Raw genomic sequence first — 255,222 nt, 5'->3', positions numbered from 1 at the left:
AGATGTTGAAAGTTTACTGTGGGGATTTGACTTCTTTCAGCCACAGAAGCATTAGGAAGGTCAGGACTGATGTCAGCCAATTATGTCTAACTGGCAATTGTGCCATACTATCTCCTAAAGGTTTTGGATGAGGCTTTATCTCCCCAGCGAACACACTTCCACTGTTAACCAGTCCAAAGATGAGGAGTTTTACACACCTCTAACTGAGCTTTGACACTACATATAGATATAAAGCTAACATACAGCTGCTCCAGAGCATTCCATCTCCATTACTAATGCTTTGATGTGGAATTTACATGCCTAGGTACATGCAGTTTAAAAACTGTGTCAACAATAGACTAGTCATAATAGTCTTCAGACTGGTGAAACCACACTTGAAGTAGTGAACCCAATTTGGACCCTAGTTTGTGGGTTTTAACAGCCGGCTTGTGAGCTGTGGTGGGCGCTTTAGAGGATGATGATATGACATTTAAAATTACAACATGAAAAAGCTGTTTTTCATTCCCCCCTTCTAAACAACCTCATGCTTAATTAAAAAAGCGCTGGAACCAGGGTCCCAGATGGCCCTTAGACACCAAATACAAGGCAGAATCAACACAAAACATGTAAAAGATTAATAATTTATTAATAAGGGGCAGCACAGTGGTGCTAAAGGTAGTGTCGCATTCACACAGCTCCAGGGACATGAAGCTTGTGGGTTTGAGTCCCGCTCTGGGTGACTGTCTGTGAGGAGTTTGGTGTGTTCTCCCCGTGTCTGCATGGGTATCCTCCGGGTACTCCTGTTTCCTCCCACAGTCCAAAAACACACGTTGGTAGGTGGATTGGCGACTCAAAAGTGTCACCCTGTAAAGGACTGGTGCCCCCTCCAAGGTGTGATCCCGCCTTGTGCCCAGTGATTCCAAGTAGGCTCCGGACCCACTGCAACCTTGAACTGGATAAGCGGTTACAGACAATGAAGGAATAAATGAATATAATTAAAAAATATCTTGCGAATTTTGTCTCTTCAAAACTATACACATCTAACCCTAAACCTATCTACACGTAGAACATCTGAGGAGTCACGTTTGCGCGGCCTTTATATTTATTTAAATAAATAGATAATTTTAGTAATTAAAATGTTATGAATAGGCAATATTTTAAATTAAAATGGCATAAATGCATGTACATATAACAGCAATAATATTTCTGATTTTTAAATTTTTAAAAGAGATTGATTTAAAAAGGTCTTTAACACTGACTGAGGTTTGATCCAATCTTCTGTGACAGAGAACATAAAAAGAGATTAATTATTCTACACTCAGCGTAAGTTTGACCCAAAATTAGACTCAGAAACCAAAAAAAAAAAAAACACTACCACCTTCTCGATGATTAGGATATCACATGTCACAGATTATATTTCTCGGTAACACCTTTCCATCATTCCTCAGGCTAATAATTCTCACTCATTTACTGCTACTGATGTTCTCACTGCAGGTCTGTCTTGAGTAGTTCTGTCAAAGTTTATTTCTTTTGCTTGAAGATGAAAGAAACAAATACAGACGATAACTTCCAGGGATGATCATAATTGGTTGGTCAAAAAACTTGCGCTGTAATATGTATGTGTTATTTTATTATATATTAATATATTTATTGTCATATGTCCACCCTTAGAGCACATCTCTGTTATACCCATTGTGCTTTTTCATTTCAGCCTCATGGCTCCATTGCTCTGACAGCATGATGGAGGAGGTTTGAGGGATTGCCTCTGTAGGACTGGCCTCTGTAATGTGTGTGTGTGTGTGACAGACAGGCAAGTGCCAGCAGCATGCTAGCTCCAGAACTTTCTCATCCCTCAGGCTGATAAGTGGATATATGTCGGCATGTCAGCTGTCGCAATCCTCCTCCAAGCCTCCCTCCATCGTCCTCTGTGGTGGGAGTACTTTGGCCCTCCTGCCGAGTGAGGAATTCTTCTCTAAGATCATTGAGAGCAATTGTTGTAACCGGGTTGGTGACACTATGTGAAGGACCAGTCCAATAGCCACTGATAGCTATTAATCTCTTTAGCTCTGAGATAGTGAGAGTGTTCCAGTGAGTGTTAAGCATGGCAGACAACTCACTTCCCTGCTCACATTCACTTGCCCTTATTGCACCATTACCTCAGTGTGTGAAAATGTACTTTAATCTTTTATTTTTGACCAAAGAGGCATCGGAAAGAGAAGAACAGAGCTGTACAGACTTTAATGTCTTTGCTGATGGATGCTGGTTGCATTAAAGGAACATTATGTGGTATTTTTTACCTTAAAATTTCAGCTTCAAAAAAAGTGAGAACATAGCCTCTGATATTGCTGTTCCGGGCTCAACACTGCAGAAACTGCACTATGTAACTATTGGAGGAGGGTAGTAAACCACACCCCTTCCTGTTTTCAGAACAGTGCTGTAAATGTGAACTACACTTTGCAACTGTAGGGAGTGCCTAAGAGCCAAAAATGCCCTAAATCGTCTTACCTTGTGTTCCTTTAAGTAGTTCCACTACAGTCATTTTAATTAATTAGCATTACTGTGCAGTTTCCTGAGCTACTAATATTGTACTACTGCTGAAGTTGTTGTTAGGGAAGGGTTCTTTTACTTTTACTCTTTATTTTACCTAAGCTTCTCCATCCACCTCTGATAAAAACTCTTACTTTCAGAAGAATTATTTAATTATTTAATATATTACAAGAAACACTACATCATTTTGTACTTTAAAATTTCAGCTTCAAAATCATTGTGTTTTACCTCTGTTGCTATTCCGGGCTCAGCACTGCAAGAACTGCATTGTGTAACTTTTGGAGGAGGGTAGGAACCAGTCCCCACTGTCTTCAGGACAGTGTTGGAAAAATGAATTACAGCAGGGGGAGCCCCAGGAGCAAAACACCTAATCTTTAATGTTAACTTTTTACTATTAATATTAAGTTATGGATCATTTCTTCTTTTCTTTGTGTCAGCATCATTGAATTTTGTGTGTTCTGTGTAAGGTTTGTATGGTTAAAAAATAAAACAAGCACAGATCATAAGCTCTCATGTTTCTTTTAATCTAGTAATGAATAACTGGATAAAAAGAATTAGACTAGCCATGTACTGTAGGGTAAAAGGGAGTGTTCCAGTGAATGTTTAACATGGCAGATGGCTCACTTTCCACTCACATTCCACTCACTCTCCATCTGCACCACAGCCTCAGCGTGTGAATGCATCCTTAAAAGGCACAGTGCTTATGTAGCTCACCCGCTCTAACCTTTTTTGGCGGAGATAAACCAGAGTGCTGTACACGATAGGGTGGAGTGGCATATGATTGTGTGCGATGGCACATGAGTGTGCGTGATAAGATGCACTCTGCCAGGTGGGTCGGACTGCTCTGTTGCTGGCTCTTGTCTGCAGAACATTTGCCTTGAGCTGTGTGTACTGTTCTGGCCTGATAAGATGCCACTCTGAGCCAGAGAAAGCAAGAGAGTGTCACTTCACCTCTCCAGGTGACACCTGTTTGAAAACAGCTGTGATGTTGACGGTCAGGGCCATTTCAAATACGTTACTGAGTGACTGCTGTAATACGAAGTATGTGTATGTGTGAATGTGAGCACTCCTTATTCATCCTATCTGAATCTTCATCCTAAAAACATGCAGCCGTGATTTATAGCACAATAGAGATTTCAAAGGGCTAAGATTAAGATCTACATCTTATGAAATATATGTTTCTGTTTGTTAGGTTATTCTGTATGATATTATTTTAAATTCATTAAAATGGTGCCAAAGTAATGGGGTAATGTCATAGGGAGACAGTTTTAACGAATGGTTCTTTAAAGGAATTTATCTCAGTGGTTTTCTCTGGACTTATTATAAATTTAAAAACATATTGATATAGCACAAGGGTCAAGATGTCTTGATTAGACATAAAACGGTTACAAATTTAAGGGTAAGCTACGGTTAATAGAAATTTCTGACAGTAAGTGATGCCGTTTTAATGTTAATTAGCGCGATTTAAATACTTCCTGTAAGTTGCATCGTCATCAAAGTTAGGGATTATCCAAGATGCAGCTCTCAACGATTTTATTTTGTGTCAGGGGAAACGTGGCAGAGGGGCAGAGCCACGGTGTGGTCTTCAATCATATTTATTTATTTATTTATTTAGCGTTACACTTATATAGCGTCTTTCTAAAAACCCAAGGACGCTTTACAGTCCTTTACACACTGGCAAGAAGCGGCAGCCAAACGCGCACAGCGTACTCTCGACCAGGAACAACCGTCCACTTGGAGCACTGTATCGAGCACTTTTCGGCGACGATTCAGTGAAGGCTGAAACGTATGATGATTCGTTACCTGTTTATGCCACACGAAAACGACTGGCCGTAGAAATAGGCTGGTCTGGTCATTTTATTTAATTTTAAAAACAAACAAGGCGTCCAGGCATGTATGTAGCAAAGTTGTTTCACTAACTAACTAACTAACTAAATAAATAAAAACCTGAGGTTTACAGTTATAATTACTTTCCTGTTAAACAAAACGTAATATAATGATCGCTGTTTTAAATCTCACATGCCTTTTTCAGCTTTGCATAAGGCAAACAGAAAAACAAGATGGAAAGGTTTATTGTTAATTTAGGCCTATTTTTATTTATTATTATTATTCAACTATTATTCAACTTTTATTTAAATGAGTATAGTGCTGCTAATATATATTGTTCATTATAAATAGTGGACAACTTATGTGTCTAAATATATCTGAAATTTTCAGCACATTTTACAGTGAGATTAAAATTGTAAAACACCCCACTGCTCATCTTGAGGGGTCTATGTTCTTATCTGATGTCCAGTCGTATCTGATCAGTGTAGGAATACACATAGGTTTCCTGTGTAATATTTGTTATATCATATATATGATATGTGATAAATATATATATGATAAATATGTTTATATCAGCAGTGGATTCTAACAGGTATTTGAGCCCTCCCTGGATTCAATCTAAAGCGCCCACACTTCCCCCCTTCTGAGACTTCTGGCAATCAGAGACCTGTGGGCACAGGCCAAAAGTGGTAAGGCTTATCCATCTCATGTCTTTATAGCATTGGTTCTCAAACCAGTTCTCTGGGACCCCTGAGATTACTTTTTTTTTTATTCTTTCCCAGTTCCTGACACTTAGTACATAAGTTAAAACGAGGCCCATCTCGGGACCCTGAGGTCTCGAAGGTTTAGAAAACCTTCTCTTCTAAGACATCAATTCCTAGTACTGGCACCTTTCTTTATATGAATGAATTATATTATATTACATTATATTGCATTGTATTATATTATTTATATTATAAAAAAAAATAAATGAAAAAACCAAGGTAAAATATAGTTTTGTTTAGTATGTGGAAAGGGTTGTTGGTGGCTCCTGCAGGTATAGAACGTATACCTACTAAGGCTGAGTAATAAGATTGATAATTACATAGTCCCCCTGCGCATCTGGATAATTCCACACAGTAACAGTTCAAAGAATCAAGTGCCTTAAAGAATTTTTACTTATTATTTTAATGTTTGATTATTTAATAATATATCTCATTGACTAATTTGCCTTTTAATGCTTTTATTTTGGCCTTGATTGTGTGATTAAGCTTTGCGGATGAGTGTGATTTCATGGTGTGGAAGCTGACAGAAAGTCACAGGATCCTTTAAAGGGTTACTACTGTTTAAGAGACCCCTTGGTCGTGTATGTTTGCGGCGGGGTGCCACCTAGCATCATAATTTTATGTGCAAGTTAGGCTGAAAAACTCCTATATTTCCAAACCAAGTCATGGTAGACTGTCCTGGGATAAATTATAAACTATAGACCTCTTGAAACACCATATATTCATTCATTCATTCATTCATTATCTGTAACCGCTTATCCAATTCAGGGTCGCGGTGGGTCCAGAGCCTACCTGGAATCATTGGGCGCAAGGCGGGATTACACCCTGGAGGGGGCGCCAGTCCTTCACAGGACTGAAACACCATATAAAGATTATATATTGCAAAGTATTGTCATTAAATGTGTGACAATCACTGTCATTTTGAAGAAACTAAAGACAAAGGCAAATAAAAGTTCCCACAGCCAAGTTGTGGGCTAAATCCTAAATTACTCTCTACACCCTATGTAATGTGCTATGTAGGTTTTAATATATCAGTTTCAGCACTCACATAGTAGTGTGTCTGTGTGGATTTCCTCCTGGTGCTCTGGTTTCCTCCCACAGTCCAAAAACACACGTTGGTAAGTGGATTGGCGACTCAAAAGTGTCCATGAGTGTGTTGAGTGAATCAGTCAGTGTGTGTGTTGCCCTGTGAAGGACTGGCGCCCCCTCCAGGGCGCATTCCTGCCTTGCGCCCATTGATTCCAGGTAGGCTCTGGGCCCTCTGCAACCCTGAACTGGATAAGCAGTTAAAGATAATGAATGGAAATCTGCTCTTCTCTCTCTTCCTTTAAAACTTAACTGAAAACACACATTGTTTTCTGTAAATTTTTTACCAGCTCCCTCCTAAAATCAATAGAATTCTTTTTTGTCCCACCCACATGATGTAAAGTGACTTTAAATATGACAAAAGGTGCTATATAAATCAAAGTTACTTTATAAACTTTATAATTATTATTATTGAACATAAAACCAACTGTGTTAATGCAGAAACCATTATTTTGTGATCTACACTGTGCACTACATAGGGTGTAAAGAGGTATTTAAGATTCAGCTCCCGACTTGGATTTAGGATATTTTTTTGATTGGCCAACATTATTTATTTGTCTTTGACTTACAGAGATTTTTACTAATTAAATACAATAACTTGCAATAAATAATGTTTAAATTATATATATATAATAAATAAATATATTTTTTTCCCCTCTCTCTCTTTTCTCTCCTGAAATTGGGTAACAGATTTGTAGGGATGGGTCATCTCTGGAGATTTGAAGCTGCATTAAGTGTAATGTCATAAATATATATTTTTGTGTGTATGTGTGTGTGTGTGAGCCAGAGAGATTGACGCGTGTGTATATGGGTATATAAAGCTTTACATCTTCTACTGGGTGTATAGGGGTGGGGGGGTGAGGTTTGGGTTCCAATGAGATCAAAAGAAGAACTTTGTATATATCAAAACTATAAACTAAATTAAAACTGTTACACAATGTTACATTATGTGAAATGCTGTACTATCAAGCAGTACACTGAGAACAAATCTCTCTCTCTCTCTCTCTCTCTCTCTCTCTCTCTCTCACTCACACACACACACACACACTGGCGACTTACAATGGGGAGGGCAGAGGCTGCCAAAGACACTCTCTTAACTGCCAGGGATGAGCCAACCTGTCAATAAACAAACAAACAAAAGAATAATTTCCTTCAATAAACAGGTGAATACTGTATTGTATATATTGAAAAATCACTCATTTTTTGTATGAGGGTTTTATAACAGTCTACTCGATCGCTGTACAGATGTATTGTATATAAAAGCATGAGGCTGTTGTTAGGTGGAGGAGGCAACTCTGTGAGTATTGATTCTGGAGCTGGAGCATCTGTCAGTGGAAACAAGGGATAATTGGACGTTAAATCAAGGAGTCCACCACAGACAAGCTGAGCTTTCAATTAGAGAGAGAGAGAGGAAAGGGAGTAGAATAGGAGAGAGAATTGCCAAAGGGAACAGAAGGAGAAAGAAAGAAAGAAAGAAAGAAAGAAAGAGGAAGACAGAGAAAGAGTATGAGGAAGGGAGGAGGGAAGCAAGAGTGAAAGAAAGGAGCAAAAGAGCAAGTATAGAGGAGCAGTAAGGAAAGGGGAAATGGAGAGAAAGAAGGAGGATGAAGGGAAAAAAGTGTGAACAGAAGAAACAAAATAGGAAGGAAGGGGGAGCAAAAAATGAAAGAGGACAGAAGTGAGAGAGGAGGGGAATAAGTGAAAAAAGTGGTTACAAAAAAAAAATAAATAAAAAAATAAAAAACACTTTGGGGTGGTTTCCCAGACAGGGATTAAGCCTAGTCCTGGATTACACCGCATTTTGAATTGTGATCTTTCCACTGAAAAGATGATAAAGTGTTTTTATGTTGTTATTATTATTATTATCTTTTTCTTTGTACACATTTTAAGTTTTAAAGCTAGGTCCAGAGCCTGGGAGGGTGTAGTCACTGACTTTAGTCCCCTCCTGGACCTAAATGAATGCAGAAAATGTATAAGGTGTTTCATTCATTCATTCATTCATTCATTCATTATCTGTAACCGCTTATCCAATTCAGGGTCGCGGTGGGTCCAGAGCCTACCTGGAATCATTGGGCGCAAGGCGGGGAATACACCATGGAGGGGGCGCCAGTCCTTCACAAGGCAACACAGACACACACGCACACACACACACACACACACACACACACACACACACACACACACAAACACACATTCACTCACACCTACTGACACTTTGGAGTTAAGGTGTTTCAAATCATGTCAATTATATCTCGGTTGTCATCACAGCTATATATAATATGCAGTACACAGTGCAATTAAATAATGCTCCTCCAGAACCTACGGTGCAACATACATGCAATCACTTAGAACAAACCCAGTGTATTTGGAATGAGAATACTGTAGGGAAAGGAACTTTGGAAACAATGAAAGTAAAGCTCATATTTAACCTGATGATGAGAAAAGTAAACACCAGGATCATAGCTTTAAGTGAATGTGGTATGATGACATATGAACGTGTCAGAGCAGTACTGGAATTCCAGGTCCTTACAATTTAGTATAACTAAACTGTCAGCATGCTATAAACAGATTTTTCAGTAGCTGTGAGTCAGAGGAAACACACCTACTAAAAGTGACTTGTGCATTGTTATTGATTGAAAGTCTGAGTGCAGTGCTGGGTGGGTGTTGGTTGGATCTCAGAGTAATGTGTATTTGAGGGGCAGCACGGCATTCAGCATCATGACAGCCTGGGGGTAGAAGCTCTTGGTCAGTCTTTCTGCAGTTTTTCAGGGACACTGTTATAATGTTTTAAAAATATTACAATTGAGAATAAAGTCTTAATATTTTGAGAATAAATTCAGTATTTAAAAAATGAAGTAATAGTTTTAGTGGGAGTTCTCAGTTCAGATCTCAAGAATCAAATTGTTTTGAAGGCAGTATTTGAAGGCAGGCTGGTGCTGAATTTTCATAATATGTTTTTTTTATATTAATGTATTAATAATATAGAACTTTATCCTGTAAATATCACCACTTAATTTTCATAGTAGCAACTTTATTGTCGAAATCTAATATTTTTAAAACATTTTAACAGTTTCTCTAAAACTGTATTTTATTGTATGAGATGTCAAACAGGAAATGGGAGTCCAAGTAGCAACAGGCACAGTAAACCAGATTTTGACATTGAAGCAGGTGTAAACAGATTGGAAACACATTTCCTGGGTTTGATGTACATATTGAACTCTTAACCTTCTGTTGCTACAAAGTGTAGAACCTCATCGTGCTTTCCCTTCACTGTGGATTGTGACTTTACATCTGATTAGAGGAAGTCATTTGTTAATGGCAGCATTGCTTCCACTGTAAAATATCATGATCATAAATCCTGAACATTTCTATGTGGGCACAGTATAAATACATGTGTTTATTAATCATCATCATGTTGCCTTTCCTACCCTTCTCCCTGCTTCTCCCTCTCCTCCCCTATGAAATCTGGATGTTCACAACTCACTAATGAAACCATAATATGAAATACATTCACAATATATATATTGTGCCATATTCTTTTTGGAGAATAATTCTATCAAATAAAGATTTAAGACTGAATCCAAACAGTTGGTTCTTGCTTACTTTGTGATTTTTTGATATCTGAGGCTAGTTCATTAGGTAGAATTTGCTCTCAATCCGTTTCTGACAACAGAGCTGCTCTTGTGGGTGTTTCACAACCCACAAGACATATATGGGTGTAAGAATCAAAAAGAATTCAAAAATCATGGACAAAAATCAACATGAATAGAGAGAGTGTCACCTAGAAAAGTAATGATTATTGATGACAGCTAGCTTGAGTTATTAAAATCTGAAATGCATTGACTTGGAAGTCTTGGTACTTCAAGTGCTGAAATCATTGATCTGATATGATACCAGTATTGAATTTTGATACTTAAGATTCATTAAAACCCTTAAAAGTAGCGCACACTATCATGACATTAACATATCAGTGTCATTTTGTGTTGAGAACAGCACACCACCCAAATAATAGTTGGTCAACCACAATTCTCTGATCAATCACAAGCAAGCGGTAAACAACAACTACAAAGTGACATACATTTATTTCATGAAAACTTGGGACGATGGTAAACTGCAATAAAAAAACAAGAATCTAATTTGTAAATTATGAACCTTTTATTTAACTACAATAAAAAAACTACAAAAAAAAAAGACTTTCCGTTGACCAATTTAATTGTATTTTGTAAATATAAACACATTTAGAATTTGATGCTTGTAACACACTCCCAAAAAAAAAAATAAAAAAAAATATATTACTATTTTACTATTTTACTATCAACTATTTTTACTATCTTTTTATTTTTACACCTTTAATTACTCTTTTTAATCATTTTGAAACTAAGGATACTAATTGTGATTTTCAATTGAATGCATCTTTGGATACAAGACTTCAACTACTCAACAACTTATTGTCACTGTGGTCTTATGTGTGAGAATGAGCAGTTATGGACTAAAGGGTAGGCCATGCATACACACACACACACACACACACACACACAGAAAAAGCAGCACTGTTGTAGTGTGAACAGTTCTGGCATTGTTTTGCTGAAATAACCATGGACTTCCCAGGTAAAGACATCACCTAAATGGAAGCCTGTTGTCTCTCTACATCTCCACATCAATGATACTTTCACATACAAGTCATGTATGATATTGGCCCTAATGCACCCACAAACCCTGAGAGATGTTGGCTTTTGCATCTGTCGCAGATAACAGTCTGGATGGTCCCTTTTTTCTTGCATAATAGATTTTCAGGTTACACTTCTGGACGCAGTGGCAGAGTGTGCTAGATGACAACAGACAGCCAAATTAATCCAGAGCCCATGTGGCTATATTTGCTGCAGCAGCATTAAGGGGTTTCATGAAAATTCACTGAGAATTCCTGGTTAGACCAAACATTGGAAATATTTTCTTTGAATGTCTGTCTGTTAAATAAAGGTTCAGATGAAATAAAAAACACAACATTTTTATTGAAATTTTAAAAAAATACAGTTTTCCAAAACGTGTTGTATAACGTTGTCTCTGTCCAAAGAAAAACATGCATCTCCAAAATAATAACTTTCACTGGAAGTCAATGTAAAAAAAGATTTTATTCAGAGTAATTTTGGAGCATTTCTATTGGTCCATTCATCATGACATTTCCACACAATGTGATGGACAGCTGCTGTGTTCAGATATTGTAAACAAAAAATCAACACAAAAAGGGGGTGTTTGTCTTTGGACAGCAATGATAAGGTAAGTGGTCCTAAGATATTGCCAGTGTGTGAATGACATTGCACTGTCAAATCAACCTCCCGCTCTGTAGTCTAAAAGTAAAGTAGTTTAATGGTTAATAAATACTTCATTATGTTAAATCAAGTATGCAGTTGATTTAACAAATCCATACGATTAAGAAGAATGTATAGAAACAAAATTTGTTCTTCATACAAAATAAATTGTAAATCTGTATAAATTTATACAAGCACCATGCTTATTGGGAAGTTAAAAATGTTAAATACTGTATCTGTGGTTTCTAAAACAGGCAGATATAGTGTTTTATAGCTACTATGAAAAAGCATAAACATTATTCTACTCTCAAGACTGGACTAAAAGCCAAGAAAAGACAGCTGAACAAATGTCAGATAGCAAATCCATCTTTATTTCCTGTGGATCTGAATAACAAGGATCGGTAACATCACTATCTTCCATAAAGGGTGTCCATGTGAAATATACAGTGTTTATTTTGGGAATAACTGGAGGTGCAAGAAAGGGTCCTCTCACTGCAAGTCTGCAGCCAGGTGATATCGGGTCTAATTACACACTTATGCTTTTTCTTAAGCAACTGCTCAGTCACCATCTAATCAATGTTAAGGAATTAGTTTGACAACTTTAACAGGTCACTTCTGTTCAAATGTTAAAGGGCAGCTCTGGATTGCACTGCCATATACAAACTATGCAGTTGAGTACAGGATTTAGTAGGATTTTGTATTTAATTATATACGTATTATTCAAATACCTAAATTTGAATTCTGCTAAAGAGTTACACATCTCCTACGGTTCTAGACATAAATGAGGGGAAAGACACTCTTCTTCGCTCTCTCTCTCTCCTTCTTTCTCCATGCAGCTGTCATCACCTCTGTCTTCTCCTTCTGAGAGCTCAGAGATATCAGCAGTAGGGGGTCAGGGGATTATTGAAGACTGTGTGTTCTCTCTTTTGATGGTCTACTCTGAAGGAGCTTGCTCTTTCTTTTTCCCATCCCTCTTCGGCTTCCTTGAGTCTGTGAGGACACAACACAGCATCAGTCACCAACAAATATAGACATTCTACCAGCCAGGGTTCATGCCTCCATGTTGTCAATGAAGACAGCACAATGACAGCAGTTAAAAAATGTTGTTTTAAAACCCTTTTTAATTCACTTCCATTTTTGTAAATCCTACGCATTTCCATGGCATTTATTCTGCCAGTGTTCCTGAAGTGTGTGCCGAGTGCCTGCACACCATGGAAATAAACTGAGAGATATGGAAGTTCGGGGAGTTTGAGGTTTGGTGCGTGTTCTATGCTATGACAGGGCCTTCTCTTTCTTCTTTCCTGCTATATTCCGCAGGGACTCACAACACCGTGCCAGTTGCCAACAAACGCATATCCACACAAAACATACACAATCTTGAGTCTGTGAATTGTGGGGGCATTCCATAGACTTCCATTCATTTATGCAGAAACTTGAATTTTTCATAAGTACTACCTTAACCCTAACCTTAAACCAACCTTAAAATGTACAGTTTTTAATGGTCTTCACAAGGAAGACAAGTCTCCACAATGTGAGTGTGTAAACAGGCTTTGGTCCCCACAATGTGATGTATTCCTGGTACACACACACACACACACACATTGGAATGCTGGCATGCTGCCAGTGGCAGGTAAGAATAGATGAAGCTGCAATGTGCCCTCAGTACTTAGCTCCCAGTTCCCTGTGCTGGATCATTATAAAGAATGTAATCTCTGTACACCTTAGTTCCGTGGACTGCAGAGTGCAATAGCTCTGCTCCCTTTCAGTGATGCTAGAGGTAGGTGCACTCGTGAGCATTGGTGGTAGAGATTCATTAAATAAAAAGGATTTGGCATTGTGTGGTAAAAGTAATTTTATTCAACAACACTTCTTGCCCCATTTCATTCCTGGTCCTCTGCGAGGTTTCATTTTTCACTAATCTACAGGCCTGTTTAGTTGATCACCTTGTCAGACTAAAACAATGTATATAGTCACGCAAACTATGGGTTTTGGCTTGGACAGAAAAAAAAGAAGAACATGCCTCTCAAATTGATGAAATTCCCAATAGAAAATTATCCAACTACAATACCTCAACTGAGATAGTTATTCAAGTTTGCAAGTAAACCACCACTAATATTACACCAGATCATACATAGATCAACCATAAAATGATGATGACCTCTTTGTTTCTACACTCACTGTCCATTCTCACATATCCACTGTCCACAGGAGCACTTGGTAGGTCTATAGCCAATTTGTTGCTCTGTATACTTCTTTTCCTCCCTTTCACCCTGTTCTCTAAGGGTCAGGAACCCCACAAAGCAGGTATGTGGGTGGTGGATCATTCTCAACGCAGCACCTACACTGACTTGGTAGATGATGTTAAATGAGGCACAGCAGTGCTGCTGAAATTTTTAATCCCCTCAGTTTCACTGCTGGACTGAGGATAATCCACCAACCAAAATTATCCAATTTACAGTGGCCTGTGTCCACTGAAGACGGACTAGAGGATGGCCAACACAAAGTGTGTAGCAACAGATGACTTCACATTTACAGCAAGGTAGGTGGATCTAACAGAGTAAACAGTGAGCGAATATAGTGTTTAAAAACTCCAGCAACACTGCTGAGTCTGATCCACTTGTTCCAGCACAACACATACTAACAAACCACCACCCCATTAGTGTCAGTGCAGTGCTGAGAATGACCCACTGACCAAATCATACCTGCTCTGTAGGGGTCCTGACCATTGAAAAACAGGGTGAATAGGGGAAAATAAACTATACAGAGGAACAAATGTACTACAATCTGTGATTATAAAACTACTGCTACTATACGGTCACTGTAACTCACTGTAAAATGGATAGTGAGTGAAGAAACAACATGGTCATAATGTTATTGGTTGATCTGTCTCAAAAGATTCATTAATACATAAAACCTCTTTAACAACTTTCAATGTCCACTTTTGCTGTAGAATGGTTAAGACATTCAAATGAATTGTCGATCGCATAGTGCTGGCATACATCTAAAATGAAATTAGGACAATTACAGAAATTACCATGACTGTTGTTCCTGACGAAAATGTTTGTCCCAATCTCAGACTAGTGAATAAGATGTTGGGGTACTGGGGAATTAAAATACAAAACATGTCTTTGCTTGTGTGTTTTGTTTATATCTGGATTTGAAAAGAAATTGCTGCGGGACATAATCAATATCCACTGCCTAAGTGCTGTTCTCTGGAGTCATGGTGTTTAATAACAAAATAATCCTTAACATTACTAAGTGTGTATGATTTTTCTCTCTCAGCACTGTCCATAGATCTGTTCACTTGTCAGCTTTTTAATTATTTGGAAAAAGATGCCCCAGCCAAATGTTCCCTACAATCAGTCAATCAATAAATAAATAAATAAATAAATATTTTCCCATCATGCTGGGAATAGCTGGTCCCTTCCGACATGTAATACACATCCATACCCAGCTCCATATACAGCGAGTGAGGGTAATGGCCCTGTCCACCACTTTGCGTGCTTGTTTTCATTAGTTTTGCCTGTTTCATCTGCTCTGCAGTCAGCATATTGCTGGGGAGCAGTGGGGAGTGAGAGTGCTTCTGAGGCATTTCATTCAGCATTTCTGTTTGGGCTGCTTTAATATATATTCATTACGAGAACTACATGGCTCTCCGGATGGGGCAAGGGCACCGACACTCACACACACATTTCCACCCACCAGTACACAGCTTGTTCAGACACCACATCACTGGCCAGACAGCTCCCAATAGTTCTCTTTATTACAGAGAATGTTTTGTGAAATGATGTGAAGCAAATGACACTGGCAGCTCCCACTAGTGCCAAACTGGGGGCAGGCTGCAGGGATCTAGGGGTCGGGGTTGTTTCTCATAAAGATTTGCGTATGTGTGTCCCGGGTGTATTTTCTAGCCTCTGGGCAGCTCAGACCTCTGTACTCCTCTAACCATCCGTTCATCCACTGTAGAAACCAATGACAAACATTGCCTCCGGTTCACCTTTGCGAAAGTGATGCGGCTACACAGAACTCACTCGGAAATCGGGGGGGGGGATGGGGTGGCAGGTGAGTGTGACAGAGACAGTGTCTGTTTGTGTGTGTGTGTGTGTGTGTTTTTTTTTTTTTTTTTGTGTCTGTTTATTATGGGAAGCCATTCAGGAAATAATTATTATGTAATTTGCACATATATATTGGGTTATGGAGAAACTACTTGGTTTAATGACACAAACATTAGTTTTAAACTGTTGGTTTATATACATCGGTTTGTGAGTATATATTGGATTATCAGTTTATACATTGGTTTTCTAGCATATATATTGGTTTGTATGTATTGGTTTGTTAGTATATATTTATATTGGGCTCTCAGTACATACATTGGTTTTTGAGCATATATATTGGTTTCTTGGCATATATATTGGTTTGTGGGTATATATATATCGGATTACCAGTACATACATTGGTTTTCCAGCGTATATATTGGTTTGTGTATATCGGTTTGTTGGTATATACATTGGTTTGTGGGCGCATATATTGGTTTGTTTATATCGGTTTGTGGGCGCATATATTGGTTTGTTTATATCGGTTTGTGGGCATATATCGGTTTGTGGGCATATATCGGTTTGTGGGCGCATATATCCGTTTGTGGACATATATATTGGTTTGTGTATATCGGTTTGTGGGCATATATCGGTTTGTGGGCGCATATATTGGTTTGTGGGCATGTATATTGGTTTCTGTATATCGGTTTGTGGGCATATAATCGATTTGTGGGCGCATATATTGGTTTGTTTATATCGGTTTGTGGGCACGTATATTGGTTTGTGTATATCGGTTTGTGGGCATATATCGGTTTGTTTATATCGGTTTGTGGGCGCATATTTTGGTTTGTTTATATCGGTTTGTGGGCATATATATTGGATTCTGCGCTGCATGGTAGAAATTTGCCGCTCAGTGCTGTCCAGTGAGTAGCCTGTTTTGATTGTGCTGCACGGTTTTAATGAACCTCAGTTTGGACAATCTTTTGACATATTCCAAATAAAACTGAGTGGCCCGGTGACCGAGCTCAGCGATTATAAATACTAAATAAAGGTCATAATAAAGATAATAAAGCTCAGACTAGCCGATTGGATTACGTTCTACAACAATGCGTTTTCTACGATGCTGAAGTTAGCTCCTGATTCGCAGATCCAGATTCAGTGAGCCGCGGTGAACGAAAGGGACTGTTCGATGTGTACATAATGCTGTACACATTGCTTTTAACGCTTCATGGACTAATAAATAGCACTAAATACGGGAAGTAACAAACAGTTTACCCTCACAACACACAAAACGAGCCAAAAACATGTACGAAATCTTTTCTTTGTTCCTTTACACAATCGACAATTATTTTGTTATTTAATACTAAAAGTCTCTGCAGTTTAAAATACATTAAATAATTTTTATACATTATAAAATAATACATTGTATGGCATATAAAAATTTCAAATTGATTATTTTTCATTGATTTATTTTAAATGTACCAGTAAAAATAAAACAGAAAATAGTAGGTATGTTTAAATATGGCATGTTTAACACATGTTTAAATATGGCATATTGAGCAATTATGTAAAAAAAAAATAATAATAATAAAAAATGTGAGGCTGCGTTTCTGGAGGGACTGTGAAGTTCTTAATCACTTTGGGCCAGCACAACTACACATCCCAGGATAATTTCCCCCTGTAAGGAAAACATGGATTTAGCCTGGCCCGATCGAAATGATTTCATACTTTAAAACTTTAAAATTCCCTCCAGAAACCTGTTTCACATTCATTTTTTTTGGTGCACAATTGCTTAATATGCAATGTTTCCAGATTAAAATTAAAGCATTATATAAACAAACAAAACGTCGATTGAGTGAAGGAACAAAGAAAAGATTTCGTACATGTTTTTAGCTCGTTTTGTGTGTTGTGAGGGTAAACTGTTTGTTACTTCCTGTATTTAGCGCTATTTATTAGTCCATGAAGCGTTAAAAGCAATGTGCGCAGCATTATGTACACATCGAACAGTCCCTTTCGTTCACCGCGGCTTACTGAATCTGGATCTGCGAATCAGGAGCTAACTTCAGCGTCGTAGAAAACGCATTGTTGTAGAACGTAATCCAATCGGCTAGTCTGAGCTTTATTATCTTTATTATGACCTTTATTTAGTATTTATAATCGCGGAGCTCGGTCACCGGGCCACTCACAAACCAATATACGCGCCCACAAACCGATATACACAAACCAATATACACGCCCACAAACCAATATACGCACACACAAACCAATATACGCGCCCACAAACCGATATATGCCCACAAACCGATATACATGCCCACAAACCGATATACACAAACCAATATATATGTCCACAAACCGATATACACAAACCGATATATGCACCCACAAATTGATATATGCCCACAAACTGATATACACAAACCAATATACACGCCCACAAACCAATATGTGCGCCCACAAACCGATATATGCCCACAAACCGATATAAACAAACCAATATATGCGCCCACAAACCAATGTATATGCCCACAAACCGATATACACAAACCAATATATACACTGGAAAAGCAATGTATGTACTGGTAATCCGATATATATACCCAAAAACCAATATATATACCCACAAACCAATATATATACCCACAAACCAACATATATACCCACAAACCAATATAAATGCCAAGAAACCAATATATATGCTCAAAAACCAATGTATGTACTGAGAGTCCAATATATATACCAACAAACCAATACATACAAACCAATATATATGCTAGGAAACCAATGTATAAACTCATAAACCAATATATACTCACAAACCAATATATACAAACCAACAGTTTAAAACCAATGTATGTGCCATTAAACCAAGTAGTTTCTCCATAACCCAATATATATGTGCATAGTACATAATAATTATTTCCTGAACTGCTTCCCATAGTTACATAGTACATTTTCTGGCAAGCTGAAAAGAGCACAAATGGACACAATCATTATAAAATAGGCATCCTGGGGAAAACAAGCCAAATATGTTCCAGATTCTTCACTGCAACATAAACAGACACAAAAAACAGACACACACACACACACACACACAGATTGGTGCCCAATAAGCTTTTTCACTTTCCATCTCTATAAGAGGAATGAGAAACTACATTTCTTTGTTCTAGGCTGATCAATATGAAACTTCAGGTGCTGAGTGTTTTATTTTTATCACAGAGAACTTCATCAAATTCCCAGATGGCACGTAGGAGGTTGTTTGCTTTCATTTAATGTAGAAATCACTTATTAGGCTTTCCCAGAACTCTTCCTTCTCTCCAACAGGTCTAGAGTTTCTGGACATTGACACACATACACACTCAACAACGGAACTCGTGATGTTTGTGTGTGTGTTTATGTGCGTCTACAACTTTGAATCTGTGTATAACAGTCTGTGTGCCCCCTAATTTTTTTCTGCAGCACTGTGTGTAAACTCATGATGTTGTTTGGATGTACACATCGCTCTAATTTGGTTTTGAGAGCCTCAGCACATTCAGGCAGAGGTGTATAAATGATATAATATACTGAATGTCTGAGGTCTCTCGTGCTTAACACATTTTTCAAACATCCACATGCTGATTCTTTCTCTCTCCAAATATATACACTCTCAAAGGCTGTGTGTGTGTGTGTGTGTGTGTGTGTGTGTGTGTGTGTGTGTATTAAAGTTTTTTTGCACAGGACTACTACAGACCAGGTATGATTTTTAATAAATCCAACAACATTTCTGTGTCTGACCCATTCGTACCAAGCACCCTCTGCAATAATGGCTTCTGCTCTTCTAGAAAGCCTTTTCTATAAGGATTTGATTGCATTAAGCCACCAGATCATGAGTGAAGTAAGGTTTCTTTTTTAAAAAAGTGTACATGCTCAACCACACCAGAGAATTCAGTTCAACTGCTCTGAAGCCTGATGGTCAAGGAGATAATACCTTTCTAGCTGACCATACAAAGACCCAAAACATAGGTTTAGCAGCTCCAGAGTGGTTTTCTATGGAGATTATGTAAACTACTCATGTCTAGTTGATCTGTATTCACAATGCACATTAAATTAGCTGTATTTTTCATTCATTCATTATATGTAACCACTTATCCAGTTCAGGGTAGCGGTGGGTCCAAAGACTACCTGGAATCACCAGCTCTTCCGAGAGTATCTTTTGCACTGAATGTCTTTCTTTAATGCACTTAGTACTTCCTGGCATATTGCACTTAATGTAAGGTATTTTGTATAATTTGTGCTGTAGTTCGAATGTTAGATGCTCTTTTGTAAGTTGCATTGGATAAAAGCATCTGCCAAATGCATAAATGTAAATGTAAATGTAAATCACTGGGCACAAGGCAGGAATACACCCTGGAGGAGGTGCCAGTCTTTCACAAGGCGACACTAACACATTCACTCGCACACTCAAACCTATGGACACTTTTGAGTTGCCAATCCACCTACCATCATGTATTTTTGGATCGTGAGAGGAAACCGGAGCACCCGGAGAAAACCCAAGTGGACACTGGGAGAACACACCAAACTCCTCACAGACAGTCACCCAGAGTAGGACTTGAACCCATAGTTTCCAGGTCCCTGGAGCTGTGTGACTACGGCACTACCTGCTGCTGTCCTAGCTGACTTTTTACTCTCAAAAATAATGTCTATTAACCTTTGGGACATATGGAGTATGTACTGTGTACATGTGCATTGAAGAGACCTGATATTATGAAAGAGTGTGTGTTCAATAAATTATAGATAAATAATAGACTGATACCCCCTTGCACATCACACAATCACAAGACCTTACTGAACAATCCAAGCTGCTCTGATAATTGTCGTGCTTTAAAAGCTGTAGACTCTTCCAGCTCTCTTAATAATTATTATAATCAGACAGGAAGAGTGTTAAGGGGGATGATAAAGAATGGAGGCCAAAAGTGAGAGAGAGAGACAGAGAGAGAGAGAGAGAGAGGAGGAATAAGAACAAGAAATGTCAGCACCATCTAAAGTGCTTCAATCCCAAAGAAGTCAGGGAATGCTTACTGATGCAAAGGCTAAAATAAATAACCTCTCCAGTCGTTAAATGGCAGATTCTCCAACGAAAAGCAATTACCTCCCACACCCTCTCTCCTAGCTCCACCATGTCTCAGTCCTCCAGACACGCACACACGGTTTTGACTGACAATTGGCAGCGAGCGGGCATGCATCTGTGGTCTTTTTTTTATTTTTTTTTCAGCACATTTAAGTGAGCAGCTTTTGAAAGATGTTTCGGCACCATGGACAGCACTGACAGCTGTCAGTCAGCACCATGGACAGCGCTCCAGGTTAATTCTGCTCTTCAGCTATGGAATAGCTGGAAATGGATATGGGTACAAATATGGAAATGGATATTGGGTACAAGAACAAAGCTGCTGATGTTTAATTGCATTGCTGAGCAAAAGTCAGAGGCCACCCTTCATGCCTTTAAATAACATAATGGCTGACAGGAGTTTTTTTCATGTTTATTTATGTTTCTGAGATCTTAGATAAGGTCATCCACTTGCCTATTATCTGGCACACCACATATTTTGTCACCAACATTTAAAAAGTACACACTTAAAAATTATGATTCTACAAGGGTTCTTCAGTAAAAAAATGGTTCTATATAGAACACTCAAAAACTTTTTTCATGGTTATGAGTTTCTTTGCGTCATAGAGGGGTTTTTTAGATGGAGAATGTGATACAGATGGTTCTATATAGCATCTTGTAGAGAAGGATTCTATGTGGCACCGAAAATAGCTATTCTATTGTAACAGGCTTTTTATTATTAACTTTTATTTGTTAAAGCTTTTATCTCTGAGAAAAAAAGAAAAATAATCTAGTTCAATTTTGCTTCTTGAAATAATACATATATTGCCTTGAAATGAGAGATTTCATGGCTAAATTGGACCAGCCTGTTGGCCAAATCTTCATTAATTGCACATTGCACCAGTAAGAGCAAAGTGAGTGTGAAGGTTCAATTAGCAGGGTAAGAGCACAGTTTTGCTCAAAATATTGCAATGCACATAACATTATGGGTGGCATACCAGAGTTCAAAAGAGGACAAATTGTTGGTGCACGTCTTGCTGGCGCATCTGTGACCAAGACAGCAAGTATTTGTGATGTATCAAGAGCATGTTGCATGCCCAGCGTGAAGCATGGGGGTGGATCAGTGATGGTTTGGGCTGCCATATCATGGCATTCCCTTTGCCCAATACTTGTGCTAGATGGGCTGCCAAGGAATACCATTCTGGAGGACCATGTGCATCCAATGGTTCAAACATTGTAACCTGAAGGCGTGTCGTGTATCAGGACGACAATGCACCAATACACACAGCAAGACTGGTGAAAGATTGGTTTGATGAACATGAAAGTGAAGTTGAACATCTCCCATGGCCTGCACAGTCACCAGATCTAAATATTATTGAGCCACTTTGGGGTGTTTTGGAGGAGCGAGTCAGGAAACGTTTTCCTCCACCAGCATCACGTTGCACATTTAGTGTGCAAAATGTGCACAGCTGATCTCGCATGGCACGGCAGCACATCATCACTGCATGAGCATCTGAAAATGAAGCCTGTTGGAGCTATGTGTGAAAGAGATTAAGTATAGTATGTTAATTCTACTTTTTCTCTCACGCAATGTTACTAGAGTAGTTAAACAACGTTTGTTTTCTTAGTACATTGATATTACACTCGCGTTTAGCGAACAAGCCTTAGCATGTTCCCGAGTTTTCTCTTCCAACTTAAATGTGTCAGCTCGACCAGCAGTTCCAAAACAGGCCGTAGTTTTAGTCAAGCTAACGTTAGCGACAAGTTCTATTTTTTCTCTCACTCAATGTCACTAGAGCCTGCTAGAGTAGTTAAACAACATTTGTTTTTCTTAGTACATTGATATTACACTCGCGTTTAGCAAACAAGCCTTAGCATGTCTCCCCCAGAGTTTTCTCTTCCACCTTAAATGTGTCAGCCCGACCAGCAGTTCCAAAACAAGCCGTAGTTTTAGTCAAGCTAACATTAATGACAAGTTCTATTTTTTCTCTCACTCAATGTCACTAGAGCCTGCTAGAGTAGTTAAACAAGATGTCTCATTTTTAGTAAATCTATATCACTCTTGTATTTAGCGAGTTTTCCGTTCCACCTTAAATGTGGCGGCAGTTACATTCAGAGTTTAAAAATAATCCAAACATTTTAAAAAATAATATATTTAAAGCCTTTTTCAAGGTCTTTTCTGACTGGCATTGTGTGTTGGTGTTTGAGTATCACAGCCAAGTGTATATTAAATTACATACACTGTGTTAAATATTGATAAAATAAAATTAATGCAACGGTTGGGTTAATTCTTCATGTAAACGCTAATTTTTAATAATGGTAGGTTGTGTGTTGCTTATACAATTACAACATTCGTTCTCTAAAATCTTAAATATCTTAACGATATCTGATCATGTGTTAGATGAATTTCCCTTTTATTCTCAGCACATGGCAGCATCACCCAATATCCATTTATGTAATTTCAATTTGCCTGCATTGTTGTCTGCATTTTAGATCAGTAGTTAGTAACTTAAAAAAGATGTATGTTCATATCTACACTTTCTCTCTCACCTCAGATAAAAACAGCACAGCATTGCTGACTATGTTTTGAAGATCTACACACCACAGCAAGCAGCTGTACTCACTGATGGTGTCCTGAATATGCTAGTAACAAATTTGGCTTGTCTTCCTTTTTATCCAATTAATAATCGATTAATCGAAAAAATAATCGACAGATTAATCGATTATCAAAATAATCATTAGTTGCAGCCCTATATTGTATAATAAGTACAAGGCAATGAAATGCATTTAGCATCTACCAGAAGTGCAAATATTAGCACTGTGCAAAGACAGAAGAGTGCCAGACAAGAATATGCAATAAATAGGGACACAAATAATATTAATGTAAATAAGTACATCTATGGCAATGTATAAACATATAATATGCATAATATATGAAGTATAGCAAGATAAGTTACTATATAATCTATTGATTGGGGTCCTCATAGTTCAACAATATGGCTGTTGAAAGATATATACTATAAACTATGGTTTAGACTTTTAATCGTTTAGATTAAGCTAGTGGGTTTGTATGGAAAAGTTAATGGTAGATCCCCACAAAATGAAAGAAAGTCTGTATAATGTCCCCAGAGTTCACAGATACAAGATTGTGTGTTTGTATGTGTGTGTGAGAGAGAAAGACAGAGTGAGAGAGAGAGTCCTCAGATTTACCCTGGAGCTTGGTCTTGGTCTTGCCACAGGGTTTGGTTGCATTGACAGTGTTGGGGCATTTGGCGTCCATAAGGGCACGTTTCAACACGCCGGTCCGATTCTTCATTCCCGTGGCAACATCACACTCGCCCCAAGCCTGGAACTCATACTTACACTCACCTGCATGGGACACAACAGCAGAGATTCATGAAAATCATTACTAGGGTAACGGAAGTTCAGCTTAAACAAGGTTACAATAGATAAAACATCACTCATTTAGACACCACCTCACTGTATGTTATTATAACAGAATGGTCCATTTGTGTTCTCCTACAAGCGTGTTAAGTTTTGCAAAGATATTTTGCTAGCAACAATTTTGCAACACCAAAATTTTGCAAACAAACATGCACAAGCTTAGTTCATTTGATTTAAAAGACGTCACATTAAAACGTAATGATTACATTGTGACCGTTGCCAAATTATTTATTCCATTGTTTTTCACATGCCATCCACTTTGTGGCAGTACTGGGGGGAGAGTTCATTTTACAAGCCAAAAGGGGATCCATTGAGGAACCTGTAGGTTCATAAGCTGTAGGTTCATAAGTGAGTTTGTTCATGCTTATGTGTATATGTAGCCAAACGTTGAATATATTTTATTAATGTGACTGTGTTGTTTTACTTTTTCTTCTTGTTTGTTTGTGGTTTGTTTTTTGTGTTTTTACATTTTCACTTATCTTTCCTACAATCTGCTCATACTGACTTTTTTTTATTTTAATTGCAATTGTGAATGTGGCCTTTAAGATATAATGATTTGCATCATGGGGACAAGTCCCCACTATGTGAATGTGTAAACAAATTTGATCCCCAAAACTTGATGAATATCTAAACCACAAAATGCAAGTTTGATTCATTTCACAGGTGTTAAAATATATATTAATTTCAGCTTCATTTGTTTCCAGAGGTGTTTACACCAGGGTATTTCTGTTGACCTGAGGTACACTTTATTAAAGATAAGTCTAGCTCAGAAAGCAGACGCAGCTCTCTCACTGATGCCTAAGACTGTCTGTCGGCTTCTGAGCAATGAAAAGAATCTCCAGCTGCACCCTGAGAGCCTGAGCCCTACACTCAGCCCAGAATTACCCCATACCTCAACCTAATCTAACCTTAGATTCCAGCCTGGTGCCACTCTCTATATGGTTGCACCCCATCAGGCTTCAGTGACTCAAATTCATCAAGAAATCTACACCATCAGCCTCTGCAGCATTCAGCTCTAGCTCCTGTCCAATGGCGGCTGATTGTAAATAGCTGTCAGTTCTATTCTTCATGCAGAACCAAGCCTACCTCAATCTGACCTTAGAGCATTCAGCATTGCTGTCATGGAGCTCATATTCTACATCCTTCCATTTAGATTTACCCCCTGCCATTCATTCATACTTCATTTGTTCCATCCATGCATAAATTTATTCACCCTTACATCCATAAATCATCCATTCACTCAAGCACACATCCCACATTTTATCTATTCATCTAATCACTCTTACCAGCAATAAAATCCATTCTTAAATCATCCATGCTTATATCCATGCATCCTTGCATCTGTTTGTCCATCCTTACATCAATCTGGCTATTTTTACATACATTTATCCGATCCTTTCACATTTCTCTGTGTCCATTTATGCACTTCAGTTTTAGATCTGTTCTTTGGTAATTAAATCAGTTTTTAAAAATGATTCAAAAATGATATATTAGGTTCATTCTTAATATAGCCCTATTCTGACGGGATTAGTTTTACAAGGGGAGCTGGAGTAATGTAATTTTTCCACAAGTCATCAGTAATGGTTATGGTGGATTTGCACTGGATAAGAAATCTCAGTGAAAATAACAGAGATGGGAGCGGCTACTCGATTCATGCACTGCCATCACACAGTGTGGATCAGACACAGCAGAATTACTGGAGATTTAAGACTGTTACTACTGTTCAGCCTTCCCATCGAAAACATACAGCCCTCAAATACATTACCTTCTAGTCCTTCATAAAACATAACGGGCGGGAAAGTGGCAAAAAAACCTTACTAATTCTTCATAGTTATTATAACCAATATTATAAGCCATGTAATCGTAACGTAGGGTGACCAGATCTGAGATGGTGAAAAAGAGGACACACGACCCCCTTCTCACTCAAGCGAACCAAACGGAGTAGGGGAGGGCATGACTAGTTTGTGAATGAAACGTATGTAAGCTCTAGAAAAACAAAATCCCGGACGTTTGTGAAATTCCGCCTGGACATTTTTTCAAGTCCAAAAAAGAGGACATGTTTGGGTAAAAGAGGACAGCTGGTCACCCTAGGTAACGACACACAACATGCATGGAGGCTACTAGTCTGAGGATTTGAGCGTGGTGCGTCGTTCAGCCATTGAGCTTTTACCTAAACCATGTACTTCATCACTAAACGCCTCCTTCAGCTCCTTCTCAACAAACTTATGAAAAAACATTTCCCCCGCGATATGACACAATATTACTACATTTCAATTCTGACTGGATTAATATAACCTGGGGTCATCTTTACTGCCTGTTTTACAGTAGGTAAAAGGTTCAGGAGACTTTACGGGAAAAATGACTGTGATGGTCTATTTGAACGAGATTAAAACAACTGAGATACTCAGGGAAAAATTCTTAAGTCATATTTAGAAAGCTAGGGTTTCAGTTTAGCAGGAATTCAAGTCCAATTCGTGGGCTGCATATTTCAAAGGACGCATTTACAGATTGATTATAGCACAACAGTGTGATTATGCTGTCACATTTACAAGACTACTTTGTATATGGTCAATAAATGCATTCAGAATAGGCAAAATATAAGCAGAATACCTCAACATTTAGATCAGCAAAACTACTTTGGAAGGTTTGCATTGACCAGTATCAATACTACACTATGCTCACTGAGGAAGGCTGAAATACAAAGGCAAGACCAGAATGCAAAGTGTTACAGATGAGCGTGAATTTGTTAACAGAATGATTTGCCCGTCCAACTGGTGCTCCCTCCAGGGTGTGTTCCTGCCTTGGCCAGTGATTCCAGGTAGGCTCTGTAACCAACGCGACCCTGAACTGGATAAGCGATTACAGGCAATGAATGAATGAATGAATGAATGAATGTGACCCTCCAACATTGTTTGTAATTCTGTGCCTAGCTGAGAAAATTACAAGGAATAATATTCTATAGAGAGTGTAAATGTGTTTGTGTGAATGTGTGGGCAAATAAAAAATAGATGTATGTATGTATGTATGTATGTATCTCAGTGCACAATCAATACTGACCTTGCAAATAGTGTACATGTGATTAGATATCACAACAAACAAAAAATATGCATAAACAACTGCAATAGAAATAAATCAATTTTCATTCTTTTTTCCCAATTTCTTTTATTTTGGCTGTTTTTATTGTTTAATTGCCTTTCTTGTGTGCGTGCATTGGAAAGTTTGTATATATTTTCAGTAAATTGGCAGACAGGTTTCATGTGTGTATGTGTTTCGAGTCTCTCGCCCTCTTATCTGTCTTGCTCTCTGTCTATCTGCTGCACTGATTGGATGCATGCACGCTGTCACCTGCACAGCTCACTGGGAGATGTAGTTCTCGGCTTGTCTTCTTGGACCTAGGGGGGTAATTTTCCCATAAAAAAAAAACAAAACAAAAAAATGCATGATGCAGCAAATTGTTTAGTAATGCTGTACTTAGAGCATATTCAACTCGAAATAAACAGTGAATTAACAATTCACAATTTTAGCCATAAATTAAAATATTAGCGCTATTAGCCAAAATGCTAATTTATGAAAATACATTCATAGGTCGGCTAGCAATAAGCTAACAACTGAACCAAATATTTTTCAATACATATACTGCATATATTTCATATGCCTCTGTTTTTTCTCTTTCACTTGCTTGTAAGAATTTTGAATGTCACATGAACCCTTCCACATAATTTTTAGCTAGCACTATCTAAACTCAATGCAGATTTCCTGCACGTGTTAAATGATTCAGGGCAAAAAAAAAAATAATAATAATAATAACTCAAATAAATACAGCAACAGGATACTCATACACCCTCTGGACAGTGTATCAGCTTTCTAAACAGAAAGGCTCTTAATAAAAGATTAGAAGAAACTATTAGAAGAAACATTCACAGAGAGAGTGAGAGGGAAGGCTACAGGTTAAAACTCAAATAGTCCTATTAGATCACAACCTCTCCTGTTTGCAGTAACAGAACATGTGTAACATGTCTATAATTACATTATTAGTATTGTTAGTATTAGTATTGTTATATTTCCTTGTTATATTTCCTTTTTTTTTTTTTTTTTTTTTTTGTTAAATTGCTGTTATAATGCTTTTGCAGAACTAATTTACAGAGGTGTAAATTTGTCACCTGATGAATAATGAGAGAGACAGAGTGGGGTGTAGGCAGTGCTTCAGATGTTGACAGCCACTGACTAATCAAAATAAGCACTGGTAAAACAATACCAGCAGTAGGTATCACAATATGCTCCTTAAAGAGCAGCAGCTGTTTCTTTGTGCTGTGGCCAGAGCTGGATTTCGGCCGACATAATCATTTAAAGCTACTTCATTCTCTTTCTCAATTCCAGCCACTGCATGATTAATTAGAAGCTCAGTCCCGCAACTACACTACTCAACACAAGTGTTATATTTCTCACACTGCAGCACTATGTGGGGGATATACATCATATAACCAGTGGTGGACAGTAACAAATTACTTTCACAGAAGGCCCTGCACTAAACCCTTTAACAACAGTAATTAGGAATGGCCACCTCAAAATATGAAATGGTGAGAGAAGTGTTGGCTTTTGCACCTACTGCTGATGATAATCTGGATAGTCCCTTTTGTCAATAGCACAGAAATTCAACATTCATTTGTCATGAAAACAATCTGAAACAGCAAACATTTCTATCATCTGAGATGAGCCTGTTCCCAGAAAACTTGTTATACCTTCTGGATAGAATTGATGGAAGGCTTTCTGTTTGTGGAATAGGTCTCATGTCAGATTTCTTGATGCAGTGCTGAAGTCTGTTAAGTGACAACAATTATAGTATTCCTGAGCCTCTGTGGATATATTTATCATTGTGGCATGACAGTTTCTTATGCAGAGCTATCTGAGGGCTTGAAGGTCATGCTCATTCAACATTGGTGTCCGGCCTTACACTACACTGACTGATATTTCTCCAGATTTCCTGAATAATTTCACAATATTTAGTATGGTAGATGATAAAATACCTACATTCTTTGCATTCTTGCATTAACAAGTGTTCTGCTGGGACTATCTAACAGTTCTCTGTTTGGCACAAAGTGCTAAACAATGTTTCTTTGCAAAGACTGAAGCTATAACGAATGCTCATTTTATGGCTTGTATATATTTTCTTGGTTTTGGTGCATTGCTTCCAAGCAGTGTGAGAGGGGTTTTCTATAAACTTTTCAAAATATTGTTGCAATCTTGTTTTGTTCCTGTGTCCACGAAATTGTATACAAACAAATAAAAACAGGATCATATACAACAAAAAATAAGAAGGAAAAAATAGCAAATAAGCAAACAAAACTGATAAAACTGAGAAGTCTGAAACATATTAAAAAGTCATTGGAACCCCAGTTCCAATGATTTACAATAACTACATCACACACACTCACACACACACACACACACACACACACACACACACACACAAAGCAAAGTGAAAATGAATCATACCCATAAAAACATTTTATTTATACGTAGTGAATTTTAATTGAGCCCTGCTACAGGTGAATGTTGGTGTGTTCTCCCCTTGTCCAGACTATGATCAGGTCACTGTGACAGTGTTGTCTTTTAACAATATCTTGACCACTTTGGCTGTATGTTTTGAATAATTTTCTTGCTGAAAGGCATTTTTTTTCTGCAAAGTGCCTGAAGTTTTCCTTTAGAACATTTGTGCAGGCCAGTTTGGAGGTGATTTTCTTGAGGTTGACTGCTTATCCTTTCTTTTGCTAAATGAAAGCCACATCCCTTTATACAACAGACACCATAGTTATCTCATCCAACCATGGATTTGATGACCAAAAGCTTTGTTCTCTGTGTAGGTGAGATTTTGCTAGCCTGTCTTGGATGAGCAGAGTCCTTGTTGGTCAGCCAACATAAAGCCCAGCCATGTGCAGTGTCCACTGGAGTGTCTGCCTTGAGATCTTGGTATCGGAATTGCTCAGATTCATCAGGATGGACTTGGTGGTGATGCTTGGATTCTTCCTGGCCACTTGCTCTACATTTCTTGCTGGTGCATGGGCCACTTATGATTTCCTATAACACAATTTTTTTTTTATTTTTTTTTTGCCTGGAATTATTAAGAAAAGTTGGATTTTTTTAAGCTTTTTCGAGTCTTGGGAGAAGCCACAGGGCATGACCCCAAAGTCCTTGGTTTTAGCCATTACTTGCAATCAAATAATTACTGCATCAGCAGTTTCCAATTAACTGTTGATTAGTATGGTCTACCACTTGGTAAAATTTGTCAGATCAATATCAGCCTCTACGAATGTCAACTCCAATTCCCAGTGTCCCCCTTGGAGTCATGCTACAGGATTGTTATATGGTAGGCAATCAGAGTCTCAGGGGACCATCACCTGAGTACTAATATGATTCAGCTGTTTTCAGACTTTATATATACCCCTATATTGCCCTTTAAAAAGCAGTTTATTGTTTGAATGTATACTTGTTATCGGACTTGGAATTTGCATTGTTAACTTCGTTTTTGGATTTGCCCTAGGGATTATATTTGTGACGATTACATCCAATTATCATTTAAAAAAAAATGGTCACAGAAAATCATTTGGCATGGGTATGAATAATATTTGGCTTGAATCTGTCTCTCAGTGGCATATAGCATAATGCTCTGAGGACAGAGAGATAAATGGACTGATACTGAAGTGTTTTTTTTTTTTATCTCTCACTGGCTGTGTGTGTGAAGTGATTGTGAAGTAGAAGTGAACAGGTGTGAAATAAATGGATGTAAATGAGAATTTGTTGCCACTAAACAGGCAGCAGGTTTGGATCATTACATGATGACAGTGCCTCTGTTGCTTCATAATGTTGCAGGGATGAATTTTGTGTTTCTCTCTTTCTGTGTGTATGCGTGTGTGTGTGTGTACCAGGACAATATTTCATTGTGGGACCAAAACCTGTGTAATACTTAGGGAAAGGTTAATGATAAGTCTCTATTAAAAGGTACTGAAGTCAATAAAATGCCCCCACAATTAGCAAATATTGAATTGTGTGTGTGGGGGGTAGGAGATTGGGGTGGGGAGGGAGTGAGGGGGGTTAGTAAGAAAAAACTGTACCTACTAATGGAGATGCGTTGTACATTTTGGTAAGGTCAATTTTAGTTATATAACTGCTTATATTAACTTTCACCACTTAACGTAGCCAAGAGCCTACTACTGCAGGAAAAGACATGAGACTGACATACAAAAGAAACTATCACAAGTCTGCTATTTTGGCATGCAGTGTAGGAGAAAGTAGAGAGCCAATAAGAATGCAACTGGTAGAACCCTGACAGTGAGGCCAGCTTAACAAAATGAAAGTATCAGACTCTCCGTCATATTGTGGGCAGAGCATCTGTGGATGAAACTAATATTATAGTAATTTTAGACCATTATAGCGGTTTAATTTATATTGATAACATTTTCAAAAACCTAAAGGTAGTTGACATTAACTTTAACAAGTCACTTGTCTAGCACAGAATTAGAATTAGGTTTATCTATACATAATACTGTAGCTAGCTATAAAGACACACATTAAAATATTTCATTAGGCTAAATTGTATTATTTTATGGAAGAAAAACGATGTTTAACAATGCATCGTACCACGTTAGTTCAATGCTAGGCTCCATCGTTGTATGGGAAACGAACCCCTGGTCTAAAACAATAGACGGCTATATTCATGTTCTTAAATAAACATCATAGGTTTTTTGTAAGGTGTATATTCGTGCTTTGCTGTTGGCCACACATGACAAACAGTAATATAATTTTTAAATGGGTCACAGATTAAAAATATTTAACATTTTTGTAATTAAGAAATATACTTAAATAAAACGGTGTCTGGGCCAATCACAGACTGATATGATAAATATTCTGGAGTGCAGCACTTGGCCTGGATGCGAGCCGTGTATTTGGACTGGAATTCCAATGCTGTCTAGGCCGGATGTGGGCCGAGGTGTTATATAGTGCAGCGTGCTGTACTACACCCGGCTATGGGCTGGAATCAGACCTAGATTTAAATTGAAGCATCCTAAGTGTTATTTGCTATCTGGGTGAAGTTATGGTTAGGGCAAGGGTGTCAAACCAAGTCCACGGAGTGTGAGTGCAGGTGTGAGTGCAGGTTTTCTTTCAACAAAGCACATTAGTCACATTAGTGAAAGTCAAGACCTATTGAAGAAGTGGTTCCCAAACTTTTTCTGCCGTGCCCCCATTTTGTAGATGAGAATAAAGTGACTGTGCTTAACAGTCATTGTTAAACATATTTGCTCCTAACTGCTTCCCTGCACAAAAAATAAATTACGAAACAGCATCCTGAGAGAAAAAGCCTAAAACCTGCACATTTGCTCTGCAAAACTGACACATTTAATCCACTCATTGCTTCAGTGACTTGTATGAGCTTGCTTTGAGATATGCCTTGTCATATTTTCTTGTTTTCCCTTTGGAAGTTGTGGCTTGAGAAAACTCATCATTTGCTGCTCTCACAAACTTGTCCATCTTTTCCTAGCAATGCGTAGCTCATTTTCCACGCCCCCCACTTTGGGAACCACTGGGCTAAAGCAACCCAACCTGTAAATCTGATAAAAAATGACATCAATAAAATGATTTTGGCTAATGTTCTCTGGCCAAGCTTGTTTGTATTGTAAATGCAGGTGAAATAAGCTAATAACGTCCTTACCATTAGTGGCTATTTATAAGACATTGTGTACACTCACTGAATGAGAAAATAAGTTAATAATGTTATGTTTTCCATCATGTCTTAAATGTGAGAACATGTTTTAAAACCACCATTCACCAACAATAACAGTAAGTCAGCGGGCAGCATACTAATTTCACTATTATACCAATATTGTTTGTGCGATGAGTAGTAGGCTAGGTCAAGGCTAAGCTACTTTTTGGCCCTGGAAAAATGTGTTAAGCAATTTTTATGTAGGTAGTTGGGGACAATGTACCGAAATGAAAGAATATCACACTTTAAAATGATATACATTTTTCTATTGACAAAGACATATACGTATACATTTTTACAGTGTTAATAAATAAGGCTTTTTGGAAGTATTTAAGTATTTAAGTATTTAGAGTCGTAGAGTTGCTATACACATTCAAGAGACTGAAAAAAAGGTGTGCGTTATCGAATGTGTTGGGCCGGTCTGGTCCAAAATGCCAGGGCTGATTTTTTGTCCCGGTCCGCCCCTGCTCACAATAATAGCAGAACCAAGTGTGAGTTTACCTCCAAACTGCTTCTTCCAGTTGCAGGGGATTTTGCAGCGCTGGGTTTTGATGGTCTGTTTGCAGTCAGTGCCGCTGCGGGTGCCCTCTCTGGTGCCCAGGCCACAGTCCCCTTCGTTCGCCACACACACACTCCACTGCCACTCCCCACAGTCTGACTTACGCTCTTTCTTACCTGAGAGAATTTACACATACAAACATACATAAATACACAGTCTCTAGTTCTACTTACCAGAAGAACTATGTCCATATAGTTTGTTTAACTCTTCAAAACGTTTTCTGGACAAATGTTTTGACACTAGTCTAGTAAAGAAAATAGTGTGTGTGTGTGTGTGTGTGTGTGTTTTTTGTTTTTTGTTTTTTTTTGTATATTAATGCTATTTATGTAAAGATGTGATGAATCTTGAAACATTAACTATGCAAATTAATGATTTTACGAAATTTGGCCACAACTTTCCTCAATAATTCACTAATTTTACAGAGCCTAGTAATGTATTGGCCGTTTTATTTGAAAATGTAAACACCTCATCACTGCTGTCAGGTTCAGACTGTAAATTAAAATATTTTTATGCTGAAATATGGATTAAATCTCATAACTAACATTGACTCTCTCTCTCACACACACACACACACACTTGTTTTCGTCCTGGCTTATTCCACAAATTTATCTCTTGTCAAGTGGTTTAAGATGGAATAAAGAGGTGGTGTATTGTCTGAGCTCTGAGTTGCGATTTTCTCAGTTAAAACTTGTGTGTGGGCTTCATTGTGTTTGCAGTTAACTCTCACCCTGAACATTTTACTCGGCCAACTAGGTTCAAATTCAAATATCATAAAATCTACTCTGAAATGTTATAATGAAGTAAAAATAAGTTTCCTCTAACCTGTTTGAGATACATATCACTGAACACATTTATTTTATATTCCTTCCAAAACATCAAGGAAACACTAGCATGCATATAAAATATCACTGCTACAATGTATTCAAAATAAGATGTTTTTAAATTAATAATTAATTTTCATCTTTCATTTTTCCATATATTTTGATATTTGAAGTCTTATATTTTTCAATTGCAGATTTTATGTTTCCAGATTCTTTTTTGTTGTTGTTGTTTCATATACTTTTTTCAGTTAAAGGTGTTCTTTTTTTTCACTTAAACACCATTTTTTATTTTTCTAAACTTACTTATTTGTCAGTTTCAGACATTTGGCCAATTCTGCTGTAGGAGGTGGGACAACACCTGACAGGGGTGTAGTATAATGGCTGACAGCATAACAAAGAAGGCGGAGGACCTTCCTCACTGTTGACTACGAGAAATATCACTGAACACTTATGTTACACACAATATTCAGTGTGAAACATAGACTTTAGTGACAAAGTCCTTTATAGTGAGGTCTTTTAGACAACATTCGGTACCAATTGCAGTATAAGTGTGAGAAACTCTGCCAGATTGTGTAGTTTCCCACCAGCCCTTTGCATCCGCTCCATCAGGACATGCTGCTGGCTCCAGTGCGCATATAAAAATGTTAACAATGGTGAAGTTAACTTATTTTTTCCCAGCTATTTAAACACATTTCCCATTTTACCTTAAGCTTCTTTCTGTGTTTTAACACTGTGAAAGATGCATGTAAACAAAATGCTGTGTAAACGCATGGAATATAAAAGAAAAACACACAGAAACAGAACCAGTTTAATTTAAAGCACAATTTAAGGTGGAATGGAACATCAGACTAAGAAGCTGGGGAGTAAGGAGCTAATTATTCAGACTTTGTTATCTGCTCGCTGCAGCTTGTCCTGGTGGAGTGTGGCTGTAGATCTACACAATCTGGCAGAGTTTATTACTCGTATGCTGTGACTGGTGCCAAATGTTGTTTAAAAGAGCTCACTATAAAGGACTTTGTCACTAAAGTCCATGTTTTACTCTGAAAATTGTGTAAAACACAAGTGTTCAATGACATTTCTGATAGTCAACAGTAAAGAAGGTCCTCCACCTTCTTTGTTATGCTAGCAGTCATTAGACCATGCCCCTCTCAAGTGATGTCCTGCCTCCCAAGTCAGAATTGGTCTGGAAATTTGAAACTGAATACATAAATCTGAAAGTGTGTTACGCTGCGTATGTGTATGTTTTCTCTCTCTCTTTCCCTGTCTCTGTAAAATTCTAGGTTCTGCGATCTGTTCCCGTCCGTGTGTTTGTTTACACGTTTAGAGTTCATTCCATATTCCAGTTCGTGTATTTGTTCATCGTTCTGAGTCTGAGTCCAACGCTATATATATCAGCGTTCATTCTATATATATCAGCGTTCATTCTATATATATCCACTTTCATTCTATATATATCAGCGTTCATTCTATATATATCAAACTTCATTCTATATATATCAACTTTCATTCTATATATATCAGCGTTCATTCTATATATATCAGCGTTCATTCTATATATATCAAAGTTCATTCTATATATATCAAAGTTCATTCTATATATATCAACTTTCATTCTATATATATCAGCGTTCATTCTATATATATCAACTTTCATTCTATATATATCAGCGTTCATTCTATATATATCAGCTTTCATTCTATATATATCAAAGTTCATTCTATATATATCAGCGTTCATTCTATATATATCAAAGTTCATTCTATATATATCAACTTTCATTCTATATATATCAAAATTCATTAAATATTTCCTGTTTGGCTTGCCATAATATATATATATATATATATATATATATATATACTTTGTTTTTTTTCACCAGAGTAGGGTTGGCTGCCGTTTGTTTTGGGAGTGGGTTTTGTGTGTGTTTTTGTGTATACATAGGGAGTAAGGTAAGGTATTGTTTTTACTTAGGTAAGTTAGAGCTGTCTGTGTGGGTCAGTTAGGAGGGGTGTTTGTTATTTTTGTCGGCATAAGGCCATCCTGAAGATCACTGGTGTTTGGGTCATTGTAAATATCACATCTACAATATATATATTCAATTCATTATACATTGTGTTTCCGTTTGTGTCCTTTTTTCACCTTCACATCTCTGTTACAGTTATTCCTTTCTCATACATTAATTACATACATACATAAACACACACCTCATTCTGTTACGGCTCAACCCTAGACTGGGTCGTAACAAGTGGAAAAAAAAAGGATCTGAAAGTGAAAAAAGATGTGGCTGTAAAAAGGATATGAAACTAAAAAATAAAGATCTGAATCTGAAAACATAAAATCTGCAGCTGAAAAATACAAGACTTCAAATAACAAAATATATAGGAAATAAATCATTTATTCAAAAAAAATTCCACACATCCTGCACATTTTAATTTTGATACATTGTAGAATTTTTCAATGTTCAATCTCAAGATTTGAACTTTCAATTTCATCTATTTTTTATTTACTTTTGTTCCTAAATTACCTCCATAATCTTAAAGTTATTATATAATGAATATAAGGGATTTAGATAAAGCGCCTTTCATCTCTAAAAAATCCTTTATATCACAAAACAAAGAACATAAATGTGAGATCAGAAAATGAGCTATGATCAAAATTAGATTAAAATCCCTCAGAGCCACTAAATAACAGTCTATGTGTCACTAGGCTCTGTAAAACAAGGGAAATATGGTAGGTAAAATTATACTTGGTAAAATTATTAATGTACATTTTAAATTTACACAGGTTTAATGTTGACAAAAATAATGGTAATATATAATATTTTTAAAGGATTTTATAAAATTATAAAATGCACTTCATCTACATTTATTCCATACATTATTTGTAACTGCTTATCCAGTTGAGGGTCGTGGTGGGTCCTGCCTGGAATCATTGTGCGTAAGACAGGAATACACCCTGGAGGAGGCACTACACACACACACTCACTTTTGAGTCACCAATCTACTTAACAACGTGTGTTTTTGGACTGTGGGAGGAAACCGGAGCACCCGGAGGAAACCCACACGGACAAGGGGAGAACACACGAAACTCCTCACATACAGTCACCCGGAGCAGGAATCGAACCCACAACCTCCAAGCCCCTGGAGCTGTCTGACTGTGACACTTCCTGCTATGCCACCGTGCCACCCTCTTCTGTTCGTTTATTCAGTTTGGATACATTTAAAATGGGGTGAAATGCAATTTTGCCATTTAGGAGAATGTAATTATTCCATAATTTTGATCTCTATTGTATACGTATATTGAAATGAGCAATTGTTCACGTATGTGTTTGTGTGTCTGACTTTTGTAAACAATTCTCTCTCAGCTCTGTCAGTATTCCTCTTTCGTCCTGAGTGTGGAATAGAATAGATTATTTTGCAAGAACAACAATCAGTGTGACACATCTCTCACCTTGCTTCTCTGCTTTCTCGCCTTCTGCCAGCATCACCGCAATGACCAGAAGGCCCAGGACAGCCACACACACCCACTGCTGCTGCATGCTGGGACAGAGCACACACATTTACACAGGTACACTTTAGAATCCCATCAGTTTATTCAGTTCACTTTTCTTCGGGCCAACCGACTTTATATATTTGCAGCATTCACTAAATCTAACAGAATTTTCTGGAAATATTTGAAAAAAAAAATATATATATATAAATCAAAACAGGGCTTTACATTCCCACCACAATGCTGGATCTGGCAGGGGGTGGGGGGGCGTGTTCTGGGGCTGAATGATTCTCCTTCCTTTCACCAGACAAAAGGCATATCCCTTAGCCTTGTGTAACTTTTTATCTCATTCAACTCCAGATCATTGAAACAAATCTGTGGTTGATGATGAACATGGAGTTGTTTGAACAAAGGTAATTAATTTTATCTGACAAAAAAAAAAAAAAAAAAAAAAAGCACTCAAATCCAAGAACACCATCCCCAGGGTCAAGCATGGTGTTGACAACATTAGATTCTGCTGGAAAACATCAGATTATCTGCAGAAAAACTTGGCCTTAGGCAGCAATGGGCCTTTCAATAAGTCAGTTATCTTAAACATTGAAGTCCAAGTGGTCAAGATGTATGTAGCACTTAGGAAGTTCGGCTTATTTGAGCAATGTTTACCATGACTGAATTTCGTAGCTGTTTTTTTTTTTTCCAGTTTCTCTCGTTTGCACTCTCTGTCTTTTTTTTTTGATGTGGCTGATCTTGAACCAGTCATGAAGCTTGGGAGTTGCCCAACCATAGTCCAAAACTGAAGTTTTCCAACCTCAAAGAGGAGCAGTTCAGCATGAAAGTTTAGACATATTTAGAGTTAGAATATGAAAGTTTTTGACATGTCATTCTTAGTAAAAATACCCTACCATTTTGTGACTGGACTTATTTACTCTGAGCGAAAAACTTAAAAAGAAAATGCTATTTTGTTTTTCAAAATAGAAAATCACTGAATCAATAAAAATGTGTAATAATAAAGGACGAGTTTGTGGGATTGTGTGTGTGTCTGGTTAGTTGCTGGTTGGTGTAGTGCTCTTGTATTTCATCGCAGTATAAAGAACATCATATATCTCCATCTGTCTAAAACGTACTAAGCTGTACTGGTACTTCCTGAAAAGTACCGGTGAGCTAACTGTAACTCAAGAAGGCAAAACTTGAGTGTAGCAATTCTTCCCTGCTAAAGTTTATCGCTCTTAAAGAACAGCATTGCAGTAACAATTCCAGTAATATGCACTGTTGAAATTGTGACTAGTCTTGAGGCATTAGCATTAAGCTTTAAGCAGATATTTGTAGTTTAGTGAGTGAAGGTGAATGACAGAGAGAAATGTGCTAGAAAAGACTGACCACTCTCAGCATGTCCATCTCTCACAACCTTTATATCCCAATGGCTGCACAATGCCCAACCTTTTAAACTGTTTTTAATCAAAGTTTCTTTCCATTTCGAATCCACTCAATTGCCTTTTCTCCCCATTTCTTTTCTTTAGAAATGCTCTCTATCGCTCTCGCTCTCCCTCTCTCTCATCATTTTAATGTAGCAGAAAGGCACTCAGAGCGCTCTGAGGAGAAATGAGCATGAGGAGTTGGTAATTATTGAGCGTCTGAAGCCCAAGTGCTTCACTGTGCTTAAATTACTGCAAAAGGTACAGCCTACCGGCGACATTATCTCCATTCCTCAGTTTCAATTAATCATAAGTCAGTCCTCCCTCCCTCCTCTCTCTCTCTCTCTCTCTCTCTCTCTAAACCTACACTTTCTGCTTTATATTTTTAGCTCCCTGGATTTCTCTGCCTCTATGTGATCGTCTCTGCGTCATATAACCATTATTGATGCAGAGTGGGCTGTATGGGAAATGCTCATTTAAAAAAGGCCATAGAAGGCCATAGAGTGTCCTGTACCGGTATTAATGATCCCCATCATTTATATCCACCAACCGTTCTTTCGTTAATGCTCTTCATATCTGATCTCATTAGACTGTGAAGAGTAATGCAAGTCCAGTCCAAACCCTCTGTACTGTAGGCTGCTCAGAGAGTTTGGCTTTGTGTACACATATATCTCACACACATTCACACACAAATGCATTCAAATATTCCACTCATAATACACTGTTCAAAGCAGCAATGTATAGCCATTGGCTCACAACAGCAACAGCAGAGGTGGATTTCATGTCTAGTGTCTGACGTTGGATATAGCACTGCGTGTTATGGATATGCATTCATTCTGAGAATTCATTCTAATTGCCTGAGAGATGGCTGTGCTGCTGCCAGAGAGCTGAGCAGGATTAGAAAAATGCTGCGATGCTATGCCCCTGCATAGGCCTCCACCTTCTCCCTGTCATTTCCACTCTCCACACCAAGCAACGGCAATCCAGTTGCAGTCATTTCATTTCTGCTGCTCTTCAGCCACACTGCAATAACAATGTTTCTTCTGTGATTAGGGGTATTAATATAGAGTTTGCCCAGCTTCATTGCAGTAAACACATCTACAATTGCACCAACAGGGCATAAATCACTTATTATAAGAGATGTTTAAAAGCTATGTATATATACTGTTGGTTTGATGGTTTCAAAGACATGAATTAAACCTAAACTCGGACAAAAGTTAAAAGTCACTTGTCAGAAAAGAATGATGTCACCCCTGAGAAGACCACGTTCCAGTTAAACGTTTAGAAAACACTATGCAATATAGGTTTTCATTGTTAGCTTGTTCCTGGTTAGCTTTGCAGTTGATAACAGCTCATTATGCAATGTTTTATTTGTGTATAAATGATTAAATTAGACTATGGAAACACTTCCACATACAGCAGTTTGACAGTACTGTGTGCACCAAATTACTAGGGCTGCAACAAAAGATTATTTTGATAATCGATTAATCTGTTGATTATTTTTTTCGATTAATCGATTATTAATCGGGTAAAAAGAGAGACAAGCCAAATTTGGTTTCCTGCTGGGCTGTTTTTATCTGAGGTGAGAGAGAAAGTGTAGATATGAACATATACCAACAATGCAGGCAAATTGAAATTACATAAATGGATATTGGGTAATGCTGCCATGTGCTGAGAATGAAAGGGAAATTCAACTAACACATATGATCAGATATTGTTAAGATATTTAAGATTTTAGAGAACTAATGTTGTAATTGTATAAGGAACACACAACCTACCATTATTAAAAATTAGCGTTTACATGAAGAATTAACCCAACCGTTACATTAATTTTATTTTTATCAATATTTAACACAATGTAATATACACTTATAATGTATATTATATATAATATATTCTGACATATCTACGTGGATGAAGGAACATCACCTCCAATTGAATTTATCCAAAACTGAACTACTGGTCCTCCCAGCCAAACAAGCTATTCTCCACAACATCAGCGTCAAGCTAGAGTCCCTATCAGTGGCTCCCAAGGTTGTAAGAAACCTGGGTGTCATGGTTGATGACCAGCTGACCTTTGCAGATCACGTTACCGCTGTAGCTCCATCGTGCCACTTCTCCCTGTTCAACATAAGGAATATTAGGCCATATCTAACTCAACATGCAACACAGCTCCTTGTTCAGACATTAGCAATCTCCCGTCTAGACTATTGCAACGCCCTCCTGACAGGTCTTCTGGCCTGTGCTGTGAGACCGCTACAGATGATCCAGAATGCTGCCTAAAAGAGCACATGTCACGCCCCTATTAGCTGAGCTGCATTGGCTACCCTTAGCCGCTCGCATCAAATTTAAATCACTAATGATGGCCTCCAGGGTATTCACTGGTTCTGCTCCCATCTACCTCAATAGACTCTTAAAACCATACGTTAGCGCCCGCCCTCTCCATTCCTCAAAGGAGCGCCAACTAACACGACCAACCCCACGTACAGGTCAGTCGAGGCTATTCTCATCCCTGTTACCACGCTGGTGGAACGAGCTTCCAAGCACTATCAGAGCAACAGAAATGCTCTCCGCATTCAAGAAATCCTTGAAAACCCAACTCTTCTTTTGCACTGAAAGTCTTTCTTTAATGCACTTATTACTTCCTGGCATGTTGCACTTAATGTAAGGTATTTTGTATAATTTGTGCTGTAGTTTGAATGTTAGATGCTCTTTTGTAAGTCGCTTTGGATAAAAGCGTCTGCCAAATGCATAAATGTAAATCTAATGTAATATACACTTGGCTGTAATACTCAAACACTAACACGCAATGTCAGTCAGAAAAGACCTTCAAAAAGGCTTTAAATATATTATTTTTAAAAGTGTTTGGATTTTTTTTAAACTCTGAATGTAACTGCCACCACATGTAAGGTGGAACGGAAAACCTGCTAAATACAAGAGTGATATAAATGTACTAAAAATGAGATCTTGTTTAACTACTCTAGCAGGCTCTAGTGACATTGAGTGAAAGAAAAAATAGAACTTGTCACTAACGTTAGCTTGACTAAACTACGGCCTGTTTTGGAACTGCTGGTCAAGCTGACACATTTAAGGTGGAAAAGAAAACTCGGGGGGATGCTAAGGCTTGTTCGCTAAACGCAAGTGTAATATCAATGTACTAAGAAAAACAAATGTTAAGAAAAACTACTCTAGCAGGCTCTAGTAACATTGAGTGAGAGAAAAAGTAGAATTAGCTTACTATACTTAATCTCTTTCACACATAGCTCCAACAGGCTTCCTTTTCAGATGCTCATGCAGTGATGTTGTGCTGCTGTGCCATGCGAGATCAGCTGTGCACATTTTGCACCTAACACTGTTCCTTGAAGGCGTTAATGTAAAGTACTTTTGATGACTTGGGTCGTACATTTTTCTCTCTGCTTGTGCTAACATTATCCTCTGCTGTGACCGCCTCTGCCATTTTTCAAACCCTTCTTCCAGAGTTCATCACGTGTAGCAACTCTACTTTTGTGTATAATAACTTAGACCCAACTAATCGATTATTAAATTAGTTGCAAACTATTTTAACACTCGATTTTAATCGATTTAATCGATTAGTTGTTGCAGCCTGTCACGCCCTTGTCTCGTCACGTTTGTTTTCTCTGTCTCAGCACATGGCTTTGTTTTGTTGTCGTTCATGCCCCGCCTTTGTTCTGCTTCCTTGTCTTTACCCTTGCTATCCGTTTCAGGTCTTTCTTGTTTGTTGTTGTATTTAAGTCCCCTTCCCTCACTTCCTGGAGTCGTTCATTGTTCTTTGTAATGTTCTTGGTACGTTTTCAGCCCATGTTATTCTCGTGTTGTTTCAAGTGCTCTATTTGTTAGTATTCCTAGTCATGTTGTTTCTGGTTCTTGTTCTTTGTCTTGTTCTATCCTCGCTTCGTGTTTGCCCTTAAGTTCGTTTGTGTTTGTTTAGTATATTTCGTGTAAATAAAGTCTGTGTTATTAGCGCTTGCGTCCGCATCCGTCAGTCCGCACCCTTCGTCCCTAACACAGCCCTACAATTTACTTAACTTTATTACAAAACAAACTGATATAAGGGCTAATAAACTGTACCCTACTACTGCTGTTACACACTGTTTATGTTTGGGCAGTCATCTTGGATTCGGAACTTAGGGTTGATGAGACTCCCTTGATTTTCTAAGTAGCAACTGCAACATCTGGGGACATTCCAGTCGAAATCTGAGTTTAAATGAAATGCAGAATTAACCCTAGTCTGGTTCTGAGTAACCAGCACTACATGTCCTGCTATTTCCATCCATTCTCTTTGCATATGCAATTCACTAACAGTATTCCAAAACCAGTTCAAACAGTCCATTGGCCATGTCACACCCATCCTCCCATAGATGGTTAACCATCACAAATAATGGGAACCCTCCTGATATGCGTTACTCTCAGTTAAAAACCCAGCAAACAAGAGACTAAGAGACTGCATTTCACTCAGTGGCTCTGACTGAGATCGGTCTTTTTCTGGGTTTTAGTGCACTATTATGTACATCAATCAAGTTTCTCTCAGCATTCATGTTGTAATATAGAATTATAGGGTGAATTTGAGGGCAGTACAATTTCGCACAATGTAGGTGCACAATTCTAGTGAACACCGCAAGCCAGTTGAACGTGTACAGAAACACATGCAGAGCATAGTATTGAGTGCATTACCATGTATTGTTCTGTTTTGTTGGATTTTCCACAGGAGCACGGCTAACTCAAACACTTATAAAATCAGAAGCAGTCACCATGCCATTTCTGCATCCCATTAATCAAACAGTTAATTAATACAGCCATTTATACCAGCCACACAGCAAGATGCTGCTTTCCATTTCCAGCTACAGCAGTTTTTTTCAGTGTAGACTCAGTTTAGTCAAATGGTTGATTACCCTAAATATTGCAGGAATTTTTTCTAGAAATAAGTTAGCTTAATGCTGCAAAGGCATACATTTTAAAAATGCTAAAACATTACAAATATTCAAGGTTTTTATTGTATCCTTCTTCTGGCAGAAGAGTCTTAGTACTACATAGCACAGTGATCATCCAAAAATGACAGGTTGGAACACTATATAAGGCAACAGCTTAGATTGTAACTTGTTAACTGTGTAACTTTGTAGATTACCATTTCTATCAGGTCTGTATTTGTTGCAGCATCATTTTGACAGCAGTTTAAAATTACATGCACATTTATTTTATTTAAACAATTATTTATTTATAATTATTTATTTATTTTATTTTATTTATTTATCAACTCTTTGGAGGTGTTAAAAGTATTACTAAAAGGTGTATCCCAAGGATTGATTAACAGCTTAGAGGTTGGCATGACTTCGAAATAAATATAATTTAGTTACGGCACCTGATCAATGTGACTGGTGGTAACTGTGGTTTTCTTCTTTACATGGGGTATTAGAAATGGCTCACCTATAATGCTTACAAATATTTAGGCCTGCTTTATTTGTAAATACATAAGTCTATTTTCTGTTTGATTGGCGGCACGGTGGTGCAGCAGGTGTCATAGTCACACAGCTCCAGGGACCTGGAGGTTGTGGGTTCAAGTCCTGCTCTAGGTGACTGTGAGGAGATTGGTGTGTTCTCCCTGTGTCCACGTGGGTTTCCTCCAGGTGCACTTACTATTCCATAAGTTTTTGTCTCAGTGGTGTGGGGAAAAGAGGGATTAAATTCATTTGTGCTGCACATCTTATACCTTTACCTGGCCTTCTAGGCTCACACAGCAAGTCTTATCTTTTCACCCTCAGTTCTTGACTTTCACTTTGTCTGTGCGTTTGTCTCTATGTTAACTATAATGGAGCAAGGCAGAGTTGAAATGTAAGAACACTAACTTTCTGAAGTTATTGAAAGACCAACTACTGAGAAACATGGTTCTGCACCTCCAGAAATTTCAATAGATGAGATGCTTGAATATATAAGCCAATATTTTGATGCAAGGTTTGACTTGAAGAGCAATGTGAAAAAATTCATAATAAATACACCATCAGTCAGAAAGAAGATGGGAGTTGGGGGTTAGAAGACATCAAACGGGTGTTTGGAAAGTCACAGCGCATGTCTAATGGTGCCGCTAAAGATGCTTTGCATGTCTTGCTCGCAGGTAAAATTCGGCTTCACAACACGTTGTTAGGATGACTGGCTGAAAAATAAAATCAAAACAGAACAGGAAAAGGTATCTCCTTTGGCAGTACAGGTCCAGTCAGAAAAGGTTTAAAAAAAAAAAAAAAAAAAAAGCTTGTCGCTGACGTTAACAATCTGAAGTCAGAAATTTCTCAGCTGAAATGAGAGCTGCAAGAAGCTAACCTGGTGACTGCTGCATCCAAAATGCCAAACAATTTCACTGCTCATGAGCTACCCTCAAAGGGCTGAGCAAGAAAAAGATGCATCAGAAACCCAATCAAAGGACTTAACAAGCTGAGGCAGCAATCTCTGGGCATCGGAAGCTAACAGCTGAGATGGCTTTTGGTGTTGATCTTGAACGTGATTCAGATGATGAATCAACTGACACTGAACATGATTCAGAATCATCTGAGCAGGATCCAATTTCCAGTCCTCATCCTCACACAGTCTCAGTCAAAGTGAAACCAACATCGACACTGAGTCAGATTCTGTGGATGAAGTCACTGCCCCTCCCCCAAGGCCAGATATTGCTGTTGCCCTGAAAACAACACACACCAGAATGAACCAGAACCAGAACAAACCAGAAGGTTTGAAGATGTATAATGGGCATGTAATATTATGATGGCTCAAAAAGTGAAAGTTAGAGCTTTGAAGCTCAGCGGACCTGCAACTCCAAAGCAGTTCCAAAGAAGTTAAGGGAAAACAAGGACACAATCAAGCTAATGTTGCTTTTTCCAACAAGGAAGGAAGGAAATTCAGAAACTGTCATTACTGTGGAAAACAATGACATTAGGGCGTCACAGTGGCGCAGCAGGAAGTGTCGCAGTCTCACAGCTCCAGGGGCCTGGAGGTTGTGGGTTCGATTCCCGCTCCAGGTGACTGTCTGTGAGGAGTTGGTGTGTTCTCCCTGTGTCCGCATGGGTTTCCTCCGGGTGCTCCGGTTTCCTCCCACAGTCCAAAAACACACATTGGTAGGTGGATTGGTGACTTCAAAGTGTCCGTAGGTGTGAGTGTGTGAGTGAATGTGTGTGTGTGTATGTTGAGCTGTGAAGGACTGGCGCCCCCTCCAGGGTGTATTTCCCCGCCTTGCGCCCAATGATTCCAGGTAGGCTCTGGACCCACCGCGACCCTGAATTGGGTAAGCGGTTACAGATAATGAATGAACAATGACATTAGGAAAGATACTGTAGAAGAAGATTTATTTCACAGGTGGTCCATAACATTCCATCTACCAAGAGAGGATGGTTTGACTGGTTAGCTGAAAGTCTTGGGGAAATGAGCAAATTAATTGTGGCATCTATTCTTTTGGGTGTTTTGGGGTTATTTAGCCTGGTTCTGGTAATTGTATTAGTACAGTACTTCATCAAATGGCTTTTGAGACAATTACTACCTAAATGACCTAAACGCAAGGTGATTGCTCAGCCAATCACTGTATGGTATGTCAAAGGTGAATCTGATCAAATTATGATCTGATGTGGACAGCTGCTCCTTAAGATGCTCTCTTTTATTAATCAAATGTATCTAATCATAATTATGTAGCTGTAACTGCTATTAGTAAATGACACCTCAGTTTTTAGAACTCAGGGTGTGTAAGCTCAGTCCTGAATATTTAGTAGCATTATATGCAATTAATCCAATACATGCCCTTGATCATTATCTTTCATTACTTGATCACAGGGGGGGTTGTTGGAAATAGATTAATTTCATATTAATTCTATATTTTAATCTCATTTTCTTATACATTGTTTATTATACTTTGGTGACTGTGAACTCTTTCAGAGTTTGTTTTCTCTGCCTGTGTATCATTGGTCTATAACCTTGATGCTTCGGAGAAGATTTTATGGAACAACTGAGGGTGATAACATTTTCTATAAATTGTGTATGCTCCCACTGACGGTGGGAGAGAGTGGCCAAATCATGACCTAATAACATTCTGTAAACTTTTCCATCTCTACTTCCAAATAAAACATACTCTCTTCACACATGCATGACTATCTAATTCATTCTCAACAACTTCAATGAACACCTAAATCATGAGATGTATCTGAGTACATGATGTACATGAGAAGTGCTGATTGATCAGAGAGAAATTATAAAATTTCCAAACTACACTAGCGATCATATTTGTTTTCATCCGACTCACCACAGCAGCTCCAAAAATGTACGCTGTGGTCTTTTTAAAATGTTCAAACATTCTATGGATTCATGGCCAACAAATGAATCCTGCAAAGCTGGACAATGCATCAAGTAATGAAAACTACACTGATTTGTCTGAATTGATTTGTGAGCTGTTTAGTCCCAAAAAACAAAAACAGGCAAATACACAATGAGTAAAACACTTATCATAATCTCCACCGTTGTTGTGGTTTCCAAAGTCTGCTGTTCCCATTAGTGATTGTGTTACGTGACATCACAGCTACATTTTGAGTGGAATTGTGCTAGTGGGAAATTACCCAAGGAACCAAAAATGAGTAAAGTAGTGTAAATACCATACAGTGGACTATTGATTATTTTGGGAGTCTGTTTATGTTTTTGTTTTTTCCAATTATACAACAATTAAATATTTATTCATTCATTATCTGTAAGCGCTTAACCAGTTATCTGTATCCAGCTTATCCAGGGTCAGGGTGAGACCAGAGCCTACCTGGAATCATTGGGCGCAAAGCAAGAGTATACCCTGGAGGGGGTGCCAGTCCTTCACAATGCAACACCCACACATTCACACCTATGGACACTTTTTGAAATGCCAATCCAGCTACCAACATGTGTTTTTGGACCGTGGAAGGAAACCGGAGCACCCGGAGGAAACCCACGCAGACACAGGGAGAACACACCAAACTCCTCATAGACAGTCACCCAGAGCGGGAATCGAACCCACAACCTCCAGGTCCCGGGAGCTGTGTGACTGCAACACTACTTGCTGCACCACCGTGCCGCCCCCAAAATAATTGCTAACTAAAAAAATATCTTTTCTTTTTAAAATGAATTATTACTTTATTCCTTAAATTATATAGTATTGTCACAAAAAACCCTTCATCTCTTTCATCGATGCAGCACCCCCTTAGTGCAAGTGATGTTTAAAGAGAACATTTAATGTCAACTTAAATGTTTACAGCTGTATAAAATGTTGAGCTTTAAAGGCCGGAGTTTTCCAGGTGTAAGCACAGTGAGTGATAATTTCAGAGAACTGTGGGGTGTTGATTGCTGAAAATCAGATGAATCAGATTGTTCAGATGAATGTGAACTAGTGTTGTGGACAGTGTGATGAGAACATTTGACTGGAAAATAATTCCATATAACAATATAAAATGTTTCAATAACTATTATATTATTTTTAAACACATTTTCAGTATACCAATATACAGTTTTTACAGCATCTGTCACTGACAGGGAGATATCAATGATATAGACTGAAATTTTGAAATTTCATGATTATACTGTCTTTGGTCCATATAGTCAAGCCCTAATTTGACATTATCTAGGCATTCATTTTAATTAGAGGGAGATTCTGCACAAAGGCTTTTAGCGAAGGGTCAACAAATTTTAATAAGCAGCACTTTTGAAAAAGCTCGATAAGTAGGAGGTCAGTGTAGAGCCAAAACATGGGGTCTCTATAATGATATCACAGAATCATCAAATTTAGATCCACATATGTCCTTTAAATTTATGATAACTTTAATAATGTTTTTTTTTCTTAAAAGCTGTGATTTAAAAAAAATTTAAAGAACATATTAAAAATGTCTAAACGTGTCATATCACAAGTAAGCTTGTATGTTTACATGCACCACTAAAATTTGCAGATAAAGGAGACACGCTGAGCTTTCAGAGGACAACAGTAATAAAAGCAGTAAAAAGAACAGAGATTCTTAGAAATAAGAGAAAAACAGAGAAGTATAAAAAAACTAAAACAAACAGATAAAGCACTACAAAAAAACAGCACTACTAGACAATACTGGATACCATCTAAGCCAGAATTTATAGAATGTGCAATGACCACTGGTCTTAGTGACACTCTCAAACTGCTCTACAGCCTCCTGACTTCCAGCTTATCCTCCACATCTTTGCTCTCCTCCATTTTCTTCAATACATCTTGGTGAGCTGAATAGGAAGGGACATTTCATTAACAGTATATCATCTTATCTCACTGTATACTTTGAATATAATTTTATTTCCATTTGGTGTGTCTGTGTTTCTGATCCACAGCCTCTAGCTCCTGGCTTATCCTCCATATCTCTGCTCTCCATTATTCCTGTGGTATATCACGGAGAGCTGAACAGGGAGAGGCATTAAATGGTGAAAGTGTGCTGAAGAGAGAAAGCATGCATGTGTAGATGCGAGTTGAGGATTATTGGAAGAACCTCATGGATGGCTTCAGCACCAGAATACCCCGCTGGCCAGCTAATAGACAGGGCCGTAAGGGCTGATAAATCATGCAGGGTCACATGATGTAAGCTCTGCAGGAAGCCGTGGGTGAGAGAGGTGGTGACTCATTAGATCTGCAGCAGCAGGAACGAGAGGGTTTGAAGTTTGACTCCAGCACTGGAGCATAGTGGGCAGCCCTGGAGACGGAGCTTGTCCATATAGCTCCATTACAGTGGACACTCACGGGGGTACAGCATGTATGTGTAGATGGAATTGAGACAGGTTGTAGCCTCATACCACTCAATTAGCTCATTGATCAGTGTCAAAACAGCCGTCCCAGTTGAGAGATGTGAAACAGAGGGTGCTATTGATTTCATCACATCTGGAAAAGTAGTCTAAGACAAAGACATTTACAGAAACTCTGTACCAAACTTAAAATACCTAAATTCCAAAAACGAATGTTTCTAAAAAGGATATAATGTAAAAATTGTTTTGTTTTGTTTTTTGTCTCGTGAGCACCCCCTATCTGCTGCTGGGAATAATTAATGTTTACAGTATTGAAATGAAGCCTCAAATATCTCTCTTCCTTGCTCGCTCTCACATACTCTCCCTGTCTTTCTCTCACTCCCTCATCGAGTTATGTTTACAAAAGTAGTGAACAACTCTCCAGGCTTCAGCTGATGTTGAGCCGGGGTACTGTGTACATTTTAGGACATCCTCAGACCTCAGCGTCAGTAGTCAGGCATTGAACAGAACGGCATCATTCCTCGTATGAAACGACATCAAGTCTCGGGAAGACTTCAAACCAAACGGCCTCAGCCCAAACTCCCTCAGAAAAAAAAGTTTCAGACCAAACTCCCTCAGAAAAAAAGCTTCAGACCAAACTCACTTAGAAAAATAGCTTCAGACCAAACGGCCTCAGCCCAAACTCCCTCAGAAAAAAAGCTTCAGACCAAACTCCCTCGGAACAAAATGCTTCACACCAAACTCCCTCAGAAAAAAAGCTTCAGCCCAAACGTCCTAGGAAAAAAAGCTTCAGACCAAACGCCTACACTTTTATTCCTTCTCCAGAGAACACAAGTTCAAGACTACACTTTCGTTTTATTTTTATTGTTCGTTTAAAGAAATTCTGAACAGTTTTCCGAACTGAATGGCGAATTAAGCGAGTCTGTAGGCGCCAATGTTTGGTCTGAAGCTTTTGTCTGAGGGAGTTTGGGCTGAGGCCGTTTGGTTTGAAGTCTGATGTTTAATTACACATGTTCTGAGACATGACGATGGTGTTCCTGAGACTTGGTATTGTTTCGTACGAGGAATGATGCCGTTCTGTTCAATGTCTGAGTACTGACGCAGAGGTCTGAGGATGTCCTAATATGTACACCGTACCGGTGGAATGTGTGTCATCAAAAAGATTATGTTGACTACATGATAAAACACATATATTGCTCATAATACACACTGGACTGTGTTATTACAACCATAAAGTGTAACTTTGGTGGTACTCTCGTTATAACCAATGCAACTGACAGTAAAGCACTTTTGATCAGAATCTATGTCCAATGCTAAAACTGAGCTAATCTGGCTAAAGTAAGCAGGCGCTAACACACGCCCTCGTTCATCATTGACTCTCAGAACTGGATTATAACACTGTCCTCAACAAAGCTTGGATTCCACCGACACAAAGTGCAAATTAAGTCATTTAATCCACATAGCAACTGACAAAAAAGCAGTTATTACCAAAATCGATGTCTAGCCCGTAAAAGTGAACTGATTTAGAAGTTGCTTAGTGCAGTAAACCAACAGGGGACACTGTGTAGCCACCACAGAGGCTCTATTTTCCTATTACAGCTCTGTGGAACATTACTATCATTTAGAAGGTGTCACTTTAAGGTAGAAATGTTACATAGTGTTCTTTAAGTTATTGTGTTGAACACTCTATTTAGAAGAACAGTTTAATTAGTTTACAAGCTTTATGTTAAGTGAATGTCCCAACAAAAATGGTCTGCTTGTGCTTAGAGATGGGCACGATTCGATGCTCTATCAATATTGGGTCTGATATTAACTGCATTCACTTATCGGATATAAGACAGACAGGGCCGATCCACCTACTGGTTTCGCTGGACCATGAATCGGCTGTAACAAAATAACCTAAGACACGTCACTGATCCACATTCCATTCCACATCTTACCATTAACCCACTGCATATTCAGTCTCTTAAGTGTGAGGCCCTGTCCACACATTTGCTGTCTGTGTGTTGGCCTCCTGTTCACACAAAAATTATATGCCTAATTTACTATTAGAACACAGAAGCTGCCTGCACACATGAACCCCAGAGAATCTCTAAAAAGCCTCCTTAGTATCGGGTCTAGAGATGTAACGGAGTGGTCTTTTCATATATACAGTGTACAGCGGGAGGTTTTCTGTGTCAGAAGCATGCTCTTGCAGTGGGAAATATGCTTTGTGTTTTAGGTATGTAGTAGAGAAATTGTTGAAATTATAAACAATTGTACAGGACCATGACACGGCATTCAAATTTAAAATAATTTCAAACTTCTTAAATTATATATATCAAAATTAAAAAATTATTTATAAAAAATAATGTATTTATTACAACTGAAAATGATGATAATAATTTTAATTTATATAGTGCCTTTCTTACACAAGGTCACATTTAGAACAATATTGACTTCTGAGCACAGCTTTATAAACAGTACCAGTCAAAAGATTGGACATGCCCACTCAGAGAGGGTTTCCTTTGTTTAGGGCCATTTTTCACATATTGTGAATGTACAGTACCAGTCAAAAATTTGAACATCATCTCATTCAATGATTTTTCTTTGTTTTTTGTTATTTTCTACATTGTAAATGAATATAGAAGACTTTAAAACTATGAAGGAACACATATGGATATACATATATATACTTTAGATTCTTCAAAGTAGCCACATTTTGCTTTGATGAAAGCTTTGCACACTCAGTGTTCTCTCAATCAGCTTCATGAGGTCGTCACCTGGAATGGTTTTCAGTGAACAGCTGTGGCCTCACCAAAAGTTAATTTGTAGAACTTCACACCTTCTTAATGTGTTTGAGACCATAACTTGGGTTGTGCAGAGGTAGAGATGGTACACAGTTTTAAACAGGCAATAGACCTATTCCACCAATGACTAATGAGTAGATGTGTCCAAACTTTTGATTGGCACTGCATGTGTGAGGCCAAAGCAGATACTATACCGACATGACACACCACTACTTCATTTGTTGCAAACAACTAGAACAGTAAGTTGAAAGTGCATGTGTGTGTGTGTGTGTGCGTGTGTGTCTGGACTGTGGGCAGTGTTTTTTGAGGGATTCTGCATGGATGAAATGGAATCTTGACTAAATACAATTCAATAAAAGCTCAGCTTTTAAAATTTTCCATAAGCAGTGCATGCAAAACTGTACGTCTGTGTCCATAAGTGCTAAACTTTACTGCAGCTAAATTCACAAATTATAAGGAGTGTCTGATTTATTTTATTAGATATCTTTAAAATTATATTTTTGAGAAATACAGTGTGTGTGTCTGTGTGTATAGGAGGGGAAAGGTACCCTCAATTTCAGCACACCAGGGGATAGCTGCAGGCCCCTGAATGATGCACAGCTGGTTGCTGCTCATGGCCCATGCTAATCAGAGCCTAATTGAAGCCTGTGGCGATTTGTCTCATATTTGGCTTTTTGTTTGTGGCAGTTTGTTACGCTGCGCTGTGTATGTGTATGTTTTCTCTCTCTCTCTCGCTATCTCTGTAAAATTCTAGGTTCTGCAATCTGTTCCAGTCTGTGTGTTTGTTCACCCGTCTAGAGTTCATTCCAGTTCATGTATTTGTTCATCGTCCTGAGTCTGGTCCACCATCCAGTCCATGTGTTCTGTCTGTCACCGTTTCTTCTACGTCATCTCGGCGGGAATCATAAATACGTCTGTGTGTACGCTGCTAGTCAGCCTTGTTTTGTGCTCTGTGTTTTGTGTTGTGTATATTGAATTCTGTCTGTTTGTCTGGGTTTGACTTTGTTACATTCCTACTTCGACTACGAGTTTGTTTATATATATATATATATATATATATATATATACTTTTTTTTTTTCACCAGAGTAGGGTTGGCTGCCGTTTGTTTTGGGAGTGGGTTTTGTGTGTGTTTTTGTGTATAGATAGGGAGTAAGGTATTGTCTTTAGTTTCCTTTTGTTTTCACTTAGGAAAGTTAGAGGTGTTTGTGGGTCAGTTAGGAGCGGTGTTTGTTTGTTATTTTTGTCGGCATAAGGCCATCCTGAAGTTCACTAGTGTTTGGGTCATTGTAAATATCACATCTACAATATATATATATATTCTGCTCATTATACATTCTGTGTTTCCATTTGTGTCCTTTTTTTCACTTTCACATCTCTGTTACAGTTGTTCCTTTCTCATACATTAATTCCAACACACACCTCATTCTGTTATGGCTCAACCCTAGACTGGGTCGTAACACTGTATTTAGCATGTGATGGAGACTCAAAGCGACTCTCTGTAAAGGTCAGAGTTCAAATCGCATTAAAACTTGTGTATGTGTGTGACAAGATTATGTAATTATCACCCATTCATTCCACACAGACTTGCTCACTCAATCATATAACACAGTGTAATTCAAGAGATCCAAATCAGTGCTCAGTTACTAATAATTTAGATTTTCGATTCTTGCATTCCAACCCCAACACATAATTATTGAACAAGTATGAACAAATTCCAATGATTTTTGTTTTTATATATGCTGAATGTTGGCCTGGTAAAAAGTATTAGATTTACATTGCTATAACACCTTTAGATAAAAAAAAATGTGTTTGACTAAATGTTTGTGGATACATGCTAATATGGCTGTCGCGGTGAGCTATATGCTATGAACCATTAAGCATTTCTCGTGAGAGATCTACACCCCCTGTGATTCTAAAGTTGCTTGGCCAAGTTTTTTAAAGAAGAAGGACTGGGTGCTGTGAGAGAGGCACTATATTCTCCATATTTCACGTCAGAGGAGCATTGCCATCTTTTTGAAGCTGTCATTTTAAGGTAAAAATACTACATAGTGTAAATTAATTAATTAATTCTATTACTCTTTTACAGGAACTAGGCACAGGAGCCAACCATAAACTCTTCAGACATTGGAATCCCCCCTGGTCAATAGAATTACGTAAAAATGCATATACAAGTGATAATAATAATAATAATAATAATAATAATAATAAATGTTATTAATAAGCGCCTTTCAGGATACTAAAGGACACTTTAGGACAATTGCAGGGGACAAGAAGGGTAAAACAATAATAAAATAAAACAGTGAGGAGTAAAAGACTAAATATATATAAAATTACAGATTAAGACATGATAAGAGTACAGTAAGAAAATAGAGGGCTACTACAGTTATAATGAAACAACAAGGCAGTGAGACAATAAAACTATACATTAGGAAAAGCAGCCTGAAAAAGAAAAGTTTTTAAATGCTTCATAAAGGTGGAGAGTGATGGGCAGAGATGAAGGCGGATAGTGTTCCATAACTTTGGACCTGCAACACTGAAAGCTCTGTCCCCATACCTGTGTAGTTTGGCAGGAGGAACAGAGAGCAAATGAGCATCAGCCAACCGAAGTGCACGTGAAGGAGTGTGTCTGGACAACAGAGCAGAGAGGTAGTCAAGAGCCACCCCACGTAAAGATTTAAAAACTAGGAGTAGTACCTTATATTTTATACTGTAATGAACTGGAAGCCAGTGAAGGTCTTTTAACTTGGGGGTCATGTATTCCCATGATCTGGTGTGTGTGAGAATTCTTGATGCTGAATTCTGCACATATTAAAGCTTTTTGAGCAGAGTAGCGGGGAGCTCAACCAGTACTGCTTTACAGTAATCCAGCCTGGATGTAATAAAAACATAAATTAGAGTTTCAGCCACAGAGTCAGGGAGAGAAGGAAGCAGTCTTTAAGGTGAAAAAATGTTATCTTGGTGATGTTATTGATGTGAACCTCAAGAGACAGTGTAGAGTCCATGATGATACCAAGGTTATGGACCAAGACTGGGTTGCACCAGTTTTGCGTAAGTTCATTCTTAAGTTTGTATGTAAAGTCTTTACTAAGTCCTTAGTTAACACTAGTTAGTGTTAAACTAGCCTTTAACTAAATCGTGTTACACCACCAATCCATATGCTGTGTCTTAAATAGTATCTATTAACTAATGCATACTCTGCGACTGAGGCACTGGCACTTTTTCCATGACGACAACACCTGCCCAACAACATGCTGCCATGGGAACACAGATGTATATATTTGTTTCTTTATTTGTCTTGGCATTTCCTTGTGACAGCTCACAGCGTAATGCCATTTATAAATATGTAAGTAATGGCAGCATTTACAAAGTGGGCAAAAAATCATCACATCCTTAAAGGTATGTCTTAATGAATAATACATTAGTTTGTTATATTATGAGAGGTGTTTTTTTAGATAAATAGGTGTTAGAATAGCTTTGTGATATCAGCACAATAAGGTTAAATATAGGGTTGGCCTGAAAAAAAAAAACAGTGCAAAAAAGTATTATGCCATAGTATTATGCCCTTTACGTGATACGGATCTTGCCTGAACTGAAATCAAGCAGAGATATCCACATCAGTTATCTAAAGGATGTAGCTTGTCTCTTAATATCCGATTACGAAAATTATTCCTGTCATCCCGCTCAAAGCGCTCTGAACGCACCATATATTTAGCTGCTGTCATTTACATCTGCTTAGATTGTGCAACCCATTTTGATTTAGTAACAAGTTAACCTAAATTTAGTCAAAAGACTTACGCTACAATTACCCTATGTTTGAGCTTAAGCACAGCCAAGTATATCGAGAGTGAAAGGGAATGCTATGAGTATGGCTTCAGATTTTTTGCTATTTATTTGTATGAAATTCAGAACCATCCAATTTTTAATGACAGGCAGCTGATTTGTGATTCAAGGGGCGGTGTATCAAAGGGCTTTGTGCAGATGTAAATTTGAACTTCTTCATAACGGTAAAACTGAAGACCATCTGAAGACCATGCTGTTGGATAATGTCACCAGGTGGAATTAAGTAGATTATGAATAGAAGGGGGACAAGAACTGAACCCTGGGGTACACCATGAAAGAGAGTAGAAGAATTTGACTATAAACTACCAATGGTGATGAATTGTTGCTTATCTGTAAGATAGGGTATAAACCAAGCAATTGCTATTTCAGTCCAGGCCTCTAGCCTGTGCAACAGGGTTTCATGGCAGACCATATCAAACGCTGCAGTAAGATCCAGGAGGATGAGAATATTCACTAAACCAGAATCATTAGCCAACAACAGACCATTCATGACCCGCACCAATGCAGTTTCAGTATTGTGGTTTGCTCTAAATCCAGACTGAAACTGCTCAAAGAGGTGATTGGAGGACAGCTGTTCTTTGAGTTGGACCAAGACATTTCAGTATCTTACCAAGGAAAGGTAGGATTGATATGGGACAGTAATTACAAAGAATATGAGGACTGAGTCTTCTTCAGGACTGGAGTAATAGCAGCTACCTTTAAGTTACGAGGTACATAACCTGAGCTAAAGGAGGTATTGACGATCATGGTGATGCGTGGGCAAAGTAAAGGCTGGCAAGCTTTAATCAGGGGGTTGGGCAAAGTGTCTAAAATACAATTAGTTGCTTGAGAACCATTAATAAGCCTAGTTACAAAATTATCATCAATTGGGTGAAAAATGAAAAAGTGATTAACAAATGAGGGGTATGTGAGATTCAATGGGCGAGCAGTAGTCTGATAATTTGCATAAATGTTGCTGACCTTCTCATAAAAGAAAGCCAAGTCATTACAGAGGGCTGTTGATGGGCAGCTTCTAGCTTTAATTAAACTGAGCTCTGGGGTAAACCAAGGGGCAGGGTAACGGAAAGCCAAACTACATGTATGAAGAGAGGCATGCTTGTTTAGCACAATAGAAACGGTGTCAGTGTAATGATTTACCAGGGCCACAGGTGTTGTTAATGACTGTGGGCTGGGGAACAGGTTGAGGGTGTTCATAAAAGCAGACCTTTTTAGTATTCCTAAATGTGATGCTACGAAGAGTGTGTATCTTCTTAAGGCTCATTTATACTCCCTCTGAGTACGGAAACATACGTGTGCACTTCAAGCGATATAACTGTCACTGCCCATAAACTTCCTTGCGTCAGTTCCGTTGACATGGTTGTTGAAAAACACATACAATAGAGGAGATAAATAAAACATGGCAATGGCGGAGAGACTTGGTCTGTGAAGTGGATGTCCGCCAGGGCATTCAATTACTTGCTTTGCCCTGGTAGCCCTGCACATCAGGCTTGCGATCTCGTACAGTGCACCTGTGAGTGAGGCAGAGCGATTAGCATCACCATTCGCATCTTGCACTGCCCCCATGGTCTCCATTGGTATTGCTCCATCCCATCCACATCCGTAAGCTTTCAGAAACATGCAAAGTATATACGAAATGAAGGCAGAGTACAGACAGAAATCTTCATCTGTGTCCGTATCTGTATTTAACTTTGAGCATAAATGAGACTCTAGAGTGAAAAGACAGCGATAAATCAAATATAGCAGCTGCATGATCAGAAATGTTAAAATTAGCAACTTGCATGTTGGAAGGTGGAACACAGGGAGTGGTGCAAACAAGGTAAAGGATATGTCCCTTAATGTGTGTTGCAGAGGCTACATGTTTTTCAAAGCAGTGCAGCAGGTTAATAAAATCAGCAGAGTGCACACCGTTTCTTGAGTTTGTGTGAATATTACAATCACCTAGCACTATATATGGATATAACAGTACTAGCAATTCCGAGAGCTCAGCTAGAAAAACAAGTGCAGAACTATGTGTAGGTTGGCAGTAGACCAACAAAACCTAGCTGGGCTTTGACCCAGCTATTTTCAGTGCAAGGTATTCAAAGTACATTGTTGAGTGAATGGACACACTTTGGACCTTAAAAGATGAGCGGTACAGAACTGCCAGACCACCACTGAAACCTAGGAGGTGCAGCTTCATTCAGCATCAGACATTTGCCTAGTTGCTGCCAGGTTTCAGTCAGAAATATGAAGTCAAAATTATGGTCCAGTATGACATCATAAACTGTGCCTTGTTATTTAGAGAATGAATGTTGTATAGGGCAAACTTACTGTTTACAGCAGAGTCAGGCATGACAGACCATTCAGCAATTCTAGGAGTAGCAGAGAATCGCTGGACAGTAGAGCAGCTGCGGTTGTAGGCTCCATATGTGAGGGACAAATTTAGTTTCAGTGGTGTTATAGTTCAAGGTGAAGGACACAAGCCGCGGTATATAAAAACACAGGCAATGAGCTATTCCAAAATTTAAACAGTTAAAAATACTACAGGAGGAAGCCTGCAGTTTCTGTCATTAAACTGAAATAACTCGGAAACAGGGTATGAAATTGCCATGATGAGTAGTAGAGATGCTTCAGAGTCATACAATAAACAGCAGTAAACTTTACAAAGAATAAACAAAGAACAAGAACAGATGAGAAAGGGAAAAAAGAGAGCCTTTGCTGCCCCATACTTGCAAAAACTGGAAGAGGAAAAAAAGAAAGTTTCCCTGCACACTATATACTACATGTGGTGGTGTGTAAGTGACTCTTGCATCATCACACTCCACAAATTACTTAATTAATTCAGATTCTAGTGCTATACCCTAGAACAGGTGTTGTGCCAAAAAATAACTCTCCACAAGAATCTGACTCATGTGCATGAGGCACTCATGCATATCACGCCACAGTGTATGGGCGTAACAAATTTGAATCCTGTTTCTGTTTATAAAGAAGTGTTAAGCTTGATTTTTGCTTTCATGCAAAACACAAGAACAGCACCTAAAGCGCTAGCTCTATTTCATTGAACAAATTGAAGTCCTTTTGTTTAATAGTTTTGCAAAACACAGGATTTTATATCAAGGATCTCAAAGATAAATATAAAATTCCCCTATTTCTAAAACAAAAATAAAGAAATAAATAAATGGAACAATGTTGAATCTGTGTTCTGTGGCAGGATTCATATGGCATTCAGTGATTTTAATATATTTTCAAATATAATTAAACATGGGATTAACAAATCAAATGTGCTTGTGTACTGCGTTTCTACATATTTTATATTGGTGACATTGCACTGCCAAATAGGCAGACTAAGTCATACAAAGAAGATTCTGGCAAACTGTCAGGTGACTCAGGAGGGGAAAGCAGTTTTCCACCAACACTGTATGGAGTGGGGTTTAACCTCAACTGGGGACGTTATTAGGCGGTGGAAAGAATAATTCAAGGATCTTCTCAATCCCACCAGCATGTCTTCTACAGAGGAAGCAGAATTTGGGGATCCCAGGGAGGGCTCGTCTATCACCCAGGTAGAGGTAATCAGAAAAATCTTTGGCAGCAGGTTCCCAGGGGTGAATGAAGTCTTCCCAGAGTTCTTCAAGGTTTTGGATATTGTAGGGCTGTCCTGACTGACAGGCAACATTGCGTGGACATTGGGGGCAGTGCCTCTGGACTGGCAGAAAGGGGTGGTGGTTCCCCTTTTTAAGACTGGATGGTGTGTTCCAACTATTGGGGGAATCACATTCCTCAGCCTCCCTGGTAAGGTCTATGGAGAAAATAGTCCATCTGATAGTTGAATGTCAGATCCAGGAGGAACAATGAGGATTTGGCCCTGGTCATGGAACACAGTTCCAGCTCTTCAACCACATTTAGGATCCTGGAGTGTGCATGGATCAGCCAGTCCACATGTGTTTTGTGTATCTGGAGAAGGCATTCGATCATGTGCCTTGGGGTATTCTGTGGGAGGTGCTCTGGGAGTATGGGGTACTGGGCTCTTTGCTATGAGCTATCCAGTCCCTATATAAACAACAGGAGCCTGGTTTGTCTGACTGGTTTCCATGCAGAGTTATGGAAATAGGCAGAGCTGCCTATTTTCACTGGTTCTGTTCATAAATTTGGACAGAATTTCTTGGCATAGCAAGGCGGTGGAACGTGTCCGGTTCAGTGGTCTCAGGATCCCATGTCTGCTTTTTGCGGATGGTGTGGTCCAAATCTCCAAACTGAGTCCATAGTACTCAGTCAAAAAAGAGTGGAGTGCTCTATCCAGGTTGGATGTGAGATCCTGCCAGGTGTGGAGGAGGTATTGTTCATGAGTGATGGAAAGATGGAACGGGAAGTTGACAGGTGGATTGGTTGTCAGCCGCTGCTCATCCATGTCTAGATGAGTCAGTTGGGGTGGTTTGGGCATATGGTCTGGATGCCTCCTGGATGCCTTCCTGGTGAGGTGTTTCAGGCATGTCCAATGGGGAGGAGGTTCCAGGGAAGACCCAGAACATGCTGGAGAGGTTATATGTCTCAACTGGCCTGGGAACGCCTCAGTATCCCCCCAGATGAGCTGGAATAAGTGGCTAGGGAAAAGGAGGTCTGGGTTTCTTTAATCGAACTGTTTTCCCCATGACCCAGACCCGGATAAGCCGTGGACAATGGATGGATGAATGGAAGAAAGAAAAAGGAACGTTTGTGTTACATACACTGAGCTAGTTACATTTTACTTTCGCATATTTATTAGTTATAATACGTTTCATTATATTTTCCTGACAGACACTTCATGTATTCACCTTTTCACTTATCGTTTTACCTTAAATTAGAAAATAGATCCTGTTCTTTATAAAGAGATGGTCAGTTTTAAATATAACAGTACATATCCCCATTGACTAACTAAAGAGGAAAAAACACTTAGGAAAAAGGCTCACAATAACAACATTGAAGGTAAGTTCACTCTCGGTTTTTATGGATTATACAAACATTGTTTGAAATTGTTGTGTGTGTTTCAAGATGTCTTTGGCATACAGCAATCTCGTCCATTTATTTAGTCTATGTTTCAGCCGTATATGTTGTAGTAATGGGTTGCATGGTGGAGGAGCATGTAGTGTCGCGGTCACACACTGTATTCCTGCCTTGTGCCCAATGATTCCGGGTAGGCTCCGGATCCACTGCAACCCTGAACTGGATAAGCGGTTACAGACAATGAATGAATGAATGAATGTTGTAGTAATACTGTACATTTTAGACCATATAATCTGATAAAAAATGTTGGCAAATTTTGTAGAAAAAAGCCTAATTAAATTATCAAGAGCAATCAATACCTACCCACAACATGTTTAATTTGTGAGAGTTACTACCTGGCATTTTTGGCCACAGCTTTTCCCCTTAGTTGTTTTTACTCTATTACAGTATTTTGGTATAATTCCATTCAGTATTCATATTTCTGTATGTAATTAAAAATTTTATACAATTTACAGCTGGAAATTAACTGTAATTTTTGTGTGGCACAGAGGATGCAAATGCCATATTCACAGAATTTCATGCCAACAGCCTTGGAACACACTATGGACAGAAGACAAGAGATGCTATTTCCAAGAGGTTTTATTGGCCTGTCATGTCTTCAGATATTGACAAAGGGGTGATTATGATATATATTTTATTTAACAATGCCTTACTTAACCTCTACATGAGGTTTAAAACAACTCCTAACCTATAATGCATATAAACTGAACAATCACTGGATTAGGAACACCTATCTTGTACCTATACTCACTGTTCATCCTCTCAGCTCCACTGACCACACAGGAGCACTTTGTAGTTGTACAATTACAGGCTGTAATCCAACTGTTCTTCAGTGGTCAGGACCACCACTTTTTAAACACTTTGTACACCCTCCATCCTCTCTGTTAGACATACCTACCTCCTACACTGACCAACTTATAGATGTAAAGTCAGTCCTTCATCAGTGAACATAGGATGCCACTGAGAGGATGCTGTTGGCTGTATGTTATTTATTTATTTATATATATATTTTTTGTGGACTAGTCTCAGTCCAGCAATGACACTGAGGGTGTTAAAAACTACTGCAGCACTGCTGTGTCTGATCCACTCGTACTACTTCAACACAGAATAACACACCACCATAACATCAGTATGTTGAGTGGATCTGATAAAATGGATAATGAGTGTAGAAACAAGATAAGGTATTCTTAATCCAGTGAACATTTCATGCTGTTTTCATATACATAATGTAATTATTGTTGATAATCAAAAATCAACAACAAAGTCACAACCTAAGGAGTTTTTTTTTTGTTTTTTTTTTTTTTACTATAATGAAGGACTGATTTTATTTATCTAAGTGTTGAAAGGGCTTTTTCATTGCACATAACATAATGTAAAAATCATTTATGTAATAATAATAATCATTATTGTTTATTTAGAAAAAACTGCTTTTAAATTTAACAAATAAGTGCTGTTGTGAAAAGTTGTGAATCCTTCAGACATTTCTATATTTCTGCATAACCTTTACCTAAAACTACTTTACCTAAAATTATCCAATATTACATATTTGTGAATGGCAAAAGTATGTAAACCTTAAGGGTTAGCAGATCATTTAAAGGTCAAATTAGAGTCAGGTTTTTAAATCAGTGGGATGACAGTGAGGTGTGAGTGGGCACCCTGCTTTATTTAAAGAAAGTCTGATCTCCACAACTTGTGTTTACGGAAGTGTATGATTACGCAAAAAATGAGATTTTTGAGTATATCAGAAGGATTGTCGATGCTCATCAGTCTGGACAACATCTGCAGTTTGCTCAAGATCACATGGAAAAGCCAGAAGGCTATTGGAACAATGTTTTGTGAACAGATGAGGCCAAAACAGATCTTCTTGGTTTAAATGAGAAGCGTTGTATTTTTAGGAAGGAAAGCAACATATTCCAGTACAAAACCTAAAATTGTTTTACTAAAGAATGGTTAAAAAAGAATAAGGTCAACGTTCTGGAATGTTCAAGCAAGTGTCCTGACCTTAACTGATCTGAATTGAAATAGAAATGTTGTGGAAGGAATGTGCAAGACTAACCAACAATTGCCTTAAACGTTTATTTGGAGGTATTGCTGCACCAAATACTGAAAGAAAAGATTAATATACTTTTGCCACTCATAGATATGTAATTATCATTTTCTTCATTAAATAAATGAGGATGTGATTAGTTTTACCTCTGGACGTGGGGGTAAAGTAATTATTACCGGAGTATCTCAGTAGTTTTAATCCTTTCCGAATGTCATGGCACACTCCCGTTTCAGGAAAGATTCCTGAGTCTTTTATCTACTGTAAAACGAGCAGTAAAAATGACCCCAGGTTATATTAATGCCGTCCGAATTTAAATTTGAGGTTGTTGCGTCATAACCCGGGGAAAATGTATTTTCGCTGTTTTTCTCGAGAACGGAAGAACTGAATTAGGAAATATGCAGTAAAAGCTCTGCGGCTGAACGACGTACCACGCTCAAATCCACAAAACGACCTGTGGGTATGTTTTTTCCCACACTAGTAGTCTCAATGCGTGTTATGAACATTTGTCATCACCATTAAACAGCTTATAATAACGATTATAATAATTGTGTGAAGGTTTAGTGAAGTTTTTTTGCCACCTCCCCGCCCGTTATGTGTTATGAAGGACTAGAAGATAAAGTTCTTGAGGGCTGTATGTTTTTTTTTTTTTTTTTTGGTGGGAGGGCTGATGTCGGAACAGTTGTGACAGTATAAAAGCTCCTGCTTGCATACGTAGCTGTGTATGGTCCACACTGTGTAATATGGCGTTATTTTCACTGATTTCATATGCAGTGCAAATGCACCATAAACATTACTGACGACTTGTGGAAAAATAACATTACCCCAGCTCCCCATGTAAAACTAATCCCATCCGAATAGGGCTCAAGTCAATTTTTTTGTCTCATTACGTCTCCTTATCACCGTTTAGGATTTGTTATAAAATCTGCTTTAGTTTCAGGTCAAATTTAGGAAGTAACAAAAAATAGAAATATAGGATGCTAAAGGGTCCACAAATGTTCAAACCACTGTAATATGGGATAAAATGGGACTACTGCACTAAAGACAATAAACATTACTCCTCCCTGATAGCACCCAGCTAGCAAGGTAGATCTGGGCCGATTCTGGCTCAGGGTCGGCACTGTCGGCTGGCTGCCGTCTCGGCGTGAATGCGGCACCCTGTATCTGGCCCAAGTCCGGCTGCACGTTGGCACTGTCGGCTAGTGATGGGAATTTCGGCTCTTTTTGGGGAGCCGGCTCTTTTGGCTCGGCTCTTTCGGCTCCTAAATGGCTCTTTGTTTTACCACTTATTTCCACTGGTACAGAACAATATTACCTACATTTTACATGACTATATGGACAAAAGATTATTGTTCAATATTAAAAATAATAATGTTGCAATGGCCAATTATTTTTATGGCTGTCTTGTAATAACTCACTGATTGCACTCACACATTCAATTGTATAAATAACTGTATTTTTATTTAAACACCTTAATAAAAAATCACTTGTAAACTCTGAAATATAGCCAATGGAACCCAAAAGGTAGGTATTACAAAATAGCTTATAAAATTAAATAATCATCCATTTCTGGGTAATAAAATAAACATATACTCTGCAAAGTGCAAAACAGCAGCATTCAACGGTAGTGATTAAAACAACCACAACTGTCAACAAACATTTAACTGATTTAACATTTTCTTCAACTATTTTTGGAAGGCAGATTGGCATTCAGGAAAACCAAGTGTCTCAGCTTGGAGGGTTGGAGCTTGCTTGTTGTTCTCTGATTGGTTGAATGACAAGCCTTAGAAAAAAATGGCTCGGTCTTAGACGGGAGCCGGCTCTTTGGACCGGTTCGTTCGCGACCGACACATCACTACTGTCGGCTAGTTGATGCTCGGCGTGAATGCGGCACGCTGCATCTGGCCCAGTTCCGACTGCACGTTGGCACTGTCGGCTGGCTGCCGTCTCGGAGTGAATGCGGCACCCTGTATATGGCCCAAGTCCGGCTGCACGTTGGCACTGTCGGCTAACTGAGGCTCGGCGTGAATGCGGCACGCTGCATCTGGCCCCATTGCGGCTGCACGTTGGCACTGTCGGCTGGCGAGGCGATTGCCATTGCAGTTAGCACACTACACTGATCAGAGCATTTTATTAAATACTGCGTATTAATCGTATGTGGCCCTCATCTAAAAATAAAAGAAAATAAATTAATAGAATCATTATTTTAACTTGTTAAATGCCATACAGTTATAGGTAAGCTCTGTATTGTAATATTTTAGAATATTGATGTAATGACTGGGACACGAACGACAGAAATGATTATGATAAATAGGGTTAATAAGGAGATGGTGCCGTGCTGAAGGGAGGAAATTGTTATTTAAGTTTTTGAAGACGACAGCTTTAAAATGAATGAACTCTGAATGAGAAAACGGAAGGTGGCAGAAGCGAACCCGCTGTAAAAACAGAAGAAGACGATGAAGATTCACGCTCTTTTCTCTGACCGCGGCGCGTGAGCAGCTCTCACCGGCCTCAGGGAACAGCTTCATCCTGTAGCTAAGTATTTCAATTTAACCTTATATTTTCGGATACATAAGTATTTTGGTATCGCCCAAATGTAGTTAACATCATTATCGTTACGTACCTTATCCTATAAACTGCTATACGTTACATACGTAATATTGAACCGTTTTTTTTTTTTTCAAATGACAAACTTCATAGCTAACCTGTTTAGATAACTCTAGCTAGCTCTTTTTTTCCTCTGACATAGAAAACATTTAAATGACATGACAATCGCTCATACATGAATTATTTTAATTTGAGTAATTCAAAATAAACCCGGCCGTGGACCGGTTATCGCAATTTAGTTATGGCTTGCCGGACTAGGGCCGAGTGATTTGAGCCGCATCTCAGTCACAACACTCGGCCGAGTCTGTGCCGAGAGTTACCCAGACTCCTGGCATGCGTGATTTGGCCCGAGTGTGGGCCGATACAATGTTACTAGCTGGGCAAGGAGATGCCGGACTACTGTTGGCCCACTGAGGGCAAAGTTGGAGGTCCACTAGTTTTTGCACAGCGTTTTCTGGGCAGAATTTTAGACAAAATGCCACATTTTAGCACTTTTCCATTCACAGTCCAATTTACATTTCCTTCATTAGGTTCTTTTGTTATCCTTTATAAATAAGATTAGTAAATATTATACTAATCTTAAACTAATTCTACCTATTTTAATCCAACACAGTGTCGACATTTTTAGCATAATCATTTTATATCAGGCTTATACTCATTATTATACCTCTCATAGTTGTTGCTATTATTTGTATTAGTTTGTTATCCAGAATAAAATTCTCTGTAAATTTAAAATCTGTTTGAGGAGATTAGTTCTATCCTGTACACAGGACAGTAATCTGAGTGGTCCGGTGGTGGACCAGCAGTGGTCTACAGTGTACATATGCTCGCTGTCTATAATATGTGGACTGACAAAGGCACATAGTACTGGTCTAAACCTTCAATCTGTCTCTTACATTTCTCAATATTTTGTGATTCTTACAAATCCAACATTGCAGCCCCTTCTGTCTCTCAAGCCTCCACTGCCCCTTCAGTCTCTCAAGCCTCCACAGTCCCTACAGTCTCTCAAGCCTCCACAGTTCCTTCAGTCTCTCAAGTCTCCACAGCCCCTACAGTCTGTAGTGGAAATAGTATGCACACGTTGCGGTGGCATTAGCACTACATAGCTGAGTCAATTATAATTAATTATTATTTTATTAATAATTAATTATTTAATTCATTTTACTAAGCTCCATGTTTGGGAGCCATTAACTAATATGTAGTGTCCTTAACTGTCTTAATTTTAGCTTAGACAAGTAGGTCATCTTCACATATTATACAGCAGAATTAGCTAGAATTAACTATCATTAAAGAATTATGCTCATTGACCCGCCGTGGGTTCATGACTCTGAAATGGAATCTTAACTCGAAACTATAATTCCATACAAGAAAGGTGCACACACAAACAAATAACCAAGGATTGGTTTTATCACACAATTGGTTTATTAATTGTAATATCAAATAATGAATATTAATTAGACGTTCATATAATGAAATGGATTATAGCGATATATGAGGAAACAGGGAGATTAATATATGAGGGAATTTCTCTATGATAATTATTACCCTAAGTTCTAAGAAAGGCTATTGTTTGTCCCAGCAAACTTTCAGTACCAACCCATGAGCCATGAGAGACATGAGACCATCTGACCATACGTATCTGGAGATAGACAGGGAGCATGTCGCTGATGGTGCCTTCCGGCACGACTTCCTGGAGAATTGCAGACGTGGGCCTTGTAGGTTGCAACCGCGGGCATTCATTTTCTCCCGAGGCTTTCAAACACAGCCATCGGAGCTGGTGGTGTTCTGAAGGTCTCTGTGGGGATTCTTCGTCATCGCTGATCTGCCGCCTTGTGAGAGAGAGACACGTCCATGCAGGTCTCTCCTGCGCAGGTTTCCGCATTTCAGAAGGTCATTCTGTGGGTGCATGCAGCCGTCCTCTTCGTGGCGTTGTCGTTTGGAGGGTCAGAGGTCTAAGGTTGCCTTCATGCTCTGGGTGTGGTGTTGAAATTTAGCTTTTCTTAATCTATAGTTTCTATCTGGACCACGCTTTAAAGGTCCAAGACAGTTTAAGAAAGCCATGAGTCCGATGCCTGCAGAGTCATTTCCAAAACTCAGGTCATTTTACTCTTTTAGCCTTGAAAAAGTCTAAGAGATAACGCCCCAAGTATCTGGAGCCTTGAAGTGAAGAGTTGAATATCGGAGAAAAAGAGGAAGAAGCCTAAAAAGCTTTAAAGCTCAAAAAGCTCAAAAAGCCTGAAAAAGCCCAAAAACTTGTGTCATTTGTCGCCACAGGGTTTTAACCAGAGTTTAGAAAACCCGCCCCGAATACCTGATTCGTCCTCAATGAGGGAGAATTGGAGCTTTTCTTGCTCCTGATTGGCTGTTTCATGTACCTTGGGAGTGGCATCACATAGAATTTTTGACACTTGAGAAGACAATGACTTGACCATCCCTGAGTGAATACTTTGCCATATAAAAGATTACATGTTAACACAAAGTAATATCATTAAGAAAAAGACAACCATGTTCTATATAATTATTAACCAACTAAACACATAGTATGTAGCTACCTTGGTTCTACATAAATTCATATACACCAAAATGACTTTAAACACATGTAAATTAATTCCACCTATTTTGATTGTCAAAACGGGATTAATTTCAAACAGTTGTGCCCATATACAACTTGTTTTCCATGTAAGAACTTTGGGATGTTTGAGTCTTTTCAAGTTAACAGTCTTTAAAAAGGTGTCATTTAAAGAGGGCATTGTGAGTTTCAATCAAGATTGAGTCTCTGTGTCTCTCTGCATTCTTTTCTTGACCCTGGGGGTCCTTACGTCATAAAAAAGGGTCTTTGGAGGGGGTTTTACGGGCCTGCCCTGGAGGTTTATCTCACCTTACGATCTTGGTTAGAGATGTCTCTGAAAACTAGCGAAAGCTTGGGTATTTAAAATCACATCTTCACAAAGTCAAAATTTCTTATTAGAAATTAATACGCATTCATCATATCCACTACATATCCCCCCTTTTAGATCATGCTTTCTTTCTAGAAGCATTGAGCCGATAATGCAGAGATGAATGTGTATAGCAAGGTCAGTGGAATCATTCATTCATACACTCAGGGTTGATACCTTTCTGGGATCATTTAGTATGGGAATAAACCTTTATTGGGCTTGATCCAATATGCTGGTATGATTACATTAAAAGTGTCTGTTAACTAGGAAATATTGTTATCAAAGGGAATTTTCAAGGGTAGTTATTCATGCAAACACTTAAAACATATCTTTGCCTTCGTGATAATTACTGGATAAGCAGGGTGTTCCTCTATAGTTAAGCTAACTACTAAGGATACTGATTTAACATGACTAGTGGGCATAGGCCTGTTAGGAATTGAATGTGAGCGTTATCACCTTAGATTGCTGAAGAAACAAAGAAAAATAAGTTTTCCAGAGAAGAAAAAAATAATTTAATTTTTCTAAACAGTACTGTGTGTTGACTGCGTCACCCCCCTTTTGAATCGTTCGTCGTTGCTTAATGAATTAGCTGTGCATAGCGACGGACGGCGATACACAAGTTAGAATGGAATACAATGCTTGAAGTAGAAATTAGAATTTTTACTTCTAGATTGATATACAATGGATTACTTTATCAGGCGGACGCAACATAAGTACAGATGAAAGTTTGTTTGTTTGTTTGTTTTTTTATATATATATTCGGTGGCGAAAGCTGACAATTAATACCATTAAAGGTCTTCTGGGTGTCTGCTGCTCTTTTATGACTTAACAAGGGTGTTGTTGTTCCCTACAAGTCTCATGGTGATTTGGTAAGCTTCCATCTGGTTGTGAGGAACCCATTTGAAGTCAGCACTTTGCTGATCTTTATTTACATTCCTGAACAGTGGATGACTGGTGGAAGAAAGATTTAGGACCTTGTGTGGGTCTGACTTATTAGCCTGTTTCTCACTTTTCATGAACTTTTGGGCTAGTTTAACTGAGTTGTACTTTTTCAACTTGTCCTCCCTTTTCAGCCTTTCACGGAACACATTTTGGTCATAACCATTTTTGCATCCCCTTTTTGCTCTTTTCAAGTCTCTCCTGGCCAACTGCAAATGCGGCTCTGAGGAGTTTTGCAAGCTGCCCTTATCTTGTTGTGTGTTGTATGTATTTTGCTGGACTGTGATGTTTCACTTTAATCCCCTTTTGTCCTGCACTTGAGAATTGAATGGAATCAAAATCACATGGGAGGTTTTTGTGGTTACCCAGGTTTGTCAGGTCTTTTAATTTATCTCTTTCTGGAGGCCATTTGGGATTCGAATGGGTTTTAGCAAAAGGGACTGTTATTATGTGGACAGTTATTTGTTCATCATGAGCTGAGATTCTCTGGCTCATGGCATTCTTTGTCATTGTTGGAGTGTGAAAGGTGTTAGTAGTCTCTGGTGTTTAGGTGACAGGACTGAGCTTCAAGGTGATGTGAGTGTGAGATGGGCAGGGGTTTGTGAACCTGGGCCCAGATTTTCAAACACTTGAAGTCAATCAGTGGCTCAAGCCTGTTGAGCAGGTCCTTGCCAATAAGGAAGGGGATGTTTTCAATAGGAGACACATATACAGGGTGAACCAGACTTATGGGTCCTATTGTTATGAGCACTCTTGCCACAGACCTTATGCTGATACCAGTGTATGAATAAGGCACAATTTGGAGGTAACAGTTTTGTAACTGTAATCTCCGTGGCGCGTGGTCTGCTGCAGCCCACACTTCATCAAAGAGTGTAGATGACATCAGTGTGATGTCTGATGCAGTGTCCAAGAGAGCTTCTTGTACAAGCTTCTTTTCCAGGACTGTGGTCAGGTTTAGTCTACGAGCACCCCCCTTTTCTGTTAAATGGCCCAGGAACTGTGGTGCAGGTGGATCACCTTGAATAACCGTGACATTAAGAGGAGTCTGATTTTCACCCCCCTTATTAGACTGGTCAGACATGCAAGTCTGAATTGCAGGGGTCCTTGGGACATGCTCATTTTCACCCGAGGTGTCTGAGAAGAGGTCAGCTGTCTGACGCTCCTCTTTACACAGGTGTGAAAACACCTGTTCAGCGGTTACTGGAATTTCTGTGCTAATTCCAGATACTTCAGACTCATTCGCATCATCTGAGCTTTCACACTGGTGCCAGTTCTCATCCCTGTTCTCGTTAGTCGAGTTAGGACAGGGGCTTTTGTCTACGGTTTTGTCGTGTGTGTGAGAGTTTTGGTCCAAAATATTTTCCTTGGGTGCTAGATTCTCATGCCTACTGGTGGGGAATTTATTCTGAGGGTGCCCTGACATTAACTGATTAACACAGGGGTTTGAGTGATGTTGAGTTTCACCTGACCAGTGAGGACTGGAGTGAGGAGAACTGAGAACTGATTGTAAAGGGTTATTATTCTTCTTATTTTCTGTAAGCCTGTGAGATGAAGCAGGTTTTGGATACCATGATTAAGCCCTAGGGGCTTCGTCTAGCTCCATTGGGGAAGGCTGAATGTAACAATTAAAATTGTGTGGCATTTCTGGCTGTTGATTTAAAGTTGGTTTGTCTTTTAAAAAGCCTTTGAGTGCTAAGTCACGCAGCTGTTTGCTAGACAGTGTGTGTGAACACGCTGCAACCCCTAGATAATAACTAGTGTTGGGATGGAGATTTAGGACAAACAGTGTTTTGAAATCAAACTCTTCTTCCATTCCTGGTTCATTTTGAGGCCCGAAATAAGCTTGTCTAAGGCAGTGATAGTACTGATGGGGTGACTCCTGCCTTTGTTGTTTAACTTGCAGTGCTGTCATCAGTCCTGCCTGTGACAGCTGATTGGAGAACTCCTTCTCCAAAGCATCACAGAGCACATCATATTGTCTCCTCACATAGTTAGGTTGCCTTTCAATGAAACTGCTGACTTCCCTGCTGGATGTCATTCTGATCAGGTAGATTCTGTCATCTACCGTGGCTCCGGGGAAACTTTGCAAAAAGAAATCTATGTCTTTTAGGTACGAATAGATTTCATTTGAGCTATCCGGCTTTGGCTCGAAGCGCGTTATGTGGTGCGCAACTCTGTCCAGGTCCCTGTAGTAGGGAGTCTGGTAATGTGCTGGGGGCACATAGCTAAACTGAGAGAACCTATGTTCACCTGTGTTTGGGAGGACTCCGTTAGCCTCCAGTGGTGGAGCTGGTGTAGGGGCTGTGGGTGCTGGGAAAGGTGACTCAGGGATATCTTTGGACTTTGGATTCTGCAGCTCCCTATAAATGTGAGTGGTTCTCTGTTGGTTGCTAAATAGCTGTGAGCGTGCCTTCTCTAGCTCTGCTTTAACAATGTTTAGCTTTCTTTCTGTCTCTGACTGCAGGTGCTGGAGTTCATCTTTGACTGCAGCAAGTTCTGCTGTTTTTGCATGCAATCCCATTAAATGATCAGGCTCTTTGCGAGCATTTCTGATGTTCTCCATTTCTGGGCTCATCATTTGTGTTTTCATTGCTTCTAAGTCTATGTCCTGGACAGTGTGTTTGAGTTTTTCTATTGCTAGTGTAGCCATTTGGCTGGCTACCTTCATTAAGGCCTCGCCTTTCAGTTTCTCCATTAAATGGAGGGCCATTAATTGTGACATCAGATTTGCCATGTGAGAGGGCTCAGGTCTGTGGATCATGGCTGTATATTCTGACACTGTGGCTCCTGTTGAGCTTGCTAATTACAAATACACATCAGTCAGGGGACTTACGACTGATGCTTGGTGACTGGGTTTTGTGTCAGATTTAATGCTAATTAATGTCTAATTACTGCAGTTTTATTTTATTTCACCTCAACCAATATAGATTTTATAATCAGTAATTGGTTACTTCCACTTATGGAAGAATGAGTAAAGGATAGAAGCAGTACAACAAATATAACCTACAATGTACATGTGAATTTGCTATACTCTATGAAAGACAACAGCTTTTAATTAGCTTGCACTTACACAAGTCATCCACAAGAGTGCACCAGAGAAACTTTAAATGCAGTAACGCAAGTCATGTGAAAGGGGGCACTATAAATTGACTTCAGTTGCAATAGCACAAGTTATACACAAGGGTGCACCAGAGAAATTTTACATACAGTAGTGCAAGTCATACGAAAGGGGGCACCATAAATTGACTTCAGTTGCAATAGCACAAGTCAGCCACAAGGCTCCTGGTGTTTCCAGGGCTGGGTCAGTGGTGACACCTTATTTACTTAACTCCTCCCCCTGGGGTAGGTTCACTGGTTTGGCATAATTTAAATCATTCCAGTTCGAAAACTGAAGAGAAAACACACCATTGCCAGTCTTAAAAAAAACAGGGACCTTTGTTTGGGCCAATTTAGAGCGAGTTCACTATTAACGTTGTTTTACAAATTCAAGGCATGAGATTCTGCGTGCAATTAGGAGCGTGGGATTCGCGGTCTCACTACTTATGGCTTGACACAAACAATTCCTGCGTTTATGAACGTATTTTAACAAGCCGTATATCAGAGGAACAAAATTCCTCTTTTAAGGACAGTTAAGTGTCCTTAACTGTCTTAATTTTAGCTTAGACAAGTAGGTCATCTTCACATATTATACAGCAGAATTAGCTAGAATTAACTATTATTAATGAATTATGCTCATTGACCCGCCGTGGGTTCTTGACTCTGAAATGGAATCTTAACTAGAAATTATAATTCCATACAAGAAAGATGCACACACAGACAAATAACCAAGGATTGGTTTTATCACACAACTGGTTTATTAATTGTAATATAAAATAATGAATATTAATTAGACGTTCATATAATGAAATGGATTATAGCGATATATGAGAAAACAGGGAGATTAATATATGAGGGAATTTCTCTATGATAATTATTACCCTAAGTTCTAAGAAAGGCTTTGGTTTGTCCCAGCAAACTTTCAGTACCAGCCCAAGAGCCATGAGAGACATGAGACCATGTGACCATACGTATCCGGAGATAGACAGGGAGCATGTCGCTGATGGTGCCTTCCAGCACGACTTCCTGGAGAATTGCAGACGCGGGCCTTGTAGGTTGCAACCACGGGCGTTCATTTTCTCCCGAGGCGTTCAGATGCAGCCGTCGGAGCTGGTGGTGTTCTGAAGGTCTCTGTGGGGATTCTTCGTCGTCACTGATCTGCCGCCTTGTGAGAGAGAGACACATCCATGCAGGTCTCTCCTGGGCAGGTTTTCGCATCTCAGAAGGTCATTCTGAGGATGTGTGCAGCCGTCCTCTTCGTGGCGTTGTCGTCGTTTGGAAGGTCAGAGGTCTAAGGTTGCCTGGGTGTGGTGTTGAAATTTTGCTAGGGTTAAACTATAGCTTTTCTTAATCTATAGTTTCTATCTGGACCACGCTTTAAAGGTCCAAGACTGTTTAAGAAAGCCATGAGTCTGACGCCTGCAGAGTCATTTCCAAAACTCATTTTACTCTTTTAGCCTTGAAAAAGGCTAAGAGAGATAACGCCCCAAGTATCTGGAGCCTTGAAGTGAAGAGTCGAACATCGGAGAAAAAGAGGAAGAAGCCTAAAAAGCTTTAAAGCTCAAAAAGCTCAAAAAGCCTGAAAAAGCCCAAAAAAGCTTGTGTCATTTGTCGCCACAGGGTTTTAACCAGAGTTTAGAAAACCCACCCTGAATACCTGATTCGTCCTCAGTGAGGGAGAATTGGAGCTTTTCTTGCTCCTGATTGGCTGTTTCCTGTACCTTGGGAGTGGCATCACATGGAATTTATGAAACTTGACAACACGGAACTTGACAACACTTGTCAGGAACACGGAGCGGACTGACTGAGGGCGGACGCATTCGCTATATATATATATATATATATATATATATATATACTGTTTAAAATAAATGGTTGAATTTAACAGAAATGTTTTCATGGCTTACATAATAAATTTTATTTCAATAAATACTGTTGAATCACATGGAATTTATGAAACTTGACAAGACAAAGACTTGACCATCCCTGAGTGAATACTTTGCCATATAAAAGATTATATGTTAACACAAAGTAATATCATTAAGAAAAAGACAACCATGTTCTATATAATTATTAACCAACTAAACACCTAGTATGTGGCTACCTTGGTTCTACATAAATTCATATACACCAAAATGACTTTAAACACATGTTAATTAATTCCACCTATTTTGATTGTCAAAATGGGTTTAATTTCAAACAGTTGTGCCCATATACAACTTGTTTTCCATGTAAGAACTTTGGGATATTTGAGTCTTTTCAAGTTAACAGTCTTTAAAAAGGTGTCCTTTAAAGAGGGCATTGTGAGTTTCAATCAAGATTGAGTCTCTGTGTCTCTCTGCATTCTTTTCTTGACCCTGGGGGTCCTTACGTCATAAAAAAGGGTCTTTGCCAAGGACTAACGAACCATTCTGGAGGACCATGTGCAGCCAATGGTTCAAACGTTGTATCCTGAAAGTGGTGCCGTGTATCAGGATGACAATGCACCAATACACACAGTAAGACTGGTGAAAGATTGGTTTGATGAACATGAAAGTGAAGTTGAACATCTCCCATGGCCTGCACAGTCACCAGATCTAAATATTATTGAGCCAATTTAGGGTGTTTTGGAGGAGAGAGTCAGGAAACATTTTCCTCCACCAGCATCACGTAGTGACCAGGCCACTATCCTGCAAGACGAATGGCTTAAAATCCCTCTGACCACTGTGCAGGACTTGTATATGTCATTCCCAAAACGAATTGACATTGTATTGGCTGCAAAAGGAGGCCCTACACCATACTAATAAATTATTGTGGTCTAAAACCTGGTGTTTTAGTTTCATTGTCCAACTCCTGTATATAAACACACACACAATTGAAAGCATAAATTTACATACACTATATTAAAAGATACATATGCATGTCTTTCTCACTATCTGACATGAAATCAGAATATATCTTTCCTGTTTTAGGTCAGTTTGTCAGGAACACGGAGCGGACTGACTGAGGGCGGATGCATTCGCTATATATATATATATATATATATATATATATATACTGTTTAAAATAAATGGTTGAATTTAACAGAAATGTTTTCATGGCTTACATAATAAATTTTATTTCAATAAATACTGTTGAATCACATGGAATTTATGAAACTTGACAAGACAAAGACTTGACCATCCCTGAGTGAATACTTTGCCATATAAAAGATTATATGTTAACACAAAGTAATATCATTAAGAAAAAGACAACCATGTTCTATATAATTATTAACCAACTAAACACCTAGTATGTGGCTACCTTGGTTCTACATAAATTCATATACACCAAAATGACTTTAAACACATGTTAATTAATTCCACCTATTTTGATTGTCAAAATGGGTTTAATTTCAAACAGTTGTGCCCATATACAACTTGTTTTCCATGTAAGAACTTTGGGATATTTGAGTCTTTTCAAGTTAACAGTCTTTAAAAAGGTGTCCTTTAAAGAGGGCATTGTGAGTTTCAATCAAGATTGAGTCTCTGTGTCTCTCTGCATTCTTTTCTTGACCCTGGGGGTCCTTACGTCATAAAAAAGGGTCTTTGGAGGGGGTTTTACGGGCATGCTCTGGAGGTTTATCTCACCTTACGATCTTGGTTAGAGATGTCTCTGAAAACTAGCGAAAGCTTGGGTATTTATAATCACATCTTCAGAAAGTCAAAATTTCTTATTAGAAATTAATACACATTCATCATATCCACTACAAGTCTCACAAGCCTCCACAGCCCCTACATGCTCTCCAGTCTCTGTTATTGTTAAAGAAAAATGTATGGAACAAAATCTAAAAAAGGGATTCACAATGATTGATGATGATTCACAACAATGTTTTTTTATTACTGTGAATACTGTGAAATAAAGTGTAGGTTTAGGCTTAGTCCTGGACTACAAGTGTCATATATATATATATATATATATATATATATATATATATATATATATATATATATATATATACAGGGGTTGGACAATGAAACTGAAACACCTGTCATTTTAGTGTGGGAGGTTAAAATGGCTAAATTGGACCAGCCTGGTGGCCAATCTTCATTAATTGCACATTGCACCAGTAAGAGCATCTGTGACCAAGACAGAAAGTCTTTGTGATGTATCAAGAGCCATGGTATCCAGGGTAATGTCAACATAATACCAAGAAGCATTAAACATTTCCAGCAAAATTAACTGTGGACGCAAGAGGAAGCTGTCTGAAAGGGATGTTCAGGTGCTAACCTGGATTGTATCCAAAAAACATAAAACCACGGCTGCCCAAATCACGGCAAAATTAAATGTGCACCTCAACTCTCCTATTTCCACCAGAACTGTCCGTCGGGAGCTCCACAGGGTCAATATACACGGCCGGGCTGCTATAGCCAAACCTTTGGTCACTCATGCCAATGCCAAACGTCGGTTTCAGTGGTGCAAGGAGCACAAGTCTTGGGCTGTGGACAATGTGAAACATGTATTGTTCTCTGATGAGTCCACCTTTACTGTTTTCCCCACATCTGGGAGAGTTACGGTGTGGAGAAGCCCCAAAGAAGCGTACCACCCAGACTGTTGCATGCCCAGAGTGACATGGGGGTGGATCAGTGATGGTTTGGGCTACCATATCATAGCATTCCCTTGATCCAATACTTGTGCTAGATGAGCGCATCACTGCCAAGGACTAACGAACCATTCTGGAGGACCATGTGCAGCCAATGGTTCAAACGTTGTATCCTGAAAGTGGTGCCGTGTATCAGGATGACAATGCACCAATACACACAGTAAGACTGGTGAAAGATTGGTTTGATGAACATGAAAGTGAAGTTGAACATCTCCCATGGCCTGCACAGTCACCAGATCTAAATATTATTGAGCCAATTTAGGGTGTTTTGGAGGAGAGAGTCAGGAAACATTTTCCTCCACCAGCATCACGTAGTGACCAGGCCACTATCCTGCAAGACGAATGGCTTAAAATCCCTCTGACCACTGTGCAGGACTTGTATATGTCATTCCCAAAAGGAATTGACATTGTATTGGCCGCAAAAGGAGGCCCTACACCATACTAATAAATTATTGTGGTCTAAAACCTGGTGTTTTAGTTTCATTGTCCAACTCCTGTATATAAACACACACACAATTGAAAGCATAAATTTACATACACTATATTAAAAGATACATATGCATGTCTTTCTCACTATCTGACATGAAATCAGAATATACCTTTCCTGTTTTAGGTCAGTTTGTCAGGAACACGGAGCGGACTGACTGAGGGCGGACGCATTCGCTATATATATATATATATATATATATATATATATATATATATATATATATATATATATATATACTGTTTAAAATAAATGGTTGAATTTAACAGAAATGTTTTCATGGCTTACATAATAAATTTTATTTCAATAAATACTGTTTAAGGTTCTGTTTGGTGTAACATAAATAAACAGCAGAATCAGGTTTGAAAGATTCCCTTTCAGTCTCAGGAAAGGTTCCGCATGGGTGAAATTCTCCAAAAGATAATCTCATGTTCACCATGCCACAGTAAACATGCATTTATTCTCTGCGTAATGATAACACACTATTCTGGAGCGCCTGGCGCCCAGGCAATGGGAATGTTTTATGTAAAGTCTACGTGGATTCAAAGCTGAGGGCGTTCATTCTTAGATTTAGTGTAGCTTTGGACCAATAAGCGACTACCGGCTGTGTGCGGTGTCCAGGGATTCGCTCACAGCACACAGCAGGCGGGTCAGAGGTGACTGACACCTATGTAAACCAATAGCAGGGACTCAGACAAAGAGGAGATGTGCCAAGGTCACTCACTCTCTGGGCCTGGGAGAGGGAGGGAGCACAGAGTAAAGAAATGCCTATGGCTATAAGAGAGCTATGGAATGCCATCCGGGCAAAAATATTGTATTTTACAATAAACTTAAATTGACTTTTATCACAGAGCAACCAAAATGTAAAGAAATTGCTAATCTGTAGTATCATCAGCACCCAATAACACATGGTTTACCCCAAAAAGAATAGGCACATGTTTTTTTTTTTTTGTATCTTTAAAGGTTCTCAATTGAAACTTAAAGGAATACAATGTAAGAATTGAATTTTATTGCCTCCTAAGTACCCCCTACCTGCTGCTGATTTTAATTCACGTTTACAGGCTCTTGGGGCTTCTACCCTGTCTCTCACGGACACATTCAATAACACACATCTCTCTCACTATCTCTCTGACTAACTCAGTCACTCATCGAGTGATGTTTACTAAAGTAGTGAACGGCTCTTGGGGCTTCAGCTGATGTTGAGCCGGTGGAATGTGTGTAATCGAATAAAATAATGTTGACTACGTGATAAAACCCATATCACTTATAAGACACATTGGACCATGTTATTCTAACCACAAAGTGTAACTTTGGTTGTGCGCTAGCCATTATAACCACAGCAACTCACAACAGAATTCACTTAGTACCAGAATTGATGTCCAACACTAAAAACTGAGCAAATCCAGTAAAGTTAGCAGGTGCTACCACTCGCCCTCATTCATCAGTAATTATCAAAACCAGATTATAACACTTTTGTCAACAAAACTTGTCACTAACTATCACAGCATTACATGAAAAAAGGGCAACAGATACTTACTGCTCCAACTTGGGTTCTCATGTCTGTTTCAGCTCACTCTACTGTGTATATTCAGTCTAGTATTAACTCTTGTACGGCCGCCCACTCTCTCTCTCTTTCTCTCTCTCTCTCTCTCTCTCTCTCTCTCTCTCTCTCTCTCTCTCTCTCTCTATTTATTTATTTATTTATCTGTTCTCCTGCCATATAATATCCGTACCAGGAATACTGAGCTAGATTCTTCTTGTAGCTAGGCAACCATCCACCTGTAAGCTATGTGCAGTTAAGTGTTACCCATGTCTTTTGAGAGTTCTTCGCCCTGTGAATCAGAAGTTGCTTAGTGCTGTAAACCAGTAGAAGACCCAGCATAGCAGCCACAGAGGCTCTATTCTCCCTATTACAGATTCGTGGAACATCATAATCATTTAGAAGCTGTGATTTTAAGGTACTTAGTGTTCCTTTAAATTATAGAAACAAAAGCATGAATGTGAATGAATCAGTTTAAGCCTTGCATGATCATTCTACTATTTGTAGAACTTAAGTACAAACCAATAGTACAAACCAAATTAAAATGAGCCGAAACTGCATCTGTGCAAAGGGGATAACTCCCCTATCATCAATTTAAACATCTTACAACATGTAAATATTTATTTACAAATAATCCCTCATTAACCAACAATGTCTGAACTCACTGGACTTTCTCTCCACTATACAACAGCAAACGATGAGAGTTTGTCTGCAGCAAAAAAAAAAAAAAAAGACATTTTTGTTTTGTCAGGACTCAAGAAATCAGGGAAAAGAGACATTTTGTTTATACATCACACTGTGTAGGAGATACATACCTAAACGCATTTCACTTTGCTATAGCGCCACCATCGGGCCAAGGAGTGTGATTTTCCTTGTCTGTGTCATTTCACATCTGCTGAACCTCGCTGCCAAGTGTGGTGTTTCTAGGCCTGGCGATCTTTGCTGTACATTGCGTTTCATACAAGAAAAATAATTCGAGGTGGTAGAAAAAACCTAACAGATAATACAACAGGATTCAAGCATTACATGCTTGAACCCTAATAATTCTTACACTAAGTAGTGATATTATGTATGAGACTGTGTTGGTTAAACCCTTTCCAAATCTCTCTTCATGGCAGTCCAGTATTATTTGACTTTATCTACCAATGTCTAATTTTACTGAGGTTAAATTCTTCATTATCTTAAATCCAGTGTGCTGGTGATTTAACATCGCTGTGAAGTTTTGATTGTATCTAGCCACATAAACATTAATGAGGCCAGGTACAGATGGTGGACAATTAGTTCTGGATCACAAATATATCTCCAACTCATCCCAAGGGTATGGGTGAAGCTCCATATCTCCAGAGAACACTTGCACTGCTAGACAGTCCACATGTTTTAGTTTTCAACCCATTTATCCAGTGCCTAACATTGAGCATTTTGGCCTTTAGGTCATTTGCAACTGCTCAGAGCATCTCTTTGTATTATTTCATGCTTATATGCGGAGATTATGCGAACTACATATGCAATATTATATATTTGTCGAAAGTAGACGTGGACGTGCCTTTACATACACAAATTCATATTCAGTTAAAAGCAGTTGTTGTCCACAAACCTTGGGACATTTGTTTGTCCCAAAAAAATTAAATCTTAATTAGGCGGCACGGTGGCGCAGCAGGTAGTGTCGCAGTCACAAAGCTCCAGGGACCTGGAGGTTGTGGGTTTGATTCCCACTCTGGGTGACTGTCTGTGAGGAGTTGGTGTGTTCTCCCCGTGTCCGCGTGGGTTTCCTCCATGTGCTCCGGTTTCCTCCCACAGTCCAAAAACACACGTTGGTAGGTGGATTGGTGACTCAAAAGTGTCCGAATGTGTGTGTGTGTGTGTGTCTATGTTGCCCTGTGAAGGACTGGTGCCCCCTCCAGGGTGTATTCCTGCCTTGCGCCCAATGATTCCAGGTAGGCTCTGGACCCACCGCGACCCTGATTTGGATAAGCGGTTACAGATAATGAATGAATGAATGAAAATCTTAATTAAATAAAGATAATTAAATAAATGTCAATGTTAAACTCACCCTTCAGGTATTTTGTTTTTTTTTATTGTCTTTTATATAACACAGTGGATAACACTTCTGGCCACAAAGGTAAGCTAATGATTGTGCTTAAAAATGAAGTGAACAAAGCTGACTGTTTAAATTGGACAAAAGATTTAAGGTGTTTTTTGTGTAACATATAAACATAATTCAAAATTCTAACATTCTCCCACTCTTTTATCTGTTTATGGCAACTGTTCCAAAGTAGGAATTAATGGGCTGTGAAGAAGTCTTAGACAGCACTGAAATGCAAAGAGCAGACCCCAGCTATACAGTGACCCAAAGAACTCTCTTTTGAGGGTGGTTAACAGTTGCTAATTATCATTATAAACAAAGTTAATTATTAATGGACACACACTGCGAGTGTGTGTGGCCTGCAGAGGCAGGGGGCAACCCAGCCCCCAGCAACCTGCCACTGGAACAAATCCCTTCTTTTGGAGCAGCCCAGCCTTATTATGTAATGGATCTTCGGCAGAATATGGCATTACACACACACACACACACACACACACATTGTGAGTGCTTCTTCTGTTTTTGTTTATGTCCGACTGTTAATTTGCTCTCTCTACATCTCTGCCTGCTTTAAAGTTCCCCACTCTTCGGTTAGCCTATGTGTGTGTGTGTGTGTGTGTGTGTGTGTGTGTGTGAAGTCACCGCAGGACACTTGTTCATTAGTACGAGCTGAAGGGGAAAAGGGTTTTAATGCTTCTGACTTTTAACAGAAGAATCTCCTTTCATGTCATGTCGTCACGCGTTCACAAAAAACATTTTTTTATACTGGGAACATAGAATATATACCTTAATTTATTGCAACATTTCCCCCCAATTTTGTCCATACACATAATGTGAAATTCTCCATTGTGGGGAAACTTTTTGAGAACTGATCACGGTGATGGTAATAGGAACTGGACGTCTGTAGCACTTAATGCCTATGACAGTATCATCACAGAAAAGAATTACATTAATTATTTATGAATATCCTAATATATCAGATATCTGAGATGTTGTTCCATGACATTGTTGAGATTTGGTCCTCAAAATGTAGTCATGGTAGAGAGATGCGTAAGGGGCACATCAATCTCTATAGTAGACTTTTAAAAATCTTTTGCCCAGATTTAATAGCATACAGTGGTGATTGTGAAATGTACATAAAATGGCTGTACGTGTGCTGTAGACATTGGGACACCTGGTTCCTATCAACACCACTGTAAAGAAATACAAGTCAGCAAGACAATGTACAACCCACCATTTCACATCAGACTCCCCTGAATTACATTTGCTTTATCACATCTTATAATTATGAAAAAAGGGCATAAAACACACACATATATATAAACATTACCATGCTAGTCTGAAAACGTCTCAGCATTGACAAAAATCCCAGTGATAAATCACTATTTTCTATTGATTGAGTAGACTGCTGTGAGGAAAATCACTCATTAAGGATGGTATTTGAGGCTGTCTAAGACCTGGCCCTGTCACCAGGAGACACCAGGAGTTTGAGTTGGTCCCCAACAATGCCTCAGCCATCCATGGAGTACAAGAATGTATAACTGTCCCCTCTCTCCGGGAATGTAGGAGGGTGCTGTTCTGGCATCAGTTCAAGACTAGCCAATGTCGGAATCTGTTAGCATGCCAACAAAATTGGACAGGTATAGAATTCTCCTCCAAGCAAGATGTCTGATCAATGATAATGTCTTAGCAGCAGTCAAGAAGCATCATGTGATGGTGGGAGATGTAAGTAGTGAGTAGAATTTTCAGTGACTAAAATTGGGAAGAAAATAGTCATGAATAAAATTTTTAAAAAATGCTACTATGACAATTTCCTCTCCATGTCTGTCCGATGACAGTAAAATTGGCTCAACTGAGGAATTTGAGCACAACACACAATCCTGATTAATATACCACAAAACAGCCAAAACAAAGCGGAAGGAGCATGTTCTAAAATCTATACTGTGAAAAGAATTGATAAAATATATTTGTTATGAAAAGTAGGACCCAATTAAAGGCAACATTGACAATTCTGAAGAACTACTGTTCTCACAGAAAAACACATGGACAGAATCCGCTTATTTTACTCAGTATCTGGGCATGGAAATTTTTAGATGGGAACTGAGATATTCTGAACCACCCCATGTGGGTTTCCTCCGGGTGGTCCAGTTTCCTCCCATGGTCCAAAAACACATTGGTAGGTGGATTGGCAACTCAGTAGGTGTGAGTGTGTGAGTGTATGTCTCTCTGTGAAGGACTGACACCCCTTCCAGGGTGTGTTCCTGCCTTGTGCCCAGTGATTCCGGGTAGGCTTCGGACCCACTGTGACCTTGAATTGGGAAAGCAGTTACAGATAATGAATGAATGAATAAATGAATGGTCAATTAATGGCCTCAGGGTGCTATGTTTGTGTATGGCAAATAATTGTGTATTGGCAGAGGGTGGGGATCTCAGCTCTGCTGTAGAATGGGCACTTCTCAAAAAAATAAACTTGCTTTAGCACTGCTATTAGGGATGCCAGTGCTTCAACGTAGCCTTTTTTTAAAAATCTACACACAGGGACAGATTGGCCATCTGGCATACCAGCCCATAAAAGTCAGTAGATCAGCGGCCCAACTGACACTGGGTTGGCCCAGTCACATTGTTAAACTGAAACCCCTTGGTCCTGCCTGTGTAATGCATTCGGCAAAAAAAAAAAAAAGTGAATGCAAGAGTTTGTTTCCTAACCACTGTCCCTTGAAAATCCATTGTGTATTTTCTTTACTGACACAGGGCTGGCCCAATCATATCATGAAACACCTCCTCCCTTTGGCTCTGTATGCCAGAGTGCAGTGAAATGTAGGATGAGCGTAAAGTTATCAGTTAGGATCTTCAGAGATGGAGAGAAAATGCCAAGGCACAGAGGCACAGAGAAACAGCGAGAAAATGAAATTTGTTCTTCAAACAACGCTGCCAGTGATGACAGTGGTGGTGGTGGCGACAGCGGTTCTAGCAGTGGCTATCAGTGTGAACAGGAACATGCAGTAGAACCTGCGGTAAGCTGGACTGCTTTCAGAACACATAGTCTATTTAATGAGTAGGCTAAAGCAACCCAACCCATTGGTAAATCGGATTAAATGATAAAATGTCAATAAAATAATTTTGGCTAATGTTCTATGGCCAAGTTAGTTTGTATTGTAAACGCAGGTGAAATAAGCTAAAAATATCTTTACCACTTTACACTATTTATACATTGTGTAGTGGAGTATGGACCGAATAACGGATGAAAAATTAAAATGAAAAAATGAAGAAATGAAAAGTTTTGAATTAAAACTTTTCCAGTCTGAAGGGGACCTTTCGTCTGCGACCAAGGCACGAACCGCAGGGGTGCAAAAGCCCTGCAGCCCCCACACACTCACAGAACCTTACGCACGCACCGAATCTAACATCAAGGACACTTTCAAGTGACACATGGCCCCCGACACCCTTCCTCCCCTCAGGAACTACAGATAACAAGTTTTCATTATAATGCTTGTGAGAAACAGGAACACAGAAGAAAGAAGAGAGTTTTTACGGCCCTCTTTTACGACAGGGGCGCCTAAGAGTCGCGCTTGTTATCACTTACAGGATCAGCAAATGGTTAACCAAAAGTGACCTCGGTTGAACCCCCATTGACTCATCTACACGACAACCAACGGCATGGACCAACAGCGACCCCAAATGGACACTGGTGAAACTACGCCTCGCTCGGGGTCGCCTAAACAAACGACGGAAATGAAATCAAATTCTGATTAAATGTGTATAAACAAATGTATTAATGTCACTTTCTGTGCCCTCAGATGAATGCCCACCTTCTAATGAAATGATGTATATTGCTGTTGTCAGCCATGAAAAGAAGTTCTGTTTCTGATTAGAAAAGTGAATTAAACACCAGAATTAATACTTCTAACGTATTATTGTAACTGGGACGTAAACACAATGTACCCAAGATGAAATCTTATGTAAATGTTTGATATTAATAATCCAGTACGCTCATTGTTATATGTTACTAAAATGTATAAGGAATTTCAATATGCGAAATTCATATTCCGTTTCAGTGAACCGCTGATTCAAACTCCCCCTCCCCTATCTCTCTCTCTCGTGAGAGTCACGTGAGCCCGAGCTCGCATCCAATCGGAAAAGGACGCCTCCCATGAGGGCGTGACCGCGCTGGCTTTGAAAAACAGTTCAGCTCGACACACAGATCAGTTCAAATCAGTTCACGAAAAAAAAAACGGAGAAGAGAGAACAACAACAGTTCAAGGAAATCCGAGGAACTTCGAAACAACAAAGAAATCAGCAGAGAACCTCGCTTCAAGTCCAAGACCTCTCCAAAGCGAGACGCTTTCTTCTCCACGCCGACGAACGAACAAAGAAGAAACTTAAAGAATTTATCAGAGCTCACAAGAGACGTCTTGAATTAGCTAAGAGTATAAAGCCTTAATAATGCGTCGAGTGATTTGAATATCTTCTCTTCTTTTAATCGTGTTTATGTTTTATCGCCCAATCTAAGTTTAATCTCACGACTGATCAAAGCAGGTGAACTTATTCGTGGCCATAGTAAGAAAACACCGCCGAGATATAAGAAAGTCGTAGAATAAGTAAGTTTATTGAATTGATTTTCAGTTCTGTATCTGCAGTAACCAGCGAAACTTTCGTCCAAACGTCCATATGGTTGGACCCTCCTACTCAAGACACTGAGCCAGAGGATCCTGCCGCCGGCGTCATCACGCTCCGAGTACGCCGAGGCAACTCAACCGACGAAGAAAAACCTCCATGTTGACTCAGCCTGGAAACTTCCGAGACCGCGAAACCAAACAAGACGCCATCACTCCCAGGACCTCAGAGAGCCTTTGTACTCAACGAGTGGAGATAATCGACGAAAAGTAAGCTAAACTTACGCATCTCCAGAGCTGAAAATTGGATCAAGTTTCTTGATAAATTTTGTATTAATTAAACCTCAGTTAGCAACACTTTAGTCACAAGCCAGAAGTGCCTAGCTCACCTTTAAGGTCAAATCGGTTTTCCCTGCGGTGAGGCCGTGAGATTACAAGGTCATGCTATGTTAATTAAATATCTTTCTTCTCGTTAATAAAACTTTCATTATTTGAAATCACAGTGTATGCAGTTTTGTTCATTAGAATTTCTGAAAATCCTGAAGAACTTACTTAGCTTGATTATTACCCATTCTCAAACTAATTATTAACGTTTTAATTGCTTAAGCTAATTATAAACTTTAATTAATATCATTAAGTCAATATCAGAGATCATAAGAGTTTGGATGAGGTCAACGCTATAAACACAAATATAAATATATATTTTAAATATATATTCATAGAGGTATCACGGTGTATGACCAACATACGCTACAATTGTGTACTCTTACTGGATGAGAAAATAAGATTAGGTTAGCACTTTTATGTCTTCCATCCTGAACTAAATAGTCTTAAGCAGGTAGTGTTGCAGTCACACATCTCCAGGGACCTGGAGGTTGTGGGTTTGAGTCCCGCTCCAGGTGACTGTCTGTGAGGAGTTTGGTGTGTTCTCCCCGTGTCCGCGTGGGTTTGTTTCCTCCAGGTGCTCCGGTTTCCTCTCACAGTCCAAAAACACCACTTATCCAGTTCACGGTGGGTCTGGAGCCTACCAGGAATTATTGGGCACAAGGCAGGAACACACCCTGAAGGGGCACCGGTCCTTCACATGGCAACTTACACTTTCACTTACACCTATGGACACTTTTGAGTTGCCAATCTACATGCCACTCCTCACAGACAGTCACCCGGAGAGGGAATAGAACTCACAGCCTCCAGGTCCCTGTAGCTGTGTGACTATTTGCTGTGCCACCATGCCGCTCCCATTCATATTAAATTGTTTAAGTAAAATTAGTCAGATTGTTTGATTGTCAGAATTTCCAGAGCAGCTAGTTTAAAAATATATATACACTCTCAGAAATAAAGGTACGGTAGAGGTAATATATATAATATAATATAATAATGTACAATTATCTTCCCTAATTAAAAGGTACAAATATGCACCCTTGAGGGTACCACCATAGTGACACATTTTCAAGAAAAAAAAGTGCAACTATCATCACAATAAACAGCTTTTATTGGGTTTGATAGTGATGGAATAATTTAACACCAGTAACAGCCTTCAGCTCTTATGTGCTACTCAGAAAATATTTAACATATCTGAAAGATTGTGGGCCCAGGAGAGCTTTTGAATGCTTCAGAAGGATTTAAAACCCTGAGAAGAGCATGAGGCAGATTCCTAAATGGAGCTGCTGCTGGCAGGTATCAAAGAGTCTGCTTCATTAGCACATTCCTTCAGTGGCCAGGATTTCCCTTTACATCCTGCATAGCCATTCCTATTCAACCCTCGCAGCACTGACCGGATCCCACACGCACATACAATGCCGGAAAATCCTATGTCACACACACACACACACACAGAGAGGTGTAAACACCTAGGATAAACCTGCTACTTCAAAGATAAACCTGTCAGTCACCTGTAATCCCAGATCACTTTTACAGACAGAGACAGGCACAAACACACACACAGACAGACGAGCTCCACCATGAAGCAACCGGGAAAATTTAATGCTTTCCACCATGGACCAGGGGAAGCCTATATTAACTTTCTTCCTTTTTATTGTTATGTGAACCAAAAAACTGAATATGAAAAACAAATATATAGCCTAACAAAAATTCATGGCATGACATAAATAATAACGCAGCATCAATATAGCTTATCTGATTACCTGATCAATATATATTATGTGATTATAAATGTATATTTCTACCTGTATCTGAAAATATGTACATAAACACTTATTTATACTTTTAAATCCTTTATTTAAATTCTAGACAGAAATGTGTTAACAGTCTATAACGTGATGAATCCAAAAAGCTATTACATAAAAATGACTGATTTCTTATTGAAATTAATATTTTCAATAAGAGACCAATAAATAATCAGTGAATATGAGTGCTGTGTACATGGTAGCAAGCACAAATATGACATTTCTCAAATAAATACAATTCAGCTGTTTAAATTAATGACCTCCCTGTTTCTGGGTAGGCTCAACAAGACAACAAAGGCCCAACAAGAAACAGACTAAATGAAACAGTGAAAAGGAAGGAAAACAGATAGAGAACCCAAAGGAATACCATGCATCTTGTCACAGAGAAGAGAGTTCTATTCAAGAAACTCATATCCACTCCACAACATTCCCAGCAAAAAGGCTGAAATTCAGTCAAAAATTTAGGGTGAACATTTCAGAAAGCGTGTCCATGGCAAGGCTGCATCCTGCAGGCTATTCAATGAATACACATGGGAAACACAGGAAGGTATGATTCTATTTCCTACTGACTATCCAATTGGACTAGAGCTGGAATGTATTTATATGGATATGTTATATGCATATATTAATATTGATTCACAAAACAATTGTCAGAAACATAGAATTGGTTTTAGAACCAAATTAAATTCATCAAGTGCCCCCAAGACTTTTCTATAAACATAAGAGAAAAGGCTTCACACTGTGAATAGAGCAAATAAATCAAAGCTGAGATGAAAAATGCATAGAAAATTTGTCAAAGCCTTACTGACTGAGCACAAAGAGCTGTAAAAATGTGTAAGTGTTCGTAAGATTTTCGGCCTTAATAAAAATATTTTAAATATATTTATGCCGTAATTCACTCTCATATTCAAGAAGCCTCTTTTGAACATTCATTCATTGTTTGTAATGGCTTATCCAGTTAAGGGTTGTGGTGGGCCTGCACCTACCTCGAATCAATGGGCGCAAGGCAGGATCACACACACAAGAGAGAGGACAATGCCATATTGTTGTTAGATGAAGCGTGTATTTCAATGTGGCATTAAAAAAAGCTTAATTTCTTGGAATTTTTGCAGCAAACACTTGATAAATGATTTAGTCACTTACAGTCCATATATGACAATGACTACTGAAACCTTTTCCATCAGTAGTAAATTAACTGCCCAATCACAATTAAATAGAAAAGATTATTTTAGCCTGAGTCGTTTTCTAAAAGTGCTATATAGACTAAAACATATCACATCAGCCATGCCTCCCTGCTTCTAATATGATTTCAGTGCAGTCAGTGTTGAGAAGTGTATAAAAAGTGCCCAGTAAACATGGAGCACAAAAGAGTTCATGATATTCACAACAAATTCACAAGATCAGTAACGGCCAACATTGCTTCACAAATGTTGTCATGCCTACACTCTAGCCATGTTGAGCCACTCATGAAGATACACATGGAACATTATAATCCTAAAAAAACATTATATAGTGCTTTTCCATGACTCAACATGCTTCCAGAAGGCCACAAAAAACCTTAAGACAAGCAAATTCAAAGCAACACTAAATGTACTTAACAAAATGTAAGTTATAAGAATATAGAAGTCCATAAAGAATGGTGCTAACTAATGCCTCTTTCCCTGCTCCTAAAATTGCATAGTGCAATTTTCTGCAGCGCAGAGCCCGGAGCAAAAAGAGAAGCTGTATTCCCACTGTTACAGGAAGGTGCTATAGATGATTCTATATACCACCTTTTAGACAAGGGTCCTATATGGCACTAAAAAGGGTTCTATTTTTTGTTACAATGTCAAGCTTGTAACAATAGAAGAACCATTCTTGTGCTATAGAACCATCTTAAGCACATTCTCCATCAATCCGAAGAACCCCTTAACAATGCAAAAACACTTTAGTCATGCAAAAGGTTCTTCAACTGTTCAGGATTCTATATAGAACTGTTTTCTTTATTAATGAGGCATCACAGATTCAAGGATTCTGTATTAAACCTATTACATTATTATCATACACAAAATAAGATATACAATATCCTATGCCAGTCCATTAGAGCTTTACATAGGGCCCACCCCACTCTCTTCCTACCAGCAGCCACATAATTTCTATTGTTCCAATCCTACAGCTATACCCTAATGTTGCTGTTCCGATCAGCAACCGGCTACCCTTAACATCTATGGTTAATCATTGAGCCCATCACATGAGTGCCCAAACCACCCAGCCCAACCCGTTGTCAGTGTTTCGCTAAATTAAGCCCACAACACCGCCAGAAGGCTCAACAATGAAGTCTGGCATCCCAGACCCACCCTACTCTAAGCTAGTTTTACAGTCCTACCTTGCCCTTAACATCAACAACAAATCCACACTGACCTCCGTGGTAACTAGGGCTATATATATATAATTACATTCATTATATATATATATATATAATATTCGAGCAATCATTGACATATTTTGATGACAAATATGATCTGTCTCAGAAAATGCTGCAAATCACACAAATTCCAGTATGGAATGCAAACACTGTACTCCATTGTAAAACTGTAGTACAATAAACAATATGCAAATTTTCTGACTGCAGAAACAAGGTGCTTCTTGAGCTTGGGCTGTTTTATGACCTTAATTAGGCTCTATCATTCTACCAGATGAAATAACACTCCCCAATTCGCAGCAAACTAAAGTACAAGTGCAATTACAGTAAAGAAACAAGATGAGTTGACCATAACAAATAGCACGTTGTCTTTAATAAGCACTTGTTTTTGTCCCTTAGAAACAAACAGTCTCTGGAATAAGACCAAATCTTGCCAAGAGGGACCAATTCCTACATTAGACTCCAAGTGCTGGCTCGGAAACAAAACCTCTTTCACTCTGTGCTTGTAACCAGTAGAAATTTGCATAGTATCAATGTTAATGAGTGCAGCCACTGCCATACATCTTTTCAAGTACAAGTTTCTATATGCATACACCACAGAAAGAAATCTGACAATTTCACTTCATGATACTGCTTATTGCATATATTATTCATACACACATATACACATGTATACAAACATATACATTTTTCCTTTTTTAATATCTGACCAACCCATAAAACCAGTAGACATCCAATTGACCCTAGGCTGCCCAATCACATTGTTAAACAATTTCGTGTTGGTCCTGCCTGAGTAATGCATTTGGCAAAAAAAATAAAAAATTTAGCCTATAATGACACCAGCGATAAAAAATATAGATGCAAAAGTAATAGATGCAGTTTGAAAGCTGTACAACTAAATTCTTACTAGTCAAAACTCATAGTCAACACATGCTAATTTACACCAGCTAACACACCTCGTCATCCTATCTGGCACTTTCCTTAGACTACATTTCAATATAAGAGTCACTCATGGTGTTTGTAAAATTATTTAGTGGGTACAGCATTGTGTACCGGCTCTTTTTTTGTTTGTTTTATATCATTTTGTTTCTGAGCCGCTCTGTGTGGCAGCCTGTTGTTTAGCAGGTGCTGTGTTGCTAATAACCTTCTTGGCGCCAACAAAAAGTCGGTGTACCCAGAGTGTTCTAACCATTCTCGTACAACAGCAATAGCATTTAGAACCCTGCCAAAAGGGTCAAAAATTCCTCCCCAGAGATCCTTCTAAACTGACACTCTTCATCCATGATCTCTCGCCCAGCGCTCGCCTCACACGGACACCACCAGCCTTTTCCCGCTTTTGTCCCTTACATAAATATGCATAAGATGCAAATACATAATGAACCCTCCATGAAAAGAGAGCCCTAAAATGTAATTCTGACTAGTAAGAATGAGAACTGTAGATCTCTTAAACTACATCAGAGTTCCATAAAATAGAGATATCTGTAAATCTATTATGACTAGTCAGAACTATAAATGTTGATAACACAATTGATATTACTACTAGTTCTATTCAAATTTTTATTAGTAAAAATATAATTAGAGATTTAGAGAATGAATCTAAAATTTCATTTTTTACTAGTACAATTGACATTGCAGATGTTTAGAAAGTAATGCTTACTAGTAAGAATTCTAATTTTAGATATCAATAATGTTTCCTACCACCCTACTGCAAACTCCATCCATTGTGTCCGCAGCCACTCATGTAATCAATTCTTCACTAACCTCTGGAACATTTCCAAACACCTTCAAGCAAGCTCAAGTAAGACCTCTACTCAAAAAACCTTCTCTTGCTCCTTCTATAGTAGAGAACTACCGACCAGTCTCTCTCCACCCCTTCCTGTCTAAAATCATTGAAAGAGCTGTCTTTAAGCAGGCAACAAAATTCCTCTCCCAACATAACCTTCTTGACTCGAACCAATCCGGCTTCAAGAGCGGTCACTCGACAGAAATTGCACTTCTGTCAGTAATGGAAGCTCTTAAAGATGCCAAAGCAACAGGTCAGTCCTCAGTTCTCATTCTGCTTGACCTATCAGCAGCATTTGATACGGTCAACCACCACATCTTATTAAACAAACTTACTGACATGGGCTTCAAGAACAATGCACTCTCCTGGTTTAAGTCTTATCTCACTGGACAATCCTTCAATGTGTCATGGCTTGGACAAACATCAGCGCGACACCACCTCACCATAGGTGTGCCACAAGGCTCAGTGCTGGGTCCCCTCCTCTTTGCCTTGTACACCACCTCTCTAGGCCCAATCATACATTCGCACGGCTTCTCCTATCACTGCTATGCAGATGACACACAGGTCTATTTATCCTTTCCTCCAGGTGACACTTCAGTGGCACCTTGAATCTCTGACTGTCTCTCCAACATATCTACATGGATGAAGGAACATCACCTCCAATTGAATTTATTGAAAACTGAACTACTGGTCCTCCCAGCCAAGCAAGCTATTCTCCACAACATCAGCATCAAGCTAGAGTCCCTATCAGTGGCTCTCACTAAGGTTGTAAGAAACCTGGGTGTCATGGTTGATGACCAGCTGACCTTCGCAGATCACGTTACCGCTGTAGCTCCATCGTGCTGCTTCTCCCTGTTCAACATAAGGAAAATTAGGCCATATCTAACTCAACATGCAACACAGCTCCTTGTTCAGACGTTAGTAATCTCCCATCTAGACTATTGCAACGCCTTCCGGCCTGTGCTGTGAGACCGCTACAGATGATCCAGAATGCTGCAGCACACCTGGTCTTCAACCAGCCTAAAAGAGCACATGTCACGCCCCTATTAGTTGAGCTGCATTGGCTACCCTTAGCCGCTCACATCAAATTTAAATCACTAATGATGGCCTTCAGAGTATTCACTGGTTCTGCTCCCATCTACCTCAATAGACTCTTAAAACCAAACGTTAGCGCCCGCCCTCTCCGTTCCTCAAAGGAGCGCCAACTAACACGACTAACCCCCCGTACAGGTCAGTTGAGGCTATTCGCATCTCTGGTACCACACTTGTGGAACGAGCTTCCAAGCACTATCAGAGCAACAGGAACCCTCTCCGCATTCAACAAATCCTTGAAAACCCAATTCTTCTGAGAGTATCTTCTGCACTGAAAGTCTTTCTTTAATGCACTTATTACTTCTTGGCATATTGCACTTAATGTAAGGTATAATTGTATAATTTGTGCTGTAGTTTGAATGTTAGATCCTCTTTTGTAAGTCGCTTTGGATAAAAGCGTCTGCCAAATGCATAAATGTAAATGTAAATGTTTTTCTTACTAGTCAAAACTGAATTGTACATATCTAAAACTATATTTTAGAGCTCTGAACCCTTGCATATCTTTTATGCATATTTTTACTAGCAATATCTTATTAGAGAGATCTTTAGCATTTTTACTAGTCAGAATTGCATTGTAGATATCTGAAATTACATCTGTAGTAGTAAAAATATAATTGCAGATATCTCTATTTGAGTTTTTACTAGTAAAAATGTAATTAAGGATGTACAATGTAAGTCAAAGGTGAATTATGACTAGTCACAATTACATTAAAGATAGGTCCGCCTGGCAATGTGACTATAGTCAGAATTTCATTATGTAGGTCTGTTTTCATTAGTAGGTCTGTATTTTTACTAGTAAAAATTTGATAGTTGATATCTGAAACGGGAGCTCTTACTAGTAAAATCTACATTGAATTAGAGTTCTTACTTGAATTGCCTTAAGACTTGTATTGCTGGAGTCATTTTAGGCTAAAACGGCTTGCCATACATAGCAGTGGCACTCACTGTAATAGGAACATGCAGTAGAACCTGCGGTAAACTGGACTGCTTTCAGAACACATAGGCTATTTAATGAGTAGGCTAAAGCAATCCAACCCCTTGATAAATCTAATAAAATGATAAAAGGTCAGAAAAATAATTTTGGCTAATGTTCTATGGCCAAGTTAGTTTGTATTGTAAACGCAGGTGAAATGGGCTAGCAATGTCCTTACCACTAGTGACTATTTATACATTGTGTACTCGTACTGGATGAGCCCAAAATGCCAGCACCGATGCTGATTAAAGGTAGAGAATGTGTACCTTTGAGGGTACCACCACAGTTGTAGTTTTTCTGATAGTGTACCTACAAAACTTTATGCAGTTCAACTCCCCTGTTTTGATTTTCAATAGGCAAATTTGATACCTGGAGCTGGGTACTTTTTTAGTCCCTGCTCACTTGTGGTGCAGGCAAGTGCAGCAAGTAGGAATTAAACATGACATGTAAACCCTGCAGAGTGCCTGGGAGAAATGTCCCTCTTCGCAACGTAACATAATCAGTAGAAAGTTATTGTGACTAATCACTTTTTATATGATCCTGACAAGAGTAGTTCCTTCCAGATTGACAAAGCTTATGCAGTCCAAAATCACCAGCTCTAAAAGTCGAAAATGTTTTTTTCTTTTCACTTTTTAATATATAGGTTATGTTATGCAACTGAAGCATTGTGTCCAATACAATTTCTCTTGTATGTGAGAAAACATTTCTATGATTTTATGGTTCATATTTATCCTGGGTCTGAGCATATTCTTTCTGAGCCTATTCTCTCCAAGCCAGAAACCAGTCAGCTCACTTTCTTCATTAAAAGCAACACAAAACACATTTTGCTGATAGAATCTTCTGTGACATGAAACACAGAAGACCACTCTTCTAATAGCAGAAACGTGGGAGACGGTGTGGATTATGCCAGTAGTGACGTAGAAGATCAGTAATTGCTTTGTTCCACACACCTGGTCCAGGCTGCTCTGTCTAAATTAACATAATTTCACCTTTCTTCAGGGGCTAGCAACCACATACAGGCCACTGCACAGTTTTTCAATCTGTACTTCAGCATGCTGAATTTATAATGGAGCAACAGCTGTGAGGTTGAAGTAGAGAATATCAGCAAGAGGGATATTTATACCAATATTGCATTAACCTGATCAGTCTTTTTACACATAGTTTAGCATTACATGCGTCCATATGCAACCAGAGCAAAAAAACTGCCATAGGGTGCGAGTAACTGGGTGTGTGAAATTGTCCATAACTGGGTGTGTGAGTGACTGGGTGTGTATGTGTAGTGCTGTAATGGACTGGAACCTTGTCACATGTACACCCAATGATACACCCAATTAATCCGTTTAGGGTCCTCATTGTTTATTTGTTTCCTTCAGTCCCACCATAATTTAGTTAAATAAATTTTTAAAAAAAATTAGGTGGGGTTGACTGAATATTTTATTCTAATTAGGCCAGTATTTCCCAAAGATTGTGTGCACCCACTAAGGGGGATGCAAGTGTATTGCCGGGGGGGCAGAGCAAGGCAAATTAATGATGGTGCATAATGCTTGGCATTGCAATTATTCCACTGTAAATTCCAATGTAGCACCTTTATTTTTAAGGATGTGTGTTTGGGGGCAGGAGTTTCGAGGGGCTTACATAAACTAGTCTACAAAGCATGGTGCTGCAGAAAAAATTTTGGGATCCACTGTTTTAAGCCATAAAAATCCATAATTTTCTAGTGTGATGGAGCTATATTTGGGATGATTTGTTGCTGTTACTGGAACAAAGGGTGTCCAAACTTCCTCATGATACCCTTGATTTCAGAGCAGGGTTTTCGCGGATCCTTACAGTCTTACATTTATATATCTAAAATAATAAAAGGGCCCTAAATTGTCTTCAAATGTCTTAAATGAATCTTATAAAAGTCTTAAAAATGTATTTCCCCCTAAAGAAATCATTGAGTGAATAGGTGTCTTCAAACTTTGTGGCATGAGCATTTCAGGTGCTTGTTCAGTGTAAGGTGAAACACTGTCCATTGCAACTTGAGGCATTTGGATGGGTTTGAACTGTTGAGTTGCTTCTCAACACTCAGAATTCACCCTACTGCTGACATTGGCACTCTCATCATGACGAGTGAGCCAGCTCTCCTGGCAGCCGTTCATACCCATGACACCATGTCCCAAAGATGGGTCATGAGCAGAAGCTTTTTATTTCCTCCACACTATCCTCAATCCATCACTCTTTCTCTGACTCCTCGTTATATCATCTTACTCATAAGACTTCTCCCTTTGTGTTCCTGAGGGTTGGCAGTTGGTTTTCATCTTGTGCTGAAGTCTTTTATTCTCTCATGGGGTCATGTTGGCATATCCTTAGCTTTACAGAAGTATCATTACAGGAGTGCAGAACTGTTCAGTTAGAGAACACCTTTTCTTTTATTACATTTCCAGTCAAAACATCCATTAAAGTACAGTGTGTTAATTTCTGTGTCAGTAATATAGGAGGAAGCATATACTTAGCACTAAATTACACAGAAGCCCCCATTACTACTTATAATAACAGTCCAATCAGTATTTAATTTATCTAGGCTAAACTAGTAAAATAATTGTTCTTCAGGGGTTCCACAGTTAAAGGCACCATCTAGATTATGGTGAAACTACTATGATGGACGTTCTGTTGAAAATTATGACACCAAAAATGTTTCCACTAGTGTAATATAACAAAGAAAGCGTTAAATACTAAACACTAACATTTTAACACTTGTACATTCATATCTTTTCACTCTTAAAACCAACAGATTACAGTGGTGTCTTCCAACAAATGCTGTTCATAAAGGTGTCAAAGCCATAGACTTACTAATATTCACATTCACACATTCACAAGTTACTACATACACACACACACCTCAGATGCCTTGCACGTTCCAATTGAAATGACAATAGAAATTAGATACAGTACCATCCTCTCAAATGACTGTAAACAATAAATGGACTTTAAAAAACTTAATATTAAAAGACATGAAGAAGATAGGACTAACCACTAGACTAGACTAGACTAACCAATAGCTGTTTTTTTTAATGTATTGTCCCAGAAATAATTGTAATAAAACATATTATTGTCAATGTAATCATAATATAATAGCACACCCATAAAGGGTATATTTTAGCAAAAACATAATTATTAAGGATATTAAGACATTGAGAATATGTTTTTTTTATGTATACTAAATAAATAAATCATAGCTAAAAAAAAAAGGCTCTTTTCAAACAAATCAACAGTCTCAGAACTTTGCGAGCAGAGAAAAGTAGAGAATAGAACAGCACAACCGGCAAAAATATTGTTGATACCCATTCTCATGTAAACAAACACACAAGTAAGCACAATGGGTGATACTGAGCTCAAAAAAAAAAAAGAAAAGTAAAAATGAATATTATGAGAGACTACAGAATCAGCCTCCAGGCATAAAGCCATATCAACTCAATCATTTGGAAAGTCTCTTGTGCATGAAATACCAAAATAAGCTTCCTATAAATCAGTTGCATGGTTGATGGTCCAGTTGCACCTAAAATGTACAAGATTTGTACAAAAATTACTGTTAATTCTGCCAGTATGCATGTACATATCCTTAAATTAACACTGAAATTCTGCACTCAAAATTTATTGTGATTCATTTATCTGTTTATTAATTTTCTGTGATTGCGTATCCAGTTAAGTAGTTCTGTTGGTCTGAAGGTTACCTGAAATGACTGGGTGCAAGGCAAGAATGCACCCTGGAAGGGGTTCATCCCAGGGCATCACACACATACAAAATGCATACAAAATTCACAATTTAATATATCATACGGTTCTGAGCAAATTGAGAGGCACAATTTTTACACAAGCTGTAAAATAATTACAGCTGTATATATATACAGGGGTTGGACAATGAAACTGAAACTGTCATTTTAGTGTGGGAGGTTTTATGACTAAATTGGACCAGCCTGGTGGCCTAGCTTCATTAATTGCACATTGCACCAGTAAGAGCAGAGTGGGAAGGTTCAATTAGCAGGGTAAGAGAACAGTTTTGCTCAAAATATTGCAATGCACACCACATTATGGATGACATACCAGAGTTCAAAAGAGGACAAATTGTTGGTGCACGTCTTGCTGGCACATCTGTGACCAGACAGCAAGTCTTTGTGATGTATCAAGAGCCATGGTATCCAGGGTAATGTCAGCATACCACCAAGAAGGACAAAACACATCCAACAGGATTAACTGTGGACGCAAGAGGAAGCTGTCTGAAAGGGATGTTCGGGTGCTAACCCGGACTGGATCCAAAAAACATAAATCCGGCTGCCCAAATCAAAGCAGAATTAAATGTGCACCTCAACTCTCCTGTTTCGACCAGAACTGTCCGTCGGGAGCTCCACAGGGTCAATATACACAGCTGGGCTGCTATAGATAAACCTTTGGTCACTCATGCCAATGCCAAACGTCGGATTCAATGGTGCAAGGAGCGCAAATCTTGGGCTGTGGACAATGTGAAACGTATTGTTCTCTGATGAGTCCACCTTTACTGTTTTCCCCACATCCAGGAGAGTTACGGTGTGGAGAAGCCCCAAAGAAGCGTACCACCCAGACTGTTGCATGCCCAGAGTGAAGCTGCCATATCATGGCATTCCCTTGGCCCAGTACTTGTGCTAGATGGGCTGCCAAGGCCTACCGAATCATTCTGGGGGACCATGTGCATCCAATGGTTCAAATATTGTATCCTGAAAGTGGTGCCGTGTATCAGGATGACAATGCACCAATACACACAGCAAGACTGGTGAAAGATTGGTTTGATGAACATGAAAGTGAAGTTGAACATCTCCCATGGCCTGCAGAGTCACCAGATATAAATATTGAGCTGCTTTGGGGTGTTTTGGAGGAGCGAGTCAGGAAACATTTTCCTCCACCAGCATCACGTAGTGACCTGGTCACTATCCTGCAAGAGGAATGGCTTAAAATCCCTCTGACCACTGTGCATATATGTCATTCACAAGACAAATTGACGCTGTATTGGCCGCAAAAGGAGGCCCTACACCATAATATAAATTGTTGTGGTCTAAAACCAGGTTTTCTGTTTCATTGACCAACCCCTATATATATATATATATATATATTGGCTCTGACTATATAAAAAAAAGATTTTTACAGCTGTGATTTTTACAGCTTGTGTAAAAATTGTGCCTCTTAATTTGCTCAGAAGTCTATAGTATATTAAATTATGAATTTTGTATGCACAGTCAAATAAGTTGTTTCTAAGCTTCTGAGGAATTGGTGCTGGATACCTGGTATGAATTACCAGGCTGCAGCTACTTCATTCATGCTCTATATGGACAAAAGTGTTGGATCACCTACACATTACAGTCTCATTCTAAATAAATAGGCATTATTATGGAGTCTTTGCACCTATAGCCACTTCCAGTCTTCAGGGAAGGTTGTCTAGAACATCTTGGAGTGCATCTGTGAGAATTTTTTGCTCATTCATTCAGAAGAGCATCTGTGAGGTCAGACACTGATGTTGGTCAAGATAGCCTGGCTCTCAATCTGCAGTCATTCCAAAGGGGTTCCATGGGGTTGAGATTGGGGCTCTGTGTTACACATTCAGGCCAAACCCTGAAAAATCACGCCATAGCATTATTTGTCCTCTACAGGTAACCTTCTCCTGTCATTCACCAAACTCAGATCCTTCCATCAGAGTGCCAGATAGGGGAGCATGATTTGTCACTCCACAGAACATGTTTCCACTGCTCCAGAATGCAGTGAAAGTGTGATTTACACCAATATCTAGGAGGAAAGGAATTTCACAAACTGACATGATTTTATACAGCTGTGGGAATGGGACTGAATGAAACACATGAATACAATGATTAGATGGTGTGTCGCAATACTTTTCTCCATATAGTGTGACTGAATTTTTATTTCCTGATATGAAAATGCTTATATATGCATGCCAGCCCAGCACCCTGAGCTGTATACAGATAAAATGCAGCAGCAAACCTCTCTGTGGATTTAGATTTTTATTTTCTGTGTGTGTGTGTGTGTGTGTGTGTGTGTGTGTGTGTGTGTGTGTGTGTATTTATGTGAAATTTCCAGAAAATGGTGAAATATCAGGACAAAAAGCAATGTGTATATTCCAAAAAGTTTTATTCCAAAAGCTAAAAAAGCCAAAAGTTTGCATTTTAATTACTGAGGTTAAAGTTTAGTGTTAGGTGCAGTGTTAGGTGTAGTGTTGGTTAGCTAGAGTAATCATTATGTCTATGGAAATCCTAACATATACAGTGGAACCAACATGTTTGTGTGTGTTATATTTTAATCAGTTCTACATTACAAACCTAACACACAGAATAAGAGGGCCTCAGGTGAAAGTATCCAAAGAAAAAATTATGTCCAACATAGTAATTTCAGTAACACTTTAAGTTACAGCCCTCTAATTACTGGGTAAGTATATAGTAAGTACCCGTTAAGTAAACCATAATATAAAATAAGTACTGAGTAAGTAAAGGGCAAGACACTAGAAATATGTGATTATTACTGGGTATGTTACAAATATTTTACAAATAAGGCACGAAACTACGTTCCAAATCCATTGTACTTCTCAGCATAATTTTAGATTACATTTAATTAAAAGTATGACAGTTTATGCAATTATTATTACTGTCATTTTTTTTTATAAGTAAGGAGTTTTATAGTGCTTTGTAGTCATTAGGTTCAGGACATGTTATTTACCACAATAATCATCATCACATACTGAGATATTTTACACTGTTTAGCCTATATGTACTCAGGCATTATATGCACATAGCTGACTAATGGTGAAATGATGAAATGAACTGTAAGATACCCAGTAATAACCACATATTTCTAGTATCATACCCTTTACTTACTCAGTATTTATTTTATCTTACAGCTTACTTATCAACTACTTACTCTATACTTACCAATAATTAGTGGGCTGTAATTTGTGTTACTGGCTTCCTCACTGTGCCATTGACAGCATATATTAACTGGACCAGTGATCTCACTGTGTTCAGTGGGAAATCTGTGGTCAATTGTGTCACTTCCTGATCGGTGTTTTCGGAAAAGTGAGAGATTGCACAGGCATGGATCTCAGGCATGCCATTCGATCAACCGCAATGTCTGTAGGAGCTGCGATTCAAAATTTCCTCAAAGAAATTAGATGTTTTTACTTTGATGCACAGGCGTAAGTATAGACTAAATGCTGAGGTCTGCTGCCCTCAGTTTGGCATTAGTTATCACCAATATTTACTGGAGAAATATGTATGTTATATTAATAAAGTCTATATAATACATTCTAATATAAGCTATAATTTAAATATAAGCTATAATTTAAATAATAAAATATAACTCTCCTCATATAATTCTGCTGCTTATTCTCGCAACGTTATTTTCTTCATTCTCACTGCATTCAGCAGGTTTATTATTTGGTTTTCGTGATCCAGATTTTTTTTCCAGAGAAACAGCATCTGGAGGTTTTATAGACAAGGAATAGAATTCAAATTATATAAATTCGTGCAGTGTCTTGGTCGGGAGTCTAGCAACACGACATGTTTGATACGGACCATTTTTCGTACGCATCATTGTGTGACTTCAGAGTTTCTTGGGGAGGCGTGTCAACAAACTGTCAATCTATAGCTACAGAAGCGCTGTGTGCTTCTGGCGGTTTGTGTTCCAAAAAAAGAAGAAGAAAAGACAATAGTGGACTTGTTCCAGTGTGTTTTGAAGAGGAGAGGATAGAATGTCTGTCCTGCAAAAAGAACTTGAGGTAATGTATTAACATGTCAAGAGCATTTCCTCAGTTTCGTTTTACCAGATGACATCTGCAGCAACAGCCTCTTTCTTTCTTATCTCTGTGTTTACATAGGCCAGACATTAGTCATCATTAAGGAACATGCTGTGGGATATGTCAGACTAGGTGAAAAGATCCTAAAAAATAGACTTTTTGTCGTGGTGTCATGGGGTGTCCCAGACGCCACATCGCTGATCTTTGATTATGTCACACTACACGACTGTTATTCACCCCCAACACTCTTATTAGGTTTCGAAACTGGAAATTTGTCGGATACGACAAAATCTGGTTAGATTCTGTCCAATGCTGACATAAGTCTAAATTCAGGAGAGTGTTAACTGCATAAAAAGTACTGACCAAAAAGAAACAACAGACAAGTTCAACTTCAGCAATGTACAAAAACTTTTTGGAGTTCAACCTTAAAAGACCCTGAGCTTCTGAATGTAAGCAAACAAGATAACAGTGGTTCCCCACATATGAGAAATAAGATTATATACAATATATGTTATATTCTTTTTGTACAAGAGCTGTGTGTGTTTGGGTTGGGTAAAACTGAGGTTTTTACTTTTATCAAGAGGGGTTTTTTGTTGGTATATTGGTCAAAAAATAGTGCCCACTCAGCCATATTGTGAATATTGCCCTCTGTTGGCCAGATCTGTACATAAAATTTTCACCTTGTGGCCTATTGGACAGATTTCTCTCTGCTCATTTTGAATGAGCTGGTAATTATAACCATGGCAACGCTTTCAGAGACAGGCCGGAGGCTTTAGGTGCTGTGAGCTCTAATTAAATAGTTTCAGCAACTCAGTGAAACCGAAAGAGGCAGATTAACTCCAAGCTGAAGCAGTATGTTGCAATGGCACCAAAGGAAAAAAAATAACCTGAGAGATGTTGTGTGATGGAGAAAAGGGGTGTGCTGAGAGAAAGAGAGTGAAACAGAGAGAGAGCATGATGTATACACCACTTGACCCATGTTCCATATATCTATTCTTGGATTTAATTTTGCAGCTGTCGACTTCACTCTGTACTACTTAACCGAAATGAGTTGAAGCTGATTTTCTGTTTTTCCCCAAAGAGTGAACAGGGTAGCCTCAAGTGAGACGAATGGATCATTTTTAGCCTGAAATAAATACGCCCCACATGAGCATTTTACTTCATCCCATGTGATGTGTTCACTTCAACCACACCATCCACAATCTCACAAATAGCGCGCTCTCTCTCTCATCCAAGCTCTTTCCCTCTTTTGCAAACACACTCTCTCTGTCTATCTTGAGTGTACCCTCTCACTCTTTCAACCCGTTTCTCTCTCTCTTTCTCTCCCTCCTTTTTCTCACTTTCAACCTGTTCCCTCTCTCTCTCTCTCTCTCTCTCTCTCTCTCTCTCTCTCTCTGTGTGTGTGTGTGTGTTTCCTAGCAGCTCTTGCTCTTAATCATGCAGAGAGAGACAGGTTTATTTAGCTCTATATGTCTGCAGGCAAGCAGGTTGTTTACTGAAGCTGCCAGCAGCTGTGTGTGGAGACGGCTCGGATGCATCACATACCACACACTCCTGCCTTTCTCCATCCCTCATCCACACACACACACTCACACACACACACACACACACACACACACACACACACACACACACACACATATATATATATTTACTCATAATGCCTGCGAGCACCAGCCTCCTCATGCTATCATGGAGAGTGGAACAAATTCCAAATTCTGAGTGAATTCCTGATGCTCACAATACCAAATAATAAAACCTCCCAGCATCAAATAATAGTGCATTTCCCTGTGTTTACAGCTAAGATACCAGAGAGAGAGGCCACAAAGCACATGCAATTGACCTGTCCTTGCTCCACCCACAAATGTTCCTTCATAGTGAGAGTTGCTAGGTCGGCTAAGCTTCACCTTAGACTCTAAAGATAAATGCTTAAAGAACTGTGTTTGAGTGTAATTTAAAACTTTTTGTGTTCTGTGCTAATGTAATAAAGTTATTTACAAAATATTTACATTAAAAATATATAACATAGAATTTGCAGCCCAAAGCTGTAGCTTGTATGTGGCTTATGTTTAACTTGTATAAGTTTTTATTCACTATTTGAATTACCACAGAAACTCATTTGTAACTTTTTAGCTCTTTCAGTATTAATTTATTTTTATGTGGTGAATGTTCTACCACATTTGCAAGTAATGCAACCGTAACAACAAAGATAAGTCAATGTAATCCAACTGTAGTACAACATTCTTATCTCTTTTCATGCTTTCCAGCCCTCTGGGGACCAGATTTTCTGAGCCAATTTGGACCAAGACACTTAGGGCTGTTTTAAATCACCTGACATACCTGCCACAAGACAAAACAGAACAGAGAATTAGGAAATGGTGAGAAAACACTCTCTGAAATTTATTAAAAATATATTATTGGATTAAAATCATGAACATTACCTTTAAGTGTTTTTTTAAAACTTTAAACTTAAAGTCCACCTATTACTTATTTAATATCTAGTTCCTTTTCTCTGCAACAGCTTCTCAACTGCTGCACTTTGTCTCAGAAACACAATGTTCAGCCATCGTCTGACAGTGAAATGATGAACAGAAACATCTGTGGATTATTTATTTTCAGATCTGAAAAAAGAGTGGAGCTCTTTCTTTTGTTTCCCAAAGATGAAAGCTTTCAGTACCGTTTTTTTCTTTTCTTTTCTTTTTTTCTGATCATGATATTGTAGTTACTCTACCAGGTCTTGCAGCACTGTTCTCATAAACACTTTTTAAACTCTACTTTTGGAATTTTTTTCACTTAATTTCCTTTGATGTTCTCATACACTATGCAATATTGTACCTAATTTGAAAATGAAGAAAAAATGTATATGAAACAGTAAAGCTGCTGGAGTTCTCAGAGCGTTGGGCAGCCCAATTGTCAACATCACTCTGGTTGGATTACGTTCAGCAGCTCCACATTATTAATACAATTTTTAATATTTATTTTAAGTATAATGGTCATTGAGACTGGAAATGAGAGGAACACTACAGTGTAAAAAATGTATGTGAATTTTACGGTGGAAAACTGTAAAACCATGACAGTAAATGACTGTAAACTCTAAAAAGGTTGAAAACAGTTTCTTTATCAGCCAAAATACACATTTTTACATCTCTATACTGTAAAAAATACTTAAAGGCACTGTTAAATGCACAGACCATTAGGGGGCAGTACAAGTGTCCAATGACTGGGAGGAGCTGAGACTCATGGGGGAGCTCCCAGTATGCCTTGCTTCTCCATATTTTCAGAGTTTCTTTGTTTTCTTTGTCTTTGAGACTTTTAGATTTTGGGTTGCATTTGGGGTGATTATTGTGTGTGTGTGTGTGTGTGTGTGTGTGTGTGTGTGTGTGTGTGTGTGTGCCTGTGTGTGTGTTTGTGTTTCTGTGCACGTTGTGACGAGATGTGTGTTGGTCAGTAAAATTCACCATCAGCCCGTGTTCCTAGAGCTAGAATGTGGCACCTAGATACATTTCTTTGATCCTTTCAGCAATATCTACTTTTAAGGGCTAAATATTTTGGATTTGGTTTGGCTGCATCTACATATGGCTATATCTCAGTCTCCATTCTCTCATTTGTCACACAGTTTACATGTTAATTTTATTTAAATGTCTTTTTTACTGTGTATATTGTTTGTTTTTTTTAACAGAAAAGTGCTGTAAACAAAACAGTCCTTAAATGTAAAATTTATGATTGCCAAAAACATGACTGTATATTTTAAAGTGAAATTCTGGCAACCACAGCTACCAGTTTTTTACCGTAAATTTTAGTTAATTTTTTTTTACAGTGTAGATAGGATTTAAGTTTTTTCCTCCTAGGGCTCCCCCTAGTGTACTTCATTTTTGCAGCAGTGAACTGAAAGCAATGAGGGGTGCAGGCTAGTTTCCTATCCTCCTCCAAATGTTACATAGTGCAGTTTCTGCAGTACTAAACCCAGAGTAGCAATGACAGAGGCTCTTTTCTCCCTATTACTGGTCAGTGGAGCATCACAATGATTTTGAAGTTGTAACTGTAAGATTAATATTTTTTAGTTTTCCTTTAAATAAATGGAAGAGTGCTCATTAACTTGGCATGGTTAACCTCAGAAAATTTGTTTTGTATCCATATTTGGTAGGTGGATTGGCGACTTAAAGGTGTGAGTGAGTGAGTGAGTGAGTGAGAGAGAGAGAGAGAGAGAGAGAGAGAGAGTCTCCCCCTCCAGGGTGTGTTCCCGCCTTGCGGCCAATGATTCTGGGTAGGCTCCGGACCCACTGCGACCCTGAACTGGACAAGCAGTTACAGACAATGAATGAATAAATTGCAGTTTCTCCTTCCAAATACAGCAAAAAGCAGCTCCACAGGCACCATACACCTGTATCAAAATAACCAATACCATTAATCAATACTGATACAGCATTATACTTTTGGAACTCAGTAGATCAATGTTTAGCTGAAGTAAACATTTATAGAAAGGTAAAAAGAGGTTTATATACAAATTTGCTGTCCCCTAAATACAGCTCAGAGAAGCTTTATTAAAAACAAAAAATTCATCATTATTCACATTCACAATGGACACTAGCAACTTTTAGTCTAATTTGTACATTGCTGACAGTGACAAAATATCTGCCTACCATTAAAACAAGCACAGTAGAGTATATCTGCACTAATCACATGGAAATTACAGTATCACCAAATAAATAAAGTTTAAAAGTCACCTGCAAGCCAAGGACGAATTGCACAACTCACACATTTTTGTTATCATTTTATTTTTTTTACTTTTTTTCAGAGGGTGGTGATCTTCCTCTTTTGAATGACATAAAAACAGTTCTACAGAAACCAAAACAGTGAACAAAGATGCTGCAAAACAGCTTTAGAGACTATATAATATCCACAAAACTCTAAATCTAAAGGCTGATTTTTGTTATGGTTTTAAAGGAACTCTATATAAGATGTGTGGTTTTTGCTCCTGATTTGTCCTTCCCCCAGTTTAATCCATTTTAATAGCACTGTACTGAAATGAGCGGGAGAGGAAGGGGTGGTTTCCTACCTTCCTCCAAATGTTACATAGTGCAGTTACTGCAGTGCTTTTTTATTATTATTTTTATTATATTTGTGAATGTTGTCTTTAATGGCCATTGGTACTGGATATTAAAGGAACATTAAATTTTTTGCTCTTCAGTCTCCCTCTATTGTAATAACTATTTACAGCACTGTTAAATCAATGAGGGCTGTGGGGTGTTTTCCTACCCTCCTCCAAACATTACATAGCACAGTATATGCAGTTCTGAGCCCAGAGTAACAAGGATCTGTTCTACCTAATGTCAGGGGAGCATCACTATGATTTTGAAGCTGTTATTGTACTTGGTATTCCTTTAATAAAGTGAAGCTCTTTGGACAGGTTTCTCCTACAAATAATTATATAAATATTTTCAGGGTACACGTTCAAAAAATGTTGGAGACAAAATCAGACATTTCAGAAAATGGTGGGGACGTGTCTCCAGCGTTCCCAGTGTAAATAACGCCTATGAGAATGACAAATATATCACTGCTGGAGAAAGTGTAGCAGTAAACAAAGACTGGTTCTGTATCTAATTAGGTTGAATTTGCCAACATTTTGTAAAACTTGTCCAACCTAGCAACAGCCGCTATGAAGGATTTTAATGGGCAAAGCACTATTGTATCCTTATTGTGTCCTAAGTGAGAAATCCACAAATCTCTAAAGTATGAGCAATTGCCAGCCCTTTGTCTTTGGATAATTTGGATAAATATGGAACACTTCTCCGAAGGTCACTGTGTTCTAGTATGTTCTATTGTGTGCTGCTTAGAGACAGGTAAACACCAGTAGATTTGGCAATGTAAGGAGCGAAAACTGATGGGAATGAGACAAGAGCCATATACTGCTCTCCAGTCCCCATATGTGTGTGTGTGTACAACTTTTATTGCCTCAGGTTACTTGTTATTTGATTTGTCAGAATGTGCAGAAAAATGATGCAATAGCAACAAAAAGGCGCAAGTAAGGGATTGTACTGGCTTTCCATTAAAATATATATTTACTGTCTAGACCTAATGAAATATTTACAACCTTCTGTGATCTGCATTTCTCAGCACAAATCTGACAAATATGAGATTTGCCATAAATTTGTCAAATATGAAGTTGCTGCTTTTCCATTTATAACTGCAAAGCTTACTTGATAACACTTTATAATACAACTCATATTTTAGAGTGCACTTTCCCCATACTTGCATTGTACTATATATATATATATATATATATATATATATGTGTGTGTGTGTGTGTGTCTGTATATGCATGTATAGCAGATGGAACATTGTAATTTCTGAAAAGATGATGAAAAGTTTGGTATTTATGTTGTTGTTTTTTTTTTGTTTTTTTTGTTTTTTTTTTTTTTGTATTTTTTGGTATTTATGTAATGGTTGGATAACAGGGTAAAATGGGTAAAATAAAGGCCAGACCAGATTTAGCCCAAAAATCAATGTTCATGTGATGTCCGGTGTTTGGTGGGTACACAATAAAATGGTAGAAACGACATCATTTTTAGTACAAGCAGGAAGCGCTTAGTAATAAGACCAGAGGAGGATGGTTCACCCCCTGTGAGCCTTGGTTCCTCCCACGGTTTCTTCCTCAGCTGAGGGAGATTTTCCTTGCCACTGTCGCCCCTGGCTTGCTCACTTGGGGTTTTTTACAATTTTTTTTACATTTCATGTCAAATCTTACTGGAATTCTGTGAAGCTGCTTTGTGACAACATCAGTTGTAAAAAGCGCTATACAAATAAATTTGATTTGATTTGATTAATATGTACTAATTCTTATTAAGAAGTTACACTGTAAGTACCCAAAAAGTACAGTCTGAACCATGAGATGTTACACTGTAGGTGCCGGGAAAGTACACAAAAACACTGTTTGTATTATGAAGTGTTAAAAATTCCTCACTACATACAGTCATTAGTAAATGTCAGAGGCATTTCATGTGTATCTTTATTATAGCCTATAAGTCCATTAACTGAATAAACAACCTCCATAATCCACTTTAAATTAATCTGTAAAGCTGCCATTGCAAACCTCGGTGCTATAAATTAGTGTTTCAAGAGGCTGCCCCAAACACCTCATGCACACACACACACACATTTTCACATTCACACCCATAAACACACACTACCCATCATCAGTAATGTTTTAATAGAGGTTTTACGTAAATCACCAGTGTTTAATCAACACATACAGAGGCCTAGTTAACTAAATATAATTCTGTATGAGTTAATTGAACACAGGAGATTGCCATATTTGTTGCTGGATCCAAATCCCAAAGCACCTCTCAGTGTCACTTTCAGTGAAACAAGAAGCTTAGCAACCAGCCACTGGGACAACTCACACACACACACACATTCAGCGCCAAGCCTTTAGCTTTACGCTGCTGCCCATCCCCACTCAAAAGCATCAGGCTGAGAGACAACATGCGTGTTGGCATTGGAAGTCATGTTATGTGTGACCTCCAGTGTCCTCTTTCACTACTAACTGGGTCGGTGCATGCACACGCACTCAAGGCCTAATGCTTGAGGGCCTTTCAGCTTGTGTTATGTCCACGGACAAATAAAACAAAGGACAGCTCACTGATGGGTCTAGTTGACCTGAACTATATTCCAACATATATGCCAACATACATATAATAATAATCGAATTAACAGGTTACGTATTATTATTGTCCCAAAAAAAAAGTTTCTCCATTTTTGTTGATTTTTCTTTTCTATATAAATGCAGCAGTTGTCTTTTCATATTGTGTTTCATGATTAAAGGACCAGTAGATATGCTTCAGAATTACTTTACATTGAAAGTTAAGAAGATTTTTCCATTCTCCTCTAAAAAGTTATTATTTTTGAGATATGTTTTTTATGACATGGTTTTCTTTGGAGATCAACGATATCTGAATTTTGTACTAATATTTTTCATTATTATTATGGGTTTTCTGATAAAATCACTTATATCACTAGTGCCAATTTCTAGAGCACTAGGCATTGTTTGCTGACCTGATCACTTGGAAGACTTAGAATAGTATTATTTATGTGCATGAATGTGTAAATTAATTTATAAATCAATTAATGTAATCGATTATAGCTTTCCTTCAGTAAAACAACATAGTGTGTGTTGTGCTGTCATGGGGTGAAAGAATGCTAACAAAGTATGCACATGAAGAGATGGACTATAGTCTGTAATAGTAAAGCTACAAAGTGCAGCTCAAGGGCAAGGAAGTGTTTTGTTTTATGTTATGGAGGCAAAATGGGATGTTCTGGAGCATCCATACACAAGCTTAAGGACAACATACCCAATGCCAAACATCAGCTACAGGGAAATAAAGATCCCCAGCACTAGTCTGTGAACCAGTGGGACAGGATCTGTATGGAGTATTATATTGTGTGAGGTGGACTGTGATAGTGATTTAGAAATAACCATTCATTATCAATACTTCACAAAAGTGTGGCTGAATATAATTAAACTATTGGAGACACATGTATCTGTTTGGCCTTAAATTGTATTCTGACTGTCTTATGCAAAATTTCTAGTCACTTATGAAGATTAAATTCCCAAAAGCTAGGTTCCAGCATGTACATGTCCTTACCAGTTAGTGATTGCTTGTATAACTCTACTATCATCACAGATTATCATAGATTTTGGGATATGTTAAATGCACAAGGGAGTGTCTTAATTAGTGTATCATATGGTGGCACAGATGGCCGGAAGTAAAAACTGGCCACATATTTCCCATATATGGTGTCAAATAAACACTTGAATTAAACAGAATACATCCCACAACAAAGAATTATATAGCGACGTTTGAAAGGTATTAGAACTGTGTTTTGTGTGTTTCATACAAAGAAGGAGATTAACAACATGATTGAAAGGTGTAAATACTATTGTTTGTTTGTTTTAAAGGAATTGAGGCAGACTCGTGTGTTTCTCCGTGGTGTGTTTTAAACAAATAAAGGAATAAGTATTGTGCTTGAAAACCCTCACATATTCACCTTTTTAAGGTGGAACAGAGAAATTAATTTTGGTATTACACAGCAAATATAAGCTTTTATCAAGTAGGTTGATTTTTTAGTGACATGATGTACACATATAAAAAGTGTTTCAAAACGAGATTTGTTGATAAACCCTAGCAGTAGCTTTAGCTTCACATAGTTATTTAAGGTGGAAATGCGTATTCAATGAGTAGCTGGAAAATAACACAAATAAGACTCTTAAATGCACACATTTATGGTTAAAATAAATGCTTGAAATGGTGAATAAGATGCAAGGACCTGCCTTCTAAAATGACATTAATGGTAGAATGGAAAATAACACTAGCTTTGTCTAGTCAAAAATTTTAAGATGATTTAGACTGTAAATTCTTGTAAAGGCAGGGAAAACTGCAGGGGCTCTTTCCATTTTAGCCTTTCACTTAGGTAAATATTTAATGACATTACATACAATTGGTTTGTGTAATTTAAAGTGGTAAAGTGATAAAGTGCAATAAAAATTAAAAGTTACAAAAGCTATAGTGTTAGATTTGGTTCATAAAGTGGAACAGAGAATGCAATAAACTAGCGAATAACACCGATAAGACTCGTAAACAGAAACATGTAAGGTGGATAGAAATGTTTGACTACGAAATTTGTGAATAAGAAGCAAAGTTCCGTCTCCTTATATGTATGGTGGAAGGGAAAATCAATAAGTAACATCAGCCTTGTCTAGATGAAATATTTAAGGTGGATTTGGACAGTAAAGGCTTAATCCATGGAAATTGCGCCGCTCATTCCCTTTTTTGTCTTTTTCTTGCATAGGTAGATGTTTTAGTGAAATTATGAACACTTCTTAGCTATTACCATTCAAAGTTCATAAACTCGTCTCTTGCTTGTCCGTTCAGTTTTCCTCAAACTGGCAGCCTGGTCAGGCTTCACGTCTGGGGAGGATGGGGAGGAGGCAGAGGGCTCGCTCATCTGTTTTTAAACACCAATATAATGCCAATATTACAGATTGCTCCTTTAAATCTTAGTAATGTCTGAAAATATAATACAATTTTTTTTCAGGCATGAACATGGGAAATATACTGTAATATTTACAGTTACAGGTAAGAAGAATCATTTTTTCCATGTCATCCCACAAATGAAACTGATGATTTTATATATTGTTGGGGGGACTAAGTCTTAATTAAGAGGGTCAGACCCCCAACCACCCCACCTGTAATTCAAACAATATGTACATCTCTAGCTGACATTTAGCATGATGACCTTAAGCTCTTGTGCATCAGCTCCAGTGTGTCCCATTTCATATCAGGCTTTTTTATGGATATTATTAAAATTATGCAGGAATAACTGAACATATTTTTCACAATAGGTGAAACCTCAATTTGTCTGTTTTCGTTAATTAAAGAGGTGTTCACAAACCTTTATATATAATGTGTGAATGTCACTATGGGCTCCCAGAAATATCCATAACATTATTGAGCAAGACCATTGGCTCAATGGTGCCTCCCTCTCAAGTTCTCATCAGATTCTCATAGAAATGGTGTCCAAATCTGGACTTCTCAAAAGAGCCAAAAATATTATGCAGCAAAGTGGGGCAAGCTTTTAATACATTCAATTTCAGAAGACATGCTGGATGAGCAGGTGTTCACCCACGCTAACCCTTTTAATAGTTAAATGTTTCAATAAATAAAGATTTTCTTTTACTGTCCTGTAGATCTATTTTATTTTTCCTTTTTCTTTTTTCCTGTGCTCACTTTCTGCCTTAATCTTTCTGCTACACTGAATTAAACATTGTTGATGACTCTTACAGAGCTTGTAACGCTTTTCCATGGAGCCAAACACAGTCGCTGTGTGTCATCAAGAGGATCATAGTACAGAGCCAATTTATTAAACATTTCTGGATCAATGACAGGGGCAAGCGTATATAACACTGTTCATTAGGTACCAAAGGTTTCGGAAATGCTTGTCCAAAACAGTTTGCACTGTGCTTACTACTAAAATGCTTTCAGGACTCTGTCTCACTCATTCTCTCTCTCTCTCTCTCTCTCTCTCTCTCTCTCTCTCACACACACACACACACACACTCACACTCTGTATGAATTTCTCTATATAAATCTGTCTCAATTGCTTCCGATACTTTTTTTCTACCTCTCAATATCTATATTTGTCCATATATATATATATATATATATATATATATATATCAGTGGCGGATGCTGGTCTTTCAAGGAGGGGAAGCTCAATTTCGGCCTACATCTTAAAATGTGTCGGTTTATTTATACATAAATTCTACCCTCCGTTCCTTTTCAAGGAAATGATCTGTGACCCTGTCGTACCAACAAGGCATCTTTTCTAGGGACTTGACTAGTGTCCTCTCAATGGCCAGCAGGGCTAGGCTGCTTAAACGGCCTTGGCCCCTGTGAAGTGTGTCCGCCTGTGAGTGCTTTGTGACGGTGGAGGGTCTCGGCAGCACAGGCTGGTCAGAAATTGCGATAGAAGTCAGTCTCCAATAACAAGCAGCTACAAAAAAACCCCACCATACATAGAAGCTCAATTTGTATATATATATATATATGCTCTAAGACTGCAAGGGAAGCTCAGCTTCCCCTAAAATGTCAAAATAATAAGTGATCAAATATATACTGTTGTGTGTACATGTCATTGAATAAATATGCACTACAATGCGCTCAACTTTTGTTCAGAATCAGCTTCTTATCACTGGTAAAGACGCGGCTTTCCTCTCAATCATTCTCGCAGCTTCACAGTGATTTAAACAGTGTCCACAGAGTTCAACAGCGAAGCAGCGAAACGAGATGAGTGATTGGATAAATGCTGGGCTTTGTCCTACCCATCGGACGCTCAGTCTCTGCGGGGTCTATGGGGCAGTGGGCTGGCCTCGGCTGGCCCGGACGCTCAGCTTCTGCATGATGATTGGATGATCTGTCTGAGGCTGAATCCCCTTTTGATTGACAGCGAAATGAGCGAATCAGCGATCGTTTGGTGTAGCGATCCGGGGGAGAATTACATTTTCATTCTATTCTGAGTTGAACCGGAGAATTTCTTTCATTTTCTTTGTTAAATACGACTAGCGACAAATTGAGCTTCTATTTCTGGTGTTTTTTTGTAACTGCTTGTGTTTTGGAGACTGACTTCTATCACTCTTTCTGACTTCTATCGCAGTTTCTGTCCAGCGGGTGCTGCTGAGCCCGTCCACCGTCACAAAGCACTCACAGGCAGACCGTTTAAGGCCGTTTAAGTAGGCTAGCTCTGCTGACCATTGAGAGGACACTAGTCAAGTCCCTGGAAAAGACGCCTTGTTGGAACAACAGGGTCACAAATCATTTTCTTGAAAAGGAACGGAGGGTAGAATTTACGTTTAAATAAACTGATACATTTTATGTATTATGATATTACATATGCCGAAATTGAGCTTCCCCTCCTTGAAAGACAAGCGTCCGCCACTACTGATCTATCTATCTATCTATATATATATATATATATATATATATATATATTTTTTTTTTTTTTTCCCTCTTTTTCTCTTTTTTCACATGCTGTCCTTCACTTTACAAATTTCTCTATATATCAGTCTGCATATTTCCATCCCTATCTTTCTCTGTATATCTATTCATCTGTCTCTCTTCCTTTCTGTCTGTTATACTCTCCATATGTCTGTTCATACCTGGGTTTCTTAGAGATTGAACTGGCTTTCTCAAACACAGTACTGTGCATAGCATACTGATGAATGGTGCCAGTTATTTCTGACCACAAGTGTGTGTGTGTGTGTCTGTGTGTGTGTGTGAGAGAGAGAGAGAGAGAGAGAGACAGAATGTGCATGAAGTGTGAACATTCAAAAGACAAACATAATGCACTAGTAGGTCGTAGTACTCTTCACAGAATCAACAATGACTTTGCTAGAATGTTCCCAGTTTGTTTGTTGTATTTTTGCTGAGGTGAAGATAGCAGCGAGTAGTTATAAGTGGTTTTCCACCCACTAAGCTTTTGCAAATTATAAAAAGTCTCATAAAAATACAAACAAACAAAAGAAACAGAATGGAAAAGGCCCAAAATTTGTGAGAAAAAGGGGTTTTCGAATAAACAATAACAATTCAGCTGGTTCATGCCACATAAAGTGTGTTTTTGATCTGAGCAGCTGTAAAATCAATTTAGATCTGTCCATCTTCTTTGTTAGATGCTATCCCTGATCACTGGAGCCCTGCTGTGTCTGATCCACTCATACCAGCACAACACACATTAACACAATGCCACCACATCGGTGTCTCTGCAGCACTGTTAATTATCCACCACCCAAATCATACCTCCTCTGTGGTGGTCTTGTACTGGTCCTAAACCATGTGCAATGGGGAAAATAAAGTATACAGAGGCAACAGATGGACTACAGTCTGTAAATGTAGAACTACAAAGCACTTCTGTGGTCAGTGGAGATGAGAGAATGGTCCACGAGTGTAGAAACAAGGAGGTGGTCATAATGTTATGGTTGGTAGGTGTATAATAGAGGATAGTTATAGAAGAAGGCAGTATTCTCTCAATATTTGTGGGCTGTGCCGTGGGAGGGAGATCTAACATACACTCTGACCGCAGTCCTTTATTCTCTTCAACTTCAGCATTTCCCGTGTGTTATATTTAGAGGCATGTAAGCGTGTGTGTGTGTGTGTGTGTGTGTTCGTTCTTCTAAAGGTGAGGCATCAGTCAATCATGTCTCTGTGGGTGGATGTGAGCTCAGTATGAGACTCAGGTCCAGTGGCTGGGCTTCAATAATCCTGTCCCATTAATCTCACATTAATGAAGTCTCTCCTGCTCCCTCCCACCAAGCCTGAGTCAGCTGCCTGTCTGCTTTCATATCAGCCAACACTACTCCTCATCCATCTGTATTAAAAACCCTCAAACACAGATTATCATTTTCAGGGGATTAACAAAAACAAGCATGACTCAACCCCATCCTCCTCACTCTTCTCCTACTCCAAGGGAAATGCATGTCTACTTGATCAGAATGTAGCTTTCCATCATTATACACATTGCACTTTACAGACACAGCTTTTAAATAATAACTTCAGCCAAAAATTTTGGACACAGGCATTGAGCTGGGTGCACACAGCTTGCTCTGTAACAGCTGCACATGAGCTTAAGGGCACCATATCTAATGCCATGTGGAAGTGGAGTTCTATCTGGAGTGATAGAACTCCAATCCAATCCATAGGTTGTAGGTGAAGTCACTGTGTATAGTAGCCACCATATTGGGTACCTACGCATTGCTCAAATACAATTCAGATAATGCTGTGATATTTAAAGAAACACTAGGTAAGATTTCAATTTTTTTAATTTTTATTTCCATTAAATCCCATGACAAAAATGCTAATGTGGCTAAGAGAGGATAATGTACTTTTTCTCCTCTTTATGCAAGATGTAATGAGTCAGGGGGCTTCTGTGCTCCTGACTGTTTTGAGACTCTCTTCAGTCCAGGGACAGCAAATTAAATGCAAATTAAAATCCTATTTTAAAAAATTAATTTTGTTTGTTTGATTGCACATTCTGGCGGTGCGGTGGCACAGCAGATAGTGTCGCAGTCACACAGCTCCAGCTTACAGTTTCATCAACTCAAAATGAAATTGTTGAATTTAATTGAATAGTTTAATTGAGTGAATCTTTTCAATATTTTTAAATTAGAACCACTCAATCCTATTGATTTCTTTGAACATTAGCTTTTACAGAGTGGATTAAGCTATAGAAAATCATGCACAAAGTGAGAGAGAGTAAGAGTGAATGATTTGAGAGTTATTAGAATTAATCCATATTTCATCATAAAAATAATGTTAACGGTATGTGACACTTTAATAAATCACCTAAATAAAATCACTAATACATCAACTAGGTTCTGGAAAATGAGTGAAATGTAGGAAGCTGTTTTAGCCAAAATTTGGTAATATTATTCATTTGCGTTCAAAATACAAATGTACACATTTAATTTTCCAGATTAATCACATGCATTAACACGTTAATATTGACAGCACCAGTCAGTACACACACACAAAAAAACAACAACATGGATAACTTTGTGAGGAGTTGGATTGGTTTTTGTGATCCAGAACTAAATGTCAAGCATCTGCACCTGACCCCCCTAATGTCTGTGTGCCAGAATGCAGTCAAATCCTTATATGTTCCAACTTCAACTGAAAGGAATAGAAGCTGTTTATGCAGCAAATGGGGACAAGCCCCATATGTATAGTCTACACTTCAGAAAAAATATTGGCTGAAACATATTGTGCATATATGTTTATTTAAAAAAAAATAAATAAATAGCAACAGCATAAAAAACTATGCCAACATTGTTCTGAGGCAGAAGAGAAAAACCCATGCATCTCTGTGTTATTGTTCTATTAATGTAATAATATGCATTTACATAAACAAATCCGCAGCATATGATGTGTAATTTCCCTCAAGAATGACCACCTCATTATTCCAAACCATTTTAGCCTGTAAAGTTATTTTTAATGATGAAAGTCCTGAACGCTCTGGAGTGCCGCAGAGGACTGAGCTGCACAGGAGGGAAATAGGAAATTAACTTTATCCACTACATTGGCCCACAGTCTCACCTGTGTTATCATTTGTGCCCAATATGTGAACGTTTACCATTATTACCAGCATGAATCAGGGCACACGTCCAACAAACTCCCAGCACGTGAGAGGAGCTGCTTTACTCTGGCTCCCTTTCAAAATGTGTCTCCATTAGGCCGTTATTCCGAGCCATTGCCTCACCCCATTAGTGTACAGCAGCCTATTAGACTGCAGCGAGAGCAGCTCACAGGTACGCAGCTCGCCTCACTGCGCTCATTCCAATCAGCCCTCCACCTGCTTTCCATTCCAGCTGGCATCACATTCACAATGAAGACACAATTGACTATCCTTCGGACACAACATCACAAAGCCCAAAGGGACTCCAACTTACATGCTCTGTTCAGCCAAAATCAAAGTTGGTTTTAAATTAAAAAAGAAAAGTAAAAAAAGGCACGCAGCACCAACTAAAATGGAACTAAAACAAACTCTTTCCTTCCACATTTGCCTTGAAATAAATAATGGAAAACTGTGCTTGAGCATTTGAGTAAATCAATCTCTGCTAAGGACCAGATGTGCAGTAGATTGGCAGGGCAAATGGGACACATTCTGCCTCAGAAAGCACGATTATATATGAAACTGGCATCTACTCCCAAAAATAAAGATTCTTCTTTAGAAAGGCTTTATTAAGAAATGCTTTATTAAGATCTATATAAAAAAAGAGTAGAAATATCTGTATATATAAATGGTTCTTTGTTATAATAGACATTTTTTTTAAAAATGGTAGCACCAAAAAAAAAGGTTCCATTCATGTTAATCAAAGCACCATTTATGAACTGGTTTGTTCCAACCACTACTTGTGAATAATTTTTTTATATTGTAGGCATTGTAATTTTTTTAGTCTGCTGCTCATTGCACTCTTTAGAATCAACTAAGGAAAATCCATTAATTCATTCATTGCCTGTAACCACTTATCCAGTTCAGGGTTGCGGTGGGTCTGGAGCCTACCCGGAATCATTGGGCGTAAGGTGGGAAACACACCCTAGAAGGGGTGCCAGTCCTTCACAGGGCGACACACTCACATATTCACTTACACCTACGGACACTACGCCAGTCCACCTACCAACATGTGTTTTTGGAATGTGGGAGGAAACCCACACGGACACAGGGAGAACACACCACACTCCTCACAGACATTCACCCGGAGTGAGACTTGAACCCACAACCTCCAGGTCCCTGGAGCTGTGTGACTACCTGCTGCTCCACCATGCCTGAACACTAAGGAAAATAATTGTGAAAAGCAAATGTTTATAGCAAATATTTTATAGAATTATTTAGTCACAGCTTCTGTGAGACTTGCAGCTTCTGTGAGCACCTGGGCTATAGTATGCACTATATGTTTGTTTATTAGGGCCTGATGAGGTGACGTGCTATGAAAAGAGAAACAGAGGACATTTTTTTCTTTCTCATTGTACCACAGTGATAACCAGGCTCTGCTAAGATACTTTGTCCCACCCGATAATCAGATTCCAATCAGCATTAGATTTTGTTCTGTACAGTACCCCTTCAGGGGCCTTCAGTTCATTGTCTATGTGTTTACAGGAGAGCTCGCCCCAACATGCTTTTATCATATATAACCTAAGATATGTTGCTAATAGCCTCATAATCTTGATTATGTTGAGAATATTGCTCTATTCCTGCTCCATAGATGGGTTCAATTGAAAAAAGAAAAAAAAAAACTATTTTTTTTGCTGTTCCAGATCACTGGATCCAGATCCAGGTAAAAGTATCTCCAAATGTGGGAGACAGCTAACTTTATGAAAGACCAAAATTACTACAAAACTCAGTAAATGTTACAAAAGAGATTCTGTGGTAATTTAAACAGTGAATAAAATTTAGAGACAAGTTAAACTTCAGCCATAAACAAAAAGCAATGTCATTGTTTCCCTTAAATGTACCATTTCACCTTAAAAGTCAATGCACTCTTGAACGTAAGCAAACCAGAAAGAACAGCATTTCGCCACATTTGTAGCGCAATCCTGATTTGTAAAATACCCCCATCCTTGGATATATATTTCCACAAATACTGTAAATTGTGTAGAAAAGGGAATGCCATCTGGACGTTAAATAGGTTGAAGAGAAAAATGAAAATATTACATGATACTGACAAGTTAGTTTCCTGATTACCGCCCCCCAAACACACACATTGCACTACTACAGAAGACTCAGCGGGTCAAATATCTATATTTTTTTCAAATATCTATATTTTTTTACATCTTGCATAATGAGGATTTTCACTAAAGAATTTCAATAATTAACTAATTATCATCTTTTCTGTATATGGGCCTGAGTGTGAGATTAATCAAAAGTAATGGTCTAAAATGCTTCAGCAATATCAGTCACAATATAAAAGGTACTCCAAGTTGTTTTTGCTGGTGCAAATGATGCCATTCCATATAATATTCCATATATATATATGTATTTATCACAACTGCCTGCTTTATTGACCTTAACTTTAGATCAATACAAGCTTCTCTGTAAGGCAGTGCACATTTCATCAGCTACTTTATGCTCCTTGCCCTGAGCAAGACACACTCATTTAAGTCCCCATGACATGCTTTCTCTCTGATTAACAGCAGTCATAATATCTTTAATAATCCTGTTTGGATCAAATCCTCTGTCTCAGAGCAAGCAAATTCCTGCCCACATCAACCCCAGGCACTCATCTGCAATACTCACTAGAGTTTTAAAAAGCAAAGATAGTCTATGATACTCTTCGACTAATTTACTCTTCAACTCAAGCGCCATGCTAACCTGACATTAGCTGTTCATTCATTTTCACACCTTTTGTTCAAAACTTTTAAGCATAGAAAATATGCAAAGAGTCAAGGGTTTGTAGACACCAGCTCATCTTCTGTTCCTTCTAAAATCAAGGGTTTTAGAAGGAAGTTTGTTCACCCTTTAGTGTTCTGTGAAAGCTATATTAGATGTTGGAACATGGCTGGGGTTATTTGACTGTATTAGTTGTAACGTAGATTACTTTGGAGAACTATTGTTCTTACAGCAAAACAAACTCCCCTCCTGGTTTGTTTTTATCCAGAAGCGCCACATCTTTTAAGGTGGAGTGTAAAGTTTGAGTCAGAAGTCGACTGTACGTTGTTCATGGCTGAAGTTTAAATTGTCTGTAAGTTTCTTCTCACTGTTTAAATTACCAGAGAAACTCTTTTATTACTTGAGCTGTTTAGTTTTGTAGCACTTTCAGTATGTGTTTACATTTATTGAAGGATAATGGCCAAAGTCAGTTCCACCTTAAGTAATACACATGAAACAGCAAAAGTAAGGCAACAGAACAACATCCCCTTTTCATGCTGTTCAACATTCAGAGGTCTCTCCATCATCCACAAACCTCCAGATTCTGTTTCTTGGCCGTTGCTGAGCCACTGATTCACGATGAATGATTTAAATGCAAAGATTGGGCCAGATAGTGGTTCATTTTGGATTGTGTTTCAAACTCCCAATAAATAGAGCATGCTGTTTTTAGGTATTAGAATCTTTCATCCCATTGAAAACAAGTAACTGCTAACGTACCAGACAGCATTGCCCAAGTACGGCTGAATCAAAAAACCTAGACCTGCTTAGAGATCTGAAGTGTGGCCTTATTTAGTTTCTTTTAAACAATATATGCAACTGTTAACTTTGCCATAATGTTGTTTGTTACAGGGACTGTGATAAAGACACATCCCATTGTGATGATTTTTTAAGTGTATTTGTGACACATAAGATTTTATGTTTATATGTATAATTGTTTTGTGTGATGGAAGTGTGTTTTAGAAAATGTTTTATTGGAATTGCAAGTAAGACAGAAACTGACTCCTGTCCGTGTTTTCACCTGTTTTATACAGGTCAGTAAGTCATATGCTTGGAAAATAACTCTGAAAACATTGAGCGTACATGTTGAACATCAGTTTTGTCGAATTGGTATCCTAAATGGCTTTTAATTTAAGTATGAAAGTTTCGTTAATCGTGATGCTAGATGCTGGTGCTAACAAAATCAAAACTACTCATGCTCTGGGTTTGCACCCTGTTGTATATAATTTGTCTTCCTTGAGACTTCATCTCAGCACACTGATACTAGCTAAGTACTAGCTAAGGGTATGTGCCAAATTAGAGCTGAGCTGGTGAGGTGTTGTGAATGTTTTGCTATGGTAGGGAGGGTTCTGTGAAGTAAATCTGTGGTTATTTAAGGTTTTCATGTTTATTTTGTTGTGATAAAAACTGTTTAAGCTTTTGCATAAAAATACAGGCTGTGAAGTACATATACGTATCTATACATGTATCAGTTGTATTTCAATTCATAAAAAGAGTGAAGGAACCTCGGGTGAATTAAAGCAGATATCCATGCACAAATATTTGGTCACACGATATAGAAACTTAGTTTCGTCTCTTCAAATTGTATTTAATGGAAGATCTAAGAGATGTATTTAAGAATATTGCTTAATGATTTATTGAAGAATGTTTTTTGATGAGAAATTAATGAAAATAAAGAAGGGAAACAGCCAGCCTGCAAGTAAGACAGAAACTGACTCCTGTCCGTGTTTTCACCTGTTTTATACAGGTTTATGTATACAGGGACCTCTCCAGGGAGGGACCTGTAACAATATTTGGAGGCACCGCTGGGATCAACTGACGTCTGTTGGTGTTGATCCATAAATTTACGAACCCAAACTGACGAGCTCCAGTTCCAGAGTAGTGAATGCATAGTGTTCAGCTAAAGCAGCAGAGGTTACCAGAGAGTGAGGGAATCCTAGCTGAAGGGGTGAGACACAGCATCTCCAAAGGTGCTGGACAACGGTGAAAGATGGATGGTGATGAGGGTCAAAGTAGAAATGATGGAGAATGAAAAAGGCTGACTTGGAAGATTAAGAAGAGTCTTCACATGCTGACTGCAGATGAACTCTTTCAAGTTGCAGAGAACATTACACCAGTATCTGACCTTAATTTTTCAAAGGTAATAAGAGGTGATGAAGAGAGTTGTTATGATTACATATCTGCTTACACACATTGTGAAACATTGCTGGAATTAGAGGATGAGGGAATGTCTCAGCTTTGTCATTTGGAAGATATCATTGAGGATCTCGTAGTGAGACGAGCTGTAACTTTAAAGAATCAACCCAGTGTTTTAGAGAGTGAAGTTAATGTATTAACTCCTTCTGACACTAGAGAACTGACTCAATCTGAAATGACACAACACACAACTCTCCTCCGGGTGATCTAGTTGACCCACAGATGCATTTGTATCAGAGCTTAATGGCAGAATATGATGCTTTGGGTAAGAAATTAGCTGAGCTCAAAACATTATCAGACACGCCACCTGTGAAACCTAGGCTTACTTCAGTAATCCCACCACGTACAGATATTCTTATGCCCAATCAGTACAATGCACTCAGCACAACATGACCCTATCCAAAATTCTAACACAAACCACATCAACATCACCTAAGCCTGAAGGTTTTGTCTCTTTAAGGGACTTGCCCTTTTTACATCACAGAGAATTCAGAATTCAAGGGGGGCAGGTTGGTGACAATGTTTTTGATATCAGTTACCACAGCCTGAGCAAGCAGATTGATGAGGGGCTTTGAACCAACCATACAGAGAGTGAGGTAATTCAAGTAGTTCTCAGAATCATCAAACCAGGGCAGTTTAAAGATATGCTCATTAACAAAGTTGACCTCTCAGTGATAGAGCTTAAAAGCTTCCTGCACTCCCACTTAAGTGAAAGAAGTGGCAGTGAATTATTTCAGGAGTTAATGAGTACTAAACAGCATGAACACGAAAGCCCACAGCAGTTTTTGTACAGGATGATAGGGTTAAAGCAAAGAGTTTTGCATCAAGACACAATTCCACTGACATTGAGTATGAGCCACGCACTGTCCAGAATGTGTTTCTCAGAACAGTCTCTCAGGGCCTTCACCCCAAGTACAGTGATATCCGAAAGGAGCTTAAGCCACTTCTGAGTATGGCGTGCCTGATGATACACTGCTGAAGTTAGTGAACCAGATATCTAGTGAGGAGAGTGAGAGACAGAGAAGACTAGGTTATTGCTCTCGTCAAAAGATAACACATGCACACAGTGCTCATCTTGAATCAGACAATGAAGCTGGTAAATCTGCAGCAGACAAAGCAAAGACAAAGAGTAAAACAGAACAGGAGCTGAGTGATAAGGTGGAAGCACTGACTAAAGCTGTTGAGTCTCTTCTCCATGAAAAGTCAATTGAATCTGCATCTCAAAGAATGCCAAACAAGTTCAATTTCAACCGCCCAACGAGGCCCCATAGTTGCCCAAAGTGTATGGAGCAAGGAGTAAGCCCATGTCAACATTGTTTTGTGTGTGGCGATGAAGGTCATAGAGCGGTTGGATGTCTCAAGAAAAAGGGGATGACAAGAACAACTGGCCCAGCCCAAGCCAATGCTCACCTTTTTAGTACGCAGCATGAGAAGAGATCCCCTGAGCCTGGTATTAGACATGGAGAAATAAACCAAGTGAATGCCCATTGTGCAGCTTCCGCTTTTCCCCACAAGGATGTCCAGCCTCTTGAGAGGGCAGCCCAGTTGGAAAAAAATGTATGGTTAAGTGTTACCTCCATAGATGATCATCTATGTGATATAGGCTTTATTAGACACTGGGGCTCAAGTCAGTATCCTTGACTGTCAGTGGGTGAAGAACTACCTACCAGATCATAGAGTGCGGCCACTGACTGAACTAATAGGGAAGAAAGCCTTGAGTGTACTTGGTGTGAATGGTGAACCATTACCATATGATGGATGGGTTGGGCTGTTTCTGTACCCGTTTGGAAGCTGTTTTGATCGCTCGGGTTTTCCTGTTTACTCGTTTCCATTGTTATTTCTATATTTATATCTGTTTTTATAACCTATTAACCATCCATAGATCTATCTTTTAGATTGTCTCCGCAGGAATATTCATTACAGAGGCACTAAAACTGCCACCGGACCCTGGAGTAACGTTCTTGGTGTAAGTTACTAAAATCCACTAAAAACGGTAAGTACCTGCAATTCCATGGCTACTACTGGCTGTTTTGCCTGCTCAGAGTGTGGCATGTTTAGTTTAACCCCCTTTTCCACCTCTAGCGATAAAGATAGTGGTTGTATTTGCACTAAGTGTCAGCTAGTTAGCTCTCTGGTGGATAAAGTGGACCAGTTAGAAGTGCGCATCCGGAGCTTATTATTGTTGAGGGATAAACAGCGAGATTCAGTGTTAGCAACTCCGGGTGCCTTAGGGAGAGTTAGCACCCCCACGACTCCGGCGTTAGAGCCCTCACAGCGGGGTGAATGGGTGACGTCTCGGCGTCATAGCCGGAAAGCTAAGGCTGATGCTAACGCTGAGGCCAAAGCTAGCCCACCGGGACACCACGCTCCTCCGATTCGCGTGTCAAACAGGTTTGCCCTGCTCAGCGAAGCACCCGCTGAGGAGCCTGTTAAGAGTGCTCTGGTTATAGGAGACTCTATTGTTCGACACGTGAAATTAGCTACTCCTTTAGGGGCGCTGGCAGTAACAGTTAGCTGTTTATCGGGAGCCAGAGCGCCGGATATTAATGGCAACCTTAGACTGTTAGCTAATAGGAGATATTCGAGGGTAGTCATTCATGTAGGGGCCAATGATATTCGTCTGCGGCAGTCTGAGGTAACTAAGGGTAATATTACAGAGGTGATTAAACTGGCCCAGACGATGTCCGATGCCGTAATCTGCTCTGGCCCCATACCAATGCGGCGTGGCGACAAAGCTTAAAGCAGACTTTGGGCGTTAAACTGCTGGATGTCCAAGTGGTGTTCCGAAAATCAAGTGGGCTTTATAGACAATTGGTTACGTTTTGAGGGCAAGCCTGGTCTTATAGGTAGGGATGGTATCCACCCCACGCGGGAGGGTGCTGCCTTACTTTCTTGCAGCATAGCACATAGTCTTTTAGTTAGTCAGCAGAGTAGTGTAGATAGCTGCTGACAATCCAGAGCCGGGACCAGGCCGCAGACAGACAGGCTAAACCGACCGTCTGCGAACTGTCTTGAGGCGTCACCCAGGTTCAACTGCATTGAGACTGTGTCTTTCCCCCGAACTAAATGTAAAAGTAGAAAAACAAAATCAGCCTGTTTCAGCAACCTAATCAATATTAAATCATACACAACACCTAGCAGCAACACCTCAGAACTAAAATTTGGGTTACTCAACATAAGATCACTAAACTCAAAAGCACTCATTGTAAATGATATTATAAGTGATCATAAATTCAATGTTTTTTGTCTCACGGAAACGTGGGTTAGACCAAATGAATATTTAGCACTAAATGAAGCCACCCCCCTAAGCTATAATTATGCACATAGCCCAAGAATATCAGGCAAAGGAGGTGGAGTATGTGTAATTTACCAAAATACCCTAGAAATTAGTCTTAAACAATGTGACACCTTCTCTTCTTTTGAGGTTCTCTCCACTATTATTACAAATCCGGTCACAAAAAAGGACGCATTTTTATTATGCAACATTTACAGACCACCAGGGCCTTACTTAGAATTTCTGAAAGAATTCAGCGATTTTGCTACAAACCTAGCGGTGTGCAATCATAAAGTTATAATTGTAGGAGATTTCAATATCCATTTTGAGAAGGAAAGTGACCCACTAAAAAAGGCATTTACCTCAATCTTAGACTCTATTGGTATTACTCAAAATGTAACAGGGCCTACACACTACTGCAGCCACACTTTAGACTTAGTTCTGACACTAGGTCTTAACATTGACAAAATTAATATCCTACCGCAATCCTCAGCAATCTCCGATCATTACTTAATTTCATATGAGCTACGTTTTAGCCATAATATATGTAAGAACCCTCGCTATTCTACACGGCGTATAATAAAACCATCTACCGCCCTACAATTTATAGAAAACCTACCAGAACTACCGACCCCAGTTCCAACTCCATCAGACCCAATGGACCTAGATGTACTAACTGATTACCTAGAAAATACCTGTCGATCTACTTTAGAAAAGGTAGCACCACTTAAACATAAAAGTATAAGACAGAAAAAGCTCGCACCATGGTATAATGATAAGACCCGTACTTTAAAACAAACATTACGAAAACTAGAGCGGAAATGGCGATCAACCAAGCTTGAAGTGTTCTATTCTGCCTGGAAGGACAGCCTTATAGAGTATAGAAATGCCCTCACTAAAGCTCGCTCAGCATATCTGGCCTCGCTGATCTCCCATAATAAAAATAATCTGAGAGCACTGTTTAGTGTGTTTTCTAGAATTACAAAAAATCAAGCAGGTTCTGAACAACTAATTCCAGCAACTCTCACCAGTAAAGATTTTATGGACTTTTTTAATAATAAAATTGAGAATATTAGACAACAAACTCAAGCCACAGGATCAAATCCATCCTGGCTGCCACCCGATGTGAATGATATAAAACATAATATAACTGTAAAAGAAAGACTTGAAACCTTTTACCCACTCCCACAATTAGAACTAGAGGAGATTATCACCTCGGCAAACTGTACAACTTGCACACTTGATGCAATTCCCACAAAATTGCTCAAAGAAGTACTACCAGCTATTATTGATCCTCTTTTAACTATAGTAAACTCATCACTTAGTCTGGGCCATGTACCCAAAGCTTTTAAACTAGCAGTTATTAAACCTATGATCAAGAAACCAAATCTTGTTGCTAGTACACTGTCTAATTACAGGCCTATTTCTAATTTGCCATTTCTGTCCAAGATCTTAGAAAGAGCTGTGGCACAACAACTTAGTTCATATCTACATAAGAATCATATATATGAAAAATTCCAATCTGGATTCAGGCAACATCATAGTACAGAGACAGCTCTAGTCAAGATAACAAATGATCTTCTTCTTGCCTCTGATCAAGGCCACGTATCCCTGTTGGTGCTTCTTGACCTAAGCGCAGCCTTCGATAAAATAGACCACAATATTCTCATAGAAAGGTTAGAAAACATGGTTGGAATCACAGGGACAGCCCTATTATGGTTCAAATCTTACTTAACGGAACGTTATCAATTCGTAAAAGTAAACAATCTAAATTCAAATTATTCTAAAGTAAGATTTGGAATTCCACAAGGCTCTATTTTAGGACTATTATTATTTACATTATACATGTTACCACTAGGCACATTTATAAGAAACCATGACATTAACTTTCACTGTTACGCAGACGACACACAATTGTATATTTCAGCCAAGCCTGATGACAAACAGAGATTAAAGAAAATAGAGGACTGTGTAAAAGACGTAACTTCCTCCTTCTAAACAGCAACAAAACAGAGGTCCTGCTTTTGGGTCCAAAAGTGGCAAGAAATAAATTATCAGATTTAATTTTAAATCTAGCTGACTTTCCAGTTAAACCTGGTTCAGCAGCAAAAAATCTTGGTGTCATAATTGACCCGGATTTATCATTTGATCAACACATAGGTAGTATCACTAGGACAGCTTTTTTACATCTTCGCAATATTGCTAAGATTAGAAATGCCTTATCCCTCCAGGACGCAGAAACATTAGTACATGCCTTTATTACTTCAAGGCTTGACTACTGTAACACACTACTGTCAGGATGCACCAGCAGCAATTTAAGAAAACTTCAACTAGTTCAAAATGCTGCAGCTAGGGTCCTCACTAAAACTAGAAAATTTGAACATATCAGCCCAGTTTTATCATCACTTCATTGGCTGCCTGTTAAATTCCGCATTGACTACAAAATTTTGTTATTAACATATAAAGCTCTACATGGGCTTGCTCCTGAATATCTTCAAGATACAATTTCCTATTATGAGCCTCCACGTTCAATCAGATCACAGAATACTGGATTTTTAATTGTTCCCAGAATTCAGAAGGCCTCAGCTGGGGGAAGAGCCTTTTCTTATAAAGCCCCCAGACTCTGGAATGATCTTCCAGAAAATGTTCGGGACTCAGACACAGTCGCAATCTTCAAATCTAGGCTAAAAACACATTTTTTTAGTTTATCTTTTGGTAGCTAATGCTCCCCCATAGATAAAGGCGGCAGATCTGGGGGGTCCATGGACACAGGGAATTATAGTAAACTGAGACGCTGGTGCTGTCGTCCCGTCGCTTTTCGCGATCACTCAGGTTTGTTGACGGTGGAGCGGAGGGATGCCAGTGTTTCAGGATGCTCCCGTGTCTGTGTGTCCTCCTGGTTCTCTCCTTTTAGTTAAAGCTGTCATAGTCAGATCTGCCTGAGTCATTAGCCACACTCTGGAAATTTTCATATTTTCTACTTTACAAACACAAAACAGTTCAAAACTAATTCCATCCCTTTACATCTTTCCGAGTAAACGACTGCCCACCTGTCTGTCTGGACACTGATGGATGACTGTCGAGACCCTCCTCCATGCTTCAGACCAGCTGCCCACGCTCCAGCAACCACCAAGTGCCTTGAAGCTGTCCCTACACTGAAGTTCTCATGGACTACTAACTATCATCACCAGTAGATTGACCAGAGGAGGATGGGTCACCCCTTGTGAGCCTTGGTTCCTCCCAAGGTTTCTTCCTCAGCTGGGGGAGTTTTTCCTTGCCACTGTTGCCCCTGGCTTGCTCACTTGAGGGTTTACATTTGTTTTTACATTTCATGTCAAATCTTTGTCTTACTGGAATTCTGTGAAGCTGCTTTGTGACAACATCAGTTGTGAAAAGCGCTATATAAATAAATTTGATTTGATTTGATTTGATTTGGAGTACTGGTGAGCCTCCCAGGTAACAGTGACCCAAACTTGTCAGTACATGTACCCTTCCTAGTGAGCAGTGTGCCTATTGATTAGCCTCTTCTTGGGTTCAATGTGATTGAGCAGCTGATTCTGGGCCCAGTGAGGTTGCTTCAGGGTGCAATGGAAATCCAGGATGACACAGCTAAAGCACTCATAAACTTCATCCAGACACGGGGGACCAATGACCTCAAAGTTGTAGTGAGCCGATTGAAAATAGGACATGTTATTAATGCAGTTATCCCATCTGGTCAGGTTAGACATGTGAAGTGTAGAATGCCTGCTGACTTTAACATGCACAGTTCCCTTGTACTCTTTGAACCAGATGAAAACAACATTCAGGTGCAGCAATTGGACATTGGAGACAGTTTGCTGCCAGTTTGCAAGGACAATATCCCTTACGTGAGAGTACCCATTGGTAACCACACAAAACAGGATATTGTTATGCCCTCCAAAATGATTTTAGGGAATATTCATCATGTAGCTAAGATTATTCTTACTAATGACTTGAGTCAGGGAGAGTCTCCAATTCAAGTGAGAGCCAATAAGGTAGACACAACCAAGACTCAAAAGGGAAGTGGAAGTGCTGAAGACCTCTGGGACCCACCAGTAGATGTTTCTCAGTTAACAGAAGAGCAGCAAATGGTGGTCCAACGGATGCTACGTGAGGAGTCAAAGGCCTTTGCACAGGATGAAAATGACATAGGTTGTATACCTAGCCTCCAAATGTCTATCACTCTCAAGGATAACACACCTGTTCAGAAGACGTACACGTCAATCCCAAGACAACTCTATAAGGAGGTAAAAGAGTACATTGAGGATCTGCTGGCGAAGGGGTGGATCGTAAAATCAAAATCTCCCTATTCAGCACCTGTTGTCTGTGTGCGCAAGAAAGATGGTAACCTCCGGCTATGTATTGATTACAGGCTCCTAAACCAGCGAACAGTGCCCGACAGGCACCCATTACCAAGAATTCAAGATCTAACCCTCGGTGGGTACAACTGGTTTTCCATTTTAGAACAAGGGAAAGCATACCACCAGGGGTTGATAGCTGAAGGGTCACGACATCTCACCGCTTTTGTCACCCCCTGGGGCCTGTATGAGTGGGTGCGTATTCCTTTTGGTTTGACCAACACTCCAGCAGCATTTCAACGTTATGGAAAGCATGCTTTGGTCACTCAGAGACGAGTGTTGCATTCCATACTTGGATGATATTTTGTGTTATGCACGGACATTTGAGAAGCATGTTGAGGGACTCAGGAAAATTCTCAGGGCTCTCCAGTGTCACGGTGTCAAGCTTAGACCAACCAAGTGTGAGTTCTTTAAAAAAGAATCTGGAAGCTGTACATGCTCTGAAGTACAAAACACCTATAACGGTAGGGGATGTAAGGAGGATTGTTGGATTTTTGAGCGATTACCGCTCATACATCCAAGATTTTTCATGAATCGCCAAACCTATTTATGAATTGCTTCAGGTGAGCAAACACCCAGAACAGTTGCAAATAAAGGTACAGAGAGGAAGGGGTATGCAGCTGTCTTCTCGATCACCAGTGCAGTGGACATCAGAACATCAGGAGATTCTATGTCGGCTGATTAATGTACTGACAACCCCACCAGTTCTTGCCTATCCTGACTTTGAGCTTCCTTTTGTACTTCATACGGATGCATCTGACAAAGGGTTGGGAGCTGTTCTATACCAACGGCAAAATGGCAAGCTCCGGGTGATGGGCAGTTTGTGAGAAATTTCACGACCACTTGTTCTATGCTTCGCATTTCACCATTTACACGGACAACAACCCCTTAACATATGTTATGAGCACCGCAAAACTTAATGCAACAGCTCATCATTGGATTGGAGAGTTGTCTGACTTCTGCTTTGACATTCGTTACCGGCCTGGCTAGGTTAATGCGGATGCCGACACTCTCGCTCGGTGCCCACTGGACATTGATTGCTATGTCACAGAGTGTACTGAAGAGCTCCCCAGGGAAGTTGTCAGTGCTACATGGGAAGGCAGTCGTGCAGGAGAAACCCAAGATGTGGCCTAGATTGCTGCTATGACCCTGAACCAAGCTGACCAACTAGAGCCTAATATTAAATGGGCTATGCCTGCAATCGACCCATCTGAGCTGCAAGAAGCTCAGAGAAAAGACTCATCAATAGGTGAGATAATAAAGTTAAAAGAATCAGCTGTCGTACTCACAAATGAGATGAGACGGTGTGCAGTAGGGGCAGTCAGGAAATTGACGCATGTGTGGGGAAGACTCCAGATGGACAATGGCCTTCTATATCGGAAAACAGTTGGAAGGCAACAACTGGTTTTACCTGCCAGGTACAAGTCTTTGGTCCTCCAACATTTACAAGATGATATGGGACACATTGGCACAGAGAGAGTTCTAAGCCTGGCTAGAGAATGATTTTACTGGCCCCACATGAAGCACGAGATTGAGGCCTATGTAACCCGACAATGCCGATGCATAAAACAGAAAAAGCCTGTGGTGCATGTACGGGCGCCCATGACAAGCATAACCACTAGCTCACCTCTGGAGCTTGTTTCAATTGATTACCTTCACTTGGAGCCTAGTAAGGGTGGTTACGAGTATATCTTAGTCATAGTTGACCACTTTACTAGGTATGCTCAGGCTTATAAGACTCGTAACAAATCTGGAAAGATGGCAGCAGAAAAGATTTTTAATGACTACATACCAAGATTTGGGTTTCCGGCCAAGTTTCATCATGACCAAGGTCGTGAATTTGAGAATGACCTTTTTCGGACCTTGCAGCAATTGAGTGGAGTAAGGCATTCGAGATCTACCCCATATCACCCTCAGGGTAATCCAGCAAGAGCGATTTAATCGCACTATTCTGCAGATGTTGAGGACCCTGGAGGAAAAAGAGAAGGGACAGTGGGGTGAGTACCTCCCCCAAATTGTGCATGCCTATAATTGCACACGTCATGAAGCAACAAATTATTCTCCTTTTTATTTGCTTTTTGGTCGACACCCACGTTTGCCAGTTGATTTGTTATTTGGTTTGAGAAGTGAAGAAGAGGCTAAGACACCCCGTGGCTATGCAGAGAAATGGGCTGAACGCATGACAGAGGCTTACCGGATCGCTTCAGAGAACAGTAGGCAGTCGGGAGCACATGGAAAAAAATATTATGGCCAGCGGGTCAGAGGAGTTGTACTACGACCAGGAGACCGTGTCCTTGTACGGAACTTAAGTGAAAGAGGTGGCCCAGGCAAGTTGAGGTCCTATTGGGAACAGGCAATTTATGTGGTGCAAGACCAGATTCGTGATAGCCCTGTGTACAGAGTGGTCTTGGAGACTGATAGGTCCAAGTCACGTGTTCTGCACAGGAACTTGTTACATCTGGTTAATGACCTACCTGTTGATATATCACCCACAAGAACCAAATCCGTTGCACCAAAGTCACAAGGGAGTCAAAAGCACTCAAGTGTTAGGAACTGTGCAAGCGAGAGACAACAGAGTTAATCTGATTCGGAAGATGATAACCCTTCCACATACTACTGGCTAAGATATCCTGAGAGAGAGGGACCCATACCAAGTTGTACCCACTGGTGGGCCCCCAACAAGTCAAATCCCTCCTGAACCCCAGATTGAGATGATCTATAGATAACCTATTAGAGAGAGAGAACATCAAGACAGAGGATTGTTGAGAGAGAGAGAACCGGTTCGTGAAACAGATCTTATGAAAGAGAGAGAGAACATACGAGGGAGACAAACTTGAAGACTCAAAAATGACCTTGAGGAGATAACACATGTTCAAAGGAGAGAGTCTGGTGTGTCCATGAGTCAACCAACTGTAAATGAGGGTGAAAGTGGAGTACTTAGTCCAGGAGATCATGTACAGCATGGACCTCCCATGACACCTAGTACTGAAAACCCAGTGACTTCATGCAGAAGGTCTGTTCGTGACAGACAGCCAGCTAGATATTTAACTTATGACACATTAGGCCAGCCATCATTTCAGATGCACACCTCTGTAAACACTGTTAATGTTTCCCAGCCACCATACCTCCCAGACAGAAGGTATCAGTATTACTCTGGGGTTATTCCACCATGCCATGGTATCTCACCCTACATGGTACACCCTAACACTTGTCGGCTATACTACATTCCAATTTACATCTAATAAAAAAAAAAAGGAGAAGAAGAAGAAATCACTAGTTATGTGGGAAAAGGGGGTAAAAATGTCAGGAGACAATTTCTTTTTGTTGGGGAGTATGTGACACATAAGATTTTATGTTTATATGTATAATTGTTTTGTGTGATGGAAGTGTGTTTTACAAAATGTTTTATTTGGATATGTTTGCCTGATATGTTTTCTTTTGAGCAGAGCATGAGTTAGTATTCCCTAATTCAGCCACTAGGGGGGCGCTTGAGACAGGAGGTAAAGCAATAGCGGTTGGTTTTTCTCAGGGAAACAACCAGCCTGCAAGTAAGACAGAAACTGACTCCTGTCCGTGTTTTCACCTGTTTTATACAGGTCAGTAAGTCATATGCTCGGAAAATAACTCTGAAAACATTGAGCGTACATGTTGAACATCAGTTTTGTCGAATTGGTATCCTAAATGGCTTTAAATTTAAGTATGAAAGTTTCGTTAATCGTGATGCTAGATGCTGGTGCTAACAAAATCAAAACTACTCATGCTCTGGGTTTGCACCCTGTTGTATATAATTTGTCTTCCTTGAGACTTCATCTCAGCACACTGATACTAGCTAAGTACTAGCTAAGGGTAGGGGATAGTTTTGTCCCTTTGTTGAGATGTGTACATATAACCGGTGAGAACAACGAAATTGTCACAATAACTTACGACAAGCCACACTACGTACCTGTGAGCAAGAGTTAACGGATAACGGACCCTTGGAGTTTTACGTAGCTGGTAACGGTGAAGATTACTTGGATTTGAACAACACCTTTTTACATCTAAGTTGTAAGATCACAAATCCTGACGGGTCCAACATTGCTAACGATGCCAAGGTTGGAGTTATTAACTATCCAATAGCATCTCTATTTTCACAAGTAGATGTTATGCTCGGGGATCGTCTCATCAGCCAATCAAGTAATACATATCCATACAGATCAAAAATGGAGTGTATTTTGAATTATGGCACAGACGCCTTGCAAACGCAATTTTCAACCGGATTGTTTTATAAAGATACAGCCGGTCAGATGGACGTGACGGATCTTCAAGGTCGTAATAACGGATTAAAAACAGGGCTCTTTTCAGCTCGGAAAGCAAAACTTTTGATTTGATTGGACACATCCACTCTGATATATTTTTTCAAGATAAACTTTTACTAAACGGAGTTGATTTAAAAATTAAAATGGTTCGAAGTAAAGAGGAATTTTGTCTAATGAAAGAAGGACCGAGGGATTACAAACTGAAATTACTCTCAGCATCACTATTTGTGAAAAAAGTAACAGTTTCTCCAGCTGTGAAACTGGGTCATGCGCAGGCGTTACTCAATGCCACCGCTAAATATCCATTAGAAAGGGTCTGTATGAAAACTTTCAGTCTACCCGCAGGCAGTCGTATTTGTACCCAAGAGAACCTGTTCCTCGGACCCCTTCCTAAAACATTAATTTTCGGAATGGTCGACAATGACGCTTTCAGCGGGGCATACAATAAAAATCCATTTAATTTTAAACATTACGATACAGAGTTTATAGCTCTCTATGTAGATGGAACACAACATCCTGCAAAACCATTCCAACCGGATTTTCAAAACGGGAATGTAGTCCGTGAGTTTCATTCGTTAATTTTATCTTCAGGAAAACAACTTAAAGATCAGGGGTTGTCTATAAACAAGGGGTTGTCTATAAGACTACACCCAAGGTTACACACTGATCGCATTCAACCTGACACCCGATGATGACTGCGGGCAGCATCTGTCTTTAATAAAGTCGGGTAATATGAGATTGGAACTCAGATTTCGAAACCCTCTTCCGAGGACTGTGAATCTAATTGTGTATGCCAGTTTTGATTCAATTTTGGAAATCAACAATCGTCGAAACGTTCTCATAGATTATCAATAATCATGGATACTGGAGAACTTACAGAGTTGATGAGAAGTTGTCCGTCTCTAAGAAAAGTCTTTTACAGTGTTTTTGCTAGTGATGAGTTACCTGAGAACAGATTGAAACAGTTTCCTGCTTTGTTCATCGTAAATACCGACCCGAGTCACATGCCAGGGGGCCATTGGCTGGGATTATACGTCATCAATGAAACCACAGGATATTTTTTTGATTCATACGGAAATCATCCAAATTCACCCGTCTTTCCTGAATCTATTTATTATTTTCTAAAAAGGAACTGTTTGGAAATAATACATAACTCTAAACAAGTTCAGAGGTTCGAATCTGTTTGTTGCGGACAACATTGTGTATTCTTTTTATATCATATAGTTAAAGGATATACTTTTAATCAAATTATGTCTATGTATAGTGATGATTTAAAAAGAAACGATGATATGGTTGTAGCTTTTGTTAAAAAAATGTACCCTAGAAAAAGTAACACACACGTTATGAAATGTATTCAATGTGTTAACTCTGGTGAAAAATTTACAATGTATTTGAAATAATAATAATAATGATGCATGTAAAATCATTGAAATGTAATTTTATTTAAATAAAAAAAAAAAAAACATGATTATTTGTTACAAAGTTCCATCATTTATAAAATACAATATGATTCATTAAAAATTCAACCAGTTTGAAGTGGTAAATCTAGGAGATTTAAAAACAGGTTCAAGATTAGAGGAATCATAACTTTTAGGGGTGGAGGAAGTAGGGGGAGAATACAACTTTTTTGCTTTTTTAACATCAGATATTTTACGTCTAACCCCTGCATTAGGAATGGTTGAAAATGGAATGTTTAAGTTAGCGACAGTTTGCAACAGTTCAGCCCAGCCTAACGGTCTCCTGTCATCAAATACTTTTTGAGGAGCTGTGAGATTTTTAATCAAATCCAACATGTGTGATCCTTTTACTGTTTGACCCTTGAAAATATATTCTCCTTCATCATTCCATGAAGCTACATCATTAGACTTTAATATTTTCTCCATGATGTAAGAAGCATTTTTTCGGGTTCTGGCTGGAACATTTGCTATAACCTCTTTAATAATTTCATCTTTGGTTGATTGTAGATCCTCAGTCAAAGGTTTATTTTCAGTAGCAACCGTTAACGGTTTATTTTCAGCAGGTAGGGAAAGGGTTAATTGAGAAGTTTCCTCTTCTCCCTGTTTGACAATGTTTAAGAATCTTTGCAAGGCCGATGCATAAAGTTTAGCCTTTTCATAAGGAATCAAATCAGCTCTGTTCAATATATGACGCATCACATCATCTAAATCATTTTCCACCGTTTTTCTAACATTTTCTTTTCCACTCGTCATGTTTTTAAGTTTATCTAGTTGGTGTTGAGGCACCAAATACATCTTATCAGCGGTTTCCATGTTATCTCTGGCTGGATGCTATTAAACTGCTGATGAAGGGGACTGCGACACTTAATAAAGGCAGAAGAAAACCTCCAGATTGTTTAACAGACTTTCTTTTAGCCTCCACAGATGTTCTTTTATTAGCAAATAGTTTAATTAAGTTTTTCTGTCTTTTAAATTTTTTATATTGACGAGACGTTAAAGGAATGTTTCCTCTCAATAGATTTAGGGCTAATTCACAGATGGCTAATATGAGATCTGAGGAAGCTTTACGTAATATAACCTTCCTTTCTCCAGGGGTAGCATGATATAGAGATCTCAGAACCTGGAAATTTCTCTTTAGACGCGCAGACATTTTCAGTACTTTACAAATTTTTCTTTGGAATATACACTGCAGGATTCTCCCATGCAAACAATCCTGACCTGAGACGAAGTTCATCTGGCGTTGATGCTTTTAAATCTACAAATAAATACCCATAAGGTCTAGCAGTTGCTTCTTGGTAACATTCTAAAAAGTACTTGTTGTTACCCGGATACATTTGACGTGCCAGTACTTATCTGTAGCTTATCTCTAGGATTTTTAAAAAGCACCATATAGTTGGTGTTTAAGTTGATGGTTCTGCTACATTTTCCTTGAAAAAACAGATTTTGAACCAAATATATGACGCTCAGGTTTCTGTGGTGTGTATATTTTGTAAAAGCCTTCTCTACCTCCTCGTTCTTGCTAGCTGTTTCCATCAGATCATCAATTACCAATAAGTTTGTTTTGTGGGGTGGAAATAGTTCATCATCACACAAAGAGTCGGGTATTCCTTGAACAAAACGTATGTTTATTTTGTTCAGCAGTTCATCATAGAGAGGTTGCCAGCACGTATAACACCATACAATTTGATCAGGGATTTTTGACATGGAATCCATACAATTTTCCAACAACATTTTGATAAAAAAAGATTTTCCACTATTGCTTGGTCCACACACTATACAAGAAAAAGAAAGCTGAAGTCTAGAATCAAACCCCTTTGGATTAATCATTTTTAGTTAGTTAATTAATAACCGTAAGGTAATGTTGTGAAATCCGGTAAGAGAACACGTTTATCGTACACAACTCTGAATCTTTTCATCTGTGCTTTGTTTTTTAGTTGAAAGCCTCTTTTATCTCTCACAATTTGATTGTGGTTAGTCATAATTTGCGCGTCAGAATTAGGATTTTTCACATGTTCATTAACCAGTTCTGTCAAGGATTTCAAGTTTACAATTTCACCATTGGTGTAGTTTAAAGTAATACCCTTAACTTTCATTGAAGTTTTACCTTTGAGAGTGCGGTAACCATAGGTTTTTGGACCCCCGCTGACAAATTCTACTATTTGATCACCTGTGTCCAGTTCACTCGTAAGGCCTCCTAAGTAATCACTTAGAGGGGGCATCCAGTCACCTTCTTTACTTTTTGAAAATGACGCTGTCAGTATCCGTGTATAAGCATCTCTGCTGTAGTCCATCTATCACATTGTACAATTCAAGTCTAGCATAGGCTGTGGTGAAAATACCGATAAATACATTAGCATTACCCGGTTTGAGACATCTATCGTCTGCGTAACGCCACTGCACCAATGCCACCTCCTGATTCAGAAAAGAGAAATGACTTACATTATACATATCTGAGAATATGAATTGTAAAAACTCACTAGGGTCTTTGATCAGTGTAGTGTTTGTCCTGTCAGATCTCTGACACATTTTTCCCCATAAAGAATTCAGTGCCAGTTTAGCTACAGATCTCTGTGCAGGATTAACTTCAATACGTGATTGTTCTAGTTTGATCCCTTCATTCTCCTCATACTTTTGAATGTACTCTAATTTATCGGCCTCATCAACCACCCAGGAAGGATAACCTGAACTCTCCTGTTTTGTCTGCAGAAACCTGTTGATGTAATCTGTAAACAAATATTTCGAATCATTAGGGAAGTGCCATATTTCAATCACCTTCAACACTCTGTAACCCTTCTCAATGGCTTTCATCACCTCAACGCTACACCAACTACCTGTCAGGGCCCTCTCCTCATCCGTGTGTTTACAATTTTGCATTTGTTGTTCAGCACATGTTCGACACAAAGGAAACAAGAGTTTGCTTTTCACCCTATAAGGGAGAACAGGGGCCCACAATCCCCTAGGGGGAAGAACTTTTGCTCGAATGAGTAAGAAATATTTTTCCAACGGTTGGAAATCACGAAAGATGATAGTGGGGTGACCCACGGGGTACCTCTTTGTTTTATTTACATAAGGATAGAGGGATGTGAAATCAGAATAATCAATCCTTTCACCTGGCTGTGCTACATAATGGAGATGTAATGCGTTTGTTCGACCACCAAACAGAGCATCTCGCGGTTTTATGCTTTCAGGAAAGTCAAAGCGTGTCATAAACAACTTAACATCCTGGTTTGATCTTTTCATCTCATTCCAGGTATGCTCCCACATTTCAGTTTGAAAGTGTTTTGCAAAGTCTGAATTTTATCCATAGAATTTTGATAAACATCCCCAAAAGATTGTGAGCTCTTACTTAGAGGATGTGGTACATTTGAAGGAAAACATTTAGCACAACCGTGATAAAAACAGCCTAAAAACTCAAATGCCTTTCGTTCACTACCATTTTCATAATAACCATCCACAAAGTAGTTTCCGAACTTGACCTCACCTTCATTGAGGGCGTGTCGGATGGGGATCTTGTCTCTCTCAGAGATGTACTCGAGCCATTGTATGGAAGGTGTTGAGAATGATTTCTGACTGTCGATGTAATTATCTAAAGGGGGTATAGCTAAAATGTCTTTAGACAAAAAGTTGATTCTGAATATTTGCAGACAGACACTAGCTATGGTGATGCATTTGAACGGGTCAACCATTGTACTGCTCAGTATCTCATCCCTGAAAGCTATACAACCTTTTCTCAGAATGTGGACATCATTCTTACAATATTGAGCCATTTCTTCCTTAAAGTGAAAGAGCTTACACAATACGTGTATTGTACCATTCAAAAAATTCTTCTCTTTTGTAGTGGAGTATGGAACAAATACCAGACAACCAGATCGAAATGAAGAAATGAAAAGTTTTGAATTAAAACTTTTCCATTCTGAAGAAGACCTTTCGTCTGCGACCAAGTCACATTCCACATGATTGTTTGTGCCCGCGGGGGGTGGGGTGGGCAGAGGACTTGCAGCCCCCATACACACGCACCCACCTAAGAACACTTTAAAGTAACACATGGCCCCAACGACCCTTCCTCTCTTCAGGAGATAAACTATTTTATAATGCTTTTAAGAGACAGGAACCTCAAACAAAAGGAAGGGTTATAATCCCGTTTATGACAAAGTGGCACCTCAATGTCTCTCGTTATCTCCCACGGGAATCAGCAGATGTTTAGAAGGGGTGACCTCGAGTTGAACCCCATTGACTCATCTACACGACAACCTACACATGGACCAACAGCGACCCCAAATGGACACTGGCGAAACTACGCCTCGCTCGGGGTCGCCTAAAACAATAGCAGAAAATAGTCAAACTCTGATTAAATGTGTATAAACAAATGTATTAATGTCACTTTCTGTACCCTCAGATGAATGCCTACCTCCTAATGAAATGTTGTATATTGTTGATTGTTTCTATCATGAAAAGAAGTTCTGCCTCTGAATAAGAGAAAACGGATTAATATTCTTTTCCAGCGTATCATCATGAATTGGACGTAAAACAACGTACTAAAGATGAAACCTTATGTAACTGTTTGATATTAATAACCCAGTATACTCATTGTTGTATGTTACTAATATGAATAGGAAATTTCGATACGGGAAATGTCTATTTTATTACTTATTGTTTAAAAAATCTTTGATCCAGCCTTCCCTCTTTTCTGTCTCATGAAGTCAGTCACGTGAGCCTGAACTTGTGCCCAATCAGGAAAGGACGCCTCCCATTAGGGCGTGATCGCGCTGACTTTGAAAAACAGCATCTCGACTGCTCACAATTCAGTTAGAAGGAAGAAGAATCACGAGAGCTCGACAGAACAGAAGTAACAGTTTACGGAGAAGAGAAGACGACAACAACAGCGAGAAAATCCGAGAAACTTTGAAACAACAAAGAGACGCTTTCTTTTCCTTCCCGACTACAAGACAAAGAAAACCCTCTCAGACTTCAGAAAAAGCTTACGAGAGACGTCTTGAAATTAGCTAAGAGTATGAAGTTTACTAATACGTCGAGTAATTTGAATATCTTCTTTTCTTTTAATCGTGTTTATGTCTTATAGATCAATCTAAGTTTAATCTCACGACTGATCGAAGCAAGTGAACATATTCATGGCCAGAGTAAGGAAACACTGCCGAGATACCAGAAAGTCTTAGAATAAGTGAGTTTATTGAATCGATTTTCAGTTCTGGAGCTGCAGTAACTAGCGAACCTTTCGTCCAAGACGTCCATACTTTGGACCCTCCCACTCCGGACATAAAGCCGAAGAGAGGATCCTGCCGCCTGCGTCATCACACTCCGGGTACGTCTGCGACAACTTAACCAATGAAGAAAGATTTCCACGCTGACTCAGCCTGGACGCTTCTGCGGTAAAAACCGCGAGACTAAGTGAGACGCCTTCACTCCCAGGACCTCAGAGAGCCTCTGCATCCAAGCGAGTGGTGAAAACCGACGAAAAAGTAAGCTAAACTTATGCATTTCCAGAGCTGAAAATAGAATTAAGTTCTTGATAAATTTTGTATTAATTAAACCTTAGTTAGCAACACATTAGTCACAAGCCAGCAGTTCCTAGCCCGCCTTAAGGTCAAAACCGGCTTCTCCTGCGGTGATACCGTGAGATTATAAGGCTATGCTATGTTAATTAAATATCTTCTCTTTGTTAATAAAACTTTCATTATTTGAAATCACAGTGTTTGCAATTTGTTCATTATTTTCCTGAAAATCCTGAAGTACTCACTTCGCGTGATTATTATTCAGACAACATAAGTGTTTAGCAGCCCTCTGGTGTTTAAAAGTTGTCATTACAGATGAAATTCTTTTAAAATACCTTAGTGTAAAATCTCTGTTCCCCTATTAAATTTAAATTTTTGATAAAGTATCTGAGCGTTTAAAATCTTTATCCCATTTTAGATTTTAATCTGATAACGCCCTCTAGTGTTGAAACTTCCCGCTACAGTGGAAATTCCCACTTGTGTTATATTGTGTCTGCTCGTGCCGTGTTTATTGGGATTCCCACCAGCGCCGACTGGTGTCCATTGCTGCTATTGCATTGTAACTTGCTTGTCGCCCTCTGGTGTCCTAGTCTGGTATTACAATTTAAGTTCAACTTAAATACTGAAGCTCGCTGTTGCCATTCAGACTTACCTTCAGTACCCTCTGGTGGAGAAAACTTGCTATCGCAATTGAAATTGTCGACCAGTTCACACTGATAAGACCTGGTATCACAGCTCTAGTGGCTGTCTCTAAACTCTGCACATCTGAATAATTACAAGTAAAGGGTTGGAAGCATAATAAGTTGATACAACTACAGCAGACAGTGTGCAGTAATTAGAGATTGACACTCTAACTTGATACCAGATCACAAACGCAGTTAAAAGAGAGAGTCTTTTAATCTTGCTATTCTTAATAATTCTTTAATTCGGAAAATTCTTTTACTTTCATAATTCCTTATTTGGAAATTATATCTAGTAATAGATCTTACTTAATTTTAAATTCTTTAATCCAAATTTTTCGACAATTCTTTAATTCAAAATTTTTAATAATTTTAATTATTGAGAAGAAATTTTTTTTTACAAAAATTCTTTTTCTCTCCTCTTTTGCTCACTTGCGTATAGCAACTGTCATTCCACCCTCTCCTACTAACAGACTTCCCTTAGAGATTCACAAGTGAACTCCAATACCATACATACTAGCAGTTACTCTTAGAGCACTCGGTACAGGTGAAGTTAGTTCGATTTAGTTAGGAAAGGGATTAACAGAATTAATCCGAACTAAATAGAAGTAAGTTACACCTCGCAGTTAAAACACAGCTAACATGGCAGAAGGAACCTTTCCCTCGTAAGTATATGTAGAAGGTTTGTGGGATGAGGCATTCTCTGTTCTGACCAGCATCACCAATGATGTGATGCCTGGACTCGCAGAGACGCTGCAGAAAGCCTCACAGGCCCATCGTGACCACATGGTGGCTAAGTGGGTAGAGAACCACTTAACCGACATCCTCAAGGGCAAGCCCCGAACTGAGGCATTAGGTCAAATAGCCCTCCTCGCTGTAGTACAGCTCAGGGCCAGTGAACGTGAGCTTGAGATATCACGGCGACAGCAGGCAAAGGTAGAGGCAGAGTTAAGGCAACTTCAAAGCGAAATAGCTGAAGGGAACACACTGCCCCAGGTCACACCTGATGTGCAACCTAGTGCCACTACAGAAAGACAAGGCCAGCAGGAAGATAGTGAGGATCAGAAACCAGACTCAGGGACCGTAACCTTTAGAGCTGCTGCAGCACCTCCTCTGGTATCAACGGGTATTTCACCTTCCCCTGTGTCTCCTGTCAGCCGTCCCTTACAAAGCCCTGCTAGACCCAGAGCACTGCAACCCAGTGTCTGGTCCCCTCAACCTTTACCCTCTCACGGTCCCTCATACAAGGACCTAGATAAAATTGCGCGTAATATAACCCGCTTTGATCCCAAACCCGACGGTTCTAATGATATCTTTTCCTACCTAAAAGATATTGACTTTTACCTCCAAAGGTTCCCCGGGATCACCATAGATGACAGACTATATGTGATTAAACTGACCTCCAACCGAGACGTCAGTAACTTCATTGAACGTCAGCCAGACTATGTAAAAGCACGATATGATGTGCTGTGCCAAGCATTGGAGGAAGAATTCTCCAACCACCTGTCACAGACCGGACTGGCCGCTGCTTTGAACATAAAACAGCAACGCCAGGAATCCCCTCAGCAATATTATAACCGACTCAGACAGGCGTACTTCGGACCTAGAAATGACTCCGGAATGGAGGAAGAGTTAAACTTCAAATCACTATTTATCCAAAACCTCCATCCCCACAACAGTCATCAGTTGGGAGTCTCAGCTTGCCCTCGCACCCTGTCTAGCAGACAGCTGCGTAATTAGCACTCAGAGGTTTCCTAAAATCCCAACAAATTCCCAACAGGCGGTCCGAAACACCCCAAGTCTTCAATGTCGACTCCAGCTCCCCACATTTAGAGTTGGAAGGTGCCACCCAGGCCGATCCACAAAGATCCGCCCTGGATCCTTCCTCCACTCCATGGACTAGTGAGGGCCCGAAACCTCATCCGCCCTCACACCAATACAAGCGCTACCCTCCTCGCAGGCCAGACAGAAATCACGACAAAGATTTCTGGAACCCTCGGGACAGGGCTGGGTATGGTCGTGACTATTACCCTGCAGAAAACTGCGGTGCGAGCCGTGGAAAACCATCACATCCCCATAAGGGATATGAGCGAACAGCTCAGAACCAGCTTTCTGATTCTAATAGAGAAAAGAAAGAGAAATACTGGTATCAAAATAAAGAAAATCATGCTAAAGACAAGCTTGAAGGCAAGGAATTCAGCTCTAAGGAGTTAGAGGACATCCGCCGAATGCTTGCAATGATTTGCAAAGAGAAAAAGAAAAAACCTGATGTTCTTTCTATCACCTCCGTGCGGTCTAACCCAAAGCCATCCTCTAACACCCCAGAAATGTTAGAGAATTACGTAGGAGAAGTGACAAGCGAAGCTCCGTCTTCGAGCGCACCGTGCAATCTCCTCGTGACCCAAACAAACACTGAAGACCCAATGATACAGGGGGGTGACTCGCAACCACCCTCCAGTGCTGTTTTGATTGTTCAGTTAGATGGTAAAGAAGGTTTAACGCCAAATGACCCTTCAGTCATTGAAGGCGACACACCAGTCCGACAATTTATGGGACACTTAACTGAGAAAGGGGTTGCACGCAAATTCTATTTGTCCACCATTGTGGAGAGAAGGCTAGTACATGAGGCCCTGTTGGACACTGCATCAGATGTCACGCTCATGTCTTCCGCCTTGTTCCACCAGGTTCGAGCCATTGCGCGGCGTGAAAATCGCGAGATACAGCTCCAAAACTGTTCTCTTAAAATTCAGCCGTATTCACATGCAGGCCTCACTATCCAATCTATGGCACTAATACACTTAGCCATTGGGCCAATGACTTTAGTGCATCCAGTCCATGTGTCTCCTCTCGAAACAATTCCCTTCCTCATCGGCAAAGATCTCCTTAATCGCTTCGAACCACTGATTGATTTCAAAAGGTCAAAGATCTGGGCACAAGTGCGTGAGCCTTTACCCATCTGCACCCCACACCACCGGGAAGCTCAGTGTTGCCGTCTCGAAGTCCGGCCTGAATCAATAGGAGATCCACCAAGCCAGATCCCTCACTTCGAGGAAGAGGAAACTGAGCCCATGGCGGCCACACCAGAGACAGCAGTCTCTCCCTGGCCCCCTAGTGCCATGTTAGAACAACGGAACACATTCCTGTGCACTTTCACACAGCCGTCCACAACAGACGCTCCCGGCCTTCCCATCGTGAATGGTCTCACAATACAGGACTATCATGTGGACAATGCAGTTCTGGCTCTGTGGACTGACAAGTCCGCTATAAGCCAAACCCTCTTTAACGCTCTGCGCCTCACTCAACCAAATATTCCTTTGGTGAGCAGTCCTTGTCATTTCCCTCTTAACCCGACATCACAAGTGATGTCACCCACTGACGGAATTTGCGCTTTAACTGTCCAGTGGAACAAAAGGGTAATCACCCATTATTTCTTAGTCGTCCCTGACTTGCCGCACGACGTTTACATTGGAAGTGACTTCTTGGTGCGCCTCGATGTCCACGTAGACACCCTCAATAGTGTACTGTGGTCTTTGACTGATGTTTCAACGGAAACCTGGTCCTCCGATCTCAGCAACCTAGGCTCAGGACAAACTATTCCCGAGGTATGTCAGGTCACTAACCAAGGTTCACTTGTGGTACCTGCGAACACCACAAATGTACCTATCCGCTTAGTCATGCGACCTGGCCAACACTTAAGCCACGCGCATGCACTTTTCCAACCATCACCTCAGTTATTCGAACTAGGCCTCACCCTCGAAGCCACACCTTTGGTGGAAACACGAGCAAGATCCACCTATCTATTCATACGGAATGAAACCACTCAACCCTTGACGATCCCTCACTCATCCCCTCTGGGTTGGTTGGTCAGTACGAAATTCCATGACTTCGAGTTGCGAATTCCGATCATAGGACCAATGCCTGGATCCCTTCTTCTTGATCATCCAGAATCAAAGGTGTTCTACACTCATCCGACACGAGCTGTTGCACTCTTCTCAGCTCTGGACATGAGTAACGACGCCATTTGCAGGATAGATCTCGCTGACGACAATCAAATGACGGTCACGGTTCTTTCTTTAGATTCATTCCCGGAATCCTCCCAGGAACCATCTCTTCTTCCCGAAGCGGGAGAAAACACTTCAAATCCACGTACTTCGAAAGAACTATCTGACTCCGAATTCCGTATCCAAGTCGAACAAGTTCTAAAGGAGGCCGACGCCCTCCAAAGCGAAGAAGAACGTGAGAAACTCTGTGAAGTGCTCCTTAAATATCAAAAATCTTTTTCCAATGATTCAACGGACTGTGGTCTCACTGACATTCATTCAGTGCGCATTCCCACTCGTCCAGGAGCACCACCCACGTTTGTCCGCCAATACAAAATTCCGTTGGCATCCTATGAACCGGTACAAGAAATCATTGATGACTTGCTGGAAAAGGGCATAATTCGACCCTGCAACAGCACATATTCGGCACCATTATGGCCCGTCATAAAACCAAATGGTAAATGGCGCTTAACCATCGACTATTGGAAACTAAATCAACAGGTTCCCTTATCTCAATGGCCAATGACACAATTGGAGCAAGAACTCCCCTCAGTCTGAAACGCTAAATACTTTTCCACCATCGATGTAGCCTCTGGCTTTTGGACCATCCCGATGCAAGCAGAAGACCAACACAAGCTCGCTTTCACTTTCGCAAACCGACAGTACACATTCACTCGGTGCCCTTTTGGATATGCCAACTCACCCGCGGAGTTTAATATTTTCTTAAACAAAGCATGCCCTGATGCCTGCGAGCGAGGCACCCTTATATATGTGGATGACATACTCATGCGTAACCACTCCCTACAGGCACACATTGACGAGATTGATCATGTTCTTGACCAGCTTACAACAGCAGGTGCGAAAATATCACTCTCCAAATGTCAGTGGTGCAGAACAAAAGTGAATTACGTCGGCCTGCTCGTAAGCACTGATGGTGTTGAACCACAAGTGAGTCGAGTGCAAGGGGTAACAAACCTCGCAGCCCCCACCAATCTTAAGGAACTCCGCAGTTTCTTAGGAGTATGCAACTACTCACGACAATTCATAGAGAACTATGCGGACCTAGCTCGTCCACTTTATGACCTCCTGAAAAAGGATACTCTGTTCACCTGGGGCGAAACCCAGGAACACGCCATGCAGTCACTGAAATCGAAACTGTGCACGGCTCCATGCCTTGCCTACCCTGACAGTAGCAAAGAATTCTACCTAGAAGTAGGGTTCTCGGACCACTGTCTCAGCTCCGGTCTGTATCAATTACACGACAGAGAAAAACGTGTCATAGCCTATGCTAGTAAAACTATGCTGGCTGCCGAAAACAAATACAGTGACTGCGAAAAAGCACTACTAGCAACAGTGTGGGCAGTCAAACATTTCTCCAACTACCTAGGTGGTCAGAAGGTGATTGTTGAAACTCATCATCAACCAGTCACTTTCCTAAACAGCCAACGAATTCGAGAGGGTGTAGTAACTAACGCTCGAGTAGCATCCTGGCTAATGGCTCTCCAAAGCTTTGACTTAGAGGTACGTTACGCGCAAAACTACAAGAGCCCCCTAGGCACAGGCCTTGCTTCCTGCAGGCGATGCGAAGGAAACATTCCTTCCCAAGTGCCACAAACTCCAGAAACCCTCTTACCCACCGTGGCTAACCACCACTATTTCGATCCTAACACGTGCAAAGATCTTGTCACTGCGTATTTAGATGGTTGTTCGTTCCGCCGAGAACACACCCTGATGGCAGGGGTGGGTATTATTGGAATAAATAGTCCCGGGAGATGACAAAGAATTCAATGACCAAGCAGATAGCTTAGCCAAACAAGGGGCCCACGAAGGCACATCGTGGACATTCGATCCCTCCCTTTATCCAAACCCACCCGACATCGAGGTCCTAGCTGTCACACGGTCTCGAACTGTAACAAAGGCGTCGCCTGACAATGCTAAACCTAACATTGTCTCTATTAACCCTGCTTTTTTGGACGCTGACTTAGTTACTCTCCAAGCTCGAGACCCAGCCATTTCTAAAATGCTTAGCCATGTCTCTGACCCATCTACATATCCCATCACAGCACAGGATCTTGACACCATACCAGGCCTTAAAGACCTATACGGCGCCAGAGCGTCCCTCCAAGTCGTCAAAGGCTTGCTAGTTCATGCCACTGACTCGCACACTTCACCTACGTTTGTGGTTCCTCAGTGCCACAGGGGGGTGATGCTGATGCACGCCCATGACTCCCCATCTGCGGGACACAAAGGGGTCAAAGCAACACACCATGCGCTCCGGCAGGTGGCATATTGGCCCCACATGGTAAAAGATGTGGCTGACTACATTAAAGGCTGCCTGGTATGTTGCCAATTTCAACCCTCGAATCCTCTTCATAGAGCCCCCTTGCAAAAGAAAGGAGTATCCTTCCCTTGGTCAAACCTACAGATAGACTGGGTTGGACCACTCACTCGAACAGTAAGAGGTAACAAGTACTTCCTCACAGTCACGTGTGCATTCACTAAATGGGTAGAATGCCTCCCCGCACCGAATGACACAGCGCTAACCACTGCATACTTACTGATGAACCATGTCTTCTCACGGGTTGGCCTACCCAGCCGTGTCGACTCTGACAGAGGGACACATTTCACAGCTGAGGTCATGCAGCAGCTCTGGCAACTCTTAGGAGTAAAAGCCAGCCTTCATGTTAGCTACCATCCTCAAAGCTCAGGTCAGGTAGAGCGCGCCAACCGAACTGTTGTTAGCATACTGAAAAAGTACGTAGCAGCAAATCAACGAGACTGGGATGTCAAGCTACCCCTCATACTGATGGCCATACGGGCGACCCCACATGACGCGGTCGGGGTCTCACCCTTTGAGTTGATGACAGGGAGACAAATGACTCTGCCTCTACATCTGTTATATCAGCCAGGTGAAGCTAGCGTAGCCGTAGCCTACACCACTCATCAGTATATGGAGGATCTGCAGAAACACCTCAAAGCCACTTTCGCCTTTGCCCAGCAGAAACTGGAAAAAAGTGCAGAAGGTCGCAAAGCGTACTACGATCACAAAGCATCCCACGACGAACTCCAAATAGGGGACAAAGTATGGTACTACATCTTTGTCCAACCTGTTGGAAGGTCGCGAAAAACAGGAGGGAATTTGGCCCGCAAATTCCTACCCCGATGGTCCGGTCCCTATAAGATAACAGACAAACTGTCCCCCGTTGTTTACAGGATCAAAATAAACAAAGCTCGGGGCAGTACTGAACTCAAATGGGTCCACCGCAACCAAATCCGACCACACACAACCCCCATGGGACTTGTAGGGGATACTAACGCTTGTGTTAGATCATAAACGACAGAACCAAAGGCAGGAAGGGTGTTAGTTAACGAACAACTACAACCTTCTACTCACACCTTAGTTCTCCTATCCCCTTTCTCTTTTTCTCTCACTCTTTAGCAGGCAACGAGCTTCTAACCAGACTGAGGACACTCAGGGTGCAAGACCCTAGTCCCTCATCGTCAATTATTATAGAGTGTTTACCCTAGGAAACTTTTATCAAAAGGGGGGTATCGGAAAAAAAAAAATTATAATTTGTCTAAACGACTCGCCGTAAATACCCTAAATCTAACCATGAGCATCTCTTCTGGTAGGATGGCCCCGCTGCTCATTCTCCTGATCGTCGGCTCCCTAGGAACCGCCGTGCTCCCTGAAGTGATTGAACCGGGTCCTGACACAGGAATAATACTGAAAGACCAGCCGGGACTGCTAATCACTAATTGCCGCCTCCATACCCAGAGAGTATTTGTACGGTTGAATCCCGCCGAAGCGTGTAGCAAAAACCTACCGATAACCACTCTGCAGACTGGCCGGAATGGAGTTAGATGGACTGAGGAAGCTATCAGCCATGCTGAAGCAGACGTAACTCACATGCTCCGCCAGCTACAAAAGTTCACCGTAACGCAATCAGAACTAAATGGTTTCAATACACGACCTAAACGCTTCATAGGCGGATTGTTAATGGCAGCTGCAACTGTGGGATCACTACTGAGTCTCGGAACGTCCGCCGTCAATGCCGTCAATGTAGCCACTGTTAAACGTCAAGTAGGGGAATTGCAAGCGGAAATTCCGAACATTAAAACCCAATTAGACAAACACCCTACCTGGTGCCTCTATCCTTAGTACAGGAGATTTTATCTACAGCAACTCGAGAAGTAGTTACTGACCTCCAGGCCCACCTAGCCTATACCTTAGGTAGCGCCATCCCAATTTATATTAATCCTCAAGACCGAGAATTAGCATTCATTATTAACCTTCCCATAATGGCGCCTGAAAACATATACCGTTTGAAAGATGTTGTCAACGTTGGCTTCTGGCAAGATTCTGCCTACGTTCGTGTGAAAACAACATCTCTTGTAGCATACCAAGACGATAACCCTGACCTATATCTGGTACCCAATTTGCTTATGTGCACACTCACTAAAGACATTCACTACTTGTGCCCTAGCAAACCTTTCATTCGTGACAGCGCAAAAGGGATCTGTGGCCTTAAGCCTACGATGAGTAATACTCAATGCCCGGTAGTCGTCACACCCCGACGTTTGGTAACCAGTACTCAACCTGAAATTGTTGGAAATCGTTGGTTGGTTAACACCCCCTTTAGAGAGGCCCTACTAACCTATGATCAACATGACACCTCAGAAAGGGTACTCCTTCCTAGCCTAACCTTCTGGGTAGACGTCCCCGTAAACGCAATCTTACATGTAGGAGACCTGGCCCTGTATCACCTAAACCCTGACCAATATGAGAGCGACATAGAAATCTCAGAGTTCTTCTCCAAACACACCATCGAGCTAGATACTAAAACACTAACTCGCCTAGAATATGAGGGAACCCAAGTCATTGATCTAACCCCCATAGATAACACTCTTAGAGAACTGTCGTCTCAACCCCTATGGCCAGTTCAGCCTGTCGCCTATGCATGGTCCACCCCGGACACCTTACTAGTTACCCTGGTAGGATTAGGATATCTTTTGACATTTGGTATAGCTTGGTTCTATTTCAAACCCACTCGAGCCCTCCAGAGCAGGTTAGAAACTTGGTCTAATAAAATGGTCAAATTCGTTAGACATAAAAGAGCCCAGAGAGGTGAACCCCCAAGTTTTAGATATGAAGCCGAAAGCCATGTCGAAGAATCAGCTCTCGAGATTGCGTTTGAACAAGACCTACCCCTAAATAATTAGGATCCCTTCAGCATGCAAACATACACATTCCATATACACCCATACACTAATAGGAATACATCAGCTCTGGAAATGTGTTTGAATATGCTTGCTGATCTCACCTTCCTCCACAGCAAAGGTTCTTTTCAGCTCCATGATCCCTGACGAACCATAAAACTGAAAAGAAAGGGGGGAATGTAGTGGAGTATGGACCAAATACCAGACAACCAGATCGAAATGAAGAAATGAAAAGTTTTGAATTAAAACTTTTCCATTCTGAAGAAGACCTTTTGTCTGCGACCAAGTCACATTCCACAGGATTGTTTGTGCCCGCGGGGGGGGGGGGGGGGGGGGCAAAGGCCTTGCAGCCCCCATACACACGCACCCACCTAAGAACACTTTAAAGTAACACATGGCCCCAACAACCCCCCCTCTCTTCAGGAGATAACCTATTTTACAATGCTTTTAAGAGACAGGAACCTCAAACAAAAGGAAGGGTTATAATCCCGTTTATGACAAAGTGGCACCTCAATGTCTCTCATTATCTCCCACGGGAATCAGCAGATGTTTAGAAGGGGTGACCTTGAGTTGAACCCCATTGACTCATCTACACAACAACCTACACATGGACCAACAGCGACCCCAAATGGACACTGGCGAAACTACGCCTCGCTCGGGGTCGCCTAAAACAATAGCGGAAAACAGTCAAACTCTGATTAAATGTGTATAAACAAATGTATTAATGTCACTTTCTGTACCCTCAGATGAATGCCTACCTCCTAATGAAATGTTGTATATTGTTGATTGTTTCTATCATGAAAAGAAGTTCTGCCTCTGAATAAGAGAAAACGGATTAATATTCTTTTCCAGGGTATCATCATGAATTGGACGTAAAACAATGTACTAAAGATGAAACCTTATGTAACTGTTTGATATTAATAACCCAATATACTCATTGTTGTATGTTACTAATATGAATAGGAAATTTCGATACGGGAAATGTCTATTTTATTACTTATTGTTTAAAAAATCTTTGATCCAGCCTTCCCTCTTTTCTGTCTCATGAAGTCAGTCACGTGAGCCTGAACTTGTGCCCAATCAGGAAAGGACGCCTCCCATTAGGGCGTGATCGCGCTGACTTTGAAAAACAGCATCTCGACTGCTCACAATTCAGTTAGAAGGAGAAGAATCACGAGAGCTCGACAGAACAGAAGTAACAGTTCATGTAGAAGAGAAGACGACAACAACAGCGAGAAAATCCGAGAAACTTTGAAATAACAAAGAGACGCTTTCTTCTCCTTCCCGACTACAAGACAAAGAAAACCCTCTCAGACTTCAGAAAAAGCTTACGAGAGACGTCTTGAAATTAGCTAAGAGTATGAAGTTTACTAATACGTCGAGTAATTTGAATATCTTCTTTTCTTTTAATCGTGTTTATGTCTTATAGCCCAATCTAAGTTTAATCTCACGACTGATCGAAACAAGTGAACTTATTCGTGGCCAGAGTAAGGAAACACTGCCGAGATACCAGAAAGTCTTAGAATAAGTGAGTTTATTGAATCGATTTTCAGTTCTGGAGCTGCTACTTTGGACCCTCCCACTCCGGACAGAAAGCCGAAGAGAGGATCCTGCCGCCTGCGTCATCACACTCCGGGTACGCCCGAGACAACTTAACCAACGAAGAAAGATTTCCACGCTGACTCAGCCTGGACGCTTCTGCGGTAAAAACCGCGAGACTAAGTGAGACGCCTTCACTCCCAGGACCTCAGGGAGCCTCTGCATCCAAGCGAGTGGTGAAAACCGACGAAAAAGTAAGCTAAACTTATGCATTTCCAGAGCTGAAAATCGAATTAAGTTCTTGATAAATTTTGTATTAACCCATTAAGGTTTGTATTAAACCTTAGTTAGCAACACATTAGGCACAAGCCAGCAGTTCCTAGCCCGCCTTAAGGTCAAAACCGGCTTCTCCTGCGGTGATACCGTGAGATTATAAGGCTATGCTATGTTAATTAAATATCTTCTCTTTGTTAATAAAACTTTCATTATTTGAAATCACAGTGTTTGCAATTTGTTCATTATTTTCCTGAAAATCCTGAAGTACTCACTTAGCGTGATTATTATTCATTATCAAACTAATTATTAATGTTTTAATTGCCTAAGCCAATTATAAACTTTAATTAATATCATTAAGTCAAATATCAGAGATCAGAGGAGTTTGAATAAGGTCAAGCTATAAACACAAATTATAAATATATATATATATATATATATATATTACACTACACTTTCTTTAGCCATCATAGTGTCTACCCCGTAGAACTCTGGCTGAGGATAAGGCCCTACATAATTCAGATTTTCCTGAGTATTCCAGAAATTTGGAAAATACCCCTTTTTGTCTGATGTGAACCCCATAGCTTTTGGAATAGCGCTCAGTCTCATAGGTAGAAAATTGTTAGGTGTATGCTTAGTGAATGTGTGTCTGCTTACATGACAAAATGTTTGTTATGTATATAAATAAGTGTATGTGAACGTGAGTGATCAAAGAATGCTTCTTATTGATTAAGCAGAAAGGGAGAGAAATTCAGGGTATAATACATGGGTATGATTGATTAAGGATAAAAGGAACAAATTCCGGGTAAAATGCACGACTACGATTCGACGAAAGGAAGGAGGGACTTCCGGTCAAATAGACGCTTATGATTGGTTGAGAGGGCGGGACTTCCTGTCAAAAAGGGGGCGGGACTTGATGACGTGGCAGAACGTGATGTTCTGATTGGTCCATGGACCTGTCAAATTGACATTACAAAAAGGGGTTCATATTCTCTCTCTGATGAACCCACCGCCAGCTCTGAGGTGCATTTAGACTACTTCAATTCTGTCGATGACTTGCTTAGTTTAATTAGCTCATCTAAATCAACTTCATGCTTACTGGATCCTGTACCAACACAATTAAACAACACATTAAACAAATTTTAGCTAAAGTCATTAGACCATTGCTCACAATAATAAACTCATCCCTCAACATTGGATATGTACCAAAACCCCTGAAACTAGCGGTAATCAAACCAATTATTAAAAAACCCAACCTTGACCCTCTTGTGCTCGCAAACTACAGGCCAAAATCAAACCTCCCTTTTATTGCTAAGATTCTAGAAAAAGTCGTGTCACAGCAGTTGTGCTCTTACTTACAAAACAATGACATGCATGACATTTTTCAGTCTGGATTTAGACCAAATCACAGCACAGAAACAGCTCTAACAAGAGTAACTAATCACTTACTCCTTTCACATGATAAGGGCTATATCTCTATTCTGGTGCTGCTTGACCTTAGTGCAGCGTTTGATACCATAGATCATGTGATGCTTCTTGATAGGCTGGAAAATCTGGTAGGAATAAAAGGATCTGCCCTCTCTTGGTTCAGATCCCATTTAGCTGACTGTTATCTATTTGTTTATCTGAATAATAAATCCTCTAATCATACTTTAGTTAACTATGGTGTTCCACAAGGATCAGTGATGACGTGGCACGTTCTGATTGGTCCATAGACCTGTTAAATTGACATTACAAAAAGGGGTTCATATTCTCTCTCTTTCATCAACAAAAGCCGATGTGACTTTGGACTGATTTTGGATTTTGAGGCGAATGCAATCAATTTTATTATTAAAAAACCTCATAAAGTCATTACTACAGAAATCAGAGGGGACAATGGGGTTGATTTCCTTTTTGTTGCCAATTAGATTTGATACAGTGCTAAAAAGGAATCTAGGTTTGTCTTTGTTGTTTTCTATAAGGGAAGAGATGTACTGTGATTTGGCTTTAGATAAGGCATGTTTGTAGTTGGTGAGGCTGTGCTGCCATGCAATTCAGAAACATTCTAGTTTTGTGTGTCTCCATGTACGTTCATGGTTACAAGCAGCCAGTTTTAAGGCACACGTGCTGTCACTGTACCATGGAGCAAGCATTTTCTCTCTAAATTTCTCTCACTATCTAGGTTTGTACACAATAAAATTTATAGGTTGTTTGTAATGAGCTCAAGGTCATTAGGATGAGTTGGAAAAGAAATGGTGGTAAAGTCTGGGAGGTTATTGATAAAATCACTAACTGTTGAGGATGTTATAGTGCGCTTTCTAATATAGTGTGGCTGTGGACAGATATCAAAGTTTAACGCAATTTCATATATGATTAGATGGTGACCAGAGATGGTCTCATGTAGCGAGAGATTGGATAGATTCTTTGTCTCAATGCCCCGTGTTAACACTAGGTCTAATGTGTGTTTGCATTGATGATGGTCAAATGAACTCAACTTGACAAGTCAGTGCAATCAATACACCACAGGCCAAGTGTGTCAACAAGCTCACAGTAAGTAATGAATTGAAATGGCATTTTGCTTAAAATACAGCAAACTCTACCTTTGCGTTTTAAAGTTTGAAATGTTTTCCAATTAAACCTTTCTTTCTGGGATTCTCAAAGTCAAACAACCCAAAAGTCACACTGTCTCTAGGCTATTTTTTATTAATTTACAAAATAATAATAAAAAATAAAGCCAGAAACAAAACCCCTATATTTACATATGAAAATATGTCATATCTGAATGGCTGTGAAAACAGAAATTATTTTATGTTAACTGTTGCATTGTATTAAAACATTAAAATAATTTTATATTTAAAAAAAGTGTTAATATGCTATGTTCACAATCGCTAATATCAAAATGTAAATATAAAACATTTAAACTAAATCTTTCATGTATGTTTGGATACAATATTTTCCCCTAAAACAGAACAAATCATGGGATTAACCTTTGGGATAAGTTGGATTGGTGTATGTGAGTGCAAAAGCTAATCATCCATCCTCAGCACCTGATCTCACTAATGTTCCAACAGTCAAATTCCATCATGTCCTCACATATTCACATGTATGTAATGATAAGCAGGGCTGGAGTTTGTGGCTCCATATTGGTAAGAAGTCACATAAATATCACAATTGCAGATTCAGACTTATTTGCTGGTTGAGCCAATCACAGGGCTTGGTTTTGATGATAGCAGAGTGGAGCATGTTGGGAAAAAATGTTAAATGGATTATCTATTGGCCTATATGTAATCTACATATTGTGAAAGCATTGATCACTTCCTAAGTTTCTTCCTAGATTCAAAATACACTATATTCTATAGCTTATTACATAAGCAAGAAGGCTCATATTTATGTATATGTATACGAATTTGCTGTAGCAACTTACACAAATCAATCATAACATTATGACCACTTCCTTGTTTCTACAGTCATGGTCCATTCTCTCAGTTCCACTGAGAGCACTTAGAGTACAAATACAGACTATAATCCATCTATTGCTTCACATAAATTGTTAGCCTACCACTCTGTTCTTCAAAGGTCAGAACCCCCCACACCCAGGACCACCACAGAGCAGGTATGATTTTGTTGTTGGATCATTCTGCTTACTGCACTTAAATCATTTTCTTTAAAGTATAAGCACTAGAGGCTGTGTACTGCATTTATACGGTTTTGTTCTTTGTAGGTATCAGTACTGGTTCTTGTTCTGGTGGTGTCTAAGCTCAAAGGAAGTTTGGCCCACTAATCTATATGTACTAGATAGCAGACACATTCTTCTTGAACACTAAGCACATTTGTATGTCACTCTGTATAAGAGTATCTGCTAAATCCTATAAATGTAAATGTAAAATCATTCTTAGCTTCGCAGTGACACTGACATGGTGGTGGTGTGTTAGTGTGTTGTGCTGGTACTAGTGCATCAGATGCAGCAGTGCTGTTGGATTTTTAACAATCAACCCTAACCCCACATTCTGCGGGGTAGAAACACACCTTATATAATCAGCTTTGTAAGTCTTGAATGTCTGAATGCGTCTGTGAGCTTCGTATACCGTTAGAAAGCGCAGATCCTACCGTTTCTAAAAATAGTGCTCTTATCTCGGTGCTGTGAAGCCTCTGGGAGTAATCCAGTGTGAAAATCAAGGTGCTCCTTCAAAATTTGTGTGTCATGTTCGTCATGAAAGATTCTAATGATATTCGCTATAATCAGAAATAAAGACGTTGCAAAGGAACAAGAAAGATGGCGTTTACTTTCAGTTTCGTTTTGACTCAAATGACGTCATCTCACGCTGTCTCTGGGCGGAAAACTATGAGTCATCAGCAAAAACATATTCCTATTATTGATTTATAGGTTTTCAAGGTTTTTGTAGGTTTCACATCAAATAATAATGCATTAGATCAACAAATATAAACTAAAAAGCTTAAATAATTCTTTATTGTGTATTTTTATCTTTAATAGCTATATACATAGGGTTCATAGGGGTCACTGCTGGACTGAGAATAGTCCAACAACCAAACATATCTAGCCGACAGCATCCTGTGTCCACTGATGAAGGGCTAGAGGACGACCAACACAAACTGTGCAGCAACAGATGAGCTATTCTCTCTTACTTTACATTTACAAGGTGGACCAACAAAGTAGGTGTGTCTAAAAGAGTGGACAATGAGTGGAATTTAAATTGGACCGCCAAATTGGCACAGTAGTTAAGTTCAGCTTTTTCCACCTGAGGCAGCTGGCAATTCTCCAATTAGTACAATATGCTGCTGCCCGACTTTTAACGGGTTCGTGTAAGAGGGAACATGTAACTCCCATTCTGGCCTCTCTCCACTGGTTGCCTGTGCATTTTAGAGTACATTTTAAGATACTCTTATTTGTTTTTAAATCTTTAAATGGACTCGCCCCACCTTACCTCACTGAGCTGCTACATCCCCACGTCTCTGCTCGGTGCCTCAGGTCAGCTGATCAGCTGCTCCTGGAGGTGCCGAGGTCGAAACGTAAGCTCAAAGGAGATAGAGCCTTTTCAATTGCTGCGCCAAAACTGTGGAATAGCCTACCATTACAGATTAGGCAGGCTTCTTCACTTTCGATTTTTAAAACATATCTTAAAGCCCATTTTTATTCCTTGGCTTTCAACCCAGCATGAGACCTTTGCTTTGTTTTATTAGTTTTGTTTTTATTTAAGTTATTTATTTTTCCTTATTGGTTATTTTATTTTATTTTATATTGTTTTATAAACATCTTTTGTACAGCACTTTGTTTCAGCTGTTGGTGTTTTTTAAAGTGCTCTATAAATAAAGTTGAGTAAACTTGAGTTGAGTAAAAACTCAAGCAGCACTGCTGTGCCTTATCCATTTGTACCAGCATTACACACACTAATGATCCACCACCCAAATCATACCTGCTCTGTGGTGGTCTTCTGGGTGTCCTGGCCATTGAAGAATCCAGTGATTTTTCAGTATATTATATATATTATTCATATGTTGTATATTGTCATATATAGTGTATACATTGTCATATACATACTTATTTCATAGTTTTATATTAATATTTTTTGCATATTCATGCTCCTATGCTTTCCTGTCTACTGTTTGCACGTCTGGTAGATGCTAACTGCATTTTGTTGCCTCTATTTAATCTATCTACAATTCAAAGGATGCTTACTGTAGACACAGGAGTAAAATTGTGCACACACAGCTTGTATAATCGCATTTAAAAAAAAAAAAAAAAGCATGAAAAGAAGTGGGTTGCTCTGGAGCTGCTGCACATGAGAGTAAGGTCACCATGCCAAATGCTGATCATCTGCTAGAGTAGGGGAAACAAATAGGCGGACCATGGTCCAAGGCCGGACTCAGACGCTGTCTTATCAGTACCTGGATCTGTAACTGATAAACTATAAAGAGATTTTTTCATTTTGAACAGAGTGTTTGTTTTAAGTGGTGTGACTCTTCTAGTCATTATGGTTCAGGTTTACCCGTCCAGGAAAATACCACACTAACCACATGCATTTCTGCATATCACACGTGAGGCTACTCAGCCAGTCAGATATGTGCATTGTGATGAGCACTGACTTGACTGAGTGACACACACAGGGCAGGGCTCCAGAAACTGCTTTCATGGGGCCAGTAAAAAAGAGCCCAAGGGATGTGACAAAAGTTTTTTTGGGACACTTTTGGGGACGACAGTGTTGTGTGAGACAAAATCAGAAACTTTAAAAAGAAGGGAACGATTACTGGTTGAAATTCTCATAAACGCTGAACAGGGATTCTGTTAACAAATGAGGTCTTGCCGCCCAGCAATAAGAGCTAGTCAGATTGCTGGTTATGGAACAGCAGGAAAGTTAACTGAAACTGCAAACGTCATTAGGGATTTTATTTAAAATATGAATTTATTTATTTTCAAAATCATTGTTTTATTTGGAAATTTTACTTAAAATGAAAAAAGGACATTTTTGTTATTTATATTTATTAATAAATCTTGAAATATATATATAAATGTAATTCATTCATTATCTGTAACCACTTGTCCAGTTCAGGGTCTCAGTGGGTCCAGAGCCTACATGGAATTATTGGGCGCAAGGCAGGAATACACCCTGGAGGGGGCGCCAGTCCTTCACAGGGTGACACACACACACACATTCACACCTATGGACACTTTTGAGTCACCAATCTACCTACCAACGTGTGTTTTTGGACCATGGGAGGAAACTCATGTGGACACGGGGAGAACACACCAAACTCCTCACAGACACACAGAGCGGTACTTGAACCCACAACCTCCAGGTCCCTGGAGCTGTGTGACTGTGACACTACCTCCTGTGCCACCGTGCCGCTGTGTAAATGTAATTGAAAGAATAATTGATTCAACATTCAGTTATTAACTACATAAAATGAGGCTATAACTATAATGCTATTTTAATGTACAGTATATGGCACTGATTATAATGCAAGTTGTACATTATTTACCAGACCTTGGCTTGAGGAAATTTTCTTTAACTGGATCTTAATGAATTTTAATTCATTACCCCTGTGCTAGAGGTTTATAAGCTTCTCAGAAATAGATTGTGAAGCAGTGGAACTATGCTCTTTGGAGTAAGGGCGTACCATTCAATACATCTAGGATAAGCTGAAGCAGTGTTTTCTTGCTGGCCTACTTTATTTATTTATACAGTTATATTTTAGAGAATTTTATTTTAGCTCATTTCAAATCAATGGCCCAATCTTCAAATCCAAAGCTTGGATCCAGGTTCCAGGCCAAGATATTAAAATGGCTAGCCAGAATATCAAAATAGTTGCAAAGGCCATTGCACCTGACTTACTCATCATAGTCATACTGGACGGCCATTAAAATCCCGGCCTGGAACCTGGATGCACCGTCCAGATTTGAAGACTATTATAGCCCCGGCCCCACTGGATTTTAAACATTGCTGGATTTCATCTCATCAACCCTGATGAAGGCCTGTGTGCCAAATTAAGTTGATATTTTCACTTAAAAATGTATGATATTTATTCCTCCACAGCCACTGGCTTTTACAAAGACCTTTGCTGTCCAGTGAAATTGTGCCTGGTCAAATACTCCAACTCGTGTCAACAAATGGATTTTCTGAAATCCCTTGATAATCCTGTATTAAATATGCTAAAGCACTGGTTCTTGTACAAAGATCCAACTGGCACCGACCCACAGTGCACTCTTAGAAATAAAGCTTCCTAATTAGGTCTTGGCTTGGAGAGCATGTTTCTAGAAGAGACCTTTAACTGATATGGAGCCTTTATATTATGTGGAGGGTCTGGAAACTTTATAAGAAAGTTCTTCAGTCTCAGACATCTAGTTTACAAATATGTTTTTTTAAAGAACCGTCTATTGACACAAATAAAACAAGGTTCTCAAACTTATTGTTCCCCTATGGGACTAAATCAATGATAATCAATTTTGAATATTTGTATTATATTTGTCTGAATATTTAATATTTTAATTATTTTTGTATTGCATTTGATAAACTTGACATTTTGAGGTGGTGATATATTCAGATTTAAAAAAAATTATATTTAAAAGTTCTGACTATAAAAAATCAGAGTAACAGCATACTCTCAACCAGAAACGACCGTCCACCTGGAAGACTGCATCAGGCACTAGGATTTCACCCAGGACATAGCGCCAATCCATATCTGGGCACACACACATTCACTCACACATACACACTCATTAACTCACAAACCCGGACAGTTATTACAGAAGCCAATTCACTCCATGTTTTTGGACTATGGGAGGAAACCGGAGACCCCGGAGGAAACCCACGCAGACACGGGGAGAACATGGAAACTCCACCCAATAGATTAAGATTTATAAAATACATACTCTAATTCAAGTCTTGAAAAATTCAGATCGCAAAATTACAAATCTAGGCCAGAGGTCAACCAGCAGGCTTGTCAGATAAAAGTAAGCTTCCACAGAAAAACGGATTGCAGTGTTTGACAGGACAAATACTGACTACATTTCTTTCTGGCCAATTTATCTACACAGCATCTCTGTTTAACTTTACACCAAAACAGGGCAGATATCCAGATTATAAAGCCATGCGTGTTTTCTGGTTTTTTGTTTGTTCGGTTGTTTTGTCTCGCATATTTTAGATGAGGCAACTGGACCTCCACTACACAGCACTGTTTTATAAACAGACATTTACAAAAATGTTTTTCTACATAAATGACGGTTTCCCCACTATGCCCTGTAACATATTATTATTGTTAATAAACATATTAAGTATAGTAACTTTAAAATTGTCACAGTTTAAATACAGTAAAATATTCAGTTATTAAAAAAAATAACAGTTTTTTTTGTGTGTAAATGAGTCATTTCTGTACAGACATGCTGATTTTGGGGAATAACTTTCAACACATTTCTGTCTGAGTGTCCAGTAAAACATTGTATCATTGAAAAGAGCTCGGCTAAACACGGTGTGAACAGTTTTAGAGCCATAGTGATGGTCATGAATGACGAGGCAAAGTGTGTTGAAATGAACTGTTCAAAATTTCAAGTTTGTCAAATGCCATTCAAAAATCATTTTAATATTCAAAATTCAGATCGGCAGCTCGTTGGCACAGCAGGTAGTGTTGCAGTCACACAGCTCCAGGTTCCTGGGGTTGTAGGTTCGAGCCCCACTTCATGTGACTCTATGAGGAGTTTGGTGTGTTCTCCTCTGGGTGAATCAGTTTCCTCCCATGGTCAAAAACACACGTTGGTAGGTGGATTAGCAACTCCAAAGTGTCCATAGGTGTGAATGTATGTATGTCATCCTTTGAAGGACTGGTGCCGCCTCCAGGGTGTTATCCCACCTTGTGCCCAATGATTCTGAGTAGGCTCCAGACCTACCGCAACCCTGAACTGGAGAAGCAGTTACAGACAATGAATGAATGGATGAAAATTCAGATTCAAATACTTAAGTCATTGATTTGGCTCCATATTCCCCCATGGATGTGTACAATGAGGCAATTCAAAGCACAATTTCAAAGCAATTTTAGGTTCTATGATCATCAGTTATTAGATGTTGTGGTTATTTTACCAATGCCTTTGGGCATTTTCACACATGAAGATCCAGACCAAGGTGTGAACCAAGGTTTGTTTATACATTTGGAGGAATTTTGGTTTCACATTGCAATTTAGCGAATGGACTAAAGCACTTTCCAAAGTCCTGTTATCATCTTCAACATAGGTTTGTTTGTTTGGGCGGGCAGCTGAATAAACTGATTAATTTTTACTATTTACAGCTACTACTTATTTGTGGCTCAAGATTAAGATATATCTTATGTAATACACAAACACATATTGCTTATGCAGTACTTATCCTAGCAGCTCCTATTTTATCTTGTTGGTTCCACCTCAAAAGGCTAAATGCATTTCACTGTCTGATTAATACTATGTCAAACCACTCCCACCTGCACTTTAACTTTAAGAGTGTTCTTTACTGATGTAGTATTTCTTTAGACCTTATGTAGTGTGGATTGGGAGAGAGCAGAGGGAATCACGGTTGTTTAATTTTGAACTTTTATTTATGTTTAATACATACTTAAAATGTACTTTTATGCAGTTAGTAGTCTGCAGAATTTAAGTGGTTTCTTATGGAAAATAATCAGAAAATTAAAAAATAAGTCAATATTACACACAAATGGAGCAGGAATAAAGAAATATCCTCATCTCTTTTCATGATTTTCAATATTTGGAGGTCTTGAGGTTTTTCTCCTGTGAACAAAGAGAGGAAGCCTAGCATATCTGAGCAAGCCACCTTGTATTTTTTACAAACACATTAGACAGGTTTCCATCATGCAAAAAACTGGAGAGCTAACCCCTGGTGAGGAAACATCTGAATTTTGTAAAAAGTGTTTTTTTTTGTTTTTTTTGTTGTTTTTTTTTTGTTAACGTCACCTTTAAGGAAGCATGGTGTGATTATGGTAATGATTTTAAATCTAACTTTTGTTACATGCTTTCTGTAGCAAAATAGTAAGATTAATTGCCTGGTCACATCTCTCTTTGTCATTTATGCTACCTCAACCTCCTGTAATTAGTCTGAAAGTCAGAACCAGCCAAGAAAACCTAATCTGTCCCCACAAAAGAGCACCTATGATACACCATATATCTGAGAGAGGTTATATAACAGGAGGCATTCAGGACTGAAATGTCTCAGAAGGTACAGGGTTGAAAAAATGAGCCACGGTTCCATTGTATTGTTTCCAGAACCTACCTACCTCCATTTTATAAAGATATTTTAAGATGTGGATAAGGTATGTTTAAATTTTTCACTTTAAGAATAAATGGAGAACTCCTTCCACCCTTCAGCATTCCCTCTGTAAATTGCTCAATGGCCTGTCTTTATCACTGTAGGGTCCATAGGTACCTCTGAACAAAAGCAGTCATGTGAAACAGACCAGACCACAAACATGCAGGTTTACTGCTGAATGCAATGTGTGTCTCTGAGCATGGCATTCCATGCCAAATAAATGTTTCCCAAAGTCTTTTCAATTGTCACTATGAAACAAAGCACAGTGGTAGAGACAGAGATAGAAATAAAAAAAAAGAAACTCAAGAGTCCCAGTTACCACCAACAGACTAAAGATATTTTTTCCCCCACTCATTTGGGGATTTTCCAAGAACTGTTATACTTGGCATCCCACACACATCCCCAGCATGGCTGGTGTCTTCATTAAGAAAAGCAGCCTTGGAGGGGGAAAAAAACCCCAAAACACAGAGCTAGAATAGACAATGTTGCCACCTTACACTGATCAGCCAAACCATTAAAATTGCCTCATTGTTTCTAAACTCATTGTCTACTTTATCTGCTCCACTGACCATATAGGAGCATGCTTTAGTTTTACAATCACATACTGTTGTCCATCTGTAGCTCTGTGTAGATTTATAACCCACATTCAAGGAAGATTCTGGGGAAGTACTGTTCTCTCTAGTTTGTTTAAGTTCAGAAGTTCTGCATCTTTTAAGGTGGAATAGTATGTTTGAGGACAAAAATGACTATTGTTTGTACATGGTTGAAGTTTAAATTGTCTGTAAGTTCATTCACTGTTTGAATTAACACAGAAACTCATTTGTAATTTAAGTTGGCTAGTGTTTATCTCATTCATTCTGTGTTTACTTTCATGCTATTAGCTGTCTCCCAAATTTAGAGTCAGTTCCACATTAAGTAATCTGAAACAGCAAAAAGAAGTCAACATTACCAACTTATGGAGCTGGAATAGAGCAATATTCTCCTCTTGGTTCATGCTTTTCAGTGTTTGGAAATCTCACCGCCATCTAAACAACTCTGTTGTCATAAGCAGAGAGAGAGAGAAAGCCTAGCATATCAGACAGAGACCATATATTTTTTGTATTTTTTAAACCATTTACTGACAATGGGGCTTCATAAAAACTGAGGATGCGCCAAAAGGATATAAAGAAAACATGAAATTAGACTCAGCTATTCAGTAAGCAGAGTCATTCAGAGTGGTTTGATGCGAAATGGTTGGTTGAAAACACACACATTTATATTAATCAGTAGATTTTAATCAGTATTAATTCATAATTAAATTTACAGAGCTATGATATAACTTGTAAATTCAGATATTATATATATATATATATATATATATATATATATATATATATTTTTTTTTTTTTTTTTTTAAACTCATTCAAGGCATTAGAAGTTGGCCTTGAACAGTCTCAGGCATAAATCTGCCAATAGGGGCTTTCACAGGACAAACATGAACACCTCTGTAGGTTTAGGTTAGGTTTGTTTTAGAGACATTAGACTCTTAGGATATGTAGGTAGATACGTTTCTCTAAAACAGAGCGTTTCAGCCAAACTCTGTTTAAGGAGCAGCACAATGCTTGGAATTACTTTATTTGCATCTAAATGAAAATGGGAATATAGTAGACTTCCCCTTTTACACAACTTCCAATAACATCTCTCACTTCTGCTCTTCTCAGTGTACCTGGGGGCTATTGAAAAAAAACTTAGTTTCTCAGTGTAGCTAGATATCCCCAAAGTCAAGCTTTTCTAATAGGAGCCAAGAGACATTATTACTCAACAATAAGCAATCAAGTTTTGGGCTTCATTTAGGGAGCTAAATGAGAAATCCTGCTTTGTGGAATTCCCACTGGACACTCAGATGGGTAATCTCACTTTCATTAGATGCTCACCATGTGATGATGGTAAAGAAATGAGGCGGCTCCCTTTCAGCGCAGGCTTTGCCACTGTGGCTTTTGTGTGTGGAGGAATGAAGCAGAGTTTGCTCTGGCTGAAGTGACTGTGGCCTGACTTAAAATAACTATGGCAACAGCAGGAGCCCATCGAGGCTTTCTCCTCTCCTCTCCCTCCCTCCTTCTCTCTCTCTCTCTCTCTCTCTCTCTCTCACTCACTCTTTGCAGAAACAGCCGGTCAAATCTACATCCCTCCCACATTCACATTCCAGTCAGGAACGACCCACTTTATAGCCCTCACACACACATATGCTCAATGCAACATGGGAACAACCTACATGTGCAGCAAACAAAGTAACATACATGTCTACACACGAACACAAACAAGTCTATATGTACCCAACACATACTGTATTGCACTTGTCAATGCAGAACATATTTCAACCAAAATACAAATAATTTTCCCTAGAGGTAACAAGGTAAAATTATAAATAATAATAATAAAAGCAAAAAAAAATTCTCAACTTAGATGGGCTCTGTGATAAGAATGAAGGTGAGACACACTTTATTACTGCTCCCATATATGGCTGCTAGCCCTTCAGGCAAGAAATAAACAAAAGTACTCTCTCCACTGATAAAAGCCAGACCTCCACAAACCCCCAAATCTGGAGTAGAATGAAATGCTTTGAAGTTTAAAAAAAATGCAAGAAGGGAAGGAGATGGATAAAACACCTAAGCATTGTTGGGCACCTCATATGTCAGAGAATGCAATTTTCTCCTATTGCCATAGACTTCAATACAAGCACAGAAAAAAAAAGAAAAAAATGAGAAAGGACAAAATGAAACATCGTTCTAATCTCCCACTCAACACCCAAACGGTTTGTTCCCTCTGAGGGAAACCTTCCTCTCATTGTCCCTTTTTCTTCTTGGGTTTTTTACTTCTCAGACACCATGTTCAAAAACAGACAGTATAAAAAACTCAAGACACTAACAGCACTACTGACAGCAGACAGAAGCAGCACCTTGCCAGGAAAGAGTGACAGAGTTTTGGGTATTTTTCATTTTATGAACCCTTTACTGACATATACCTACTTGCATTCATTCATTGTCTGTAACCACTTATCCGGTTTAGGGTCAGGGTGGGTCCGGAGCCAACCCGGAATCAATGGGCTCAAGATGGAAACACATCATGGAGGGACGCCAGTCCACTGCAGGGCAACACACACTCACACACTCAAACCTATGGACACCTTTGAGTAGCCAGTCCACCTACCAACATGTTTTTTGTTAGTTTGTTTGCTTGTTTGTGGTTTTATTATTTTATGGGGACCGTGGGAGGAAACAGTGGCACCCAGTGGAAACACAAATGGACATGGAGAGAACACACTAAACTCCTCACAGACAGTCACACGTAGCAGATCTGAAAGGCCCAACCCCAGGACCCTGGAGCTGGGTGACAGCAACACAACCTGCACAGCTTGGGGGAGTTTTCCTGCTCTGTCGCTTAACTTAACTTATTTGCTATACACATTTAATGCTACAATGCTACAATAAACAGTAATACAACAGAGATGCCTGCAAGGCAAGATAACCAAGTGAACTGAACACTCGTTAGGCTACCTATTGAAATGCTCTTTCAGGTTGTACTGGGCCCGGTTGAATTGAACCTTGCCACCCTCCCCACTCACACATTGGCCTGCACTCGCACTACCTCTGTATCCAAATCAATGCCCTATTCACTATATTGTACACTATTTTGGGGTCTCACCATTTTATTGTAGTTTCCAAAAAACATAGTAGACAATTATCAGTGCACTCAAACAATCCCACAATGCCCTGCAGAAGGTAGTGTAGAACCCATGTACACTAGCTGACATTAGTGGATAGTGAATACTCATAATGCATTGCATTGTTAAAAACATGCATGAGGTAGTGTCCGAATTTGTTCACTGCCCTTCTGAATTCAGTTCACTATAATAGTTTGCTTTATAGTGAGTAATATAGGAAATATTAGTGAGGAGCCATTTTGGACACAGTGTTTCAATGTTCCAAGCCCAAGCATGTTTTTAATAATAATAATACATTGCATTTAAATAAGCTTTTCAAGAACCCAAAGATGGTTACAAGTTACAGGTAATATATCAACAGACAGACAACATTACAAAGACAACATGAAAAAAAAAAAAAAAACATTTATGGCACTGAGAGGCTAAATGCAAGGGAGAAAAGGTGAGTTTTAAGCTGGGATCTAAGAGAAGAGAGAGCGTACTGGATTTGTGATGGAAGAAAATTCCAAAGACTGGGAGTGACTTTTGAGAAAGCCCTGTCTCCTAGGCTGTGAAGATTGGAAAAGGGAATGGATAGTCTGCCTGTGCTGGAAGATCTAAGGGAGCAGGAGGATCTATAGGGCTGAATAAGATCTGAGAGGTAGAGAGGGGCAAGTTTATTTAGGGCATTGTATGTGAGCAACAGGATTTTAACCTGAATGCGATATTTAACAGGGAGCCAGAGAAGGTTGTAAAGGACAGGTGTAATGTGTTGATGCGAGCGGGTGTGGGTCAGAAGGTGGGCTGCTGAGTTTTAGACCATCTGCAGTTTATGGAGTGAAGAGGAATTAATACCAGAGAGGACAGTTACAGTAATCAAGATGGTTTGAGATGAATGCATGGATGAGTTTTACAGCAGCAGAATGAAAGAAGTATGATCAGATTTTTGCTATGTTTTGTAAATGTGAGAATGAGGTTTTAACAAGGGAGTTAATATTTAGATCAAATTTAAGGGTAGAGTCAAGTGTAACCCCCAGTTTTTGAACTGTATTAGAAGGAGACACAATGGCATCACAAACAGGGAGATTGAAAAGACTGACTTTGTTAAGGCAATTCTTTGAACTGATAAGAATAAGTTCAGCTTTCTTGCTGTTAACTTTAATGAGTTATTATTCATCCAGTTTCTGATTTCTAAAATATGTGATTCTAAATTATGTAGAGGTGGGTTCTCGGTCCAAAGATAAATTTGCATAGCAAGGAAAGTCCAGGTTAAAGAGATGGATGATTTGGTCTAGTGGGAAAATGTAAATAATAAACAACAAAGGTCCTAGCACAGATTCTTGAGGGACACCTTGTGTAACAGTGGATGTGACAGAGCGGTAACCAAAGAGAGTGACATACTATTTGTGGTCTGATAGTATAGGACAGTAGGAACAATGTCCAGCTTGTACCATATTGGAAGGAGGATAGAGTGGCTTACTGTATCAAGCACTTAGATCTAACAGAATAAGAATACTAAGGCCACCAGTATCTGCAGTTATCAGCAAGTCATTGATTACTTTAACAAGTGCAGTGAAGGTACTGTGAAATGGTCAGAAACCGGACTGAAGTGGATCAAAAAGGTTATTTGATTCAAGGTTAATCACTATTCTTTCGAGAACTTTTGAAAGGAATGGGAAGTTAGAAATGTAGTTTAAGTTATTCTGATAAGGACTAGGTTTTTTAAGGACTGGAATTACTACTGCAACTTTGTAAATTGAGGGGACATGGCCCTGGAGCAATGACTAATTAATAATGGCTGTGAGGTGAGGGACCAGTGTAAATATACAGGCTTCGGTTAGATGTGTAGGGATGGGATTAACACAGCAGATTGTGGTTTTAGGTTTAGAAATAATTTCTAGAATGAGTGAATCAGTAATCAGCTCCAAAGCGGAGAATAAAATGAGGGGATCTGGAGGGAGAAGGGCTGAGTAAGAAAAAGTATAGGTTTTGGGAGTGGAAAATGACTCATTCATTTTAGTGATTTTATGTTCATAGAAATTAAGGAAAGAGTCACACTGTTCAGAGGAAGGAGCTACAATGCTGGCAGCGTGTTTAAAGAGCTTTGAGACAGTTGAAAACCACTCACAGGAGTTAATTTCATGCAATTTCACACATTACATCCGTTAACAATATGGGACAGGTAGCTAGATTTGGCAGTATGCATTGCATCTTTGTACACATGAATATGTTAAGCATATGCATCAGCATGGACAGAGAGACTGGTTATCTTAAGTAACCTCTCAAGTCAGTGACCAGCCTGATTCAATGCATGGAGCTTAGCATTGTACCATGGAGCAGAATTAATAAAAGAAGATGTTTTTTGTTTTGTTTTTTTAAAGAGCTAGCAAATTTAGGGTGTTGGAAAGAACCATGTCAAGAATTGTATTGTGATCCTCAGGAGAGGAGGGAGCAGAATGTAAAAGAAAGGCTTTGAAGATAGCCTGCATAGGGTCAAGAGATTTTGTGTTGCAAAAGGAGAATTGTCTTGTAACTCTTTGATGGGCTGGCACTATGAGTACATTAAACAAAATGGGTTTGAAGTCAGAGAGAGGAAACAGAAGAGAGTGGATGTCATGACTTGAACAGAGGAGGTGCAGACTAGATTCAGCATGTGGCCTTTAACATGGGTGGGAAAATGTATGTGTTGAGTGAGGAAAAAGCTATCGAGGAGTAAGAGAAATTCAGATACAGGCTTACTGTTAGGAATGTTTACATGGATATTGAAATCACAGAAAAAGCAACCAGCGAGGTGAAGATGAACTAGCGAGAGTAAGCAACTCAAATAATTCTGTCAGAAAAGATGCATTAGGTTTAGGTGGTCGATACCACCATTAGAGATGATTATAGCTCTGTTTCGATATTGTCTAGAGTATACCAGCTTTGCTGGCAGCAATTGCACAGTGTTTAGAAAGATGATGAACGTCACAGTATATAGTGCAGCATTAATGTAAGAGAGTCTGAGGGGATTTTGGAGAGAAAGGTTGGGCTAAGCCAAGGAAAACTGGAGTGGCTAATAGGAGCCACAGGGCATTCAATTGGTGCATTGCTAAGTAAAAGATGGTTACCAAACTGGCAGCACATCCGGGAGTGTTTGGAGAAAATAGTTGCTACAATAATAAGTACAGCCAGGAGGAGTTAGAGAGAGAGGCTGACGCACAACAGCAGGATAGTGGCTGGGCATCGGCTGGGTACGCCGGGAAGCAGCTAATCTAACAGCTCAGCTGGGAGTTGATGGAGAATGTGGCCATCATGTAAAAAAATCTGGGTTTCTGCTACACGAGCAGCACAGCCTGAAAGTTTGGGAGAATGTGGTCGCTGAGCAAACAGCTTGGTATCCTCTACGCAAACAACACAGCCAGAAGCAGTTGAAGAAGGTAGCCGGCACACTAACAGCTGGGTGGGCAGCGTAGCCGGGAGTCGTTGGAGAAGTTTGCCTCCGCAGTAACAGCTGGGTAGTCACTTTGCTATTGGTGCAGCTTTGCAAGGCATTCTATCTACGGTTTCGTTTTGCCTATCGCATACTCTCCTCTACTGCAGATGCTCTTAGAATTGCTTTCCAAAGTCATCCACATCTGTGTTGTGACATGTACTGACCAATGAAAAACTTTCTCACATGCTGTTTATGCCGCAGAATTTGCACAGCTTCAGTTTGCACATCATAGCAAGCAAAGCCTTTGCATGGCATATGTAGTTATTTGTTTTCTCCTAAATTACGTCATATTTTTCACCGAAGCCAGGTGAACACGCAAGAACACAAAAGTATGCTGAGGCCTTTAGGTTGGGGAGGGTAGTCGCTACGTTAACAACGCAGCCTGGAGTGATGGGAGGATGTAGCTGTTTCGCTAGCAGCTGGGTAGCCGCTATGCACACAGTGCTACAGTACTGTCACCTGAACTGACGTTGCATCAAACACAACAAAAATAATTACCAATTTACAGACAGTGGCTTTTATTTTGAAAAAGTAAAGCACAGCACAGTGAGCTTCAGGATTGTATATTATGGCTTATTTTGGGTTGTTTTGTTGGCAGTGACTCTTGGTATTCTTACATGCCTCATACATTTATCGATTATGTGATGCAAGGATTTTCCTTTCATCCTGCTCCATATATAAGAAGATCGCGGCAAGTTTTACAGAATATTTTACATAATGTTTTTGGCAAACTTTGAGCCTCAGCAGTGGACCCTGTATATGCTTTATTGCCAAAGGTATTCACTTGTCTGCATTCACATATGAACTTAATCCCATTCTTAATCCATAGATTTAATGTTGGCCCACACTTTGCAAATATAACAGCTTCAACTCTTCTAGGAGAGCACTCCACAAAGTTTAGGAGTGTTTCTTACAGAAGTGCATTTATGAGGTCAGACACTGATGAGAAGGCCTGGCTTGCTGCCTTTGCTCTAATTCATCCCAAAGGTGTTCTATTGGGTTGAGGTCAGGGCTCTGTTATCTCACATCAAACTCAGTCATCCATGTCTATATGAGCTTTGTGTACTGGTATGCATGTTGGAACAGGAAGGGATTTGGTTTTTATATACATGTGGCCATGGAAGTAATTGGAACACCTGAATTCAATTATTTGGATGGGTGAGTGAATACTTTTGGCAATATAGTGTATATGTTTATGAGTAGATCATAGTGATCCCTTTACTGCCATGTTTGTTCACAGTGAATATCAGAAAATGGAAATCACGTTCACCTTACGTTTCTCGGCACAGTTTGATTTCAGCTGAACTGTACCTGGGCCCACTTTCTCAAACACTCCTAGTAAAATTGACTGGACTTTGGGGATCAAACATGCACGGGCAAGGTTGAGTTCACCCTGATTCACATGGGAATACTGATTTTAAACAAACAATGGAAAGTGTATACTAGTGAAAATTTATAGTGCAAAGAAAACACATAAAGGGCCCTATCATCTTTTTTCCCCAGTCATTTTGCATGTTTTTTTTTTTTTTGTTTCCAAATTATGATACTTTTAATTATTGGATATGCCAAGACCCGTGTTCCTATAGGAAACCATCCATCCATCCATCCATTATCTGTAAACGCTTATCCAATTTAGGGTCGCGGGGGGTCCAGAGCCTACCTGCAATCATCGGGCGCAAGGCGGGAATACACCCTGGAGGGGACGCCAGTCCTTCACAGGGCAACACAGACACACACACATTCACTCACACACTCACACCTACGGACACTTTCGAGTCGCCAATCCACCTGCAACGTGTGTTTTTGGACTGTGGGAGGAAACCGGAGCACCCGGAGGAAACCCACGCGGAGAACACACCAACTCCTCACAGACAGTCACCCGGAGCTGGAATCGAACCCACAACCTCCAGGCACCTGGAGCTGTGTGACTGCGACACTACCTGCTGCGCCACCGTGCCACCCCTATAGGAAACCATAAACATAAATATGTTTATTCGATACTCATCAACTCCTAACAGTACAAATACTATCTATTTTTCTCTCTAATGTATTTTCCCAAGCAACACAGAGCATCTGATGCCTCATGGTTTTTCATGTTCAAAATGGAATCAGAATCTAAGATGACCTTCATGTGCACATTCTTTTTAATAAACTCTTTGGTTGCTTTCCTGTCTGCATTCAGCAGCTTTTCTCTGTATACTGTCTGCATCTGACTTTAGAGTCTTTATAATATTCTGTGTCTACTATCTAACAAGAGGTCACTGAACTCTTCACCTCTGGAGAAAAATACTGATGTTTAAGATGTATGTAGGTATGCAGAATACATTGTTATTAATCTTGATTGTGACAGTGCTCTCTATGATGTTGATATTATTAATATAAACTCTACATATTTGAATGTTTTTTTTGAACATGCAATCAGCTACACTGATATTAATTTGTGCATAGACAGTTTGTATAATCTCAATAGAAGATCATTATAATAGGACTCTCCTAGGCATGTACAAATGAGCCATGATGTATTGTCATGCCATTTCTCCATGACGAATGATGTGTTGACAATAAGTGTATAAAGACCAGCAATCAGCTGTGGAGCAGTGGAAATAATGAACTACCATTTACAATCCAACATCAGTACCCTTTAAGAGACCAAATGCCACCAAATACTCATAGAAATTTAACATCTTATCTAGAACCTTCCTAAATTTGTAGGGGCAGCAGAAGTGTCGCATATCCACAAGCTTTTGACCATAACACATTTGGAGAGATTTATGAATGTTGAAAAGCATTAAAATAGATGCTTTTGCTTTAGTCTTGCTCCACAGGTTGGTAATATTGAGTAATTTTAGCTGTTACAGATTGACTCCAAAGTTGGAGTCCCCAATAACTGCATGAAATTAAATGCAAATAGAAAGTGCTACAAAACAAAACAACTCAAGTTACAACTGAGCACCTGTGGTAATTCAAGTAATAAATAAAAAAACTATTCAGAGCTTTTCAACAAACACAAGGGAGATTTTGTTTTCCAAAATCCTCAAAGCTGTCTGTAATAAGTGTTATATGAGAGTATTATTGCAAATAAACAACAGTTCTGTTATCATTGATAGTTTGATTTTAAGATAAAGAGAACAGATTAAACAATGTGTTTGTATATCAGTATTTTGCATGGTAAATTACTTCACAGCACCCTCCCCCTGCCAAATAAGCACTGGCTTCATTGTGACATTATGTGTGCAAGTGGTGGAGTAATCCTAAAAGAGCTTTAGTCAGTGTGCAATTATCACTCAATACTGGGCCTCCTAAAACCTCTCTAAGCCAATTACTTACTAACAGATACTATCAAAATAATTGATAATAGTTTATACACACTGGCTAAACCTACTGTAAACCTTAATAAATAAATTGTTAGATAAATAAATCTCTTTTTATATAATATTATATATTATAAATTACAAGATTTAAATATAAAGTCACATCAATTAGAGGTGTTCAGGTATTTTAAAATAAAATAATATAATTTGTAAAAATATATATAATTTACTAATTTATTTGTCTGTTTGTTTTATTAGGAATACTTTAGCCCTCCATATTATTTAGGATAACACAACTATACTATACATCCAAAAGCTTCTGCACCATACTGGCAAGAGCATACACAAGAGTTGGATATGTTGTAAAAGTTAATGAGTTAAAAATCACTGCCTTATACACTTTATTTATGTGCAGAGGTATGTATATACAGTATCAGTGTATGCATAAAAGGACAAATCATAATTATATGCCTTGGAACAGCTGCACATGAGCTAAAAGTCACAATGCTCATCTGCTAGTAACCTCATCTGCTGTAAACCCTCCCAGCTTTGGGCTGGAACAGTGAAACAGTGTTTTATGGAGTGATGGAACTCCATTCAGGAACATCTGTATGATTTGGAATGGTATTTGTGATCCAAAACATCTTTGACTGACATCTTTAAAGCTCTATTGGCTGAGTGACATCACATTCCTAATAGACATGTTCCAACATATAAAGTGTTCTTAGAAGAGTAGAAAATGTTACTGGAGCAAAGGGGGGCCCACCAATGTACTATGGATGAACCAACTTCAGTAGTAGTGTATTGTCCATATTGGTCAATTTCATGACAGGTATATTTGTCCCAATTATTAAGACAAGCACAATATGTCTTAGTCCCATCACATTATTGGCAACAGAGAGAGCAGACCTGAAGGAAGTTCTGAGGGACTTTGGCTTCATCTTTGGACAGTGCCAGCTGTCTCTGCAGGGCTTGTAGGACACACTGTGGAGCCCTCACTCTCACGCACAAACATACACTCATGCCCACTTGCCGGAGCATGGAAATTCTCTCTGACCAGTAAAAAAGAATAAATAAATAACATTTAAAAAAATAATAATAAATCCCCCTCTGAAGTTTTCGGCCTGTCTCCTCCATGTTTCACACATGACATGAAGTGATACATTCAGAGCACACCACATCCCTCAGGCTCTCTGCTGAAACCTGCAATCTCTCCCAACATCTCTCTCGCTCTCTCTGTCTCTCTCTCTTTCTCAACTCATCTACAGCCCCTCTGTCTCTTAGATGGTACTTACTTATAGTTTGGTTTTTCCGCACTCAGAGCAGTCTCGCCCCTCTTCTCATCCACTTTGCGTTGCTTGTTTTTTTTTGGCTCTCTGTCACTCTGCCTCCTCACTCTCACACATTCACTCTCGCTCTCTAGTGAACTTGCGCTCTCTGAACCACAGGGTTGTGCTAATGTGTGTGCGCAAGTGTGTGTATGTGTGTACACATGTTGGGGGGGGTTGGGGTTGTTGTTGTTGTACTTGGGCTGTGTCTGTGTGAGGGAGGGTGAGCCACTCTCAGCCTCATGATGACACCATCATTAACAAAAGGTCACCCTAGGGATGATGGGGCAGGGAGAGAGAGATAAAGCTGTGGGTTGGATGTCTGTCAATCAGAGGCATGGATTGTCTGAATAAAATGACAGAGCCAGACAGTCAGGAAAATGACTGGTTGTTCTCTCTCAGTATATTATCATTATCACTGACTCTCAGATAAAGGTTACAGTAGTTTTTTGTTTGGCTATACAGTTGTCAGGGGGGGCATATATTACATGTTTTGGAGCATATAAAAGGTACATGTTTCTTTAAATTTAGTCTTATTATTCAGCTGAAACTAAAATACATGATTCAGTATAATATGATATAAATTATTCTTTAATTACTTTAAATTAGTAACTATATTAAATTAGGTGAAGACTACGGATTATTTAGTTAACCCCAAGAATAATTATGTAATTGCTATAAGTTACACCAGGCAGCACAGTGGCGCAGCAGGTAGCATCGCAGTCACACAGCTCCAGGGGCTTGGAGGTTGTGTTCAATTCCTGCTCTGGGTGACTGTCTGTGAGGAGTTAGTGTGTTCTCCCTGTGTCCGCATGGGTTTCCTCCAGGTGCTCCGGTTTCGTCCCAAAGTCCAAAAACACACATTGGTAGGTGGATTGGCGACTCAAAAGTGTCCATAGGTGTGAGTGTGTGAGTGAATGTGTGTGTGTGTGTGTGTCTGTGTTGCCCTGTGAAGGACTGGTGCCCCCTCCAGGGTGTATTCCCGCCTTGCATAACGTTACATCCATTAATGTTGTTGATTATTCAGTAATTCCTGTGAAACTATACATTATGAATGGAAATGAGGAACTGTTAACCAGCATATGGGTCCTATGTAGGGGGCCCTCAACCAGCACTGATTAACAATAGATGATTTATACTGATTTACAGTGTGCTAGATGTATTTTACACCATCTAAGAAAACACAGAGTTAAAGACAACATTCACAATTTTAACTCTCCAGTTCTCCAGTCTGTATGCATGCTGGAAACTGGTCTAATTACAAAGCCCCAGAGTCAGTAAACGGCTAAAAAAATACAATGAGTCTCGGTCTGGTATGCCAGGTTTTCTCTCTCTCTCTCTCTCTCTCTCTCTCTCTCTCTCTCTCTCTATGCTCACTGCACTGTAGGATTTAAGACAACAAAGAAACCTCCAAATGTTGGAAAGCATGAAAAGAGATGAGGATATTGCTCTATTCCTGCTCCATAAGTGGGTAATTAACTGATTTTTGCTGTAGATGGAACTGAGTCTGAATGCATGAAAGTAAACACAGACCAAAATCAACAAAACTAAATAACTTGAGCTACAAATATGTTTCAGTGGTAATTCAAACAATGAATAAAAACATACAAACTGTCACGCCCTTGTTCTGTCGTGTCTGTTTTCCCTGCCATGTGCTCTCTCTCAGCACATGGCTCTGTTTGTTATTGTTCATGTCTCCGCCCTCGTCCTCGTCAGTCTCGTTGGTGAGCCGTCCCCTTCGTTATCTGTTCCAGGTGTATCTTGTCTGTTTCAAGTATTTAAGTTCCCTTGTGTCACTCCCGTTTGTGGGTCATTTGCATTGTTGCGTTTCATGGTTCCCAAGTCTGTCTGTCTTTGATTCGTTTCATGTCGTTTCCACTATTGTTACTGTTTCCTTTCCACCGTCATTGTAGCAAGTCTGTCTGTTTCTGTTATTCCTCGTTTTGGTTTGGTTCCCTGTCTGTTTCATCTGTTACTAGTTTTGTTTTTGCCCAAGTCAGTCTGTCTCTGTTTTGTTAGTTCGCTTTAATAAAGTCACTGTGTTTTAGCGTTTGCGTCCACCTTCATCAGTCCGCCCCACGTTCCTGACAAATCTAACAATTTAAACCTCAGCCATGTACACACAACAGTGTTTTTTATTTTATTTATTTATTTTTTTTTTCTATTCCAGCATACCATTAAAAGATGCAGAGCTTCTGAAGGTAAACAAACCAGACACAATAGCGGTCCTCCAGAACGTTGAAGTTGCCTTCAACCCTGTTGAATCTGAAATAAATTCCAAAATAATTGGTGTAGGAACATAAATGTAAGTTCAGTTAGGTCTGAAGCATATTTGACATTGAAGCGTTTGGACAGTCTGTAATTAAAAAGATATTCAGCTTTTCCAAATGTGTACTATCCTGTCCCTATTTTTCTGACAGTTCCCACCACAAACTGAGAGTCTGAACCTTTGTTTGTTTAATAGGTTAAAATAGGTTAAACGTGATCTCTGAACATAAAATGTGGCAGAAAAGATTCAACATTTGTGAGGGGAAAAGCCAAGAAAGAAGCATGTTGCTTAAGGTAAAACTATATTCTGTATATTTACTGAGGTATCTTAGATACATGCATGTGTTGTGTTGCAGGGTGATTGACAGGGTGTGCTATGTTTTTTGGTGGGTAGGGGGCTGTCTTGATCAAAGCCCTTGTCCTATAAGTTTAACAATAAAAGTGCCACCCATTGAAAGGTTCTTTGGAGAACCAAAACTGGTTCTACGGTATCATATTAACAATGAGGTGCATTCCTGAAACACTAACGAATTCTGAAGAGAAACTGTAAGCTCAGTCAGCTCTTCTACTTTAGCGCAGAACAGTGATGTGTCTCTTCTGGCCACAGTACTAACAGTCTCCAGAGTGGAGGCCATGCATCAAAGTAGTGTTTGATGAACATTACTGTGGTTTTGGGTGACTGACTTTGTTGCCATTAATCATCACTATTATTACATCGCTCTTCATTTTTTTAATGGCTGATATTATAATTATATTTGGTTTGGTTCCTTTTAATTGCTTCAGCAAAGGGGCACACAGTGTCTTCACCAAGAAATGACATTAACTCTCTTATAAATCACATTTCCTCTGCCAGGCTCATGATGCTTTTATGGTCCTTTTATCAGCCCCTCATTAAACAGACTGCAGAAGGAGCAGCTCTGCTTCTCTGATAGAGTGAGACAATCCTGCATTATTTTAAAATGTCATAGTGTTTAAAAATGGTTTCTTAGCTACATAATTGTATATTGAAATCGTACTAATATTTATATAAAGACAAAACATTTTATCTTTAGCACACAATAAGGCATAAATTCAGCTGTGCGATATATATTATGGGATATTACACATTCAACTTCACATTCATTCTCTTTTTGCCGGACATGTCCTCTTTTCGGGACCTAAATCTAAATCTAAATTTTAAATCTTTCTAAATCTCCAAAACTGTCCGAGATTTTGCAGTCTTCCCCCGTCCCAATTCTTACAATAAGCCCTAATCCCTTTCTTGAAGTGTGCACTTTGATGACCGTATGATGGTGTTGTTGTAAGTGAGCAAAAGGGGCACGCCGGGATCAAGCAGAAACAATTGATAAAACAAATAATCTTCCAGCTTTCTCTATATTGCTGCAACAATAATTTATGTGTACTATTCTACATGCCTTGCATAAGATTCATGTGTGTGGTTTAGAAGCCTTGGTTTATAGCAGGACTCTGAGTGCTGATGAATGAAGAACAGAGTGTTTGTTTTAAAACAGGTAAAATGGGCATTTCTTGTTGACACTAAATGCACAAGGTTGGCACGTTAATAGAATACTGTAAATAATTTCTGTGCTTATTGATTACATTTATAGAAAACCTTCAGAATGTGTTGGGCTTTTTTAGGCATCTGTAGAGTGATGGCAATTTATCTTAAAAGAAATCATGCTCAGAGTGGAGACGAGCTGGGAATTAAAACAAGAATTCATTTGCAGAACTAGATCCCCTGCATTTTTCATCTGACAACAGAAAGAATAGCCAGCTGTCAGTCATCTTTTCAGCCTTTTTTCTCATTCAACAGAATCAAAATCAAGTGAGCCTTCAAATGGCCATGACATCCTAGGTTTATCTTTCTGAAACAGTGATTAAACAGCATGGCTAGTGAATAGAAAGAGCCAGAATAGGCTAAAAAAGTGTGAGAACCGAAATGAAATACAAACACTAGAAAAGATCTACAAACTCAAGGATAGAACTACAAATATGAAAACAGAAACACAAACACAAATACAGTCATTCGCAAAGTGTTCAACCCTGTGTCACTTCAAATCTCTGTTCAACATTTTGGAGAAGAGTCTGGCTGCAGACATGCACTCTCTGCTTCACATGCCCCACCAGCCTGTTCATGACGTCAGTCCAGAGACTGAATTATTTTGTGTGTTGAAGAATATATTTAATTTATATAAAAGTTTTCAGAATTGTGGTTTAATTAATTGAAAAGTGACCCCAAGCTGTAGTGTTTAACTTATTTGTACAAAATTATTAAATTAAATCTCAAGTAACTACAATTTGATACAAGGATATGAAAATTACACTGAATAAAATCTTAGCTTTATACTGTATGAATTTCAGTAATTACACAGGGATTTAGAAAATTACAGCTACCACGAGTAAATTGGATAATAGTAAATACCACCTGTCACTTGGATGTGCAAAGACAAAGCATGTAGTTTTGTGTTATACGACAATATGGTTTTGTTGGGTCTGTTTTATTAGCAGAAACAGCTACTGTTCTGCGGCATGAAGCACATTCAGTGGAATTTCTCTAGTTGATGATGGTCATCATATATAGCACCAGAACTCTATAAAAATGACACCGTTTTAAGATATATCTGAACTCGTTAAGCAGAAACAGCCAAACAGAACCGTTCCACTGTGCCATTTTCGGTCTTTGTGGCAGAGAATGCATGGGTATGTGATGTTACTGACAATGCATTTGGCAGGGAGTGCATGTCTGCAGCCATACACTTTTTTGAACCCGAACTCCGCAATTTGCGGGGTTAAAAATACAACTTATATAATCAGCTTTGTAAGTCTTGAATGTCTGAATGCGTCTGTGAGCTCCATATAGCTTTAGAACGCGCAGATCCTACCGCTTCTAAAAATAGCACTCTCATCGCCGTGCTGTGAAGCCTCTGGGAGTGATCTAGTGTGAAAAATCACCTAAAAATCAAGGCGCTCCTTCAAAATCTGTGTGTTATGTTCTTGTCATGAACGATTCAAATCATATTCACTATTATCATAAATGAAGATGCTGCAAAGGAAAAAGAAAGACGGTGTTTTGACTCACATGCCGTCAACCCACTGTATCTGGGCAGAAAAATATGAGTCATCAGCAAAAACATATTCCTATTATTGATTTATAGTTTTTCAAGGTTTTTGTAGGTTTCACATCAAATAATATTGCATTAGATCAACAAATATAAACTAAAAAGCTAAAATAATCCTTTATTGTGTGTATTCTAAATAAACAAGTATTATTTAATCATATTTTTAAAAGATTACAATAATAATAATAATTGTTATTATTATCAGCAGCTGAGAAAACTGCCAAAGTACCAAAATGTTTTTTATTTGTTGGGATATTGTCCATATTTGCCCTGAACTACATTCCTGAAAGGAAGGCCTGCTGTGACTGTCAGAGCTTTATCAGTCATACATCCCAGAGCTTAGAATATCAAGAAAAATATGTCCGTCTCGTGCTACAAATTTATTTTGTCACAGTAATATGACATATAATAAATTAGCATCAAAAATGCTTATGTTTTTTTAACTAACAGACACCTCACACTAACAATCTGTGTCAAGATATCCAATGTGGGAGTATGATTTCAAGGCTGCACACTGAGAAACATGGAGAAAAAAAGCAGGCACTTGGTAAAATTTTGGTCGAAACATGACAAATTTATAGAAAAATTGATTTATCGGTCAGAATGAAAACCTCAAGTGATTACATATTTGAGTAGCAAAAGGTCTTTAGAAAATAAAACAACATATTGAATATGGCTATATCACATAATTTCTGTTTAAATGCAACTGAAAGAGGCACTGATAAAAAAACGTAATAGCAAAATAGCTATATAGATAGAGTTCTTAGGGTTAAAACTTTTCTGTGTTTTCTTTGTGCTGTTAGATTTTTTTCTTTTTTTTATTGTGCTATTATAAAGTGTCCTTGGTTTTGTGAAAGGCACTACATAACTCAAACTATTTATTAATAATTATTATTATCATTAAAATATAAATACAAATGTGTGAACAGAACCACAACTGATATCAGGTAAGGAGTGTGTAGAGAACACAAAGGCAGTGGAATGGAATGCAGCCCTATAGTGCCTGCATCTTTGTTGTGCCTTTAACAATTAAAATTACTAAATGCCTTTAATAGCTAGAAACATTTCAGGTGTGAACACGCCTCCAATGCAGCATTTCAGTTAATTCTGTTGCGTTCTCGCATTTGTAGTTCTGTTCTCATGGTTGTATTTCTGCTCTTGTATGTTGCGTCGCATTGATTTTGAGTTCAGTCACCACCTCAGGTCACAGTCCATGAGGAGTTTGGAGTGTTCTCCAAGTGTCTGGATTTCCCCCATGTGCTCTAGTTGATTTCCACAATCCAGAAACTCATGTTTGTCAATTGTCCATGTGAGTGTGTGAGTGACTGTGTGAGTGTGTAATGCCCTGTGATGGACTGGCATCCTGTCTAGAGTTTGTTTCTGCTTTGTGCCCAATGATTTCAAATAGGTTCTGGATCCACCATGACCCTGATCAGGATAAACTGATGTCACAAAATGAATGAACAAAAGAATGAATTTATTAGGTGTACAAATAAGGGTTAAAACATTGTAGTGTAACGTATAATTGTAATTTAAAATTCAAACATTCTTTTTCTGCTCTTTTGTCAATTTATGGTAACTGTTGCAGTAGTAAAAATGACACCTGTCATATTTGTTTATTTATTAATCAAACACCCTAAAAATTAAGCATTACCCTAGGTTCTTGATTCTAACATGAAAATCATCATCTTTAAACTAAATCTTGCATGTACGTTTGGCTGCAATATTATCCCCAACAGAATATATCCATACACTTTTTTTTTTGCTGTGCTTTTTCCTCGATGGAGCTCATAACAACGATTAAATTTGTCTCATTTGCTATGTTCAACATACTTAATTTTTATTTTTCATTCATTCATTATATGTAACCACTTATTCAGTTCAGGGTCACGGTGGGTCCGGAGCCCACCCAGAATCACTGGGTGCAAGGCAGGAACACACCCTGGAGGGGGCAGCAGTCCTTCACAAGGCGACACACACACACACACACACATTCACACCAATGAACACGTTTGAGCCACCAATCTACCTACCAACATGTATTTTTGAACTGTGGGAGGAAACCCACGCAGACACTGGGAGAACATCAAACTCCTCACAGACAGTCACCCGGAGCGGGACTCGAACCCACAACCTCCAGGTCCCTGAAGCTGCGTGACTGTGACACTACCTGCTGTGAGCCCGTACCACCCAATTTAAATGTATTTATTTATTTTACTACATGAAAATTGTTATTTTCAACAATATACGGTTCCATTCAAATGACAAATAAATGGGAGAATGTTGGAATTTTTAAATACAACACAAATAATCTTTAAAACCTATTTGTACAACTGATACTTTGGTGAGAATTACATTCATGGTGTGGCAATACCTGGAAATCAGAGAGACTTAAGAGTATCAGGGTATCAGTGATGCTGCCATTTAAAAGCAGAGTGAGCTATAGCCTTGGAATCATACAACAGCACGTTGTCACGACTGTTGTAGATGTTCAAAAAACGCTTTCCATACCTGTGATGTGAATTGCGGACCTCTGTCTAATAAAATATCTTCTGGAACACCAAAATTACGGAAAATATGAATATATATAGCTTTAGCCGTGTCGAAAGCAGTGGGTAGTGATGAAAACGGTATAAATTTTATGCCTCTAGAAAACCGATCAATCACTGTCAGCACAGTGGTATAACCCTCAGATATGGGCAGATCAGTGACAAAGTCTAGAGCTAAGTGAGACCAGGGACATTCGGAACTGGTAGGGGCATAAGTTTACCTGTGGGAAGTGTCTTGGGGGTTTTTGACTGGGCACAGACAGAACATGATGCAATAAACTCATGTACATCAGCCCTAACAGATTCCCACCAATACCGAGCCAGGATGAGTTGAGTAGTGCATGTCTCACCCGGATGACCAGATGACAGGGAAGAATGTGCCCAAGTGATTAACTTGTTTCGGAGTGGGGCCTGTACATACTTTTTCCCTTCTGGACATTCCCTAGGCACCTCTTTAGATTTGTTTTCATTTTCGATTTGATCATCAAGTTCCCATCTAATGACTGACACTGAGACCGATGACGGTAAAATGAAGTCACTGTCCCCCCTCTCCTTAAGGTCTCCCTGATATAAGCAGGACAGAGCGTCTGCTTTAAATTTTTTACTACCTGGACGGAAAGTGATAGAAAAATGAAAGCGTGAAAAAAAACAATGACCACCTGGCCTGACGAGAATTCATTCGCTTCGCAGTCTTAAGATATTCTAGATTTTTATGATCCGTTATCACCAGAAAGGGGTGTAAAGAACCCTCCAACCAATGCCTCCATTCTTCTAGAGCTAATTTTACTGCCAGCAGTTCTCTATACCATAGTTGTGCTCCGCGGGAGATAGTTTATGAGAATAGAAAGCGATTGGGTACAGCTTTGAGGAATCCCCTTTTCGCTGAGATAAGATAGCTCCTACCCCTGTTTCTGAAGCGTCTACCTCGACCACAAAGGGATGCTCCGGATCCGGATGTTTGAGAATGGGGGCAGTAGAAAAGGCTCTTTTAAGACGCTCAAAAGCCAGTTGTGCTTGAGGGGACCAATATAAACGTTGCTAATTTCCCTTAAGTAAGGCTGTAAGAGGTGCAGAAATGGAACTGAAGTTCCTAATGAATCGTCTATAAAAATTGGCAAAACCTAAAAAACGTTGAAGTTCCTTAATATTGTTCGGGACGGGCCAGTTAACAGCTTCAACTTTGTGATCGTCCATGATTATACCAGACACACTTATGACATACCCTAAAAATGAAACCGTCTGTTGGTGAAATTCACACTTCTCCCTTGACATAGAGATCGTTTTCCTTGAGACGTTGAAGTACCTTATTAACATGGATTATGTGTGTGTTTAAATCAGGGGAATAAATCAAAATATCATCAATATAGGGCAGTTTGTGATCGCTTAACATATCCCGGAATATGTCATCCATAAAGGACTGAAAAACAGACGGGGCATTTGCTAGCCCATAACTCATCACCAGATACTCAGTGTCCCTTCGTGGTGCTAAATGCCGTCTTCCATTCGTCTCCCTCCTTGATGCGGATAAGATTATAGGCACTACGAAGATCTAATTTCGAAAAAATGGTAGCATCTAAGTTGTTTTAATGCTACCGGAATAAGTGGTAGCAGGTATGCGTATTTCTTTGTAATGTCATTAAGACCACGGTAGTCTATACAGGGTCTCAAACCACCATCTTTTTTCTTCACAAAAAAGAACCCAGAAGCTACCGGAGACTTAGATGGGCAAATAAAACCTTGATCTAAAGCTTCTTTAACATATTCTTCCATAACTCGCTCTTCCTCTAAATTAAGTGGGTAGATACGCGATTTGGGCAAAGAAGCTCCTTCTATAAGTTCAATGGCACAGTCATAAGGTCTATGTGGAGGTAATTTCGTGGCTTTGACCTTACTAAACACTTCTAAGTTCCTAGCATACTCTGAGGGAATTTGTACATGTACAGGTGAATTAGGACTTTCCACAGAAGTAGAGTAGACAGAAAGTTGATCTAGGGCTAAACAATTGTATTGACAATAAGTGGACCAGGACCTGATCTCGCGCGGATTCCATGAAATAACTGGGTTATGAGTCTCTAACCAGGGTCGAGTGCATCCTCTGTCTCTCTGAACCAGGAAAGGAACGACCCCTTGGGGTAAGGTGTCCCTGACCCGAGGTCTTGGGTCTTTTCTTTAAAAGTTGATCCAGACGAATGGACATGGAAATGAGTTGATCCAGAGATGTTCCTTCATCCCTACAGGCCAATTCAGTCAGTATATCCGAGTTAAGACCATTTCGAAAAACATTCATGAGTGCTGGTTCATTCCACCCACTCCCTGCAGCAATAGTTCTGAATTCTAGAGCATAAGCAGCTGGTGTGCGAGAGCCCTGTTTAAGAGTCAGAAGAATTTCCCCATTAGATTGACCCTCATTAGCGTGATCAAACACCTCCCGAAACATAGTCAAAAACTCAGGATACGTTTTGACCATTATATTATTCCATACCTCAGTGGCCCATTCGAGTGCTTTTCCCGTGAGATGTAACATCAGAAAAGGATTTATCCGAACTTGGAGGTGTATTCTCAAAAAATATCGAACATTGTAACAAAAATCCACTACATTTAGCTGGATTACCCTCAAAGACTTCAGGCTTACTGACAGGATAATGCGAAGAGACATTAACCGGGACTGAAAGGGGCTCAGTGTTATGACTACTATCAGAAAAGCAAGTTGTAAGTGCTTTAACGCTCTCTAATACTTGCGAAAGTTGTTGTTGCTGGTTTTGTTGTTGTTGAGCGAGAGATTCAATAGCGTGAGTCACACTAGCCAGCGTTTGTTGGTGTTGACCTAGTAGTTGGCCTTGACTGCTTAGCGCCGTAATCACGGCTTCAGAACCCGCTGTCTGCTTGTTAGGGCCGAGTATTCTGTCACGACTGGACAGAAGGCAGACACAAGCGGCGAGCAGTATAAAGAGTTTATTGGCAACAATCCACAATAACTAGCACGGGTCGAATATCAGAAACAAACAGTACCTCAGAGACAAACCAACAGAGTAATCGAAAAGCCAGGCAGAAGGGTAGAATACCGGAAACAAACAGTACATAAGAGATAATCCAAAAGAGTAGTCAAAAAGCCAGGCAGAGTTCATGAACCGGAGCGCAAACAAATCCAAAGGGGCAGGACAAGGACGAAAACCGAAAGACGAGCATAAGGTAGGTAACTGGAATTCAAGACAGACAGGTAAGTAGAGAACGCTTTGTATTCGGAGATAAATCACGCAATACTCGGCAATGACTGGTGAGTGAGTGAAGCTTAATTAGAGAGAGAACCAGGTGTTCCTAATCAGAACTCTGGTGATTGAGAACGGTGTGGTGTCATGTGATTGTCTAATGAATTCTGGGATCTGGAGTTCAGAGAGGCCTGCGTGACACACGTGAGCCGATGGGCTTGAGGCTAGAATTATGGAAGATTACAGGGTCAAACCAGGCACACCTTAAATGAATTTTTGACAGGTACAAAATTTTGCTCTGACAGAGACAGTACTGTTTTGACACTGCACTGTGCTAACCACACCCCTTAAATGCGCCAAAATTACTATAATGTGCAGTCACTCCTGGACTACATTACTGCTTTATTGTATTACTGAAATGATAGATTCCACACCTTTAATGGGCAATCGAAACTTCTGAATGGTAGAGTGAGGCAGGCCCAGGAGCTACGTGTTCATTTTTTTAAGAATCTGTTTGCTAAACTCAGCAGGCAGGAGTAGCAAAACGAGTGAAGCGCAGAGAAAAACAGCCAAATAAAAGTGGAGAAGTCCCTGCAGTAATACAGAGCAGCACACTACAGTTAAACTAAAGCCACCAGCCGAGCAGCAAACTGCACCCACAGCCTGCAGCACAGAGAAACTTCACTCAGAGTGGAGAATCTCTCCCTCTTTCTCGCTCTCTCTCTCTCACACACACACACACATATAAGAGAGAATCATTTTAATATGAAATTTTAATGCAGGGTGTAACAGACTGTCACAGTGTGAGTCCCTCTCTGCTCCCCCCCTGGCTCCCCTCCTGCCCCCTCTGCTTCCTTCTCATTTTCCTTTCATCAATAATACACTTCATCCATCTGCATCTCTCTCTCTCTCTCTCTCTCTCTCTCTCTCTCTCTCTCTCTCTCTCTCCTATGGTCTATTTCTCTTTATTTACAGCTTTTTTATCTTCCCTGTCTCTTCTATCCTATCTCTTCGATAATCTCCCTGTATCTTATATTGGCTCATGTCCTGTGTGTTTATATGTTGTGGCCTTCTCATCTCTCTCTTTCTTTTTCTCACTCTCTCCAGTTAAAGTCTTACCTGGTTTCATTTTAGGGGCATAGTGCTGGACATTAATCTGAACATCTAAATATGTTTGTACGAGAGAGAGAGAGAGAGAGAGAGAGAGAGAGAGAGAGCCTGTTGGTCATAATGAAATTTTGCTTTTCAACCTGTGTTTGTTTACACTTCGGTACACTTCAGAGAGAGGGGGGGTGTGTTTGTGTGTGTGATGACTGATGAAACTAAATGAAATCTTCCACTTTAGCTACTGCTAATATGACATAAAGCAGTCCCAGATGCCGTCACACAAAACACCTGACAGTCTTTCTGTGTCAGTGGTTGGCTGAGCTACACTGGTATGTCTTCCTTTCTTTTTTTTTTATTATATTTTTATTTATTTAAAATTTTCCATTAATGTCACCATAACCATAAACTGTCATAATCCTATCATTCTCTGCAACATCACAAATTTGCATTTGCAAGGTCACTCTTAAAGAACATTCTTCAAGTACATTCTTTGTGTTCTCTGTATTGACAACCTATAATATGTGGATTGGCTACTCAAAAAGTGTCCAAATGTGTGAGTGTGTAAATGAATGTCGCCCTGCAAAGGACTGGCGCAGCCTCCAGGGTGTGTTTCCACTTTGCGCCCAGTGATTCCAGGTAGGCCCCGGACCCACTGTGACCCTGAACTGAATAAGTGGTCACAGACAATAAGTGAATGATGTATTTCATGTCATGAAGTGCTATGACATCTGTCAGTTGGACTGCAGGAGGCTACTGTCCCTCTTGACAGCTCTTTTCTACCGTCCCCTCCCAACTGCAACAGGCTAATCTCGCTGACCCCAAAGGAAAGGCACAGGTCATCTTGAATAAGCCTAATGTCTGTCCTGCGCCTCACTTTGTAGTTCACTATTATATGGTACTGAATTCAGGAGAGTAGCGAACAATTCCGAACACTATCTCCTGCAGTATTTACCAAACTGTGCCATGGTATCCCCTATTCACTAGTGTACACAGAGCCCAGACCTGAATGTGTTTTTATCATGAGAGCCCCAAAATGCAATCAACATGTAATACTGGAATTTGGAAATGTGAAAATATAATAAAAATTAAAAATCATATCTCAAGGTCTCATGAAAAGAATGGAAGCTGAACAAACCACATAACGGGACTTGTGTGTTTGTATGTTTAGAAAACATAAATAAATATAGAATCTGATGCCTACACACAAAACATTGGGACATAGACAAAATAAGAGTGAAAAATTTATAGAAAAGTCAAATTACACTGTTCTCAAGCGTTAAACTATAAGCAGGTATAACATATAAAATGAGCATTCACCAAAGCAACAATACTTTGTTGCTCATTGAATTATGCCAAAATTTGTGAGAGAATAGTCAGCCATTTCAAAAAGAAAAATTTTCAATATCACGAAAAGGTTCAGGGGCTCATGAATAAAGGCCAAGGGCAGTGTCATTCCCTGGCCCTGTCACATGTCTGTTTTTCCCACCATGTTTTCTAGCACATGGATCTGTTTATTATTTTTCTTGTCTCCGCCCTAGTCCCACTTTAGCTCCACCCTCTTACTGAGACTCCGTTTCAGTCCTGCTCTCTCATTATCTGTCCCAGGTGTTCCTTGTCTGTGGTGTGTATTTAAGTTCCCTTGTGTTAGTGTTTCTTTGTTGGACATTTCCCTTTGTATGTCTGTTTTCCTTCTGCTCTCAAGTCCGTCAGTTCCTGTTTGTACCTGTGTTCTACCATTTGAATTTGTGTGTGTGTGTGTTTGTTTATATTACTTGGTGGGGTTTGCCGGTCCCTACAATGTTTTCAGCCAAAATGGGTCAGCTGACTCAGGGGGCCATGCTGATATGGGTGGCGCAGGTTTTTTTTTGGCCCCCATGCTTCACACAAACCAGACAGCTGTGTGTGACTCTGCTCACCACGCCCCCGGTGGCACTCGGTGGTATTGCATGAACACACAGATCATGGGGGTCCTTAAACACACTTCACTACTGTGTCTGCGCAACACTGATAGTGACTTTGCAGCTTTGCAAGCTCAGATTAAATGAACTAGGGTCCTTTAGACACTGCATTAATGGCTCCTTCTCCAAGGTAAACACAAATAACACACCGTACACAACTAGTTAGTCTTTTAAACATAGAAAATAATCTTAACAAGAAATGTACATGGACTATCACATTTAGTTACAAAAAAATAATCCTGGTGTAGTATATTGTAAGTTAGTGAGGAGGCGAATTAAATTGTTTAAATTAAAATTTTTAGCGTTATAAAGTCTTTAACGATGACACGTTCAACAGTAAAATACATATACGTGTAAATATAGTCCACTTTTTATGTATTAAAATAGCTCAGCCGAACATTTGGTTGAAGCTAATGGCTCTGTGTAATGGAAGCGAATATAAAATGTCGGTTTGTAGTTTTCACCGTTTTACATTGAATGAAGGAAAAGCAACCCTGAACTACAAAGGAACTACACTTCCCATAATCTCTCTGTTCCACGAAGAGTCTGCTGGGTCGTGCACAGGACGAGCTGAAAGGTAATAAACAATGGCTTAAATATATGGCTTTACTCGGTAATGTGACGCTTATTTTAGTCGTATTTATGTGTGTATATAGAGAGAATGGGAGTTATTAAGCTGTTAACAACTTTCGTGCTTTAGCTAACGTCCACTGGTTATAGAGAGAATATTCGGCTGGTTTTGTAAAATTAAGTTTTTAAAGGACTCTGTTTCCATGAATGCATGTTGGAGACAGAGAGACAGTTAGATACTTCAGCTGTTTACATTGTAGAGGCCAGTTAGAGGCAAGTGTTTCTTAAGGTGACGCTTAATTTGTTAATTAATACTGAGAGTAAACGTGATATTTTATTAGAATCATATAATCAGAGTTTTATTAAAACTGTATTTTCAGTGCATTCACTTGAGAGAGAAAGACAGATGTGAAAGTTAAAGTGCCAATATGTGGGTTTTGTAATTAGTTTAAATCACATAAAATTGCTTTGAGATGTTAAAAATCTGCAAATCTAAAACAATGTGTTTGACAGTGTATCCTATGATAATATTTGCAACTCCTTCATTTGAAAATCAGTTAGCATTTGGTGTGTACTATAAGCCTGACTTGCTTGTAACATTTGGGTTGTTTGTATTTGTTTACTTTTAGGGAGAGAAAGATTTTGGAGAGGGAGACAGCAGAAGCCGTTCCTTGTGGAAAGAGAAAAAGGGAAAGATCTGGGAAGAGAAAAAGGAGAGTAATGCACTGAACCCTCGACTGATCTGCATCTCAGCTCAGAATACGAGAACTGTTTATTCACATTTAGATGTATACTTACAGTAAGTGAGTGAATTAATTACTGTGTTCCTCCATAGCGCCAAACTAACCTTAACATGCTCCCTATTCTCTTCACAAATCACATTTTCTACATTCATCAGTTCCTCAAAGTACTCCTTCCACCCTTCAAATATCATCTCCTCATTAGTCTGCACAATATCTTCTGCATTCATTATCATCCTAACATGCTGTACATCCTTGCTAGCACGGTTCCTCTCTCATCTCGCCAGTCAATACATGTCTTTTATTCTAACCTCAGTATCCATATTTTCATACAACTTTTCATATGCATTTTCCCTAGCCTTTGTCACTTCTCCGTTAGCTTGATGCTGCATTTTTTTTGTATTTCTGTAGACATCTCTCTTGAGATTCCAATTCTGTTTTGTCAACCACTTCCTTCTTAAGATTTCCTGCATGATCTCCTCATTCCAGCACAAAGTCTCCTTCCCTTCCTTCCTCTGTCCATACAACAAACACAGTACCTCTAGCCGATTCCCTCACTGATTTTGCAGTCTCTGCCCATCTGTCCATCACCTAGTCCACCCCACTTAGCATCTGCCTCACCTCCTCCCTGAATCACACACCGTACTGTTCTTACTTTAACGTCCACTATCTGATCTGTGATTTAGCCCTCACCCACTTTCTTTTCTTCACCTCCAAATACATCCTACCTACCACCACCGTTTGATGCTGCCTTGCTATACTTTACCCCTGCCACCACCTTACAGTCACTAAATTCCTTCAGGTTGCTTCGCCTGCATAAAACATAGTCCACATGTGTAGACCTTCCTCCACTCTTAAATGTCACCCTATGCTCTTCCTTCTTCTGAAAATAAGTATTCACTACTGCTATTTGCATTTTTTTTGGCAAATTCTACCACCATATCAGCTACCACCATATCTGTCTCCTTTTACCAGTCATAGTGCTAACGTTCAGTGTTTCCACTCTCACCTCCACCTTCCTCACCCTCTTCTTTACTTTGTCTCTAAACTCTTGTTCCCCCTCTCCTTCTCCTCCTGTGACCAACAGTAGCCCAATTTTCACTGGTACACTGGCAGGAAACAATCCCAATTGTGGACGTTGTTAACCCTGGCCTCCTCTGATCCGATATGGAACTCTTGTTAGTGATCTGCATTATTAATTTGACATAGTTTATACAAAAGATAATCTTTCTGACCAGCATTACAATGCAATGTATATCAGAGGCTAGGTTATGATTTGTCTGCCTACATTTACGCATATTGTGAGTTCCAGGAGGACAGTACAATTGAGACAGAGGAGAGTGAAAGCACTTGATGAAGCAGCACAGAATGTCATCAATGACACTATCAACACCAATGTATTGGAAGGTATTTCTAAACTCCTATAAAGGTAAATCTAGTGTAATCTTTTCTTCAAGATTAAATTATGCATTTTTTTTTTTTGCCTGTATAGTTCACTTAATGTTTTAAATTAGCAGCTCTTAAGCAGTTGTAGAGTAGTTATTTGTATCCAAGCAGTACAGGTAAAATTCAGCTTTTTATTTTTATTTTCTTTTTTTCTGCTAAATGCTAATGTGTTTTTAAAAATTTTCAATTTTTGAACTGAAGCTAGGTTATGTCATAATATGTAGATTAAAATAAAAGATTGTGTATTCATTAAATTAGACTGATAGTCTCATTTGTGGTTACCAAATGTTTAATATTAAATTGTGATATTTGATTAACTGTAGGCTGAACTCTTTTGAAAATCAGACACTGCTGACATGATGGACATGGTAGAAAAAACCCACCAAGCTTCCGGTCCTGTGCTCAGCGCTGGAGCTCCGTCCTCTGAATTGGAGGTATTTAAAAAGGTTTCATATCCATATAGTCACTGAAATAGACTTTAGTGAGGCAGGTCACTGTGGTCAGTTGAAGTTAATTTCTCTGGTACAAAATTGTGATAGTTCATTGCTTTTGGGTGAGGCCTTAGGGATGGTACCAGTTACACACACTCTCAGGTCTTATGTTGTGGGGACCCTCTAAGGACGGAACTATTGAAAAGGTTTTGGTCAAATGTGCACGCACACACACACACACTGTCAGGTCTAGCATAGTGGGGTCCCCGTTTAGGGAGACACACCTACTAAAGCAGTACACTCACAGGTCAATATACAGACAGCGTTTCTGAACTACAGTGTACATTACCTCATGACTGATGTCACTGAGGGTCTAGTTTGAATTTGTTATTATCTTCTTTTCTGACACAGCTCTTTAAGCTTATATTAGTGACACACACTGTCAGGTCTAACATAGAGAGGTTCCCTTCTAGGGAGACACTCCTACTACAGCAGTACATTCACAGGTCAATATACAGACAGCGTTTCTGAACTACAGTGTACGATACCTCATGAATGATGTCACTGAGGGTCTAGTTTGAATTTGTTATTATTTTCTTTTCTGACACAGCTGTTTAAGCTTATATTAATGACACACACTGTCAGGTCTAGCATAGAGGGGTCCCCTTCTAGGGAGACACTCCTACTACAGCAGTACACTCACAGGTCAATATACAGACAGCGTTTCTGAACTACAGTGTACATTACCTCATGACTGATGTCACTGAGGGTCTAGTTTAAATTGGTTATTATTTTCTTTTCTGATTCAGCTCTTTCAGGTTGTATTAGTGGTTGTACTGGTGGTATAATCTGAAATTGTCACTCGTGTCAGGATAAATGTGTCTTATGTTTTTTAATACCATGGTGTATACATGTGAAGTCAATTTGACTCAGTAATTGTTTAACTGATGAGAGATTAAACATGTTGTAAAATGTATTGCACTTTAAATACTGATGTATTTGTGTGTGGCGTTCACCAAAATGTTTTACTGTTGTTTGAAATCTCTGTAGAAGGCATGAGAAGACACCGCTGACACGATGGACATGGTAGAACAAACCCACTGAGCTTCCGGTCCTGTGTTCAGCGCTGGAGCTCCGTCCTCTGACTTGGAGGTATTTAAAAAGGTTTCATATCCATATAGTCACTGAAATAGGTTTTAGTGAGGCAGGTCACTGTGGTCAGTTGAAGTTAATTTCTCTGGTACAAAATTGTGATAGTTCATTGCTTTTAGGTGAGGCCTTAGGGATGGTACTATTACACATACTCTCAGGTCTTACGTTGTGGGGACCCTCTCAGGACGGAACTATTGAAAAGGTTTTGGTCAAATGTACACATACACACACACACTGTCAGGTCTTACGTTGTGGGGACCCTCTCAGGACGGAACTATTGAAAAGGTTTTGGTCAAATGTGCACACACACACACACACACACACACTGTCAGGTCTAGCATAGTGGGGTCCCCGTTTAGGGAGACACACCTACTAAAGCAGTACACTCACAGGTCAATATACAGACAGTTTTTTCTGAACTTCAGTGTACATTACCTCATGACTGATGTCACTGAGTGTCTAGTTTGAGTTTGTTATTTTCTTTTCTGATACAGCTCTTTAACTTTGTATTGGTGACACACACAGTCAGGTCTAGCATGGAGGGGTCCCCTTCTAGGGAGACACTCCTACTATAGCAGTACACTCACAGGTCAATGTACAGACAGCTTTTCTGAACTACAGTGTACATTACCTCATGACTGATGTCACTGAGGGTCTAGTTTGAATTTGTTATTATTTTCTTTTCTGATACAGCTCTTTAAGCTTATATTAGTGACACACACTGTCAGGTCTAGCATAGAGGGGTCCCCTTCTAGGTCGACACTCCTGCTACAGCAGTACACTCACAGGTCAATATACAGACAGCGCTTCTGAACTACAGTGTACGTTACCTCATGACTGATGTCACTGAGGGTCTAGTTTGAATTTGTTATTATCTTCTTTTCTGATTCAGCTCTTTAAGGTTGTATTGGTGACACACACTGTCAGGTCTAGCGTCGTAGGGACCACTTCTAGGGTGACACACCTACTACAGCAGTACACTCACAGGTCAATATACAGTTCTGTACAGTTCCCAAACTTTGTCCGATATTTGGACACTGAACGCCGTGTTTGGTTTTGAACCAACACAGGACACATTTTATTATATTGTTTTGAGGTTAGACTGTAAAAAACGTATAGTTTGAAACAGACAGAAGCTCCGCAGCTCTCCCTTAGCCAGAGAGAGGGGCAGGTACTCCACAGAACATGCTTCTCATTGGTCCTCACTTGTATTAACTCTCCAACATTTAGTTCTGCAGCCAATGGAGTCTCAGCCTCTCCTACAGCGGTTTGTTTTGTGGCGGGGCTGAGAGCAGTTTACTATTACTATAATCACATCAGATAATTTCACATAAGAGAAATACAGCAGACTGTATATTATGTATAGGACATGACAGTAAGCTGTAAAACATCAGCAGCAAATGTGTTAAAAAATATTGATATAACATTTTTACTCGACATAAGTTAACTATGGTAATGTAAAAAGTATAATATTGTCTTTTAGACCACTTAGACCAATAAGGTGCATTCACTTTAGATCTAATTGTAATTAGTGAAGTATTTAAAATAGTACAGCTATAAATGTGTCCCTAAATTTGGCTAAGCGGTTACAGATAATGGATGAATGAATGTTTTTAAATGGACAGCGATTATATCTATGTACATTGTAGAATACAGTAAATAATAGACTACCCTCATATATTTTTAATTTTTTAACCAGAAACAAAAATTTCTTGAATTACAGTTGTGAATGTTGCCTTTAAATAAACACAAAGAGAAAAGGCTTTTCAGCATTTTCAGAGACAAACTTAATTCTATTTGTTAAATATAACTAATTTAGAAACAGAAGCCTGCAAAGACAAACAATCAAACAAACCAAAAAAATATATATATTTGTGTATTTGCAACTGGACATTTTTCTGTATACAAGACCTGAGCTGCTCAATAATCTATAATCTGTGATTCTCCTTTTAATAATGCAGCATGACTTTTCAACAGGGAGACAGATCTGCCAGTCAAGCAAATACACTGTCCAAGAAGCCATGCTGTTGTAACTTGTGCAGAATTCAGCCTGACATTGTCCTGTTGAAATAACCATGTTCCTGGGGAAAGCTGTTTGGACAGCTGTATGTCCAAATTATCAATATTAGCCTGTGCTTTGATTGTACCTTAACATATCTGCAGATCAAGGACGCAATAACAGACTTTGACAGAAGGAAGTAAATTAAAAGAGATAGTTAGACAGGGTTACTGAGACACCAACAGACTAGAGAGAGGGAAACACTAACAAACTAGAGAGGGAAGTACTAAGACCAGAGAGAGAGAGAGAGAGACTAACAGATCAGAAATAGAGGGAAACTAACAGGCTAGGGAGAGGTACAAACAGACTAGAATGGGAAACACACAAGAGAGACACACTAAACAAGACTGGAGATACAAACAGACTTGAAGGGGAAGAGAAAGAAACAGACAGACCAGACGAACGAGAGAGCGCACGTGCACACACACACACACACATACATGTCTTTGTGAATTGTGGGGGTCACCTGGAGGAATACTCACATTGTGGGGTCCACCCTTTCCCAAGGTGCTACAGACTTGAAAAAAATCATGCTTTGTCAAAATGCACTTGTGAATCGTAATATCACTTCAAATTACAAATATCTCACCAAAATTGATTCTGACCTGACCTCCTCGTGACTTGTGGGGATATTTCAGGTTTGGAGTATATTTGGGGACCGAATATTACACAAATCACCTGTTCTCATTCTTTGTGGGGACCAATTACATTTTGAGAGAGAACAATGTGTAATCTATAATTAACGCAGAAAAACAACTAATCCAGGCTGATGCATTAGTTTAAAGATTAATTTATTAACCTTTAACGTTATTTGAACTAATTTGTTCTTTTATTAACCTCTGAAAAAGATAGGCACAGATGTGTACATACTGTAGACGCAATGAAGTTAGCCAAAAACTGTGAGAATAAAATACAATATAAATAATACCTTGAATAACTGTGATCAGCTTATCTAGGCTAAAGAAAATTAAAAATCAATATGAACACACAATATAAACTCAGAATAATTGACATGAGACAGTCCATCTATGATATTAACCAAGAACTCCATTACGAACACTGTACATACACTCGCTGTCCGTTATATTAGTTGCTCTTACCATGTAGGAGCACTGCCATGTCTGACCCACTCATACCAGAGCAACACATTAATTGTGCTTGTTCAATGCATGGGACCTACACTACTGGACTGTTTGGTCCCTGGTTGGATTTTCACTACCACAACCTCACCCCAAGAAATGTATCTGGAATCAAAACAAATCGCGCTAGGTGGGGGTCCTCTAGGGGTACTGGCCATTGAAGAACAGGGTGAAATCTGGCAAACTGACATTGACAATATTCTGTAAATGCTGAACTACAAAATGCTCCTACATTGTAAATGGAGCTGATGAAATGAACAGTGACTATAGACACAAGGTGTTCCTAACAAAAGTGCCTGGTACTAGAGTGCTTTGATCAAGTCTGAAAACAGAAACTTTAAAAATATATAAATCACATCACAGCATTGCAGAGACAGGTTTAAGAGCTCGCTGTTCAGACGTATACAGTGAACAAACAGCGTGACAAAAAATATATATATATCTCAAATGAAATTTTCCTATGCCTAAATTTTAATAAAAATTTTGCTCTTTTAGCAACATCTTTTTTGGCACAAATTGCAACATGCAAAGGAGAAAACAGACCTACATTGGCACTCAATGGTATCAAGCCCCATGGCAAATTAGGATTATTGGCTATTTTTTTGCAACAAGTGATTAAAATAACAGTTTAAATAGATAAAATTGTTTTCTCCCAATCCAACAAAAAATGCCCAAAATAACTATCGCCTCAGAATTATTAAACACCTTTTAAAACCCTTTGTGACAGGTGTAATTAATACTTTAGTAGAGTACCTTTTTACTATTTCTTTATACTTGAGTGAATCCATCTCATTCATAAAACAAATACATTCATAAATAGCATTCAATTACATGTTTCTTGATGGATTCCTGATATATGATCACACTGCATGAATGTAGCCCCGATTTTCTTTTCAAAGACTGTTTTAGGGGATCACGGGCACAACCCTTAGGTCAGAGGCAAATCAACACTATCTCAGTTGCTACGTGTGAACCACTGAAAAATGTGATACAAGAGCTTGCCCAGAAATCGCTGATGCCATGCAAACAGCCAATAAATATCCAGTAGTATGAGACTTGTGACTGACAGTGAGCGAAGAGACAAGCTACCATCAATGAGAATTTGAGGCATAGGCTGATGAGAAGAAGAACTACACTGTTGTCTGTGTTGTGTCTACTGGTCCTGTTCTGTATGTATTTTAAGATCTTTGTAATTACTGCATTGTACTCTCTGCACTAATGTTCTGTGTTATATGGAGTCAAAAAAGGGTCAAAAAAGATTGAGTTTGTAAAACAATACTCACAAATGTAACAGACTTTGTAACTGTGTTTGAGCAACTACATACACGTTAAAATCCACAAATGTATATGTCAAATTTAAAACAACAACTAAATTAATAATAACTTAAATTCACAAATGTGTAAAAAAGATTTGCATTTGTAAATGAAATGTTGTGAATTTGTGAATCAGTACCTTCTCAAATGGCTTAAAATGTGCAAGAGCAAACCTTTTTAAAGGTTCCAAATGTGACAGTGGGAGTTTTTGAATGAGCTGGAAAAATCCACACATTCGCCTTCTCTGCTGTGTGTGCGGATCTTTTTGCAGATGCGGATTTAAGACCCTGTTTTGACGGCCAATTCATGGACCAATAGGAAAGCTGTAGCTGGACCAATCAGATCGCAAGGTTTGTTTAACCAATCGGAGTTGTTGCTGTCAACCATAGCGCTTTTCCACCAAAAGAACTCTGGTTCTTGAACCATTTCTGTTCCTGATTCTCGGAACATTGGTTATTTCCAGTGAACCACCGCATTTCTACACATTTTGAGGGGAATCAGGAATACGTCCTGAGCGGGGGACACTATGGCTGAGTTCAGAGGCATCCTGCTGACCTTGTGAACAGCGGAGAAACATAACCAAGAGCTCAGAGCTTCAAATACAACGTTATCGCCCAGTGGAGCTTGACAGGGTCATTCACAATGTTTCATATAAAATAATAATAGTAAAAAAACAGGAACATGCCCAATTTTTATGTGTTTCTGGTGGTTAGGTGCGATGCCATGTGCGTTGATGAGAGCATCTTGTTTACGTTTCTCCGCTGTCCGTAGAAATGCGGCGGTTCACTGGAAAGAACCAAGGTTCCAAGAATCAGGAACGGAACCGGTTTAAGGACCAGAGTTCATTTTGTGGAAAAGCGCTATGGTTGATGGCAACAAATCAATGTTCCAATTGGTTAAACAAACCTCGCGATCTGCTTGGTCCAGCTAAAGATTTCCTATTGGTCCATCAATTGTCCGTCATAACAGGGTCTTAAATCCGCGTCTGCAAAAAGAGATTTGCACACGCAACAGAGAAGGAGAATGTGTGGATTTTTCCAGCACATTCAAAAACTCCCACTGTCACATTTGGAACTTTAAAAAGGTTTGCTCTTGCACATTTTAAGCCATTTGAGAAGGTACTGATTCACAAATTCACAACATTTCATTTACAAATGCAAATCTTTTTTACACATTTGTGAATTTAAATTATTATTGTAGTTGTTGTTTAAAATTTGTGCATTCCAATACATTTGTGGATTTTAGTTTTACGTGTATGTAGTTGCTCAAGCGAAGTTACAAATTTCGTGTATGTAGTTGCTCAAAGGCAGTTACAAAGTCCATTACATTTGTGAGTATTGTTTTACAAAGCTGAAATGCATTACATTTGTATTTTATCACTATGGCAATATCTCGAACTTCAGCAAGTTCACTACAGAAAAAAAAAACCACTACTGAAATGGCACTTGTTAACATGAGAAACTGTCAGATCATTAATCAACCATTAAAAATGTAATTATATAACACTTTTTACAACTGTCACAAAGCAGCTATACATAATTAGTATTAGAATAATACATTTTAACTGTGATATTTTTTAATGTTACTAAATGCAAGTACCTTCATAAAAACAACAATAATAATAATTTTAATTCACAAATGTGGAAAACTTATTTTAACTGTGTAGAAAACATTTGTATTTGTAAATCAAATGTTGTGAATGTGTGAATCAGTACTTCTCAGATGGCTTAAAATGCACCAGAGCAAACCTTTAAGTTCCAAATGTGACAAAAAATTCACACATTCACCTTCTCTGCTGCTTGTGTAAATCTCTCTTCACAGTTGTGAACACTGATTGGCCAACTGATGTACCAATAGGAAAGCTTTAGCTATACCAATCAGATTGTGAGGTTTGTTTAACCAATCAGAACATTGATTTGTTGCTGTCAATCATAGCGCTATTTCACCAAAAGAACTCTGGCTCCTAAACCGGTTCCATTCCTGATTCTTGGAACCTTGGTTCTGTCCAGGGGTTAAAGGGGAAACAGGTATACGTCATTAGCGGGGGAGTCGCTGTGCCTGAATACAGCGTCAGCACCAAAGACTGTTACACACATTGTTAGAGTCATTGTTTATTCTTTGTTTACCATGGAGTCAGACCCGAGTGAGATATAATACTGTGTAAATGTTGCCAAGTTCAGAGCCGTCCTGCTGAGCTTGTGAACAGCGGAGAAACGTAACCGAGAGCTGCTGCTCTGACCAACACAAATGGAATCGCACACAAACAGCACCATAAACAAAAAAAAAAATGGGGCGTGATCCTGTTTTATTTCCTTTTATTTATTTATTTGAAACCCTGTCAAGCTCCACAGTGCAATAACGCTGCATTTGAAACTCTGAGCTTTCTTGATTAACTAAACAAACTTTTCTGGGTCGTGAACCAGTTTGTGTAGATGGAGACATACCAAACGGTTACAAATTCACCTTGCGAACTGGAACTGTTCTGGTTCCTTTTAGGTGGAAAAGCACTATCAGAGATACAGAGATACAATAGAGTAGGGGTCCCTAATTACTTTTCCTCAAGGGCCACATCCAACAAACTTCGTAAAGGCAGGGTGTCATTCTCATATTTTTTCATACAGTACTTTACAAGATTTATTATTTCGGTTAATATATTAAGTCTATTTAAATCGGTAGGCCTTACTAACTACAGTTATTTTATTTTACGAACACTTCAATGAGAGAAGTGATAGTGGCAGGTGGAAACGAGAGACCTGAATTTTTGCATTTAAATTGTATCAGCAGCAAATTGCAAGAATGCAAACCCCAGCCTTGTACGTGTAACGAGACCAATGGTCTGATGTGGCAGCAAGTCACATCAGTTATTCTTTCTATAATAATAAGCAGTGTGATTTATGCAATTGTAGGCTGTCAACTTTCTGAAACCCAGTTTAGGGTTGCAGTGGGTCCGCAGCCTACCCAGAATCACTGGGTGCAAGGCAGTAACACATGCTGGAGGGGGCTCCAGTCCTTCACAGGGCGACATACACTCACACTTAGGGACACTTTTGAGTCACCAATCCACCTACCAACGTGTTTTTGGACCGTGGGAGGAAACCCACGTGAACACAATGAGAGCACACCAAACTTCTCACAGTCACCTAAGCTAGGACTCGAGCTGTGTGACATGGTCCAAACAGCAACATTAAATTTTTACAACTATTACATTGATTTACACTGAAAGTTCAGACTGCTTTCCTGTGAAGTTACATTTATGCAGAAAGATTTTGCTCTGACAGTGATGACATCTGAATGGTTCCATGTCCTAATCTCACCTGCCAGTAACTCATTGGGAATTTCATTTCAGTCTCTCTGTCTCTTAAAAACACAGCTCAAAATGCAACACATCTGGAAGGAAAACTAGGACAGCTGGAGTGAGGGACAAAAGGTGAGAAAGACAAACAGACACTGAGTATATGAGAGAGAGAGAGAGAGAGAGAGAGAGAGAGAGAGAGAGAGAGAGATGGGAGGACTGATCAATGAAAATTATTTAATGATTTGACTTTGTGTGTTTGTTTAACACACTGTTCCCACGAGAGAGATGCACATATTACTACAGGTGAATACTCCTGTGGTTCTAGAATGAGTGTGTGTGTGTGTGTGTGTGTGAAATATATTATGCGTTCAGGTCAATAAACAACAACTGGAACAGACACAGAGGGTGTTCAGACTCTTATGAAGCACTTCAGCTTGAGTGCTCTCTGTGGATCTATTGCACCCATTATCTACTGAATATGGAGTTATACACATCATCCACACAGAAAAATATAAACACATATATATTCTGTGCCTATAAACTAAATCACAGTTCACATTTCAAAAGATGAACATGCTCACATATCTTCCATACATTTCAAATCGGTACAGTTTGAATTTCGTACATCTAAAATCAGACTTGACCTTTAACCATAACTACTAACACTACACTAACCCCAACCTTAACACATCTCCACCTTAAATCATGGGGACATAAAAACAAGTGCCCACAATGTGAGTGTGCAAACAGATTTTACTTCCTAGATGATGAACATCTAGACCACACACACATGAACACAATATTTGCTGTGCACTCTAAAGAAAGTTTGCTCCTTCACTCAGCTCACTATACTTTCAAAAAGGATACGTTATGTTTTTATATTTATTTATATTAGGATTTACAGGGCATTTGATTATGCAAATCCATTGCTGAGAACATGTGCTGTATGTGACATATCTGAGCTCAGAACAAGCTTGTAATACATTAATGAGATTTTTCTCCTGTAGGAAAAGAGTGCCTAGGCTTATTGATGTGGGAGGGAGAGTGAGTGTGTTAGGGCGAGCAAGACTGCGCTTCAGTGGAGGAACACACTGACACAGCTGTAGATTAATTATCAGGTCTAAATGAAGTTTATGCTCATGCTTGCAGCTCAGACCCTCAGGACTCTTACAGACACGCACACACACACAGACTCTTCTGCAGAGAAAGTAAAACAATACAGATGTAAGCTTTTACTCATAAGTGCACACTTTCTCGCACATCTCTCCTCTTGCATATGGTGGGCGGTCTGCTAATTATGATTTAATTGAATATTATTAATAAGTGTGTGCTTGTGTTGGGTGAAAGAATGTGAAATAGAGCGTGTGAGAGAGAGAGAGAGAGAGACAGAGAGCATTACATTACAGAGATCCTTACAAGGATAGGAGTCTCTTATTTTTGTGTTCCTCACAATTCAAATGCTGTTTAAAAAAAAAAAAAGTGTGTGTGAAGCTGAGTGCATGACCAGTTTGTCTAATGTGCTGCATTCATTTAATCTAAACCTGATTCTGTCTAACCATATAGGACTCTCTCACTCAATCACTCCCTCATTATCTTTTTCTCTCTCCCTCTCCTTCACTCAATTTTGCGCTCATTTGATCTCTTTCTCACTCTATCTTCCTCACTCGACCTCTCTTATCCACTCATGTTTTTCTTTCTCCCAACATGAATCTCACTTTCTCTCTCCCACCCGTAGTGTCACTCACTTTATACCTCACCCTTTCCCCTCTCTCTGTTTATCTTTCTCTTCCTCTCCCTCTTACTGACTTTTACATTCTTTTTCCTCCACAATGTCACTCTATCTATACCTCTCTCTCTCTCTCTACCTGGTTTTGTATGTATGTTTTGTGCTTTGAGAGGTTTAGTGTTCATTAGAGTGAGCAGGCTGTTTACTCCCTGAGTGTTTAAGAGAGTGGATCGGCAAAGGAATCATTTGAGAGCAATTCTACAGGCTGCTGTATAGTGCGAGAGATGATCTGAGTGCCCTGAAAGGGGGATAAAGACAAAAAGGGACTCATGGATAAACAGTAGCATGTCAAGGTTTGGCAGAAAAACATTTCAAGTGTAAAAGAACTGACCGAGACGTAGATATTTTACGTAATCCTTTAAACTCTGAAGCTTGGCATACATTATGATTCTTAGCCCAGTTTTGAATCTGACAATGGGTTTGTTTGCCCAATCCCATCCAGATTTAACAATCAAAGTTTCCAGCTCAGGATCTCAACCAGAACTAGGACAAGAAAATAAGCCAGTCTTTAATCTTTCTAGCTCGGACTCCATAACTTACAAACACTTTGATTTCAGGGTTTATGACATACACACCAATCAGCCAAAACATTCATATGTCTTCCTTTTCTCTACACCACTTTTCCATTTTATCAGACACACTGACCATGCAGGTGCACTTTGTATTTCTATATCTGTGATTGTTCATCTGTATCTCTGAATGCTTTTTCAGCCCATTTTCACCCTACTCTTCAATGGTCAGGACCAACATACAGCAAATATGATCTAGGCTGTGAAACATTCTCAGCGCTGCAGTGACACTGATGTAGTGGTGACATGTTAGCATGTGTACATGTGGACCAGACCCAAAAGTGCTTTTGCAGAATTGGCTCCAGGTTATGAGATAACTGCACCAAATATACAAACGTAAGTCCAAAATGGTTCCTATGCATGCAGGAAAAACATAAAGGTGTGAGCATTGAAATTGAGCGTGAGCAGGGGGTTTGAGCTCACGCCTCACTAATCTGAGAACGCACATATTTATTTTGCATGAGAGCAATAAAACTCTGTGTGTACAGCACAAATTTGGCTAGCATTTTTAAAATTTAAATAACGGCATGAAAATCAGCTTCACACAAATATATGAACAAAAAAATGAACCCCTGGTTTCAGGGATAAAAACATTGAATTTACAGTTACAAATAACATTTTGTTAATTAGCTCATGCAACACAAAGGTAAGATGCTGGATATTTTACTTCACAATTTTTTGTTTATATATAAGAGCAAACCAGAGCATATATTGTGCTTTTGTGTTTAGACTTAGTTCAGACCAAACAAGAAAATCATACAGTACTAATAAAAATACAATTGTTGTACATTCTTGCTGCCGCCTCAGTCAGGTCTGACCAATCAGTGGTGAGAACATTTTCACGTGGTTTGCGATGACGCATTTTAGTCTGCTCTGATTTTTCAGTGTGTAAAAACAAAACAAAACAAACCAAGGGGGAAATTCTCAAAGACTACGAGCTTCTTAACTTATTTGGACCAGAACAAATGAAAAACAGGTGTGAAAACTCCCCCAATCTCAATCCACACCAGAGTTTGAAAGCGATTGTTCATGCTTACTTTAACAAACCACACCTAACAGCAATCGCGCCAGGGTCCGTTTTATACGGAACAAAGTCTGAACACACCCTTAAATAATTCATTTTTCCTCTATGCTAGTATGTTACATTTTGGTGAACATTTGTTTATTCTTTGTATAGAAAGTTAACTTAATTTCACCATAAAAAATAGAAAATATGACACTTGGCTGGGAATTTCAAAACTTCTGAATAAAGTGGTATTCAACCAAACATAAATTGAAGATGCTTTTTTGAGTCTCCCGCTGAAATTTGTGTACTGAAGTGTAAAACAACACAGGTTGAAAAGCAAACTTTCATTATGACCAACAGGCTCTGGCTCTCTCTCTCTCTCTCTCTCTCTCACTCACTCTCTGTCTGGTGGTAGGGGACAGAAATCGATTCTGAAATTAATCTCTTGCTGCAGGGATTAAGTGCCAGTTTTTGCCTTCACTTCCCCAACTACCAGAGGACACGCTGCACACAGCACAAACAATATGAAGAGATGACAGAAGTCTTCATTTGCCTTTTTTTTTTTTTGTGCTGCTTCTTCAGTTTCCACAGTTACACCAGAATTCTTAATCTTCTAACAGCCATAAACCTTCCTTAATATACAAATGTGAGGGACAGGGTAGGTCCTGAGGGGTTCATTCTTAAAAAAACAATGATGGTAGATTGGGTCCTTAATCATACACTAGTGTTTAATATAGACCTGGGTCTCTGAAGCCTTCCATTATCTTTACATGAATAAATGCATGGGTCAAGCTCTCCATCTACCTGTAAATCACCCTATTTCATACACCCATCCACAATTATATGTTATATGCTGGGGAACAAGTAATATAATATGTTTTATTGATATTTTATTGAAAATATATGCACATTGTCTGGAGAGAACACTCATCTGCACATTTGGGCAAAAACTCCTCCTGCTTTTCTATTGGAGTTTAGTATAAAATAACTGTCTGCAACTTGTCATTCTATGCTTTTATATTTAGATTATAAATATACAACAATTTGCACTTGTTTGTAGAATTATGAGGGAGGGGTCTCCATAGAGAATATGTTGGCTTATTTTCACATAAAACAGTAATTTGACATACAATACTGATTGCCTGTACAAAGGCACACAATTATACATTAAGTGTATGAGTAGTAAACTGAGTTCACAACTAGTTTCAATTTTTATTTTGTACAGCAACTATGCTAAAAGTAAACTAAGTATACTCACTAGTTATGTTTTTCTAGCCTACTTAAAATAGTAAAGGATTCTAATATGAACTATGTCTATTATAATACTCTCAAACTCAACGTGGCATTATGGTGAAAACATATTTTACTCGAAGAGCATTCCCAGTATTTCTAAATAGTGTATGAAAAAGGTATATCTGGCAACCTCGTGTAAAGGCAGCTTTAAAACTATGCCTAAGCCTAACTATAAACTTAAACTGATCCCTAAACCTAAACTTAACCTAAAGATTTAACTGTTGAATCCAGAAAGTTATGAAACTAATGTTTTGTGATTGTTTATTTCTATCACTAACAGACAACACGGCTATTTTCTTAGCTCTTCATGGGATACTTAACAGAAAATCTGAGTGTATGCATAGAAACAGCCCCAACACTGGATGGGGACTTAGTCATCAAACTTGAAAAGAAGTGTCCTCAATGTTTAAATGGCAATGTTTTAGTGGGTATGGATTTAGTAATTTATTTACGTACAGGGTTAGTTTTACCAGTGGACATTGGGTATACCAGAATATCTAAGTAGTTTTAATCCATGACGATGAAATATACTGTTTAAGTAAGAAGATAAAAAATCAGCTGCTGAATGACGCACCACACTCGAATCCACCAAATGATCACTTCGTGTAGAGAGATTTCAGGAAAATATAGGTAGGTTTTGTTCACAGTAGCAGCCTCTATATGTGTTATAAATGTGTGTCCTACTCAGTAAGTTACCATTAAATAGTTTATAATATTGATAATAATAATTGTGTGCTACTCCCATTGCTGTCATTTTCACCAATATTTCCTATCCTGTGCGAATCCACCATAAACATTACTGATGTCCACTGGTGAAATTACCCCATCTCATCATGTAAAACTAATACGTGCAAGTTTCATGTCTAGGGTTTTAGACATGAAATTATACTGTTCAAACCTTGGAAGAATTTTGTCAGTAATATCAGACAAAATTTTTTCTGTTTCTGTGTTAAATGGTTAACACTGTGTACAGTTCCACCCATGTACTATCTACTCTAAGTTATTTCACCCCAGACTACAAGCCAAATACATAAACTTTTTGTATAAGGTAATACATAATTTTTATTTTCTTATGTGTATCTCTATCAAAAGATTAAGTACTTTAAAGTATATTCTAAATATAATTAGATTTTTTGTATACTTGTCAGTAAAGCTCAGTATAAGTATAGTATATGTAAGTGTATATGTATATTGATACGCTTAAGTCTAAGTGTTTAGTATATCATGGATAAATACATAAAACTCAAATTGAAAGTATACTCACTTAATTTTAGTTAATATTTTAGTTAAAAGAAGCCTACCAATAATGCACTTGAATAAACTTGTAGTTTATAAGGGTATTCTGGTTAGTGTGATGGTATTCTGGTTAATATATGGCATCCTGGCAACATTGTGACGTGGCTACCTTTATGCATGTCTCAAACACATTTCATCTACAGGTACCTTCATTTTAATCACTGCTTTCTGAGACACTGACACATGGGACAGCATGGGCAGTAAAGCATTAAGGTTGCTAACTTCTTATTCAGTCTGTGCCATTCACATCTGTATAAGTTTCATTTTTGTTCTAAAGTCACTTAGAAGAATTTCTAAGAAATGAATTTCAGCAATAATATAATGTGCAGATATATGAAAATCATGGAGATTGATGGGATAATCTCTAATGTAACTGAACTGCTACCCACATAATCCAAATTAATCTGTGGGAATTACACACAATAAAGTTAATTTTTTTTTAATATAAATTTAAACTTCATCACAATGTTCAGGGCTCATTATGAATACCATGCAATATTAATATGAATACATTAGTAATGCAGGCTGAATTAATTTCCATGGCAACACAGGGTTTGACATTACAACTATAAGAGAGCCTTCTTCCTCTGTGCAGAGCTACTTCACAAAGCAAGGGCAAATTCAGCCTAATCCTCTATTTGATTAGAAAGAGCCTAATCTTATCCTTCTTAGTTTCTTTCAAATTTTCCTGTTGAGGTTGAAGGAGGTTATTGTCTGAGTATTTCAAAGATCCCCTGGAACTAGACTCAGCAGAGGGAAATAGAAAAAAGAGAACAATTAAATATCACTTTAAGAGGAAAAAAACGTTATCCATCACAGTTACCTGCAGACTCTAATGTCATCTGGAGGCCAAGAACTGAGAAATTAAGTGAAGAAATGAAACTATCAATTAATAAAATAAATTCAGTCATTCATTTCTTCTGTTTTTTTATTTTTTTTTATTTTATCATACACACTGTCAGCCCACATATGGTAACTTCATAATAAATTTAACATATAGTTAAGACACATTACCTGGCCAAATGTTTGTGGATATCTGCTCAAACATCTGAAATTAGGGGTATCAAATAGAATGTCTACAACTGTGGTGAAACTCTAGTTCTCTAGTTTGTGTACACTCAGAAGCTCAGTTTCTTTTAAGGTGGAGTGGTATGTTTGAGGGGGAAAGAGGACTATTATTTGTACGTGCAAGTTTAACTTGTTTAACTTCTTACTTTCATGCAGTTAGTGCTCTGTTGAGTTTAATGTCAGTTCCATCTACAGCAAAAAGTTAATACATTTATATTAACCACATTTGGAGAAGGAATAGAGCAATATCCTATAATCTTGTAAACCACCAAAATAATATTTTGCTGCCTTGAGCAGATAGAGAAAACCTAGCATACTAAACTGAGACAAATACCTGATCACCTTTGATATGTGTAGTTTCTTCCCAATCTGCTTCAATAACAGTCTCAGTTAAGATAATATCTGACATTTTCTGTTGGATTCAATGGCACTCTATCATGAGAATGTCAGTGAGGTCAGGTACTGATATTGGATTATTCTTTTTTATTATTATTATATCACATACTCATCTCTAAAGGAACTGTGTAGAGCTCCATTACCCCAGAACAGGCATTTCCACAGCCCAATGCCTTTATAACCCTATTGGTGGCATTGAACATAGTGACCTTAGGCCCATTTGCAGTTTCTCATTTCATTTCATGTTCCTGCATGGAGATTATACAACATTGTGTGTGGGCAACTGAAAGTCTGTCTACAAAGGCCTCTTTTCCACTGCACTGCATTAATGTTCTGAGCATGTATCTTTTTTCACAAAAAAGCAGTTCAGCACAGAAGCTTAGTATACTCCAGGTCATAGAACCTGTGGGAGGTCCTAAATTAGGTAGCATCCACTGATTGGCTCTTTAAGCCTTTTGCTGCTCACACATTCATTCATTCATTGTCTGTAACCACTTATCTAATTCAGTGTCACAGTGGGTCCAGTCACCCAGAGCGGGGCTCAAACCCACAACCCTAGGACCCTGTGACACTACCTATTTTACCACCATGTCGTGCTGTTTGCACATTTTTTTGCATTATTTTCCGATGCAACCTTTTACAATTTAGTAAAAAGTTCAACCTCTTCCTATATTTAAAAAAGTGTATTTTATGATGTGTTAGTATCTATAACATACCTACTTCTCCTGTTGGCCACATATCCAGCAAGCGTCTACAAATAAGCACCTTTTTTGCTGCCTTCATTTGTGGTATTTACAAATTGTAATGTTACTCCATGCTTGAAAAAAGTCCAAAAAAATACTTCTATATTTATTTAGCTTCCAAGTTTAATAGTTATTAATAAATGCCATGCACTTCCTGCTCCTGGTTTAGCAATGGAAAAATAAACTGTAACTGTAAACTGTTTCACATATCCACTTGCACTCACATGTATGGACACCTGAGTAGCCAGTCCACCTACCAATGTGTGTTTTTGGACTGTGGAAGGAAACTGGAGCTTCATACAGGAAAAAAAAATTAATAAAATAACAGCTTGTAGTGGAGGAATTGTAACTTATATAAATATAATATTTGTGTATTTCTTGGCATTACATAGAGGGATAGTTCTATTTAACCTGAGAATGTGTAAACCTTTTGAGCCTACAATTTTGAAAGCACTATTCCTTTGCAAATTTATTTCCCTCTACTCACCTTGAAGTCATGGAATTGTCTACCCTATTTTTTTTTTGTGCAGTCTACCCTTAAAGCCACTGTCTAAATCAGACTTCAAGGGGATTTCACTGAAGACTAACATTCTACTGACAATTATAGGTTTACCTCACAAGCAAAGACTCTGAGGCTGTCCATCGCTCATGCACTGGATTCAGCCGTGCTGCTCTAATACACTTAAGTTCAAAATCTTCAACAGTTTGACCTCCTGCATCAGGGCCATATAAAAGGAATACCATATGATAATATCCTCTTAATTTGTCATTGAACATTTCACACCTTTGGCTTTGTGTAAATTGGTGCTTAAAGGAATGTTATGTAGTATTTTTACCTTAAAATTACAGTTCATCCATGTATTTATTTATATCATACCTTGATTTGTGCACTGATGCTCTAATCTGAAGGACACATGAAGTTTAGAGGTCTGTAGCGTTTAATACTGCAGAAAGTTAGCGACCTCTGCACACCATGTGCCTCAGCATCCGCTGATCCCGCTCTGTCATTTTACATGGCCTACTTTATGGCTGAGTTGCCTTCATTCACAATCGCTTCCACTTTGTTATAATACCACTGACAGTTGACTGTGGAATATTTAGTAGTGAGGAAATTTCATGACTGGACTTCTTGAAGAGGTGGCATCCTATCATGGTACCACACTGGAATTCACTGAGCTCCTGAGAGTGAAGCAGTCTGCATGCCTAGGTGCTTGGTTTTATACACATTTGACCATGGATGTGTATTTGGAACATCTGAATTCAGTGATTTGGATGGGAAATATAGTGTACTTGATTATTTGTTTATTGAAGAATATTATCAAATGTTACATGTCGGAGAGTGATGAAATTATGTGACAGTCTAGGATTAATAGTTAATCTGCAGTTGAAATTAGAATCATTTTTGCCAATGGGAGGACAATCAGGTGTGATTGGGCATATGATGCTATCGGACTCAACACATTACCCCAGAGTTCCTTTGGGGTCTTTTCTCTCTTGGTCTATGGAGCTAAATCAATGGCATAAATAGTTTAATCTGAATTTGCTGAATCTGAAAAATCTGATTTTTAAAGATTTGAATTCTTTTTATAATCTGAATATTTCACCTCCTCACATTTTTATGTTTTATATATTTCGATTATAAAATGTTTAGAAAAATAAACTATATATTTTTTTTATTTCAGACAAATATAATTCTAATATTTGCAACTCAAACAAATATAATTTAACCCTCCTGTTACGTTCGTTTTCTAGGAACAGCAATGATGTTCGCGGGTCAATTTGACCCGCTGCATGTTTAATTATCCAAAAGATGTCTTAAACCAAAATCCTAACCAGCAGTGTGAATATGTCATTACTAACTCCATTACTAATTATTCAATCAATATTTAGTGCAGTGGTGTTCATTACCTCTAACAGGTAATGGTTCAAAGTGATGGTTCAATTAGGATAATTCACTCGTTTTACATAAAAAATACAACTGTTTTAATTTTTCACCATTTTATTACTTTTGAAAGGCTGGCTGTCGATTCATCCTTTGACTTATAGACCCCAGCCAGGATGAGGAGCCCCAAATATGCATCTAAATGTGTTTTATTTAACATTACACTTATATAGTGCTTTTCTATAAACCCAAGGACGCTTTACAATCAACACTCAACATTCAATCCACACACACACTGGCGAGAAGCGGCAGCCAAAAGCGCAGCATACTCTCAACCAGGAACAACTGTCCACCTGGAGGACTGCATCAGGCACTAGGGTTTCACCCAGGATAGAGCGCCAATCCATATCTGGGCACATAAAAATATACTCACACAAACAGACATTCATTCACATACACACTCATTCAATCACACACCAGGACACTTATGAGAGAAGCCAATTCACCTAAACTCCATGTTTTTGGACTGTGGGAGGAAACCAGAAACCCCAGAGGATTTGTCATTCATTCATTGTCTGTAACCCTTATCCAATTCAGGGTCGCGGTGGGTCCGGAGCAATGGCGGATGCTGGTCTTTCAAGGTGGGGAAGCTCAATTTCGGCCTACATCATAAAACGTGTCAGTTTATTTATACATAAATTCCACCCTTCGTTCCTTATCAAGAAGATTATCTGTGACCCTGTCGTACCAACAAAGCATCTTTTCCAGGGACTTGACTAGTGTCCTCTCAATGGCCAGCAGAGCTAGGCTGCTAAAATGGCCTTGGCCCATGTTAAGTGTGTCCGCCTGTTAGTGCTTTGTGACGGTGGAGGGGCTCAGCAGCACCAACTGGACAGAAACTGCGATAGAAGTCAGAAAGAGTGATAGAAGTCAGTCTCCAAACACAAGCAGCTACAAAAAAACCCACCAGAAATAGAAGCTCGATTTGTCGCTAGTTGTTTTGAAAAAAGAAAATGCCGCTGACCAAGTTGTGCTAGTGGAAGTTAAAAAATTGCAGCCATCGGTAGTGGGTGGAATTGGTAAATAAATTAAGATAAATAAATAGAAAATAAATGTGAAGCCCTTCGACATAAATGATCACTGGATTAGTAACAGTGACCTTGTATATTCACTTATTGTCCATTTTATCAGCTCCACTGACCAGTCAGGAGAACTTTATAATTCTACAATTACAGACTGTAGTTCAACTGTTTCTCTGCATACTTTTTTATCCCCTTTTCTCCCTGCTCTTCATTGTTCAGTAACACCACAGAGCAGGTATGAATTGGGGGGTGGATCATTCTCAGGGATGCAGTGATGCCTGTGTGGTGGTGGTGTTTAAATATGTGCTGCGCTGGTACAAATGGATCAGGCACTGTTCTTAGATACTGTGTCCACTCACTGTCCACTCTGTTAGACACAACTATTTGGTCCACTTTGTAGATGTAAAGTCAGAGACAGTAGCTCATCTGTTGCTGCACAATGTGTATTGGTCATACTCTAGTCCATCAGTGGACACTGGAAGGTGTTGCCTGGATGTTATTGGTTGGTGGATTATTCTCAATCTAACAGTGACACTGAGGGGTTGAAAAACTCCAGTAGCACTGCTGTTTCTAATCCACGCACACCAGCACAACACACACTAACATACAACCTTGTCAGTGTCACTGCAATGCTGAGAATGCTCCACCACCTAGATTATATCTGCTCTGTGGGTTTCCTGACCACTGGAAAAAAACAGGGCTGCCATTCACCTAGAGGCTCTCAAACAACAAAACAATCATGAAGTGTTAGGGATGAGGGGTGCGGACTGACGGAGGGTGGACGCAAACGCTAATAACACAGACTTTATTTACAAAACTTAACGAAACCAACACAACACGACTGGGGCATGAAACGAGCAAGAGAAACGAAGGAAACGAAGAACCATATTAAGAACACTATGAAGAACAGAGCTAACAAAACAAGGAACAATCCAAAGAACACGAAGAACAAATGAACCATACGAAGAACAAGAAGAACACTACGAAGAACATCACGGCTAGTGAAGATTAAAAATGTTATTTTGGACCGTTCTCAAAGTAATTAAAATTTAAACATATCCAAAAGGTCCAAAATACACCCCCCACACACGTGCTCGTTCCGGGAGCTTTGCAAAAACCAGTCGAGTGACTGCAAATCAAAGTATTTATTGGATCCAAGAGAACTAATACATGAAAAAGTCTAATAGCCTTCCCAGTAGAGTTCTGAGTTCTCCTCCCATCTGACTCCACAATTATACCCCAGATGACGTATAGCCTGGTGGTGAGGCGTTTCTAGCTGATTAACATATATTAATATGCATAATTAGACATGTTAGTACTCAGGTTTCTCACGTGCAAGTTTCACATGCACCATGACCCCAAAACCTTAATTCTTAGGTAGGCTATTATTTTCTACAACAATTCCCCCTTATAGTTGGTGTGTTCTCCCCGTTTTCTCGTGGGTTTCCTCCGGGTGCTCCGGTTTCCTCCCACAGTCCAAAAACACACGTTGCAGGTGGATTGGCGACTCAAAAGTGTCCGTGAGTGTGTGAGTGAATGTGTGTGTGTGTCTGTGTTGCCCTGTGAAGGATTGGCGTCCCCTCCAGGGTGTATTCCCGCCTTGCGCCCAATGATTCCAGGTAGGCTCTGGACCCCCCGCGACCCTAAATTGGATATGCGGTTACAGTTAATGGATGGATGGAATTCCCCCTTATGACATGTCCCAAGACACGTTATCACACTCTAGGTCCTCCAAACATGTTTTTGACATGTGCTTAACCTGTGAGAGCGAAAACCTGTCGGGCAGCCAACCAACCAATTTTTGACAGGAAAAATTCTCCCACTGGCCCCTTCTGCCCCCAGGCGGCCAAAATTTAACCATGTCAACAGGAGGAAATAACATTATTCCCTGTATGTTGTCTCCCAAACTACTTATTGTACAACAGTAATTCCTCCCGGTCTTCCGCAGACTCCAACATTGTTAACATATATGGTGGTGGAGGATCTTTGCCCTCCATCATACGTGTTATTGTTCTCTCTATCAGAGACCTAATACAAGGTACACAGCAGCATCCGTATGTGACTAAAATAGCTGCAAATATCGCTACGGCTGAAGCCATAGATATAAACACGCCTTTCCATTGTCCAAAAGTTCTCTCTAACCACTTAGTGATTGGATTGTCTACTCCCGTGTTTTCTGCCATCTCTCTAGACAGAGATTTTAGGGCTATTAAGGCTTTAGTCACCTTTCCATCTGGGGCCATATTATTTGGAATTACAGTACAGCATACATCTCCGAACATATGACAAACGCCACCCTGATTAGCGAGTACCATATCTAAAGCTATACGATTTTGTATGGTCATTAATGAAGTTGCAGATAGTTGTTCTGATAAACCAGTTATTGCTGCTCCAGTGATGTTAGCCAGTCTCATTACTTGGTAATTTACGTAATTAATTCTATCAACGTTCTTGTTTGGTGTGATCCAAATGAAAATACTTTCCCATCCTGCCGCTATCTGATCTACCAATTTATGTTTGTCCGGCACTCCGCGAGGAATTCCTATTGCGTCTATATAAGTGGGCGTGTTTTTAGTTAAGTCAAATTCATAGTCATCTGTTCGTCTAAGCCTATTGTGATTACTAGTGGGTTTGTGCGCGCCATACATAGTGATTGGGGAAATTAATCTAACCATAGCACAAAGGCCGTGACTATCCGTAGGTAGTCTTAACAATAGATTTAACCCTCCGCAATAATAATACAGTCCTGCTCTAGCCCATGGTCCTATATAGTTACCAGAGTCATGATTAAATATAGTGTGGCACCATTTAGGATTTATTTTACCTAAGTGTTTTGTACTTCGTGTCACGTCACCTGCTGTATGATTAATACAAGTGAAGTTACCTGATTCAGGAATCTTGAACGGCCCTGACCCGGTGTTGTTTGCTATAACTGGAAAAATGTTTACCAAGGCAGTACAATTAGCTGGATTAGCCATATGTGTTAAGTTAATCATACACTTAAACCCTATTGGGTCTTCCCTCGGAAATAATGGGGCTGGACCTAAAAACAATGTTGGCTTGGCTGCCGCACATGCTATGCACCCGTCCATGTTAGCTTCTCTGGCTTGCGCATTTATCCATTTAATCTATAAGTTACTCCCTTCAAACCTTGTGCTTAATTTTACGTTTGGTTCGATTGTCCATGTAGAATAATCTGTTCCCAATATAGACTGATTCCCCCCAGTGTTGTCTGTCATGTTTTTTGTGTCCTCAACGGTGTCGGCTGTTGGTTTATTTCTAACTCTGACCTTAATCCATCCCACAGGGTCATTACCACTTACATCTACCCCGACCCCTATGAAAAATGCTGAAGACTTTTCCCCATTAGGGTCGGCTTGCCACTCCAATGCAATAGTTATCAAATTGGTGATTGGACCATTATCCCTCTGTATGTTAAGTTTTTCCCATTTCTCCCGTTCACGAATCGCCCAACGTGTAGTCGGATTCCAATTAACATGTGTTGACCTCATCACATCTTCAAATCAAATCAAATATATTTATATAGCGCTTTTCACAACTGATGTTGTCACAAAGCAGCTTCACAGAATTCCAGTAAGACTAAGATTTGACATGAAATGTAAAAACAAATGTAAAACCCTCAAGTGAGCAAGCCAGGGGCGACAGTGGCAAGGAAAAACTCCCCCAGTTGAGGAAGAAACCTTGGGAGGAACCAAGGCTCACAAGGGGTGACCCATCCTCCTCTGGTCAATCTACTGGTGATGATAGTTAGTAGTCCATGAGAACTTCAGTGTAGGGACAGCTTCAAGGCACTTGGTGGTTGCTGGAGCGTGGGCAGCTGGTCTGAAGCGTGGAGGAGGATCTCGACAGTCATCCATCAGTGTCCAGACAGACAGGTGGGCAGTTGTTTACTCGGAAAGATGTAAAGGGATGGAATTAGTTTTGAACTGTTTTGTGTTTGTAAAGTAGAAAATATGAAAATTTCCAGTGTGTGGCTAATGACTCCGACAGATCTGACTATGACAGCTTTAACTAAAAGGAGAGAACCAGAAGGACACACAGACACGGGAGCATCCTGAAACACTGGCATCCCTCCACCATCAACAAACCTGAGTGATCGCGAGAAGCGGTGGGACGACAGCACCAGCGTCTCAGTTTACTATAATTCCCTGTGTCCATGGACCCCCCGGATCTGCCACCTTTATCTATGGGGGAGCATTAGCTACCAAAAGATAAACTAAACAGATGTGTTTTTAGCCTAGATTTGAAGATTGCGACTGTGTCTGAGTCCCGAACATTTTCTGGAAGATCATTCCAGAGTCTGGGGGCTTTATAAGAAAAGGCTCTTCCCCCAGCTGAGGCCTTCTGAATTCTGGGAACAATTAAAAATCCAGTATTCTGTGATCTGAGTGAACGTGGAGGCTCATAATAGGAAATTGTATCTTGAAGATATTCAGGAGCAAGCCCATGTAGAGCTTTATATGTTAATAACAAAATTTTGTAGTCAATGCGGAATTTAACAGGCAGCCAATGAAGTGATGATAAAGCTGGGCTGATATGTTCAAATTTTCTAGTTTTAGCGAGGACCCTAGCTGCAGCATTTTGAACTAGTTGAAGTTTTCTTAAATTGCTGCTGGTGCATCCTGACAGTAGTGCGTTACAGTAGTCAAGCCTTGAAGTAATAAAGGCATGTACTAATGTTTCTGCGTCCTGAAGGGATAAGGCATTTCTAATCTTAGCAATATTGCGAAGATGTAAAAAAGCTGTCCTAGTGATACTACCTATGTGTTGATCAAATGATAATTCCGGGTCAATTATGACACCAAGATTTTTTGCTGCTGAACCAGGTTTTTTCTTCCCATTTGTTACAAGGTCTAGCCTTATAAGCTGCTTGGTCGGTGTTTTGATTACATTTAATATTGTCGTCACGAGACCAACACAAATACACCGGCTCCCCCTTATGCCCCAGCTGATTTGTACCACATTTAACCACTTCACATAAGTTCACTGTCCATGCGGTTGTCTCACCCCAATAATAATCTAATTCTATACCTCCCTAGCGTCTAATGCATTTAGATTTAGGCTGAGAGATGGTTGATCGTTTAGTTCTATTTAGCTGTGATGTCAGGTCTTTAATTGTCGCGTTTGCCGGGCATACGATTGCTGAAATATTGACAACTGTTCACTCTACCGTTGTTAATTGTTCCTGTGTGAAAACCATGGCCAGTGTTATTATCATTATACTCAATAGAGTAATGGTTATGGTTACCTGTAGCCATATCGGAATATCAGGAGGAAGTACTGGTTGGTAATGTTGTCTGTATTTTGTCCTGTCACACCCCCTTTTACCATACCAAGCCATCATTAAACAATCAATGTGTTTCCCCACTAAGTTCCCTTCTAATTAAAAAGAATATTATCTAAACACTTATATGTTTAAGTGTTAAAGTTACAGGGTGCGTTTTTTTTTTTTTTTTTTTTTTTTTTTACAATGTGTTTAGAAAGTTCAACCTGCAAAAAAAGGAAAAAATTAACAGTCCAAGCAACCTGTAAAAAGAAGAACAGTCCACGACAACCTGTAAAGAAAATAATAATGTTCTGGATCTTCAACAGCTTCAGACAGCTCTCCGTTGACACCTGTTGTTCGCAGAGTGTCCAGCAGGCACTTGTTACTAATTAGATGCTTGCTTCTCCGTCTGGTGCTCCTCTGGTGGCAGTGCTGGCTTGCACTGAGACAGGTGGTACCATGAGCTGCCTTTACCCTTGAGTCGTACCGCGTGGCTGGTTCTCTCTGTCACCCGGAATGGGCCTGTCCAGCGAGGTTCTGACCACTTTCGCTTGATGGCTCTCAGATACACCCATGGAGCGACGGCCACCTCAGGAGGTATCTCATTCTCCTCGTCTCCTCCTCTGTTTCTCCGTACCTGCACAGATAGTTCCTCACACACTGATTTTAGTTTCAAAAACAGAGACGATACTCATCTGTGTTTATCCCAGGCGAGCCCACATCAGGACTCAGTCTTGTTTCCGGGCCTGGAAATGCTACGCCTCTGACCAGTTCAAATGGGGAGAAGCCTGTGCTTCTATTTATTGAACTCTGAATACTGATCAGGGCAATTGGTAGGGCATCGAGCCAATTCATGCCCGTGGTCAGTGTAATCTTGGCTAATTTTGATTTCAAATATTGATTCATCCTCTCCACCTGACCTTGTGAAGCAGGATGATACACACAACCATAGCTATGGCGCAGCCCCAACGACTGCTCCACCCACTGCAGTGTTTTGCTCGTGAAATGACTCCCGTTATCTGAAAAAAATTTCCTAGGAAACCCATGGTTCGGAATCCAACAATTAATCAGAAACTTACAGACTGATTTTGCATTCTCCCTCAGAGTGGGGAGTGCCTCTACCCACCCCGAAAATCTATCTACAACGACCAGGAGATATCTATATCTCCTAATGGGGTCAATCATATCTGTGTAATCCATTTGAATCTCATGTCCATGAGAATCTGGCAATGGAAACCTTCCTGGAGCTAGTTTAAATGCTTTTGCTACGTTTTGCGTGTTACAAATCTGACATTTAGTGATGTAATCAACCACCAATGCTGACATGTATGGGTGCCACCATTGTTTTAGATTTTCCAGTGTCTGTCGTCTTCCTACGTGCGCCACTGTGTGTGCTTCTTCTAAAACTGCTTCTGCTAGTGACATTGGTAAAACTACTTGTCCTTCTTGTGACGTCCACACCTGACTGTTTGGGCTAGCTCCCTTTGCTAGCCATACTGACTTTTCTTCTGGACTTGCCTGATCCTGTATGTGTCTAAGCACTTGTCCTGTGGGAATTGATTCCCAGGGTACACTGGAGTCCAACACAAGCATGTTGTTGGGTTCCGTGTATCCTGCTGCTCTTTTTGCTGCCTCATCTGCAGCCTCATTCCCTCTGTTTATTATTGTGTCTCCCTTTTGATGTCCTTTACACTTCACAATCGCTACCTTATTTGGCTTGTGTATAGCTGCTTCTAATCGCATCAGTTCTGTCTTGTGTTTGACTGGTTTCCCTGTGCTTGTGACATATCCAACCTGCTTCCAATGTGGAATGTCTACGTGCGCAGCTGTCACTACGTACGCTGAGTCACTAAAAATAGTGACGTCCCTTCCTTCTGCCACTTCTAATGCTGAAATTACTGCTAGCAGTTCTGCCTTCTGCGCCGATGGGTTTTGTTTCACCTCGTCTGCAATAACTGTCTGAAACTCATGCGTTTCCCCCTTCGCTTCCTGAACTACTGCGTATCCTGCTCTGACTTCACCTGTATCTGTCCTGTACCCACACCCATCCGTCCATAAATTCCATGACCCTGGAATGGGTGTGGCTTGTAAGTCTGGTCTTACTTTTCCTTGCCTTTCCACCTGTTCCTCACACTCATGTGGTGGACCTTCCAACATCCCATCTGCCATATTAACTCCTTCGTGTGTGTAGGTGATGTTGGGTGCAGTCAATGCTTTGTGAATGCGTCTCTGTCTCTCTGAACATCTGTGAGTTTATCTACGCTACTACTCCGTGTGTGGTTAGAATGCGCAATGGGTATCCTTCTACTAGATGTGCTGTTTTCTTTACTAATTTGGTCAGTCCTGCTACATGTCTTGTGCACTGTGGTTGTCTCCTCTCTATAAGGTCCAATGGGACACTTAAATACATTAGTACTGCTCTACCTTCCCCCTTTTTCTGAAACAGTACACCATTAATCACAGTGTCTGTTTCAGAAACATCCATGTAAAAAGGTAATGAATAGTCAGGTCTGGCTAAGTCAACTGCAATGGATAAGGCTTGTTTAACGTCTATAAACGCCTGTTCCGACTCCACCGTCCAGGTGAGCTTACCAGACAAATTTCTCATCCCCAGAGATTTCACCATGTCTCTAAGAGGTTGTGTATGTCCGACAAAGTCAGGAATGTATTGTCTGCTGTAGCCAGTCAGTCCTAAAAATGCTAACATATCTTTCACAGTTTCAGGTTTTGTGAGTGACGGTATAGCGGACCGGTGTGTTGCGGACAAGCCCGTGGAACCCTGTGTTACTACTCTCCCTAAGAAAGTAACCCTAGATCTGCAGCACTGTAATTTCTGTTTAGATACCTTGTACCCTGCGTCTGCTAAGCATTGAAGAACCACCTTGGTTGCTTCAAGGCAGATTTCCGGTGTTTTAGCCGCCAAAGCAATATCATCAACATATTGTATCAATAAGGAGCCTTCTGGCAGTTGGCATGAGTCCAGACTCCGCCTCAGGGCCTGATTAAACAATCCTGGAGACAGAGCAAAACCTTGAGGTAATCTAGTGTATCTGTATTGTATACCTTTATGTGTGAATGCACATATATCTCTGCAGTGTTCTGCCAGTGGAATACAGAAGAATGGGTTAGCCAAATCAATGCAAGTGAACCATTTCATGTCTGGACCTAGTTCCGACAGAGCGGTGTTAGGGTTAGGAACCGGAACAGTGGCAGTAGCCAAAGCTGCATTCACGGCTCTTAAATCATGGGCCATCCGATATTGGCCAGGCTCCTTTTTCAGAACCGGCAGAATCGGTGTGTTCCAAGCTGATTGACACGGTTCCAACTTGGTTGTGTAATATTCATACAAAAAGAGACAGGTGTCTGATTAGTGTATTCTACATCATCTGGTCCTGTGGACCACAATGTGTCAGGTAATGATGCTAATAATGCCTCCGTCTGTGGATGATCAGTGTCCTCACAACCATGGTGTCTAGGCAGCAATTGATGGTGCAATGTGACTAGAATGGGTGAGTTATCGGTGATGTGGTATGTCTGTGTTGACTGTGAAAACATGACACCAGGCAGCTGGGTCCGGACCCAATCCGTGGCCTCATTTGCTCTTTTTACCAGAGGGCCCAACTGCTTGGCCTCGTGTTTCGGATGGAGAGCTAATGAAATGAATGCCTGTGGTGTCAACCGACCACTGTGTGCCCTCTAATTCTGTTTGAAAAGATTCATAATAAGTTAAATCTCCCCCTACATCATAAAACAGGGTGACATGGAATGGGTCGGGCGGATGGACGTAGGGTGCCATGGCTGTAATCCAAGGCGACCACTGGTGGAACAAAGCAATGAGTCGTGGTGACGGGTCCATCTGTCCAGTCACTAAACCCCAAATGTCTACCGACTCATCCTGCTGAGGTCTCATCAGGTACATACCATCAGTGTACCCCACCACTGCCACAGTTTTGTGTCCGTCCAACCACGTAAGTGTGATCCCATCTGGTTGGCATAAAATAGTAACTCCCATTTTCATCAACAAGTCTCTACCACAAATGTTCAAGGGTGCTTGTGGTGCAATTAAAAATGAATGTGACACAGTCTGTGTACCAGTACTGACTGGCAAATGTCTTGTTTTTGGCAGTGATGTAGATGTCCCCGAGAAGCCCCTTACTTGCAGTGTGTTCGCTCATCAGATGTGCAGGTAATACTGTGTTGATGGCTGACCATGTGGCTCCCGTGTCTACCAGGAAAAGGATTTCGGAGGCCCCCACAGTTAATGACAGCATGGGTTCTGCCCTGGCCCTGCTGTCCTGGTGCTCCTCTGGGCCTCGTCAATGTCCACCCCACGGCTCCATGCTGTATTGGCCAGCAGGAAGATGTGATGGCTCCGGTTTTGGTGCCGCCTGTGGGTGTGGTGCCTGGTGTGGATAGCTGGTGTCAGTAGAGGGTGGTGCCCTACATTGTGCTGCCCAGTGATCCAAAGCTCCACATCTTAGGCACGCCCCTGTCCGGCGGCGAGCCCTGCCCCTCCACCTGCCATTACCGCGCCCCCTGCCCCATGAGTAGGGTTGATATGAGAAATATGGACTTGGTCCATAATTATACGGTGGGTTTTGTGGTGGCCCTGATTGGGTAGGCATGTATGTATTTGTGTTCATAAATGTTTGTGGTGATTGCATATTAGGTTGTGGTGCAGTCATAGGCATCATGGTATCAGACTTTGTTTGCTTTTTATTATCATTTACAGATTTCCTGGCTTCTGCTAGTTGAACATTTAGTAGGTCTCTTTGTAACTTAAGTGTCTCCTTGTCTTTGTTATCTAATTTTTCCTTATATTTGTTCATATGGAACAAAACGTGCCTAACCCACAAGTCATGTGGTGCGTCAGGGCCCATATTAGGATCGTCCTCAAGTTTATCCTTTATGAGGGCTGGCAAGCCTTTCACAAGTCCTAAACCAAACCACCTGCTGCCCCCTAGCGGGGTGAACCCCTGTAGTGTTAGTCCAATCCTCAACTGCTTTACCCATATATTCCCCTGGGCTAAGCTTTTCATCCCACGCATATGATGGGATTGTGGACACTACTCTGGTTGGCCACATCTCTCTCATAACGTCAGTAAGGCGCTGTGAGTGAGTGTGGAAAAGATCATAATTAGGTTGAGTAGATGTCTAAGCCTGTCTCTCTATTTCAGCTGCTTCCATGGAAGTAGTCGATCTTTTAATAATGTTTCTAAAATCCCCAAGTGCTAAAGTCATGCCACCTGTCAGACTGTCCAGCTTTCTAATCCAAGCAGCCGCTCCACTACATAAAGGCGGAAGCTGATCGACCAAAGTCTGTGCATCAGTCAATGATAATGGTACATATTTATATGTTCCTGTACTAGTGGGCACTAATGGAAACATAGTGCCGACGTTAGTGTCAGTCCTATATCTGTCAGGCGGGTGTCGGGGTCTGGTGCTTCGTCTCAAAATGTCCGTTTTGTCTGAAGTGTGCATGTCACATTCTAAAGTCTGTTGTTTTAAGTCCAATTGTCTCTGTTCTTCTAATATGAGTTTTTCCATGGCACGCAATGTTTTGTTCAAATCAGTAATCCGTCTACCACCACGACGTTCATTCGCACAAGACGTCCTCATCATCTGCTATAAGTCCCTCATCTTGGTCAGAGTCATCCGTTGTGACATGTCCCTCTAAATCTTATTTTTACGTGGCCTCGGGTTCTTAAATGGTGTTGTCAGTGTTTGTTTATCGACAAGGCGCGGTGTATCCTGTTCTACATAATTTCCTGTGGTATCTATAATGTCAGAACAGTCAGTGTGAATATTTGTCTGTGCAATTGAAATTGAGTCATGTGCCTTTCGCAATTGGAATGGATCTTGTGTTTGTACGTTTGTGTGTGTGACTCTTTGAGCTGGCTGCACAGAAGGAGAGCCCCTGTCTTCGTTGTCCATCCGTAAACTCACCGTGCCAGAGTCTACACTGAAGACAGGGAGGACATTATCAACTGGTGTGACGTGACCTATGTTATATGGGGGAGGCGGAGCTGTAGGCTCCTCCCCCTTGTGGTTCGTATACTCAATCTCCACTTCCATGTTCTCGGCAGTAAGTGAAACAGCGCTCGAAGGTGACGGACCCGGTGTTTTCAACACCACGAGCTGCGGAATGAGACTGAGGAACATTTTAAAATTTTGAAACTCCGCAATGTCTGTTTTAGCTATTTTTAAGCTTGTGTTTGCCTTAGGTCTTTGGAAAAGGCTAGCCTTACTAACCTCTACTTCAGCCTGACATAATATTTCCTCCAACTCTCTTTTTAACTGATTAATACAGGTTATTAAAGAAGTTTTATCCCCTGTATGTAATTTAGCCCACGTTTCAAATCTCTGGAGCACACTTTTGTGCACAATATCCCGCTTTTTCAAATGTATTTTTCCCTGTTTTAATCCCTCAGTTATTATTTCAATTTGTTGTACAAACGGTTTCCATTCCCAATTCCCCACGCCGTAAATGGCGTTTAATTCATTATGCAAATCTCTAGGAGTAGCCATAGTGTCTGTAAGGAGCTGATTAAAAAATTGGACCTTACCTGAATGGGTCTTCGTTCTAGTTCACCCTTTAATTGCAAATCAATTATCACCGCTAGGTTTCATCACAATTTAGAGTGAACTAAAACAGTTTCCCAGCACCCACGCAACCTCGGACGATATATAGAAAAGAGGAGAAAAAAAAAAGTCAGGTTCTAAAACACAGCCAATAAAAGCAAGACCACCTCAACCCTGTGAAGAATTTCACAGGTGGATAGAAAACATAAGTGTGTCTTCAAACAATATTCAATCAAAAGCAAGCCAAACCTAGTTTACATTAATTATTAAACCGGCCCACGGACCGAAAAAGCTTATTAGGCAGAAGCAAATACCACGCCAATATACGAAATACAATTTGTAGTAAATGGAAAAAGCAAGAAAAGCAGGACTAATATCTCACAACACACAATTAAACCAACGACTATATTTTACGAACGAAAACAAGTTTCCAGACACACTCAACAGTCCACAAGTCACAGTGAAATCACAAGATATATTATAGCAAGTGAAAACAAAATTTTATAAACTACTGAAATAGCAAGCAGGTTACAAAATATGTCATGCTGAACGAAAAATTCAAACCGAGGCAGAAAATAAAATGGAACACAAACTACCACAGTCAAAAAAATGCAAACTGAACCGGAAAATAAGAATCTTAATACAATAAACAGGAAACGAAATACAATTTATATTTCCACAAGAAGTCTAAGTGACCAATATATGCAAATAAACCCCAAAAAGAAAGAAACAGAATTTTTAAATTTGAGCAGGCGCTCTTGTTAAAAAATCAACCAGTTTATGCAATCCTCTATCGCCCTCTAGCGAGCAAAAACATACACGACAGTCATGTAACAGCCTCTAAGAATAACACAGGCTCTCAGAACAGACATAAAACATGAATACACAATCAAATTTCATTAAAATACACAACAAACTCTGGCGGGAACAACTTCCGCTCTTTTTATTTTATTATTTCGCGGGAACAACTTCCGCGATTAAATTTCAGGGTAGACCACGCCCACGGACGACCTTCGACCGGGCAAATAATTTGGAACCTCGTCAGGTTCTGAATGGAGGACGCCAACACTCAGTCTCAAGATGGGAACATCGTCCATCTATTATATTTTAAATTCCATAATTAATTTTTTAAACCAACAACCCCAAATGTATAAACTGATAACAAATTATAAAAACACATTTAAAATAAATTGATTTGCTCAATACCCCACTCTGGACCGCCGTCGGACCTCCTCACCACTTCCAATTTAAAAAGTCCAATATGCAGAATTTGAATAAACAGGGTCTGCGCACCCACCTTATTTCATTGCGGCCGCGAGTGGAAAGGAAATCCTAAGCCGTCCAAAGTCTCCAGCTTCCCGCACGTCCGGGGTCACCAATTGAAGATTAAAAATGTTATTTTGGACCGTTCTCAAAGTAATTAAAATTTAAACATACACCCCCCACACACGTGCTCGTTCCGGGAGCTTTGCAAAAACCAGTCGAGTGAAGTTCAAAGCAAATCAAAGTATTTATTGGATCCAAGAGAACTAATACATGAAAAAGTCTAATAGCCTTCCCAGTAGAGTTCTGAGTTCTCCTCCCATCTGACTCCACAATTATACCCCAGATGACATATAGCCTGGTGGTGAGGCGTTTCTAGCTGATTAACATATATTAATATGCATAATTAGACATGTTAGTACTCAGGTTTCTCACGTGCAAGTTTCACATGCACCGTGACCCCAAAACCTTAATTCTTAGGTAGGCTTGACAACATACCTTTTATTCCCACACTCCTTTTCTGTCACCAGAATTTAGAGGAGTCACTAATGGACTTAAGGTCACTGAGATGCCCTACAGTTCAACTCCCCCTTTTGGCTAACAGTTGTAATTTATGTGAGCTTGGTAAAAGCCTAAGTGCAGATCTGTTCAATGTTAGAGGTCTAAGAATTTAGAAAGGTGCTAATACTGAGTCAACATGCCAGTTAGTGTGCAGATTCTAAACTGTTTAAATGCATGGTTAAATACTGGTTAATCATTCATATGAATACACATATAAGATACAAGATTTCACACAATTATAAATGCTTAATTTTAACTAATCATTTAAGGATATTTGTCCACTAACACAAAGTAATAAAATTATTTTCTACAACACTAGAACAACGCAAACGGAACAAGGAACAACGCAAACGGAACAAGGAACAATGCAAACTAAACAAGGAACAATGAACGACACCAGGAAGTGAGGGAAGGGGACTTAAATACACTAACAAACAAGAAACACCTGAAACGTATAACAAGGGTAAAGACGAGGAGGCGGAACAAAAGGCGGGGCATGAACATAAACAAAACAAAGCCATGTGCTGAGATAGGAAAACAGACGAAACGAGACGAGGGCGTGACAAACTGTAAAAATACACAAACATGCCACATTTGTTGGAAAGTGGAAGAAGGCAAAAAAGTGTGTGCGTGTGCGTGCTCCTGTGTTTTGATTAATTACATTAATTCTCCACTCTTTATTCCATCATGAGTGGAGAAATCCATTGTGTTAGTTCCTTCCAGGCAGACTGGGAGAACTACGTGATCAGGGCAATCTCTATAATCAATAGTGTTATTTTCCATAGCAGCATGCTTATGGGGGATTCACTCTGCAGCCCACTCAATAACGCATGACCTTTTATGAGCCCTAGATCAACCACTAACACCAACCTCACAATTAAGTTTCAACACGCCTCCACACGCAGCCATCAGTGTTGTTCAAAATGGAATGCAGTGGCTCGCTATATATTGAACCATACAGAGGGTCCTCGTGCAGCCAATCAATGACTGATTATAAAACAGACTACCACGTTTAAACAAACTCTCACACTCTTTCAACAGTTCTAAAAATATACTTATTATAGCGGTTTTCAAACAGCAGATGAATACCATTTTATAGATGAGTTGCAGTTTCCAGAAATTACATATATATTTGTCTTTGGCTTTTTCTTCACAGCTGCACATAGTTTCTGAGCCATAGCTTTGGGTTTCTTCACAGTGAAGCTGCATACAGGAATAGCTGTGCATTATTTTAGATCTAATTGAACAGCAGAGCTTTGATTTTCTCATTTTGCTCTCTCAAAATGATTTAAGCACTGTTTATCTGATGATGACTGTGTCTGGTTGCACATATTGTTGATTGCCCCCTATTTATGTATTACTTTTGTTTTTGCTTTAATGATCCTCTGCCTTATTCACATATATTATTTTATATCTAGTTCTCAAATATATCCTTTTGAAATGTATAACTGTTGTACTAAAATCCAGCACATTTTATATGAGAGAAGCTCGCTTCAGAAATAAGTTTCAAAAAAGGTCTTCAAACATGTGGAAATCAGTCATTCTACTGTACAGAAGATCACATACAAGTTAAAAAAAAAAAAAAAAAAAAAAAAAAAAAAAAAAAAAACTTGAAACACCAGCCAAATTATCCAGGCCAGGTTGCCCCAGGCAAATCCACACTCAGAGCAGTCCATAAGAACCTAAAATACATCTCAAATAATCTCAGAATATCATCACATGACCTACAGGTTGCTCCTACTAGTTATTATAAAAATACCATTATTATAAAATGGCTGCACAAATCTGAGGTACCCTACATGGGACATATGCCAAAAGGAAACATTGGTTGTGGAGAAAATGTCACTCCCAGACTCAAGTTTTGCAAATGAGCTCACAAGAATCTTCACAAACATTTCACATTTGAAGGATTTCTGCATAGAAAAGTAAGCCACAGAATGCCACAGACTGGTAGATAGTCATAGGAAACACATACTTTTTTTCTACCAATGTCAATATCAGTTATTACATAGGCTGTCCTAATTTATTCCACAAAAGAATATGCATGTCATATATGAAAATGATAAAATAAATTAAAAAATTCCCAAAAAATGCAATCTGCCATCCAATAGTCTGTTAACATTAAACAAAGTTGCTGGTCAACATGTTCATGAAGGTTTATCTATATTAACTGCATGAAACAAAATCTGTTGATGTGTTTTAAGGTATTATAAGTTGAGTAGAAATATATAGATTGTTGTCCTTGTTCTGAAGGGATTTAGAAAAGGCTTAATGGAGTGATGCATAACACCTCACTTCTGTCCTAAAATCATACGCTTTAGGGAAAATATAAAAAATCTGACTGGGTTTAATACAGTGTAGCATTAATACAGAATTCAGGTAAGGTTCTCATAGGTTTTCCTATACTAGGTATTTTACAACTGCTTAAAACTGAGCTCAGCAAATCAGATTTTAGGTCCAGATCTATTTTATATTATGGGTTATATATATACACTAGATATTTTAAACCATATCAAAATGAATGTACAAAAACATCTGAAAATACACCTTTAACAGCTTCCTCTCAACAAATGTTTATAGCACTCCATCCTTCCTCTCTGCTTTATACAAGGATTTTATCAAGACTTGGAAATCCATGGACAGGAGATTTTGGTGGTTATAAAACCATTACAAATAATAAAAAAAACAAGTATTATGAAAATTTCAGTCTGTCCGTATGTACTATTATTTATGAGACAGTGTTGACTGTACCATTTGTAGTGAATACATAGCCAAACCAGCCAGTTTCAGCAAGAAATCCACCAAGAGAATTCTGAAACAAATAAACTCCTTCCTCGATTCACTTCGTCTTATGTTCCGTAGCATGCCTGTCTTTACCATTTAATTAGCTGGCCCTTACTCAAGTCCAGCAGCCACAGTGCCCTTGCCATTCTGCTGTCCCAAGACCCATAATTCTACCACAACCCCATAATCAAGTCCCTAAATGTAACAGACAGTCCATCTGCAGCAGTCTACTGCTTCTGTTCAAGGGTAAGGCACCAGCTGGGGTCTCCAAGGAGGTCTGTAACAGCTGCTGATGTGTTGCACTGCAGAGAAAGTGCTGATTATTGGCCATTTTTGTGCATATTTGCAAAAGATCCAGGTATGATATTTGTGCATGGCTCTGGTTTGGAGTAGAGGTGATAAATACTACCATTCTTCTGTCAAATAATGTGCTGTTATAGTAATATATATTTCCACTGCCCTCGACACCCACATATCACACAACAAGCAGTGGCGATTGCTCTAAGACTGCAAGGGAAGCTCAGCTTCCCCTAAAATGTCAAAAAATAAGTGATCAAATATATACTGTTGTGTGTACATGTCATTGAATAAATATGCACTACAACGCGTTCAACTTTTGTTCAGAATCTGCTTCTTATCACTGGTAAACGCTGAGCGTCCACAGAGTTCAACAGCGAAGCAACGAAGTGCAGCGAAACGAGACGAGTCATTGGATAAATGCTGGGCTTTGTCCCGCCCATCGGACGCTCAGCGTCTCTGCGGGGTCTATGGGGCAGTGGGCTGGCCTCGGCTGGCCCGGACGCTCAGCTTCTGCATGATGATTGGATGATCTGTCTGAGGCTGAATCCCTTTTTGATTGACAGCGAAATGAGCGAATCAGCGATCCTTTGGTGTAAAGATCCGTGGGAGCACAGGCGGACACACTTAACATGGGCCAAGGCCGTTTAAGCAGCCTAGCTCTGCTGGCCATTGAGAGGACACTAGTCAAGTCCCTGGAAAAGACGCCTTGTTGATATGACAGGGTCAAAGATCATTTTCTTAAAAAGGAATGGAGGGTAGAATTTACGTTTAAATAAACCGACACATTTTATGATGTAGGTCGAAATTGAGCTTCCCCTCCTTGAAAGACCAGCATCCGCCACTGAAAACAAGGCACCTCTTTCTGTTGTAGTCAACAGTTCTGCAGTGCTAGATTGACTCTTTTGTACAGCCTTGGTATGGCTGACTCACTAAAATAATGGCCTGGGTTCCAGGGTCGTCATCACATAATACAAACCTTCATTTTCCTAATGATTACATGGATATACACCTTTGTCAATTAAATTACCAATGGACTGATATTTTCTTAGCTCTCAGTGAATTAGATGGTAACTCTGTCAATCCAGGTTGATTGATTGATTTTACAGCACAGGATATTTCACATTATATTCTCTATCCATTTATAGCTTTGGATGATGCAATGTGAGGTGGTGTTGTTACTATTTTTGAGAATTAATATTATATGACACTGACAGGTTGGTGTTGGGGTTAGTGTGTGTTGTGCTAGTACAAGTGGATCAGACACAGCAGGGCTGTTAGAAATTTGAAAGCTCTGTGCCGTTGCTGCAATGAGAATAGTCAACCAGTCAACATCGTTATGTGTCCACAAATGAAAGACTAGAAGATGACTAACAAACTGTGCAGCAACAAATGATGAGTGGACACAGTGTGTAATAACTTGAGGAGCACTGCTGTGTCTGATCCACTTGTACCAACACAACACACACTAACACAGCACCACCATGTTAGTGCCACAGTTGCGCTGAGAATTAGACCATTAAGAGTGAATGGGGGAAATAAAGTATACAGAAAAGAACAATAGTCTGTAACTTTAAAATTACAAAGTGCTCCTGTGTGGTCAGTGGAACTCAGAGAATGGACAGTGATTGTAGAAATGAAGTGGTCATAATGTAATGGTTGATCAGTGCATATCTTACTTCCACATTGTGACATTGTACAGTGTTAGCAGTGTGTACTCCAAAGGGCTTTAACTGGTGTAACCTGAGGATGAAGTTGCATCAACTATTATGTTCATTAGCCAGACACATGCACAGGCTTTTATGGGGGTGCTCAAGCCAAAAAAAAAGGGCACCCACCGGCAAAATTATTAATAGAATAATAAAAAAAAACACCCAGTGGATGTGACACCCCCCCCCCCCCAACACACACACACAAGAGCCTACCTGGAATCATTGGGCACAAGGCGGTAATACACCCTGCAGGGAGCGCCTGTCCTTCACAGGGCAATACACACACTCACATATTCACTCACATCTGTGGACACTTTTTAATCACCAATCCACCTAGCAATGTGTGTTTTGGACCGTGGGAGGAAACCCACACAGACATGGGGAGAACACATCAAACTCCTTACAGACAGTCTCCTGGAGCAGAACTCAAACCCACAACCTCCAGGTCCCTGGAGTTGTGTGACTGCGACACTACATGCTGCGCCACCGTGCCCCCTAAAATGTTAACTGTTGTGGTTAATTTTGCACCAAACATCTTGCACAAACACCATCATTATCTGTCTGTCTGATACTGCGGGTATAGCAGTGGTTTGGCCTGGTGCTCAGCACTGCCTGAGCACTGCTAACCGGAGGGGCAAGGCAGGTGCTTATGCACGCTACAGATCAGATTGGGGTAGAATTCTCACAAGATATCAAATAAGTGAAGTTATATAATAACATAATATTGGGAGTACGACCACGCCCGAACTCCTCCACTCAGCCCTATATATACCCTGCAAATTCACGTCATTTCCGCGTCGGACAAATTTAGTTTAGGAGATGGATCTCGACTCGACTGCTTCACGCCGTCAGCTCGCTCCTCAGCGCTGGGTCATTTCTGCTGATCCTCATATTCGGAGCCATGTTCGGCCTTTATCAAGCCCACTGAGCATCCTGTTTTATACTTGCTCCCGCCTCCACCCTTTCCCCTTTTCTCATATTCATTTATCCAACGGCGGGGTCTGGCTTCATATGCATTCATAAGCCGCCCTGAACTGTTCCCCAAAAGACTTCTGAGTTCACCTTCCCGTTTCAGCCTCTAATGCGTGGTCCATACTAGCAAAATGCCTATAATGGTGCATGAGGGTAACGTAAATGTCAAAACTGTACTTACTGGTATGTAAGTACATGAACAAGAGTAGTATATATCCTACACCTTCTGTCAAACACCTTTGTGAATGATTTATGACCCCTGATTTATGGCCTAGGTGACAGGTCAGTACAGGATGTCCTTATATGGGCTTCCCCTCACACCTACTCCCACCCTAACTCTCCCACACCCCCAACATGTGCTTGTAAGTGGTATTTAAATTGACACTGGTGGATTTCTATGGCTAAACGCTTTTAAAATGTCTACAGCATGTTTAAATCAGTCTCGTTTTAGAGATTTTACAGTTACACCAACTATTAGTTCTGAAACCAACTTTGCTTTTGCGCCAAGGAAGAAACGGCATGGTAAAGCATTGGGTAGCAGTCCTCGCGAATATTTTAGGGGTGTTAAAATTAATCTGTTTGATTCTCTGGCTTATGATGTTTGTGGGATGGTCAAAAGTGGATCACCGCCTTCCAGTGATGTCTGTTAAAAGAAACATAAGTCCGCACTGAAACCACACGAAGTCAAGACACGACCAACACGCAAGCCATCATGTTTGAGGATATTCTTCCAGCAGACCAACCCAAAACCCATGGACCTATGTGGTGTGAAAATTATCGAGTGTCGGACATTGAATATAGGCCGATGGACATGGTGGTTGCCGACGCGGTATCAGACAACAGTTTGTTGGGTCAACATGGTGGTGATCTCGGTTGTGTGGACATGGCGTACCCGTATGTTTTTCAACAAGACCCGGCGGATGGTTTGGAAACGTTGATGGCTAGACAACTGACAATCGCTGAAGCTCCTGAAGACAATGCTATTTCTGCTCCGATTGAAGTGGTGGACGGGCAAGTAAGCTCTACGGTGCTAAAACTGATAAAGTCCACTGTCGTTGTAATCCTACAACACATCATAAACAACAAGCTGAAGGAAACATGCCTTGATTGTGAAGTGGATCACCCTAGTCAACTTCAACATTCGTGTCTGTTTGAACCTGATATCTTCTTTTTTGAAAAATACTATAAAGATATAACAAGGATATTGTTCACGCCCGCCTTAAAACACACCGGGCTTCTAAAGTGTTTTGGAATAGAACTACCCCTTATAAAAATTCAAGGATATGTTGAAACAGTCGTCTGTGAATTACAATGCGTGCCATACATTGTGGAAAAGCTGCAGGAACTAAGAGAAAGCCTGATTGATCAAACGTCTGAACAGTTTGTCAGCGACGCCGTTGACTGTTGAGAAGGTGATTCAAAGACTTGCAGAGCTGTTTAGGTGAAAATGGGGATAGTTTGCGGACACCAGAGTCTGTCAAAGCGTGTGCTGAAACACAGCGTGAACTGCGAATTGACACGTTTGTTGTATAAATGTATTGACGATAGTGTGGATGATTTTACACTCATTAATAGCGTGCATGATGTCAATGTTAAACGTTTACAAAATTTCAAGAATCGAATGAATATTGTTAAATCAACATTGTATGATTGGCGTCATTTGACGCAGTTATGTATAGATCCTGACGAATCAACCCTTGTGACTATTAGTAAATTACTGTCTCTCAGAGTGAAATTTGTGTGATAAAACTTTCAACAAAGAAACCAATTGATGTTTGTAAAGTGATTGAAACATTTGTTGAATATCTAGTTGAGAAAAATGTATATGTGTGTGCAAACTTTTTAGATTTCATAGATGCATTGTGAATAAAACAGTCAAGCAAACAAATCTGGGGTCATTATTTTCAACAATGTCATCTATCGACACATCAAATCTTATGAGAACGGCATATTACACGCCATCTAATTCTGGTTCATTAGGCGGTAAAAATCGTTTGAAACGGGGTGTTTTAGAGAATACAGGATTGTGTCTGTCTGATCAACAGGTTTCAGACTGGTTAGCTGGAGAGGATGCATACACACTCCACAAACCCATATGACATAATTACAAAAGAAACCGGGTTATAGTATATGGCATTGACAAACAATTCCAAGCTGATCTTGTTGAAATGAGTGCGTATTCTAGGGAAAATGACGTATATAAGTATATGTTGACATGTATTGACGTTTTCAGCAAATATGCGTGGGCTCGACTGTTAAAAAATAAGTCAGGTATAGAAGTCTCAAAGGCATTTGTGAACATATTAGAAGAAGATTGAGTTCCTCAAAAGTTACAGACTGACAGGGGTAAAGAGTTTTTCAACAAACATTTTCAAAATTTAGTATCAAAAAACAAAATCACACATTTTGCTACAGGTAGTGAGCTAAAAGCCGGTGTCATAGAACGGTTTAATAGAACGCTAAAAAGTCGTATGTGGCGTTATCTAACAGCTGTAAACTCCAAAAGGTACATTGATGTTTTACAAGATATTATGAGCGGGTACAACCATAGTTACCACCGTAGTATCAACACCAAGCCAGCTGATGTGACGAAAGAAAACGAATCTAGTGTGTTTAAAACGCTGTATGGTGTGAGAAACAAACTAGACAAGAAAACCACATTTAAGTACAAGATTGGTGATGTGCGTATTTCTAAAGTCAGGGGACCGTTAACAAAGGGGTATGAGGAGACCTATACACAGGAGTTTTTCACTATATCAGACTGTATCCGACGACAACCACCCATTTATAAATTGAAAGATTATGACGGTGACATTATACACGGCCGTTTCTCTGAAGAAGAGTTTCAAAAAATCCGCAAGTCTACAGAAAAAGTATTCAAATTTGAAAAATTTTTGGATAAAAAAAAAACAGGGTAAAAAAACAATGGTTTTAGTGAAATGGTTTGGTTGGCCGTCAAAATTTAACAGCTGGGTTCCTGAAAATGATGTTGTGGACATACAAATGCCTTAAACTTGTACTTTGTGAACTAGTTCATTTACATCAAAGGACAAATATGGGGGACAATGGTTTTTGCGTCACACTGCCAAGCAATTCGTCTAAGTCGGTGTATCCCAATAATCAAATTTCTAATTATAGAACAAAACTAGCGAAACTAATCGATCTAAAAGGTGACTGGGAAGTAGGGGTGATAGAGTTCCAATACCCACGAACGTGGACAACCTTTTGTGAGCTAGATGCCACATTTAGCGTAATTGATAAAAAATCGGGCAAAACAACACAAATAACTCTACCTACAGGGTATTATAACCATATACTGGCATTGGTTGCTGAGATTAATATCCATCTAGCAGACCATTCAATAGGTCTTGTTTATGACCATATAAGTCACAGGTTATTTATTAAGACGTTATCTGATATCGGTTTGATATTTAATGGTAAACTAGCCATCGTCTTGGGTTTTAAACCGGGTGTGATTCTAGAGTGTGTAGTTAAAACCAATGACCCGGATGTCGTACAGAAAGAGTACGCGCCGCACCCTGTCGACATCTATGGTGGTTTCTACTCAATGTTTGTTTACATAGACATTTTTGATTACCAATTAATTGGAGACAGCTTTGTACCACTGTTAAGATGTGTACATATATCAGGGAACAACCATGATATTGGCACATTTAGATACAGTAAGACACACTACGTGTCGACAACAAAATCAGAGATAAACGATATCGCTATAGAAGTGAAAACCGATCAGAACTAGCACGTAAATTTTTCCTACGGGAACGTGGTTGTAAAGCTACATATTAGACCTGTAAAAAAAGGAATTAGGTTTTGAAATGGAATCTTTCAACAGACTGGCCATGGATCCTGAACGTTACATTTCTTACTATCAAAGTCAGGCCGGAGGCCACATGCCTAGGCTATACAGGTAGCCCAACAATATATGGTGCGGGATTTGGTGGGATTTTTAGAAATTTATTCAGAATGGCTATACCGCTGTTCAAGAAGGGTTTTAATATAGCCAAACCACATCTAAAAACAGCTGCTAAAAACATTGTAAGCGATATTGTCAGTAACGGTCTGACGCATATGATGGCTCGAAAATCTGTGAAATGACCCCCTGGTAAGAGGCGTGGCCGTCCTGCTAAGAAAACCAAGCTTGAGATGAAAAAACACATAGTGTCAAAAAGAAGGAGTAAGGGGAAGCAGACAACAGGCCCAACCTGTAGGAAACCTGTTTATACCATATTCTGATTATGGCTCTACTTCATCGCATGTCTGAGGAGTGTATTAAATCAGAACTGGACTTGTTTACAGTACCTTTAACACAAACCGCTATTGAGAAAAACACTTATGTTGAAATTCCGCCTCTGTCAGCAATATCCGACACTGCCCCACTGGAGTTTTTCATAGCCGGCCATGGTGAAGATTATATGGATCTAAATAACACACTATTGTACCTTCGTCTTAAAATCACAAAACCTGACGGAAGCGACATTGATGACGGAGCTGCTGTGGGGTTGATAAACTATCCAGGAGCTACAATATTTTCACAGGTCGACATGTCCCTAGGAGACAGGCTGGTATCACAGAGTTCAAGTACCTACCCATACCGTAGCAAGATAGAATGTCTTGCCAACTATGGTTGGGACACCCTGGCAACTGTCTTCTCTGCAGGCCTCTTTTATATGGACACTGCAGGGCATATGAATGAAACAAACCCCGCAAGGAACAATCGTGGTTTGGCAAAGAGGGCCGCATTTACAAATGCTAGCAATGTGGTAGAACTGCTGACCCCGATTCATAGCAACATATTTTTTCAGGAGAAATTGATACTTAACGGTGTTGATATAAAAATTCACATGACACGTAAAAAGGATGATTTCTGTCTAATGCGACATGACGCGTTAGCATACAAAGTGAATATTCTCTCTGCATCATTATTTGTCAAAAAAGTATCTGTGTCACCAGCTGTAAGGTTAGGTCATGCCCATACCTTGTTGTCAACAACGGCTAAATACCCCACTGACAGAGTGTGTCTAAAGAATTTTTCCATACCCGCTGGAATACGTGTTTCTAACCAAGAAAATTTGTTCTTGGGGACTCTACCTAAGTCTATGATAATAGCCATGGTTGATAATGATGCATTCACAGGCGCCTATAATAAAAACCCTTTCGCGTTTAAACATTACAACTTGGAGTTTCTTGCAGTCTATTTAGACGGCCAAAAATTTCCAGCCAAACCACACCAACCCGATTTCCACACTGGTTCCGCCATGCGCGAATTTTTCCAGTTAGCGCTTACATCTGGAAGACATCTGAAAAACCAGGCTTTGCCAATTGATAGGCAAGATTTCCTACAGGGCTACACTCTGTATGCGTTTAATCTCACACCTGATGAAAAATGCGGTCAACACGTGCCTTTGGTCAAATCAGGTAATATTAGACTGGAGACCCGTTTCAAACAGCCGCTCCCACATACTGTAAATTTGGTTGTGTATGCTGTTTTTGACAGCATCATTGAAATCTCTAACCGAAGACAAGTTTTAGTGGATATTTACTGATGAATACGTTGGAGCTGTCTGCTGTAATGGACAAAGTGGCCGTTAACACACATTTTCTCTGTGTGTTAGCATGTGACCAATTACCAACAAATGGTATATGGAAATTACCTGTGATGGCAATTGTTAATACACACTCATCTGATCTTCCTGGCGAACACTGGCTTGCTATCTACATAAGCGAAGACCGTGTCGGGTGTTTTTTTTATCAGTTTTGGAAATGCACCTACCTATGACAAGTTCCCTGAAATTATTAGAGATTTTCTTAAAACAACATGCATGACTTTGCGGTATTCTACCAGACAAGTTCAAGATTTTACATCAACCAGATGCGGTCAACACTGTGTGTTTTTTCTATACCACATGGTTAGATGGTGTAATTATGAGAAGTGATGTCAAAATATGGTTTTAATTTAACAAAAAATGACAATATGGTTTCAGCCTTTGTGAAACATTTGTATCCGCGTGTTTGTAAGAACAGGTTGTTTATTTGTATACAACATGTTCAAAAAGGAGAGATGTTTATTGTATAGCCACTGTGTAATGTAAAGCTGACGAGTAAAAACACTGATTTTCAAAAAGATTTTCAACTCTGGTTCGTTTATTTACAAATATACATGTAACAATAATAAAACATCAATTGACAGTTTTTCAAACAATGTGAAAAATATTCAAAACAATCAAGTAAACAACACAATCACACATCAGATAAAATAAAATAAAATAAAATATATAACAATTAGAAGTTTAACCAAACACTTCTGTCTAAAACGGGGGAGAGAAATCTGGGGGGTTCAACACTCTTAACAGGAGATTGCAAAGTGTCTTTCACTGGAGTAGCATAATCAGCAGACTTTTTATTTTTTAACAAATTAATTTTTTGTCTGACAAACTTATTTGGTATGGTAGAAAGAGGGATGTTTAAAACAGCAAAAGCCTCTAGAAACTCGCCCCACCCCCGAGGTCTACGATCATCGCTAACACTGTGTGCGGCACTGATGCTTTTCACCATGTCCAGAATATGTGACCCTGGGTTTGTACGTCCATTTAAGACAAATTCTCCTAATTCATTCCAGGAAGACACATCATACTAGACAAAACATACGGAACATTCTGCCTGCTTCGCAAACATACATTTCTAAGAACATCATCGGTTATGGAATGTTTGTTACCAGTCTGATTGATAACATTTATTTGCTTATTAACAGTATCCGCACTTTAGTCTTTAGTACCCATAAGGAAGTGTTGAAAAATCAGGCAACAGGACACGTTTGTTGTACACAACTTTAAACCGCTTCACTACTGATTTGTTTTTCAGCCTGAGGTTCTTTTGATTTCTCACAATGCCATCAGCGCGAGCAAGTACGTGTCAGCTAGTATCGCGATTCGTCACATAATAATCAACAAGGTCAATAAGTGTGTCAAGTCTAATAACTTTTGAGTTTTCAGAATTTAGCGTAATGCCCTTTGATTTCATGCATGTTTTACCGCCAGCTGTAAGATAACCATACGTCTTAGGACCTCCCGAGCAGAACTCTGTAGTGTAATCACCACCACCAATCTCATCTGTCAAATCGCCTAAATAAGGCCCCAGAGGGGGTCCCCAACACCTTCACGAGACACAAAAATAACACTGTCAGTGTCGCTATACAACAATCTGTCTCCCAATTTATCCATTAGATTATACAATTGTAAACGAGCATGCGCTGTTGTAAATGCACCAAGGAATACATTAATACCACGTGTCGGACAGCTGTCTCCAGCCGAATAGCACCACTGGATCAATGCAGCGGTGAAACAAATGAAAAGTGTTTAACCTCATAGCTGTCACCAAAGAAGTGTTGTGAAAACTGTTCAGGGTCCGTCAACACTTCAGACATGGGCAGGTTTTCCCTCATTGAAAAACGGCCCCACAAGCTGTTTAACAACAATTTGTTAATAGAGCCATGCGCCTGGTTAAGGCATATCTTGTCAGGATTCAGTTGGATATTTTACTTTTCAAAATAATCCCGGATGTATTCGGCCCTCTCTTCCTCTGTGACAGCATGTGCTGGATAACCACTGTCCTCCTGCTTGTACTGTAAAAACGTCTTTACGTACTCGCAGAACAACGTCTCTGAACTGTCTGGGAAATGCCAAACGTCGTGGATTTTTGAAACTCTTCTTCATAGAAACGGCCGTGTATAATGTCACCGTCATAATCTTTCAATTTATAAATGGGTGGTTGTCGTCGGATACAGTCTGATATAGTGAAAAACTCCTGTGTATAGTTCTCCTCATACCCCTTTGTAAACGGTCCCCTGACTTTAGAAATACGCACAACGTCACCAATCTTGTACTTAAATGTGGTTTTCTTGTCTAGTTTGTTTCTCACACCATACAGCGTTTTAAACACGCTAGATTCGTTTTCTTTCGTCACATCAGCTGGCTTGGTTTTGATACTACGGTGGTAACTATTGTTGTACCCGCTCATAATATCTTGTAAAACATCAATGTACCTTTTGGAGTTTACAGCTGTTAGATAACGCCACATACGACTTTTTAGCGTTCTATTAAACCGTTCTATGACACCGGCTTTTAGCTCACTACCTGTAGCAAAATGTGTGATTTTGTTTTTTGATACTAAATTTTGAAAATGTTTGTTGAAAAACTCTTTACCCCTGTCAGTCTGTAACTTTTGAGGAACTCTGCCTTCTATCTATCTATCTATCTATGTATATATATATATATATATATATATATAATATGTTCGCAAATGCCTCTGAGACTTCTATACCTGACATATTTTTTAACAGTCGAGCCCACGCATGTTTGATGAACACGTCAATAATCAAATCAAATCAAATCAAATTTATTTATATAGCGCTTTTCACAACTGATATTGTCACAAAGCAGCTTCACAGAATTCCAGTAAGACAAAGATTTGACATGAAATGTAAAAACAAATGTAAAACCCTCAAGTGAGCAAGCCAGGGGCGACAGTGGCAAGGAAAAACTCCCCCAGCTGAGGAAGAAACTTTGGGAGGAACCCAGGCTCACAAGGGGTGACCCATCCTCCTCTGGTCAATCTACTGGTGATAATAGTTAGTAGTCCGTGAGAACTTCAGTGTAGCGACAGCTTCAAGGCACTTGGTGGTTGCTGGAGCGTGGGCAGCTGGTCTGAAGCGTGTCCAAACAGACAGGTGGGCAGTCGTTTACTCGGAAAGATGTAAAGGGATGGAATTAGTTTTGAACTGTTTTGTGTTTGTAAAGTAGAAAATATGAAAATTTCCAGAGTGTGGCTAATGACTCCGGCAGATCTGACTATGACAGCTTTAACTAAAAGGAGAGAACCAGGAGGACACACAGACACGGGAGCATCCTGAAACACTGGCATCCCTCCGCTCCACCGTCAACAAACCTGAGTGATCGCGAGAAGTGGCGGGAAGACAGCACCAGCGTCTCAGTTTACTATAATTCCCTGTGTCCATGGACCCCCCGAATCTGCCACCTTTATCTATGGGGGAGCATTAGCTACCAAAAGATAAACTAAACAAATGAGTTTTTAGCCTAGATTTGAAGATTGCGACTGTGTCTGAGTCCCGAACATTTTCTGGAAGATCATTCCAGAGTTTGGGGGCTTTATAAGAAAAGGCTCTTCCCCCAGCTGAGGCCTTCTGAATTCTGGGAACAATTAAAAATCCAGTATTCTGTGATCTGAGTGAACGTGGAGGCTCATAATAGGAAATTGTATCTTGAAGATATTCAGGAGCAAGCCCATGTAGAGCTTTATATGTTAATAACAAAATTTTGTATTCAATGCGGAATTTAACAGGCAGCCAATGAAGTGATGATAAAACTGGGCTGATATGTTCAAATTTTCTAGTTTTAGTGAGGACCCTAGCTGCAGCATTTTGAACTAGTTGAAGTTTTCTTAAATTGCTGCTGGTGCATCCTGACAGTAGTGCGTTACAGTAGTCAAGCCTTGAAGTAATAAAGGCATGTACTAATGTTTCTGCGTCCTGAAGGGATAAGGCATTTCTAATCTTAGCAATATTGCGAAGATGTAAAAAAGCTGTCCTAGTGATACTACCTATGTGTTGATCAAATGATAAATCCGGGTCAATTATGACACCAAGATTTTTTGCTGCTGAACCAGGTTTAACTGGAAAGTGAGCGAGATTTAAAATTAAATCTGATAATTTATTTCTTGCCACTTTTGGACCCGAAAGCAGGACCTCTGTTTTGTTGCTGTTTAGAAGGAGGAAGTTACGCAACATCCAGCCTTTCACGTCTTTTACACAGTCCTCTATTTTCTTTAATCTCGGGCTTGGCTGAAATATACAATTGTGTGTCGTCTGCGTAAAAGTGAAAGTTAATGTCATGGTTTCTTATAACTGTGCCTAGCGGTAACATGTATAATGTAAATAATAATGGTCCTAAAATAGAGCCTTGTGGAATTCCAAATCTTACTTTAGAATAATTTGAATTTAGATTGTTTAACTTTACGAATTGATAACGTTCCGTTAAGTAAGATTTGAACCATAATAGGGCTGTCCCTGTGATTCCAACCACAACTCATACTAACCAATACATGTTAACATATATTTATATCCGTCATTTCCCCTAGAATACGCACTCATATCAACAAGATCAGCTTGGAATTGTGTGTCAATGCCATATACTATAACCCGGTTTCTTTTGTAATTATGTCGTATGGGTTTGTGGAGTGTGTATGCATCCTCTCCAGCTAACCAGTCTGAAACCTGTTGATCAGACAGACACAATCCTGTATTCTCTAAAACACCCCGTTTCAAACTATTTTTACTGCCTAATGAACCAGAATTAGATGGCGTGTTATATACCGTTCTCATAAGATTTGATGTGTCGATAAATGACATTGTTGAAAATAATGACCCCAGATTTGTTTGCTTGACTGTTTTATTCACAATGCATCAATGAAATCTAAAAAGTTTGCACACACATCTACATTTTTCTCAACTAGATATTCAACAAATGTTTCAATCACTTTACAAACATCAATTGGTTTCTTTGTTGAAAGTTTTATCACACAAATGTCTATTATATATGTACATAGACAAAGCACATAACCAATTTTTACCGCATTTTCACTCTGAGAGACAGTAATTTACTAATAGTCACAAGGGTTGATTCGTCAGGATCTATACATAACTGCGTCAAATGACGCCAATCATGCGATGTTGATTTAACAATATTCATTTGATTCTTGAAATTTTGTAAACGTTTAACATTGACATCATGCACGCTATTAATGAGTGTAAAATCATCCAAATTATCGTCAATACATTTATACAACAAACGTGTCAATTCGCAGTTCACACGGTGTTTCAGCACACGCTTTGACAGACTCTGGTGTCCGCAAACTATCCCCATTTTCACCTAAACAGCTCTGCAAGTCTTTGAATCACCTTCTCAACAGTCAACGGCGTCGCTGACAAACTGTTCAGACGTTTGATCAATCAGGCTTTCTCTTAGTTCCTGCAGCTTTTCCACAATGTATGGCTCGCACTGTAATTCACAGATGACTGTTTCAACACATCCTTGAATTTTTATAAGGGTAGTTTTATTCCCAAACACTTTAGAAGCCCGGCTATGGCGTGTTTTAAGGCGGGCGTGAACAATGTCCTTGTTATATCTTTATAGTATTTTTCAAAAAAGAAGATATCAGGTTCAAACAGACACAAATGTCGAAGTTGACTAGGGTAATCCACTTCACAAACAAGACATGTTTCCTTCAGCTTGTTTATGATGTGTTGCAGGATTACAACGACAGTGGACTTTATCAGTTTTTGTCGTACTTGCCCGTCCACCACATCAATCGGAGCAGATATAGCATTGTCTTCAGGAGCTTTAGCGATTGTCAGTTGTCTAGACATCAACATATCCAAACCATCCACCGGGTCTTGTCGAAAAACATGCGGGTACGCCATGTTCACACAACTGAGATCACCACCATATTGACCCAACAAACTGTTGTCTGATACCACGTCGGCAACCGCCATCGATTCACCATAGCTGTAGTTTACAAACCCGCGACCCGTGTCGATCAGCGTATATTCAATGTCCGACACTCGATAATTTTCCCACCACATAGTTCCATGGGTGTCGGGTTGGTCTGCTGGAAGAATATCCTCAAACATGATGGCTTGTGTGTTGGTTGTGTCTTGACTTCGTGTGGTTTCAGTGCGGACTTATGTTTCTTTTAACAGACATCACTGGAAGGCGGTGATCCACTTTTGACCATCCCACAAACGTCATAAGCCAGAGAATCAAACAGATTAATTTTAACACCCCTAAAATATTCGCGAGGACTGCTACCAAATGCTTTACCATGCCGTTTCTTCCTTGGCGCAAAAGCAAAGTTGGTTTCAGAACTAATAGTTGGTGTAACTGTAGAATCTCTAAAAAGAGACTGATTTACACACGCTGTAGACATTTTAAAAGAATTTAGCCATAGAAATCCACCAGTGTCAATTTAAATACCACTTACAAGCACAACCCCCCCCCCCCCCCCACCCCCTCACATGTTGTTGGTATGGGAGTAGGTGTGAGGAGAAGCCCATATAAGGACATCCTGTACTGACCTGTCACCTAGGCCATAAATCAGGGGTCATATACCAAGGGGTCATAAGTCATTCACAAAGGTGTTTGACAGAAGGTGTAGGATATATACTACTAACAAGTCCTGGTTAACTCCCGAAAGCCTCTAGCAACTAATTGAAAGATTCTTCTCAATGATCCACCCTGTCCCCACCAAAAAAGAAGGGGAAAAATATTTCACCATTTACACAGCCTATGTGATCCAGCTATGGTCAGTTGGTTTCATCATTCTCTGTAGTAAAACATTCATCCCACCAGGTGTAATCAGCCTGAGGTTCAAAGTGTCATCTGTAAACCTCTCCAACCCCTGAAGAATGTACCAGTGTGTCTCAGGATGAATCCTAGTTATTCCAGACTTCATTGTTGCTGGAAGGACATTAGGCATCCATACATTCAAGGTAATACTCTCTCTGGATGAGTGGGAGAGGCAGAAGATAACGACAGGTTCATCTTTGCTGAGGCAACCTGGGACAACCAAAGCAGGTGAGTCAACAGCACTGGGCATGACAGAAGTATGTGAACCTTGATCGTGATGCTAAAGCTCCAGTGAACACTTCATCTGGTCAGTCAACTGCAAGTCACAAATAGCCATGAGGTGCAAACTGACTCAGTGACTTCAGGAAGGGATGCTCAGCAGGAGTCAAAGTGATCTCACATTCTTCTTCTGCTTGTGGGCTTATTGTTTCACCAGGAAAACTTGGGATAATTATTCCTCCAACAACCACCTTGGTTCACAGCATTTTCAGTTTTCATCAAATATTTGATTCACATTATTGCATAATTAACTGCATGTTGAATAGCCATAGCACATGATCAATTAAAAGAGATATTCATAATTTTAGGACAAGCATTTATTATTAGCACAAGGTGTTTGCTTTTAAAAGCTATATTTTAAAAAATCTATTTATTTATTTACACAGGCTATGCCATGTAAATGTTACACATTTCTGCTTGCCAGTAGCATTCTCTCTTTGAAGTCACTGCACTATAACATAACATATTTTTGGACCCTTTGGGTTGTTCACATTAGGGATTTCATTTCATTTAATTTCACTTTGTTTTATTAACTTTGTTTATGCTAACAAGTATTCACATCAGGTATTTGAGTTTGTTTATGAACATTGTTTTTTTTTTCTAACCTAAGTGAGGTTGGGAGGTTATCTGGCTGTATTTGCTGTTCTTAATACTTTTAAACAAAGAGGAGTGTCAGCTGATACAGGAGTGGCATACACACACACACACACAGGTCAAACTCTCTCATATTTATTGTCCTGTAGCTTATAATTTTATTTAAAAATAAAATTATTTAATTCATTCATTCATTCAATATCTGAAACTGCTTATCCAGTTCAGGGTCGCAGTGGGTCCAGAGCCTAGCTGGAATCATTGGGCGCAAGGCAGGAATACACCCTGGAGGTGTATCACTAATTTTGATTTAGTCCAGGGTGGGGCTAATTGGTATATAAGTGGGTGGAACAGAAGAAAAGAAAGTTTGGGAAGAGAAGACGCAGCTGTGATTCTTCATGACTGAACTGAAGGATGAAGCTGAGAATTCCAGCCCAAAGGTTTGCCAAAATGTTCATTACCTGAAACCTGTCTCAATGAATATAAAAATGTGTGTTTGCATGGAAGTATTATTATTTGGGTGTTATGATGGTGAACACTCAAAATAAACACATCCCTAATGTACACTGACACTGAATGCAAGAGTGCTTATTGAACTGGGAGCAACAGAGCAGTATGGGGAAAGGGACAAATATAACTTATTGATTCTTAGTAAAAAAAATAGAAGCTTTTTATCTGTGTTGGGGTTGAGGTGATTCCTTTTCTTTGACACAATCTCCCCAGCCTTAGAGAATACCCTTTCACATATATCACTGAGGAGGCAGAAGTGTGAGTGCTAGCTGATATGAATATGAATAAAACCCACAAGGTGCTGTGAAGCTTGAACCCTCTTTTTATGCGGTAGCGACACTCAAAATGAAATGATAACGTGTCCTACAAATGATACAAGCCTCGAACCAGGGCTTCATCTGGCACACACCTTTTTTTTTTTTGCTCAACACAGGCTCCATAGCTTCGTTTAAAATGTCACTTGTAGCCAGAACTGTTTGTTTTCTTTTTTTGTGTATTTGGTATTTTGGTGGGCGGCACGGTGGCGCAGCAGGTAGTGTCGCAGTCACACAGCTCCAGGGACCTGGAGGTTGTGGGTTCGACTCCCGCTCCAGGTGACTGTCTGTGAGGAGTTGGTGTGTTCTCCCCGTGTCTGCGTGGGTTTCCTCCGGGTGCTCCAGTTTCCTCCCACAGTCCAAAAACACACGTTGGTAGGTGAATTGGCGAAAAAAGTGTCCGTATGTGTGAGTGTGTGAGTGAATGTGTGTGTGTGTCTGTGTTGCCCTGTGAAGGATCTGCGCCCCCTCCAGGGTGTATTCCCGCCTTGCGCCAAATGATTCCAGGTAGGCTCTGGACCCACCGCGACCCTGAATTGGATAAGTGGTTACAGATAATGAATGAATGAATTAATGGTATTTTTAGTCATCACTATGAAACACACTTTCTGAGAACTTAATTCCTCTCTCTAGTAGTACCTCTGTACCTCCTTACACCAACAAGACAATTCCCAGAAAGGTATCTTATATATATATGCTCCCACTCTAGAAGAACCCACTCATAAAATCATTTATTTATAATAAAGTACTATAAGTCCTCCAAAGAGGGGGGACCGGGGTGTGGCAAAAAAATTTTTTTAATTAAACGTACATTAATGTGGACAAAAACAGGCTACTAAATACTGGGCTTGCCAAGTATAAGATGATTTTAAGACCTTTTGCCTTAGAAATAAAGGGACAAAATAAGCCATTGTGTGGGACTTCAGAATTTTCCTGCATCCTTGTCTAAGTCTGTCCAGTCGTAGCACTGGATTTGTGTTTATGTGGGTGCGCAAAGACGAAGTGATCAGTAAAATAGACATTATGAGTAAGGAGAAACTGATCAAAGACAGCAAAAAAGGGAACAGATTAAAAAGAGAATCAGGCAAAAAAAAAAAACCTGAGCTTTTGCTCTTCACAGATACTGAACCTGGCTGTTCTAAACAGGGCTGTTAGACAGAGTGAGAATGGTGGTGTATTGTTTCTTCCTTTAGTTTTTTCCACCTGATTTTTGGAACTTTGGTGCTATCCAGCAAACTAGTCCACGTTTCCACTAGTTTAGCTGCGAACCAAAGATATGTCATATGTGGGTTACTCGGTTCCAGAGATGCTCTGGCTGAATTTAGCACCAGGGCCACAGATAAAGTGTCAGAAAACAGTCATGGTTTAGCCACTTTTTACAGATGCATTAGATCATAGTGATACATGAAACACATATAAATGTTGCTTAGTCATCCTGCAGAGCTTGTGAAGTGAGTGGAGTAAAGTCTAGCCAGTCTCCTGTTACACTACACACAGCCCCAGAAATCACACAAACAGGTCATGTTCCTGTTTTATTTCATTTTATTTATGATATAACATCCTGCAAATTACCCCATCCTGCTCCACTGCACAGTAACATTTTATTTGAGGTTCTGAGCTCTTCTGGAGCTTCATTAGCTTATCATGTCCACAGATGCTGTCATGGTTCATACTGAAAGACCTATTATTCTTTGGTTCCAGCTGGGAATGAACTTTACAGGGTTGGGAACTGATTTGTGTTGGTGGAAATGCATTGAAAGGTTCCAAATTTGGTTTGTGAATAGCAATCAAACTGGTTCAATGTTGGTGGAAAAGGGCTAAGTTTGGTACTTTGACTCATGCCTGTCACAGATGCTTCATTAAGACCTCATTTTACCTATGCTAACTTATGGAAAAGGAGGACAATATGCCCCCTTTAAGCTTTCAACATCAATTGAACGATGCTCCAGAACTTACAGGAAAAAATGCAGTCAAATGTCATTTTTAACTTTTCTGCAAATAAATGTCAGCAACATCTGACAGATTTCTGCAGCGCACAACCTCTGTACACAGTATGGTGCCTGAACTCTTGCCCTGAAAGCAGCGAGCGATAGAGAGATGAGCCTCCATATAGTGTTAATAACGTCTATAGCATCTGCTGCACTATGCTGTGAGCTCTAATTGGAAGCTGAGACATTCCAGGCCGGACTCCTGGCAGCCCATCTCTGTCTCTGCCATTATATCCACAGAAGAGGACTGCAACCGTCCAGTTACCTGAGCAACGACTTCTCCCTCTATTCATCAGTGAGAGAGGCCATCAGCAAAGAAGAGAGTGAGGGCAGTGAGCAAGTGAAAGGAGCCTGAATGGACCCTGCCTTTGCCACAGCAGAAACCACCACTGTCCGCCACACACACAAACAGCCCCATTCAGCAGCTCTCTTTACCCACCTCCTCCCACAGTAGCCCCACTGTTTACCTAATAATGCCTCTGTATCTGCCCTACTGTTCACCTAATAATGCCTCCTTACCTCCCAGCACAAAGCCACATTCTCTGGGTATGGCCCTCTGTGGTCAAGCCTTAAATACCACACTGAACAAATCTGCCATGACCTCAAATAAAGTTCTACGTACATTGCAGGGCCACTTAACTGAGGTCTAAAACTACACTATATGGACACAAGTATGAGGACATCTGCACATTACACCTACAAGACTTTAATGTTAAATTCTAAATAACTAAATGGCCCTCTTTGCATCTATAACTGGGTCTACTCCTATGAGAAGGCTTTCAACAGATTTTGCAGTGTGTCTGGGGAAAAATGTTCCTCAATCTTCCAGAAGACCATTTGTAAAATCAGACAATAATGTTGGATGAGGAGACCTGGCTCACTGTTCAGTTCATCCCCAAATATGTTCCATGATGATTAGGTCAGGTCTGTGTGTGAACCAGTCAAATTCTTCCTCATCAAGCCCAGCCAACCGTGCTTTGATGGACCTTGCTTTGTGCACTGGAGCATAGTCTTGCTGGAAGGGGTTTCCCCAAAACGTTTCCTTCACTGGAATTAAGGGGACTAGGACAAATCCTGAAAAAAAAAACACATCATTATTCCTCTTCCTCCACCAAATGTTACTGTTATCATAATGCAGTGAGGCAAGTAATGTTCTCCGTCACCATACCCAGACTGCCAGATAGGCAATCATGATTCGTCACTCCAAAGAACACGTTTCCACTTACAGTGACACAACTCCATCCAGTTGGCATTGTGCTTGGTGATATAAGGCTTGCATGCCACTTTGCAATGCCATGCCATGAAGCTCCTGGTGCTCATTTTTTGTGCTGATGTTAATGGCAGAAAATGTTTGTAACTGCAGTTATTGAGCCAGCAGGGCACTGGTGGCTTTTATGCACTGTGCACCACAGGACTTGGTGACCCCTGCTCTGTTTTGTTGTTTTCTAAACTCTGACATTTTTTTCAATAATACCACTCACAGCTGATCATGAAACATCTAGAAGGGAAGAAATTTCATGAACTGACATGTTGCAGTGCTGGCATTCTATTACAGCATCACATCAATGACCCATTCTTTCAGAAACTGATTACATGGTGTGTCCCAATACTTTTTACATATTGGTACACACCAACATTGGACTGTTTAATAATTTTGTGCTGGATGTATATTATTGTGTAAAAGCTTTAGACACCTGAGAATTTTCTTTTCTTTGTTTGCATAAATTATCACATAAAAGTTAGTGAGGCCAAGTGCTGTTAGTAGATGATGACCTAAGGAACAGTGTACCCAGAGAGAAGCTTTTTCTGTAGGGGGTATAAATCCCCACAGCACAGGGCTGTGAGCTGTGAAACTGTTCCTTCAAATAATAAAGTACTATCTAAAAATCCCTAGAAGTGTTTGGTGGCTTTTGTGATCCAAAATCATCCAAGAGCATCTAATGCTCTTGTGGCTAAATGCAAATAAATCCTCACAATCCTCACAAAAGTTCTCTAAATGTACAGCCTTCCCTGAAAAGTAGAGACATTTACTGCAGCAAAAAGAGACAAGCTAACTATTAATATTTATAATTTCAGAAGAAATTTTGCATGTTGTGCACAAACCTTGAGTGACATGGTGTAAACGGTGAATTTACACAAACGCACTCACATACAAGTTGCCTTGTTAAATGTCCAATAAAATGTGTTCAATTGTCTGAGACTTTTGCACTCTAGCATATGAATATGTTTAATATTCCAGAGAGCAAAAGACTTTACTTTTTAAATCATGCTCTCTTCATCAGTTGAGAAATCTTTTCCTTTATATTTCAAGGGCTACCTTCATGTAGAAGCTCAGGGAGTGAAAGGAGCAGTCATGCTGCAGCACCCACAGAGCACCTTGCAGGTAGTGTGCCTTCCTCAAAGACACAGCAGCGGGAGGAAAAGGAAAGACAGAGGCACAGCATAAGCTACTAATCAATATCCCCGGTGCCCCATCTGGAATTCTAATCAGCAACACCCGGTTCTTAGTGGGAAGTCTGAACCTACAGAGCTACTCCCAGCCCATACACATCCAACATCTACTCAAACTTGCTGACTGAATAAACAGTAACATTTACAGTTCAGTAATAAGTGGGTTAATTTCCTAGTTGTGAATTATTAAGTCAGACATTGCAGCTGTCATAAATTTTGAATACAATAGTTTCAAAAGAATTACACAATTATTTGTGAGGCAATAATATTTAATTATACAAAAGCCTATAAGGATATTTGTTGATTAAATGTGATGATCAAAAAAACTGAAGATGTTTACTCACCATTTGCTATCTATACCATCTCTTTCTGTGTTTGACATCGGTATGATAGGCATTCACTCTTTCTTTGCTCATGGCAGAGCAAAGGCACCTGGAGTTTTTTAAAGAACGGACAGAACTCTAAAGGTTGTAAAGCACAAACCGAGATGATGATATTCCTCTATTCCTGCTCCATAAGTAGGTATTATTGACTTATTTTTGCTGTTTTTAATCACTTATAGAGAATTGTTTCCAAATTAGGGAGATGGCCAAAAGTGCTACAAAACTAAACAACTCAAGTTACAAATAAGTTTCTGAGGTAATCGAAACAGTAAAAAAAAAAAACTTACAGACAAGTTAAACATCAGCCACTTACAAACAGTTTTCATTTTCCACTCAAAAATACTGTTCCACCGTAAAAGACACTGAGCTTTTGAATGTAAATAAACCAGACACAACAGCGTTTCCCCATCCTCATATACATTTCCTTTAAGTTGATTTTCTTGCTGGATAAGTTGGATAAGTCTGCTTACCCCTATAAATGCAAATGATTGATGAATTCTACACATTTACTGTAAAAGTTCATTAGTTGAAGAGGAAGAAGAATCTTATTTAAACTATTTACATATTACAAAACCATTTCTAGAAATGTTGACACTTACATAAAATAATTTACATAAGAACATTTATGTAACTTACAAATATACAAGGAAAATATTTCTAATGATTTTGTTGACCAACATTTTTTTGTAAATACAATTCAATATGTTTTGGCAAAATATGAGAGAACTTTTTGTTTCTTTGGGTTTTTTTTTTTTTTGTATAATATTCAAATAATGCAAGCAAAAATGTGACAAGGCTCACCATTCAGTTTGCAAAGAACTATTGTATGTAATATTGTGAACATTTTCATAAAATCCTGAAAAATACTTTCTGTCTATGTAGAGCAAAGCCTGAGACTACTTTTGAATGACCTTCAAGGCATCAGACAGTCCTGCATAAAAAAACTGCTATGCTACTGTGATCTGTATAGTCCCAAGGAATTGGGAGTGTTTTGGAACACTGTTGTTACTCAACACAGCCCACAACTGCCTTACAAAATATAACTTCAAACACTATTATGCAATGCGAAAGCTTACATAAAATCTATGCCACAATATTCCCAGGCCAAGGTCATCTTAGATAACTCTATTAACAACAAAAAAGTACTGAGATCAGATGAGTCCATGTTTGAGTTTTTTTTTTTTTTTAGTAAAATGTATTTTAGTAAAAATGTAAAAACAACTTCTCTGTGCCAAAGAGGAAAGGGAACATTCAAGCTGTTGTCAGCAAAAGGTGCCAAATCTAACAACTATCATGATATGAGGGTGTATCCATGTCTACAGCATGGTAGACTTATTAATGAAAAGTGAAAAATGTGGCAGGGAATATTGGGATTTTGGAGAGAAATATGCTGCAATAAAGGGGATGTCTTTTCCTGGGAAGTCCATAGTTATTTCATAAAGATAAGGCCAAGCCTCATTCTACATGTGCTAACAGCGTGGCTTTGTTGACACAGAGTGTTTGTACTTGACTGGCCTACTTGCAATTCAGATCCAATGGTGCATCATGAAGAGAAATGTCACACAAGAGCAATGTTTGACCATTAAGCAGTTGAAGTATTGAATGGAAATTGAAGCAAGAATGGAAAAATGTACACTTGCTATACTTACAATCAGTTTCCTCTGGTCCCAAATGTTTAAAGACCATACTTAAAGGAAAGATGATATAACATTGTGGTAAACATGCCTTAAAACGTCACACTTTTGCCCATTTTTGTGCCTTTCCTTGTCCGTCCTTGTTTTGTTCTTGTCCTCTACCTTGTCTCCACCTTTGTCCTGCCTTGTCAAAAGTCTTCCCACCTGTGGTCCTGCCCTCTCTGTATGTTTCCCAGATGTACCTTCTCTTTGGTCCTGTGTTTATATATCCCCCTTCAGTGTCTGTTTGTCTGGTCTAGTATGTGTGTGAGAGTTTGCTTCTCCCATACCATTTCACGATTGTTCTCTCTTTGTTATTTGTCTAGTTCTTTGACATTTATTATAGTTTGTGTTTTCCATGTCCAGCTTGTTTATTTTTTATTATTGTTTATTCGAATCCGTTGAGACCGAGTAGACGACACGGACCGAAGCGGGGCGGACAAGGATGTTCTATCTCTAGGTCGGGCTGAGATGGATCATGACACTCAACAGCGCTGCAGGGGGCAGCGTTAAAACCTCCAAAACAGAGCAGCCCGCTCTGCTGTAGATAACCAAATGCCTCGTCATCTAATTAGTGACCTGCATGAATGGATTAACGAGATTCCCACTTTCCCTACCTACTATCTAGCGAAACCACAGCCAAGGGAACGGGCTTGGCAGAATCAGCGGGGAAAGAAGACCCTGTTGAGCTTGACTCTAGTCTGTCACTGAGAGGCTACATAGGGGGTGTAGAATAAGTGGGAGGCCCGCCGAAGGCCAGCACCGGGGCGGGCTGTCCGTGAAATACCACTACTCTTACTGTTATCTCTCTTACCCGGTGAAGGTGTCGGTGGGAACCCTTTCCTTGCTGGGGGTTCCTTGTTCGAAGGTGCTAAGCCCTGGGTGGGTCGCTTGGCAGTGAGTCCAGGTACACTCATTTTGCGGGCTTCCCTGCCCGGGCCGTGAATACGGACCGTGAAAGCGGGGCCTAACGATCCTTCCGTCTGCTTTTTGGGTTTTAAGCGGGAGGTGTCAGAAAAGTTACCACAGGGATAACTGGCTTGTGGCGGCCAAGC

The 255,222-nt window shown here is 39.5% G+C and overlaps 1 protein-coding gene across 3 annotated transcripts; it reads right to left on the bottom strand.

The window, feature by feature from the left end:
• Positions 1 to 11,776: 11,776 nt before the first annotated feature.
• ptn (pleiotrophin) lies at positions 11,777 to 176,718 on the bottom strand. Of its 3 annotated transcripts, XM_066669410.1 has the most exons (6): positions 176,577 to 176,718; positions 132,820 to 132,996; positions 37,657 to 37,745; positions 33,327 to 33,500; positions 23,837 to 23,995; positions 11,777 to 12,499 (listed from the first exon to the last, which is right to left on the bottom strand). In XM_066669410.1, the coding sequence occupies exons 2-6, from the start codon at positions 132,915 to 132,917 to the stop codon at positions 12,444 to 12,446; spliced, it is 576 nt and encodes a 191-aa protein (XP_066525507.1). In that variant the 5' UTR covers positions 132,918 to 132,996; positions 176,577 to 176,718; the 3' UTR covers positions 11,777 to 12,443. The 3 variants fall into 3 exon arrangements, with proteins under 3 accessions (XP_066525507.1, XP_066525509.1, XP_066525508.1); XM_066669412.1 differs by lacking the exons at positions 132,820 to 132,996; positions 176,577 to 176,718 and adding an exon at positions 158,128 to 158,161 and having other exon boundaries at positions 11,792 to 12,499; XM_066669411.1 differs by lacking the exon at positions 132,820 to 132,996 and having other exon boundaries at positions 11,800 to 12,499.
• Between the last annotated feature and the right edge of the window lie 78,504 nt (positions 176,719 to 255,222).

The sequence above is a fragment of the Hoplias malabaricus genome, chromosome 4 (genome assembly GCF_029633855.1).
Source record: "Hoplias malabaricus isolate fHopMal1 chromosome 4, fHopMal1.hap1, whole genome shotgun sequence".
Taxonomy (NCBI): Eukaryota; Metazoa; Chordata; class Actinopteri; order Characiformes; family Erythrinidae; genus Hoplias; species Hoplias malabaricus.
Note: the sequence above shows the minus strand (reverse complement) of the source record. Positions and strands in the feature narration are given on the sequence as shown.

Bases quoted from the DNA above. Each gene is read 5' to 3' on its own strand.
- ptn (XM_066669410.1), bottom strand. From the start codon at position 132,917: ATGCCTTACTCCACTCAATTGCTGCAAGGTCCGAAAAAGGTCATTCTC. The intron at 37,746-132,819 runs GTATGTAGTCAT...GCTCTGTCCCAG, and splicing joins GGCCGGAAACCCAAATCTTG to CATGCAGCAGCAGTGGGTGT. The intron at 12,500-23,836 runs GTAAATCTGAGG...GTGTCCTCACAG, and splicing joins GACCAAGACCAAGCTCCAGG to ACTCAAGGAAGCCGAAGAGG.